The sequence below is a fragment of the Sciurus vulgaris genome (genome assembly GCF_902686455.1).
Source record: "Sciurus vulgaris genome assembly, chromosome: 3".
In the NCBI taxonomy this organism is placed as follows: Eukaryota; Metazoa; Chordata; class Mammalia; order Rodentia; family Sciuridae; genus Sciurus; species Sciurus vulgaris.
Genome location: NC_136463.1, coordinates 65,715,456 through 65,941,777, shown reverse-complemented (window position 1 = coordinate 65,941,777; position 226,322 = coordinate 65,715,456). Strand labels below are relative to the sequence as shown.

The window sequence follows — 226,322 nt, the reverse complement described above, 5'->3', positions numbered from 1 at the left end:
TCCACAGAAGGAGAGCTGAAATAATACAAGAACAGAGTGTCAAGAGAAAAAGAGAGGGTAAAATAAAAAGATGGAACACACACACAAACATACAAATTATAAGTGTGCAGGAGCAGGGGGTAGGGAGTGGGATGAGATTTTTGTTGGGAAGAAAGCAAGAAGGTTTGCTACTAGTTTGGGTTCTAATTCTAGTTCTGTAAATTACCATCTGGGGCTAGGGAGATAGCTCAATCAGTAGAGTGCTTGCCTTGCAAGCACAAGGCCCTGGGTTCGATTCCCAGCACTGCCAAAAAAAAAAAAAAAAAAAAAAAAAAAATTACCATCTGTTCCAAAAGTTACTAGCTATGAGTCCTTGGGCATGTCACCCTCTTTAGTAAAATAGGTATAAATAAGTAACACATGGAGTACTATAAGAATAGAGAAAATGTAGGAAAAGTATCATGTGAGTTAGCAATTGTTATACAATAAATTAATAACAATAAATATTTTATTTATTATATAAATATGTTATTATTATTAATTTTAATTATTGCATTGTTATGCAATAAATTATGCAAATTTAGTGACTTAACAAAACAAACATTTTTAATTTTTTTGGTACTGGGGATTGAACCCAGTATTACTGAACTATATCCCCAGCCCTTTTTATTTTATTTATTTATTTTGTTTGAGGGGGTACCAGGGATTGAATTCAAGGGGCACTCAACCACTGAGCCACATCCCCAGCCCTATTTTGTATTTTATTTAGAGACAGGGTCTCACTGAGTTGCTTAGTGCCTCACTTTTACTGAGGCTGACTTTGAATTCACAATCCTCCTGTCTCTGCCTCCTGAGCTTCTGGAATTAAAGGCATGTGCCACTGAGTCCAGCATTTCATTTTTTATTTTAAGATAGGATCTCACTAAATTGCTGAGGCTGGCCTCAAACTTGAGATTTTCCTAACTCATCCTCCCAAGTAGCTGGAATTGCAGGCATGGACCACCATGTCTGGCATAATAAACATTTATTTATTATCTCAATTGCTGAGGATAAGGAATATGGATGTAAGTAATTTTAGCTGGGTAGTTCTGACTCAGGGTTTCTCAAAAAGTTGCAATTAAGATTCAGACAAGTGCCAGCTATTCATCTGACACAGGATTGACATCCAGAATATGTAAATAACTCAAAAAAGTTAATAAAAGAAGAAGTAATCCAATCAATAAATGAGCACATGATCTGAACAGATAATTCACTAAAGAATAAATACAAATGTCTGATAAATATATGAAAAAATGTTCAACATCTTTAGCCATCAGGGTAATGCAAATCAACTTAACTGAGATTACATGTCACCCCAATAAGAATGTCTATTTTATATATTTTTTAAAATGCTGTCAAGAATATGAAGAAAGGGCTGGGGAGACACCTCAGTCGGTAGAGTGCTTGCCTTGTAAGCATAAGGCCCTGGGTTCGATCCCCAGCACCCCCAAAAAAAAAAAAAAAGAATATGAAGAAAAGAAAAAGGAACATTTATACACTCTTGGTGGGAATATAAATTAGTACAACCACTATGGAAAACCATATGGAGATTCCTTCAAAAACTAAAAATAGATCTATTATAATGCAGCTATATATATGCATATATATATTATATATGCACTCCTGACTATATACCTGAAGGAAACAAAGTTAGCATACAAGAGATACCTTCATACCAATGTTTATTGTGAAACTATTCACAATAGCCAAGATATAGAATCATCCTAGGTGTCCATCAACACATGAATGGATAAAAAAATATGGTATATATTCGCAATGAAATTTTATTCATCCATAAAGAAGAATGAAATCATGTCATTTGCAGAAAGATGGATAACTGGAGGTTATCATGTTCAATTAATTCAGCCAGACACAGAAAGGTACATATCACACATCTTCTATCATATATGGAAATGAACAAATAAAAACGACCTAATCACAGACTACTACGAAAGGGGAAAGCCAGCCTCAGTAAAAGCAAGTGACTAAGCAACTCAGTGAGATCCTGTCTCTAAATAAAATACAAAATAGGCTGAACTGTGTGGGGAGGGCAAGAGAGGATAGTAGGGAGGGTGGATATGATCAAAGCACAATACATACATGTATAGAAATGTCACAGTAAAATCCATTAATTTGTACAATTGATATAATTGAATAAAAAACATGATTTTTTAAAAAAAGGAAATACAGGGCTGGGGATATAGCTCAGTTAGTAGAGCGCTTGCCTTGCAAGCACAAGGCCCTGAGTTCAATCCCCAGCACCACAAAAAAAAAAAAAAAAAAAAAGAAAATACAAAAAAATTTTGGAATTTGGTCAGGCACTAATTATCTGAAGTCTCAACTGGGTCTAGGATCTGCTTCCAAAATGGTGGACTCCTATGACTGATAGCAGAAGTCCTTAGTTTCTCGAAAGGTAAACCTCTTGTAGGACTGTTGGAGTGACTTCACAAAATGACAGCTGCGTCCTCCAGAGTGATCTGAGAGAGTACAAGAAAGAAATTGCAAGCCAGGTGCAGTGGCTCACATCTATAAGGAGGTTGAGGCAGGATGATTGAAGGCCCAGTCTGGGAAATTAGGTGAGACCCTGTCTCAAAAGGGGATGTAACTCAGTGTTTGAGATCCTGGGTTCAATCCCTGGTAGAGCAAAAAATTCTTAAAGCAGGCCGTATAGCCCATCTCGTAGAGTCCCAAGCACTCTGGGATTGTGGAAATAACAAACAAGACCTACTAAGTGAAGTCAGACATTATGACTTCTATGATATTCTATGCATTAGAAGCAAGTCACTAAATCTAACCCCATTCAAGTGAAATAGGATCAAGCTCAACCTTTTTTTTTTTGCAGTGCTAGGGATTGAACCCAGGGCCTTGTACATGGGAGGCAGGCACTGTACCAACTGAGCTATCTCCCCAGCCCCAAAGCTCAGCCTCTTGAAGAAAGGAGTATCAAAGATTTTTGTGGGCATATTTGAAGCCACAAAAATTACCTAGCACACTGTTAATTGAGACTTGGTCCTTGATGCTCTTTTAATCTTAATTTTCTTCTAAGCCCAATTTCCTTTAGTTTTCCCATTCTTAGTAAAGGACACCACCTCCACTCTCAGTTACTAAAAACCAGAGTCATCCTTGAGTCCCTCACCTTCCATCAGCAAGCACTGTTGCTCTGCCTCTAAGACAATGAATATGTGTAATCTGTCCTTCCCTTTTTAAATAATTATTTTATTTATTTGTTTGTTTGTTTGTTTTTATGTGGTGCTAAGGATTGAATCCAGTGCCTCATACCTGCTAGGCAAGTGCTCTGCCACTACGCTACAGCCCCAGCCCCTGTCCATTTTCTCTTGCTGCTGCATTCATTCATGCCACTACTTTAGTGACCCCAAAACTTGTCTACCTTCTTCTATTTTTTTTATTTTTTTGGTACTCTGCAGTACCAAAAAACCCAGGGGTGCTCTCCCACTGAGCTCCATCCCCAGTCTGTTTTCATTTCTTTTTTGGGGGGCGGTGGGGGCGGGGAGAGTCTCACCAAATTGCTGAGGCTGGCTTTGAACTTGTACTCCTTCTATCTCAGTCTCCTAAATTACTGGGATTATGAGTGTGTGCCACCCTGCCTGGACCCTTCTTCTACTTTTGCCTCCCTACTGTCCTCTGTACACAGTAACTACAATCATCTTTTTAAAAAACAAATCCAGTCATGGCATTCTCCAGCTTAAAGTCATTCCAGGGTTTCCCATTGTATTTATAATGCAATCCAGATTCCTTATTATCTCCTGTAAAACCCTGAATTATCTGGTCCCTGCTTGCTTCTCCAACCTCATATCATCCTCCTCTCTTCCTCTTTAGTAGACATTTGTTATTGTTTTCAAAATGCAGCAAGGGAAGCCTCTTCCTATGTTCAGGAAATTCTGAGATATGAAACTTGATGAGAAGCAGAGTTGCTTTCTTGATAGAAACTGCAAGTGTTGGCTGGACGTGGTGGTGCACTACTATAATCCCACCTACTTGGGAGGCTGAGAGGAGATTGCAAGTTTGAGGACAGTATGGGCAACTTAAAGAGACCCTGTCCCAAAATGAAAAATCAAAAGGGCTGGGAATCCCTGGGTTCAATCCTTAGTAATGTGCGCAAGCGCAAGCGCACACACACACACACACACAAACACACACACACAAATACTTCTAAATGTGTCAGTTACTTTTTCAACCTCCTTTAAGTTAGGGAGTGGGCACAGAATCTACACTTCGCTAAACAGACATAGTTACTCAGGTTTTAATCAGAAGTCAGTGATCCAAGGAAGGGAAATTTGGTGGGCCTGATTCCTGAAGTAAGAAGAAATTCCTGGATGGCAATGGCAGTAGTGAAAACCGTGTTGTCTGATCCCCTGTTCCAATGATATTGGCAGTTTAAGTTGCTGTATATTGGTACTCCATAGCAGTGGCAGTGGATACCCTAAAGATGGTTCTGTGGTTAGATTTTAGATATTGCCCTGGGGCACAGAACTGTGAACCTAGTTCTCTAACCTGACCAATGATTTTAAGTGACCCGGTTTACCTTGATTTTTGTTGGAAAGAACCCTGACTTTAAATCCCTGTTTCTGCTACCTGCCAAATTCTTTTTGGCCAATAGAAATGAAGGACATTATTCTGCTTTACTTTGTACCCCCAATACTTCAAACTTGTCTTTGGCAAGTAGCAAGTACTTAGCAAATGTTAGTTTAATTGGACAGAATTGGTAAGTCATAGATTAACACACAAAAGTTTATTTAACCTTTGTCTTCCTTTGAAATTCTAGCTCCACAGTAAAAAGTATTCTTGAGTTCAGTTTCTGATTAGGCATGGAGTTGGGTGTAGTTCAGTGGTGGAGCACTTGCCCAGCGAGTGTGAAGCCCTGGGTTCAATCCCCAGCAACGCACACACACAAAGTTCTGATTGGGCAACACAAAATTGCCCACTAACTAGGTTTTAGCTCCACCACTGGGCCTAAAGGTGGAAAAAGGGAGGATAGTGGAAACTTGGGAGAAAATTCTAGAAGCAGTAGCTCTTAGAACTCCTGTAGGATTTTGGCAGGAATCCTAGAAACTTCCACATGGGGATCTGAGGGGGAAAATATGAGGATATAGGTAGTACAGCAGTAATTCTCTCTCCTGTAAGAATGTTCGGCTCAGGGCTAGAGGTGCAGCTCAGTGGTAGAGTGCTTACGTGGCACATATGAGGTACTGGGTTCTATCCTCAGCACCACATAAAAATAAATAAATAAAAACAAAGGTATTTTTAAAAAAGGATACAATAAATTTTTTAAAAAAAGATTGTTCAGCTTGAGACTTCAAAGTGGTTATAGCAGTTCTTTTTTAAAAAAATATTTTTAGTTGTAGATGGACACAGTAGCTTTATTTTGTTTATTTAGTTTTTTTAATGTGGTGTTGGAGATTGAACCCAGTGCCTTTCGCATGTTAGGCAAGCACTCTATCACTGAGCCACAACCCCAACCCTATAGCAGTTCTTATAGGTACTTTTAGAAGATATTATTGGTGTGAGGTAGAATGATAGTCTCCAAATGAGAAAGTAGAAATTGTAGGGAATTGAGAGTATGGGAACCTACTTGAGCTATGGAAGCACAGTTAGCCTTCCTAAGACAATTTTTCAAGTGTACAAGTCTCAGCCGGTAAACCCAGCAACTGGGATTGCAAGTTCAAAGCCAGCCTCAGCAAATGAGTGAGGCCTTAAGCAACTTAGCAAGACACTATCTCAAAATCAAAAATAGAACGGGCTGGGGATGTAGCACTGGTAAAGCACTCCTGGGTTCAAATCCCCAGAACCAAAAAAACAAAACAAATCAAGTGTATAAGTCTCTGTTAAATATGAATGTGGGGGGTTGAAAGGAGACAGAGATCAGCATTTCAGAGATGTGGATGTCTTGTTATTTTTAAGACCTGTAAGTCACCTTTTATTAAGCATATGGTTTGTGACTTGCACTGAACTAAGTAATTACCATGTATTATTTCATTTAATCATCCCACTTTTCTGAGAAATAATTGTTAAGTATCTAATACACTTGGTAAAAACTTGTTCTCAATATTATAAGACAATGACTCTCAACACACGTACTTTTTCCCCCTTCTGTTAACTTATTTTCTTAGGGTAAATCTTCAGAAGTGGAATCATTTGGTTAAGTAACATAAAGATATTTAAAAGTTTGTTCTAATTAGTTATACATGACAGTAAAATGCATTTTGACACATTGTACACAAATGGAGCATAACTTCTCATTCTTCTCTCTGTACGTGGTTCAGAGTCACACGAGTAGTGTAATCATACATGTATATAGGATAATGTCTGTCTCATTCTACTGTCCTTCCCGTCCTGCCCCACCTCTCCCCTCACTCCCCACTGCACAATCCTAAACCCCAACTATGGATCAGAGAAAACTTTCAGTCTTTGGTTTTGGGGGATTGGCTTATTTCACTTAGCATGATATTCTCTAGTTCTATCCATTTACCTGCAAATACCATAATTTCATTCTTTTTCAAGGCTGAGTAATATTCCAATGTATCACATTTTCTTTAACCATTCATCTGTCAAAGGGCATTTAGGTTGGTTCCATAGTTTAGCTATTATGAATTGAGCTGCTATAAATATTGATGTGACTGCATCACTGTGGTTTGCTGATTTTAAGTCCTTTGGGTATAAATCAAGGAGTGGGATAGTTGGGTCAAATGATTCCATTCCAAGTTTTCTGAGGAATTTCTATACTGCTTTCCATAGTGGTTGCACCAATTTGTAGTCCCACCAGCAATGTATAAGCATACCTTTCCCCCCATATCCTTGCCAACACTTATTATTGCTTGTATTTTTGATCATTGCCATTCTGACTGGAGTGAGATGAAATCTTAAGAGTAGTTTTGATTTGCATTTCTCCAATTGCTAGAGATGATGAACACTTTTTCATGTTTGTTGATCAATTGTATTTCTTCTTCTTCTTCTTCTTCTTCTTCTTCTTCTTCTTCTGTTCAGTTCCTTAGTCCATTTATTGATTGGGTTATTTGACATGATTCTATATTTAGAAGATCCAAAAAATTCTACCAGAAAACTTCTAGAACTAATAAATAAATTCAGCAAAGTAGCAGGATATAAAATCAATACCCACAAATCAAATGCATTTCTATACATAAGTGATGAATCCACTGCAAGAGAAATTAGGAAAATGACCCCATGCACAATAGCCTAAAAAAAAAAAGCCTTGGGAATCGATCTAACAAAAGAGGTGAAAGTCCTCTACAATGAAAACTACAGAACACTAAGGAAAGAAATTGAAGAAGACCTTAGAAGATGGAACGATCTCCCATGCTCTTGGATAGGCAGAATTATTATTGTCAAAATGGCCATACTACCAAAAGTATTATACAGATTTAATGCAATTTCTATTAAAATCCGAATGATATTCTTCATAGGACTGAAAAAAACAATCATGAAATTCATTTGGAAAAATAAGAGACCCAGAATAGACTTATTCTCCTTAGCAAGAAAAGTGAAGCAGGAGGCATAACAATAGCAGACCTTAAACTATATTACAGAGCAATAGTAACAAAATGGCACGGTATTGGCAGTGAAGTAGATATGTAAACCAATGGTACAAAATAGAAGACACAGAGACAAATTCACATAAATATGGTTATCTCGTACTAGACAAAGGTACCAAAAACATACATTGGATAAAAGATAGCCTATTCAAAAAACAGTGCTGGGAAAACTGGAGATCCATATGTAACAAAATGAAATTAAACCTCTATCTCTCACCCTGCACAGTAATCAACTCAAAGTGGATCAAAGATTTAGGCACTAAAACAGAGACACTGCGCTAGATAGAAGAAAAAGTAGGCCCAAACCTTCATCATGTTGGCTTAGGACCTGACTTCCTTAACAAGACTCCTAAAGCACAAAATGTAAAATTAAGAATCAATAAATGGGACTAAACTAAAAAGCTTCTTCTAAGCAAAGGAAGCAATCAATAACGTGAAGAGAGAGCCTACAGAAGGGAGAAAATCTTTACCACATGTGCCTCAGATAGAGCACTAAGCCCCAGAATATATAAAGAACTAAAAAACTTAACGCCAAAAAAACCAAATAACCCCAATTAATAAGTGGGCTAAGTAATATAAAGATTTTAAAGCCACTAATAACTTTTTTTCTTTTCTTACTTGGAGGACTTGTTTATTTAACTTTTCTGTGGGGGTTTTCCATTTCCTGATACTATATTCAGCCTAGAAACTGACACATAACAGACGTTCAGTTAAAGAGTATTTTATCACTTAAGAAAAAGGACAAATTCTGACTTTGTTAGAGATTCCCAAGGTGGAGTTTTGTAGAATTGTCATTTTTTTGTTGTAGTCCTGGAAATTTAATCCAGGGACTCATGCATGCAGTTAATCCACTCAACCACTAAGTCACATCTCCAGCCCTACTTTACTTTAATTGATAATTAACACATTTGTCTATAGTTTGTCTTCTTGCAAGAACACCACTTTAAGAAGTTCTACCATGCTAAGGGCAAAACAAAATCTCTACTTTAAGCTCCCTGGCAACCAATAAAAACACAAGAAAGCAATCAGTTGCAACATTTGCAGTGTTCATAAGCAAGAACAGTCTGGTTACTTAAGGAAAATCACCACAGTCCCTGAAGATAAGGCTTACAAATTTTTCCTATGTTTCTCTCAGAGAGCAATTTTTTTTTTTTTTTTTTTAAGACAAGGTCTTGCTAAATTGCCCAGGCTGGTCTCAAACTTGTCAATCTTCCTGCCTCAGCTTCTTGAGTAACTGGGATACAAAGTGTGTTGCCACCACGCCCAGCTTCTCTCATAAAACAAATCTAGTGAACAATTTCACCTTCAACAACACATTCCTTATAGTACACATGAAAAGAAATTTTGACAGGCTATTTCTTATAGTGCCCATAATAAAAGTTGAACACATATTATTAAATATGTACAATAAAGACTATTTGTTATTATGATTATGAATATAATTATTATACTACTTTGAAGATAGACAACTCTCTCCTGATTTTATCTGATCCTTGGGAAGTTTTTATTTAAAAATCTAGTGTAAAATTTCTTAATTTGAAGTTCACGGACAACATTTAGGATATTCTAAATTCTCTGAAAGTGGCTAACGGTTTAGCTCAGTGACAACTTAAAAAAATTCTCTGAAATCTTGTGCAAAAATATTGTGTGCATGAGTAGATACATTTTCCTGGGGAAAAAACTCAGAGCAGTAGTTTTCAAGTTTGTATTTTAGAATCACTTAGTGACCCTAGATATCCTGATTTAAATGGACTGGAGGAAACTGGGCATGGGTGATAAGCTTACCAAGTGTTTCTTTACTTTTTTTTTTTTTTTCTCCACATTTTTTATTGGTGCATTATTATAGTTGTACATAATGATGGAATTTGTTGCTACACAAGTGTTTCTAATGTGCAAAGTGAACGTGAATACAAAAGACCTAAGGATTATGGTAAAATGTAAATATTGATATCTGGGGTTAGGCCTGAGTTTTTGCATTTCTGACAAGCTTCTAGGTAATGCCACTGCAGCTGATCTTCAGATCCTAATTTGGATAGTAAGTGCATAGAACAGTGGTGTTTAAAGGGAGAGTGGCTGCTGGGTACAGTGGCACTCGCCTACAATCCCAGTGACTCAGCGGAGGCCGAGGCAAGAGGATTGCAGGTTCAAGGCCAACCTCAGCAACTTAATGAGACCCTGTATAAAATAAAAAAGGATTGGGAATGTAGCTCACTGGTAACCCTGGGTTCAATTCTCAGTACCAAAAGAAAGAAAAGGAAAAAAACGAGAGAGAGAGAGAGAGAGAGAGAAAGTGACTGATATGCATAATACTAAAATGTTATTTGCTCTTTTCACTGTGCTGATAATTGCGTTAATGTTGCAAAAGCAATGATAGGTTTGTTAGCAGGACACAAGGTGGTGACACCAAACCATACCAGTATTGATTGTATTTACCACCATCCACTTGCAATTAAATAATGAACAAAAGGATGCAGTTTTATATAAGAATGTCCTTGATGAAGTAGAAAAAAAATTTTTTATTAAATTGCTCCCCATTGTTACACATGTTTTTAATTACTTGTTTTGTTATGTCAGAATGGGAAATATGCATGAAACTTCAGCTGTGTATCAAAGAATGATGGATGGTTGTCTTGAAAAACATTTGTGTGGGGCAGCAGAGGTGGCCCAGCAGTTAAGTATGCACTTAGCCTGTGCAAGGCCCTGGGTTCAATCCCCAACAATGACAGAAAAATAAACCACATTTGTGTGCTTCATCAAACTATGAGCTAAGCTAGCTACTTTTTCTCATTGACAACCATTTTTATTTGAAAGAATAGTTAACTATCAAACTGTGTCTATTCAGATTTGGGTATTTTCCCCAAAAAATGAACAAAGTGAGTTTGTACTTTTAAGGAAAATAACTGATAGTGTTTCTTGCCAATGATAAAATTTGAGTTTTCAAGTGTTTCTTGCCAATGATAAAATTTGAGTTTTCAAGTAAAACTTAGAATTTTAGCAGACTTTTATCCACTATTTTGAGCTTAATAGTTTCCCAACACTTAAAAAACTTTCCTAATATAATAAATATGATATTTTGATAATGTGTAATGAAGGCTGGGGTGTAGTTCAATGGTCAAGCACTTGCCTAGCATGCATGAGTCCTTGGGCTTGATCCCCAGCATACCCCTGCATAAAACCACATTTGCTTGATATTGTATAAGTAAAGATACTAATATTTGGAAAATATGTATAACTGAGCAGACCAATATTTTTCAAAACACCAGTGTATACATTAAATCATGCATGGGTAAAAGATTTACTTTAAGAGCAAGAAATACCAATGAATTTTAATGAAACAGGGAACAAAAAGTTCATTTATGTGGTTTTTAGATGCCGCATTGCAACTAATCTTTAAGAAATGATCACTTGTTGAGGGCCTATGAGTTTAGCTCAGTAGTAGAGTGCATGCTTAGCACAAGGCCCTGAGTTCAATCCCCAGCACTGAACAAAGGAAAAAAAGTAGTTTAAATGTTCTTTATATATATCAAGTAAAACAACACATCATCACAGACTAAAGGCATATACATACATGACAATCTAGCTAAAGAAGACATTAAAGAAATTTATAAGAATGTAATACATCAACACTTATTACATTATTTGTTGTTTTGGAATTTATAGATTTTTTTCACCAAAAAAAGTTATTTATTGGTAATAGGTTTACTGTTATTTTGCTTTAATTTCTAATATAGTAATTATTGATGTGTATAACTCATATAAACAAAAGCTCCATTATTTTTTAGGGTTTTTTGGGCTGGGAATATAGCTCAGTTGGTAGAGTGTGTGTACAAGGACCTGGGTTCAATCCCCAGCACCACACACACACAAAAAAAGAAAGGCTCCTCGGTTGAGGTGTACATGGCTGATATAGCACTTGCCCAGTGTGCACAAGGCACTGGTTTGATCCCCAGTATCTTAAAAAAAAAAAAAAAAAAAAAAAAAAATGACTGTTTGGTTTGTGAACTACTGCTCTAGAATTTTCATTAAGTTTCAAAGACACCTAAGACTTCAGCACGAAAAAGAACCACAGACCTTTAAAAAGGCATGGATGAGCTAATTGCATTTTTTTCATAAAGATTATTTTTCTCAGTTAAATTTTTGAAAACTATAGAATGGCCATGAATTCTAGATTCTACTTTTAACAAAAACTTGTGGTACAACAGTTCTGAGCTGCCACTTAACTACTGAGCCTTAATATTAATGGGTTCAAAAACAATTCTTGGAAGCTCAAATCCAATTCTTTAATGATATATAACATAATCTGTTTAAACTGTACAAGAATTAACTGATCTAATTTATGACAACTCTATACAGGATATACTCTCCTCCTTCGACCTCCACCTCCACTGGGCATTGAACTCAGGGCCATATGCATGCTAGGCAAACTATACCACTGAGCTACATCCCCAGCCTTTTTTATTTGCTCAGGCTGTCCTCAAACTTGAAATCTTCCTGCCTCAGCTTCCTGAGTAGCTGGGGTTATAGACGTGTACCACAGTGCCTGGTTTTATAGGTACTCCTATTATCTGTTATTTACACATTTAGTTGAATGAATGAATGAATGAATAACATGAGTAAACAAAATTAAGTAAAATTTGTTTACCTATATACAAATTCAATTTAGAAAGGGATATGTTTTCAAGCTCTACTTATTCAGTTATCACTTCCTTCTTTTCCCTTATTATTTACCTATCTAGAGTTTTCATCTAGAAAACTTCAACTGTGAGACTTCTCAAAAGTCTCACAGTTGAATTACAAGTTCAAAGCCAGCTTCAGCATAAGCAACTTGGTGAGACACTGTCTCAAAATAAAAAAATATAAAAAGGCTAGGGATGTGGCTTAGTGGCTAAGCACCCCTGGGTTCAATCCTTTCATGCACCTTTTGAAAATAAGCACAAACTAGTTTCTATCAACTATCCCCACTTTACTTAATGCACCCCAGCTCTCATGCCCCTCCACAGGGGCCACATGCTCATCCTATCAGACTGCTCTCCTTACTGTCTCCCAATAATGCTAGTAATAGGAACTAACCTTCACTGAGCAATTACCGTTACCCGCTTTACTGCCATGACCTTACTTAGCCTTCACTGGGTAGCTACAGTACTATTTTTATCATCCCTGTTTTACAAGGATGGGAAGATGGAAGATAACAAAACCAAAATAACTCATCTAAGTCTCAAAGCTAGGTAGTGGTAGAGTCAGGGTTTGATTTAAGCTGGCCTGTATCTTCTCAATCCCCAAAACTTTTTTTAGACATAATTTACAAATCATAAATTCACCTTTTCTGGACTGGGGTTGTGGCTCCACTGAGTACAGCACTTGCCTAGCACATGTGAGGCATTGAGTTCCACCCAGAGCACCACAAAAAAAAAAGTGAATAAAATAAAGGCTTTGTGTCCATCTACAACTAAAAATATTTTTAAAATAAATAAATAAATAAATTCACCTTTCATAAGTGTACAATTCAATAATTTTAAGTAAATTTAGAGTTGTACTTTTGAAAGTTTCCCTCACCCCCAAAAGTTTTCTTGTGCTCATTTGCAGTTAATTCCTGCTCCTGCCCCCAGCCCAGACAACTACTAATCAGCTTTCTGTTTCTGTAGTGTTGGCTTTTGTAACTTATATAATGGAATCCTACATTGCATGTAAATGAAATCTTTTGTGTCTGACTTTTTTTCACATAGTATGATGTTTTTGAAGTCTGTGTCTGTACTTCATTCCTTCTTATTGTTGAACAGTTTCAATGTATGAATATACTGTGTTTTGTTTATCTGTTCACCAAGCTGATGTACATTTGGGTTATTTCCACTTTTTGGTTATTATGAATAATACTGTTAAGAACATTTGCATACAAATTTTTGTGTGGATATATATTTTCATTCCTCTTGGGCAATACTTAGGAAAATTGCTGAATCATAGGGTAAGTTCATGTTGAACTTTTTAGAAACTCCCACCAAACTGTTTTCCAAAGTCACAATCTCATTTTATATTTCACCAACAATGTATGGAAAGTTCCAATTTCTCCACATTCTCATCAACACTTGGCATTGTTACTCTTTTTTCTTATAACCATGCTAGTAAGGGTGAAGTTCCTTAATAACTAATGATATTGATTTTCTTTTCCTGTAGCCCCCACCCCCCGCCCCCCCGCTTTTTTTTTCAGTGCTGGGGATTTCAGTACAGGGTCTCACAAATGCTAGGCAAGTGCCTTACCATTGACTACTCCCCCCATTCCTCTTTTCTGGCATTTCTTAGTCATCTCTATGTATTTGGTGAAAACAAATGACTATAGACACTTCATACTACTAACTCAATGCCTCCCACACATACCATAATCATTCTTGCCTCTCTCCTTTTGATTTTATCCTTCCTATAACCTAAAATGCCCTGTCACTTTACGATCCCATTTTTAAGATTTGTAAAATCCAGTTCCAGATTTGCATCACCTATAAAACTAATCCTGGTCTAACCTTTTACACATCCTATCTCTCACAGTTTTCTGTATATAGGAAGAATCCAATAAATGTCTGTTAAGTTTATGGATGAACTTTGCCCCAGTTAAAACATATGAATCCTACTGTGTTTCTCAACAGGATCTTGAATACTGATCCTGTGGAAGCTACAAATATGAATAATGCAAAATAGAGTATCAAAACATTTATCACCTAGTGTGATATACAGATATGGGCCCAAATAATGCAAAAATATATCCTCTGCAATTGCATCATCACTTCAAGCCTAAATGACACCCAAAGGCCTATTCACCTATTAATTTGTTTAACAATCATTTATTAAGCATCTCCAGTGAATCAGCCAGTATCTAATTGCTGTTGTTAGGAGAATGGAGATAAATAGGATATGATTCACCTACTTGTTCATAGCAAGATGAAGGGAAAAGAAAGTTAATCAAATAATTCTGATACAATTTTAATAAAGGCTGCTCCAATGTGGGACCACAGAAGAAAATGTTATCGCAGTGTCAAAAAAGAGATTTTTTATTTTTTGATGGTGCTTGGATCAAATCCAGGGTCTTAACCACACTAGGCAAGTGCTCTACCATTGAACTACATCCCTGGAATAAGACAGATGGTCCTTTTTTTGGGGGGTGCTGGGGATCGAACCCAGGGCTTTGTGCTTATAAGGCAAGCACTCTACTGACTGAGCTATCTCCCCAGCCCCCAATAAGATGGTTCTTTAACAAAGAATATTAGCTAAGAGAAATACAGTGCTTCCTGGTGAAAATTTGACCCAACTCTGGATTTTTTTCCCTACCTCATACTGTCAAAAACTTGAGTCAGTTTTGGATTCTAAATCAGGGTGCAAAAAAATGTCCTGGACTATCCTGGTATAATGAAAGCCATTAGGATTTCAGTCATAATTTGGGATGGGGAATGTAGCTCAATGGTGCAGCACTTGCCTAGCTTGTGCAGGACCCTAGGTTCCATCCCCAGAGCCATGGGGAAAAGGTGAAAAAAGAATTTTAGTCATAAATTTGAATCTTGACTCTGAAACCTTGGTCAGACCACTCAACCAAGTCTAAATCTCTTTATCAGGAAAATAGTTTACCTCAAATTCTTTATTGAAAATTAAAGGAAGTACAACCAATTTTGTTACAACCCATTTTGGTTTATTTTTGTTTGTTTGTTTGTTTTGTTTTCCTTTTCTTTTTTTAACTTTTTAATCAATTTATTTATATGTTTTGGTACCAGGCATTGAACCCAGGGGCACTTAACCACTGAGCCAAATCCCCAGTCCTTTATTTTTATTTTGAGACAGGGTCTCACTAAGTTGCTTGGGGCCTAGATAAATTACTGAGGCTGTCTTTGAACTTATGATCCTCCTGCCTGAGCTCCTAAAATGCTGGGATTATAGTCGTGCTGCTGCACCCAATTTATTTTTGATTGGGGATTTCACTCAGGACTTCAAGCATGCTAGGCAAGCCTCTTCATCTGAGTTACATCCCCAGCCCCCTAGTTCTTTTTTTATTTTGTTTTGAGATAAGGTCTCACTAAGGTATTCAGGCTCTCCTCAAACTTGTGATCCTCCTGCTTCAACCTCCACAGTAACTGGGATTACAGGCATATGTCACCATTTCCAGCCCAGTTGTTTATCTGATGTTGTCTGATGTTTGTCTGATGTTGTCTGATATTTGTCTGATGTTGTCTGATGTTGGCTACGATAATGCTAATACTATTACTACTAAATGTGTTTATTGGTCATTTTTTAATGTGCCAGGCAATATTTCAAAGTGCTTTGAATAATAATGATTATTTATTGAATCTCAGTATCTTATATTTATATGTTTATATTTATATATTTATATTTATATGTTTATATTTATAAGTAAATATATTTATATGTTAATATTTATATGTAAATATATACTATATATAAAAATATAAACATAAATATATATTTATGTTTATATTTATAATATCTATAAATATAAATATTATAAATATAAATATAAACATAAATATATTATATAAATATAAATATATTATATTATATAAAATAATATATTATATAAATATTAATAAAATAATATTATATTATAAAATATATTATATTATAAATATGTTTATATACTATAATATATAATATATGTTATATAATATATAATATATATAATATAATAAAATAATTTCTATTATTAAGTATATTTTATATATGACTTAATAATATATTATTATTATTATATATCATTATAATATATTATTATTATATTATAAGTATATTTATATTTATGTTTATATTTATATTTATATTTACATATCTTTATATATATCTTTATATATATTTATTTTATTATATTATATGATATAAATATATCATATATATATTATATATTATAAATATATATAATATAATATAAATATATTTATATTATATTATATAAATATATTATATATATTTCTGTTTATATTTATAATATTTATATTTATATATCTTTATATATATATTTTATATATCTTAAAATTCTCAGTATCTTATATTATTTCTGTTCACTCTCATTCATTTGAAAGACCAGTAGATTGCTGTTTGTCTCAATCAGCTGGAGCCTCCATTGCCAAATACCATAGGCTGGGTGATTTAAACAACAAGTATTTATTGCTTACAATTTTGGAGGCTGGGAAGTCCAATGTCAGTGTGTCAGTATGACCAGGTTCTTGATGACAGCCCTTGTCCTGGCTTGCAAATGCCTGTCTTCTAGTTGTGTCCTCAACAGGATAGGGAGAAAAAGAAAGCAGTCTGGTTTCTTCTCCTTTTTATAAGGATATTAATATCAATATGGTGACCTTCTCTCATGATTTCATCTAAACCTAATTACCTCCCAAAAGTTCCATCTCCAAATACCACAACAAGGATTCAGAACTTCAGCATGTGAATTTGGGGAGGACATAAATATTCAGTCTAACATCATTCTAAGAATTGGTTCTCCATCCTGGCAGCACATTAATCATTTAGGGAACTTTTAAAAAATATCGATGCTTATATGCTAGACCAATTAAATCAAATATCTGGAGATAGAACCCAGCTCATCATTGTAGAATGAAGGAAAGTTACAAAAGGTCGCCTTCCATTTTTCAGGAGTAATGAGTCCCTCACTTTTTCTTAAAACCCTACTGGTCAGTCCAAGGATGGCTGACTTCACTCAGTCTTCACTTCATTCCTGATTTTCTCTGGTTTTCTATGTGGAAAAAAAGTCTCAAAAGAGGCTTCTTTAAGGATTTCTGTAGCTTTTGAAGAGAAGATGTATGTGAGGAAATTAGCACATTTCCTTTTCTCAGAGTCCTATTAGGTTGTCTCATTACTAGTTTCTGGGACAATCCCTGGACATCTTCTACAGCTATTCTGTTCTGACTGGATGCAGTGGCACATGCCTGTAATTCCAGTGACTCTAGAGGGTGAGACAGGAGGATTGCAAGTTCGAGGGCAGCCTCAGCAAGTTAGCAAAGCCCCAAGCAACTTAGTGAGATCATTTAAAACTAACAAATAAAAAGGGCTGTGGTAGAGTGACCCTGGGTTCAATCCCCAGTACAATAAAAGAAAGAACAAAAGAAAGGAATTGTGTTGGGTAGTGGGGATTTAAAGAAGAAAATAAAATTCTTTTATTTAAAGATTTCTCCCTCAGTCTGGTGGTGTAGTTCATAGTACATACATACTATTTTCCTGGCATGCACAAGACCTTGGGTTGGATCCCTAGCACCACAAAACAAATTAAAAATAAATAAATAAATTATAAATTTACTTTCTAGGGCTGGGGATATATAGTTCAGTGGTGAGCACTTGCTAGCATGCATGAGGCCCTGGGTTCAATCCCTAGTACCTGCGGAAGAAAAAAGAATTCACCCTCTAGGGTAGGAGATCTACACAAATAACACAGATAAACTGTGTGACATTCATGTAAAAGTATTAGGAAAGGTTCCGAGAATTCATATAAGAGAGCAGTTAATTGTGGGTTATGAGGGAAAAAATGAAGAGGGACTGTGCCTGCCCTTTGAGCTGGACATCAAGGACTGGGGTTGGGGCTCAGTGGTAGAGCACTTGCCTAGCATGTGTGAGGCCCTGGGTTGGATTCTCAGCACTGCATACAAATAAAATAAAGGTCTATCAACAACTAAAAATATATAAAAATAATTTCTAAAAAAGTAGGTATATATTCAAGGGAGAATGGAGACAATCTGAAGAGAGAGATGCCTTTAAGGGTAAAGCAAGGACTATGAATTTAAGGGAGAAGGCAGACCATCTTAAGACAGACATAGTTTTGGGTTTTCTGGGAGTGGGTGTGGAGAGGTATGTAGGAATGAAGTCACTCTGATGTTGTCTAAACTGGTTTATGATGGTTTGGTCAGTCTTAGGACCCTTAGGCTGATGTGGTCATTATCTGATCAAGTGATAATGATAGTGCTAGAAAGTCCCCCTAAGTTAAGTTTCTGAAAATATCACCTCTCCACCTCTCCTTACTTACAATTTTTTTTTTTTTTTTTTTTTTTTTTTTTGGTACTGGGGATTGAACTCAGGGGCACTTTCCCACTGAACCATATCCGCAGCCCTATTTTGTACTTTATTTAGAGACAGGGTCTCACTGAGTTACTTAGGACCTTGCTAAATTGCTGAGGTTGGCTTTGAACTCACAATCCTCCTGTCTCAGCCTCCCAAGTCGCTGGGATTATAGGTGTGCGCCACCGTGCCCAGCCTTACTTACAATTTATTGTGAGTTAATTAACAGTATACAGGTAGATTACAGATTTCCTAGGAATCTGGGAGTGACACTCCTGGAAAAGGTTACAGACCTTTTGAATGAAAATCATATTTCATTGTCCTTCCTTTATGTCTCCTTTTTACCTTTTTTTTTTTGATACTGGGAATTGAACCCAGACACTCTACTGCTAAGTTGCATTCCCAGTCCTTTTCATTTTTCTTTTAAGACAGTGTCTCACTAAGTTGCAAAGGATTCTCACTAAATGGTTGAGGTTAGCCTTGAACTTGCAATCCTCCTGCCTCAGTTTCCCACATTGCTGTAATTATAGGCATGCACTACCATGCTTGGCTCCTTTCTACCTATTTTTAAATTTCTTCTCCTACCTTAGTGTAATAGAATGCTGAGTGGTCCAGTGTTACTCAAACATTTAAAGAAATTATAATAAATGAAAATAGGAACTGAGTTTGGTGGTACATACCTCTAATCCCAGCGACATGGTAGGCGGAGGCAGGAGGATCACAGATTTAAGGTCAGCCTCAGCAATTTAGCAAGACCTTGTCTCAAAATAAAAAACAGGGGGCTGGGGTTGTGGCTCAGTGGTAGAGCACTTGCCTAGCACATGTGAGGCACTGGGTTCAATCCTCAGCATCACATATAAAATAAATGTATTGTGTCCATCTGGAACTAAAAAAAGAAAAAAAAAAGTTTAAAAAAATAAAAAACAAAAAGGGCTATGGATCTAGCTCAATGGCAGAATTTCCCTGCATTCAATCCCCATGACTGAAAAGAAAAAAAAAAAGAGTAATTTCTAGTCAGATTTGAAGAACCTAAAGATTAAAGGAGCTACTTCGAGAGTGGTAAAGCTTTAAACAGTCATTTTGCAGAATGAGAATGGAGTTCACAAGGAACAATGGTATCAACTACTATTATTTACTATGTGCTAGGCATTCTGCTAGATGCATGATAAACACTAATGAACTAAGCAGCCATGGTCCCTGCCCTCATGGAGCATACCATCTAATAGGGAAGGTACACTACAAATAGGTATGTTCTAAAATTTTGGATATTTTCATTAGGATAAATGCTATGAAGAAAAAAAAAATGGTTGGTGGCACACACCTATAATCCCAGTGGCTCAGGAGGCTGAGACAGGAGGACAGCAAGTTCAAAGTCAACCTCAGCAACTCAGCGAGGCCCTAAGCAATTCAGCAAGACCCTGTCTCAAAATTAAAAAAAAAAAAAATAAAATAAAATAAAAAAATTAGCAGGGCATGGTGGTGAATGCCAGCAGCTCAGGAGGTTAAGGCAGAAGGATAGTGAGTTCAAAGCCAGCCTCAGCAAAATCAAGGTACTAAGCAACTCAGTGAGACACTGTCTCTAAATAAAACACAAAATCAGGCTGGGGATGTGGTTCAAGTGGTCGAGTGCTTCTGAGTTCAATCCCCAAAACTAAAAAAAAGAAAGAAAGAAACAAATGGGGGCTGGGATTGTGGCTCAGTGGTAGAGTGCTTGCCTAGCATGTGTGAGGCACTGGGTTTGATTCTCAGCACCACATATAAATGAATGAATAAAGTAAAGGTCTATCAACATCTAAAAAAAATTTAAAGAAGAGAAACAAATGGTGCTGTGAGAAAGAATAATGGTACAATAGAGATGACAGCCAGGTTGGAGAGGTGGAATAGAGAAGTCAACCATGGAAGAGCTTTTGCTCAAGCCTTAAAGCTGGATAGAATTTTGCATGTTCCATATGACTAGAATATGGCAGGAACCAGGTGCAATGACACACATATGTAATCCCAGCTACTAAGCAAGTTGAGGCAGAAGGATTATAAATTTGAGCCCAGGCAATTTAGCAAGACCTTCCTTGTCTTAAAATTTAAAAGTAAATTTTAAAAAATGGCTGGGATATAGCTAAGCGGTAGGCACACCAGGGGTCAATCCCCAGTATCACAAAAAATGGATATTTGGGTAGAGGCTGGATTGTTCAGGGTCTCTTCTAGGTCCCAGGAAGGAATTTGAATTACATGTTTAGACCACTGGGAAAAGGTGTGGAATGGTTCTAATCAGGAGAATAACATGACTGGGTTTGTGTTTTAACATTACTGTAGTTATTAAATGGTAACTGGGCTGAGAGGGACTTAGAAGATTTTAGGGGATTTTTAGGGAAATATTGCTTTTACTAAATGAATACTAGAGGAAATTAAAAGCAGTGTGGTTTGGGGAGGAAGGTGATGACTTTGTTCTGGGTGTTCTTGATTTTGAGGTTCTAACACTGGTTATTTCTAGCATCACTCCCAAGTTGTACAAGACAAGGAGATTTGCAGAATCAGTATAGTGGATTCCTGGAGACTGTGAATAGCTAATGTAAAGGAGGGTCCTAGAGGTAATGCCAAGATTGAGGCACAGAGACGACAAGGTACTTTCTTGGCCCAAAGTTATATTTTTAGGGGGATGTCAGATAGCTCACCAAATCCTTTTAAAGATGTTCCATAAACATCTGAACTTAGGACAGATGTTTGACTACCCAAATGAGATCCAGATTGTAGCAAGAAGTTAATTAATGTTTGTCAAATTAATAGGATTGATGTGGTAGTTTTATACATGTAGCAGGGATAGTTGAAGGTGTAGGGATGGATGATAATCACAGAAGGAGAAGAAAGAAAGAAGAAAAGGAAACAGTCAAGAACAACTAAAGTCTGAATGAAACTGATCTGATAGAAACTAAATGTGTGAGACTATGGAAGTTCCTAAAACTGGCACTTTTTTAAAAAATATTTTTTTTGGTTATAGATGGACACCTTTATTTTTATTTATTTATTTTTATGTGGTGCTGAGGATCGAACCCAGTGCCTCACATGTGCTAGGTGAGCACTCTACTGCTGAGCCATAACCCCAGCCCCAAAACTGGCACTTTTAACTAGAATGGGAGAGTATCTATTAAACATGTTTAATGTCTATCTCTCATGCCTGAAGAGATTTTAAATAATAGAGAGCTTACTAAATAAGTAGGATTCCCAAGCATTTGGTAACATGATTTCAATTTGATTGGTATTTTTTTACAAAAATTTCAACAGGACTAGCTACAAGTCTTGAAACAATAGAATTTTGAAAAAAATGGCAGTCAGTCATTGGGAAGCTGTGTCTTGTATCAAATGGCTAAGTAGGGTCTTTCCAAAAGGGAAGTGAAAACAAACACGGACAATGCTTTTGTTTTTTTTTGTTTTCTTTTTTGTTTGGTTTGATTTGTTTTTTTTTAGTGCTGGGGATAAAACCCAGGGCCTCAGCACATGCTAGGCAAGCGCTCTATCACTAAATTACAGCCCAAGTCCTCAGTGGGTTTAATGAAAATATATTTATATGATAAGCCAGCCCATTCCACATGCAATTTATTTCTAACAAATTTGACTTAGAGTTCTAGCAAACAAGTCTAATTTCACTATAATAGTCCAGTTATCCCTTCTTGTTTCTATAAGAAAAGAATACTATCTGTTAAGATTGAGGGCATTGGGTGGGGGTTGTGGCTCAGTGGTAGAGAGCTCGCCTAGCGTGAGGCCCTGGGTTCCATCCTCGGCACCACATAAAAATAAAATAAATGTATTGTGTCCGCCTTCCGCCTACAACTAAAAAACAAAATTTAAAAAAAAAAAAAAAAAGATTGAGGGCATTAACATTAGGCAGACCTGTTTTTGTTTTTAATATTTTGTTTTAGTTGTAGGTGGACACAATGCCTTTATTGTATTTTTCTGTGGTACTGAGGATCAAACCTAGGGCCTCACTCATGCTAGGCGAGCGCTCTACCATGGAGCCACAACCTCAGCCCCAGACCTGGTTTTGATTCTTGCTCAGCTATTTCCTAACTTTGGGACCTTATTCAACCTCTCCAGGTGTGTAGTTTTCTCATCAGTTCTGTACAGATAAATGAAAGAATGTACTTCAAAAGTTTGTTGTGAAAATTAAAAGAAAAAAATTAAGGCATTTAGCCAGTGCTTTGAAGGCAGCTCCAGACACGTTCCATCACAGTAAGGCATAATAGTAATAATGCAATATCAAACATTTATTATATGTCAGTAACTATGCTAAGTACTTTAAATACCACATTATCTCATTTAATTCTTTGAGATAGGTACTGTTTCTCATTCAATTTCACTCTTAAGGAAACTAATGTTTAAGGAATTTCAGTTATCAGAGAACTATACAAATACCCAGTTAGTGCAGTCACACTTAGATGTACACATATAATTTGATGCAAGCCTAGATAGGCATGCAAATACAAGGATATATACATTCACATTGTTGCCAGTGCTACATTTCCTGGCACTTCTGTCTTGGACTGATGGTGCTGAAATAGCACACTGGCATTAGTGGAACTGACAGAAGCAAGCCACCAACCAGCAAGGGTGTTGTTTTATGGTTCTGGTTTTGTTTTGTGTGTGTATATGTGTGTGTGGCACTGGGATCAAACCCAGGGCCTCTAGAGCATGCTTGTACCACTGAGCTATATCCTCATCCCCAGAAGAAGTGTTTTACTACAAAGGATGATACATTAAGAAAGACACAACTCTGATTCTAACTTTACCTCGGACCTTAGTTGTTTAACTAAGTCTTGGGCCTCAGTTTCCTCATCTGTAAAATGAGGGACTGGCTCAATTCCAATCCAGTCAGCTCTGAATTGAAACAATCCTTAGGCCTACAAACCTGTATAGATGGTTCTATACAAACACTTTTGCCCCCATGGCAACGGCCACTCTGCTCTCTGGGCAGCACTGGTATGCAGTAAGCAGTACTCCAGTAAGCAGTACTATTTCCATCGCAAATTCCTGAGTGAGTAGAGGGCTTAAATGGGGGAGGGATCTGTCTGGTCAGAAATCTTAAGACCCCTGACTTTAAAAGAAATTCAGGAGTAAATTATCTGTGAGTGGTGTATATGTGCTAAATCAGAAAAACAACATCAGTGTTTAATTCATAAAACTACCCTTTTAGGAGGTAGAGGAGTTATCTTAGCTGAGATAAGATTTAAAGTGTCACTTTGCCACTGAATGCTGATTCAATGAATGGAGGAGATTGTGACCCAAGTTCTTTAAAATTGGAGAGGAGGACAAAAGTACTTTGGTAGAGGGTGTTTAAATCACCTGGATTTTTAAGAAGCAATTCGTGTTTATTTTCAAGCTACATAAATTAATAAGTCTCTCTTTTTATGGTGTACGTTGCCAGAGTTCTATGAAGCACAGGGACTGGGGCAAAGGGACTGAAGGTCAAGGTGTAAAATAAAACATCGTTTTCCAGCCGGGCATGGTGGCCCACATCTGTAATCCCAGCAGCTCAGGAGGCTCAAGAAGGAAGCTAGCCTCAGTATTTAACAAAGCCCTAAGCAACTCAGTGAGATCCTGTCTCTACATAAAATATTTAAAAAGGACTGGGAATGTGACCCAGTGGTTAAGCGCCCCTGGGTTCAATCCCTGGGACCAAAAAAAAAAAAAATCGTTTTCCAAAGAAAGCAGGAAATGTTCTGGAAAAGGTTGCCCTTCACTTCCCCTGTCTTCTATTTCTTCTATTTCCAAAACTTCTCAAAGTTGTTTTAAGAGTCTCTTGCCAGGCTAAGGTTGTGGCTCTGTAGTAGCGCACTCACCTAGCATGTGTGAGGCCGTGGGTTTGATACTTGGCATCACATAAAAATAAAGGTTATGTGTCCACCTACAATTTAAAATATATATATTTTAAAAAAGAAAGTCATATATTAAAAAAAAAAAAAAAAAAAAAAAAAGAGTCTATTGCCCATAATGGTGAAATGGTGATGTTAACACTGATGAATCCATGGATCCATGGTGAGGACATCTACTTTTACTTTCTCCACATTGCTTCCTTAGGTTTGAGCAGAAAGGGGCACTATCTTTTTATAACTCAGATGTAAAGGAAAAAGATCTCACTAAAATACCAGGTTTAAAAAGTTGCCTTTCTGAAAAGGAGGGCAGTGGTTACAGAAACGTAAGGTGCACTTCACCAGGTTCCCACCTGAGGGCAGCAGTGTTAGCTTTTGCAAACTGCTCATGACTGCCTTCTGTGAGATGCAAGGCAGGGCACTGAAAAGAGCCCAACAAAGTGGAAGTGGGGCAGGAGGTTTGGGGATCAGGCTGGTGAGAATTCCCAGAAGGATGTTTACAGTCAGATATAGAGCTGTGTCCATAAGCTGGGGGAATCTCAAAATGAATGGACAATCTCTGCTGAAGGCCGTCTGAATAATAAAACTTTTCTAGAGGTACAGGAGTCAGGATATTCAGTGCAAATCAAAGTTAATTTACAAACCTTATAAACTGGTGAAGTTGGAATTTGCTGTTTTTCTTATTACCACTAGAGGGCAGAATACAAAAAGAAGATTAGAGCATTCTCATCCTTGCAGACTGGTTAATTAGCCCTAGAGGAATTCTAAGTGTTAGAGAGGAATAAATTTTAATCTTGTTAACAAGTATATCTGACCAAGCTATTTTTCGGTTTATACATTTCCAATGCCTTGCTAAAACTCTCCAGAATCAAGTCTGAACTGATATGAATGGTATTCAAGGCTCTCCCCATATTCTCCTTGATCTTCCTCCCTCACTTCACTTTTTCATCCTTTGTACCTACTAACATACAAATTCTTGGGGAAGTAGCATGGTGAAGAGCATGGGTGTTGGAGCTAATTAGAAGTCAGTGAATTATACCAAACTACTTCTTTTCTATCACTAGCACACCCAATTCATCATTAGTTCTTACTATTCTCTTTAGACACTAAGCTCTTTGAGGACAGGGACTTTATCTTCCTTACTCATCTTTGTATCCTTAGTGCATAACACTCTTCCTGGAAACTCATTAAATATATATATATATATATTTTTTTTTTTTTTAGTATTTTTTAGGTGTTGATAGAACTTTATTTTATTCATCTATTTATATGTGGTGCTGAGAATCGAACCCAGTGCCTCACACATGCTAGACAAGTGCTCTACCACTGAGAAACAACCCCAACCCCCTCATTAAATGTTTATTAATCAAATTGATACATGAAGATTGGGCATGGTGTATACCTGTAATCTCAGGCATCTGAGGCAGAAAGATAGCAAGTTCAAGGCCAGCCTTCACAATTTAGTGAGATCCTCCCTGTCTCAAAATAAAGTAAAAAAGACTGGGAGTGTAGCTCAGTGGTAAGGGTGCTTGTCTAGCATACATGAGGCCTTGAGTTCAATTCTCAGTAGCACAGACAAAACAAAGAAACATGAAGTTGAACACTGTGGCACACACCTGTAGTCCCTGATACTTGGAAAAGTGAGGCAGGATAGTCATAAGTTTGAGGTCAGCTTGGGAGCATAGGCAACATGGCGAAACTGTCTCAAAAAAATAGTTATAATGCTGAGCACAATGGCACACATCTGTAATCCCAGCAACTAGGGAGAATGAGGCAGGAGGATTAAAAGTTCAAGGTCACCTCAGCAACTTAGCTAGGCCCTAAGCAATGTAGTGAGACCCTGTCTCAAAATTTAAAAAAATAAAATAAAAATAAAAAGGGCTAGGGATGTAGTTTAGTAGTAAGCCTTCCTGGGTTCAATCCCCACTATCCCTCCCCCCAAAAATTAATAAAAACAATAATAATACATGAATAATAATACATGAATGATTAATAATACATGAATAATAATACATGAATGATTACATTCACCTCAAATTTATTATCCCAGTTCAAGTCACTACCCCTCTCACCTGGTCTACAGAAGAATCCCAGTAGTCTCCCTATATATCCTTTGTCTGCCTTAAATCTGTGTAGTCTGTAGCAAAACTGCTCTTTCCAAAATGCAGATTTCTTAAAAATCCCTCAATGACTTCCCATCATTCTCAAAATAAATACTACCATATTCTTTATGTGACCTACAAAGTAAGTATAATTTCATTGTTAGCAGATGGGGGACTTGCTATTTATATGATCATAAGAAAGTTATCAAATCTCACTGAACTTTGGTTTCCTCACCTACAAAAATGTGAAGAATAAACTTTCCTACCTCATTGAGTTGTTGGGAGGATTAAATAAGCTAATATACGTAATCACTGATTTTATTTTAGTGCTCAGTTCTCTAATTGGTAACTACAATTACTGGGCCTTGAATTCAGTAGTCCCTGCCTAATTCTTATTATTCCCCCTCATTTTCTGATATCCTCATTAAGCTTCTTTCAGATCCTGGAATGTGCCATCCTTCTATTTATCCCAATAACTCCCAATGTGAAGTTTCCTTTCTTTAAGAAGTCTTTGTTGACTCCCCATGTCTGGTTCAGGTGATCCTACAGTGGGCTTCCATAGCAACCTGTCCAGCATTCCCCATAGCATTTGTTACTCACTCCTGGCATAATGACTGGTATGAAGCAATACCTCAATAAATTTCTGTTGAATCAACCGCAGACTCACTGCAACTCTTTTTACCATGCTTTTTGTACATGTTGTTTCTTCTTTCTGTTTTATATAGAGCAAAGTGACTGCTAAGTCCAGCTTTCCTTTCCAAGGAAACTTTCCCACCCATAACCTCTGTTGAAGAGACAGCCTTAGGTAGCAATAGTCATGACCCATAGAGGTCTTTTGCCTTAGCTGACTGGACCAGAATTGGCATCTGATGCAATGGTGAATAATCAAGAGCATAATTCGTAATTTATGCCATACCTGGCACCAAGAAAGGAGTAGATTGATCAGATTCTCTTACTCTCTAAAATCAGAGTTAGAAAAAAGGAGAAGGCTAAGAGAATAGCTCAATAGTAGAGCAACCGCTCAGCATTCTTGAGGCCCTGAGTTCATTCCCCATCTCTCTCTCTCTCTCTCTCTCTCTCTCTCTCTCTCTCTCTCTCTCTCTCTCTCTCTCTCTCTCACACACACACACACACACACACACACACACACACACACAGAGCGCTACTTACTAAGGGTAAGAACAAGAGCTAAAAAGATACCTAAAGAAAAAATAAAATAAATTCTGATTCATGACAGGTTGAGACAAGCAATGAAGAAATAAAAAGTGAAGAAAAAGGAATGAGGGGCTGGGGTTGTGGCGCAGTGGTAGAGCACTTGCCTGGCACATGTGAGGAACTGGGTTCAATTCTCAGCACCACATATAAATAAATGAATAAAATAAAGGCCTATCAACATCTAGGGGAAAAAAAAGAAAAGAAAAAGGAAAAAATTGATAGTGCTAAAAGAGGTTCTTCCAGGAGGAAAAATAGCTAAGTCATGCTAATGATTAAGCATCAGAGTAAAACACTAAAACTGCTGTGTCTTTCTTTTCTGGGCTCTTACGTTTCCTAAGCTTCTGTGACGTATATCTTTAAAATTGGTGTGCTACGTGGAGTGAGTTGTACTTTGTAACTCAAGAGTACCTAACAGATAAACCATTTCTCTGTTTTGGGGAAACCCAAGTATTCTTCAGGTTTAAATTCTGACTCCCTCCTCTTTTTGCTCTCTTCATTTAGAGAAATACCTATCACATTACCCATAATTATTGGTTTGTCTATTTCTAGCATGAGAATATGAGACTATGAACTCTTTAAGGACAGAGTACTTTGTCTATGTTTCCCAGCAGCACACTGTGTCCAGCAGTATACTTGATATATTAAAGATGTTTGGAATATAAAGCCAGATATTGTCCTAAGCACTTTGTAGATTTTAATTTACTTCATCTATATAAAGCCCTCTGAAGTAGATACTATTATTTTCCTCATTTTACAGATGGGGAAAGTGAAATAAAGAGAAAGGCTTGCCAAAGCATAGGGGGGAAAAGGGATTCAAATCAGAAGTTTGGCTCCAGAGACTAATTGCTTAACTACTGTGCCATATAGCCTGAACTAAAGGGGAATGAGGACAGGGAATAGCAGTTAACATGAATATTTGGGGCTGGGGCTGTAACTCAGTGGGAGAGCGCTTGTCTACCATGTGTGAGGCACTGGGTTTGATCCTTAGCACCACATAAAAATAAACAAATAAAATAAAGGCATTCTGTCCATCTACAACTACAAAAAACATTTTTTTAAAAATGAATATTTGAACACTCATGTACAGAGCTCTTTTACACATATGAGAACATCAAGAGTCTTCTCATCCTTCGTGTGAGCTCTGAAATACCAAATACACAGATTCTTCCTGTAGGCACAGAAAAATGAAATATAAGTAAAGGGCATATGCAGACTTATTTTGTAAATTCCTTGACCCCTTAGAGGTATGAACACCTAGTAGATTGATCAGATTTCTAGGCCAGCATCTAAAGAAAGAATTGTATCAGAGCATAAAAACCTTTCGTGCAGGGCTAACCAACCACTTTCTCAGTTATTCCAAGAACTGACAGTCTCTCCATGAAACCAACAATAGAGTGTGTATGTAGGGTATGTGGCGGAGAGGGTAGGTAAAGTGGTGATTCCACTTTGTACTATTGTTTTTAAAGGAGTCTGGCTATAGGGAGCTCTTGCAGATGCCTTTATTGGCAGCTTCAACCGGTTCCTTTGAGTTGCCATGGCAACCGGAAGCCAAACCTGGGAGGGGGCTATTTATTGGTGAACGATAAGGAGCCAACTGAAAAGACAGCTCTTTGAGGGAAGCCAGGGTTGTTCAGGAGTGAGAGGGGGCGAAGAAAAGTGTTTGTGTATTTGCATAGGGTAAATCCAGATGCCACTTGCACTATGGATACACAAGTAGCAAAACCCCTAGCAAACAGGAAGGCTACCTAAGAACTTCCTGGCATGGTTTCTTCTTCCTAATTGCCTGTGTCTCAGAGATCTGTGTGAATGACTAGGGGAGTGGTCTGAAGTAGCAACTGTCTCCCACAAAAACATTCTAAAGTATTAATGGTGCTCTGTAGGAATAGGAACAGCCTGAGGGTTCCTTGGAAAGTGAGGTAATAGTAGGAGCTGCCTGTACCTGGGTAAAATTCACCAGGGAGGTGAGTGAGATTTGTATTTGGGCTGCATTCCTGGCTCAAGCTCTCTGGCTTTTGCTGACCATATACTCCTTTTGGGAAGCAGCAAAATGTAGAGAGTATTGTGCTTTCTGCAGTTACCTGTAATTCCTCCCCCATCATCAACTGAAATATATATATATATACACACACACACGTACATACATATATATGTATATTATTAGTTGTTGTTGGACCTTTTATTTTATTTACTTATTTATTTATTTACTTATTTATATGTGGTGCTGAGAATTAAACCCAGTGCCTAACACATACTAGGCAAGTGCTGTACCACTGAGCCACAACCCCAACCCCTCGACTGGAACTCTTAACTGTCTCAGAGCATTTCATCCTATCAAGGGTTCTCCCAAGATCAAGGGTTCTCCTTCCTTTCCCAGAGCCACTTTCTCACATCTCTCATTTTCTCCCTAGAGTGGGAGGCTCCAGGGGACCACAGCTGACTCCACCAGGCACAGAGGGTTGAGTCATCCTGCAGGCGTCAGAGCTGTTAGCAACAGCTCCGCTGATCTGTATGCAGCTCCAACTCCCTCTTCAGTTCAGAGTTTTGGAGCTGTCTTGTTTGAAAGTAAAGAACAGAACACAGATGGCTGGTAACAGGATCCCACAGGGGCCTCCTTTCCCACTGAGCCCATCCTGCTAATCCTTTCACAGAAGAGAAAAATAAATGGTGAATGAAGAAAAAAAAAAAAAAGAGTGTCAGCTTATGCATGTTCTGTGGGTATAGGTGGAAGGTCTCTGAGAATGACTCCCATTATCATTAATTTCCCAGGCATATTCCCTTCCTGGTCCTTCTTGTTCCTCATCCACTTCTTTTCCCTTCATTCCTCCCATTTTCCATTCCCAATTCTCTGCAGAGTCTTTGATTCTGATGGAGTGTTTTGTTTGAATGCCTTCTATTTGAGCAAGGCATTTCTCACCCCAGTTCTGGGAGTCCAACATAGGGCCTTGCACTTCTGGACTTAAGTGATCCTTTGCCTCAACCACCTGAGTAGCTGGGACTATAGGCATGAACCACCAGACCAAGCTGCTTTGCCACTTACTAGCTGTGTGAGCTTGGGCAATTTACTTAATCTGAGTTACCGGTATGGCATCAATCATGTATATAGCACCTACTTTGCCAGTTGACTTACAGATTAAATTAGATAGAGGCAAGACATAGAATCTAGACCATAATAGGTGCCTAATAAATATTAATTATCTCTCTTTGTTCCCTGAGGCTGTGAGTGTCAGATTCTTGTTTTCAAAAACCTGAAAAATAAATTTCCCACTGAGAAGGTAACCTTCATACTCAAGTACTGCTGATGCACTTGGGGAAAGAAAGGAGAGTGGGAAATGTGTGTGTTTTGTTAAGACTAGAAGATTTTGAAAAAAAGCAGCATGTGAGTACACTAATGTTGCTTTTCTCCAATTTAGGGATTCTTGGTGAAGACTGCTAATTTTCTTTTTTTTTTTTTTTTTTTTTTTTTCCTAGCTGGGTTTGCTTTATTCTGTGGTTTACCGGTTGCCATTTGATCCTGTCGGGGCACAAGCAGACCCTCCAAGACTCCAGCTCTTCCACCAGGATCCTGCGGCTCCACTGTACCCATCTCTGTGCTGGGGCTCTGCCCTGGTCTGTCCCCCAGGAGGGTCCTCGGCCCAGGAATGCCAAAGAGGCTCCAAGTGATGTGCCACCTCTCAACACACACAGCTGGGCGCTGGGGTGAGGGCTGTGAGGCAGATGTGCCTGGACTCCATTAGAGAGAGCCGTGGTCAGCCAGCAACTCTGCCACGGCAACACCCGCCAGATGGTGTTGGGAAAAGGTTCTGGGGAGAGGGACTGAAAACAGGCCACTGGCTTAGAAGGGGACAGGGCCTATATTCACGTTCCATCCTGGTCTAGGGCGGCTGCTCTGCCATCCAGGCTGCATGGCATCACTGAACAGGTAGGTGGCTGAGGAGCTTTCTGAAGGCCACTGAGCTGCAGGTGGCTTCCCCAGGGCCTCGATGGAAAAACGTAAGTCCCAGGTCAGAGCAGCCTGTGTAGGTCTGGTGGGTTCTGCACGTCGTGGGCCAGGCTGGTTTTAGCTTCTTGTCCTCTGGAGTCCGATCTCATCCAGGTGAGGATGGCTGGCTGGCCTCAGCATGTCAGATACAACTCTAGAAACTTTTTAACATGCCACTCATACAGTGAGTCACAGTTTAGCCTCTAGATAAATCCAGAACTTTCAATTCAAACTAATTACCTTCAATGCACTACCAAAAAGCCAAAATTAACTAAGAGGACAGTCTTACTTTAATCAAGTTCTGGATTGAAGGGATACAGTTTTGAAAAGTACTGTTTCAGCAGAAGAGGCATGGGTGTGTGTAAAAGAATGTTTCCAGAAAATACCAAAGCAACCAAAGATAATCCTGACTTTGCTTTCTGCCGTCCCTCGATGCTCCTCTACAGCCAGGACCAGGACGCTACTTGGTCCAGCTGACTTTGGGGATATCGTAATGCTCTGTGAGTGTATCCAGGTGCCTGTTGAAGTCCTCCACTCTCTGCTTGTGGGTTTTGGATGCTTTCTTCAGGATCCTCTCCATTTGCCGCTTCTCCTGCATCTTCTCGAAGGCCCTGGGCCGGCGTCCGCTTGTCCAGGCAGCGCCGTTTCTCCTCTTCGTTCTTTTTGCTTGTTCACATCGCTTCTAGAAGTTTCGCCTTGTCTTTGTCCTTCTTTTTCTTCTTCCGCTTGTTCACGCCGAGCTCTGCGAGGCCTTTCAGCTTCAGCGGTCCCTTCTGGACCTGTTCGTAGGCCTCCATAGCTCCCGCTGGCAGTTCTGTGGATAGACTGCCCGAGACTGCTAATTTTCTTATACTATTTTTATACTATTTTCCTTGGAAGAAAAGATGTTTGGTTGCAAATTGACTGTGTGACTTTAGGTAACTCATTATCCCTCTTTGGATTTCACCAGAACAAAGGATCATTGCTCTTCATCACTCCAGGAAACAAGGAGGTCTATAAACTTCAGGAGAAAAGGTAAGTACAGATGGTATTATCCTTGGCACTGAGAATATAGGAAGTGTTTATAAAATTGGGTCAAGTGCCACTGTTCAATTTATGTGATTACCAAAGACTCAGCTGACACAGGGTTGTGGTTGGACATGGCTCCTTTGTTCCAGATAATAAACATATGTAATGTCAATTATACTAATGTGTTTTGCTCTAGTTGAAACAAGAAGGAGGCTGATGAGGAGGCCAGGACACTGTACCTCATTCTCTCTGACCAGGCAACCTCTGACAACACGTTTTTCCTGTCTTTTTTTGTAACTGGTAATTAGGTTCTCAGCTGAGCTGTCAGGAATCTTGACAGGTTTCACAGATAGTCACCATCTGACAATTTACAACTTTGGGCTTTTCACAGCTGGCATGTTCCCTCCCAGGAAACCTAAGTTCTAACTCTAATGTTCTTCCTATCATTCAAAGAGTCTGATCTGAGAGGAAAGCAAGCTTTCTCAATGCATTATCTAATTCCAAAACAGGCTGCTTGGTCTCATGGTGGTGATGGGGGAAAATCTTTGTATTCATGTATGTCCTAAGCAATAAGGGCTGACTTTCTGGGTTTGGTAATGCAGGAGTCATCATCAAGGCCAGAAGTGGCATGAGAGTATGAGAATTTTACATAGCCTTTCAAAAAGAGAAAAAATAAAATAGTTAAGAAAGTTGCATTTGTTCTCTTTTAAAAAGTTCAACTCCTATATAACCAAAAAACGGAAAGTAGGGACTTGAACAGATTATTTGTACACCCATGTTCCTGGAAACATTTATGACAGTTAAAAGATGGAAGCCACCCAAGTGTCCGCTGACAAATAAATGGATAAACAAAATGAGATAAATAATGCAATGGAATATTAGCCTTAAAAAGGAAAGTCATTCTGACACATGTTACAGCATTGATGAACCTTGAAGACAATATGCTAAGTGAAATAAGCAAGTCACAAGACAAATTCTGTGTGATTCTACTTATATAGGTACCCCAAATGGCCAAACTTATAGAGACAGAAAGTAGAATGGTGGTGATCAGAGTTAGGGAACAGGAGAAATGATGAGTTATTGGTTGTTGTTTTGTTTTTAATTTGTTTTAGTTGTAGGTGGACATAATACCTTAATTTTATTTACTTATTTTTTTATGTGATACTGAGGATCGAACCCAAGCACTCTAACCCGAGCTATGACCCTGAACCCGGAGTTATTGTTTAAAGTGTATGGTATTTCCGTTTTGGAAGATGAAAAAGTTCTGGAGATCAATGGTGGTGATAGTTTCATAACAATGTGGGGTTTTTGTTTTAAGTATTGGGGATTAAATCCAGGACTTTGTACATGCTAAGCAAATGCTCTACCACTAAGCTGTATCCCCAGCCCAGCAATGAGATGCCACTTAAAACTGGGTGAAATGAAGGACTGGGGGCATAGCTCAGTAGTACAGCGCTTCCCAAGCACTTCCCAAGCACAAGGCCCTGGGATTGATTCCTGGAACTGCAGTAAGCGGGGCGGGGTGCTGGGGAGAAAGGCTTGGGGGGAAAGGTTAAATAATAGATTTTACGCTATGTATATTTTATTGTAATTTGTTTTTAAAAGTTCTACCCTTTTGGATTAGGGTACCTAGGCCATTGATGAAAAGAAATCAATTTTTCTACTCAGGAGACTGAGACAGAAGGATCAGGTGAGACACGTTTCTGAGAAAAGAAAGGAAGGGAAAAAAAAGAAAGAAATTCTTCCTAGTCTGGGTCAGAAGCTCCTTTAGATGGGTTTTAATGCTTCTCTTGATCACAGTTCTGGTCAGACTATCTTATAAAGCCTATAAAGCCAGTTGGGTTGCCCATCTTTTATTTTCCTAGGCTAGCATCCATTGCCTTTCTTTCTGATAACCGTACCTTAATTTCTTGCTGGAAACCAGCCCCTCCTCTTTTTACAGTCTCTGTGGTTCTTGTGAAGTTGACTGTATTGTATTCTAAGGATGGAATTTGTTTATCAGCCTAAATCGGTCTGTATGCACAGTGTATAGTGTATGACTTTCCCTCAAGTCTGGGATGGGCACGTGATCCAAGTAGAGTCAATGAAAGCATAATATTTTTCTCTAGCATTTTGGAGAATTTTTTCTCTCGCTCTGTTTCTTACACACACACACTTTTCCCTGACATTTGATGATGATGACAATGATAATGAAATAGTTAACATTTATTGAGGGCTTAGTCGATGTCAGGGAGAATTCTAAACACTAAACTATTGACTCCTCACAATAACCACGTTGTGTAGCTATGATTATTATTGCCTCTTACAAATGGTGGAACTGGGCTGGGTTGTGGCTCAGTGGAAGAGAGCTTGTATGTGTGTGGCACTGGGTCTGATCTTCAGCAACATATATAAAAATAAATAAAATAAAGGTCTATCGACAACTAAAAAATATTTTTAAAAAATGGCGGAACTGAGGACCAGAGAGTTTTGTTTTGTCTTTTCGTGGTGCTGGGATTGAGCCAATGACCTTACGCACATTAAACACAGAATCTACTTCTGAGCCACATCCTCAGCCTGGCACAGAGAGTTTGCTCAACTTGTCAGGTATGGTCAAGCCACAAACCCACTTTCACAACCTTGAGAGAATGTAAGGACTGGAATTGCTGCTCCTTTTGCTATGAAGTCCCGGACCCAAGGCAACGCAGTGAAAGGCATGTTTAGAGATGAAACCAGATCATTTAAGCCCCAGAAGTAACTTCCTGAGCCAGCCCTTACCCTGGACCTTTTTTTTTTTTTTTCTTTCAGTATGTGTAAACCAAAATATTTGAATTTCCCTTAAGCTACTTTCTGTCTGGTTCTCTGTCTTTTATAACCAAACAGTCCTAAATGTCAGAGAATTATTTATTTGTGGCCCTTCCCATGAGGCTGTGATCTCCTTGAGATAGGAATGATGTTATTCATTTCTACATCCACAGTCTACATAATGTACATAATTAACATTCAATAAACATTTGCTATTTATCGATTCAGTCATTACACAAACATTTTCTGCTGAGCCAGAAATTGGGTTAGGTATGGGATATGGGGATAAAAATGAGTGACTTAATGTTGTTTGTCTGCAGTATATAGGAGAATAACCTATAAAGGTTAGTGTGACCGAGAATGCTAGGAAAAGATGTACACACATTCCAGAGTCATTTGAAAGTTGTCACCTTGGTACTGTGTGTCTGACTGAAGGGCATTTCTGGGTTCTTGCACATGCCAGATGTTTTCAGGGTTGTCTAAGTTTTCAAAAACGTTGGAAAGCATCTACTTCTCCATCTAATGTACATACCAGAGTCACGCCTGTCATATGAATCGTGTTTTCTGCAGGACTTCTTTGTATCGCTTGAGTCTCAAAAGTGTATTCTGTAAAATGAGTGTAACTTGCTCATTTCTGAGAGTTGTGGTGAAGATCAAAAGAGGTCATAGATATGAAAGTTCTACTGTATCCAGGTGATAGTTGCTTTCTTTTTATCTGACCACAATAAGCACTAACATAGTCTACTCTAGCTAGCATCCCCATCATTTGGCCTCACCAGAAGTTCCGTTCTACTTTTAGTGAATGTCTGTTGTTTTTGTCTGTCCAGAATTTCTCCCTCTTTTGGCAAAAAGTATGCTACATTCCTTCTGGGAATTACCTCTCCATCATTCGATGTACTTATTGTGGGGGTGTTACTCTGACTCTTGACACAAGGTGATCATACAATCATAGCTAGGTAATCAAAATATCTCACACCTTGGCAAAGTAACTGGCTTAGGAAAGGACATATGACACAGGGCCCAAACTAGAGCACTCAGAGCTGTTCATTTGGATTATGTGAACTGTTTTTCCAGGGTGAGAAGTTTCCCTTTGCTTTCAGGCCAGGTGTGGAGAGGGGTCACTGAAGTGAAATGATATAATTCTGGACCTTCTGTAGCTGTTCCTTTCACTCCCCTCCCCCTCCATCCCTGGTCCAGCATTCCTCTGCTGCATGAAATAAACTACTAAGATACAATTTTTCCTCAGTTTGATCCAAATGAGACCTCTATGGAACTATGCCCATAGTTCATAAGCTCCCAGTTTTTGTTTGTTTGTTTGTTTTTTGGTATCAGGGATTGAACCCAGGGGTTCTTAACCACTGAGCCACATCCCCAGACCTTTTTATATTTTATTTTGAGACAGGGTCCCGCTAAGTTGCTTAGGACCTTGCTAAGTTGCTGAGGCTGACTTCGAACTTGCTATCCTCCTGCCTCAACCTCCCAAAGAGCTGGGATTACAGGTGTCCCCAGGCAAACTCTCAGTTGTTATCTACTTATACTCACAAAGTCTTAAATGCCTTCAAATTCTACATCCACAATATTCTGATATTCTGTGTCAAGATTTATGAAGAGGAGAAATAATAAATTTCATGATAACTATTTACATGGTACCACTTGATAATTAGATGAGACCTCTTTCCCCTATTCAGGAATTTTCAGATAATAGATAAGAGGGAGCAGTTTATGTAGGAAAGGTCATAAATCAGGCAAACTTAAATGTTGTATAAAACCTGAACTTTGAGACAGTCTCCCATCTCTAGTGAGTATAATTTATCAGTAAAGGAAGCACTTGATTAAAACCCATATTAGAAACTGGGAGTGGTGGTACATACCTGTAATCCCAGTGGCTTGGGAAGCTGAGGCAGGAGGACAGGGAGTTCAAAGACAGCCTCAGCAAAAGCAAGGCGCTAACTAACTCAGTGAGAACCTCTCTCTAACTAAAATACAAAATAGGGCTGGGGATGTGGCTCAGTGGCCAGGTATCCCTCAGTTCAATCCCCTGTACCCAAACAAACAAACAAACAAAAAACCCATATTAGAAGTTTTCCTGATTTATTTCCTGTGTGTAGACACTATCAATGGCAACATTTAGTGGAGTACATTAAACTAGGTTGCCCTTGTGGGAAGCAACCCCTGAAACTCCTGTCCCCAGGATGGACACATACAAATTTTTTCTTCAGTACTAGGGATTGAACCCAGTGGGGGGCTCTATCACTGAGCTATATCCTCAATCCTTTTCATTTTTCATTTTGATAGGGTCTTGCTAAATCATCTAGGCTGACCTCAAACTTATGATCTTTCTGCTTTATCCTCCTGATTCGCTGGGATTACAGGTGTTGCCACCATGCCCAACAGCCACATACAACTTTATAACAAAATTCAGCCTATAGAGAAACCCAGGAATTGGTAGCTGGCTAAAGTATGTGGAGAGACAGAAAAAGAAGAAACAGAAACAGCTGATGAAATTTTTTTTTTCTTTGGTGGTGTCTGTAATCAAACCTGTGGCCTCACACATACTAGGCAAGTGGGCTTTATTGCTGAGCTATACTCCCAACCCCTACAAATTCTTTTAGTTTGTAAAACACTGATTTTTCAGTAATGAGGTCTAATAAATTTTCTTTCTTTCTTTCTTCCCTTCCTCCCTTCCTCCCTCCCTCTCTTCCTCCCCCCCCCCCCCCCTTTCTTTCTTTCTTTTTAAACCTGGGGATGTAGTTCAGTAGTAGAACACTTGCTTAGCATGTGTGAGACGCTGGGTTCAATCCCCAGCAACATACACACAATTTCCTCCCACCCGCCCTCCCCTGCAGCTTAAACTGATTTGAATTATCATTTTCAACCAAAACCAAAAGACTTCTTATTAGTACAGTACTACTACCTAAGGGAAGTCTGAAGAGGAGGCCCAAATACAATCCTGGGACAATAAAATGTCAACTTATTTTATGTTTGATTGCTAGCTGTTTCTGTTTTATATTCTGTGTGGCACAAATCTAGTAGAAATTCCCATAGTTTTTTTTTTTTTTTTTTTTTAAATCTTGGTAGATGTCAGCCAAAGAAAAGGGCATGACAAAATCGCCAATTGGTCCTGAAGATACATTCCAAAAAACCTCTCAGTCCACAAACATGCTGCCCAACCCTTCCCACTGTCACAGATGTTCCAGACAATCACGGTTGTGATGCACTGATCATGGAATGCCTTCCAGAGGGTAGTGTCAGAGCAGTGGGATGAATATTTATCCCCTTACACATACACAATAACTGCTCAAAACATTTTCCATAGACTAGGCATGGAACTAAGCTAAGCACTTTACATGTTATTTTATCTAATCCTCAAAGAACCCTCTGAGAAGAGTAATGTCAACCCCATTCTACATATGAAGAAACCCACACTCTGCATAGTTATAAAAATGACAAAATAAGGTGGTCATTGACATTAGTAAGTAATAGAAGTGGAACCCCAAAGTTAATGTTTTAAACTATTATTTTGTTTCTTTCTCTCTCTCTCTCTCTTTACTACTTAATTTCTTCAGGGTTGGATTTCTTTTGGACTCTAGAGTGGCTATAATCTAACTTATTCATGGCTTGCAATAGAAACTTATCTGATACTTGAGACTGGACTGGAAGATTTCTAGGTCAGGACTTTATCATACTGAATTGCATTCTACCATCCTTTGGTACCTTGGCTCAGCATTTATTTATTCCTGTGGGTTAAAATGGAAGAAGAATTTGGTCCTTCCCCACACAGTGCATTTTTAAAAGACTAGCTTTTTTTTTTTTTTTTTTTTTTTTTTTTTTCCCCTTCAAGTACTAGGGATAGAACCCAGGGCCTTTTGCACAAGACTGGCATTTTAAAAAGATGTTCACAAAAAGGGTTCCATTATATGAGAATATAGAGCTCAAGAAGCAACTCTAGCTGGCGGGCAAGTGGTGCATGTAATCCCAGCAACTCATGAGGCTGAGGCAGGAGGATCACAAGTTTGAGGTCAGCTTCAGCAATTTAGAGAGACCCTAAACAACTTAGTGAGACCCTTCCTTAAAACACAAAATAAAAAAGGGCTAGAGATGTACTCAGTGGTAAAGTACCTCTGGGTTCAATTCCCAGTACCCTCCCCCGAAAAAAGTAACTCTGTTCATGATCAAGCCTGTGAAACTTTGCTTATACTAGGCATATCTAAGTGACATATGATAGCCACATTACATTACAACCTATTTATAGTTTGTTGGTCCTGACACCTAAAGATAAAATTCTATGAATGTGATATGGGGATAAGAAGGATAGTAGAATGAATTGGACATTATTACCCTATGTGCATATATGATTACACATCTGATGTAACTCTCCATCATGTACAAACAGAAGAATGCGAAGTTATACTCCATTTATGTATGATGTGTCTAAATGCATTCTATTGTCATATATAACTAATTAAAACAAATTTAAAAAAGAAAAAACCTTTCTTTGTAAAAAAATAAAATAAAATAAAATAAAATAAAATAAAGTCTAAGGATGCACTGATAACATCCCAAGACATACTGAATGGACTTCCAGTTATTTATTTATTTATTTATTTATTTATTTATTTATTCATGCATTCATTCCCTCATTCATTTATTTGATGATTATCAGTTCCATGGAGTGCCTTACCTCTAGTTTCTAAACTGGTAATTTTTTCTTTTTTCTTCCTTTTTTGTGATACTGAGTATTAAATCCGGGGGTGCTCTATCACTGAGCTACACCCCCAAACCTTTTTATTTTAAATTTTGAGATAGGGTCTTGATAAATTGCTGAGACTGGCATTAAACTTTTTATTCTTCTGTCTCAGACTATGAAGTAGCTGGGATTATAGGCATATACCACTGTGCCTGGCCCTAAACTAGTAATTCTAATCATTACATAATTCTCACCAAATACCCTTTCACTTGGTTTTATTGTTTTTTGCCTTCTACTGTGAGAAAATAGAGATTTCTGTGATAATAATGATGCGATTGCAAAAAATTTACACATTAGCTAACCCTGGATTGGGATATCACCACAAGCAATGAATTTCTCCCCAGATTTTAATATTCAAATAGAATATTCTATCAGAATATCAAAATACTTTTCTTTTTCTGTTTCTAAATATCCACACACTAGTTAGGCACAGTGGTGTATGCCTGTAGTCCTAGAACTTAGGAAACTGAAGCAGGAGGATCTCTTGAGACCAGGAGTTTGGGGCCACTGTAGGCAACCTAGTAAGACACATGTACACACACACACACATTTCAGAATTCAAATTATTTGCCTGTATTATTTGCATCATTCCTCTACAGATTTTTGACCTAAAAGGGACTCTAGAGGGTTGGGGATATAGCTCAGTTGATAGAATGCTTGCTTCACATGCACAAGGCCCTGGGTTTAATCCCCAGCAAACACAAAAAAAATTAAAAAATTAAAAAATAAAGTAAAAAAATAAAAAGCTTCTAGAGATCATTTTAGTTTACTTTCATTAGATTGGAAATTGAGGCCCATAACCACTGGTTTCTTTAAAAGTAAGATCTGGTTGTGTGCATCCTTTCCTCACAGGTTGTTTTACATCATTATTTAAATGTTTTGTACATGCAGATCTTATTTCTATAAGATTTTGAGTTCCTGGAGGTAGGGTGGGAGAGAAGTTTTGGGGAAGTGGACTGGGAGGTAGTGAAAAAAATAGGGACTTAATAATCAGAGTCTGTATTCTAATTTTAGCTTTTCTTTTGCTAGGGGTGTGATGTTGCACAAAGTTACTTAACTTCTCTGAGCTTTCTTTTTCTGTATCAAGAATCATCATCATCAATCATCCCTCTAACAAGGATGTGGGGAAGATGAAAGGAATAATGAATATAAGCACTTGCTTCATATACTGCTTGGCACAGAGTAACTCCATAAATGTTAGTTCTGTTTGCTCCTTCTGTATTTTAAACTTAACACACATTAGGATTTTAACAAGTATTCGTTAAATTGACTTGAACATGACTCAATCCTTTACTTGAGTTACAAAAATGAAAAGAGTTTCATTGGACCGATACTCTATTCTTAACAGTGCAACCAGTGACAGATTGACAAGTTATCTTTTCAGATATTAATACATGAGTGACAACAAATACAATGGCATCATACCTGTTCAGGCATCTCTTATACACACTAGAAATTCGTATGTAGCATCAAAGTACCCTTGGTTGTAAGTGCTAATAATACCATATGATGGAAAGATAGTTCGTTTGGACTCAGTCACACCTTTGGGTTCAAATTCTGGCTCTCCACTTATCAGTTATGTGATCGGAGCAAATGTTGTAAGTTCATTAATAGTATCTACCTCTCAGGTTCGTTGTGAGGATTAAATAAGAACACATGGAAAGAGGTTGTTCTTGGTTTTGTCATTGCTTAGGTAACCTACCTACCTTCCTTCCTTTCTTTCTGTTTTTTTTTTTTTTTTTTTTCTTCATTGCCCTGAAAATAGAACCCAGGGGTGTTTTACCACTGAATTGCACCTTGTTTTAATTTTTTTCTTTTGAGGAAGGGCCTCACTAAGTTGTAGAAACTAGCCTTGAACTTATGATCCTTATACTTTAGCCTTCTGAGTTTCTGGCATTATTGGCATGGGCCACCATGCCCAGCGGTCTTGAGTAACTTTTCTATTAAGGTCAAAATGTAGTTGGTATCCATAGCTCTCTCCACAGCTTTCTGACCCTAATTTACAAACTTAAGAAATACTTAATTGAGATATGAGAAAGTTTCTTAAGGGAGATGACACTCTAACTTGAAGGATATTATCAACTAGAGAAGGCATGTCAGGCGGAGGAATGCAGTGGATGTCCTGGAGACAGTGTGTTAGCAGTTAGCAGAATATCGAATCATTGTTCAGGATGTTGGGAACATTCTAAAGAAGACCATTGACGAGTTTTAAGGGAAGTCATGGAAGAGTTTTATGCAGGGAAATGACACTTTCAGCTTTTAGAAATTGCATTTTAGGAACATTAAAACTACTCACCTTGGTATAGAGAATGAGGCATACTGATGGAGGAGATGCAGGTACTAGTTAGAAGGCAATTATAGCAACCAGTTGAAAAACTGGGAGTTATGAACCACCACAGAGGGGGCAGTGGGAATCAAAGAGAAATGTTCAGGAGTTAAGTCCACAGGAACTGCAATATCTGCAACTCTTCTAGGCATTAACTTATTACTTTCATTACATTGACAAATGTTATTATATTTTAAAATTAATTTTTACATGAAATAACTGCTGTGGTTTGCAGTATTTATTAATGGTGTTTTCTTCTTAAATAAACTTAATGTTAAGAAAGCTTGTGTGTGTGTGTACGTGTGTACGCAACATAAAAATTTGAGGAGGGAAACCTATTAACACCATATCACAGGCACAGAGATGGAATAAAATAAAAGACATCCAGGGTCTCTTAAGATGTCTTTGGGGCTGAGAGTATAGCTCAGTGGTAGAGTACTTGCCTAGCATTTGGGAGGCCTTAGGTTAAATCACCACCACCACCAATAAAACAAAACAAAACAAAACAAAACAAAAAACTCTCTTAGTGTTGGGGAAATAGAAAAGAGAGGAACTATAATTTATGGTGGAGGTGGAGGTAAGTATGAGGTGGTGGCAGATAGAAAACATAAAAAATCACCCATACAACATTCTTTCTTTCTTTATTTGTTTTTTTGCGGTGCTGGGGGTTGAACCCAGGGCCTTGTGCTTGTGAGGCAGGCACTCTACCAACTGAGCTATATCCCCAGGCCCATACCCATACAACATTCTTATAAAAACAAGTATGCCATAAATATAATCAAACTTTAGATTTAACTACAGTTTACAGGAAGTTTAAGCATTGAAGCAAATGTGAAATAACATATGGAATGATATTATGAGGATGCAATGGGCCAAATCCAGAATGCAAAAAATTGTACAAGGTCTATGATCTGATTTCTTCAACAAATAAACTTCATCCTATCTTTCTTTTTTTCTTTTTTTTTTTGGTATTGGGGATGAACCCAGAGACAATTTACCACTGAGCGACATTCCCTAGCCTTTTTATTTTTTATTTTTGAGACAGGCTCTCACTAAGTTGCTTAGGGCCTCGCTTAGGTGCTGAGGCTGGCCTTGAACTTACAGTCCTTCTGCCTCAGTCTCTAGAGTTGCTGGGATTTACAGGAATGTGCCACCTCTAAATAAATAAATTTCAAACAAAAGAAAAAAGGAGGGAAAGCAGAAAAGAAAGAAAATTTAAGAAAGCATTTGTGCCAGGCGTGATGGCATATGCCTGAGACGGGAGGATTGAAAGTTCAAGGTCAGCCTCAGAAGTTAAGCAAGACCTTCAACAATTTAGCAAGATTCTGTCTCAAAAAAAACAAAAAACAAACAAAAAAAAAACCCCGAATCCAGTTATGTTGCTTAGTGGTTAAAGCACCCCTGGGTTTAATCCCAGTACCAAAAAAAAAAAAAAAAGCAAGCAAGCAAGCAGGGGGCTGGCATTGTGGCTCAAAATTAAATTAAAAAATTAAAAAAATAAAATTAAAATTAAAAAATAAAAAAGATCAGAGGCATAGCTCAGTTGTAAAAAAAAGTATCTCTAGGTTTAAAAAAAAAGGAAAAATGAAATGACGCTTTTACACATGAAAAGGAAATTTATGGACATATTTATCAATCATGCAAAATGGAAAATTTGTCAGTTTTTTTTTTTAATCTTACAGTACCTTTTATTAAGGTAGTAGAGGCTTGTGGTTGCTCTCACAGGTTTTTACTCTCAAACGAACATGAGGACAAATTCTGGATCCACATTTTATTAATCTCATAAGCTTTGGTGATATTTTTTGGTGGTGTTCAGATCTTGATCAGATAAATGAACTATAAAAGGCATTCTGGAAATTATTGGGAAAAACTGAACATGGATTGAGTATTAAGTGATATTAAAGGATTAAAAAATTTATAAAGGTGTGATAATAATATTGTGGTTATTTTACATTAAAAGTCTTTGTAAAAAAAGTCTTTGTTAGCAATACATATTAAAGTATGTATGGTGAAATGTTATGGTTTACAAGATATTTACTTAAAAATACTCCAGGGGAGCTGGGCAAGATGATGAGCAGGTTTTGGAACAGAGCAGCAAACTAGAGTGCCCTAAGGGAAGAGGTAGAACTAATTTTTTTTTTTTTTTTGGTTCTGGGCACAGTGGTACATACCTGTAATTTCAGCTACTGGGGAGGCCACAAAGTTGAGGTCAGTCCAGATAATTTAGCAAGACACTGTTTATCAAAATAATAAAGAGCTGGGGATAGCTCATTGGTAGACAGTCCTTGAGTTAAATCTCCGGTACCACATGCCAAATTAAAATAAAATAAAATAAAGTGAAATAAAATAAAATTTGGGCTGTGTGGAGGGGAAAGGTTTGTGAGAAAACAGGAGAAATAAGAATGGTAAAGTGTTACAAATAGTTGAAGTTGGGTGATGGACATAAGGTGGCTTCTTCCTATTCCTCCCCTTCCTCCCTGTCCTCCTAACCTCCACTTCTTTTTCTTCTTTTGCAGTGCTGGGGAACCCAGGGCATCACTTATGCTAGGTAAGCATTCTATCACTGAGCTATGTCCCCAGCCCAATAAGTTTATTATTCTATTCTAATCCTTTTGTTTACATTTGGGATTTTCCATAAAAATATACCATGGGAAACTCTGAACCTGTTTCTCCCCAATATGTGAAACAATTAGATGGAAGAGAACATTCTTTTTCGGAGGGGAAGTATTAGGTATTGGACCCGGGGTTGCACCACATGCTAAAAGTGTGTGCTCTACCTCTGGGCTATACTCCTAGCTCTTAGAAGAGGACATTCTTGCTGTAATAATTTTCTTGCTGGAACAGAACAGAATTGGAGGGGCATCTTTTAAAGGTTGGGTAGAGGAAGAAAGGCCCTGCCAGGAAAGGAAGGTAGAAGGAAAACTGGTTTTGAGTGGTGTTGAAAAGCCAAGGAGGAACACAGTTTCAAGATGGAAGGAGTGTCAACTATGTCAAATATTGTGGATGACAGGAAGGACAGGATTAAATGACTTCACTAGATATAGCAACCAAGGTCACTCCTGACCTCAGCAAGATCAGTTTCAGTGGAGGTGGGGAGATTTACGTTTCCCAAGCAGCTTGGCTGTGAAGAGATGAAGATGGTAATCTCCCCACAACTCCCATCCCAAAAGGAGGGAGGGCAAGTTTTTATATGCTGAGGGAAAGATGTCACTTGATAGTGGTTGACAATGTAGGCAAAAAGAGGAATGTGGGGCTGGGGTTGTGGCTCAGTGATAGAGCATTTACCTAGCATGTGTGAGGCACTGGGTTTGATTCTCAGCACCACATATAAATAAATGAATAAAATAAAGGTGGACCCAATAAATAAATAAATAAATAAATTTGTGAAAAAAATATATAAAAAAGGAATGATTCACAGAGTACCCCTACTACAGGAGAAAGTATCCAGACCAAATCATATGCTCTGTTTTTCTGATAAGCTTACTGAAACTTCCAATCACTGCTCCAAAGAAATTTCTTTCAAAGTAAACCAAACAGATGTATTTGTCTCAGTTATGTTGGTTGAAGAGCCACGATTTTTCATGACTGCACTTCAGATGTACTAAAGGTATTTTATTAAAAAAATTTTTTTAGTTGTAGATTGACACAATACCTTTATTTTTTTGTGGTGCTGAGGATCAAACCCAGTGCCTCACACATGCAAGGAAAGCGCTCTACCACAGAGCTACAATCCTAGTCCTTAAAAGTGTTCTTGAGTTAAGAACCACCGAAGGGTTTTTTCCTAAAAAAAAATAAGAAAAATTATTCACCTGAATTTTATTGGGGACTGATCCCAGGGGGCTTTACTACTGGGTCACATCACCAGTCTTTTTTTTTTTTTTTGATACCAAGGATTGAACCCTGGGGCACTTAACCACTGAAACCACTGAGTCCCATCTCCAGTCCTCCGGTTCTTTTTATTTTAATTTTGAGACAGGGTCTCAATGAGATAATGAGGCTGGCCTCAAACGTGATCCTACTGCCTTAGCTTCCCAAACTGCTGGGATTATAGGCATGCGCTACTAGGCACAGACCGCCCAAAATGAGTTCTACCTTTCCCTGCATAAGCGCCTTAGGATCCTTTGGTTTGCTGCACTTGTTCCTAAAAACCGCCATCACTCAACCTACCAAACCACCAAAGTAATTTTTTTTTTTTTTGTACTGGGGATTGAACTCTGGGACATCCGACCGCTGAGCCACATCCCTAGCCCTATTTTGTATTTTATTTAGAGACAGGGTCTCCTTGAGTTTCATACCCACCCCCCACTTTTGTTGAGGCTGGCTTTGAACTCTGGATCCTCCTGCCTCTGCCTCCCAAGCCGCTTGGGATTACAGACGTGTGCCACCCCGCCCAGCCCGCAGAATCTTTTGAAGTAGCTTTCGTACCATCACCGATATACAGGGTTGCTTAAGTTATATTTTCCAAGTTTTCATGCCTTTCCAAAATTTACTATAAACTATTAGAATCTGAAAACTCATTTACATATTGATTACGCTGCTCAGGTTACCTCTGAATTCCAAGGAAGAGTTGAAGTATGGTGTGTGAGGAATGAGATATTTTACACTTTAGGGCAAACTTTCACACCAGCACTATTAGTGGAGGGGCGGATGCTTTGGAGGGGAGTGCAGACAAGTTAATCTTCCTCAGACTTCCGGGGACTATAGCACCTGACGCCCGCGTGGCACTGGAGCTCCGAAAGCTGAGTGAAAGCTTAGGCTAGGATGGACAGAGGATAGAACTGTGGGCTACTACGGCGACCCGGCCCAACGAAAGGGTTTGCGCGCTCCCGCGAGGGCGCACGCACGTACGTAGTCGGGTCTTGCGCAGGGTCGGGCCTGTCACGAGGGAAATCTCGCGAGATCGGAGACTGGGATGACTGTCGGGAGGAGGGGAGTGGTGTCTGGGAAGGGGGGGAACCTGGGCAGCGGCCGGGCTCTGTGGCTTCAGGGCTCGGAGGGAGAGAGGGAGGGTGGCAAAGAGAGTGAGTCGGTACCGCTGCCTGCTTGAGGAGAGAGGAGGGGTCCCGCTCGCCCAGCGCCCTTCGCGGGCCAAGAGTGCTAAGCACCCGCGAGCCTCTAAGGCCTCCCGGCCCCTGGGGACCCCGCCCCGCCGCCCGCCGGCCGGCCCGCGGCCTCTCTTCTCTTTGTGAGCGCCCCCTTCCCAGGGGTGGTGGTGGTGGTGGCGGAGGGCCGCGCGTGGGCCCGCCCGCCGAAGGGCCGCGGCGGGGGACCGAGAGGGCCTCGGCTGTGTGAGGACGGGAGGCGGCCGAGGCCCGGGCCGGTTCCCCCAAGGCGGCGGCGGCGGCTCCGGGCACTTCCCCGCGCCATCTTAGCTGAGCCCAAGCGCTGAGGGCGCCTCCTCGACTCTGGTCGTCCCCTCGCCGCCCCCCTCCCCGCCCCTTGTCGCAGAGCTTGGGCTGGGCGGCTCGCCGGGGCTCCGCGGGGGGGGGGCGGCGGTCGTTCGCCAGGCCCCCTCCTCCTCACACCTCGCCCTCCAGCTAGCAGCCACCTGAGCGCTGCAGGGGGCTGCTCTTGCCTACTTCGCTATAGACCTGTCGGCTAAAGGGTAAGGGCACCTCTGCTTCGGGAAAGCAGACCTGGCGGGGGGGCGGGGAAATTCGGCCCATTCAGGCCTCTACGGAAGAAGGGATGTGGGAGTGGGGTGGGGGAGGGAGACAAGGAGGGTCTGTGATTCTGTGGGTGGGGTGAAGAAGCTGGTTAGTTGGGCGCCCTCCTGTTATGAGGGGCAGGAGCAATTACATTCCTTTTTCCTAAGGGTCACCGGAAGGGGTGGTGGAAGGGATGTTTCGAGGAAGGTGTGGCCCTCGTAGGGAGATAGGATTGATGTGCACCCCGATTTAAAGGCGCGAGGTCCCTTTGCCTTCTGGTCCTTCTGCTCCTCCCGTTCCTCCTCCTCCTTTGTAGTGTCTCTGTATTCTTGGGAAGGGAGACTGCTCTGAGCAGCCTGCTGGGTGGATTCCACCCCTCCCTCAGGAAATCTATACTCCTTTTTAGGGGTAATGGAAGCGTTTCTTTCCCCTTACCCTTCCCCCTTCCTCATCGTCTAGTCTACTGCAATGCTGCAGAAGTCCAAGGCAGTTTCTTCATACACGGACCCATGTATACACTGAAGGGAGGGGGAACAGGAGAGGGAAGTAATGGCGCTTCCCTTGCAAAGGTTACTCTTTTTTCCTTTGATTTCAAATCGATAACAGTACCGTTAATACTCTTCCCCTGAGATCTGTCCATGGGAAGTATAGTTGCTTCTGTTGTTATTGTTAGGGGGGTATGGCCCTTCCAGGGAACCCCTCATATTGGAACAATTTTGATGTCTCTTGCTCTCTTCCTGAGAGAGACAGATCTGGATTGACTTTGTTTTGGGGACCAAGTTGAATTTTTGTTAGAATTCAAATAAAATAATTTTGTATCCCTTTATTTTTCTTTTTTCCTTCCTATGACTTTTGGAATATTTGAAGTTATTAAAAATTATTACATACAGACAGGCTTTTTGATAGACATTTGTGCCTGGGCTGTGGATTTTAAAGGGTAATATTATTTTGTAGAATATTGAAATTGGAATTTTCTGAAAATGATTTGTTTACAAACCTTTCTGTAGCAAATGCTCTGTTTCATAAGGAAATGCAAGATAATAGACATTAATCTGCCCAATTATACTATGATAAATCTATATTGTTAGCCATTTTTTTTTTTTTTTTTTTTTTTTTTTTTTACTTTTGCTTCATGTCACTTGTTTTTAAAAAAATCATCTCTGTTGGTTTGCAGTATACATAATGGTTTTGTCCTGGGTAACGATAAATAACGACAATAATTTTAACGTTGCCACATGCTTTTTGTGACCAAAAAGTAGTCTTTAAGTCCTGAAGGAATCTTGATGTACTGTCAATACATTTTTTCCTGTAAGCATTTAGATTTACTGGGGAAGTGATTTAAAAATGTTCCATATATGAATATTAGAATTAAATAATTTTCCCAAAGTGATGAAGATGACTAAAATGTAATATCACAGCTATGATTTGTCTTGATATTTTACATACAAGTTGTAGTTGGAGTTTAAGCTTTACTTAGTGAATTATTTAAAAAATACTTCTGTATTTATGTTATTATTAAATGTACCCAGAGCTTTCTTGGTGTGTTGCATTTTGAAACCTGTTTGAATACAGGGATTTAAAGATGTTGTTAGCAATAGTGCTGGGCACTAATAGTTTCTATTATCTTATTTAATGATTTTGATGTAGTATTATTTTTTCCCGCATAAAAATAGAATGCTCTTTGCCTTCTTTATTCCCTTATGATGTTCATCTCAATTCATTTAATTTAAGCAGCACTATTCATTTGAATCTTTATTTCATGGTGCAAAGCTGCATGTTGTAATGTGTAGAGTTTTCTCCTATGTGGCAAATTATGCCATAAAGTGTAATTCTGTAGATTATGGTTTGTTGATAATGAATTCATATGTACTAGCATGTGTATGTCCATGCCTACTGTTCAGTAGAGACAGTTGTTTATCTTAGAAAGATTGCAGGAAGAGAGGATTTATCAATAAAAGCTACAAAACTTAAGAATATACACATGGTGTAGGTTAACTATTTGCTATATTTCAGCATAAGTGGTACTCCTGAGGATAACTAAAATACTGTTTTCCATAGCTGATAGGAATTCTGCCTAGAAATGGTAAAAGTGTGTTCAGGATCAATTAGCTAAATTTGTTGTTAAGGAAAAACTGCCTGAGGGTTATTTCAGAAGATGACCTCTGATGTCACTGTCAGAGAATACTGAGAGCTATTAGTCTGGGTTGATTCCAGATTAGTATGGCACTTCTTATGTTTCTAAATAGTTCATGTCAAAATGGCAGTGTACATCACTTCCTGTTCTTTCACAACTGGCTCTTTCTTTGGATTCCCTTTTAATGACTTAATTTTTGGCATTCTGATATCTGATTCGTTAATTTGGTTATAATCTCATGTCTTATACATGGAGGAATTTCTTAGAATCAACTGGTTTAGAGACTTTTACAATAACAAAACATTGTTCCAAACTGAAGGGTAGTATTAAAATAAATTAAAACTCCGAAAGGTTTTTTTTGTGTGTGTGTGTTTGTGTGTGTGTGTATTGAGCCCAAAGCCTTGTACATGCTAAGCAAGTGCTCTACCACTGAGCTACATCCCCAAGCCTCTGGGAGGGTTTTTGGGTACTAGTGATTGAACCCAGGGGCACTTACGACTGAACAACATACCCAGTCCTTTTATTTTTTGTTTTGAGACAGGGTCTTGCTGAATTCCTGAGGCTGGCCTCAAATTTGTGATCCTCCTGCCTCAGCTGGGATTACAGATGCACACCACCTCACCCTGTTCTTGAGAGATTTTAAAGAGATGCAGTAGTGTGTAAGGCTAAAATGTATGAGTGATTACTGAGTAGAAAATTATTGTTTTCTTTTCTGTAATGTAGACTTGTGGAGAACTGTGGATATGGCAAGTAATTGAATATGTGTTAATAAGAAATGATTTGTTTATCAAGACATATACATGGGGATTGTGGTTGTACCTCAGTGATAGAGCACTTGCCTAGCATGTGTGAGGCACTGGGTTTGATCCTAAGCACCACATAAAAATAAAGGTATTGCATCCATCTACAATTAAAAAAAATTTTTAAAGAATACACATGCATGATATTTGGTTCCATTCTTTGATGCCATTCTATCAATAAGAAAGAAATTGATTAGTTATTAGGATACTACAATGACTGGATACTCTTAACTAACAAAAAAAGTATAATTTATTTTAATAATTTGTTGATTCTTGTAGACATGAATACTTAGTAAATCCAGAAGTTATCTTTGCCAACTGTTGGCATTTCATGTAGAACTGAGATTAATTGGTTCTTCATAGTACCTGGAAGTAATTGTTTTGCATTTGACTAATTTGTTTATTAAAGTCAGTTAATTTCTCATTTGTATCTCTTTTTGGTTATAAGTAGTTTTTTTTTTTTAATAACAGCTATTTTATACAGATTTAACCTTTAAGAAAGTAGGAACTTTTTGGTATGAGTTAAGGATTCAGTTTAGGATCATATATGAATGAATCTCTTCTAAAATGTTTTGACTATTGACTACTATTTCTGTAGTCAAGTCTTGCATAAAATTGAATTGTTCCATTAAGCAGGGTGCCAACATATGTTCATCTGCCTTTTAGGTTTCTGAACTTGTTCATGACTGGATTATTTTTTTATATTCTTCAAGGTTTCCTGTTATAAAATGGAACTGAGAAGAGTCAACCTGTAATATTTTGTTCCTTTATATTCCATTATTGGGTTAAAGTAGTTGAGTTTTTAGTGATTAAGAATTTATTTTTAATTTCATTAAAGATGTCTCTTCTAAAAAATCCACATGGAAAAATCCACGTAGAAAAACTAGAAATGATTATTTTCAGTTGAGGTGTATCTGTTATCATTTGATAACAATTATTTCTATTTCTATATTGGTTCCTTCCACTTGTTCTAGAAGCAGACTTTTTGTTCTGAAATATAGTAAGAAATATAGTAAGAAATGTAAGAAGGCTGTACCTTCTTACATGGTGACACAATTAAGTGGTTCCTAAAAGGTAGAAGTTTCTGGACTATGGTTGTAGCTCAGTGGGAAAGCGCCAGCCTGGCATGTGTGAGGCACTGGATTTGATCCTCAGCACCACATAAAAACAAATAAAATAAAAGTGTGTCCATTTAAAAATAAAAAATGAAGTTTCTCAAAAGTACCTGGCTGGGCCTAGTGGCATATGCCTGTAATTCCGGCTATTCTGGAGACAGAGGCAGGATAGCAAGTTTGAGGCTAGCCTGGGCAATGTAGCAAGAAGCTGTCTCAAAATAAGAGATAAAATGGGCTTGAACTGGGCGTGGTGGCACACATGGCTCTGATGGCTGAGGCAGAAGGATCATGAATTAAAAAGCCAGCCTCAGCAACATTGAGGCACTAAGCAACTCAGTGAGACCCTTTCTCTAAATAAAATACAAAATAGGACTGGGGATGTGACTCAGTGGTTGAGTGTCCCGGAGTTTAATCCCTGATTCCAAATACAAAAACAAAACCAAAACAAACTAAAAACCAAACTTGAAATGTAGCTTAGTGTAGAGTGCCTCTGAGTTCAACCCCTAGTAAGGGATTGGGTGGGAGTGACAGGTTGTGGGAGAAGGACTTGGCCTATAAAGTAAGTAAAAGGTACAGGTTACTTAGTACTTTTCATAGTACCACAGCCTGGTAGAAATGCTCTTGAGCTAAGTTGGAGAATCACTTGATGCCAGCCTGGGCAACATATCAAGACCCCATCTCAAAAAAAAAAAAAAAAAAAAGGCCAATGTCAGTTATGCTCATGATTAATATTTTTTTATTTTTGCAGTGCTGGGGATTGAACTTCAGGGTATCATGCATGGTAGACAAGCGCTCTACTACTGATCTATAGGTTATTATTTAAATATAACTGTAACTGCCCCTTAAGTTATTATTTAAATATAACTATATTTTATTGCCCTCTATCTTTCAGCTGAGAAGAAGGCCTATTTTTCCTTTTGGTAAATTAATTGATCAAATAATTTTATGCAGGTTTAGATGTAGGTGAATTACTGCAAGGTTTAGAAAGGCATTCAAAATTTAGTTTCTGAGAAAGAATTATAAAATAATAGAATGGAACAAAACTTTCTGATTTTCAGACACGAATAATAATAAAACTGGCACTTAGTGTATCTTAATGTTACCATTTATTAGCTATGTAACCTCTTTAACTTTTTGAGCCTGAATTTTTCTTTTTTATAGCAAAAGGACTTTTTTATAGCAAAAGTGTTTACTTGACTGAGTTAGATTTAAGAATGATAACCCTTGTTAGGTACTTAAGGTATTGTTTGATATATAGTAACTACTTAATAAGTTGGCTAACCAACTAGCTACTTAATAAATGTTTATGAATGAATAATAGGGAGTAAAATATTTAAGAATGAATTGCAGGGGATGAGGGTAGACCACTTGCTTGTGATATGTGAGGCTTTGGGATTGATCTCCAGCACTGTAAAAACAGACAAACATGCAAAAGAATGAATTGTGTTCTATAATTTTGATTCGAAGTTGGGTTTATACATTTGGAGTCTGACATATAATATGGTTAGAAATGATGAGTATATCAGGGTAGTTTACTAACTCTGTATCTATGGTGGACTATTATGTATTACTACCTAATACTAATGTGAGGGTTTTTTTTTTTTTTTTTTTTATTGAGGTGGGGGAGGGTATGGGGAGTCTTAGGATTTAACCCAAGGCCTTGTGCATGTATGTGCCCTATTGCCATTAAGCTACACCCCCAAGTCCCTGCTGTTATTATTTTTAAAGCTATAAACCTAGGACCTTGTGTATACTAGGCAGCTGCTCTGCCACAGAGTAACATCCCCAGTAGTTTTTGTTTTTGTTTTTGTTTTTTGGGGGATACTGGGGTTTGAACTTAGGAACACTTGACCACTTAGCCTCATCCCCAGCCCTATTTTGTATTTTATTTAGAGACAGGGTCTCATTGAGTTGCTTAGTGCCTTGCTTTTGCTGAAGCTGATTTTGAACTCACTATGCTTCTGCCTCAGTCTCCTAGGGATTACAGGCACACACCACTGTGCCTGGCCCCCAGTCCTTTTTATTTTTATTTTGAGACAGAGTATTGCGAAATTACCCAGGCTGACCTCCAAATGCTATTCTGCCTCAACTTTCCAAGTAGCTGGGATTGCAGGCCCTAAAGTGAAGATTTAATCTATGAGGGGTTTCTTTTTTCCTTGGTTGGATGTAAAGCCTGTTCTTTTTTGCGGTGCTGGGGATCGAACCCAGGGCCTTGTGCTTGTAAGGCAAGCACTCTACCAACTGAGCTATCTCCCCAGCCCCTGGATGTAAAGCCTTGTTCTAAGGAATGAAATTTTTTTTCTCCTTTGGCATTTCATTTTATTATTTAAGAAAAATTTGATACCCCAATTTGCCTCCTGGAGCTCCTTTCACCATCCTTGATTTTGAAGGCCATTGGAATACTCATTTTCTTCTAAGCCTTTTTACTTAGGTGGTATTTGTAGGTATGTCTTCATCTTGCAAATGCTTTATATTTCAAAACATATTAATTCAACAAACTCTAAGTGATAATTATGTTCCATTAAGACACTGTCCATGTCCTGGATGGATTTTGTCCTGTCAATTTTTCTTTCTCCTGAATAGTTTTCTCAAGCTAGATATTCATAAGAAAGAAAGCAAGAACTTTCGTATGATTGTTAGTTCTTCTAAGCCATTGCTTCTTAGGTATTGACCCATTAATGGCTTGTGAATTCAGTTTTGAGAATTAGAATTAAAAAAAAAAAAGGTAATTGGCAGTGTCAGAGTAAGGATAAGCATTATTATGGGACACTTTTTGTGTTCTGGGCATCCAGTTAACTTTATTTGAAATTTTTCACCTCGTCCCTTTTACTTTCATTTCTTCCTTTCTACCATTGCTGGATATTGAACCCAGGTTCTAATGTATGCTAGACAAATGCTCCAGGCCTATTTTTACTTCTAATTTCATATCTCTGAAGAATGCTTTTATTTATTTTTTACGTTTTTGTGTAAGCAACTCTACCCTTTATCTGTACTGACTCCAGTCACAGTTTACTTGGTAGTCATGTTGGGCATATTTATCTTTCCTAGATCTCAAAGTTGGAGGGTATAGAGGATTTGGTCTAAGAGATCCTAGGCAGGGTATTAGCAGTTTGGGGAATGATGGTTAAATTTTGATTTTTTCCCCCCCCACTGGGGATTTATCTCAGGGGTACTTAGGACTTTGCTAAGTTGCTGAGATTGACTTTGAACTCATGATCCTCCTGGCTCAGTCTCTAAAGCCACTGGGATTATAGGCCTGTGCCACCGTGCCTGGCAAATTTTGATGTTTTGATTTGGGAAGTGCATGTCATACCCTATGTTTGAATGCAGTTTCTCATGAATTGCAGAATTTATTAAAAAAGGAAACTTTTTTTTTTTTTTTTAAATTGAGACAGGGTCTTACTATGTTGTGCAGGCTGGCTTTGACCCCCTGGGCTCAAGGGAACATCCTGGCTTGGCACACTAGCTCATGATTGTAATCCCAGCTATTTGGGAAACAGAGGCAGAAGCATTTCAAGTTTGAGGCCAACTTGGGCAACTTAATGAGATCCTGTCTTGAACAATAAAAAGAGCAGGGATATAGCTCAGTACTAAAGTGCCCTGTAGTGGGGGTGAGGGGAGATCTCTTCTATAGGCTCACTGCACTGTACCCAGCAAGATTTTTTTTTTTTTTGGTATTGGGAATTGAATCCAGGGATGCTTTACTACTGAGCTGTATTCTTTCTCAGTCCTTTTTTATTTTTTGAGAAAGGGTTCTTGCTAAATTGCTTAGAGCCTCACCAAGTTGCTGAGGCTGGCCTTAAACTTATAATACTCCTGACTCAGCCTCCCAAGTTGCTGGAATCATAGGCATGTGGCATCACATCCTGTATGAGAACTTTTTATTTGGGGCATATTAAAAATTATTTGTGGGGGGACGTAGATTTAATTTTAAAATAGGAATTGTAATATGTATTTTAATAAAATTTTTGTGACTTCTTAATATTGTAAATATCCTTTATAATAAAAGGATTTCAGTGTGCTTCAGTGTCTTATATCTAACCATAGTCCTTATGTTTTGGTCAATTTTATTTTTTATTTTTTTGCAGTACTATGAATTGAATCCAGGGGTTCTCTACACTGAACTACATCCCTAACCCTTCCCCATTTTTTCAGAATCTACTGTTTATTTTTCATAACCTTATTTCCATTTTGCTTAAGTGTCTGCAAAAGAATAGCTCAAGACCAGTTGATGGTTTTTCCTACCCACTCAGTTGCTGACTGGGAACTCTCCAGTCTTCAGTAGGAAACTGCTGGGTAGGCAGAGAGAGCTCCTGCATGCTTTCAGACCAGTCTGGAACCCCAGGTTGATTAGCAGTGAACATAGGAGCCAGTCTATTTACTTTTAAATTCCTCCTTGGTCACAGCTTCCCAAATACCCTCCCCTACCTTTTTTCTCTTTTTGAAACAGGGTCTCACTAAGCTGCCACTTAGGCCGCCTCAAATTTGAGATCTTCCTGTCTCAGTTGCCTAAGTAGCTGGGGTTACAGGGATGTGCCACCACACCAGTTTGGTTGATGTTATGTTAGCAGTTATGAATCTCTTGTTTGTATTTTGGATCGATTTTTTACCAATTTATTCTCATGGATACTGAAAAAGAAATTTCATTAAAAGTTGATGAACAGAATTACTAAATAAGTTCAAGGTTATTTTTTCTTCATTTAGACTCAGGAGTTTAGTTGTCATTGAAAATTGGAAAAGCTTTGTCTCTGCCAAAAGTATCCATATTCTAGAGCTGTGAAAACTATAATTACTTTTTAGCATGTAATTGTACTTAATAAGGAAACTTTGTTCCTCATTGTTACATAGAAACTGTATAAATGGTTGATGATGATTGTGAAGTTTTATAGAGATCATCACATAACAGAAGTATGGTATTTCAGTTGGCTTTGTTTCCTAGAATTCAAGGGTTTTGAACCCCAGGAGGGACAATATAATGTGCTACTTTCAGATTTTTTACTTTGATATGTAGTTGTTAATAATGTTTTTCATTCTCTACCAAAAAATAAAAAATAAAAAATGGAGTAAATAAAAGATCTTTTAAATTTAGTTTAGTGACATGTATTTTTGTGTTTTATCTGTGAATGTTCATTTCTATAAAACAACACCAGCAAGTTTAATCAAAAGTAAAAGGAAGGGGCTGGGACTATAGCTCAGTAGCAGAACACTTTCTTAGCATATGTGAGGCACTGGTTTCAATCCTTAGCACCACATTAAAATAAATAAAATAAAGGCATGCTGTCCATCTACAACTACAAAAAGAAAAAAAAAAAAAATGTTGCTAGCCACACCTGTTATTCCAGTGGCTTCAGGAGGCTGAGGCAAGAGGATTGAATTCAAAGCCAGCCTCAGCAACATCGAGATGCTAAGCAACTCAGTAAGACCCTGTCTCTGAATAAAAAAACAAAAAAGGGCTGGGATGTGGCTCAGTGGTTGAGTGCCCCTGAGTTCAATCCCTGGTACCCCACCCTCCCCACACACACACAAAAAAAAAAAACAACAAAAAAACAAAAACAAAAAGTAAAAGGAAACTGGGCATGGTGGTGCATGCCTGTAATCTCAGTGAATCAGGAGGCTGAGGCAGGAGGATCGAAAGTTTGAGGCCAGTCTCAGCAACTTAGTGAGACCCTGTCTCAAAAAGTAAAAAGAACTGGGGATGGTAAAGTGCCCCTGGGTTCAATTCCTAGTATCCCTCCCCCCCAAAAAATATATATGTATATGTAAAATAGCTTAAACAACTAGATTTAATAAGGTATCTGGTTAACATTTAATAGCCTTATAAAGACAAATTTTCTTTTAGTCTTTCAGATGATGGCACTGAATATATTAGGACAGGAATGGTGAAATAAATAAGCAAACATTTAAAATGTGTTCAGTGACTGTCGTTGAGGTGGTAAATCGTTCATTAACAATAAGGTAGTTCTGTTGAGAAATGAAATGTTACTTTGGGTAAGTAAGCAAAATAATTGATATAAAATCTAGTTTATTTGATAGTTAATGTGTGAGAGTATACTATCATTCTTTTTTTTTAGTTGTAGATGGACAGAATGCTTTTATTTTATCTGTTTATTTTTATGTGATGCTAAGAATTGAACCCAAAGCCTCACACATGCTAGACAAGCGTTCTGCCACTGAGCTACAGCTTCAGACCTCATTCTGTTTTTTAAAATAAATTCTATTAGGGAAAAAATAAAAATAAAATGGTGTCCAAGACTAGTATTTATTATTTAACTTTATTTTCTTCAGATTGCATTATGATATGAAGATTCAAGCATTTTTTTCCCCCAGTATTAGAGATTAAAGCTAAGGTCTCATATTTAGGTAAATGTTCAACCACTGAGCTACACCCTGCTTGTTTTGTTTTTTTTTTTGTTTTTGGTTTTGTACCTGTGGGAATCAAATCCAGGGCCTTGTCCATGATAGGCAATTACTTTATCACTGAACTACAAGCCCAACCTTTGTGTGTGTGTGTGTGTGTGTGTGTGTATGTTTGAGACAGGGTCTTGCTAAATTGCTGAGGCTGGCCTTGAGCTTAAAGTCAGCCTGCCTCAGCCTCCAGAGTTTTGGGGATTACAGGTGTATGCTACTGAGTCTGTTCCTTAGCCTTTTTTCTTTTGGCAGTGCTGGATTGAACCCAGGGCCTTGCACATGCTAGGTAAGCTATCTACCACTGAGCTGCTTTCCTAGCTGTTGGTTGATATTTGAATCATTTCTGGTTTTTGGCTATTATTTAGATAAAGTATTGGTATTTGACTATTATTGGATAAAGCTGCTATGAATGTTTTTGTATAGGTCTTTTTATGGACATGTATTTTTCTTTCTTTCCTTTGTACCAGGGATTCAACCTAGGGGCACTTAACCACTGAGCCACATCCTCAGCACCCCCTTTTTTGGGGGGGGGGGTACTAGGGATTGAACTCAGGAGCACTTGACCACTGAGCTGCATCCCCAGCCCTATTTTGTATTTTATTTAGAGACAGGCTCTCACTGTGTTGCTTATTCATGCCTTGCCAATGCTGAGGCTGGCTTTGAACTCGCAGTCCTCCTTTCTCAGCCTCGGGATTACAGGTGTGTGCCATTGTGCTTGGCCCTCAGCCCTTTTTATTTTTTTTTGCCTAAATTTTTTTTTTTTTTTTTTTTTTTTTTTAGGTACTGGGGATCAAACTCAGGGCCTTATGCTTGTGAGGCAAGCACTCTACCAGCTGAGCTATCTCTGCAGCCCACCCTTTTCGTTTTTTATTCTGAGACAAGATCTCCCTAAGTTACCTAGGGCCTGGCTAAGTTTCTGAGGCTGGCTTTGAATTTTCCATGCTCCTGCCTCAATCTCCTGTGCTGCTGGGATTATAAGCATGTATCATTGTGACTGGCTGTATTTTTGTTTTTGTTAATAACCTGAAGTCTTCCAAGTTAGAAATTTTGGGATTGTTTTTGATTCTTTCCTACATAAATTCACACAATAGATTATGAAGTCATAGTATTTCTTCTTTTGAAATGTTTCTTTATTCTCTTTTCTAGGGATCTGTAACTTTCTTGTGAGAAACTACTTTTTTTGCGAAGTTTATTTTAGGAGTAGGGGAAGTAAGGATGATGTAGATGGTGTAATTCTGAGTGAGGCTTGTGATAGGGTGGTGCTGATATTGAAGTTACAAGATGTGGATAAGGGCTGTTGCTGCTAGATTCACTCAAGGCCTGTGAGCAGCATTTTAGTAGCCCCCACCCCTACCCCCGCCCCTACATTGCTGGGAATTGAACCCAAGGGCACTCTTAACAGCCCCTTAGTTTTTTATTTTGAGATAGTCTCACTGAATTGCCGAGGCAGGCCTCAGATTTTCCATCTTCCTTCAGCCTATCAGAGTTGCTGGAATTATTGGCATGTGCCATCGCACTGGGCATCTGTTGATAACCTTGTTGTGTTTTTGATTTGTTGTATATTTATGGTCATGTAGAAAGATCTGGTAGTGTAGCTTAGTGGTAAAGTGCCCCTTATGTGTGTGATGAAAAGTTTATTGTCATTGATGTTCTTATTGCTGTGTGAATTTGCAAATCACAGTTAACCTTAAGTGAGCAAATCACTTAAGCTCTCTGAGCATAAGTTTGATCATCTGTACAATATGAATAATAATAATGCATTTCACATAGGGTTATTAAGAGGATTGGAAGCAATTTTATATATACAGATCTTAGAATAATTCCTGATATATTATGTTAGGTGTCAGCTAGTATATTTATCTTAATTGCATATTACTTAAAAGATTTTCATCCTCTGCCCGTTCAAATCCTTTCATGTATTACTAGAAGACTTATCTCCTAATATAGCACTCTTTTTCCCCCCCTTGGGGTGCTAGGAATTGAAATCAGGACCTTATGCATGCTGGACAAGCACTCTGCCACTGAGATACATTCTTAACTCTAGCACTCCTCTTGCACTTGTTCAAAATTACAAAGGTATTACTGTGTCATTTCTGCAATTATTTGTATCTTATTTCGTACTTGTGGTATGTTATACAAATAGTAAAATACCCATGAATGAAGTTTTACAAATGTTTCTACTACTCAGATTAAAGCTATAGAAGGTTTCTTTCTTTTTGTGTTTAAACAGGGTAACAAATATTTCCCTGAATGACATGCAAAATTTATTACTTGAAAGTTTCTAACATTCCAACAGGCTCCCTCTTGTCCTTTGCCCCTCAATAACCTCTCTCATTCTTGTTCTTTACCATAGATTATTTTTTGTAAGTAATTCTTTTTTTTTTTTTTTTTTTTTTTTTTGGTGCTGGGGATCGAACCCAGGGCCTTGTGCATGCAAGGCAAGCACTCTACTGACTGAGCTATCTCCCCAGCCCTGTAAGTAATTCTTTTGTTTAATTTTTAAGGTTAACTGTGATTAGCTCCTTCACACATATTGTGACCTTATTTCACATTATTGTCCAGCACACGGCCCATTTTATATTTTCTTTCTTTGCCTGTGTTCATGATGTCCCTTTAATGCCTTTTTGATTTCATCTGTCCTGTCCTCCCTGTTCATTTAAGTCGTCTTCCAATGAAATTGTCCCCAACCCTCCAACTTACACTGTCCTTGTTCTTCTTGAAATTATTTTTGGCTCATTATCAATGTCCCAGTTTAGTAATTAATGAGGTGTTTTTCTTGTTTTGTAATTACTTAATTGTCTTAGGGTTTGTGCAAGTGTGTGTGTGTGCATATGTGTTTGTATTTGTGGTGCTGGGGGTTGAATTGAGGGGGATGTACTGAGGTACATCGTAGCCCTTTTTATTATTTTTTAAATTTTGAAACAGTATCTTGCTAAGTTGCCCAGGCTGGCCTGGATCTTGGGATCCTCTTGCCTCAGCCTCCTGAGTAGTTGAAATTATAGTGTTTGCCATCATGCAGGGCTAATTGTTTTAGTTTTTACCTGGACTATCATTATTTTGAATTCCTCCTTTTAAATGACTAGCATAGGATATATAGTACTAATTGTTGAATAGAGTCTAATTGGAGAAAAATCTGTGTGTGTGGTACTGGGGATTGAACGGGAGTGTTCTACCACTGAGCTACATCCCCAGCTCTTTATTTTTTGAGAAAGTGTTTTGCTAAGGTCCTCAGGTTCTTGCTGAGTTGCAAACCTGCAATTCTCCTGCCATAGACTCCTGATTGTTGGAATAACTGTACCTTGCAAGTGTTGGATAGCAGTTAGCAATCATAGTGTATTTGACAGTGAACTTGGATAACTATTTATAAAAGAAGGAAAAAGCACACAGTACAGCTCCCCTAGCCAATGCAAATCTTGAGGCTATCCCACTGTGTTACACTACAACAGACTTAGAAATTTAGAACTGGAAAGGATCATAGAGATAAAATTATTATGTGCTTCATTCCTAATCCCTAGTGCTGAGTCTACAGGAATTGCTTGAATGGGTTACAATAAGTATGTGAATTTCTTGATATCATATGTAATTTGTTTTGTATGTGCACCTGCAAGCTAGCAAAAACTGACATTTTACAGATGTGACAACTGAGGCTGAGATAATTAAGACATGAGGGATGGCTTACTCATACAGTCTTTTGTTATTCACGATCACGATTCTGAGTCAACAGGAAAATATTAATTATGTTTAGAGAGCTCCACTTTATTAAGGAAAGCTAAGAATGCATGGAAGTGCTTAGTTGAGTTAGGACATATTTGTTTCAAATTCTTTAAAAAGTGAGGAAAAATTCATATAACATAAAATTAAGCATTTTAAAATGAAAAATTCATTCGTATTTAATTAACATACAGTGTTGTCCAGCTACCACATTTATTCATCCAAAGTACTAATTTACTCTGAAGGCAAACCCTATGCCTACTTAGTAGGTGTTCAGTAATTTCCTTTCTTCCTTGCCCCTGATAATTATAAATCTTCATTTTTTGGCTTTGGATTTGCTTCTGGATACTTCATGCACATGAAATCATATAATATGCTTCTGTGTCTGATTTTGGACCTTCATTCACATTGTAGCATATTATAGTACTTACTTCATTCCTTTTCATAACTGAATAATACTCTTTTGCAAGTGAATACCCCAGTTTGTTTTTCCATTCATCTATTTGCGGATGTTTAGATTGTTTTTCATATTTTGGCTATTGTGAGTAGTGCTGCTGTGACTGTGCCTCTATATGTATTTGTTTGAGTACCCAATTTTAGTCTTTGAGTATATACTTGGAAGTTAAATTACTGGGATATATAGTAATTCTGTATTTAACCTTTTATGGAATTGCTAACTATTTTTCATAGGAACTGAAACATTTGACATGATCTCCAGAAAGGCATGAAGGTTCCAGATTTTCAACATCCTCCATTTTTTATAACCATCCTAGTGGATGTGAAATGATACTTCTTTGTGGCTTTGATTTGCATTTTTTTAGTGATTAAAGTGATGATCATCTTTTTGCATGCTTGTTAACCATGTGTATATCTTTTATGAAAAAATATAAACTGTTGATTCTCAGAGTGGTGTTCTTCAATTCCCAGGAAAAACCTTTTAAAATGTTAAGTATTTGGTGTTACTATATAATGAAGTACCAAATACAAAGTACTGTGGGTGATTAAAAAAAGAAGATATGGTGAAACTGGTTTGACCTTTGAAAGAATATGTTTATGATTCTTCGGACATTATGTGTAATTATAAACTTTAATACAGATAAACCACTTTGGGGCTTTTTCACTTCAAATATTTGTATTGTCCTTTGACTTGACATCGAAAGATGCCCATTCAATTAAAAAAATATTTTTAGTTGTAGATGAACACAATACATTTCATTAATTAATTTTTTGTGTGGTGCTGAGGATCGAACCCAGGACCTTACACATAGTAGGCAAGTGCCTACCACTGAGCCACAACCCCAGCTCCCCCATTCAATTTTTTGCATTAGAAAAAGCACAATTTTTAAATTTTTTTTTTTATAGTTGTAGATGGACAACATGCCTTTATATGTTTATTTTAATGTGGTGCTGAGGATCGAACCCAGTGCCTCACACATTCTAGGCAAGCACTCTGCCACTGAGCTACAACCGCAGCCCCAAAAAAGCACAATTTTTGAAGTCATATTAAGTTATCTGATTTCAGGTGGCTTAACATAAAATACATATGTATAAACAATAAAAATAAACAGGTGGGGCTGGGGTTGTGGCTCAGTGGTAGAGTGAGCCTTGCCTAGCATGTGGGAGGCACTGGGTTCAATTCTCAGCACCACATTAAAAAAAAAAGATAATAAAGGTATTATGTTCATCTACAACTAAAAAATAAAATAAACAGGTGAAAATAAAACTAGGATAATAAAATGAATTGTGTAGTAAAATAGTCTGAAAATATCCATGATATTCAGTGTTGAAAGAAGTGGATAGGTTGTCTGTAACTTCCTTTTTTCAAAGCATGGAAGGAAGTAGTTACATGTAATATTCAAATACTTGTTAGATTTAATGCAAAAAAAATTTTCAACCCATTTAGAGAAAAGTTCTAGAGAAATTAATTGAAGCACCAGGAAAGGGACAATTATATATTGGAAATTAATACAACAGATCAAGTAGAACATACTGATGGCTTCTTCTTTTAATGCAAGCTGGAGGTATACACGTGTCATCTTTTAGCCTTGTTTAATTTTATTAATATCGAATCTAGATTTGTTTGGATCATTTTCTTCCCTTGTTTTTTCATGTTGTTCATGTATCTTCCCCTCTAGCAGTGCAGATCTGGGGTATTGCAGATTTCTCCCATAGGCTTATAGTGGCCCTATAGGTTTCCAAAACCCTTTCTTTAAGGGGAGATAAATATTAGCAGTGCCCAATTCAGACTCTATGCAATCCTAGACCAAATAGCCCCTATGAGGACAATAACAAAATTGTCATTATAAACAGAATGAGTTCAAATATTATCTTCACTAAAACAAACATATTGGCAATAAGGTCTGCAATTTCAAATGGGGAGGACAAAGAGGATGCAGAGGGATATAGAATGTGACTGTTAATGGAATAAGAAAAGAATATACAGAAGTTCTAGGTAATAGAAAGGGTGAGAGTGTAATCAAAAGAAATTGGATGTTAGCATGCAAAAAAGGGAGAAAGAGACTCTGAGGGAACAGGTAAACAAAAGGAAAAGAGAGCAAGAAAAGTAAAGAAAAAAAACCAAACTTTTTCAATAAGGAGAAAAAAGAAAATCTAACCTTGTTTAATTTTAAACTACATTGAATAAAATTTTTTGAACTGATAATATTTTAGTTTTCCACCTGAAATTATATTCATCATGTTGGTACTGTACAAAGGTAAATATTGTTTGGTAGTGGGGATTGAACCCAGAGACATTTTACCACTGAACCACATCCCCTGTCCTTTTTATTCTTTGAATTTTTTGAGGCAGTGTCTCACTAAGTTGCTTAGGGCTTTGCTAAATTGCTAAGACTGAATGTGAACTTGAGATTCTCCTGTCTCAGCCTCCTGAGTTGCTGGGATTATAGGTGTGTGACATTGCATGTGGATGTACAAAAGTAGATTTTTAACTCAGTTTTCTAAAAGGGGTTATCTTCATGGCAGAGTTACCTTATTCATTTTTTATTATTCAATAAATATTTGTTAAATGAAATTCCAATTGTTCCTATATTTGCCTCTTCAACTTAATCATTTCTGAGTCTCTAGCATCTAGGATAGTACTTGGCACATTATAGAGGCCTTGTAAATGTTGAATGAATTATAATTATTATTATTTTTGTTTATCCGTTGATTTCATAGTTGTTTAGTTAGATCCAGTGAAAGCAAATTGAGGCCTTTTGTGGTGGCACACACCTGTAATCCCAGTGACTTAGGCGGAGGAAGGAGGATTGAAAGTTTGAGGCTGGCCTCAGCAATTTAGGGAGGCCCTGAGCAACTTAGTGAGATGCTGTCTCAAAATAAAAAATAAAAGGACTGGATCCGGATACAGCTCAGTGGTAAAGTGCCCTGGATTCAATCCCTAGTACCAAAAAACAAAGTAGGAAAGAAAATTGAATAAAAATCAGAAATGGCAATGTTTGATTTTTTTTTTTTTTGGCTTCCTCTGCACTAGGAGTTATTGAAAATATTTGGATATTGATACATGGACTGTTACTAAATCTTAATGTTAATTATTTCCTGCTACTGTATTTTCTAACATGTTCAACACTGGTATTTCTGGAACTGGGGGTAGAGCTCTGTGCCTGCCCGTTAGCATGTAGAATGCCTTGAGTTAATCTCCAGCACCATAAAGAGGAAAAAATAAAATAAATTAAAAGAGGAGGGATGTTCCAGTTTTGTTTGTTTTTTTGCTGGGGATAAACCCAGGGCCTTGCATGCCAAGTACACCAGTATTATCACTGAGCTACATATACAGCCCTTTTTACATTAAAAAAAAAAAAAAAAAAAAAAAAAAAAAAAAAAAATATATATATATATATATATATATAGTTGTAGATGGACCCAATGCCTTTATTGATTGATTGATATGTGGTGCTCAGGGTTGAACCCAGTGCCTCACATGTGCTAGGCAAGTGCTCTATCACTGAGCTACAACCTCAGCCCTTTTTACGTTTTTTTAAAGGGTGATTTGTTTCTCTTTTTTCTGTATGTGATTGCCTTTTTATTTAAAAAGCTGTTAAAAGAATTGTTTAGAAGAAAAAGAAAAAAAAAAATTGTTTTGAATTAAATTCATCTCTCCATTCAGTAATGTTCTGGTGTACCATAAATATTCATTAATTCCAAAGGGATTAGTATTGGAAAATGTAATAGTCATTTCATGGTTTTAATTATAGAAATCAAAGTAAATGCCTTAATGTTATTTTAATACATACCTCTTAGTTAAGGACTTAGAACTTTGGAGATTTCACTAAAGAGGCAGGCATTCTTTTTTGTATTTTAAATTTTGTAATAATTTTAGGCTTACACAACAGTTGCAAAATTAGTACAATGTACAGATACCCACTTCACCCAGCTCCCCCTAATCTTACATAAACTTAGAATAATTATAAAGACAAAATCAATATCAGTTCTATACTATGACTCTAGGACTCCAACAAACCAGGTCTAGCCATTTGCTCCAAAAACCGAACAGAAAAGGTAATGGTTGAAAAGCAGGAAAGGAACTTGAACCAGTATGGCCATATTGAGAAGGCAATTGAGATCCAGCATCTCAACTCTGCCTTCAAGGTTCTCCCACGAGCTTGTAGGTTTAAATAGAGTAAGAATTGGGCTAAGGGGCCAAGAGGTATACATAAAAAAGCAGTCTTGGTCAGACAAGGTCTGGTGGATTACTATTTCAGTTCTCTTTCATAAGATGGCCCTGGAGATTTTGTTACCACATGAGGAGGCATTTTCCACTTGATACTTAAAATGTTTATTGTCAGACCGGTGACCCTGGAAGGAGGCAGTTTGGTTCCTGTGATTGCTTCTGCTTAGGGGGATTGTCTCATTATAGGGCGATGTGTCTACAAGACTCTGCTGTTTGCCAATAACTGGATTTTTTTTTTTTTTTTTTTTTTTTTTTTTTTTTGGTAATGCTGGGGATTGAACCCAGGGCCTTGTGCATGCAAGGCAAGCACTCTACCAACTGACCTATCTTCCCAGCCCAATGACTGGATACTTCTATGTGCTACTCCAGGGGTCTGAAATAGCATGCTGTAAATCTTTTCTCGGTCTTGAAGGGGACAAGATAGGTTAGGTAAACTTTAGATTAATCAAACTTTGGACTACTTGTTTTTAGACGAACACCTGTAAATGATTAAAATACCTATGTGTAGAGCTGAGCAGGTCAAACAGTTTAAGATAACAGAGAGTAGATAAAAAATGAAGTCACAGATGCCAAACTTTATCCTGCTTTTAGTTACCCAATGGGCTTCTGCAGACCTTTAGTATATTTTTCTTTCTTTTACATTTTTTGGTACTGGGGTTTCACCCCAGTGGTACTTTACCACTGAGCTACATTCCTAGCTCTTTTCACTTTTTTGAGACAGGGTCTTGCTTAGTTGCTAACGGTCTCAGTAAGTTGCGAAGGGTTTCACTAAGTTGCGGAGGCTGGCCTCAAACTTTCAATCCTCTTTTCTCAGACTCCTGAGTCGCTGGGATTACAAGTGTGTGCCACTGTGCCCTGCTGTTAGTATCTTTTATGAAAATTAATTGACCATATGTGTATGAGTCTTCTTCTAAGGACTCTATTGTGTTCCATTAATCTGTTTCTCTTACAGTATTGTACTATCTTGATTATTATAGTTTTATGGTAGGTTTTGAAATCAGTTAGATTGAGGCCTCCAAATTCTTTTCTTCAAAATTATTTTGGCTGTTATAGGTGCTTTGCTTTTTTATGTGCATTCAGAACTAGTTTGTCATTTCTACAAAAAGGTACTGCTGGTCTTTGGGGATTTTGTTGAACTTTTGGATCATTGTGGGGACAGTTCACATCAGCAATATTCAGCCTTCCAATCTTTGAATATTACATGCCCTTCCATTTATTTGGGTAGCTTTTGACTTCTTTCATTAATATATTGTAGTTGTCAGTTGTGTGTAGCACGGTGGTAGAGAGCTTGTCTAGCATGAATAGGACTCTGGGTTTGATACCCAGCACAGGGGGAAAATATGCCTAAATATTTCATTAGGGTTTAATGTTTTGTTTTGTGGTGCTGGGATCTAACTTAGTCCTTGTGCATGCTAGACAAATGTTCTACCACTGAGCTACATCTGTAGCCTCAGTTTTATGATTTTGGTGTTATTATAAACATTACTTTTTTCTCCAAATTTCAATTTCATTACTAATACATAAAAATACATTTGATTTTTGTGTACTGATTTTGTATTCTGCAAAGTTGGTAAATTCACTACTTAGTTCTGGTAGCTATTTTATAGATTGGGATTTTCTGTGAGACAATTGTGAATAGACAGTTTTATTTCTTCCTTATCAATCTGAATGTTTTTGACTTCTTTTTTCTTGATTTATTGCACTGTAGTGTTGTGCAGGTGTGATGAGAATGGCTCTTTGCCTTGTTCCTCACATTAAGAAAATATTATTATATATTAAATATTAATATAATAATATATTATTATATATTATTATATATGATACTGACTTACTAATTATAGATTTTTTTTTTTTTGGTGCTGGGAATTAAACCCAAGGGTGCTTTCCCACTGAGCAAAACCCCCAGTCCTTTTTGTTTTGAGATAGGGTCTCACTTAGTTGCTCCAGCTTGCGTCCTGCCTCGACCTTCTAAGTTGCTGGGATTGTTACAGGCATGCCATTGCTCCTGGCTAACTATAGGGCTTAAAAAAAAAAAAAAAAAAAATATATATATATATATATATATATATATACATATATATATATATATATAAAATTTGTAGATGGACACAATAACTTTATTTATTTTTATATGGTACTGAGGTTCGAAGCCTGTGCCTCATATGTGCTAGGAGAACACTCTACGACTGAGCCACAACCCCAGCTCTTTTTTGTTTTTTATTTATAGACAGGGTCTCACTGAGTTGCTTAGCACCTCACTTTTGCTGAGGCCGGCTTCGAACTCTTGATCCTCAGCCTCCCAAGCTGCTGGGATTACAGTTGTGTGCCACTCCACCCAACTAAATAGTTTTTTTTTTTTTTTTTAATGGACACAATTCCTTTATTTATTTAAATGTGGTGCAGAGATTTGAACCAGTGCCTCACACAGGCCAGGCAAGTGCTGTACTACAGAGCTACAACCCCAGCTTGGTAGGGTTTTTATAGATTCTCTTTATTCAGTAAAGGAAGCTCTCTCTCTCTCTACTGGTAATTGAACCCAGTAACACTTTATCACTGAACTCCTTTTTTAAATTTTATTTTGAGACAGGTTCTCACTAAATTTCTGAGACTGTCCTTGCATTTCAGATCCTCCTGACTCAACCTCACAAGTAGCTGGGAGTACAGGCGTGTGCCACTATGCCTCGCTAAGGAAGTTCCCTTCTGTTTGTAGTTTTCTAAGAGTTTTTGTCATGAATGAAGACATTCATTTGTCAGATGCTTTTTTTTGGAGGTGGTACCTCCTCACTCCCATTTTTTTTTAATTGTGGAAAATAAACATAACAAATTTAGCATTTTAATCTTTTTGTCCACCTTGTCCCCCTGCTCTGCCCCCCTGCCTATCTGTTTCTGGGGATCAACCAAGGGCCTTTTACAAGCTAGGTAAGTGCTCTATCACTGAGCTATATCTCTTTAATCATTTTTAAGATTATTACTTTTTTGTGGCATTGCATATATTCACATTGTTGGATAACCATCACTGCCTTCCATCTCCAGATCTTTTTCATATTTTCCAACTGAAACTCAATCATCAATAAACAATTCTTCATTCTTTCCTTCCCCAGCTCTTGGCAACCACTCTTCTACCTTCTATCTCTGAATTTGTCTGCTTTAATATAAAAGTAATCATATGATATTGACCTTTGTGACTGGCTTATTTCACAGCATTTGATTATATAATTTTTTAAAATTTAGTCATTCTGATAGGTATATAGTGTTACCTTCATTTTGTAAGTGTATTTTTACTTTACATTGTATTTGCAATTGATATTTGTTATTTTCTTTGTAGCCCTTTAAAGATCTCATACTGTTATTTCTTTTTGTTTTTCTGAGACAGTCTCAGTGTGTGTCTGACTTTATCATGTTTTGATTTGACTTGCATAGTTTTAGATGAGAAATCTGCAGTTATTCTTATCTTTGTTCCTCTTTACATAATACATCTTTTTCCTGGCCTTCTCTAAAGAGTGCTGACTGACATAAATTTTTTTCTTTTCCTTCCTCCCTCGCTCCTACCTCTGTGTCTGTCTGTCTGTCTCTCTCTCATACACACACACACACACACACACACGCACGAGTGCTGGAGAGCTAACTCAGGTCTTGAACACTTGTTGGGGATTGCTCTACCTCTGAGCTACACCCCAGCTCTAGACTTTCTCACTAGCTTTTCAGGAAACTGATTATCATATGCCATGGTCTTGATTTGAGGTTATCCTGGTAGGTGTTTATTGCACTTCTTGAATCAGTAGTCTTATAATTTCCATCAAAATTTAAAGTTTTTAGTTATTTCTTCTAATAATGTTCAGTTTATTCTACCCTCCCATGTGGTATTCTAATGACATGTGTTAGACCACAGTTAATATTATCCCTAGTCACTGGGATTCTGTACATTTTTATTTCATTAGTTTTTATCTGTACTTTTATTTGGTTAGTTTTTATTGCTGTACCTCATGTTAATGGATCATTTTCAGACTGATAGATATTTTTTCTGTGGTGTCATACATGCTGTTACGCCCATGTAGTACATTTTTACTTCTGAAAATTGTAATTTTCATCTCTTAAAGACCCATTTTATTTTTTTCTTATTTATTTATTTTTTATTGCAGTACTGTAGATTCAACCTAGGGGAACTTTACCACTGATCTATATCCCCAGACCTTTTAAAATAGTTTTTATTGTGAGACAGGGTCTTGCTAAGTTGCTGTGGCTAACCTTAAATTTGTAATCTTCCTGCCCCAGCCTTCCAGGTTGCTGGGATTATATATTGAGAGTATATATAATAATATATGTGTGTGTGTGTGTGTGTGTGTGTGTGTGTGTAAGGGATTGAACCCAGGGGTGCTTTACCATTGAGCCACATCCCCTAGCCCTTTTTTATATTTTATTTTGAGATAGGGTCTTGAGAAGTTGCTCAAGGCCTGGCCAAATTGGTGAGGCTGGCTTTGAACCTGCAATCCTCCTGCCTCAGCCTGGGGAGTTGCTGGGTTTATACATGTGTGTCATTGTGCCCAACTACTTGAACATTTTTATAATAATTAACATAATGTCCTTGACTGCTGATTTCCGTTTAATTATGTGATGTTTTTTTTTTTAAATATATTTTAAGTTGTTGATGGATCTTTATTTTATTTATTTATTTATATGTAGTGCTGAGGATCAAATCCAGGGTGTCACACATGCCAGGCAAGTGATCTACCACTGAGCCACAACCCCAGCCCATGAGATCTTTTTTTTTGTTGAGCAGATTTTTCTGCTGGTTATGGCTAACATTTCCTTTGGTTGGTTGATTGGTTTTTGCATCTCTCTCTCTCTTTTTTTTTTTTTTTTTTGCCATGCTGGGGGTTTGAACCCGGGCCTTGTGCTTGCAAGGCAAGCACTCTACCAACTGAGCTATATCCCCAGCCCCCTCTTTTAATTTTTGATTGGGTGAGTATGTTGTCAGTTTTACATTTTTGTATGCTAAAGTTTTGACTACCTTTAAAGAGTATTACACTTCGTCGTGGGTTGACTTGATTCTTTTCAGACTGCTTTTTTTTTTTTTTCTTTCTTCTTGGCAGTTTTGAGGGTTGAACCTAGAGCCTTGCACGGGCTAGGCAAGTGGTCTGCCACTGAGCAGCATTCCAAGTTGTACTGTTCTTTAAGCTTTATTAAGTTGTATTTAGAGTAGTCTTTTTTCTAGAGCTAATTTAGCCCTACTTGTAAGATATTCATCTTCGGGCTAGGGTATAGCTCTGTGGTAGAGTACTTGCCTAGCATGTATGAGGCCCTGAGTTTAATCCCCACTATTACAATAACAAAGATAGGTACCTTTTTAGGGTCTCTACTATATTCTATAGGAGGGAGCTGGGGATATAGCTCAGATAGTAGACTACTTTCCTAGCATGCATAAGGCCCTGGTTTCAGTCCCCAACATATCTCTCTCTCTCTCTCTCTCTCTCTCTCTCTCTCTCTCTCTCTCTCTCTCTCTCTCTCTCTCTCTCTCTCTCATACACACGCGCGCGCGCGCACACACACACACACACACACACACACACAAATCCTAAATGTTCTAGGTCTTTATGGAGAACTCTCTACCTTGGAGAGAGTTCGAGTTGGAATTCAGACATTTCCCAGTCCTATGTGAACTTTGGATCAATTGTTCCCATTGATCTTTTTCTGTCCCTGTGGAGTTTTGTACTATGCATGTGCAGCTTAGTATTTAGTCAAATACTGAAGATGTCCTCTAAACAGTATGGTAATATTTTCCCCAGGCAGCTCTCTTCCTTTATATAGTTCAGCCTTCTTAAACTGTGATTTCTGTCTTCCTGGCTTGGTGAGACTTTACTCAGAACCTCTTTCCCATATCACATTCCAGAAAATGTTTTCAGATAGAAAACCTCTAGCCATAGAAATTAGCCTTGCTTATTTAGCTTCTTTTAAGATTGTAATCTTCTTGTTTATTGTCTGAAAAGTAGTTTTATATTTTTCCAGTGTTTATAGGAGAAAGATAAATCCTTCCTGAGGAGCCATAGTTGATCCCAAATGTGTATACAAGAAGTTTCAAAAAAATTTGCTTGGTTAAAATCTTGTTTTATTATTATGGCTAGTGTTGTAGCATGATTACTGGTCACATTGTGATGGCATACGCCAGTAACATTTATTTATGAATGTGATTCTATTTTTTTTGTTGTTGTTGGTGGTGGTACTGAGGATTGAACTCAGGTACTCTACTACTACTCAGCTACGTACTCAACCCTTTATAATTTAATTTTATTTGGAGACAGGGTCTTGCTAAGTAGTCCTGGTTGACCTCAGAGTTGGGATCCTCCTGCTTCAGCCTCCCCAGATTGCTATGGTTATAGATGTGTGCCACTGTGCCCAATTAAATGAAGTCATATTAACTACAGCAATCTGGGTTTTGCAACCCAGTGCTGTGAAGTTAAATATTAATATACTCAATACTTTTAATAGTGAAGAGCCATTGCTATAACCTTTCAAAATAGCATCATTTGGAATAATTGCACATTGTTTTCATGGAATGAGCTATTGTTTTATAAGCATACTTACTATAATATAATTGATTCATTAAATTGAAGTTGTAGTTTGGAGGTTTACAAGGCTTGCTGATATTCCTGTATCACATAAAAAGCCTTACACTTTTTTCCTTCATTTGCCTTGTTGTAAAATTAGTATATTGTAGAAAACATCAGAAGATATAAAACTTAGTTTATTGGCCAGATGGAGAAACATGGACTTTCACAGTTGCTACTGAATAACAATTTATTAAGCATATACTATGTTATTTAATCACCATCTGTGTAAGTAGAGACACAGTAACATTTGCTCAGGAAAGAAAAGGTACCAGGCAGTGAAATAGGAAAACTGATCTAGCTCTCCTTGGTTGCCAAAGTGTAGAAGTTGGGTAGCGTACATCTCTTTCTTTGGAAGTTGTGGTTCCCTGGTAGAAAGAATAAGAGCAGTAGTAGCAATTGCCTGTTTTTATGTTATGAGTAAAATGACCTGTCATGGGTTTTCTTTGTAGACTGATGACCTTTAGTTTCTCTTTTTGCTTTTCAGAAAATTGTGTGAAACAACTTGCATGGATTAATAGTTCTGGATGTTTTGACATTTTTTTCTGCTTATACTTTTTCTTCACAATTATTGTACCTGTAATAAATGTTAGTATGCTATTTGAGATATAATGCCTTGCCTTTATCATGAAAACCAGGGAGTAGTTAGTAGTTCAATTGACCATTAAATTTTTTAGTAAATACTTACTGGTTTTGGTTCATACAGGATTTCTTCACACTGTTCACTTTCAAACATTTTACTATAGGGGAGATATTAATAGATTATAGTTAAGATTGAAAACATTATTCTTCCAATCTAAAATCAAGTGAAACTAGATTATATTGACTCTATTTATTTTCTTCCTGAAGCAGTGCTGGGGATCAAACCCAGAGCCTTGTGCATGCTAGGCAAATGCACTACCATTGAGCTCTATATCCCTAGCCCAATTTAAGTATTTTTGATCCATCTTTTAATGTTTTACATAAGAATCTGTTTCCTTCATGGTGATATTAGTTTGAAATTTACTATGTTTTAGTACTATCTAGTAGGTGAAAATAGGAAGATAAAAATTATATCTCTAAGAGGTATTTTTGTACTGGGCAAGGATACAAAGGACAAAATATGTAATTATAAACCAGTACAAATGTAGTACCACAGATACTTTATTTTTTTCTTCTATTTTTTTTTTTTTTTTTTTCTTTTTTTGCCACTCTGGTTGAACCCAGGAGTGCTTTGCCACAAAGCTATATATCCACACCCCCATCCCCTGCCTTTTTTTTTTTTTTTTTTTAATTTGAGATAGGATCTTGCTAAGTTCCCGAGGCTGGCTTCCAACTTGTCCTCCTTCCTCAGACTCACAAGTAGCTCGAATTAAAGCATGTGCCACTGTGTCTGGCACAGATATTACATCACAGGAATACAAAGGATAGGCTCCAAATCCAAGTTGGGAATTGGAAGACAGTAGGTATAGTATTCTTGGTCATAGGTGGGAATAAAAGGATCCCAAGCTACAGTTGAAGGATTGAGGAAAGACATGATATGATATGATAGGAATGTGATTATAAGCCAAGTACATTTGGCTAAGTGGATGAGTGAGGGTTGAAATTCAGCTTGTGCTACATTACTCATGTGTTGTTAGGGGACTGCATATCCTTGGAGGAAGTACCTTTTTAAAAATTACTGCAAAGGTTTGGTAACTTAAGAGACCCCTGGTAGGAAGGACTAGCTCCTGGAACATTGTGTGTTGAAGGATTTTGAATTTTATATTGTAAGTCAGTTATTCTGGTATGGCATCCTAATGAAATGAACGAAGCACCTAAATAACTTTATTTTCCTTGAATATTTTACAGTGAAACAAAACATTGTAGAGATGAGAAAACTAAGATGGAGGTTAAGTTATTTGCCCAAGGATATACAGTTGGTATGTTGATAAATATAGTTTTGGGACTTAGGTAATATAATTCTTAACTGGTGTTCTCAGTCACTATGTGTTTAAGGCTTTGTGGAAGGAGGAACATGGTGAAAAAAAGAAGCTTGATAACTAGGGTAAGAAGATACAAATCCTTGAACTTCACAGGATTTTTATTTCAACCGAAGTACGGAATAAAGGCATTGAATACTTTAAAATAGAATGACATGATCAAATTTGCATTTTGAAAGATCATTCTCATTGTAATAGACCAAATGAATTGGAGATTTGCCAAGAGTATGTGCAATGGCACTGTTGAGGAGGTTGTTACAGCAAGTAGCGCAAGTGAGATAAAGTCGTAGTTTAAGGTATTGCAGAGATGGAAGAAAATGGGCCAAGTTTAGAAAGATTTAGGAGGACAAATCCACAAGCCATGGTGATAGATTGGGTTATGAGTAAAGGAAAGAGAGATGTCAGAAGAGGACTCTTAAACTTGTGATCCTCCTGCTTCAACCTCCTGAGTAGCTAGGATTATAAGCATGCGCCACCATGCTTGGTTATTTTTCCTTTCTTTAAATGAACACATAATTTTAAGAGTTAAGGGGTGCCTAAACTTCCAGGTACTTGGAAAGGTGAAACAGTAGGATTACTTGAGCCCAGAAGTTTTAATCCAGCCTGGGAAACATAGCCAGACCTTTCTCCAAAAGAAAATTGTTAGTGAGGTGGTTCACATCTAATTCCAGCTACAAGAACACTGAGGTAGGAAAATCCCAAGTTCAGTGCCAGCCTAGGCAATTTGGTTAGACCCTGTCTTAGAAAAATAAAAAAGGTATGGGGAAATAGCCAAGTGAGAGAATGAGCTTGCCTAGCATGCATGAGGCCCTGGTTTCAATCCCCATTATTGAAATAAATTAATGAAAGTTTTCTTTTTTAAAATCTCACCTCAAAATATTAATTAACAAGATGTTCTGTTAGTAGTATGGGACTTGAAAGGAAAGATGTATAACCATGTACATTGTTTAAAGTGCCTGTGTTTTCTTTTTGGATTCCTAAGCAAGATAGAATGGCTTAGAAGGTCATCTGTAAAGTAGATCTTCATATTGAGTGTATCATGGAGGTAAGTAAGAGCAGATATATATTTTTTAATAGTTTGAAGTAATTTGTATTTTGCTGCTTATTCTCAGGTTTGGGCATGATTTGGTACAGGATAAACTATTCATATTTTAACTGTTGCCCCTTTTCACTTCTAAGTTCTGTATTAGGGAGAATGTCATATGGTAAATTATTTGAAGATAGTTGTATTTTATCCCTCAGATTCTCCTATTTACAAATACTGAACACAATTTATCACTAGACTTGGTTTATAATTGGCTTTGATCCAGTAGTAGATTTAATGAAATAACTTCATGAATTTTAAGGACTTTGAGGTGTAATGTTGAACTGATCATTATGCATTTTCCTATTTAAATGTACATTTAATAGTTGCTTCTTTTTGTTATTCTAATCTACTGTTAGCCATTAGTTTAGCAAAAAAATGCTGCTTATATAAAAATTGCAGATTCCTGAACTACATTTTCAAAAACTCAGATTTAGGTTTAAATGTATATATTTAAAATAAGACACCCTAAGGGATTCTTTTTTTTTTTTTTGGTGGGGCTGAGGATTGAACCCAGGACCTTGTGCTTGTGAAGCAAGCACTCTACCAACTGAGCTTTATCCCCAGCCCCCTGAGGGATTCTTCTATAAGTGTTCTGTGGACCACAATTAGAAGCATAATTCTAATTTGACAGAATATGGATGAGTGCCAGATTTTTATTTATACTGTCCCCGATTCTGCTTAGTAAAAACATTTTTCTTTGTTCATCTGTGTAATTTTTATAATCACTGTGACATTTTTTGAACACCTGCTATCTATGAGAGACATTGTATATCAGATTCAGAAATAAGATAGCCTGTGCCTTTGAGGAATTCACCCTAGTGATAGGTTGAGATATATAAAATAGTACAGTGAGATGATGTAAGTGCTAAAATGAGTGTAAACAAATCTTAATGGGAGTATCATACACACAAAACCAATTAATTGTGCCTAGAAGAAGTCATTGGATTAAGGGAAGTTTCCCAAATGGAGATGATAACCAGAAATTGAAGAAAGCAGAGGAGTTTTCAATGAAGTGCTTGTTGGTCGTGAGCACTATGTTTCTTTACGTATCTCTCATTTAATACTCATCAAAAACATTTTTGTACTCTTGACCTATTTCTCATTACAAATTTTAAGGTTGGTCTGAGGCTGAATCAGTGGTAGAGTGCTTGCCTAGCATGGATGAGGCCCTGGATCAATCTCCAACAATACAACTTTCTTGAAAAACAAAACAAAACCAAAAAACAAACCACTTTAAGAAAATGTTAATGTTTATCAGGGGAGCAAACTCTGAATCTTAGTCTCCTTTATATTCCTTTCACCAGTGATACTTTGCTGGTTTTGATATACAAATGTCTTAGTAGTTTTTTTTTTTTTTTTTTGGTGCCGAGGATTAAATCCAGGATTTTGGGCTTGCTATCTCTGTAGTTTTAAAATAATGTCTTATGTATTATGTATTTACTTTTAAAAATTGCTTGTTGTAACTGTAGTAGAAGGTTTTCTTTCTAAACAATTGATTAATTTAGAGGTATTAACTGTCATACATTAAATTCTATATCCGTGTACCTTCACAAATGCAGGGCTTCTCTCTTGTAGTCTATTTGAAAGAAAAATAGGAAAGAACAAGAATTTATTTTAATTTTAGGATTTAATATGTAGGGTGTAACCAAATGACATTTTTAGAAACTGAAGGTTCTATTAAACCAAAGACTTTCTTACACTGATCTGTTCTTCCTGGGATGTGATTCCAGATGCTATAGATGTATTTTACATACTAAAGGTGTACTGTAGTCAAGGCAGGATCTTTTAGAGATGCTGTATCTGATAAGCTAGAGAGACCTTGAGCCCTGGTTTTCTGTGTTAGAGGTAACCGCTAAAAATAAGGACTGTGAGTCTGGTAAGGTAGCACACACCTGTAATCCCAGAGGCTTGGGAGGCTAAGGCAGGAGGAGCACACGTTCAAAGCCAGCCTTAGCAACTTAGAGACCTTAAGCAACTTAGCAAGACCTTGTCTCAAAATAAAAAATAAAAAGGACTGGGGATGTAGGTTAGGCACCCCTGGGTTCACTCCCCACTATAAAATAAATAAATAAATAAAGACTATGGGACAGGGCTAGGTGGTAGAGTGTTTGCTTAGCACGTGTGAAGCCATTTTCAATCCCCAGCACAGAAAAAACAAAAATAAAACAAACAACAAATATTTAGAAAGGACTGGAGTTATGGCTCAGTTGGTAAGGCCCTGGGTTTAATTCCCAGCACCCCCCTCCCCCCCCCCCCAAAAAAAAAAGTAATAGTAAGAGAAACGAGAAGGAAAAAAAAGACTATGGAATCTAGGGTCGATTTGTGGCCATACATCACTTACTAGCTGCTTGTCTTTGGTAAACTAATCTTTGTGTCTCAGTATCCCTGTCTGTAAAGTGGAATTATTAAAAATACAGGTTTTGGGCTGGGGATGTACCTCAGTGGTAGAATACTTGCCTAAGGTGTGAGGACTTGGGTTTAATTCCCAGCACTGCCAAATAAATAAGTAGATAAAAGTATAGGTCTCATAGAGTTGCTGTGAGAATCATCTGAGTTATTTATTATATGTGAAGTGTTTAGAAGAGCATCTAATAATGATAAACTCTGAGAAAGTAATTTGAACTTTTTCTTTTTTTTCATGTGCTGGGAATTGACTCCATAGCTTTGTGCATGCTAAGCATGCTCTCTACCTCTGAGCCTATATCCTGACTCTACTTCTTGCCTATCATTTTGTTAGCTGAAAGTATACAATTTTTTCCAGGGTTCCTTTCAGATCTAAATTCTATTTCTGTGACCTTGGAGCAGAGTGAAGTTTTAAATTATTAAAGATTAATTTTTGTGTCTTTTATGACATCTTGGCAATCTTTAACATCTAATTGACTCTAGTGGTTTATGAGATTAATTATAGGGAAAAGTAGAGAATGCCTGTGACCACAGCACCACGTGTTGGTGAAGAAGTGGATAAGCAAATATATTGTTGGTAGGAAAGCAAAATGTTAGTCAATTTGGAAAACAGTCTTAAAAAGTTAAATGTACAATTGGGCTGGGGTTGTGACTCAATGGTAGAGTGCTCACCTAGCACGTGTGAGGCTTTGGGTTCCATCCTTAGCACCACATTAACAATAAATAAATAAAATAAAATAAAATATGGTGTCCATCTACAACTAAAGAAATTTTTTAAAAAAAGTTAAATATACATTTACTGTCAGTTCCACTCCTAGAATTTACCCAAGATAAATGAAAGTACATGTGCTCACAAAAGACTTAAATACAAATCAGTATTATAGCAAGTTTATGCACATTAGCCCCAAATTAGACTCTACTCAGAGACTGTCAACTGGAGAATTGATGAACTGTTATGCATAGAATTGAATGCTATTCAGTAACGATAGAGATGAATCTAAAAAGCATTATTTTAAATTAAAAAAAAGCCATAAAAAGATTACAAGATATTTGATTCCATTTATATGAAGATCTAGGAAAGGCAAAATTACAGTGACAGAAATTGGATCAAGGGCTGTGGAAACTTTTTGGGGTAATAGAAATATTTTTTGTTCTGATGTTAGTATCAAGACTGTATACACATGTAAAAAAAGTGATGAGCAAACAGAGAAACAAGATGTATCCCATTTGTTTACAATAAAAATAAATTAAAAAAAAAAAGTGATGAGCAGGACATGGTGGTACACACCTATAAACCCAGAGGCTCCGGAAGCTGAGGCAGGAGAATGGAGGGTTCAAACCCAGCCACAGGAACTTAGTGAGGTCCTAAGCAATTCAGCAAGACTGACTCTCTCTCTCATAAAATATAAAAATGGACTGGGGATACAGCTTGGTGGTTAAGGGTCCCTGGGTTTAATCCCTGGTACCAAAAAAAAAAAAAAGTTTATCAAATTCTATGTTTAAAACGGGTGAATTGTATTGAAAATAAAATTACTAAATTACTTCAGTGAACCTGATTAAAAAGAATGTATTTAGTCCCCAGCACCAAAATAAAAAAGAATGTAAGAGAGTTATTTAGATTAAGTAGCAAATTATTATTATTATTTGCAGTGCTGGGAACAGAACCCATGGCTGCTAATGAGTGCTGTACCACTGAGCAACATTCCCAGCCCTTTTTAATTTAAAAATTTTTAATTTTAATTTTATTTTTATTTATATAGTTTTGGTATTGGGAAGTGAATCAAGGGGTGTTTAACCACTGAGCCACATCCCCAGCACTTTTTTATTTTATTTAGAGACAGGGTCTCACTGAGTTACTTAGGGCCTTGCTAAGTTGCTGAGTCTGGCTTTGAACTTGTGATCCTCCTGCCTCAGCCTCCCGGGCCTCTGGGATTACAGATGTGCACCACCACGCCTGGCTATTTTTTATTTTGAGTCAGGGTATCACTAAGTTGCTGACACTGGCCTTAAAATTGTCATCCTTCTGCCTTGGTCTCCCAAGTAGCTGGAATTACAGGCATGCATCAGACTAATTATTCATTAAAACGTTCCAGAGAAGCAGATGATTGATATCTTTATAGTAAGAAATTTACAGTGTAATTATAGGAAAAGTACAGTTCACAGAATCACTATGTGTTAGAAAATAGTCATGAACCTCAAGATATTTTATAAGTACCGGCAATTCTGCTGTTGCAAAACATGCAGTTCTAAAAACCACCATGTTTTGCAAAATTATACTATAAAACCCACAGAACTCACAGAGAAAATAAGCATACGAGTATAACACTTAGAAGCTTCATCTGTCACACTTTGAAAAAAAGATAAAGGTCTGGGGATTATCTCAGTGGTAGAGTGCTCACCTACCCCTAAGTTCAGTTCAGTTCCCAGTACCACACATATACACAAAAAGATAAGAACAGAATAAAAATGGAGGTATGGTTTTACATAAATTAAATGATTAATGGATACATAAATACTGTGATAAATACTGCACTTTACCTTGAAAGAGATGTAAGGAAATGAGTATAGAAAGGGTTGCAATTCACGATTTATTGTGCAGTGGGACTATAGGTTATCTGAACTCAGGTGGCAGATTTTTTTTTAAATATTATTTTTAGTTGTAGGTGGGCACAGTACCTTTATTTTATTTTTTTTATGTGATGCTGAGGATCAAACCCAGGGCCTCACACATGCTAGGCGAGCACTCTACCACTGAGCCACAACCCCAGCCCCTCAGGTGGCAAATTTTAACACCAAATGTAAATGACTGTAGCTGGTATAGTAATACGTTTAAGGTGTCTCTGTGTATGTGTGTTTTGTGTATTATGTGGCTTGATTTTTTAAAATGTAGGTTTTATTATTATTCAGGTATGATAAGGCCAACAGAGAAACTGCCCTTGAAAAGGTAGTTTGTCACCATAGTTTCTAGAAGAGGGGCCTCCTATGTCATGCACTACCACATGGGGAAGCACCAAGGTCAGTCCTGAAGCAGAGGGAACTGAGGATCTTCGGGAAAGAGCCTTTGTTGTGGTTTCTATGGGAAGGAATAGGGGAGGCAGGTTGGGCAGGTTTAGAATTAGCTAATTTTAGTAATTTCAGTAGTCTATGGAGTTGTAGAGGCTGTCTTGAGTTGTCTGGTAACAAGCCCTGGGGTGATTAAAGTGGAGGAATATTGGCCTGGTATGTAAGAACTAGTTAAAGGAGGTGATTTGATTTACATATGAAAGGTATGCTTATAGGTGAGTTGTTCAATATCTCTTGAGAACTAATTCTGGGAGGGACAGCCTCTTCCAGATCAGCAAGGCTCCAGATGCTGGGAACATCTGTTTAAGAAAACAGGTAAGAGCATACAATTAATATACTTGGTTCAGCTGGATGCAGTTATCTGCATTCACCTAGTGTTTCTCAGGGCTGAAATTGAACATAAGTAAATGTGTAATGCTCTTTATGGTAAAATTATTTTCAAAGTAAGTGTTAACAGCAAAACTGATGATGTACAATATTTAACTCATCATTACATCCACTGTTAATGATTCAGAATCTATTACATAGATTTTATCTTTGTATTGTTTTTGTAATTCCTTAGGACATGGTATTGGTTTTGCTCTTTGGAAAGTAATCACATATTTAGATTTAATTTAGGGATAAATTTTACCTTAGAGTTTATATTCAGTGTGATGCAAGCAATTAAGATAGATAATATGTAGAGAGGAGATTAACTTAGATTTGACACGTGCCACTGTGCCTGTCTTCTTTTTTATAATTGGAGTAGCAGTTGAAAAAATATTCACAGTTACCTAAACTTGACAGAGTGTACAAAGAGACATAGAAATAAATGAAATGATAGGTATTTAAATAGCCATTCAACAAACTTTTTTTTTTTTTTTTTGCCTCTGTGAAATTGTTGGTTTCTGTGGAGGAACTCTAGAAGCTTATGATGTAGTCTTGGGCATAGGCATATAAACAACTAGAATATAATCAGAATAAAATGAATGTTGTACTAGATACAAAATGAGAATATATATATATAATATTTTACTATATATAAGGAATTAATTTGAATTGAGGTTTTGTGAAAACTTCATGGGCTTAGGATTTAAGTAAGATTTGAAAAAGGAATGGGATAGGTTTGTGAAGAATGTAGAAAGTGGATTATTTCAGGTGGCATGGAGGGCCTTTGATAAAAATTGCTGAGATTTAGGAATAAATAGCCTAAGAGAAAGGACAGGAAAGATTAAGACATATGGTGAAGTTATTAATTGCTGTATATATTGATTTGAACTTTTATTTTGTAATTTGAAATTTGAGGGGGAGGTACCAGGGATTGAACTGAGGGGCACTTGACCACTGACCACATCCCCAGCCCTATTTTGTATTTTACTTGGAGCAGAGTCTCACTGATTTGCTTAGTGTCTTGCTTTTACTGAGGCTGGCTTTGAACCCATGATCCTCCTGTCTCAGCCTGAAGCCTGTGGGACAGGCATGCACCACTGTGCCTGGTTTGTAATTTGAACTTTTATCATGGTGTTGAGTTAAAAGACAAAATAAATGCACAAGTAGTAATTCTGTGACTCCTCTTAAGAATTTCCTTGCCCAAATTTGTACTTACTAAATATTAATGTAACAAGTAAGAGGAATAGTGGAAAAGATTTGAGATAACAAGACTAGAAAGAGCTTGGATAGGAGGTTATTACTCATTGGTTTATGTTAAACTCTTTTTTTCTAAAAAGTTTTTTTTTTTGCTGATTCTTTTTTAAAAAATATGTGTATATATATGTACACACACACACACACACACACACACACACACACACACACACACTTAGTTATAGATGGACACAATGCCTTTATTTAATTTATTTATTTTTATGTGGTGCTGAGGATGGAACCCAGCCCCTCACACTTGCTAGGCAAGTGCTTTACCACTGAGCCACAACCCCCGTCCTTTTTGTTGATTCTTTAGGGTTTCCTTTAGATAATATCATGTCACCTGTGAATAGAGATTTACCTTCTTCCTTTTTAATCGAATACCTTTTTTTCCTCTTGCCTAGTTGCCCTGGCTAGAATTTCTAGCACAATGTTGAATAGAAGTAATGAGACCAGACATCTTTGCCTTTCCTGATTTTAGGAGGAAATTTTTCAGTGATTCACTATTAAATATGTTACTTGTGGGACTGGAGGTATGGCTCAGTGGTGGAGTGCTTACCTAGCATATGCAGGGCACTGGGTTCTAGCACCAATACTGAAAAAAAATAAGTTACTTGTGGGTTTTTCTTAGATACTTTTTATCAGGTTGAGGAAATTCCAATCTAGTCCTAGTTTGTTGAGTGTTTTTTGATCATAAAGGAGTAATGGATTTTGTCAAATGCATTTTCTGCATCTATTGAAATGATTATATATTTTTTCCTTCATTTTATTTTATGTGATGTATTACATTGATATTCATATGTTGAAACATGCTTGCATTCCTAGAATAAATCTCACTTGGTCATGATGTGTAATCCTTTCAACTGCTGGATTCAGTTTCATAATATTTTGTTGAAGATTTTTGCATATATATTCAATAAGAGATATTGGTTTGTAATTTTCTTTTGGGGTGATATCTTTGGCTTTGGTATCCAGGCAATACTGGCTTCATAAAATGACTTGGTATTACTTTTTCTTTAAATATTTGGTAGAAGCTATTTAGTCCAAGGCTTTTTTTTTGCTGAAATTTTTGTTTTTACTGATTTATTAATCTCTATTTGTTAAAGGTTTGTTGAGATTTCCTATTTCCTTCAGTAAGTTTCGGTTGTTTGTGTGATTTTAGGAATTTGAGCATTTCATCTCAGTTTTTAACTGGTTTTTCATACTATTTCTAATGTAATTCTTTTTTGTATTGTAAATTTGGTAGTAATTGTCCCTGCTTTCATTCCTGATTTACTTGAGTTTTCTTTCTTCTTTTTTATTTTTGAAGCCAACTTTTGTTTTTGAGTTTTCTTTTTTTATGGTTGACTTTCTTTTTGTAAACTACTGACTATTGCTTATCTCTGCCTGACTGCATACTTTTTTATTGGCTATTTGTAATTCTGATTCTGTGAACTGTCTTATTCATGGAACCTACTTTTTTGTTATTATTGTCTTCCAGTAATGCTTTATGTATTATGATACTTGCTAACAAAGCTAGTACATCTGGAACAGTGTTGAATAATAGATGATAGACTTCTTTCTTGACTGATAGAAATGTATTTCACCATTAAATAGAATATAATGGTTAAGAAAGTTTCTTTATAGTTCTAGTTTACCAAGAGTAGAAAATAGTAATGTTAAATTTTCTAGAAAAACAGTGGTGTTATAGCCATACATACTGCTTAACAGTAATAATGCTCACAACAATCCTAAGTGTAGTACTAATCTATTTTACAGTGAAGAACACTGAGCCATAGACAAGTTCAGTGACTTGACACAGCTAGTAGAGGGATTGAAATTCTGACTCAGGCAGTTTGGCTTCTGAGGCTGTGTACTTAAGAGTGTAAAATCAACCTTTGTTCATTAGAGGCCCGATATCTTTCTCTGGAGGCAAGTAATATTAAATATTTACTGAAATATTACTCCAGGGACAGTCTATACATATCGATATCCAAACCCTTGTTTTTCTCCCTGCTCACACACACGCACAGCATACTATATAGTTCGTACACCATTCTGCTCTTATTTTTTCACTAAACATGGCTTATCATATTGTACTCAATCTTTATTTCATTTATTTTAGATGTGCCTTTTTAATGGGTAGACTTGGCTTTTTTTTTTTAACCCCAAATCAAGATTTTAAGCAGAATAGTGTATTGAAGTTTGTTGTTATCTAGAAATTTAAGGCTTACATTTAATAGTTCTTTACCCTGTTTTTGTTCTGCTAATGATTTTATTTCTGGGGATAAGGGAATCTCTTCAGGTTTATCAATGATTCCTTTTCACTGTTTTTTGTTTCCATATTCTAATTTTATATATTTGCATGAAATAATCCATAAAAATTAGTAAGAAATAATAGTATTTTAAAATCATACATGTTGTTAAATGTGAAGAACTAAAATTGATTTCAGTTGTTATTATATTAGTGTTTCAGCAAGCAGTTAACCAGAATTTCCCGTTATATAATCTTATTTATCATTTTCAAACAATAACAGCTAAACAACTCCCACCCAAACAAAAGAAAGAAAAAGAGTGAAATAAAAATGAAGCCTACAACCAAGGTCAATTGCTTATTTCTTTTCTCTTGGTATAATAAAGCTTTGAGATTTAGCTCAAAAGGTGATCATTTTTCTCTGGATGTTTTTTGTTTTCTTAAATGAAGATAAACTGTTACCACTTTGTTTTCTAATCCATAGTTAAGTTGAATTAACAAAGAAATTCATTTTTTAAAATTAATTCATCTCACCTGCAAACATCCCATAAATGGAAAGATTTCATGCATTTTGGTACAGATTAGCATTATGTACTAAATATTAAATAATTTCAACATTGGGCTGGGGAGATAGCTCAATTGGTAGAGTGCTTGCCTTGCAATTGCAAGTACAAGACCCTGGGTTCAATCCCCAGCGCAAAATAAATAAATAAATAAATAAATAAATAAATAATTTCAACATTTCAGTTGTAATCTTAATCATATAGCTTTTAATATTGGCTTATCATATATAGGACTGTGAAAGGTACATGAAAGTTTCACATGTCTAGAATAATTGGAGTAAGAAAAATGCATAGAATTATAACTAATAAGGTTGTATGTTTAAGACCTTTTTTTGAAAAATTGCCTATATTTCCCTTTTTTAAATTAAAGTATGCTGAGTACAGTGGTGCACACCTGTAATCCCAGTGACTAGGGAGGCTGAGATGGGAGGATAGCAAGTTTGAGACCATCCTTAACAATTTAGCAAGGCCCAAAGCAACTTAGTGAGACCTTGTCTCAAAATAGAAAATAAAAAATAAGGGCTGGGGTTGTGGCTCAGTGGTAGAGTGCTTGCCTAACATGTTTGAGGCACTGGGTTTGATCCTTAGGCTCAGGATGACATAAAAATAAATAAATAAAATAAAGGTATTATGTCCATTTACAACTAAAAAAATAAAGATAGATAAAAAGGACTGGGGATGTGGCTCAGTAATAAAACACTCCTGGGTTCAATCCCTAGTATCACAAAAATAAAAATGAAAAATAATAAAACTAGGGCTATAACTCAGTGGTAAAGTAAGTGCCCCTGGATCATTCCCTAGTAGTCTTCCAAAAAAATTATATAAGTATACATGCATATATATATATATATATATATATATATATATATATATATATATATTACTCAAGTTGAAACAGTAAGCATCAAATTAGTGCTTTGTACATTATGCCCAGATCATATCAATTTATCTTATTAGTGATACTTTTCAGTTGCATTTTTCCAGTTTTTTTTTTTTTTTTTGTACTAGAAATTGAACTCTAGGATGCTTTACCACTGAGCTACATCCCCAGCCCTTTTTATGTTTTATTTTGAGACAGGGTATTGCTAAGTTGCGGAGGCTGGCCTCAAACTTGCAATCCTCCTGTTTCAGCCTCCAGAGTCACTGGGATTACAGGTGAGTACCACTGCACTCAGCTTCCAGTTATTGTTATAATGATAAGCATGTATGTCTCTGTCCATCTATCTGTTGAGGGAGGATACAGTAGATAGTATAATCTCTGCTGCTTCTGTGTAACTAGGCATTTTTCTTTTTCTAAAGGGATCAAACATTTGATTAAGTTGGCTGTTTTCTAAGCTCGAACCTTTTGATGAACAGATGCAGGGAAAAGGACTTTATGATATTAAATTATTTGCTTAGGATCAAAAATGTTCTTTTTGTAAAAAATTTAAGGTTCTTAAAAGATGGAATACCATGATGTCATTACTGTTGTTCCAAGGAGCATTCATTCCTCAAGGAATACAGAATGTGCTGTGATTATCAGTATCCTTCCCCCATCTTCTGATTCTGTTGCTTTTGACTGATAGTATTGTCAGTTATTTGAGTGTGTTTTGCAGATGTAGAACAGTTACTTAATTCTGAAATCTCTTATTTGAGATTTTAAAATAAAGTATACAAGATTTTTATTCTAGTTTTATCAGCTTTCTTGGAGATACATGATTTTGGATTGAATAAAATGACACCACCCACAAAAATCATGATTTTTATTTTTCAACCACAAATAACCTAATAAATGATAGTCTTTTCTGGTCTACTTTTTTTGTAGACTCAAATAAAATCTCATTGACCATTTATATAGTTGTTAATTTCTTTTTATGTTCTTTGTTGAAAGGATATGGCAAAATACTTCAGTGATATTTCTATCTAAGTACAGATTAGATTTTTTGGGGTTGGGGAGAGTACTGGGGTTGAACTCAGGGGCACTTGACCAATGAACCATATCTCCAGCCCTCTTTTACATTTTATTTAGAGACAGGGTCTCATCGAGTTACTTAGTGCTTTGCTTTTGCTGAGGCTGACTTTGAACTCAGAATCTTCCTGCCTCAGCCTCCCCAGCTGCTGGGATTACAGGCGTATGCCACCACACCAGGACAGATTTTATATATATATTTAAACATTTTTTAGTTGTCAGTGGACTTTTTAAAATTCATTTATTTATTTTTATTTTTATGTGGTGCTGAGAATTGAATCAATGCTTCACACATGCTAGGCAAGTGCTCTACCACTGAGCCACAACCCCTGCCCTTTTTGTTGATTCTTCAGGGTTTCTTTTAGATAGTATCATGTCACCCTGTGAATAGAGATTTACCTTCTTCCTTTTTAATCGAATACCTTTTTTTCCTCTTGCCTAGTTGCCCTGGCTAGAATTTCTAGCACAATGTTGAATAGAAGTAATGAGACCAGACATCTTTGCCTTTTCTGATTTTAGGAGGAAATTTTTCAGTGATTCACTATTAAATATGTTACTTGTGGGACTGGAGGTATGGCTCAGTGGTGGAGTGCTTGCCTAGCATATGCAAAGGATATTGTTAATTCTAGCCTAATAGTGTAATGGTATATTTCAGAGCTTTCTAACTTTTTTGTAGTTCTCATATTATTTTGTCTTATTTTTCATTTTGTTATTTTGTAACAGTACAAAAAATATGCTTAAGTGTTATGCATCTTTTTTTTGGTTGTTAAAGTTGAACATATGATTGATTATTTTTTTAAAATTTGGAATGTAGGCAAAGTATATTGATTTGTAAATATTGTCCATAATATTGGACAAAAGGAACCTTTAATGTTTTTGTATATTGCCATCTTTCCTGAGCATGTTATTACATGTAATTGATTCTCCATCATATATTCAATTTTTTCTTTAATATTTATGATAAAATTAAACATAGTATATAAAAGACATATGCACACACAAGGCTCTGGGTTCAATCTCTGGTACCACAAAAAGAAAAGAAAAAAAAAAACGCATATAACAAATGTGTGTAACTTAAATCATACCCCTGTAATTTAGTGACTTGGCACATGCCTCTAATCCCATTAACTCTGGAGATTGAGGCAGGAAGATCACTAGTTTATGCCAGCCTTGGCAACTTAGTGAGACCCTATCTCAAAATAAAAATTTTCTTGTATTTGTTAGGTTTATGAGGAAATTAAGTCTTTTTTTTTTTTTTTTTTTTGCGGTGCTGGGGATCGAACCCAGGGCCTCGTGCTTGCAAGGCAAGCACTCTACCGACTGAGCTATCTCCCCAGCTCAAAATAAAAATTAAAAAGGGCTGGGATTGTAACTCAGTGATAGAGCACTTGGCTAGTATGCCTAAGGCACTGGGTTCAATCCCTGACACCACATAAAAATTAATAAAATTAAGGTATTGTGTTCCTCTAGAACCAAAAAGTTAAGAAAACAACAACAACAAAAATAGAACCTTTATAACTACTGTCGTGGGCCAGAAATAGAATTTGGCTAACTAGCCATTCCATAATTTCTTCTAGGTGTTAAAACCCCCTCTCTTTTTCCTAGGTTGACCACTGTTCTTACATAGTAATCACTTCTGGGAGTTTCTTCATAGTTTTATTACCCCAAGAATTCATCCCTAGACTTTTATTATTGAGTTTCCGGAGGTTTTTTTATGTATTCTGGATACAAATCGTTTTTCAGAAATATGATTTGAAAATATTTCTCTTCTGATCTCTGGCTTGAAGATTGAAGAGAATCTTTTTTCTTTTAATAGTGCTCTTTGCAAGATAAGTTCTTTATTTTAGTACCAGATATTGAACCCAGGAGCGCTTAATCACTGATCCATATCCAGCCTTTTTTATTTTTTATTTTGAGATAGGGTCTTACAAGTTGTTTAGGGCCTTGCTAAGTTGCTGAGGTTGGCCTTGAACTTTCGATCAGCCTTCCGAGCTGCTGGGATTAAAGGCATGCCATTGTACCTGGCTACAAAATAAGTTGTAGTTGTTGTTGTTGTTGTTGTTGTTCTTCTTCTTCTTATTATTTTGGTACCGGGGCTTGACCTCAGGGCACTTAACCACATCCCCAGCCCAAGTTTCTTACTAATTTTGATGAAATACAAATTGTTTTGTCTTTTATGTATTAAACTTTTGATATTGTATCTAAGAATTCTTTGGTTAGCCCAACGTTACAAATGTTTTCTCCTGTTTTTCCTTTTAAATGTTTTATGGTGTTAAATTTTTATATGATGTAAATAATTTTTGAATTTTCTGTAGGTCTGAGATCTAAGTTAAAATTCATTTTTATACATATGGATGTCTTATTAATCAAAAGATTATCTTTGCTCTGTCGCATCTTTGTCAAAAATTAATCAGGACTGGGGTTGTAACTCAATGGTAGAGCACTTGCTTTTAGCATGTGTGAGGCACTGGGTTCTTTTCTTAGCACCATATATAAACAAATAAAGGTCCATCAACACTATTAAAAATCTTTTCTTAGCACCATATATAAACAAATAAAGGTCCATCAACAATATTAAAAAAGACAATTGATCATATTTTGTATGTTCTGTTTCTCTGCCTCTTGTTTTATTTATTTTATTTTTTTTTATTGTAAACAAATGGGATACATGTTGTTTCTCTGTTTGTACATGGCGTAAAGGCATACCATTTGTGTAATCATAAATTTACATAGAGTAATGTTGTTTGATTCATTCTGTTATTTTTTCCCTTCCCCCCACCCCTCCCACCCCTCTTTACCCTCTATACAGTACTTCCTTCCTCCATACTTACCCTGCCTCTTGTTTTATTGACTTATATCTATCCTTTCATTTAGTATCACACTGCTTGACTATTTGTAGCTTACATCAAGTCTTGAAATCAGGCAGTATGAGTCCTTCAACTTTATTCTTTTAAAAATTATTTAGCCTAATTTGAATCTTTTCCCTTTTCATGTACATTTTAGACTTAGTTTATTGGTAATTACAAAATATTTTGTTGTATTGGAGATTGCATTGAATCTATGAATCACTGAATTTCTGGATTAGGAAGAATTGCCTCAAAGCAATATTGAGTCATTCACTCCATAAACAAAGCACATCTGTCTATTTAGCTCAGTTAACTTTGATTTCTTCCATCAGTGTTTTTTGTTCTTACTATATAAATTCTACTTAAAAGGACTGGGGATGTAGCTCAGTGATAGATCACTTACTTAGCATGTGTAAGGTCCTGGGTTTGATCCTAAGCACTGAAAAAACAAACAGAAAACTCCACAAAAACAAAACCAACACACACACACACACACACACACACACACACACTACTTCTATTTTATTAGAATTTTATGTAAATATTCTGTTTTTCCCCCCTTGCTATTTTGTGCATTTCTTGGGATTTTTCATGTGCACAAGAATATTGTCAGTAATCATAAAGTTTTCTTCCTTTTTCTATTATGTATGCCTTTTATTTATTTTTCTTGCCTGTGACACCAACTGGAACTTCTAATGCCACGTCAATGCTGTGATTAGAGCAGAGTTTTTGTCTTATTTGTAATCTTTAGGGGAGAGCTTTTAGTGTTCAAGCATTAAGTATGATATTAACTATAGTTTTTTTATAAATATCCTTAAGTTAAGGATTTTTCCCTCTATTCCTTGTGTGTTTCTTTCTTTTTTTTTTTCTTTTTTGCAGTACTGGGGATCGAACTCAGAGCCTTGTGCTTGCAAGGCAAGCACTTTACCAGCTGAGCTATCTCCCCAGCCCTATTCCTTGTTTCTTGAGAGTCTTTAACTTGAATGGATGTTGTGTTTGTCAAATTGATTTTCTGCTTCGGTTGATATGATCATGTGTTATTTCTTCTTTAGTCTATTTAGAATGGAGAGTTACAGTGGTTTTTCTATTGTTGAATCAGGCTTGCACTTCTGGGTAAGTCCCACTTTGTTATGCTGTAGTATTATTTTTATATATTGTTGGAATTGATGTACTGTTATTTTACGGAGGAGTCTTTGTTTTTTTAATAAACATCTGTCCTAAAAATTTTTCCCCACATTTTTAATTGGTGCATTATAGTTGTATGTAATGATGGGATTTATTGTTACATATTCATACATGCACACAATATAACAATATAATTTGGCCAATATCACTTCCCAACACTTCCCCCCCTCTCCCTCACTCCCTCTCACCCTTTGGTCCCTTTCCTCTACTGATCTCCCTTTGATTTTTAGGAGATCCACCCCCACTTTTCTTTTTTATCCTCTAACTTCTGCATATGAGAGAAAATATATGACCCTTGACCTTCTTTTAAAAAATTGTTTTTAAATTGTCGATGGATTTATTTTATTTACTTGTTTATAAATATGTAGTACTTAGAATTGAACCCAGGTAAGTGGTCTCCCACTGAGCCACAACCCCAGCCTGACCTTGACCTTGAGTTTGACTTATTTTGCTTAACATGATGGTCTCAAGTTCCATCCATTTTTCTGAAAATGCCATAATTTCATTTTTCTTTATGGCTGAAAAAAATTTCACACCAATTACTAAAGATTTTTTGTCGTTTTGAAAATTGACACATTTGGGTGTGGTGGCATACATGCCCGTAATCCAGCTACTCTGGAGGCTGAAGCAAAACAGTTCGGAGTCTGAGGGCAGCCTCAGCAATTTAGCAAAGTCCTAAGCAACTTAGTGAGACCCTGTCTCAAAACAAAAAGTAAAAAGAACTGGGGTATAGCTCAGTAGTAAAACTTCCCTGGATTCAATCCTTAGTATTAAAAACATTTTTAAATTGACATAATTGTGCATTTTTATGGGGGTGGACTGATATTTTTCAATACATGTATCTAGTGTGCAATGATTAGATCAGGGTAACTGGCTTATCTGTCACTTCAAACTATCATTCATTTCTTTGTATTGACAATCGTCAAAATACTCTACTAGCCCCTCCCTACCCACCACATGGTATTGGGATTCAAACTCAGAACAGTCTACTGGAACTTTAGGTTATTCCTCCTCCCCACCTGTACCTCTTTACCCATAGACCATTCTCCCTCTGTCCCCTCTTACCTGCTACCCTTCTCTGTCTCTGATAACCACAAGAATTTTTACTTTCATATCATGATGTATATTGATCATAAATCCTCATTTTTTTGTGATATACTTTTCTACCATCCCCCTCCCTCCCCCCCCCCCCCCCCCCCCCACTGGAGATTGAACTCAGATAGGCAGGTGCTCTACCACTGAGCTACACTCCCAGCCCTTTTTATTTTTTATTTTGAGACAGGGTCTTCATAAGTTTCTGAACTTGGCCTGAAACTTACAATCCTCCTACCTTGGCTTTTCATATCACCAGGATTACAGGCATGTGCCATCATACACAGCTGAATTTAATTTTTTAATATATATATGATTATTCAGAATATCTATTTCTTCTTGAGTGAGTTTTGGTGATTTATATTTGTCAAGTAATTTATCCATGTCTTCTGTGTTTTCAAATTTATGAGCTGAGAGCTGTTCATTGTAATTCCTGAACATTTTGCTGTCCATAGGGTCTGTAATGATGTATCATCTTTCATTTCCATTATTAGTAATTTGTGTCTGCTCTTATTTTCCTTGGTTAGTTTGGCTAGAGGTCTTAAGTTTTATTATTCCTCAGACCCAAAGGACCAGTTTTTTAATTTACAGATTTTTCTCTGTTGGCTTTTGTTTTGCATTTTATCAATTTTTGTTCTGTTCTTGGTATATACCACCATACCCAACTGAGACTTTATTTTTCTTAACATAGCATTTAATACTAGAAATTTTCCTCTAAGGACAGCTTCTAGCTGTATCCTGTAAATTTTATGTTGTATTATAATTTTCACACAGTTCGTAATCTTTTTCAATTTTCCTCAAACTTATTCATTGACCTTTGAGTTACTTAGAATATGTTGTTTAATTTCCAAATATTTGGATTTTTTTAGAAATTAGTTTTTTTAGTAATTTTTTTATACCTTTATTTTATTTATTTACTTTTATGTCGTGCTGAGGATCAAAACCAAGTGCCTCACACGTGCTAGGCAAGTACTCTACCACTGAGCTACAACCGCAACCCCCAATTTTTTTTTGTAAGTTATTTTTCTTGCCTGGCATTGTGGTGCATGCTTGTAATTCTAACCATTTGGGAAATTTAGGCAGAAGGACTGCAAATTTGAGACCAGCCTCACAATCTTAGTGAGAACTTCAGTAACTTAGTGAAACCTAGTTTCAAAATAAAGATTTAAAAAGACTGGGGATACAAGTCAGTGCTAAAGCACCCCTTAGCTCAATCCCCAATACAGCACTTAAAAAAGTTATCTTTTTCTTACTGATTTTAATTTTAATTACACTATAGTCAGATTATATAATTTTATATGAGTTGTATTCTTTTTCAGTTGTTAGGGTTTGTTTAAGGTTCAGAACATGATCTATTTTGTGTTTATGTTATATATGCACTTGAAAAGAATGTGTATTCTATTGTCATTAGGCAGATTATTCCAGGAATGTCAGGTCAAGTTAGTTGATAATGTTACTCTGTAGTCATACTGATTTCTGACTACTTTTTTTTTTTTAAGTTTCTGAGAAGTGTCGGAGTCTCAAAAGGTAATGGTTAATTTGTCGGTTTGTCTTTTTGTTGTACCAGTTTTTACTCTATGTAATTTGAAGGTTTGTTGTCAGGTGCATATAAATTTGGAATTTAAAAAAAGGACATATTATTATATAATGTCCCTCTTTATTACTTGTAATTCTCCTAGCTCTGAAGTCTACTTTGTATGACTATTTTGATGAATATAGCTATTCCAGCTTTCTTTCTTTCTCTTTCTTTCTTTCTTTCTTTCTTTCTTTCTTTCTTTCTTCCTTTCTTCCTTTCTTTCTGTCTTTCTTTCTTTCTTTCTTAATACATTTTGCATTTCTTTTAGCACAGATTTGTAGGTGATAGATTATCTTAGTTTTCCTTTATTTAAGAATTTATCTACCCTGCCTCTTCCCTCCCTTCCACCTTCATTTCTGAAGAAAACTTTTGTTAGGTAAAGGATTCTGAGTTGGCAGTTCTTTCCTTTTATAATCCTTCAATATACTGTTCTAATTTCTCTGGACTCCATTGTTTCCAATGAGAAATCTATAATAATTTCTAATTTTACTTTATATTTTGTTTTTTAGCATTTTGATTTTGATATGTCTAGTCTTGGTTTTCTTTGAATTTGTCCTCTTTGGGGTTGGCTGAGCTTCTTGAATTTGTCAGCTTAGGTCTTTTGCCAAATTTGGGAAATTATCTGACATTACCATTTTTTTTCTCTATCTGTTTACCCTCTGTGCATCTTCAGTGATTGAAACTTAAACCATTTAATATTGACCCACTCACCATCAGACTCTACTCATTTTTTTTTTTTTTTCCCTACCCTTTTTCTCTGTTTTGTCTTCAGGTTCACTGACTCTTTCCTCTATTGTGCCCTCTACTATTGAGTCCATGGCAGTTAGTTAAAAAAATTTTGGGGGGGGCTGGGGAGATAGCTCAGTCGGTAGAGTGCTTGCCTTATAAGCACAAGGCCCTGGGTTCGATCCCCAGCACCCCCCTCCAAAAAAAATTTTTTTTTTGGATACTTTATTTTCAGTTTTAATTTTTCCATATGATTCTTTTTTGTAGCTTATATTTCTCTGTTGAGAATCTGTGTCTTTGTTTTAAGAATGTTAGCCATTGTCTCATTTATTGTTGTTATAAATAGCTGTTTAAAGTCTTTGATAATTCTAACATGAGTCATCTCAAAGTAATCATTTGTTGGTTCTTTTTTCCCTTGATATTTTGTCATATTTTTCTTTCTGTGTGTGTGTGTGTGTGTGTGTGTGTGTGTGTGTGTGTGTGTTTGGTTTGTTTTTGCAAGTAGAGTAATTTGGATTTTATCCTGGACGTTTTGAATATTGTATTGTCCTTTCTAAGCCCTATTAATATCCCCTGGGAATGTTTATTTGTTCTTATCAGTATACATTAACCCAGCTTAGATGATTTACATGATGAGATCTATCTTACTTTTTGTGGGTAGAAGTTCTAAGTTCTGTTTTCAAAACCTTGGCTATGCTCTGTGTATACGCATTTGTCTCTTAAGTGCAGTCTGAAGATTGGGTAGTGGTTTATATCACAGTTCTCAAAGTCTTTGCTTTACTTCTCTGAATTTATTCTTTGCTTGTATAAATTAGTATTTGTGTTGGTTGATATACAGAATTAGTAAATCTCTTTTCCATTTATCTTCTCTCCAGAATTACCCTTGTACTTTTCAGCTTTCTATGTTCCCTTTTCCCAGTTCCTCTCACCAGAAAGACAGTTTCTCTCATAGATTTTAGACTTCTGCACGATTGCAAGGTTTTTACTTAGGTTTTGTATGTTTTATTTGATTCCTCATGACATTAACATACTTACTCATTTCTGTAGTTTAAATACTTCTATAGTGGTATTTATTAACAATATGATGATTAAAGTATTTTAAGATTGGGCCAGGTGCACTGACAAATACTTGTAATCCCACCAACTGGAGAGTCTGAGGCAGGAAGGTGGCGAGTTCGAGGTCATCCTGGGCAACTTGTGTTTTTTATTTATTATTTCATTGGTTTTCATCTCTTCATCTTCTTCACCCTTGAATAAAAAGTAGCATATTATGTACACTGTTCTGTACTTCGCTTTATTTTTTACGAAAGTATAACCTACAGATTAGTTCATAGCATAATGTAGTAATATTCCTCTTTTTATAACTGTATAAATCTCCATTGTATAAATCAGGGGTTGCCAATTGGCACAAGGACCAAATCTGTCCTGCTGCCTGACTTTTTTTGTATGGCTCCTAAGTATGTTTCTCACGTTTTTAAATGGAGAAAAACAAAAGAAGAATAGTGTTTTGTGGCAAATGAAAATGGCATGAAATTCAGATTTTGAGTATCAGTAAATAGTTTTATTGTAAAATACATTCAGCTTATTCATTTATACATTTGCAGGCTTTTGTGCCTCAGTGGCAAAATTGAGTAGTTACATCAGAGTGATGTTTTCATCCTTTGACACCACAGCTTGGCACAATACAATTTCTTTAATGCAATTATAACTCAACACCTATCACTGAACTGCAACATTTAATCCATTTATTTTTATTACTAGTGCATATCCATCATGTCACAACAATTTAAATTGAATAATGTCATGCTTTTAAAGTCCATCAGAGAGTGGTTGTTTTATTATCAAATTAGGTAGCAAAGTGTTTTGTTTATTATGCAACAAGACTAGTTTAGCTAAAATAACATGATATACACAGGTATTTCCAGACTAAGCCCTATTACAATATTACCAATTGATTGCAGAACAACAGAAAAATTAAAACATTTAAAAGAGTATGTTATTATAGCATGATTTCTTCACAAAAATAAAATATGAAAATGAAACTGACTAAAGCAAACTTGAGTAACTCATGTTAGCTAAGCATGGAAAGTCCTTTACTGATGATGAGTGATTTAGATCATATTTGATTGTAGCAGAGGAAAAAATGTGTACATAGAAAATCAACTTAACACAGTTCACCTTACATTGAGAAGAACTGTTCAAAGAGTTGAGGACATTAGGGGTAATAGCAAATAGTGCATTAAAAATCAAGCACAGCAACTCTGGAGGCTGAGTCAAGAGGATCACAAGTTCAAAGCCAGCCTCAGCAGGTCAGCAAGGCACTTAGCAACTCAGTGAGACCCTGTCTCTAAAGAAAACATAAAAAAGGGCTGGGGATGTCACTCAGTGGTTAAGTGCCCCTGAGTTCAATCCCTGGTACAAAAGAAAGAGAGAGACAGAGAGAGAAAACAAACATAAGTGATTTTAAGTGATTATCCTTGGCTCTTGATCAGTCAATAGAAGTTACTTTATACTGCTCGTTTGCTTATTTGAGGAGTCCATGCCACATTCGAAGGGCCTAAATAGTTAGCTTCTATGAGTAATCTGCAGATATCATCAACTCCAAGTGAGAATATTTTCAAAGGTGAACAAAGATTAATTCAGTATCACCTGAAGTGGAATTTGATGTGTTAGAATTGATGGTGATGAAGCTGGATGTGGTGGAGTGAGCCTGTAATCCCAGGAACTCAGGAGGCTGAGGCAGGAGAATTGCAAGTTTGAGGCCAACCTCAGCAATTTAGTGAGACCCTAAGGACTTAGTGAGACCCTGTCTCAAAACATAAAAAAAAGGGCTGAGATGTGGTTCAGTGGTTAAGTGTGCCTGGATTCCATCCCCGGTACCAAAACAATAATTACCAAAACAACAATAACAACAAAACAAGAATTGTTGGGGGTGAAAGTACGCATCAAGCAGAAAAAGACTTAGTTGGATTCATTTATGTTTTAAAGCCTGTTTATTACATTTTTTATTAGCAGATATTTTATGGAAAATAATTGGATCTGTTACTGACCAGTAATCTCAATGGTGAACTTAAAACTCCTTTGGACTTTACTATCTTCCCTTCTGTGAAATTTCGACACCTACAGAAACTATCTTGACTTTTGCTACTGCCTACCTGCCACACAGCAGATTAATGGTTTATCAGTGCTAAAGTGGTATTGTGACTTTTTAAAAATTTTGTTATTTGTTCTAATAGCAGAATGCATTTTGATTCATTGTACAGTTGGAACACAACTGTTCATTTCTTTGGTTGTACATGATGTAGAGTGTATTACCTATGGCTCAAATTAAATTATTTTGAATATGAGATTTTTAACTGTTATTGCTGAACACTGATTGACTTTGGATATTTACTTTGATGCAGATTTGATAATGTTTCTGAATGCATTTAAATTAAAATTATAAGGCAAAATAGTGCTTATTGGAAGCATTCTATTATGAAATCATTTGCAATGTTTTTTTGAATCACAGGTAATATCAAGCTTCTTTATATGCTTTACATGCTGTCAGATGCTAAAACAGAAAGATCTACATTCTGATAAAGATTTGCCCCAGATGTATTTTCTGAGATTAAACTACAGTTCCAGCACTATTTTTCAGACCTTGACGAAGGTGCAGAGGAAATTTCCATATTTTAATGTTCATTTAATTGCAGTTGAGGAGCTTCCACATAACTTTCAGTTAGATGTGGTTGATCTGCAAAGTGGTGACATGGTAAAGACAAATATCAAGAGAAGAAGCCAATGAAATTGTATGTGTCTTTTGAGAGACAGATATGCTCAGTTAAAACCATATGTTCATGGATTTGTATCAATATTTGGCAGTACCTATTTGTATGGAATTTTCAAAGGACTGGGTGCAATGAATAAGTAAATGTCATTATAGATAGAATAAGTAAATGTCATTATAGATCAGCATTAACAGATAAACAGAAAAAATTCTGATGAGCATGTAACTTTACTTTGGACCTATTTAGCAAAATATAATCCCCCTAAAAAAGAATTTCATTGTTCCCATTACTAAACTGGCATTACAAAAAAAGAACTTAATTATATTTTGAAAGTTGTCAATACATTTTTATAAACAAATTCTATTTTGTCTTACAAATACCTATATAATATCTTTGATTTTTGTCATTTGTCTCACAAAGCCTAAAATACGTGCTGTCTGGACTTTTACAGAGGAAGTTTGTTGGTGTTTAGTATAGGTGCACAATTTATTTGATCAGTGCCCATGTGATAGACATTAACTTGTTTGTAATCTTCTGTTACACAAATGGTCCTTCTTAAACTACATTGTGCATTTATCATTTCTTATATTTAGTGTAAATATTCTTTCTTGGTATAGATTCCTTAAAGGAGGATTTTGGGTGAAATGGTAATTGCCTATATGAATTTACTAGATATTCTTTGTAGTGCTTGTACTTTTTAGCATTTTTACTGCTAATGAAAGTGTATGTGTCCTTTCTATCTTACTATCAGTGTGTATGGTGAGGTTTTGCCTTTCTGATAGATAGTAAATGAAATCTTAGGATGGTTTTAGTTTGTATTTCTCTTACCTTCAGTAATGTTGAACATATTTTCACTTATTTCGTGGCTGTTTGTCATCTTCACAAAATGTTCACTCTTCGTTACTGCCTTATTCTTATCTTTCTTTGAAACTACACATTTGGGATTTTGGGATGTCTTTGTCTTACCTGTCTTTCAAACTCTTTACATACTAGGGATATTAACCCTTTTCCCCCCAAATTTATCATTTGTCTTTCTGCTTTTGTTGTCTTGTGGTACATCCTCCCAAGTTTTGTTTATATTTTGTGGTGCTGGGGATTGAACTTTGGTTCCCTCCCCAAGGTAAGCACTCTACCACTGAGCTATATAAGTTTTCTTTCTTTATGTTGTCAAGTAGATCAGTAGATGTGTGTTGTCTTTTGGTAGTTAGTAGAGCAAGTGTTCTTATTCTCTTAGTATTTTTATCTATCTGATTTTCTAGAGAGTGCTATGAATTTATTCTATATCAACTTTAATGTTTTGTGTATCATAATCTTATATATACTGTTCATCAAATACATATGGAAGAAAAATCATTTTTAGGGGGTTGTATAGAAGATAATTAAAGTCTTTAGTTTAATCAATATTTAATATTAACTGTAGGAAGTAGGACGTAGGAGGTGGAGAAATGATACAAAGATTAATAAGACTCATTTTGTTTGCCTGTGTAGAGGAGAGAGAGAGAGAGAGAGAGAGAGAGAGAGAGAGAGAGAGAGAGAGAGAGAGAGAGAGAGAGAGAATTGCAAGAATTGCAATATAATATTATAAATACTTGCAGGATGTTTTGAGATATGTAGAGTGACCAACTCTTCCTAAAGTGTTAAAACTTGTATGCGTTAGGACATTTAATCTAATCTTGAAAGATTTGAGTGGGAATTCGTTAGGCAGATAAGAGAAGATACAAGTCATAAATCTGGTTAAAAAAATTTTACATGAAGTAATTATTTGTGATCACTGGGGATTGAACCCAGTGATACTCTATCCTTGAACAACATTCCTAGCCCTTTTTATTTTTACTTTGAGACCAGTCTTGTTAAGTTGCTGAGACTGTCCTGAAACTTCCATCCTCTTTCCTTACCCTCCTGAGTTTGTTGGGATTACAGGCATGTATCACCATGCCCATCATAAAGTAATTCTTAGAATACTAAAACTGAGCTACATTCCCAACACCTTAAATATTATCAGTTTATATGGAATTTAGTTCAACTGTCACATTTTGGGGATGGGAAGTTAAGTGACTTTCTTAGGTTCACATGTCTTGGGAGAAATGTAATTTATACTCATTGTTCTAGGTAATTTCCGAAGTAGGGAAATTGGTTAAAGTATATCTGGCAACCATGGACATATGTTAGAAATTAAATACAAATTAACAATGTAAACCTTTTGACTGCAGTGTAGTATTATGTTAGGGAGGTACAAAGGGCATATAAATATGTTTTATTATATAGTTGCAAAGACATCTTCTAACAGGAATTAAAATTGCTTCATTTATTTCACTAAGAATGAAACTTGCTTGGAAGTTACATAAAGGGCATAGGAAGAATTGAATGGAGCTTTTTTCCCCCCCTTAGAAGTCTAATGAAATAACTTCAAAAGGGTTTTTGTTTTATTTTGTTTTTGGTACTGGAGATTGAACCCTTTACCACTGAGCTACATTTCCAGCCCCTTTTATTTTTTTTTTGAGGCAGAATCTCCCTAAAATTGCTGAAAGTGGCCTGGAACTTGAGATCCTTCTGCCTCAGCCTCTTGAATTGCTGGAATTACAAGTGCACTTGGCCATGGCTTGCAATTCTGAAGTTTTTAAAAATTGCTGAAATTAAGTGGGTTAAAAGAAAATAGCTAACATTTTTTTATACCATAGTATTAGTCTGTGCTTACACTTAGTAACTCATTTAATCCTCACAACTACTCTATGAAGTAGGTTATCATTTTCATTTTACAGATTAGGAAAATGAGACTACCCAGATTCACAGCTTTGAGATTCACATTCAGGCAACATCATTCCAGAACCCAGATTCTGAAGTGTCTCAATTAGGACAGCTATTTTAAAAATTGGAGAATCTGATGTACATGAGTTGGTAGCAGAATATCAAAGAATTTACTGGTTGTCTTTAAGTCTTCTTAGTTAAGGAGTTAGTTGATAAAGGCCATATTTTAATGTAAATCAGATAAATCAGCTTTTGTTTGGGTTGAATTCATACTTTCTCCTATTGCATAAGATTTGGTTAATAGAACCATATGATATCCCAAAGGAAAAGAAATTGTGCTAAGTTTACAACTTTTGTGTATTATGTATAAAATCATTAATAGAGTTTTCCTGTTGTTAAAAGCAAACTGTGAGTAAATCTTGGATTATTATGTCTGTGGTTTTGTTTGGTTTGGTTTGGTACCAGGGATTGAACCCAGGGGTACTTAACCACTGAGCCACAACCCCATCCCTTTTTATGTTTTATTTAGAGACAGAGTCTCACTAAGTTACTGAGGTTACTTTTGAACTTTTGATTCTTCTGCCTCAGCCTTCGAGACTCTGGGATTACAGGCATGCACCACCTTGCCTGGCTATTTTGTTTATTTTTAATAATCTTTGTAATGTATTATCTCTTCTGCTCACAGACTGTATCAAATTAGATGAACCTTTTCTTCTTTTTCTTTTTTTTTCCCCCCATACTGGGAGTTGAACCCAGGGGTGCTTTACCACTGAATTACATCTCCAGTCCTTTTTATTTTTTTTATTTTGAGACAGCATCTTACTAAGTTGTCCAATCTGGCTTCGAACCTAAGATTTTCCTTTCTTAGCCTCCCTGCTCCCCATTCACTGGTATTACAAGCATGTGCCACCACACCACCATACCCAGTTTAGAATTGGATACAATTTTAAATATTGACATAGAAAGCCTTCTGAGATATAAAGATGTATCTAAATTTTAAAAGTGCTTTACTTTAGTTTTTTTTTTTTTTTTTTTTAAGTGCCACAGGTGATAATGAGCCAGGTTTAGGAACTACTGCAATAGTAGCCCACACTATCATTTCAGTGAAATTCTAGGCCTGACATAATTTCGTGGGTGCTATCAGTAAATGATCTTAATTATTTTTAGCAGCTTTTAACTTATCTGCTTTTTTCTTTTTCTTATTTCTCTACAGTACTTTATGCCAACGTGGCTTCATTCATACAGATGAACCAAGGATTGGGATAGCAGTATAAAATTAGAATAAGACAGCTGACTGCCCAGCAGGATGCCATCAACTAACAGAGCAGGCAGTCTAAAGGACCCTGAAATTGCAGAACTCTTCTTCAAAGAAGATCCAGAAAAGCTCTTCACAGATCTCAGAGAAATTGGCCATGGAAGCTTTGGAGCGGTCTATTTTGTAAGTGTTCAAAGCTTGTGTCAGAGTAAAAGACAAAAATAAAAAGAGACATAGAGTTCGGTCTGTAGAAGAATTCTTAGTATGCTCTCACAACATGCTTCGTATACCAGATGTGTCCTCAAACATTAAGCAATCAGTTCTGTAGCAAACACCAACTCTATGTCCTCTAATTCAGTTTTGTACCAGTAGGACCTGGAGATAATGTCAGATTCCACAGGTTGAGGGTTCAGTTCCATAAGACTGCTTCATCCCCACTTCAGATGCCAGTTGAAATCTCTAGGTTGTGTTTCTTGACCATCTATAAATCTGGGTTTCAACAACCCCTCCTTGGGTTTTGTTAATTTACTGGAGTGGTTTACAGCATTAAGGGAAACAGTTTATTATATGATTATATATAGGATGTTTTAAAGATACAAATTCACCTCTTCATACAGTCAAAGAGATGTAGAATGAGATCTAGAATGCTAGATATGTTCTTATTTATCTTCTTGGGAGCCCCTGAACTCAGTCCTTTTGGGCTTTTTATTACAATGATTGATTAAATTATTGGCTACTGGTAATTGACTCAACTTTCAGAATCTTTCCCTTCTTCTGAAGGTGGGGGTGAGGTTGTGAGTTCCAAACCTGAGTATGTGGTTTGTTCCCCAGGCAACCAACCCACCATCCTGTGGCTATCTAGGGACTTTCCACAAACAACCTCTTTACCCCTTTTGTTCCAGCAAACAAATATCATATGTGCCCAATGTCCTATTTATAGGATAGCTTATATATGTAAAAGATACTATGTCGTATCTTTTATAAATATGTCCACTGTCCTATTTATAGGGTGACTTACATATGCAAAGGATATTATATTGTCCCAGTGTCCTATTTATAAGATAATGTATATTTTTGTTCTTAATGATGAGAAAGCTTTCGATTATGATTTCCAACCTATTTTACACACCTATGTCAATTTTACTAAAATATTCCCAGAAATGAAAACTCTGGACTTAATGGGTTACTGTAAGCTCAGGTGTGGTTGAAAGGGGCTTCTTAGAAAAACAGAAGACCGACTTTCACCTCTATCTCAGTTCCTTCTGGAACCAAAGACAAAAGGCCAAATGTTTTGACAAAAGATAGAATTAAGGGAGATCAAAATATCTCACCTTTTTTTGGCAACTTTGAATTGATAAGAGAAAATGTATGCTTTTTGCTGACACAGGGTTGGCTCTCAAAAGCCATTCCTTTATGAAAAAGAAAGTTTAAATTCATCTATATTAGTAAACTACATACAGGCAGAGGCTTTTCCTATTCACTTAGTAAAGTTCTTTTCATGGAAATATAAGATCAGGTTTCTGACACCTGACCCAGAAAGATTATAGATGACTGTTATTTGGGAGACTTTAATAGACAATCTTATCCACTTCGACTTCCTCTCCTCAAACTCCCTGGCTTGCTGTTACTACCACCCAGCAACCTCAAACCCCTAATTCTTTTTGTAGCTCAAAATGCTATTTAATGTTCAACTGTCAATGGAGGAAGTCTGAGGAGTTCCAGAGTAAGGGAACCTCAACTCGTGAGGGAACCTCAACTCAGGACCAGTGGGGTTCTTGACAGACATCATAAAAAATGAATTTAAGGGGCTGGGGTTGTGGCTTTAGAGGGAGAGCATTTGCATAGTGTTGTGTGAGGCATTGGGTTTGATTCTCAGTACTACATAAAAATAAATGAAGGTATTGTGTCCATCTACAACTAAAAAAATAATAAAAAAAAAAAAACGAATTTAAGGAAGCATTAGTTAGAGACACAGATTTATTTTGGAAGGTAGAGACACATTCATGGGAGCAAGATGTGCTTTGGGTAAAGCAAAGAATAAACATTCAAGAGAGAATTCAGGGGCTGGGGTTGTAGCTCAGTGGTAGAGCACTTGCCTAGCATGTATGAGGCACTGGGTTTGATTCTCAGCACCACATATAAATAAATAAATAAAGGTCCCTCAACAACTAAAATAATATTTTGAAAAGAGAGAGAATGCGGGCCACCTAGAGAGTGGGAGATGCTTTTAGGGTCCTTAGGCGGCTCTTTCCAAGGAAACTTGGTGAGGAATGCGCATGGGAAGGTATGTGATAAGTGAGGAAGATTAGCCTGGTGATCACAAGACGAATTATGTAGTCTAATCTTTCTCAGGATCCTTCGGCTGATGTGCTCTCCATTATCCCATCAGTAGACGATGTGGAAAATCACCCTTGATTTTAAGTTTCTTAAAATATTGTCTCTCTCTTTTCTTAATCTGTTAGTTGGCTACTGTACAAGGTAATTTTCATAAGCGAGTAACATTTTGGTTACTTTAAGATTTACAGGTTTCCCACAGATTGGAGAGTAACAGGCTTAGAAAATAGAACTTGGGGAGTAACAGTTCTGGGAAGAAGTAAGGCTTTGAGGGTGGAGGTATGAGGAACTGTAGCACAGGACTTTCAGATTTAAGTTATATTTTCTTTTTCCTTCCTTTTATCTGTCTTGATTTCTTCTATGCTGTCCTAAAATCCTTGGCCTTTTCTTTAAGTCTCCTATTTTGTGTATGTCTCTTGTATTTCTGTAAGTTAATAAATTTATATGCTTTTAAAATTTTGTTTCTCTTTTGCCAGTTCATTAAAAGCCTAGAATTATTGAACCTTTGGGGAGAAAAGAAAATTTAAAACTTCCCTACACAAAATCCCTCTCACTTCTTGATATATTCCAAGATCCCCAGTGGATGCCCAAAACCAAAGATAGTACTGAGCCTTATAACTTAATGCCCCTCCTTCCCTCTCCACCTTTCTCCCTCCCTCCCTCTCTCCCTCTCTCCCTCCCTTGCTTCCTTCCTTCCTTCCTCCCTCCCTCCCTCCCTCCCTCCCTCCCTCCCTCCCTCCCTCCCCATGGGGATGGAACCAAGGCTGTCATGAATGCTAGGCAAGCACTCTAGCACTGAAATATATTTCAGCCTCATGTCTCATGTCTTTTCCATTTTAACTGAACATCTATCATGCACAGTGGCTATAATTTTTGCAGTTTGAGTGTGATAGCAAAACTAGCACAAATTTCTTTTTTTTATAATTTCATGAATAGATTCATTCTTACTGTAGATTTTATCAACAAAAGCATATAGGTTTTTTCCTCTCGCTATTAAGTCAAGAACTTTTATAATGTTACTGTTTTACTTATAGGAAACACTTTATGGTTTCCCTTTGACACATGCAAATTGCCAGCATTACTACTCTGCTTTAGAGCTGTTAAATCATTACTTATACACAAGCACTGGATACTGTAGCAGTTAATCTGGTAACCGAGGGGTCTACTAACTCATTAATGGATGGGTAGCATATGTACCATGGATACTCTGGACAAAGGGATGATTTATTCATGTCCTGGGCAGAATGGAGGAAATTACTCAAAACAGCGCACAATTTAAAACTTCAAGAGAAAACCCCTCTTTGGGCTTTGAGGAAGAGAGAGGGTCACAAAAGAAGGTCAGAGATCTCTGAGTCTGCATTTTAGTTCAGAGTACTTACTGATCATGTCAAATGGCCATACTTTGTGATATTGTTTTCTCAACAAGTTCCTGTTTTCAATTTTGAGTATATACTGAGGAATGGAATTATAGGTTCTCTGATTATATTAGAGGAACTGCCAAACTGCATCACAATAGTTGCACCACCGGCTGAATAAAAGTGTTCCAGCATGTCTACATCTGTGACAATGCCTGTTGTTGTTTTAATTGTTATTTTGATTATAGCCCTCATACTAGGTGTGAAGATCTCATTGAGGTTTTGATTTGCATTTCTTTAATGACTGATGATGTTGAGCATCTTTTCATGTGCCGTTTATATTTCATGTGTCATTTGTATTTCTTCTTTGCCCATTTGTGAAATTGTTGTTTTTTCTTTGTTGTTAAGGTGTAGGAGTTCTTTATATATATTCAGGGTATTAAATTTTCTTTTCTTTTTTTTTCTTTTATGCAGTGCTTGGGTATCTAACCCAAGGTCTCCAGCATGCTAGGCAAGTGTTGTATCACTGAATTGTACTCCCAGCTCAGGATAGTAAATCTTTATCATGATTTGCACACATTTTCTCTCATTCTGTAGTGTATCTCTTCCTTTTCTTGATAAAATGTTTTGATACACAGAAATTTACATTTCAGTGAAGTCCAAATCTGTGTTTTCTTTTGTAGCTCATGCTTTCGTTATCATATCTAAAGACCCATTGCCAGACCAGGAATGGTGGCACATGTGTGTAATCCCAGGTACTCAGGAGGCTGAGGCAGAAGGATCACAAGTCAAGACCAGTATGGGCAACTTAGTGAGGCTCAGTCTCAAAATAAAAAAGTCTGCGGATTGTAGCCCAATGAATGGTGGAGTGCTTGCCTACCATATGTGAAAACCTGGGTTCAATCCCCAGTACCAAAAACTTTTTAAAAAATCCATTACTGAATCCAAGGTCATGAAAATTTACCCTGTGTTTCCTTTTTAGAATTCTATGATTTGAGCTCTTATATTTAAGTCATTGGCACATTTTGAGGTAGTTTGTTGTTGTTTTGGTATGATATTGAGGGGGTGGTCCCACTTCATTCCTTTGCATATGTCCTGGTAACCATTTATTGAAGAGATTATTGTTTACCCATTGAATAGCCTTGGCATCCTTTTCAAATGAGTTCACTATATTGTCTAGGTTTATTTCTGAACTCTCAATTCTGTTGCATTTTTTTGTATGCCTACCTTTATGTCAGTACCATACTATTTTAATTATTGTGGCTTTGTAGTAAGTTTGATTTCAAGAAGTTTTTTCTCCCAACTTATTATTCTTTATAAAGATAATTTAGGGCCCCTTAAAATTCAATATTAAGTCTTCTAAATCCATGAACACAGGATGACTTTCTAAATATCTGTTTAGATCTTTAATTTCTTAACAGCTGTATTTCAGAGCTTTTTTTTTTTTTTTTTTTAATTTGTTTGTTTTTGTTTTTCTGTTCTGTGGTGCTAGGAATTCAAACAAGGACCTTGTACATGCTGGACAAGCACTCTACCGCTGAGCTATCTCCCCAGTCTCTGTTTTGCAGTTTTAAACGTACAAATGTTTCACTTCCCTTAAATTTATTTCTAAATTGAATTACTTTCTAAATTTCCTCTTTGAATTGTTTATTGCTGGTGTATATAAACAGCTGATTTGTGTATTAATCTTGTATCTGACAAGTTAGCTGAATTTATTTGCTTTGATAGCTTTCTTTTGAATTCTTTGGGATTTCTATATTTAGGAACACATCCTCTGCAAATGGAGCTATTTTACTTATTCCTTTGAAACTTGGATGACTTTGATTTATTTTTCCTGTCCTAGTTGCTCAAATTTTAACAGCTGTTCACATTGCCTTATTTTCCTTTCCTTTTACCCTCAAATTGACAAAAACAAAACAAAATAAAAAACCCATAAGGAATATAATGATATTCATCACAGCATTATATTTAATAGCAAAAATAGAGGCAAATTATGGTATATCAGATACATATATTACAAAATCTAAAGAGCAACTGGTATACATAAACACTTATTAATATGAAAAATAAGTACCACAAAATAAAACATGATTTTTTTTTTTTTTTTTTTTAGAAAAATGGTAAATGACAGTATATACATATAAACATTATGTGTTAAAGATATACATGTAGGGGCTGGGGTTGTGGCTCAGTGGTAGAGTGCTTGCCTGGCACATATAAGGTACTGGGTTTGATCCTTAGAACCATGAAAAAATAAATAAATAAAACAAAGGTATTGTGACCATCTATAACTAAAAAATGTGTGTGTGTGTGTGTGTGTGTGTGTGTGTGTGTGTGTAGGGTGGTTTTTTCACTAGGGAAGCCATTTGATTCTAGACTTTTCTTTCTCTTGGGAGGTTTTTGTTTTGATACTGGGGATTAAACCCAGGGGTGGTTAAAATTGAGTTACATCACTAGCCTGTTTTTTATTTCTTATGTTTTATTTTGAGACAGGGTCTCGATAAGTTGCTCAGGGTCTCCCTAAATGGCTGAGAGTGATTTTGAACTTGGCAGTCCTCCTGCCTCAGCCTCTGGAGCCATTGGGCATGGTGTGTGCCACCATGCCCAGCCTCTTGGGGAGGTTTTTGATTACAGATCAACTCTTTATTTGTTATAGATCTATTGAGATTTTTAAAAATTTTCTTGAGTTAGGTAATTTTGGGGTTTCTATGAGTTTTATTATCTAATTCATAGGCAATAGTGTTCTCATATGCTTTTTGGCTTTTATGAATAAAATTGCTATGAACATTCTTACCAGGTCTCTTTGTAGACTTAAGTTTCTATTTTTCTGCATTAAATACTAAGAATGGAATTTTTGGGTCATAGTGCAGATGTAAGTTTAATTTTGTAACCAATTACCACACTTTTTTTATCAAGACAGAAACTGTATACTCCTGGTAGCAGTGCACGAGAATTCTGTTTGCTCTATATCCTCTCCAGCATTTGGTGTTGACAGTCATTTTAATTTGAGCTATTGTGATAGATGTGTAATAGTCCTTTAATATGGTTTTTATTTTGTTATGAGAGGGTGTCTCACCAATTTGCCCATGCTGGACTTGAACTCATGATCTCAAGTGATCATCCACACTCAACTTTCCAAATAGCTGATATGACATACACACAACCCTATTGCAGCTCAGTATGGTTTTAATTTATCTTTTCTTCATGATTGGTTATGCTGAGTGCCTTTTCATGGACTTAATGGCTATTTAAATATCTTTGGGCAGCATTTGTTAAAATATTTTGCCCTTTTTAAAAAATTGCATGTTCTCCCCACCCCCCCGCCCCCTCTATTTTATTTGTAGGCGTTTTTTATATGTATTAGTGTTTGTTAGTACTGTTTTGTTTTTGTTGTTTAGGGTCCAACTGGTCTTAAACTTCTTAAACTTGTGGACTGAAATAATTCTGCCCTCTAATTTCTTGGATTGAATTTTTTTCTGAGTATGGTGTTGGGAATTGCACATGCTAGGCAAGTGCTCTTTCACTAATCTACATCCCAAGCCCCAAGTTTCCCAATTACCAATCTAGAGGAAGACATGTAGGGGATTACTGTGCTATACTGACTTCACTGTGTGTTTTAACAGACTCATATAATAAAATAAAGGGAGAAATTTGTTCTTTAAATGCTGACTTCAGAAGCCAAAATCTGAAGTTAAGGTTAAGACAGTCCTAGGAACTCAGGGACAACTGACCAACTGACCAAAAGCACAAGTTTTTCTCTTATTGTCTTGATGTCTGGGAAATATACAACATATAGATAAGAAAAGTTTGAATGTAGCCTAGAATTGAATCTATTTGCTGAAATTCCATTTCTAGGTATTCTGGGTATTCTGTGGTATCAAATAAAGCCCGATATGTATGTATATTCTTCTGTACTTTTGTTTATGCTAACCCCCAGCCCATGATAGGATTAAATACAGTGTTTTGTTGATAGAGGAAAGACCTTCTCTTTAGATAACTAAAAGTAGTCCTTATAGCATATCCTTGAATTTTCATTAATTGGCTGTAGGAATCATGTTAAATTAAAAAATATTCTAATTGAGGCATCTAGTATTGCTGTCTCATCAGGCAAGCTAATCACAGATTGGCACCATAGTATTTGAAACCAAACCAGAGGATCAGATATCTAAGAGGATTGTTGTAGATTGCAAAGAAGATAGACATTCTCTTTTAGTCTCCAGTACTTTAAATAGAACCAACATGATGTCAGTAGGTAGGCCATAGTATACAGGAAAATTAAAGAGACAAAAAGAATACCTACTTAGGAACTAGATAGTTTGCTAACAAATGTGGCAGACCACATATGTGATCCTAATAGTCATTTATTTACTTTGTAAAAGTTTTTTGGTTATTCACTTTTAAAAATGGAATATAGTATTTCCTAGTATAAGATTATACTAATCTGTGCTTTTTTATAGTGTTTACAAATTATATATTCTCCAACAGTTACATAAATTGTTCAGTGTTATTCACATTTATGTTATGAGAATAATTATCAATAGTGATTTTGAATCATTCTTCTTTTTAAAAATAATTCTTGGTATGGGGATAGCTCAGTTGGTAGAGTGCTTGCCTTGCAAACACAAGGCCCTGAGTTCGATCCCCAACACAGGGAAAAAAAAGGATTTGTTTGTTTGTTTGTTCATTTATTTATTTATTTATTTTGGTACTGGGGATTGAATCTAAATGTGCTTTGCCATTGAACTATGTACCCAATCCCTCCCCACCCCGCTTTTTTGAGGTAGAGTATTGCTAAGTTGCTTAGGGCTTCACTGAATTACTGAGGCTGGCCTTGAGTTACTGGGATTACAGGCCTCTATCCCTGCACTCCCATCCTCCCATCCCGTGATTTTGGATCATTCTTGTATAAATATATAAATAAGTTCATTTTAATTTCCCAAATGGATCTTCACAGGCAATTTCCTGGTTTGAGACAAAACAATGATTATATGTATTTTCTTTTTCCTACTTTTTTTTGTTACTCTTTTGCTCTGTACTACCTCAGTTTGTCTTTAGATTTGCAGCTAATTTTATCTTTATCCATTTTCTCTTACAGTGAGAATAGGTGGCATGTAGTATTGTTTTCCTCTTTAATTACCCATAGCTCATTTGGTTTTGACCTACATAGTATTTTATTATGTAAACAAATGCTTTTGTAAACTGCTCTGTTACTTTACTTATTCTCTACTAGAGGATTCCATCCTTTCTTTGGTTAGTTAATTTTATATTACTGCAAGTAAATATGGAAATTGTTTACCTCTTTCTTTGTCCATTCTGCTAGTCTTGTCATGTATTACAATAAATATATTAATGAACTCATGGTACGTATCATACTTTTTGGTTTAAACAATTTTTGCTTATTTTAATGTTTTTTGTTTTGTTTTTGTACTGAGGATTTAACTTAACCAGGGCGCTTTACCGCTGAATAACATCCCCACTTCTTTTTTTTTTTCATTTGATACCAGGGATTGAACTCAGGGACACTCAACAACTGAGACACATCCCCAGCCCTATTTTGTATTTTATTTAGAGACAGGCTTTCACCGAGTTGCTTAGCACCTTGCTGTTGCTGAGATTGGCCTTGAACTTGCAATCCCCCTGCCTCATCCTCCTGAGCCACTAGGTTTACAGGTGTGTGCCACCACGCCCAGCAACAGTCCTTTGTACTTTTTTATTTTGACACAGGGTCTCATTACATTGCCTAGGATGGTCTCAAACTTACTATCTTCCTGCCTCAGCCTCCTAAGTCACTGGAATTACAATCATGTTCCTCTAGGTCTGGCTGGTATACAATTTTTTATAAGCAGTTTGGAAGTCAAAATTTATAAATGCTGTCCTTTTTAAAAAAACAACTTTTTAACTGGATGTAGTGGTACATAACTTTAGTCCCAGCTGCTCAGGAGACTGATGCAATAGGATTCCTTGACCCCAGGAGTTTGAGTTCACCCTGAGTAACATAGCAAGACCAGTCTTAAAAAACAAACAACAATAAAAACAACAGAGAAAGATATATGTATATTGGATTGAACCCAGTAATGCTTAACGGCTGAGGCACATCCTAGCCCATTTCATTTTTTATTTTTTTTTTATTTTTGTGTGTGTGTGTTCTTTTTTTTTTTTTAATTAAAAATCATAAATTTACATAGGGCAGTGTTGTTTGATTCATTCTGTTATTTTTTCCCCTTCCCCCCCACCCCTCCCACCCCTCTTTTCCCTCTATACAGTCCTTCCTTCCTCCATTCTTACCACCTCCTTATCCCTAACCCTAAACCTAACCCTAACCCTAACGCTAACCCCTCCTACCCCCCATTATATGTCCTCATTCGCTTATCAGCGAGATCATTCGTCCTTTAGTTTTTTGAGATTGGCTTATCTCACTTAGCATGATGCTCTCCAATTTCATCCATTTGCCTGCAAATGCCATAATTTTATCATTCTTCATGGCACAGTAATATTCCATTGTATATATATGCCACAGTTTCTTTATCCATCAACTGAAGGGCATCTAGTTGGTTCCACAATCCGGCTATGGTGAATTGAGCAGCTATGAACATTGATGTGGCTGTATCTCTGTAGTATGCTGATTTTAAGTCCTTTGGGTATAGGCCAAGGAGTGGGATAGCTGGGTCCAATGGTGGTTCCATTCCAAGCTTTCTGAGGAATCTCCACACTGCTTTCCAGAGTGGCTCTACTTATTTGCAGCCCCACCAGCAATGTATGAGTGTACCTTTTTCCCCACATCCTCGCCAACACCTATTGTTGCTTGTGTTCTTGATAATCGCCATTCTAATTGGGGTGAGATGAAATCTTAGGGTAGTTTTGATTTGCATTTCTCTTATTACTAGAGATGTTGAACATTTTTTCATATATCTGTTGATTGCTTGTACATCTTCTTCTGTGAAGTGTCTGCTCATTTCCTTAGCCCATTTGTTGATTGGATTATTTGTATTCTTGGTGTAGAGTTTGAGTTCTTTATAGATTCTGGAAATTAGCGCTCTATCTGAAGTATGAGTGGCAAAGATATTCTCCCACTCTGTAGGCTCTTTCTTCACATTACTGATAGTTTCCTTTGCTGAGAGAAAGCTTTTTAGTTTGAATCTATCCCAGTTGTTGATTCTTGCTTTTATTTCTTGTGCTGTGGAAGTCCTGTTAAGGAAGTCTGATCCTAAGCCAACAAGTTGAAGGTTTGGACCTACTTTTTCTTCTATAAGATGCAGGGTCTCTGGTCTGATTCCGAGGTCCTTGATCCATTTTGAGTTGAGTTTTGTGCAGGGTGAGAGATAGGGGTTTAGTTTCATTCTGTTGCATATGGATTTCCAGTTTTCCCAGCACCATTTGTTGAAGAGGCTATCTTTTCTCCATTGCATATTTTTGGCCCCTTTGTCTAGTATGAGAAAATTGTATTTATTTGGGTTTGTGTCCGTGTCCTCTATTCTGTACCATTGATCTACCTGTCTATTTTGGTACCAATACCATGCCATTTTTGTTACTATTGCTTTGTAATAGAGTTGAAGATCTGGTATTGCGATACCCCCTGCTTCGCTCTTTCTACTGAGAATTGCTTTAGCTATTCTGGGTTTCTTATTCTTCCAGATGAATTTCATGATTGCTTGCTCTATTTCTGTAAGGTACGTCATTGGGATTTTAATTGGAATTGCATTAAATCTGTATAGCACTTTTGGTTATGGCCATTTTGACAATATTAATTCTTCCTATCCAAGAACATGGGAGATCTTTCCATCTTCTAAGGTTTTCTTTAATTTCTTTCTTTAGTGTTCTGTAGTTCTCATTGTAAAGGTCTTTCACCTCTTTTGTGAGATTGATTCCCAAGTATTTTATTTTTTTCCATGCTATTGTGAATGGGGTAGTTTTCCTAATTTCTCTTTCTGAAAATTCATCACTTATGTATAAAAATGCATTGGATTTATGAGCATTGATATTGTAACCTGCTACTTTACTGAATTCACTTATGAGTTCTAAGAGTTTTCTGGTGGAATTTCCAGGTTTCTCTAAGTATAAAATCATGTCATCAGCAAACAGGCATAGTTTGAGTTCTTCTTTTCCAATTTATATCCCTTTAATTTCTTTGGTTTGTCTAATTGCTCTGGCTAGAGTCTCAAGAACGATATTGAATAGAAGTGGTGAAAGAGGGCATCCCTGTCTTGTTCCAGTTTTTAAGGGGAATGCTTTCAGTTTTTCACCATTTAGAATGATATTGGCCATGGGCTTAGCGTAGATGGCCTTTATAATGTTAAGGAATGTTCCCACTACCCCAATTTTTTCTAGTGTTTTGAGTATGAAGGGAAGCTGTATTTTATCGAAAGCTTTTTCTGCATCAATAGAAATAATCATGTGATTCTTAACTTTTAGTCTGTTGATATGGTCAGTGACATTTATTGATTTCCTGATGTTGAACCAACCTTGCATCCCTGGGATAAAACCCACTTGATCGTGGTACACTATCTTTTTAATATGTTTTTGTATGCGATTTGCTAAAATTTTGTTGAGAATTTTTGCATCGATGTTCATTAAGGATATTGGTCTGAAATTTTCTTTCCTCAATGTGTCTCTATCTGGTTTAGGTGTCAGTGTGATATTGGCTTCATAGAATGAGTTTGGGAGGGTCCCCTCCTCTTCTGTTTCATGGAATACTTTGAGGAGTATTGGAATGAGCTCTTCTTTAAAGGTTTTGTAGAACTCGGCTGAGAACCCATCTGGTCCCGGACTTTTCTTTTGGTAGGCTTTTGATGACCTCTTCTGTTTCATTGCTTGTTATTGATTTATTTAAGTTGCGTATGTCCTCCTCGTTCAGTTTAGGTAATTCATATGTCTCTAGAAACTTGTTGATGTCTTCAATTTTTTTGGTTTTGTTGGAGTATAGATTTTCAAAATAGCTTCTAATTATGTTTTGTATTTCACTCGTGTCTGTTGTGATATTTCCTTGTTCATTCCGAATTTTAGTAATTTGAGTTTTCTCCCTCTTTCTCTTTGTTAGTGTGGCTAAGGGTTTATCAATTTTGTTTATTTTTTCAAAGAACCAACTATTTATTTTGTTAATTTTTCCGATTGTTTGTTTTGTTTCAATTTCGTTGATTTCGGCTCTGATTTTAACTATTTCCTGTCTTCTACTTTTGGTGTTGGTCTGCTCTTCTTTTTCTAGGGCTTTGAGCTGTAGTGTTAGGTCGTTTATTTGTTGATTTCTACTCTTTTGTTGAATGCGCCCCATGAAATAAATCTTCCTCTAAGTACTGCTTTCATAGTGTCCCAGAGATTTTGATATGTCTTTGTTCTCATTTACTTCTAAGAATTTTTTTATTTCCCTCCTGATAGCCTCTGTTATCCATTCATCATATAATAGTGTATTATTTAATCTCCAGGTATTGGAGAAGTTTCTGTTTTTTATTCTGTCATTTATTTCTAATTTCAATCCATTATGATCTGATAGAGTACAAGGTAGTATATCTTCTTGTATTTGCTAACAGTAGCTTTGTGGCATAAAACATGGTCTATTTTAGAGAAGGATCCATGTGCTGCTGAGAAGAAAGTGTATTCGTTCTTTGTTGGATGGTATATTCTAGATAAGTCAGTTAATTCTAAATTGTTGATTGTGTTATTGAGATATATGGTTTCTTTATTCAATTTTTGTTTGGATGATCTATCCAGCGGTGAGAGAGGTGTGTTAAAATTGCCTAGTATTATTGTGTTGTGGTCTATTTGATTTCTGGAATTGAGAAGGATTTGTTTGACATACATGGATGAGCCAATGTTCGGGGCATAGATATTTATGATTGTTATGTCTTGCTGATTTATGCTTTCCTTAAGCAGTATGTAATGTCCTTCTTTATCCCTTCTGACTAGTTTTGGCTTGAAGTCCACATTATCTGAAATGAGGATGGATACTCCAGCTTTTTTGCTGTGTCCGTGTGTATAGTATGTTTTTTCCCAGCCTTTCACCTTTAGTCTATGGGTATCTCTTTCTATGAGATGAGTCTCTTGCAGGCAGCATATTGTTGGATTTTTTTCTTTTTAATCCCATCGCCAGTCTATATCTTTTGATTGATGAGTTCAGGCCATTAACATTCAGGGTTATTATTGTGATATGATTTGTATTCCCAGTCATTTGACTCATTTTTGTTTTTGACATGATTTGGTTTCTCCTTTATTTGGCTATTCCTTTAGGCTAGTTCCTCCCGTTGCTGATTTGCATCGTTGGTTTTCATCTCTTTCTCATGGAATATTTTGCTGAGAATGTTCTGTAATGCCGGCTTTCTTTTTGTAAATTCCTTTAGCTTTGTTTATCACGGAAGGATCTTATTTCATCGTCAAATCTGAAAGTAAGTTTTGCTGGGTATAAGATTCTTGGTTGTCATCCGTTTTCTTTCAGGGCTTGGTAAATGTTGTTCCAGGCCCTTCTAGCTTTTAGGGTCTGGATTGAAAAATCTGCTGATATTCTTACTGGTTTCCCCCTGAATATAATTTGATTCTTTTCTCTCTCGGCCTTTAAAATTCTGTCTTTATTTTGTATATTAGGTATTTTCATATTAATGTGCCTTGGTGTGAGTCTGTTGTAATTTTGTATATTTGGAGTCCTATAAGCCTCTTGTACTTGGTTTTCCATTTCATTCTTCAGATTTGGGAAATTTTCTGATATTATTTCATTGAATAGATTGTTCATTCCTTTGGTTTGTTTCTCTAAGCCTTTCTCAATCCCAATAATTCTTAAATTTGGCCTTTTCATTCTATCCCATAATTCTTGTAGATTCTGTTCATGATTTCTTACCATCTTTTCTGTTTGGTCAACTTTGTTTTCAAGATTAAATATTTTGTCTTCAATATCTGAGGTTCTGTCTTCCAGGTGTTCTATCCTATTGGTTATGCTTTCTATGGAGTTTTTAACTTGGTTTATTGTTTCCTTCATTTCAAGGATTTCTGTTTGTTTTTTTCAATATCTCTAACTCTTTATTGAAATGATCTCTTGCTTCCCATATTTGCTCTTTTAACTGTTGATTAGTGTGATCATTTAATGCCTGCATTTGCTCTTTCATGTCCTCCTTCAATGCCTGCATTTGCTCTTTCATCTCCTCGTTTGCTTCCCTGATTGTTTTAATTATGTACATTCTGAACTTCCTTTCTGACATTTCTTCTGCTGTGCTGTCATTGGGTTTTATTGATATAGTATCTAGGTTTGTTTGGGACATTTTCTTCCCTTGTTTTCTCATATTGGTCAGATGTCAGTGGGACTCTGTGATATTGCAGATTTCCTCTATTGGCTTATAGTGTCCCTGTAGATTTCCAGTGTATCACCTCCCAGCCTTTGGTAGCCTGAAGTCTTGGAGTAACTTGATAATGCAGTGCTTCCGAAGAAAGCCACCCCTAGCCCGTTGCTGGTTCCAGGGCTTGGAGCTGGCTCTGTGTGGAAAGGCTCTCACTGGGGGGCCTGCTCCGAGAAGCTGGCTGTGTGGGAGGAGCCCACCGCCAGAGTGCCCAGGGCTGCCTGGAGAAGACTCTAGCTGCCCTGCCCTACTCTAATAAGCCGCCCGAATCCGGGCCTGCCGCCTGGGCCGAGCTTCACCAGGTGAGGGAGACTCAGCCCGTGGCTCTGTTTTAGTCTGAGTCTCTCAATGCCTCCCCTTCTTGAATCCTGGATTCTGTAGCGACTGGAGATGCAGTCACCCTGTAGTCCACCATCTTGGATCACCCCGTGGAAAAAGCCTGTGTCCAGAGGGGGCAGGGCCGCCTGGAGAGGTCTCTGGCTGCCCTGCCCTGGTCCCAGAGGCTGCTTGCGGGTCGGAGGTCTCCGCTGGCTTGGGGACTTGTGGTTGGCTCTGTGTAGAAAGCTCATTTTTTATTTTGAGATGGGTCTCTCTAAGTTGGTTAGGGCCCCATTAAGTTGCTGAGGCTAGCTGTGAATTTGTGAGTTGCTGGGATTACAGGCATGTGCCACTACACCCAGTTTTTTTTTTTTTTTTTTGGCGCAGTACTGGGGATCGAACTCAGGGCCTTGTGCTTGCAAGGGAAGCACTCTACCAGCTATCTCCCCAGCCCCTACACTCAGTTCTTGAGGTGTAATTTACATGACACAGATTTATCAGTTTTTTAAGTGTACATTTCAGTGATTTTTTTAAACTAAATATCAGTTTTGCAACCATCACCATAATCAAATTTTAGAACATTCTGTTTTTGGGAATTTACTAAAGCCTGAGTTGAAAATATGTTTCTCCACAAATAATCTGAGGTGGTTCTGAGTATTTTACTGAACTCATTTAAAATATTTAGCAGTTATTGTTTTGTGTCTTCTTAATTTTACATATTATTTCATTCATACATAATGAGTTTGCCCTTTTGCTGCAGTCAACTGTCATGCTTCTGTTTTGATTTTTTTTTTTTAAATGTTGGGGGAAAAAAGGCTTTTTAACCCATTTTTGAAGAGGGTGAAGTTTGGAGAACAAATTATGCTTCTGTTATGCTTTTTAATTTTTTCAGAATTTCTGTAACTTTGTTAAATCATCATTATAATAGCATTTTAGAAGTCTTCTCTTGATCCTTATTAGCAATTGGTTTCAATAGGTATGATTTATTATGTTTGAGGAATTTACTAATCCCCCCCCAAAAAAGAAAAGTTCTTTTCATGACTTGTAAATTTGGTTTGTTAATTTTAGAGTCTTCCTATCTAAATTTACAAATGAAATTAAGTTTCCATTTTGTGCTATTTATAAGGTTTTAGTTATAGGGCATAATGCCTCTGTAAAAATCAGTGGGAGAGCTTTCCTTTTCTTCCTCCTCATATCCTGAAAAGTTCCCTTGGCTGTTTTTCCATTGAAGACTGTTTTAAAGGTAATTGATTCATTTGGTATTCTTTTCTATCTTCCACCATTGTTTTACTCGTGTTTTCTTCTTTGGACCAGTATTAATAATGTATTCTTTCCTAGAAAGTTGTCCATTTCATACCTGTAAATCACTAGTCTGGTTTTGTCTGTTTTTAGTATTACTAAAATGTTTACCTTTTCCTCTCAACTGGGTTATTCAAAGGTAATTCTGCTTTATTTCTCTTTCCAAAATACTAGCAGCTGGGTAATTTTAGGAGTTTTGCTGTATAGTGTTATTTTTTAAATGTTTAAAAGAGTGATTTTAGTTCATTTTATTTTTAAAATAAATTTTATTGTATATATTCGAGGTTTATAAACATGAGATACTTGGAGACAGGAAAATGGACTAAAGTGAAGTAGGTTAACATATCTGTCATCTCACTTACTTTTGTATGTGACAAAAGCAGCTAGAACCTACTTATTTAACAAAAGTCCATAATACAGTACAATTTCATTAATTTTAGTTTTCATGCTGTAATTAGATTTTTAGACTTGTAGCATATGTTAAATGTTTTTTCTATTCTTTGACTTACATCTCCTTATTCTCCCACTAAAAGCCATTTTGATGTCCTTTTTGACATGGTTGTTCATAAATACTTTTATTCTCAAAGAAATGTTTGCCCAGATTTAATTTATTGATTTTTACAATGATCCTTTTAAAATTCTTTTTTTGTAGGCACGGGATGTGCGTACCAATGAAGTGGTGGCCATCAAGAAAATGTCTTATAGTGGAAAGCAATCTACTGAGGTAGGTTAAATATATACTTTTTTTTTTTTTTTTTTTTTTTTGTGGTGCTGAGGATTGAACCCAGGGCCTTGTGCTTGTGAGGAAGTGCTCCACCAACTGAACTATACCCCCAGCCCCTACATTTTTATAGATATGTTAGAGAATAACATACTATTTTTAATTAGAGACCAAAGGTTGGAATTCTTTAAGGAATTTTAATGTACGATACACACAAAAGCATATAAGCTGGGAGTGGTAGTGAACACCTAGTAATCCCATCAACTCATGAGGCTGAGGTAGTAGGATCATAAGTTCAAAATTAGCCTCAGCAACTTACCAAGACCTTGTCTCAAAGCTTAAAAAAATTAAATAAAATAAGTGTACAAATCTTAAATTTATATCTTAATGAATTTTCTCATTTAACTCTTAACCTAGAGCTGAAAACAAACATTAATGCCATCCCAAAAACCTTCCCAACTTGTGTCCCCTGCTTTTAGTTTTTTCATACTGTGTTTTAATATGTTATTCTGTTTAATATGTTATATCTTGGAAGGGTGATTAGTTTTAGTTTTTAAAAACTAAAACAGGGCTCGGGAGATAGCTCAACTGGTAGAGTGCTTGCCTCACAAGCACAAGGCCCTGAGTTCGATCCCCAGTACCGCAAAAAGAAATTTTTTTTAATTAAAAAAAATAAAAACTAAAACAGAAGGACTGGGGTTGTAGCTCAGTGGTAGAGTGCTTGCCTAGCATGTCTGAGGCGTTCATTTGATTTACAGTACCACATATAAATAAGTAAAATAAAGGTTTTATCAATAACTAAAAAATCTTAAAAAAAAAACTAAAATAAGATATGCATGACAATAAATTATATGGGACATAATCTTTTAAAATAGTTTACAAATTGCTTAATGCTTATTTTAAGCAAACTATAAATAGGCAGTATTTAACGATTTGAAAAACCAAAAAAATTAAATTATTGATGTCATATTTTAGTTTACTACTATTCTGATTCTTTTTTATTATATAGGTATTTATAAAATGTAATCTTTTTCTTTTCTTTTTTTGTATGTGGATTAAACCCTGGGCCTTCTACATGCTAGGCAAATGGTGTACCTCTGAACTATATCACCAGCTCATAATCTACTTTTTAAATCTAAAATTCTGACAGTGTAATTTAAAAATTTTAAAAAGATTTTAATTGTGGTGAAATACATATAACAAAACTTGCTGTCTTAAACATTTTTAAGTGTACAGTTCAGTAGCATTAAGTATATTCACATTATTGTGCCACGATTGTTACTATTCTTCTCCAAACTTTTTCATTTTGCTAAACTGAAACTCTGTACTCATTAAACAATAGTTCTCCATTTCCCAGCCTTTATCAACTACCATTCTGTGTTTCTTACTGTTATGAATTTGAGTACTCTAGGTATTCTGTACATGGAAATCATTCAGTATTTATCCTTTTGTGACTAACTTATGTAGTGTGCACCATAGTTTCCTTCCTTTTTAAGAATGAAAAATACTCCCTTGTGTGTGTATATATCACATATCTGTATGTTAGCCTTTCTATCTAACTATACACACATAACACACTTCACATTTATGTTCGTACCATGTATAAATGGACACTTGGGTTGCTTCCAGCCCTTGGCTATTATGAATAATGTTGCTATGAATGTAAAATATTTGTTTTATTTTATTTTATTTTTTCTTATTTATCTTTTAATTTTTTACAGACTGCATTTTGATTCATTGTACATAAAAAATGGGGTACATTATTTCGTTTCTATGGTTATACGCGATGTAGATTCATACCACGCATGTAATCATACATGTACATAGGATAAATATGTCTGTCTCATTCCACCATGTTTCATACCCCCCTCCCTTTCATTTCCTTCTACATAATCTAAAGTTCCCCCATTCTTCTCTCACTCTCCACCTCTACTGTATATCATTCTCCACTTACCAGGGAAAACACTCGGCCTTTGGTTTTTTGGGTTGGCTTATTTCACTTAGGATGATATTCTCCAATTACATCCATTTATTTGCAAATGCCATAATATTATTATTCTTTATGGCTGAATAATATTCCATAGTGTATACCACAGAAAATATTTCTTTTGAGTCTCTGCTTTCATTTCTTTTGGGTATATACCCAGAAGTAGAATTGTTGGTTCAGTACTAAAGATTTTGGTTTCCTACTTTTTTGGAATCTAATTTATGGTGGATCTTTTTTTGTGATGATGATCATATTTGTGGGTATAATAATACTGTTAGGATTATATCATGGTCCATCATTTTGATCTCTTAAAAACTCCTGATCTTTCTTGCAGGTTTGATTTTATTTACCATTGTATAAAACAACTTTAGGACTTGCTTTCATAGGCTATTGATTACACTTGAGTCTAATTGATTAGTTATACCTAGAACAAAAAGTTTGTTTACAGCACCATCTTTAACATATAATATTGATGTCCTTCATAAAAGTTTTTTCATTAGAGGTATATAATTTTTAAAAATTTATTTTTATTGTAAACAAATGGGATACATGTTGTTTCTGTTTGTACATGGAGTAACAGCATACCATTTGTGTAATCATACATTCACATAGGGTAATGAGGTTTGATTCATTCTGTTATTTTTTCCTTCCTCCCCACCCCTCTTTTCCCTCTCTACAGTCCCTCCTTCCTCCATTCTTGTCCCCCTCCCACCCTCCATTATGTGTCTTCATGCACTTATCAGCGAGATCATTCATCTTTTGGATTTTTGAGATTGGCTTATCTCACTTAGCATGATATTCTCCAATTTCATCCATTTACCTGCAAATGTCATAGTTTTATTATTCTTTATAGCTGAATAATATTCCATTGTATATATAGAGGTATATAATTTTTAAGACTTTGTCTCCTAGAGTATTCAAATTTGAAATTTAAAGTTCATAAAATAGGTTTTCAGAATTTAGCATTTTATAATATATTTTACACATATTACATAAAACGTTGAACATATTTTGGTGTATTTGGTTGAGATCATGTGAAATAACATCAGAGGTATATGATATTAAATCCAGTACAAAACATTTCTTAAAGTTTTCTATTATACTGCTTTCTCTGCCCTTAATTATATAGTCCAAATAAGCAGTAAAACTTTAAAAATTTAAGAACAGTTGGCGGTGGCGAACATCTGTAATCCCTGCAGCTTCAGGAGACTGAGGCAGTAGGATTGAACCTCAGGAAAATCTAGGTGCTAAGCAACGCAGTGAGACACTGTCTCTGAATAAAATTCAGAATAGTGCTGGGGATATGTCTCAGTGGTTGAATGCCCCTGAGTTCAGTCCCCAGTACCAAAAAACAAATAAACAAAACAAAACAAAAACTAAAACAAGAATAAAAAACAGATTCCTAATCCCCATGCCATACCTACTAGACCTATAGAATTTCTGCATTTGGATCCAAGGCCCTATTTCTTTTTTTTTCTTTTCTTATTTTTTTTTTTTTGCAGTTCTGGGTGTTGAATCTAGGGTCTTGTACATTCTAGGCAAGCATTCTACCACTGAGCTATGTTCCTTGCCCTTTACATGTTATTTTGAGACAGTTTCACTAAGTTGTCCAGGCTGGTCTCCAACTTGTGATTCTCCTGCATCAACCTTCTGAATTGTTTTAATTAAAAGTGTGTGCCAAGCTGGGTGCATTGGTGCATGCTGTAATCCCAGAGACTTAGGAGGCTGAGGCAGGAGGATCACAAGTTCAAAATCAGCCTCAGCAAAAGCAAGGTGCTGAGCATCTCAGTAAGACCCTGTCTCTAAATGAAATACAAAATAGGGCTGTGGATGTGGCCCAGTGGTTGGGTGCCCCTGAATTCAACCAGTACCCCCCCCCCAAAAAAAAAAAAAAGTATGCCAGAGTGCCCTGTGAAAGAACCTGTATATTTATAGAGTTCCCTGGTTGCTTCTCAAGAGTAACCATGTATAACATTTGGCCCAAATGCTTGAGGATGTCTTGATTTAATGTCAGGAGTTTACCTGTATTTCCTGGTAGGTATTGATGAGGAAGTCTCCTCAAAAATTGTGTAATAAAAGCTTTTCATACTATTGCTTTTTTCTGTGAACTTTCCTATACCGTAACTAATTCTGCTAACATTTTAGAATGTGCATTTAGAACTTAAATTTCAGAGGAATTATTTCATTTGAATTAAGAACGAAAAGACCAACCCTAGCATTACTGGAGAAATAAGCCAAAAAGCACAATGGGTGAACTTTATGGCATGTAAATTAAAAAAAAAAAAAAAAACCAAAGGATTTTACCCTGCTGCTACCATTGAGGTGATTGATGTGGTAGTAATTCTACAACGGTATGTGCATAATAACTGATTTTTCTTTTGGAAAAAAATTAATAAATATGGTATATAGTTATCACACAGTTGATAGTGTGTGATTGTAAACATTTAATGAGACTCAACATAAATTTTATCAAATTAAAATTTGCCCTACCATGAATGAAATAATTTTTTAAATTATGCATTTGCATTGTAATCTATATGAATATAATTTCTTTTCATTTTCTGACTTTTTTTTACGTCTAAACAGCATAAATCAAGCAAAGTTTATGTTCTTGTTAACTCAATACAGTAATTACTTTTTTTTCCTATAACTTTCTCAGGAAAACCAACTGTTCATAATCCTTTCCCTTCTTTCTTTTTTCTCCCTACAGAAATGGCAGGATATTATTAAAGAAGTCAAGTTTCTACAAAGAATAAAACATCCCAACAGTATAGAATACAAAGGCTGCTATTTACGTGAACACACAGCATGGGTTGGTATCTGTTTTCCTTGTAATTTTCGTTGGTTTTAGTTTAGAATGAATTAATTCAGAATGTCTTGAACTGGTTGTGGAAAGGTATGCAGAAACAATTAAAATGTTAGTTTATACTGTGAGAGGAAAAGCAGCATTTTCTAGAACTTGTAGGCAATAAGAGATAATAGAACTTTTGCGAGTCTAATGCAAATTTTCTCCAGAATTCAGTTGACCTTCATATATGTGGTAAAGTTTCTACCAATACTTTCAGTGGTACCATCTAAATGTTGTGAAAACAATTCTATTAACTTGAGAATAAGTTATTGTACCCTTTTTTAACATAAACATATTGTAATCTTGGTGAAATTTGGGTGTGTTCTATTGAAAATTGAACTGGTCATGATTCTTTGGCTGAATAATATTAATTTTAGAGAATTGAAGCACTTTGTTAGAAGAAGTAAAGTTTAATTTTACCCTGTTGTTACTACTGAGGTGGGATGATAATTCTATAGTGATATAGGTATAATAATTGAAATTTTTTTTTTTTTTGTCCTGGGTGGCACATGCCTGGCTAATAACTGACTTTTTAAAGAGAAAGATTCAATTTCTTTTAAATAAGAATTACCCCTCATTTTGAATAAGCAATAAGCTACAGCTGATTATTATTTTAATATTCTTGACTTAGATTTGTAACTTTTTGATACTTTTTTGGGGGTACAGGGATTACATATTGAACCCATGGTTGCTTTACCACTGAGCCACATCCCCACTTTTTATTTTTTTATTTTGAGATGGATGTCAACCAAGTTGCTTAGGGCCTTGATGAATTGCTGAGTTTGGCCTCAAACTTCTGCCCCAGTCTCCCATGTCACTGGGATTATAGGTGTGTGCCACCACGCCCAGTTTACATTTTTATTTGATTTGATTTTGGTGGTGGTGACTCCTAAAACTGGGACAGTGGTTGAAGAAAAAGCAGTGACATTGGGCAGGTTGACTCTTACATCTTTCAGATTTCTCCATCTGTAAAACAAGGAGATAGTAGGACCTAACTAATAAGGTTTTTGTGAAGATTAAAATGGTTAATATGTATAAAATACTTGGCACAGAGATGGTTCTTTGTGTTTGGTTTTAAAAAAATAAAATTATTTAGAACTGGGCTTGATGGTGCATGCATGTAGTTGTAGTTACTCTGGAGACAGGAGGGAGGATTGCTGAGCCCAGAAGTTCAGAGACCATCCTGGGCAACACAGTGAGACCAGCTCAAGAAACAAAGAGAAACAAATTAAATTGTTACCTAAGCTTTGTATATACAGTTTCAGAGAACACAATTTTCTACATCTTACCAAATAATCAATTTTGGTTTTGTAGTTTAATAGTAACAGAAGATCTACATTTATTTTTAATTTAAATTAGTAATTGCATATGAAATGCATAGCTTATAGAAGTGATTACATGTTGGCATTATCAAAAGATAATCGCTTCCTTATTAGCTTAATTTAAATACATTTAACAAATTGATAGGGCCAGGACTGTGGCTTAGTGGTAGAGCGCTTGCCTCTCATATGTGGGGCACCGGATTCAATCCTCAGCACCACATAAAAATAATAAATAAAGATGTTGTGTCCATCTACAACTAAAAAGTATTTTTAAAAAAACCTGATAAATGTGTAAGTATTTTTTAAGGTAAACCATACCTCGTTTGTTTTATTTCTAACTATCCCCTGGACCTCTGGGCAAATTAATTTTATCTCAACTAGAATAAATCTTTATATTTTAATGTTTTTGTAATTTTTCTTCCTGTGTAGCTTGTAATGGAATATTGTTTAGGATCTGCTTCAGATTTACTAGAAGGTAGGTTTCTTTTGATTATTAAAAAAAAAAGTATTAATAGATTAAAATGACAGTTCAGTTAGAGATTATTTAAATAATGTTAATATAAAATAAACAACACTATCTAGAAAGAGTAAAATTCTTAGCTCTTTCCAGATTCTCAGCATGTTATGTTATCCTTATAAATCTTACATAGGATATAAAATAAACAAGTTTTCTCTTGTGACTTTACAAGCATTTTTCTGGATTCTTTGTCTATCAGCTTGCTGTCCTGTTCATAACAAAGATAAGTGAGAATAAATGGGAAACTTCTCTTTTACTTTTGCTTTTATAATCATGAACAGTTGTTTAATATTGTTAACTAAAAGGGAAATTGGCTGAGAATTATACTTCAATAGCTAGCACAACTGTATACCATTTATAAAGTTAGTAATCTGTTTTAGCATCATAAGACTTCTCTTGCTAAATATCAGTTTTTAAAAATTACCCATATATCAGATATTTAAGTTTATTGTTTTAAACAAAACCTTTTATGTAGTAATTTTTTCAAATAAATTTTTATTTTAAGTTCACAAAAAACCATTACAAGAAGTGGAAATAGCAGCAATTACACATGGTGCTCTCCAGGGATTAGCCTACTTACATTCTCATACCATGATCCATAGGTAAGTATTTTGAAAATTATCACATAGTGACGAGCGATTGATTGCATTTATCAGCTCTATAGTTCAGTAACTCTGATATGTTTATTGATTATAGCCAAATAAGAATTGTATAAACTCATATTTGTTGATTGTTCATGAATTAAAAATGACAGTAGTACGCTTGATCTCTCTGTTTAGGATAATTTTTATCTTTGCCTCCTATGCTCTTGGGAATTCTAAAGTAATGGACTTGCAGTAGAAACTTAATTTTAGAATCATTTAATTTGCAAACTGGAAAGGATATCAGGGATCAGATAGATAGTCTTTTTCTTTTTACAGGTGAAAAAAGTTGATGCCCCAGATTTTTACTATAATTTCCCAAAGTTTGCAAAGCCAAATAGAGGAGAGGTAGAACTTAACAAATCTTTTGTCTTCCTAGTAACTGATAATGCCAAATTTTTCCTATCAATTTCATGACATGGACAAAGACTATGGTTTTGAGCATTAATCCTTAATAATCCTTGATAATAGATAGTAATTTTGAGATTAAATCACTTTATAATGCATTTTGACACTGTTATTTGTTTTGACTATTTTAGGTGAAAAATAGAATTTAATTTTAATTATGTGTTGGAACCAGGCAATACATGTTAGACTAGGTAATAGGGTCATTGGAAATAATGGATTATCATATTTTTAAAAGAGAATAGCAAAGTCCAAAGGATTTGCAGTTGTTAGAACATGATTAACAGAGTTAGAATTAGAACCTAAGTTTCTTATCGACTTAAAGTAGTTCCCTGTGTACAAGGTCTAAGGTTTAGTCCCTTAGCATCACAAAGAAATAAAGTACACTCCCTACTTTAAAAAAAATGAAAATAGATTCACATATATAATAGCAAATGAATAATCATAGTATATACTATATGTACTATAGTATATACTATGATAAGAGGAAGGAAATTAGATCTACTTAGTATTTATATGCATTGTAATACTTAAGGAATGAACAAGTGCTTGGAAATTTAGTTTCTCTTTTTTAATTTTTGAAAGGTTAAGTGTATGTTATAGTTTGCACTGGAATGCAATCCACTCATGTAATTAATCATGTAATTATCCGTACTTTTATTAATTTGGATGGACAGTATGTTTGCTCTTTCAGAAAAGTATATTTGAAAGTAGAGTTGGGATCATTAATATTGCATTATCCATATGTTTCAGTTTTCACTTCACATTGAGTTAGGAGAACTATATTGAAGTTTGAAAATGATATGAATAGACCTTTTTAAAAATAAAAACAAGTTTGGAGAATAAAGTTCTTTGTGCTCCACCCCCTTTTTTTCTCCTAAAAGAAATAAGTGGGATAGTCAGAAATCTTAAATATTGTGAAGGGATCATTAGCCAATTAAATTGTTTTGCAAACCATTGTTTGTTTTGATAAACAAACTTAAATATAGACTATATGCTGCAGTTACCTATCTTTTTAAAAAATACTTTTGTTAATTATTGATGAACCTTTATTTTATTTACTTATTCATATGTGGTGCTGAGAATTGAACCCAGTGCCTCACACACACTAGGCAAGAGTTCTACCACTGAGTCACAGCCCCAGCCCCAGTTACCTATCTTTTTTTAAACTGCTATTTATCTTCTCTTTTAGAAAAGTTACTCTTTTTTTTGAATTCTATATTTTTGTTATCTAATCTTGTTATCACAATTGTAAGTTATCCTAGCACTTAATTTTATTTCATTTTCTCCATCTTACAAGTTCTTAATTGATTTGTATCATTTTCAACATAATCTAATGAAAAAAAGACAAATAATTTTCTCTGTTCCTTAAACTCAGAGATATCAAAGCAGGAAATATCCTTCTGACAGAACCAGGCCAGGTGAAACTTGCTGATTTTGGATCTGCTTCCATGGCATCTCCTGCCAATTCTTTTGTGGGAACACCATATTGGTAAGAATGTTTCTATCTGGCATTGATCCTCATAATTGAAATAGACAATGTGTGGTTATACTTTATTCAGTTGTCATTTTGGCCATTTTTACTTGGCGTGTTATACTTAATTTTAAATACAGATTTAGAGTATTATCCTTTTATCTGTTTTCTTTTTCATCTTTTCATTTATCCATGCCACATTTGCTTTTCTGTTGCTATCTACATCAAATATTGGGTGTAGGAGTAAAAAAAGTCAATAAAATTCAAGTGCAGTAGGAGATAGATATGCTAAATGGTAAACTGTATATATTCTTTATATTTAAGTATACTTAATATAACTGATCTTTAGACAGAATATTTAAAGACTGGTAGCTGCTAGGCATGGTATCTCACACCTATAATCCCAGCAGCTCAGGAGGCTAAGGTAGGAGGATCCCAAGTTCAAAGCCAGCCTCAACAACTGAGTGAGACTTTGTCTCAAAATAAAATACAAAAAAGGTCTGGGGATGTGGCTTAGTGGTTAAATACCCTTGGGTTCAATTCCTGGTAACAACAACAAAGAGTGGTAGCTGATTTGAAATTTTTTCAGATTTGTTTTGTTTTGACATCTTTGTGTGGATAATTTCACATATATGTATGGAAAAAGTAAGATTTTTTTTTTTTTTTTTTTTTTTTTACATACCAATTACCCAGCAAAACATTACCATTTCTGCTTTGTGTACTCCTATTTATTCCCATCCTAATTATTTTGAAGGAAATCCTAGACATCTCCTAATTTCTTCGGTAAATAATTCAGTATGTATCTGACAGCAAAAGTTTAAAGGGAATAATTTTCAGATCTTTAACTTCTATATGTTCCCTCTCTATCTGCATTGTATCCTCTTTCTTACCTGCCTTTTAACTCTCCCTTATCCAACTTTATAACAGAAAAACTTCTTACCTATTTTGAATATTATAATGATGCATTGCTCTGGGATGTAAAAGCTTCAGAGGCACACTGGAGAGACATTTTGAGAATGTTGGGCATCTGTAAGAAATATTGAAGGGTCAGGACACACACTGATGGCAAAGCCCTGAGTCTTTCTAGTAATCTTTCTTCTTTGCTTTTACTCCTCATTTTCTTTCTCTTCCAATAACTTACTTGCCTGCCTTCCTTCTTTCCTTCCATCCCTCCTTCCTTCCTTGTATGGAATTTGGGACCTGAGATGATGATTGTGGTGACATGTTAAAATGTTAAACTGCTTCAAAAAATGAAGTTGGACCTTTTTCTGACAGAAAGTGGTTCTGATTTGTCTGGTTGATAAGATCTTCAGGTTAGTTTTGCTAATTAGGTTATATAGCAGTGTTTTTTATTAATTTTTTTTATGTACTGGGAATTAGAACCCAGGGGTGCTCTACCACTGAGCCCCCCACTCTTTTTGTTCTTTTTTTGGTTTTTTGTAGTTATAGATGGACAGCATGCTTTTATTTTATTTTATTTGTTTATTTTTTATGTGGTGCTAAGGATTGAACCCAGTGTCTCCACACATGCTAGGAAAGCACTTTGCCACTGAGCTTCAATCCTAGCCCCCTCTTTTTGTTTTGAGATAGGGTCTTGCTAAGTTAGCCCTGGCTGGCCTTGAGTTTGCAATCTTCCTACCTCAGCCTGCTGAATAGCTTGGATTACAGGCATGTACCACCACTCCCAGCATATATGACAGTGTTTTTAATAAGTTAACTAAACTGATTCTGCAGCTGCAAATTTTAAGTATCTTCCTCACCTATAATATATAATATTTGTATACTACAAAATTTATAAAATGTAAATATCAACCCCAAAAGGTACAAGGGGATAAAAATTTTTTATAAGTTCTAGGAGGTAAGTGAATTGAAAAATTTGAAAACCACTGCTTATATAGGACATTAGTCTATAATACGTAGAATCTTCTTCCTCTATAAAGTGAATTCTCTGAGCCAATAATACTTCTTAACAATTCCCCATTTTAGAAATTGGTGATGAATATTAGATGTTAAAAAGGGTCTAAAAGATCCTTCAATTAAAAAATATAAAAATTACTCTAACTTTTTGATTAATTTAGAAATTTTCTGAACTTAAACATTTTAAAGGAAACTCATCAAACATCCACTTATTGACAATGGAAAGTTTACTTTATTAACATACTTGTTAATTTCTATATAGTGTATTCGGAACAAATGTGACACCTGTTGTTAGACATATACACATACATGCTGGAGATGGTTGTTAATCTTACTGAAGCAGTTAGTAATTCTTTTAGATGTTCATCCATGCTTAACACCAAATACAAATGAAGTCTTAGGTAAAGTATCATCAAGGATGTTAGACACAGCCAGGTGTGGTAGTGCATGCCTATAATCCCAACAACTCAGGAGGCTGAAGCTGGAGGATCACAAATTCAAGGCCAGCCTCAGCAACTTAGTGAGGCCCTAAGCAACTTTACCAGACCCTATCTGGGGAAAAAAAAAAAAAAAAAAAAAAAACCACAACAACTGGGGAGGTAGGTGTATCTGGATTCAATTTCCCAGTACCACCAAAAATAAAAAAAAGTTAGACTCTAGTTGTAGACATGAATTGGTGTTTCGTTTTATAACTTAAGACACACATAAGAGAGAAGTTTTCAAGATGGCACAATAGAGGAGGTCGCTTTCCTGGCTGCTCCGTGGAGTGAAACCAAGAAAACAGACAGGCAACTTCTCAGAAAGGTGGGTGAACAGCAACAACAACAACAACAAAAAGCGAGGGGACTTTAAAATGACATTCAGGAAATTCCACCAGAAAATTCTTAAAACTCATAAGTGAATTCAGTAAAGTAGCAGGTTACAAGATCAATGCCCATAAATCCAACGCATTTTTATACATAAGTGATGAACCTTCAGAAAGAGAAATTAGGAAAACTACCCCATTCACAATAGCCTCGAAAAAAATAAAATACTTGGGAATCAATCTCACAAAAGAGGTGAAAGACCTCTACAATGAGAACTATACAACACTAAAGAAAGAAATTAAAGAACACCTTAGAAGATGGAAAGATCTTCCATGTTCTTGGATAGGAAGAATTAATATTGTCAAAATGGCCATACTACCTAAAGTGCTATACAAATTCAATGCAATTCCAATTAAAATCCCAATGACGTACCTTACAGAAATAGAGCAAGCAATTATGAAATTCATCTGGAAGAATAAGAAACCCAGAATAGCTAAAGCAATCCTTAGCAGGAAGAGTGAAACGGGGGGTATTGCAATACCAGATCTTCAACTCTACTACAAAGCAATAGTAACAAAAGCGGCATGGTATTGGTACCAAAATAGAAAGGTAGATCAATGGTACAGAATAGAGGACACGGACACAAACCCAAATAAATACAATTTTCTCATACTAGACAAAGGGGCCAAAAATATGCAATGGAGAAAAGATAGCCTCTTCAACAAATGGTGCTGGGAGAATTGGAAATCCATATGCAACAGAATGAAACTAAACCCATATCTGTCACCATGCACGAAACTAAACTCAAAATGGATTAAGGACCTCGGAATCAGACCAGAGACCCTGCAGATTATAGAAGAAAAAGTAGGTCCAGATCTTCAACATGTCGGCCTAGGACCAGACTTCCTTAACAGGACTCCCATAGCACAAGAAATAAAAGCAAGAATCAATAACTGGGATAGATTCAAACTAAAAAGCTTTCTCTCAGCAAAGGAAACTATCAGCAATGTGAAGAAAGAGCCTACAGAGTAGGAGAATATCTTTGCCACTCATACTTCAGATAGAGCGCTAATCTCCAGAATCTATAAAGAACTCAAAAAACTCTACTCCAAGAATTCAAATAATCCACTCGACAAATGGGCTAAGGAAATGAATAGACACTTCACAGAAGAAGATCTACAGGCAATCAACAAACATATGGAAAAATGTTCAACATCTCTAGTAATAAGAGAAATGCAAATCAAAACCACCCTAAGATTCCATCTCACCCCAATTAGAATGGCAGTTATCAAGAATACGAGCAACAACAGGTGTTGGCGAGGATGTGGGGAGAAAGGTACACTCATACATTGCTGGTGGGGCTGCAAATAAGTAGAGCCACTCTGGAAAGCAGTGTGGAGATTCCTTAGAAAACTTGGAATGGACCCTCCATTTGACCCAGCTATCCCACTCCTTGGCCTATACCCAAAGGACTTAAAATCAGCATACTACAGAGATACAGCCACATCAATGTTCATAGCTGGTCAATTCACAATAGCCAGACTGTGGAACCTAGATGCCCTTCAATTGATGAGTGGATAAAGAAGCTGTGGTATATATATACAATGGAATATTACTCAGCCATAAAGAATGATAAAATTATGGCATTTGCAGGCAAATGGATGAAATTGGAGAATATCATGCTAAGTGAGATAAGCCAATCTCAAAAAGCCAAAGGACGAATGATATCGCTAATAAGTGGAGGATGACACATAATGGGGGGGAGGGAAGGGTTAGTATTAGGGTTAGAGTTAGGGTTAGGGAGGGGGGCAAGTATGGAGGAAGGAAGTACTGTATAGAGGGAAAAGAGGGGTGGGAGGGGTGGGGGGAAGGGAAAAAATAACAGAATGCATCAAACAACATTGCTCTATGTAAATTTATGATTACACAAATGGTATGCCTTTACGCCATGTACAAACAGAGAAACAACATGTATCCCATTTGTTTACAATAAAAAAAATAAAAAAAATAAAATGACATTCAAAGCAGATTGGGGACCTAGGAGGTTGGATGTAATAAAATAAGGAAGAAATCCCCAGCCACACAGCCACTGCTGTAGCTGGGCTGCAAGCACCATCCAGAGCAGAATGAAGGTATAAGGGAATTAAAGGAACCCACATTTTTTGGGAGACCTGAGGCTCTTTGGGTATAGAGTGTTTAGAGATAAAGAACATTACGTAGAAAACTTGAAGGATGCCCTGCATAATATCTGTGTGCGGGGAAAGAAGCTGCCATCTCTCCAGGAGGCGTGCAGAGGACTAAGGAAGGAACCATTTTGCAGCCACTGCATGGGGACTGGCAGTTAAGGGGACCAATTCCTGGCAAACTTGAATTTGGCCCAAAATACAGACCCAGTAAACCCACACTGCATGACATAGAATGTGCTTAAGTGACCACGAGAAAATCAAATGTGGAGATAAGTTTACACAGGGGAAAACTGGTTGAGGAAACCTACCTGGCTCTACCCCTCCCTCTCCAATCCAACTACTTGTAGGACCAGCTGGGAGAGACACATCTGACAGGGAACTCAGAAGGGCAGGGGCAGGAGAGATTGTGTGGAAATTGAACCCGAGACCAGGAAACATGAGGTACACAGGTGACTTAGGGAACTAAGAATTGAACCCGAGACCAGGAAACATGAGGTACACAGGTGACTTAGGGAACTAAGAATTGGCTCCCCCACCATAAAAATAGAATCCAAGGGAAATCCCTGGGGTACAGTCTTCCAGTGTGGACCAATAAGTAGAGGGCCCTGGAGCTGTGCTGATTTAAAATCTCCAGACCAGTTGACTTTCAGCAAAGAGACTGGAGCCCACCTAAGCTAAACCCCGCCTCCAGGAATTCCGCCTACAGGATTACCTCTCTGACTTCAGCAGTCCAGAGGGTGCAGCGTCTTTCTTCAGACAACCACACCTAAAAGTACTGAAAAGAGAAACAATCTTTTGAATGCCAATGGAAAGAATTCCGATCTTTTTTTTCCTTCTGTTCTTTTTCTCTGTTTAATTGTTACCTTAATGGTATATGGACATTTATACATATTCATATTTTTTTTTTTTCCTCATTTTTGAAGCCAGTTATTCTTCATGGATTAGTTTTTTTTTTTGTCAACTAGGATGTTTGATTAGTATATTTTAGTTTTGTTTTATATTCTTTTATTCTTAATTTTTAAAATTTTTACTTTATATATGTTTTTCTCTTGTTTTCCTTGATTCTCTTCTGCTAACAGCCAATCTCTATTGTTCTCTCTTTCACTCTTCTTTTTTTACTACTTTTTCTCTCCTCCTCTCTCATAATTATCACATCCTATATCACTTCTGTTCTCCCCCTGAGCACCATTTGAAATTATAAACCCTTTTGCAAACTTGCTGTTTTCATTATAGGCAATAACTGATCACATCATTTGTTTGTTGTGATAGTTAACATTGTAGACGTCAAAGTAGGAACTATTTGATTTAATGCTGTATATTGTTTGCATTGGTTGTTATTATTTGTCTTTCCCTAAATGGTGAGGTACTGGAAACCTTCAGGGACACGTTAAGTCCACAGAGTAGAAACTCTGCTGTTTCAGATTTATACTGCTAGGTGGGTAGACACACAAACAACATGAAAAAACAAGGGAACAAATTGCCCAAAACAAAGATACTCCAATAACAGGATCCATTGACACCACAGTGGAAGAAATTTCAGAGAAGGAGTTTAGAATGTACATAAACTTTATCTGCGAAGTAAAGGATGGTATAAAAAATGAAATTATAGAGAGAAAATACAGGAAGTGAAAGATCACTGCAATAAAGAGGCAGAGATTGTGGGGAAAAAACAAGCAGAAATCCTCTAACTAAAGGAAATAATAAACCAAACTAACAATTCGATAGAAAACATCACCAACAGACTACACCACTTGGAAGACAGAACCTTAGGCAATGAAGACAAAATATACAATCTTGAAAATAGAGTTGACCACTGAGAGAAGATGTTAAGAAACCATGAACCGAACTTCCATGAACTGTGGGTAAATGTGAAAAGAACAAATTTAAGATTTATCAGGATAGATGAAGGTGTGAAGACAAACCAGAGGAATGCATGTCTTTTCAATGTAATATCAGGAAATTTCCCAAGCCTAAAGAATGAAATGGAAAATCAAATACAAAAGGCTTTCAGGACCCCATTATACAAAATTATAACAGATTCACTCCAAGACACATTATAATGATTATGCCTAGCATACAGAGTAAGGGTAGGATTTTAAAGGCTGTGAGAGAGAAATATCAGATAAAGGGAAACCAATTCAGATCTCAGCTGATTTCTCAACTCAGACCCTCAAAGCTAGGAAGTCCTGGAATTACATACCAAGCTCTAAAAGAAAATGAATGCCAATCAAGAATCCCATATCCAGCAACATTAAGCTTCAGATTTGAAGATGAAATAAAAACTTTCTGTGATAAACAAATGTTAAAAGAATTTGCAAATAGAAAGCCTACACTATACTCAACAAAATATTCTGTGAAGATGAAATGGAAAAAAAAAAAATGAAAACCAGCAAAAGGAAGAACTACATTAAATGAATAGTCAATCAAAGGAGAAACTAATTCAAATTAAAAACAAGAAATAAACCCAAATGACCAGGAATACAAATCATATCTCATTAATCTTGAACGTTAATGGCCTAAACTGAACAATCAAAAGACACAGACTCGTGGATTGGATTAAAAAACAAGACCCAACAAAATGCTGTCTCCAAAAGACTCACCTCACAGGCAAAATAATCCATGGACTGAAGGTGAAAGGATGGGAAAAACATATCACTAACATAGATCTTATAAACAAGTAGGGTTTCTATCCTCATATCAGATAAAGTGGACTTTAAGCCAAAATTAATCAGAAGGGACAAAAAAAGGTGATTTCATATTGCTTAAGGGAATTACACCTCAACAAGGCATAACAATCAGAGGGGGGGTATGAAAAATGGTGGAATGAGAGACATCATTACCCTGTGTACATATATGATTACATGAATGATATGAATGTACATTGTGCACAACCATAGAAATGAAAAGATATACCCCATTTGTGTACAATGAATCAAAATTTGCAGTCTGTAAAAATAAAAACAAATTTAAAAAGATCAGATAAAAAGATAAATAAAAATTCTAGAAGGGGGAAAAAAAAGATATAACAATCATAAATATTTATGCCCCAAACAATGGAGTGTCTACTGACACCAAACAAACCCTTTCCAATTTCAAGAATCAAATAGACCACAGCACAGTAATACTGGGTAACTTTAACATGCCTCTGTCACCACTGGATAGATCCTCCAAACAAAAACTAAAGCAGCTGTAGAACTAAAAAATATTGGTAATTTAGATTTGATAGACATATATAGAATATTTCATCCATCAGTGACTGAATGCACTTTCTTCTCAGCAGCACATGGATCCTTCTCTAATATAGACCATGTAATGTAAGCTATCACCTGTTGGCATACAATTGTAATATTAAGGTAATATGTTTTTAGCATTTGTAGGGTTATTTTGATTGCTCCCTTTCCATTGATATTAATTTTTATGTTCTTGCTTTTTTCTTGATTAGACTTATCTAGTTTTTATTAAGTTTTAGCTATATTTTTTCTTTTATTTCATATATTTCTGCTTCTACTTTTTTTTCCCCTTTCTACTACGTGTTTTCAAGATAAGTTGTTATTTTAGCTTCTTTCTGATACAGTATTTTAAATTGTAAATGTTCATCTCAGTACTGTTTCATCCCAGAGATTGATACTTTAAGCTTCTATTATCCCTTGGTTCAAAGCACTTTTTATTTACTTTTCTTGTGCTTTCTTCCTTGACCTCTCAGATTTTTATAAGTGTGCCATTTAATTTTGAAATAGTTGACATGTGGGGTTCTATATATCTTAAGGTGATTGGTTTCTAATGTAATAAATCATGCAGGAAATAGTCTGAATGATTTCAGATATTAAAAAGTAATGAAAATGCTTTTTATATTGATTATATTGGTTACATACAAAAGTGATCAAATTGCATACTTCAAATATGTGGTTTTTTGTACTTCAATTTTACCTCAGTAAAGCTATACCAAAAAAAAAAAAAAAACACACATAAGATTAATAATTTTGTAGTTGTTGGAGTTGTAAGCTGCTCAACCACTTTTATCATGGAACACTATTTGAAAGAGTCTTGGTAATTATGGCAGATACTTCTCAAATGAGGTTGTCATTTTAAGAAAAACAACTGACAATATTTGTTTCCAGTGGTAAAATTCAATCTTTAAAGCCAAAATTAGACTTTTTAAATGCAATCCTGAGAACAAGGTGTTTGAGAACTACTGGCCTAAAGGATATGCAATATTGGAATCTGCAGACTTGGAACAGATGCAGACACAGCTCTTCTCTGCAAAATTGATCTTTTGGGATTCTGTTACATGATCATGACAGGTAGAATGAATCTCACACTTTATGTGTATTGCTAAATATTTACCTCACAACCTCTATTTCCCATTACAAAAATTCTTATGTCCACATATTGGTTGGAATTCAAACCAGTGTTCTCTATGTAAATCATCCTTACATTCTACAACAATAGTATATGTTTTTGTTAAAACCTTATATGAACATTTTGTTTTTAGGATGGCCCCAGAGGTAATTTTAGCCATGGATGAAGGACAATACGATGGCAAAGTTGATGTATGGTCTCTTGGAATAACATGTATTGAACTTGGTAAGCATTGTTCTTCATTTTTCTGGATTAAGTTTGATCAGTGTTTATTTCAATTACTAGTTATAGGTTTTTATCAGGTTCCTAAAGGAAGTACTAAATCTATTAAAGATTTGGTTATTTGGTAATTTTTATGTATGTAGGTTAGAAATATTTGCTATTAAATTAGGTCTTAAAATAATATCCCTTCTATTCCTAACTATTAATATTTCCAAAACATCTAGAATGTTTCCATTATCACTAGATTTATCATCCAAAGAAGGGTTCTGAAGCACTCACAAATAACTTACCCTTTCCTAGTGTAGTTATTACTTCGTGTTAGGTATGAAAATTAGCTGTCAGGTTGTGTACCTTATTGTAGCAATTTGTTTTGTTTTGGTTTAAAGATAGTGAGACAGACTTTATTCACGGGAGACCACGGAAATAGGTCTAGAAATCACTGTGATTGTGTTTTGCAATTGGTGAAGGAGATTAGAATCAACTCCATATAGTAGTTTGATTTTTATGGACACATTTGTTGTGTTGCTTCTAAGTAGAAGTAGGCTTAAAGCAGTGGACTAGCATAATTACTAATACTCCCACTGGAAGTGAGCCAGATAGGTATATGAATTGTTACTGAGTTTATTGTCAGCACTAGCTTCCATGCAAATACAAAGCTACTTTTTCCATTGAGAGGTATCAATCATAAGGAAAAATGGTGAAATTTGAACCCATTTACTTTACCTTTTATAATTCTTCTCCTATGTAAGTGTAAATAATATGAACCTTTTTTCTGTAATACTTTTTTTTTTTATTGGATAGTGTTTTCTGAGATTTACTTTCTGGACCTTGTTTTTCTATCTCAATTTCATCTCATTATTCTTTAGTTTGGGTGGTATTTTGTCATCCACATTTATGGATAGAGATATTTTATAAACAGGTATACCATACTATATATAGAATAAGATCTCTAACTTTTTAAAAAAATAAATGTGGTTTAAGTCAAAAACAAGTTTAGTAGTAGCTTATAAGAATTTGAGATAGAAAATGTCAGTTGAATCTTCCAGGTCAAAGACCTTTAATAGTTACCATAAAAATAGATAATGTCTTTCTTTTATTTATTCAGAATTTCTTCAGTAACCTTTTCCTTTCCCAGACTGTTTACTCTTAAAGCCCCTGGGTGAGGTACAGTAAGTAGGTGTCCATGACAGGCAGTAGGCCATGGTAAATCAGGGGTGGGTTTCAGAATCAAATGAGTAGAATAAAGAGTTCTCATAGCCTGGTGTGTGGAATCAGAAATTGGTTAGATGATTTATGCAAAGGGACTGTCAGGTATAAGGATTCAGAGTCCTAGTGGGGTAACGAAGGCATTCATAACATGGAGGTAGCTCAACATGAAATATCAGAACTCAAGAAGGATGGGGAGGTGACAACACAGGGAAAGCATCATCTTATATAGGCAGAGTCTGAAGAGGCAACCCTTATTTAGAGATATTGTAACAGTTACAAAGCCTGAGAAATATGAGAAGTGCTTCTGTGCTGAAGGGTTCCTTAATATGAGAGAATTTACCTGGTTTTAGTGGGGTGTCAGAAACAGTAGATGAAAAATGCATTCAGAATTTGAACAGGGGAAGGAGCACATCTGCTCAGGGTAGACGGTAGTGGCCAAGGTGGTAGGAACTTGGTTACACACAGGGAGAACTTACCAAGTAAGAAAGTATATTAAGGATAATGAGAACAAGGTATCTTGTCAGAAAAGAGCTTTACAAATATGAAACAAAACTAGAATAAACACTGTAGTGTTGGATTGGAATGTGAGAGATTGTAGAGAATTTGTTTGTTTCTAAGTATAGAAACAAACATGTTTAGTATTCATTGCATGTATAAATATATACATGTATATATTCCCTTTTTTTTGGACCAGGGATTTAACCCAGGGGCACTTAACCACTGAGCCACATCCCTGCCCTTTTTTATGTTTTATTTAGAGACAGGGTCTTACTGAGTTGCTTAGGGCCTTGATAAGTTGCTGAGACTGGCTTAGAACTTGTAATCTTCCTTCCTTAGCCTCCCGAGCTGCTGGGATTACAGACGTGCACCAATGTGCCAGTCTTGTGTTTCTTAATTTTGTTGAGAGCCTGAGAGCAGTGACACCACAGTAGCAGTGAGCATACCTAATGCCATGCCTTTTTGGGGAAATAGTTGATCCAGGATTTAGGGTAGGAAAGTACAAGCTGATTCTGGGACATCTTAATGTACCAGAATAACAAAAAAAAATCAAAGAATAATAAGGTCCAAAAGACACAGAAGCTTAAAAAACTGAAGTTTCTTAAAACTTAAGAAACTTTACAAAAGTTCCTACTGCTCAAATATGAGACAGTATGGACATCATAATAAATGAGAGAATATAATTTTTATACTTTTTTTGGGTACTGGGGATTGAACCCAGATGTGCTTTACCACTGAGCCACATCCAAACCCTTTTTATTTTTTATTTTGAGACAGTGTCTCACTAAATTGCTTACTGCCTCACTAAATTGCTGAGGTTCTCCTTAAACTTGTGATCCTCCTGCCTCAGCTCCCTGAGTCATTGGGATCACAGGCATGTGCCACTGTCCCGGCTGTTTTTTCATACTGAGGATTGAATCCAGGGTCACTTTACCACTGAACTGTGTCCCCAGCATTTTTTACTTTTTATTTTGAGATAGGGTCTCACTAAGTTGCTTAGGACCTCACAAAGTTGCTGAGTCTGCCCTCAAGTTTGTGGTTCTCTGTCTTTATCTTCCTGATTTGTGTAATTTATTAAATAAAGTAGAAATCTATGGATCTTTATAATAAATAAATAAATGGAAGCTTTGCAAGAAACAGGATATTTAAATCATTCAAAATATCTTCTTATAAAATGTTTATTAAGTACATAGGAGAAAAAAGAAGCTAACATGAACCCTGGCAGAGATGGCCTTTACCAAGTGATCAAAGTGAACACCATGATTAAGGATATCTCTTGAAATCATGTATTTCTCATAGGATACTGTAAGCAAAATATAGCATTACTTTAAAATATTTCTGCCAAAGATGTATGATCCAGATCTAATAATAGGAAGTAGACAAACCCAAACTGAGGGCCACACAAGAGTGTTTTTACTTCAAAATTGTAAAGGTGGTGACTTCAACTTTTATCTTAAGAAACTGGAAAAAGCAAATTGAGTCTGAAACAAGTAGAAGGGAACAATAAAGATCAAACCAGAAATCAGTTTATAGAAAACAAAAACAATAGAGAAAATCAGCAAAATAAAAAATTGGTTCTTTGAGAAGATCAATAAAGTTGGTGAACATCTTGCCATACTCATTAGGAACAAAAGAGAAGACACAGATTTCCAGTTGCAGTAAAGAGAGATGTTAATCACTATGGGATTTATAAATATTAAAGGGTATTAAGGAAATATGAACAAATTTATGTCTATAAGTTTTACATCTTGATAAAATGAACAAATTCCTTGAAGGACTCAAGTTATCAAAGTTCACTTTTGCTACGTAGGACATTAGAATGAAACTTGCATGGAGTTTGGGGAATAGATGAGACTTGTATATCACTATTAAGTAGACTATTTCAAGGGATATAGTATGGTTCTTTAGGAAAATGTTCTAGTTCATAGGAACTATATATTTAAATAAATATTTTGAAATGGTGGGATGTTATATCAGCAATTTATTTTCAGTTGATTCACTTGAAAAAGTTATTTGTACTTTCTTTGCAAGATTGTTTCCAACTTGAACAATACTTGAGTTCACCTTTATCACACACATATATTTTAATAGGAAAGTTTCCTTTATTTTACAGCGGAAAGGAAACCTCCTTTATTTAATATGAATGCAATGAGTGCCTTATATCACATAGCCCAAAATGAATCCCCTACACTACAGTCTAATGAATGGTGAGTATTATTAAGAAATACTGTGTGATATTCTATAAATGAAATGCTTTTTACATAATCTGTTATCACAATGTCTTAATTGTATTTAGGTAAATTGTATTACCTTAAGAGATTAAAACAGGTTTATTTTACCCTTATATTGTTTTTATACATTGTCTCATCTGCATTTCATAGCATGTATATAAAACTCAGTTCAGAAGAAAAGGATAGATTGTTACATGGATATAAAAAATATTGATTTTTTACAATAATTTATATTTTTAGAACTTCAAGAACACATATAATCCTAATTGTATAAAAGTAACAGTTTTAAACATTAATATTTTAAACAATGTATGTATAGATTGTTGCAACCTATAGTGATATTTGATTGAGGAATAGGTTATAATTTATATATTATAAAACATATGTAAAATGATTTGACTTTATCAAAATTGCCAGATAATTGGAAACTTGGGATCATTCTAGTTATAATTATATTATTCAGATTGCTTCAGTGTTCCTTCTACTGCATCCTTGATTTCATAATATTAAGTTCATTCACATATAGAAGTGGGCTTTTCTTTATATTTTTTTTTTACTTATAGTTGGAAACAATACCTTTTTTTAAATTTATTTTTATGTGGTGCTGAGGATTGAACCCAGTGACCTTGCACATGGTAGGCATGTGCTCTACCATTGAGCCACAACCCCAACCCCAGAAGTTCTTTTTATCAGTGGTAAAAAATTACAGCAGAAGAGTCAGGCATAGTGACGGTGACTCAGACCTATAATCTCAGCAGCCTGGGAGACTGAGGCAGGATGATCAAAAGTTCATACCCAGCCTCAGCCACTTGTCAAGGTTTTAAGAATCTTAGTGAGATCCTCTCTCAAAATAAAAAATTAAAAAAGGCTGGAGATTGGAGATGTGATTCAGTGATCAAGTGCCTCTGGGTTCAATCCCTGGTTCCAAAAATACAAAAGGAATTTTTTTCTCACCATTTTGAAGTTCAAAACAAAGACTGCCAGCAGGTTAGTGTTCAGCCTCTCTGCTTCCAAGAAGGTGCCTTGAACCCTGCATCCTCAGGAGGTAAGGAATGTTGAGTCCTCTTAGTCCGAAGAGCAGGAGAGAGTAAACCTATCTTTGCATCCAGTTTTTAAATATTTTTCTTATGTATAATTTTAGTTGTTGAGGACATTATTTTATTCATTTATTTATATGCAGTGCTGAAAATCTAACCCAGAGCTTCACACATGCTAGGCAAGTGTTCTATCACTGAGCCACAACCCCAGGACCCTTGTGTCCCTTTTTGTGATGGCATTAATCCATTCATGTGGACAAAGTCCTCATTACCTCAACACCTCTCATTAGGCCCTGCCTCTCAGTACTGTTGCATTGGGAATTTTCATCTTGAATTGAAAAAAATATTTAAACCATAGCATGATATGTGTAAGTTATAAATATATTGAACACAAATTGTGTTTGTACTGTACGCAACTTTGGGGATTTAAAAAGCATTCTTGCCTACAATGAACTTAAAAATCTTATTTGGATTTTGGAGAAAAACATTGATGAACTAATTATTACTTGCTGTCTTAATCATTGAACTGTCCTGAATAATGCTGTATAATAATATGATACAGACTTTTTCTTAGCCATTTGTTCAGGGGCATCTCATAACTCAGGCATGAAAAGATCTCTCTCCAGGGTAGGTAAAGTGATGTTCTAAAACATGCTATATAAAAAAAGATCTAAGGGGCAAATTTAAAAAGATGTCTTAGAGAAAAGGAAAACGGGTTGGGGGAGTGAGAAGGAACACAATCTTGTATTTCAATGAAAAAAAAAAAAGCAGAAGGAAATAAGACTTTTTTGTCTTGCCTCAATGTAAAATTGAGTTGAGATAGTTAAAAATATGGAAGTAGGAATTTGTTTCTTTGTTTTTTGGTGCAGGAAGTTGAACCCCAGGCCTCATCAATGCTAAGCACACTCTACCACTGAATTAAACTATACTCTTAGTCTCAGAATTTCCAAAAAAATCTGTGCAAGTAAGGGCTGGGATTAGGGCTCAGTGGTAGAGCACTTCTCTAGCACATGTGAAACACTGGTTTCAATCCCAAGCACCACATAAAAAAAATAAATGAATAAAATAAAGGTATTGTGTCTATCTAAAACTTTAAAAAAATCTGTGCAAGTTTATCTTTGGAAAATGGTTAAGATTTTTTGGTTGCTTTAGATAGCTTTTCATAGACTTATGAAAATATAGTCCCTGCTTTTTTATTATTATTTCTTTTCCATTCCTTCTCCAACCTTACATGCCTTAATTTTTGGTGTTTTTTTTTTTTTTTTTTTTTTTTTTTTTTTTTTAAAGAAAATAGCAATATGTTCACTTGATACTTTCCTTTACAATAGGTCTGATTATTTTCGCAACTTTGTAGATTCTTGCCTCCAGAAAATCCCTCAAGATCGTCCAACATCAGAGGAACTTTTAAAGGTCAGTTCTGTAATGCTGTAAATCTGTATTATCCTTGAGAAATGATAAAAAAGAATGTGTTTTGTTTTTCTTTGATTTTTGAACTGGGATTAAGTTATATACTAGTTTTTATTGAAATACTTTTTTTTTTTTTTTTTTTTTTTTTTAGTGCAAGGCCTCATACATGTGGGGTAAGCACTCTACCACTGAGATATGAGATACACCCCCAACCCATAAAATGCTAAATTTTTATACAGTTGTCTCTGGAAACTTTTTTTTTTTTTTTTTAATAGTCCTGGGAATGAAACCCAGAAACCCAGAGCCTCCCTCTTGTACTGGGGATGGAACCCTAGGACCTTGCACATGGTAGGCAAGCACCCTACCACTGAGTAGCATCCCTAGCTCTTTTTATTTTTTATTTTGAAATAGGGTCTTGCTAAGTTGCAAGCCTCCAACTTGGAATCATCTTGCCTTAGCCTCCCACGTTACCAGGATTATAGGCATGTACTACTAATACCTAGCCCCAGCCCCTATAAACTTTAATTAATGTGAAGCAAAGTCTTGTTTCAAAATTGGTAAAACAGAATAATTTTAGATCTAATTTTTTTTATCTACCATATCTTATGTGTTGATCTGTTAGATATTAATATAAAAATGTATATGCTGTTATATTTAGGTAAATACGTGGAAAAGAAGCTGTTAAAATGGATACAATATTTTTGTTCCTGCTGGGAGTGTTGGTACATACCTGTAGTCCAGGTACTCCAGAGTCTGAGGCCAGTTGGCCACCAGCCTGAGTTTGAAAAAGAAAAAGAAAGAAAAAAACCAAAATATTTCTTTTTTATGGGAGTTTATTGTTCTCACTTAGCAATGAATATATTTTTTTATTAAGTTGTGAGTTTTTAACAAGCTTGGTTGTCTAATTTAAATGCGTGATTAATACATGCTTTTTGGTCTCAAAAATTACTGCATTTAAGGATCGATTATCTTATTAATACTAATAATGATAATGTTGACTTTAACAATTCTTAAAACATCTGTATTAGGCAATAATGAGTAGGGTTTGACTCTTTGTGACCCTAAGGAATCTTTTTGATTTTTCACAACGTTTAAATAAGCTAATTTTATATCAGTGTTTCATATGTCACCTAATTTAAAGCTACAAAGAAATTTTAAAAATTACATATTTTAAAAATTACATATTAAAAATTACAAATATTACATATTACATATGTAATTTTAAAAATTACATTTGTAATATGTATTACATACATATTGTAATATGTAATTACATATTACATTAAAAATTACATATGTAAAAATTACATATTTTAAAAATTACATATTGGGGATATACAAATTACATCCCCAAATTACATATTGGGGATGTGACTTAGTGGTAAAGCACTTGCCTGGTATACATAAAGTCCTGGGTTCATCCTCCAGCACTACAAATAAATAAATACATAAATAAATAAAATAGTGTGTGTATATATATATATATATATTATATATATATTATATGTGTTTGGTAATATTTGCCAAGTATATAGAAGAACAGTGTAAAATTTTAGTAATGATTGAGGAATTCCATGCTGTGAGCTTACTCATGGGCTTGGAAATGAAAGCCTTAGTAAATAGGCACTCAGAGTATCAACAAAAACTAAAATATCTAGCAATTATGTTAGTAAAAAATAAAACAAGTTTGGGGATATATAACTTGCTGATGGAGTATGTCATACTATGTGCAAGATCCTGGGTTTGATCCCCTGTACCACCAAAGAAAAGAAAGAAAAAGTATAATCTATGTGTAAATTTTTAAAAAAAATCAAATTTAAAAATATAAAATTTAAGTATTTTTGGCCAGGCATGTGGTGCATGCCTGTAATCCCAGTGACTCAGGAGGGTGAGGCAGAAGGGATCACAAGTTTGAGATAAGCCTGGGCAATTTAGCAAGACCTGCTTCAAAATAAGTAAGGGGCTTGGTATGTTGCTCAGTGATAGAGGGCCTCTGGGTTCAGTTGCAATTACTGGGGAAAAATTAGTATTTTTGGATAAGACTGAATATTTTAAATAGTGATACATACTAAGCTAAGTAAAAGAATCCCTTCTAATTTATATAGTAATAACCCTGCCCACTAGAGTCAGGTATTTGATGATTAGATCCCAAGTCTCCATGCTTATTCATTTGCTTGCTTCATGGTGTTAACTTCATAACCATATTTGAAACGATAGGAAGTGGGTAGTAAGAGCTTCTCTTCCTTCCTTCCCTCCCACCTCTCTTACTTCCTCTCTTCCTTCCTTTCCTCCTTCCTGCCACTTCCTCCCTGCTCCCTCTTTTCTCTTTGCAGTATTGGGGACTGAACATAGAGCTACTCTACCACTGAGCAACATCTCCAACCCTTTTTAGTTTTACATTTAAGGTGGTCTCATTAAGTTGTCAAGGCTTGCATCAAAGAGTTTCTTTTCTTTTGTCCTCATTACATTTTTTTCATAGTTGTCATAAAAGAAAATTAATACAAAAAATATATGAAGCAGTTTAATCTCAGAATTAAAAATTATAAAAACCTATCTAGAATTAAGATAACTGTTCAATAATTTTTACACAAACATTTATTAAATATTCTGCAGATGTTATATTTGTATATGAAATGACAATGCTAGCCTGGTGCAGTGGTTTACTCCTATAGTCCCATCCCCACTACTCAGGAGGCTAAGGCAGGAGGATTCCTTGAACCAAGGAGTTAGAGGCCAAACTAGGCAGCTAAGGAGGCTAAGGCAGGAGGATTCCTTGAACCAAGGAGTTAGAGGCCAAACTAGGCAGCATAGGAAGACCCTGTTTCAAAATACAGAAATAAATAACAGTACTATTATTTTTGTTGCTTTTCAATGAAAGTAGAATGCAGTATTGTGTCTGTAGTTTAAACTCTTTGCATAAGAAAAGAAAGAAATTTGAAATGACAAGGTAAATGTATATGTTATAAAAATTCAAGGATATTTCATGAACTTAAGGGAGGGCAGATGTTTTTCTACAATTTATATGCTAATTTTTTATCTTCAAAACAAATTCTATCTTCAGAAAATTTCTGAGGAGTATATCTAAATGGAACAGTATATTAAAAAAAAAAAAAGGTAACAGTATAGAGGCTGGGGCACAGCTAGTGTGTTAACCTAGTATGTAGGAAGCCATGGGTTCATCCCCAGTACTGCCAAAAAAAGCAAAACCCAAAAGAGTGATAATCCTAATGGTGGACTTGTCCTTTTTACTTTCCTGCATTTGATGTTAAGTTTTATTAAATGTTTGATAAAAATCACTAATAACATAATAACTGTCAATCTATGTTACTATTTTATGTAGAATCTTATATGTGCAGCCTATAAGGGAAATCATAATATCTTAAGTTCAGGTTACTTAATTTCCTCTTAGTAAATATTCTGTTGAAATCAAATATAACTCAGAACCAGAAGTACATTTTTTTATAAAATCAGCAATTCTTAGAATATGTAAACCTTTATTGAGGGTTCTGATTAGACAGTTCTTATTGTTTATACCCTTTGATAATTTCAACTCTAGTTTTAGTTGACCAACAAAAAATTATGTTTTTGGGTTTTATAAAACATGCAAGATTAGTAATGTAGACATATTGTGTATGTATATAAATGATAATTTTGTAAATATCAGTAATAGAATTAGATAGCTATAGATTATGTATTATGCATCATAAGATAGTAATTCTAAAGTATGAGAAGGGGTACCTTTGCACTAATTGAAAAGTTAAGTGTCAACCTTTTACCTTCACCCTATCTAGCACATGTTTGTTCTTCGGGAGCGCCCTGAAACAGTGTTAATAGATCTTATTCAGAGGACGAAGGATGCAGTAAGAGAGCTGGATAATCTGCAGTATCGAAAAATGAAGAAACTTCTTTTCCAGGAGGCACATAATGGACCAACAGTGGAAGCACAGGAAGAAGAAGAGGTAATACCTATAATGACTGAAATCTTGAATTCTCCATATGGGTTTCTTTCTTTATGCATTATTGCAAATAATTTTCTATCAGTGGTTCCCAAGTCGTTTTCTTAACATTAATTATACACTATCCCATTAGGAAAAAAGGGTTTTAGTTATGTTAGATTGCATGCTCTAAGCCCAATCCCTTTAATGTTAAGTGCACTTTAGCATGGTAAAGGCTGTTCAGAGTCTTTTATTAGGAAAAACTGTTCAAATTTATGTAGTCTAATCCCTCTCATATTTCTTTGTCACTGAACCCTAATTTGATCATTTAGTTCCACCGGACATGCTTTTAAAAGTACTTGAAATGAGGGGGCTGGGGATATAGCTCAGTTGGTAGAGTGCTTACCTAGCATGCACAAGGCCCTGGGTTCAATCCCCAGCACCACAAAAAAAAAAAAAAAGTAGTAGTAGTACTTGAAATGATATAGTCTTGAGAGTTGACTGTTCTCATTCAGAAATTATTAGAAAGTTAACAGGCATTTGACTGTAACCAAAGAAACCTGGTTCCTTTTAGTTCTGTATAATTTTATTCCATTCACATGGCTCTAAAATATTTGTTTTACAGATGAGGAAAGTAAGGCTTAGAGTATTCAACTTATTGTAGGTAGAGGCCTATGAATTTAAATTTGTAATTCATTCTCAAGGCCACCTTTCTTCTATGTTACCTCGTAAGAAGAATGAAAATAAAGATTGGCAGAAATGTTGCAGAAGTTCCTCACAAGAAAATTACAAAGAAAGTGTATCATGTGTGGATTATCTTTTTTCCTCTAAGTTTTCAAATTTACCCCATCCCAATTCTGAATCTTTGGTTATTTTTACTGCTTTTTGATGAGAGAGATCACTTTGTATTCTGAAACGATGAGTGATGCTTTTTTTTTTCTTTTTAGTAGCACTAAATAACTAATGAGATATAAAATTAAGAACTCTAATATCATATTTTACTGCAAAATCAGTGCAGATTTTATCCCAAATTTTTTCTTGCAAAAAAGTGGGACGTGATCATTAGGTGACCACACCAAGTTGCTTAGGGCCTTGCTAAATTGCTAGGGCTGGCTTTGAACTTGCAGTCCTCCTACCTCAACCTCCTAAATTGCTGGGATTACAGGCATGTGCTACCACATGCAGCTATGTAGTTAAATCTTTTTTTTTTTTTTTTTTAATTTTTCATTTTGTTCTAGTTGTAGGTGGACACAATACCTTTATTTTATTTTTATGTGGTGTTGAGGATCCAACCTAGGGCCTCATGTATGCCAGGCGAGCACCCTACCACTGAACCATGACCCCAGCCCCAGCTATGTGGTTAAATCTTTAAAAGCATCTATTAGACTAGGGATCTAAGAAAATTCTGTAAATATATATGTATATGTACATACACACCTCCCCACACACACATGCATATGGTATCTGTATTCATTAAGTTCTAGCATATCTTATAAAAGTTTGGTACTACAGACTATTAAAATGTTAGTGTCCTAACCCCATGGCTACTTGATTACTTGAACACTATTGTGATTAAGACTGAATTATAAATTTTATATATATATATATATTATATGTATTTATAAAACATATAACATTTATAATATATATTTATACAAATTTATAATTCTTAGTTTTTACAGGAATAGATAGAAATTAATATTATTTGGTGCTAGATAATCTAATGACTTACTTTCAGGAAGAAAGAACAGCCTCCTTTATAAAAGTACTCAGTAAAAAATAAGAACAAAAAGGAGTGTTTGAGCTAGGGTTGTAGCTCCATGGTAGAGCACTTATGTGGCATGTGTGAGGCACTAGTTCAGTCCTCAGCACCAGGTAAAAATAAATAAACAAAAATAAAGGTATTGTGTACATCTACAACTAAAATTTTTTAAAAAGCATTTTCAGGATTTAAAAAACTTATTTATTTATTTTGTCTGGGCCTTACATATGCCAGGCAAACACTACCATTGAACCACATCCCCAGGATCCTCAGGATTTTTTTTTTTTTTTTAAGGAAGTGTTTACATTGATCATAAGAATCATTGAAATTTGAGTGAAATATCTATCCCCATAACATTTGTTATAGAAATGTTTTTTCAAAAAATGTCAAACAATTAAGAGAAAATTTAGTACTTTGAATATTACCCAAAACTGGATCGGGGATATAGCTCAGTGGTTAGAACACTTGCTTAGCATCCTCAAAGCCCTGAGTTTGATCTCCTATACCCTCAAAAAACAAAACAAAAACAAAAAAGGAAATAGTCCAGAACTGATCAACTGGCTCCCCCCACCCCCCAACAGTTCAGGGTGTTTGTTATTAATTTATTGGTCAGTTTTATTTGTTTTTCTATTAACTAAAAGTTGACAAGCTTCCTAGTTTGGCACATAAAGGGAATTTCTTACAATAGACCTTCCTTCCTTCCTTCCTTCCTTCCTTCCTTCCTTCCTTCCTTCCTTCCTTCCTTCCTTCCTTCCTTCCTTCCTTCCTTCCTTCCTTCCTCCCTCCCTCCCTCCCTCCCTCCCTCCCTCCCTCCCTCCCTCTCTCCCTCCCTCCCTCCCTCCGTCTCTGTCTCTCTCCCTCTCTGTCTCTCTCCCTCTCTCTTCCTTTTCTTTTTCTCTCTCTTTCTTCCTTTCTTCCTTTCTTACCTTTCTTTCTTTCATACTAGGGATCAAACCCAGGGTACTTTACCACTTAGTTACATGCCCAGTTCTTTTTATTTGTTGTTTTGAGCCAAGATCTCCCCAGGTTTCTCAGGGTCTCCCTAAATTGCCGAGGATAGCCTCAGAATTGCTGTGATCCTCCTGCCTCAGCCTCCCAAGTCATTAGTATTATTCGCATATACTACTATACCTGGCTTCTGATTTTCTTTCTAATAACTGTGTGCCAAGTGGAATCTGTGTTGGATGCTTTAATCAAGAAGTCACAATAGATGTAGATATTTTAATATAATGCTCTTTTCCCTTAGGAACAAGATCATGGTGTTGGCCGGACTGGAACAGTGAATAGTGTTGGAAGTAATCAGTCTATTCCCAGTATGTCTATCAGTGCCAGCAGCCAAAGCAGTAGTGTTAACAGTCTTCCAGATGCCTCAGATGATAAGAGTGAGCTAGACATGATGGAAGGAGACCATACGGTGATGTCCAACAGTTCTGTCATCCATTTAAAACCTGTGAGTATTTGGATTTCAGCGAAAAATTTCAACATTGGTAAATAATTTTCTTCATCTTATTAGTTTAAGTGATGGAAGTTTTAAGTTTCAAAAGATTGAAACATTTTTTAAAATGGCAATAGTCTTGTTGATTCCTAATCTGTTAACTGCATTTAGAAAACTAACATTTTAAGAATACAAGAATATGGAATCAAAAATCTTAGAGAAAAAATATAGAAATATTATATGTACTATATTATTTGAAGTTCTTACATGGAAAATAAAAATTAAAGAATAGGAAAGATGCACATGAAATTTATAATGATTGCTGTTGGAGAATGAAGGAGTTGGGATGAGTAAAAATCAAAAGTGAATTGTACTTTTCATATTTATATCCTTAAAATAATACATATGTGGAAAATTATAAACATAGGAAATGTAGGTGCGTCCTTATTTACAATTTTGAGTGTAAGTTTTTAAATTTTCTTGAAAATTTTGAAAAGTCCAATAACTGTTAGCAATTTGTAGCACTGATTTTTAAACTTCATTGCTTACAGTATTTTAAGTTATTAGGCACAGTGGCTGAAAGGGAAAAAACCAAATGTTCATCAACAGATGAATGGATAAGCAAATTGTGCTGTATGGAATATTACTCACTTGGAAAAAGGTGTGAAGTTTTGAAACATGCAACTTTATGGGTCAGTGTCAACAACATCCTAAAGGCTGGGCTTGCTGGTGTATGCCTGTAATCCCAGTGACTCGGTAGGCTGAGGCAGGAGAATTGAAAGTTCAAACCCAACCTCAGCAACTTATTGAGGCCCTAAGCAACTTAGTGAGACCCTGTCTCAAAATAAAAAAAAAAAAAAAAGGGCCTGAGTGTAGCTTGTGATAAAGTGTCCCTGTGTTCAATTCCCAGTACCCGCCCCCCCAAAAAAAGGAAAAAAACCCCAAAACATGCTAAGGGACATAAGCCAGACAGAAAAGGACAAATACTATATAATTAAAGTTAATGAAATATCTGTCTATAATAGGAAAATTCATATGGGATGATTTCAAGGTTACCATGGGATGAATGGAAAGTGAAATGGAAGTTATTGCTAATGGATACAGAGTTTCTGTTTGGGGTGATGGAAAAGTTTTGGAAATAGTGGTGATGGGTACACAACATTTTCAATGTAGTTAGTCTGGCTTAAAATGGCAGATTTTTTGTTAGATATATTTTAACATACATGAAAGCTACTAAGAATGATGATTATGCAGTAGTATTATTAAGGGAAAAATCACGTTTAATTTTTATATTCATAGGCAATGGAATCAGTCATAACATTGTTTTGCTGGGTGTGGTGGCACACGTCTGTAATCCCAGTGGCTAGGGAGACTGAGGCAGGAGTTCAAAACCAGCCTCAGCAAAAGCAAGGTGCTAAGCAACTCGGTGAGACCCTGTCTCTAAATAAAGTACAAAAATAGGGCTGGGGTTGTGGCTCAGTGGGTAGGTGCCCCTGGGTTCAATCCCTGGTAACCAAAAAAAAAAAAAAGGATTATTTCTATATGTAGTTGGTTATTACTTAACTGACTTCCTCTTCAGTTAATGGATGGAAGTTTATAAGAAACAATATCAGTTCTTTAATATTTTGCAAACATTTTTTTAATTGCTTATTTTGGACAGATGGCAAAAATATAAAGGTAGTTTTAAGCTGTATTGCTTCTAAAATCCAAAAGCTTTGTGTCATTAATTCTTATTACTATTAAAGTATTAGCTACATGTTTTATTATATTTGTTTTTAAGTGACATTAGAACTTTTCAGTTTTATGTGTAATGTGTAGGTTATAAATCCAGCGGTGTACATGTCCTTATCCTGAATCTGTATACTATTCCATTCACTGTGAAAACAATTTCTAATTATAATTATGTTGAAGATAAAATGACAGCATTCTCATTTTTTGTTTTTGATTTCTAAAATTATTATTAGATTTATTGATCTAATTAACTTGAACTTTAGTTTTCTTGAAGTTTCAAAAAGTTTGTTTATCTTAAATGTTACTGTCTCTTTCTTTGCTTAGGAAGAAGAAAATTACAGAGAAGAAGGAGATCCTAGAACAAGAGCATCAGATCCACAGTCTCCTCCCCAAGTATCTCGTCACAAATCACACTATCGTAATCGAGAACATTTTGCAACAATAAGGACAGCATCACTGGTGTGTACTTCCCCGGGCCCAGAGGGAAATATAATTTTTTATGTTGGACTTTGGCAATGTAGACTCAAGTATAAATATATCTTATTTTTTGTATTGGAGTTTATTTTGCAAAGCATTCCATTCGTTCAACATTTAAGTGCCTGTTAAGAGAAAAATATGTAAAGCACACTGAAAAATGTCACTAACAATGTCTTCAAGACATGTACACCTATAACTAATCTTTTAGAATATATTAAATACTTAACAGAACTACAAAGTGCTAAATAGTTATTCAGATAACTTTTTATTAGGAACATAAAAAGAAGTATTTATCAAACAAAAAGCTGGAGCATTTAGAGTTATTAGATTTTACACACAGGAGAAAGGAGAAATGGTATTTCCACTTAAGAATTGACAATAAAGAAATAGATGAGGGTAACCACAAAGAGGCTAATGTTTGGAAATCACAAATAATCCTATTTGGTGTATGGTAATCACTCTAATTTCCCAAATAACAATATATATAGATTATTTGTCCATTACAAACATGTTATAGTGGAGCATTTAAAACTCTGTTCAGTCAGCTAAGTGATACCAAAACATAATAAAGGATACTAGGAATAGAAAGAAATTACATTAATATATCATATGAAAAGTAGATTTTTAGAGAATATGACAGGAAAAAAAAGGTATTGGAATTATCTAAATTGCTACATAATAAGCAGAATTACTGTATAATCAGATTTTATAACTCCTATGCCCATGAATCTGAATCGCATGTGAAGTCAGGAATGCAGCACCCTCCCCACCACTACTATTCTGCAACATGAAAATAATGCTTTAAACAGAACAAATGGCAAAGATTGTTTAATTTTATTTGGTGATTCTTTTGGTAGATGTGTAAAAGCAGGTCCAGATCAGAGGAAAACCTCTTTGTGACTTGGCATGTATTAAATATTCTCATGCAAGTCTCATATCCCAAATGTTGGCTTCCTCAAATTAATTAAGGACAAATCAAAAACCTGAAAAATAATTATTTTATTTATTTCTGGTACTGGGGATTGCTTAACCACTGAGCCACATCCCCAGCCCTTTTTTAATATTTTATTTAGAGGCAGGATCTCACCAAGTTGCTTAGGGCCTCGCTAAGTTGCTGAGGTCCCTGTTGAACTCGAGATCCTCCTCCCTCAGCCACCTGAGCAGGTGTGATTACAGGTATATGCCACTGTACCCAGCAATAGTTATATTCTTGAACCTAGTAATTCTATATATTACAAATAAAATATTCAGAGAGCATGTAGGTTTTTGCACAAATAAACATTGCTATATAATATTTTATAAGTACTTTATATTGTAACTCAGCCTGCCTTTTTCTGTTTTGAATTTTTCTTTATACAATAAAATGTACAGATCTTACATACTCAATTTGAGGAATTTTTAAATTGATATACATCTAGGTTAACCATTACATAAAACGAGATATTATTGTGTTCAACAGTGTTAATTCTTTTTTATTGCTGTAAATCTTTTCCATTGTATGAATATACCATCATTTGTTGATCCATTCTTTTGTTGATAAACTTTTGGTTTGTTTCCCTTTTGGAACTATAATGCATAAGGTCACTATAAATATTCATGACCAAGTCATCATGTGAATGTGATCTCTTTTTAAAATTATAATTTTTGGTGGTACTTGGGATTGAACCCAGGACCACTTTATCATGATACTGCATACCCAAAACCCCCTTTAAAATTTTTATTTTTTATTTTTTTAGTTGTAGATGGACACAGTGCCCTTATTTATTTCTTTATTTATTTTTATGTGGTGCTGAGGATCAACCCAGTGCCTCACACGGATGCTAGGTAAGCGTTTCATCACTGAGCTACAACCCTAGCCCTCCCCAAGCCCTTTTTAATGTTTTTAAAATGTACTTTATTTGTAGTTGGATACAATACTTTTATTTTATTTATGTATTTATTTTCTGTGTTGCTGAGGGTTGAACCCAGTGCCTCACACATGCTGGGCAAGCGCTCCACCACTGAGCCACAACCCCAGTCCCCTTTTTAATTTTTTATTTGCCTCACTTAAGTTGTCCAGGCTGACCTTAAACTTGGTATTCTACTTCAGCCTCCAAGTAGCTGGGAGTACAGCTGTGTGCCACCATGCCCAGCTGGTTTTTTAATTTCTTTTAGGTAAATAACCTAAGGGTAGAATTGTCAAGTTTTAAGAAACTTTTTCAGTTTTCAAAAGTGATTGTAGCATTTCACGTGCCCATTAGTAATGTGTTAGAGTTCTAATTGGAGTCTGAGGCAGAAAGATCACATATTTGAGGCCAGCCTGGGCAACTAAGTGAGACCCTGTCTCAAAATAAGATAAAATGAGCTGGAAATGTAGTTCAGTGGTAGAGTGCTTACTTAGCATACTTGAAGTCCTGGGTTCAATTCTAGTACCACCAAAAAACAAAAAAAATCTTTGAAAACATCAGGTAAATTAAATACAGGTGGTGAAGATGCAGTGAAAAGGGAACTCTTGTACATTGATGATGGGAATGTAAAACAGTTTAGAAGTACCAGGCATGATAGCGTGTGCCTGTAAGTCCAAAGACTCAGGAGGCTGAGGCAGGAGGATCACAACTTCAAGGCCAGCTTCAGTAACTTAAGAAACTGTAGGCAATTTAGTGAGACCCTAAATAAATAAAAAGTGCTGGGGATGTGATTCAGTGGTTAAGTGCCCCTGGTTTCAACCCCCAGTAAACAAATGAAAAACAACCAAAAAAAAAAAAAAAACCCTAACAGTAGAGCCAGGCATGATGGCACACACCTGTATTCCCAGCTTCTTGGAGGCTGAGGCAGAAGGATACCAAATCCAAGGCCAGCCTGGACAACTTGGTGAGACCCTATATCAAAAAATAAAAAGTGCTAGAGATACAGCTCCGTGATAGAACACTCTGGGTTCAGTACCCAGTCACCAAAAGCAAACAGAAACTAACAATAGCCAGAGGAACTGAAATTAGTTGTGAAAGGAATATCTGCATTCTTGGTTTATTGTAGTATTATTCACTATAACCAAGATGTGGAATCATCCTAAGTATCTATCGGTGGATGATGAATGAAGAATACATGGTTCTAGTGTGTGTGTGTGTGTGTAATGGGGGATCCTATCATTTAGAAGAACATAGATGAATCTAGAAAACACTATGCTAAGTGAAATAAGCTAGACACAGAAATACAAACCACGCAGTCTTAACTTACATGTAGAATCTAAAAAGGTTGAAATGAAAGAGGCTGAGTAGGGGGAGAGGGAATTGTTAATTGAAAGCCCACAAAGATTCAGATAGGAGAAGTAAGTTTTGAGATCTGTTGCACAACTGGGTGACTGTAGTCAATAATGATATATGTATTTTGAAATATAAGACAAAATTTCAAATGTCTGTGAAAAATTATTGGTAAATGAGGTGATGAATATGTTAATTGACTTGATTTATTGTATACTTATGTCAAAACATCACATTGTACTCCATAATGTGTACAATTATAATGTCAATCTAACACAGTTTTATAGACTAGGAATATAGTTCAGTGATAGAACACACTCAGATTTTATAAGGCCCTGGGTTGATCCCACCACTGCCCAAAAAAATTTTATTTTTTAAATAAAGAACTGAAAACATACAAGTTCATGTACATACATATTAATAGAGGCTCTGTTCACAATAGGCAAAAGGAAAGGACCAGTGCAAATGTGTGTCAATGGATGAATGAAAAATTAATTATGATATACATATATAATCAAATTTGATTCTGCTATAAGAAGGAATGAGATAATGATTTATGCAACAACATAAATGAACCTCAAAAACACAGTGAAATAAACTAGATACATATATCACACAATTTTTGTGAAATATCGAGAATAGGTACCTGTGGAAACAGAAAGCAAATTATTGGTTAGTTTGCCAAGTGGAAGAATGAGAAGTAACTGCCAGGTGTGATGGCACACACCTGTAATCCCTGCAGCTCAAGACTGAGGCAGGAGAATTGCAAGTTCAAAGCCAGTCTCAGCAACTTGGCAGAGAACCTGTCTTAAAATAAAAGAATAAAAAGAGGGCTGTGAATGTGGCTATTGGTTAAATGCCTCTGGATTCAATCCCTGGTACCAAAAACAAGAAAGAAAGAAAAAAGTCAAGCAACTGAGTAGGATTTTCTTTTGAGGTGGTAAACATGTTTTGTAAATAGATAAAGTTCACATGGTTGAAAAACATGATAAATGGACTAAATGTCACTGAATCATTCAATTTAAAATGATTAATTTTAGGTTCTATGAATTATATCTCAATTTAAATATACTATTTATATATTTTTTCTTTGTGATCATTGACTTTTTATATCCTGCCCAAGAAATATTTGCTTACTTTGGGGTCATGAAGATATTTTTTGCTTTCTTCTGCTTTATTAGTCTAGATTTTACATTTAGATTAGAAACCATTCTCCTCAAAAAAAAAAAAAAAAAAAAAGAAAAGAAAAGAAATTATCCTCCTTAGATGATTAGTTTTACATTAAGTGAGAGATATGGGAGTCAAGGTTTGTTTTTTCTGTGTAGAGAAACTTATCGTAGCAGAATTTGTTAAAAATACTTTTTTTTTCCCTTCTGAATTAACTTGAGTTTTTGGTAAAAAAATTTGTGGGTCTATTTCTAGGTTTTTTTATTGTAGTCCTTGTTGAAAGGGAGTATTGTATGTTGCCAGTACCAGTGTCTTGATCACTGTGGTGCTCATCCTCTTGCTTTGTTTTTTCTGAAGATTATTTTGGCATTCTAGGTCCTTTACATTCCCCATAGGAATTTAGAACCTGTTTGTTTCTTTAAAAGACCTGCCGGAAATTTAATTGGAAGCTGCTAACATTGGGATCTCTTAAATTAACTACCTAGTTAGTTAATAGTAGGATGGTCTAAATTATTTTGAAAGAAAAATGTTTTGCTTTATTTTCTTCTTTTCTTCTTTGTATGTCTAGGTTACAAGGCAAATGCAAGAACATGAGCAGGACTCTGAGCTTAGAGAACAGATGTCTGGCTATAAGCGAATGAGGCGGCAGCATCAAAAGCAACTAATGACTCTGGAAAATAAGCTAAAGGCTGAAATGGATGAACACCGCCTCAGATTAGACAAAGATCTTGAAACTCAGCGTAATAATTTTGCTGCAGAAATGGAGAAACTTATTAAGAAACATCAGGCTGCTATGGAAAAAGAGGTGGCTGTTTCAGTATTATTAGTTTGTTTATTTTAGCTTGTGTCCATCTCATAATTAACCAACATAGCATTTTAATGTTGGGGCATCTGTTCCCAGGAGCCAAATAAACTGCTTGAGGAAAGGGATAGCATTTATGTAATTTGTATAAAGTATTCTGTAAAATAATTTTAATGAAAAAAATTATAAATATTTTGAATCCTATTAGGTGATGGGCATTACTCTTTGTAACTTGTGAAGTGGTAGATTCTAACATATTTAGGAAAGCAATTCATGAAACAGGATGTGCAGTGTGTTGAAAATATTGTTTTAAAATTTTTGTCCTAGAAAAAAATTGAAACAGGTGTGTACCAAAATGTTTACATTGGTTTATCTCTGAGTGCTAAAACATGAGATTTTTTTTTTCTTTTTTCTTCTGTATTTCTGAAACATTCTACAGTTAATATGTATTACATATGTAATAAATGAAATAGTATGATAGGCTCACCTGTAATTTCAGCCAGTAAAGCTGAGGCTGGAGGGTCAGAAGTTTAAAGCCAACCTCGGCAACTTAGTGAGACCCTAATCTCAAAATAAAAAATGAAAAGAGGGCTGGGATTATGGCTCAATAGTTAAGTGCCCCTGGATTCAATCCTTGATACCCCAATCCCCCAGAAGAAAAAAAAAAGATTTGCAAATATAAAATAGAATGATACATATCTGATATTTAATGTTTTCATAGTATTTATTATATATATTAAAGGTCAAGATTTAGCTGGGTGCAGTAGTACACTCCTGTAATCCCAGCAATTCAGGAAACTGAGGCAAGAGGATCACAAGTTCAAAGCCAGCCTCTGCAAATCAGTCAAGCCCCTCCCTCCCTCTAAATAAAATATAAAAAGGGACTGGGGATTTGGGGGGTACCAGCAACCAAAGTGTCCCTGAAAAACTCAAGGTTTAATTTAAAGGTGAATATATTCCATTACTTAATATATAAATTAATTTAGGTTAATCTAGATAAAAGATTTAATTATACTTGAAGAAAAACACTTGTTTGTTTTGTTTTCTCAAAGGGAGGATATATTCCTGTTAAATGAAAACATTTGGCCCAGTAAGAGATCAGTATTTTATTTATTTATTGCAGTGCCGATGATCTAACTTGGGGCCTTACTGCATGTGCTAGGAAGGTACTCTACCACTGAGTTACATCACTGATCTATCCCAGTATTTTAAAAATGAATTCCAAATTAGTGGATCTTCGAAGTTTAAATGATAAGGATGCTGAAAAACATTGGTCAGTTTTGTTTGTTTGTTTGTTTGTTTGTACCAGGGATTGAACCCAGGGGTGTCTAGCCACTCAGGCACATCCCCAGCCCCTTTAAAATTTTTTTTAAATTTTGAGATAGGGTCTCACTGAGTAACTTAAGGTCTTGCTAAATTGCTGAGGCTGGGTTCTAATTTGTGATCCTCCTGCCTCAGCCTCCCAAGCCCCTGGGATTATAGGGGTGGGCCACGAGCTCCAGTTGGTCAGATATTTTATTTTGGTGTTGTTTCTACTGATTTCTTTGTACTTAAGAAATAAAGTATCTTTAGTGATGTATATTAATATTAAACCACTGCTTTTAATGTATCTGCTTTGAGTCTATTATTTAACTAATTTGATTCATTTAAAAAATTTCACGTAGGCTAAAGTGATGGCCAATGAGGAGAAAAAATTTCAGCAACATATTCAGGCCCAACAGAAGAAAGAACTCAATAGCTTTTTGGAGTCCCAGAAAAGAGAATATAAACTTCGAAAAGAACAGCTTAAAGAGGTATTTATTTTATAAAAATTTTGTGTCAGGTTCCTGCTTATTAATTATATTTAATGGTTCTCAACTCATAAAGCCAGTAGGATAAAATTTTCTTTTTATTGGTTGTGGCCACTAAATGTGTATCAGCTTATGCCAAGATATTGATTATAATTCATTACCCTTAACTGCCTGAGTTTCCTAGTTGAATAGGATCTTAGAAAGAACCTTTCCTGAAGATGTAAATTATTTCATTTATAATAGCTTTCCTAAGGGCCTAGTAATTAACTGACTCATTAGAAATAAAAATACTTGAGCTGTGGAAAAAAAAAAAAATGTACGTTTCTTACTTTAAAAGTAAGCCAGTGCTGTATGTGGTGGTGCATGTCTATAATCCTATAACTCTGGGGGATGAGGCAAGAGTATTGCAAGCCCAGCCTCAGCGTGGTAAGCCTGCTGGGTACTGTGGTACATACCTGTAGTCCTAGCTACTCAGGAGGCTGAGGGTCAGTTGAGACCACAAGTTTGAAACCAGCATGGGACAACACTGCAAGGTCACATCTTAAAACTGGATGTTTTAACTACTGAGCTACATCCCTAGCCCTTCTAATTTTTTTACTTTATGATAGAGAATTGCTAAGTTGCTAAGGACCTTGCTAAATTGCTGGCCGTAAACTTGAATCCTCTTGCCTCATCCTCCCAGGCCACTTGGGATCACAGGCAGCTAACACCGTGCCTGGCAAAACTACTAATTTATATGCTTTTTATTTGTATGTGTTCAAATATCTTATAAACTAAACTTGTAAGGAATTGATCTTCTTATAGCCAGGCTTGGTGGCACATACCTGTAATCCCATCAAGTTGGGAACCTAAGTCAAGAGAATCTAAAGTTTGAGGCCATCCTCAGCAGTTTAGCAAGTCCCTAAGCAACTTAGTGAGATCCTGTTTCAAAAGAATAAGAAAATGGCTGGGGATGGGGATATAACTCAGTAGTAAAAGCTCCCCTAGGTTCAGTCCATAGTATCTCCCCCTCCCCTGCCCCAAATCGTGATCTCTTTCTTGAATAACAGAGGAAAGAAGATAGTAGTCATACCTAGGAAAGATAGTTGATTTATACTTTATATAATATTGATTCTCTTTAGGTTGAAAATATACCAGTATTAATTAGCATTGTAGAGTTTGCCTCATTGAGTATATCATCAATTGTTTTTTTTTTTTTTCATTTTGTCCAATATAAATGCATTTTCATGGTAATAGTTTTTGAAATGATATTTAACATGATATAAAAAGCATTTGTTTTGCTTTGTTCAGTGGTTATTAGTGCTAAAAATTAAGTACCATTCTAAAGTAAATTTCTGTTCTAATCATGTTTTTTTTTTGTTTGTTTTTGTTTTTGTTTTATTTGAGATGCTGGGGATTGAACCCAGGGCCTTGTGCTTGCGAGGCAAGCACTCTACCAACTGAGCTATCTCCCCAGCCCCTAATCATGGTTTTGTTGATTTTCCATTTACTTTCCAGTTCTTTTACATTTAGCTCATCTGTAATTTTGCTGAAAACTTAATATCAAGAATGTAAATTGAGGTGATATTTTACTGTATTTTAGCCCTAATTTTAATTCATATGTGGTTTTTATCTGAAAGCACTCCCTTTTGTCTCTTTTTGGGAAAGTTTTAAAGAAGGATGTGTTTTACTTTATTATAAACGATCATTGTGTCCTTTGAAGCTAGGAACCAACAAAATATAACTGTGTAAAACTAAAAAGTATGCAGGTTTTCTAGTGTACATATATCTTTTTCTTGTCCTGTTTCATAAGTAACTCAAAAAAGAGGGAAACATTACCTGCTTTCTCCAGGTCATTACTCTGCCTAAGCACTAGAGAGAAAGCAATCAAATACTTTTTTTTTTTAACTTTTAATTTTTTACAGACTGCACTTTGACTCATTATACACAAATGGGGTACATCATTTCATTTCTATGGTTGTACACAATGTAGATTCATACCATTTGTGTAATCATACATGTACATAGGGTAATGATGTCTGTCTCATTCCACCATTTTTCATACCCACCCTCATTTCCTTCTACATAATCTAAAGTTCCCCCATTCTTCTCTCACTCCCCACCCGCTCACCCCCATTATATATCATTCTCCACTTATCAGGGAAAACATTCAGCCTTTGGTATTTTGGGCTTGGCTCTTTTCACTTAGCATGACATTTTCCAGTTCCATCCATTAATTTGCAAATGCCATATTATTCTTCTTTATGGCTGAATAGTATTCCATTGTGTATATATATTAGAATTCTTTTTTCCATTCATCTGTTGAGAAGGGCATCTAGGTTGGTTCCACAATCTAGCTATTGTGAACTGAGCTGCTATAAACATTGATGTGGCTGTGTTACTGTAGTTTGCTGATTTTAAGTCCTTTGGGCATAAACCGAGGAGTGGGATAACTGGGTCAAAAGGTGGGTCCATTCCAAGTTTTCTGAGGATTCTCCATACTGCTTTCCAGAGTGGCTGCACCAACGATGTAAAAGTGTGCCTTTTTCCTCACATCCATGCCAACATCTATTATTGTTGATGTTCTTGATGATAGCCATTCTAATTGGAGTAAGATGAAATCTTAGAGTTGTTTTAATTTGCATTTCTCTAATTACTAGAGATGTTAAACACTTTTTCATATATTTATTAATTGCCTGTGTGTCTTCTTCTATAAAGTGTCCAGTTCCTTGGCCCATTTATTGATTGAGTTCTTTGTATTTTTGGTGTAAAGTGTTGTAAGTTCTCTATGAATTTTGGATATAAGTGCTCTATCTGAAGTGCACGTGGAAAAGATTTTCTCTCACTCTAGGCTCTCTCTTCACATTCTTGATTGTATCGCAATCAAGAATGCGAACCTTTTATTTAAGGTTACCATATACCAAGTGACACGTTCATACAGTTAATTATGTATTGTGAACTGAGTTTTTGTTGTTTTTATGTTGCTAGGAGCTGAATGAAAACCAGAGCACCCCTAAAAAAGAAAAACAAGAGTGGCTTTCAAAGCAGAAGGAAAATATACAACATTTCCAGGCAGAAGAAGAAGCTAACCTTCTTCGACGTCAGAGACAGTACCTAGAGCTGGAATGCCGTCGCTTCAAGAGAAGAATGTTACTTGGGCGGCATAACTTGGAGCAGGACCTTGTCAGGGAGGTATGTGTGTAAATGGTGTGAAAATAAAAATCCTTTATCACCAGAGTCTTTCCTGAATATTTGCCAGTCTCATCCCACATTCAGAGTCTTTGCACTTATTTTTTTTCTGTGTCTGAGTCACTCTTCCTCAGATAATCACAGGACTTGCTTTCTCTTTTCTTTATGTCTTCACTCAAATGTCACTTCCCCAGACATGCCTTCCCTGACTACCAGATCTTTTTCCCTTCTTTAAATATTCCTTGCACTTTTCCCTCTTATGCACACATGTGCACATACACACACATGCTTTGGGGGAAAGGGAGTCTTGTTTTCCTCACCAGAATTGAAGTTGTATAAAATAGCAGACTTTGTCTAGTTCTTTATATTGCCAGTTTCTGGCCCATAGTAGGCATTCGATAAACAATTTAAATAATATATGAATAAAATAAATACTTACTTTTAAATATAGGCAGATAATTGGTCAGCCTTTGCCTCTGATTTGAAATGGGTACCATGAGGTATATGTTGCCATTTAATGCATTTTTATAATCATGTTAGCTATTAACATGATTGGGCAAATGTAGAAACTTATACCAATGAAACCAATTGTCCCCATGATCAGGATATCTGTGAACATAAATAAATTTATTTCCGAGAGTGAGGTAAAAGCTTCAAATGTAGCATAATTTTGCAAATACTCTAATAATCAAAGAAATGTTAATAAAACATATCAATGAGATTAAAAAATACTTAAAAAGATAGATAATATCTCATCTTGGTAGTGGCATGGATTAATGGACACTGTTGGTAAGAGTATCAGTTGCTGCTGCCCTTTCAGAGTGTGGTTTAGCAGTAGTGTTTTGATTTGATTTTTATTTTTAGGGGATTTTGTGTGTTTTTTTTTTTTTTTTTTTTTTTTTTTTTGGGGTGCTGGGAATTGAACTCAGGGCCTCATGCATGCACAAGCATTCCAAAACTGAGCCACATCCCCAGTCCCTAGTAATAACTTTTAAAATACATGCCTGTATGCTTTTTTCTACTTCTTATATCTGCCAAATAAAAACCAAAACATGATTATATGATACACTACATATAGATATTTATTGAAACTTTTAAAAAGCAAAAAATGGAAACAATGTACTTGTCTAGTCACATAGGAATGATTGGGAAAAAAATGGTATCACAAAGTAGATTTGAGCCAGTCATGGTGGCACACAACCTGCAATCCCAGCTACTCAGGAGACCAAGGTAGGAAGATAGCAAGTTAAAGGGCAGCCTGGACAACTAGTGATATCCTGTCTCAAAATAAAAAATCAAAAGGTCTAGAGTTGTAGTTCAGTGACAGAATGCCCCTGGGTTTAATCTTTCGTGCCTAAAGGCAGGGGGATGTAGGGGAACAGTGACTTTCAGTGAACTTTTAGAAGAGTCTTTATGTACTGATCTGATCTGGAGATACACACACACACACACATTCTACACTGTTAAATGATGAGAGCAAATTAAACATGTCTGAAGTGTATATTATTGAAACTGTATGTTTTTCAAATAATGAATGTGTCACAAATAAGTAAAAAAAAAAAAAAAAGATGAGAAGCATATGCATCAAACTGTTGGCCTCTGGGGAGAGGGGTTTGCAGGGCTTAAGCGAGGGTGAGTTTGAATTTTACATAATGTGTATGTGTATACTTGTTCTTTTTGATCTGAAAAAATACTTATTTTAAAGAATAACATTTATTGAACACCATTGATGGGTCGTATTCTGGGAACTTTTATTTATGAACTTATTTCCTCCTCACATTAAATCTGTGAAACAAGGCTTGGGCTGTAGGGGGTCTGTGGTTTAGTTGCTTAGCATGCATAAGGCCCTAGGTTTCATGCCTAGCACCTTCAGAAATAAAAAGTGTGACAAAACCCTAATATTTGCTATGCAGCTATAATTGAAGCAAAGGGTTAATTGCATCTGTTTCTTTTTCTTAGAATTTTGTTTTTTCTGTCTTGTACCAACTGTAAATTATACCTTTGTCTTTTTTGTTATGGATTAGGAGTTAAACAAAAGACAGACTCAGAAGGACTTAGAGCATGCCATGCTACTTCGACAGCATGAATCCATGCAAGAACTGGAGTTTCGTCACCTTAACACAATTCAGAAGATGCGCTGTGAGTTGATCAGATTGCAGCATCAAACTGAGCTCACTAACCAGCTGGAGTATAACAAGCGAAGGGAACGAGAACTAAGGAGAAAGCATGTCATGGAAGTTCGACAACAACCTAAAAGTTTGAAGGTATCTTTAGTGTAAGCTTCTTGAAGGGGTTAAAAGATAAAAGGCATCCATGGAAGCAGAAAAACGCTCAGACAGATGTATAGTCACTATGAAATTGAGCAGACTTTTTGCTTTTTAGCATCTTCAGTGGGTTTCAATGTGTACTGCTTGTTAACTGCAGACATTAGCTTATGTATTTCTCATCAAAGTACAAAAAAGAGACTAAAACTCTTTACTGTGGGAAGTACCAGGACATAAAAATCAAGATTCTCATTTTAAATATACCCAGTGTCCACTGGGTACATTGGCACATGCCTGTAATCTCACCAACTCAGGTGACTGAGACAGAAGAATCGTAGGCTAAGGCCAGCCTCAACAATTTGTGAGACCCTGCCTCAAAAAAATAATAATAAAATAAAGAAGACTGGGGATATAACTTAGTGGTAAAGTGCCCCAGCATTCAATCACCAGTTCCAATGTAAATACATGTACCCAATGTCCTATGCTGGTATTATATTTCACATGTCAGCAATCTGCTTCTCTCTGTTGTCCCAAGTAGTATAGTTTTTAGAATGTTTACTCTAAACGTGATTTGTATGAAATATAAGAATATAAAAATAATTTCCCTCTCTTCCCTTGTCCCTTCAGCTACCTTGTCTATTCTCTTTTACCAAATTTGAGACTAAAGAAATTTTCAAATTTTATAACTTTTAATGAACATAGAAGATTGAATCAAATGAATCCTTATTTTTTTTTGTACTGGGGATTGAACCCAGGGGCACTTAAACCACTAAGCCGTATCCCCAGACCATTTTATTTTTAATTTTGAGACAGGGCCTCACTAAATTGGTGAGACTGGCTTTGAACTCATGGCCCTTCTGCCTCATCTTCTCAAACCACTGGGATGACTGGTGTGCACCACTGTGCCTAGCTCACCAGTGAATTTTAAAACATTCTTATTAAATGTGTTCATAGAATACCTAGCCTGTGATTTAACATGTCTGTTAAATTAATTATGGTTTTAAAGCCAGTAGCACCGGAATTAAATTTAACTAAAAGTTTGTTAGTTTTCTCTTGTCATAATAAATCTGATATGACTAAATTTCTCTGGGGCTTGAGTGATGGATAGTTGTTTTGACTCTCTGTGTCCTATTGTTAGAACCTTTTCAGTTTGAGAACTTATTAAAATATAGTCTATATTTTTCTTAGGTGCTACATAAAAAATGAAAAATATTTCAGTTATAGTCAGACTTTAAATAGGATGCCTCTATGAGCTCAAGGTTTTCCTTTAGTAGGGGGAAAAAAATCACCATTTTCCTCTTATAAAACTTTCTCTCCACAAGTCAATTTGATATAGTTTTTAACACCTAGTCCTGTTTGTATTTACTTAAGTTTAATGGTTGCCTCTTCCAGCCTTCTGTAAAACTTTAAAATGGAGAAGGGGGGAGACTTCAGATCTAGCACTTACGTATGTTGACCAAGATTTGTGTGTCGGGAGGGTGTTTCTATGGAATGGGTGGGGTAAAAACCTATTGCCTACTCTGCTATTTCTTAAGTTACCATCCATATGATCTTTTTTGTCAGTGTTATCAAAGTAGAAATAATGTAATGTTATCTTGTTTTCACTTGAATCAACCATTGAGGGATGTAGTTTATTCTTGGCATAAAGCATTAATATTACTCATGTTGAAGAAAAAAATTTTAATTAGGGTGGATTTTCCCCCCCTTATTAGGCAGTAGTATGTAATGATTATAGTTTTCTTTGCACAACAATAAACACATTTTTTAGTCAGGCATGGTGGCACATTCCTGTGTTTCAGTAACTTGGGAGTCTGACACAGGAAAATCGCAAGTTCGAGGCCAACCTCAGCAAGTTAGTGAGACCTTGTCTCAAAATAAAAAATTAGAAGTGAGAATGTAGCTCAGTGGCAAAGCACCCCCTGAAGTCAATCCCACGTACCAAAATAATGAAAAAATTATAAGAATTTTTTAAAGTATAGAGGCTATGCTACAGAGGCAAAAGAGAATGTCTAAACTTCATTGTTCCAAGTGCTCCTAGAGTACTTGGAAGAATTATGTTAACTAAGAACAGTATTTAAGAGTATTGCTACTAAGCATAACTAAACCAAGAGTCATTTTTAGGTAGTCATTTCTTCACCTTTCACATAATAAAGGTATATGACTAGGACTTGTTACCTCAACTGGTAAAAAAAATATGGAAATATTCATATTAATGTTCTAGGGAAGGACTTTAAAGACAAATGTGTAACTTGGTCACACATGCATTTGTTGCATGCATACTGAATCATCCATTTGATACCTGTGAATATTTATAGTAAGGTAAAATAATTCAACTATAGATTCTGTCTTAGAATAGTAAATTAATATGCTCTTTTTTATAGGCTACCCCTATACCTTAGAGAGGTATAGTTCATCTTATTAAAACATTTCTGAGTTCATAGAATACCTTGCCTGGTGATTAACCAAAAGCTGAAACCAATGGTCTTCTGTCTCTAAACTCAAATTATTTTTAATCTCAGAAATATTTGAGGCTGGGGTTGTGGCTCAGTGATGGAGCACTTGCCTGGCATGTGGGGGGGGGGCCCTGGGTTCGAGACTCAGCACCACATATAAATAAATAAAAAATCCATTGACAACTAAAAAAATGAATATATATATTTAAAAAAAAGAAATATTTATGTAGCTCATATCTGTTATCACCCCAAAAAGAAGGTTGTGCCTCCTTAGCCCCAAAGCTTTTGTTCAGCCTCTGAGAGATTAACTCAGCTGACTTTGAAGTTTTGCTTGTGGTTCAGAGTAAACCATTAATGCTGGGCGCATTGGCACATGCCTGTAAACCTAGTGAGTTGGGAAGCTGAAGCAGGAGGATTACAAGTTCGAGGCCAGCCCTGAGCAACTTAGTGAGACCCTGTCTCAAAAAAATAAAATGAACCAGGTGCAGTGGTGCACACCTATAATCCCAGCAGCCAGGAAGCTGAGGCAGGAGGATCGAGAGTTCAAAGCCAGCCTCAGCAAAAGTGAGGCACTAAGCAACTCAGTGAGATCCTGTCTCTAAATAAAATGCAAAAATAGGGCTGAGGATGTGACTCAATGGTTAAGCACCCCTGGGTTAAGTCCCCAATACAAAAAAAAAAGCAAAAGAGTAGACCATTACTAAGTATCTTTCTACTTAATTTATTCTCTTAAGATAAAGATAACTATAATAACAATATGAATCAGCTGCTAATATAGACTTCCAAGTCATCCTCAAGTTTGGTACATAGAATGCACAAAAAAATATGGTTTATTATAGACTGTTAGTTAAAGAGTCGAGATTATCATTAAAAGAAATTGGAGCAAAGTATTTCAGGTGGTTAAAAAAAAAAAAAGCCGAATAAAGGGCTGGGGCTGTAGCTCAGTGGCAGAATACTTGCCTAGCATGTGTGAGGCACTGGGTTTGATCCTTAGCACCACATAAAAATAAAGGCATTTTGTCCATCTACAACCACAAAAATTAAATAAGTAAACATGATTTTTTTTCTGCCTCAGATATGTGGTAAAAATTTGCCTTGTTAATAAAGTGCTTTTATATTTTATTTATTACACTTAAGTTTTTAGAAGAAATTTAATTTTTGGTTATGAGTATACATAGTCATTAAAGCTAATTTTATATTTATTCATGTCACTAAATTTACTAGTGAAATAACAAGTTTTGGGCTGGGGATATAGCTCAGTTGGTAGAGTGCTTGCCTTGCAAGCACAAAGCCCTGGGTTCAATCCCTAGCACCACAAAAAAAAAAGAAAGAAAGAAAGAAAGAAAGAACGAGTTTTGCTTAAAGTCCTGTGATAAATTAGTTTTTTTGGTGTGTGTATGTGAAAATGCATAGAACCCAGTAGTTTGGCTGAATAGCCAAATGCAGAAAATACCTGCAACCTTATCATCTGACCTTTTCGGTTTTCCTCTTTTCTTATTAGCCTTTATTCATATTTAAGTATGCACAAGGTATACCAAATGCAGTATGTTAAAACATACATTCATTTTTTTCTTGCCAGTCTAAAGAACTCCAAATAAAAAAGCAGTTTCAGGATACCTGCAAAATCCAAACCAGACAGTACAAAGCATTAAGAAATCACCTACTGGAGACTACACCAAAGAGTGAGCATAAAGCTGTTCTGAAAAGGCTCAAGGAGGAACAGACCCGCAAGTTAGCCATCTTGGCTGAGCAGTATGATCACAGCATTAATGAAATGCTCTCCACACAGGCCGTAAGTTTGCTTTATTTGGGCCAGACAAGTTTGGTGCCTCTTTTCTTCTACCACTGATAAAATCCTAGCAATTAAAATATTAGTTGAAAATGATTATTCTCCTGAAGCTAACTAACAGTAATGGTAGTCCATGTTCTTTCTTTTTTCATCATGGCTTGGAAATGTCGTGACGTGTATAGAATTCTCACTGATGCATTTAGATATGAGGTTCTATATCAGCTCCCTGATATAGAACAGAGCCCAGTAGCTTAACAAGATTGTAATAGAAGCTTTGGTATGCAAAATGTAGTAGTATATTGGAAATCCAAATGGTCATATTTGAGTGCAAATATGAAATATATTAAAAGGTACGGATAATAAATATTTTAAGCTTTGCAGACCAGGAAGCATAGTTGAGGATGTTATGTGAGTACTTACATAACCATTTAAAATATAACCATTTCCAAATATAAAAATTTTACATAGCTAGTCGTGGTGATGCACACCTGTAATCCCAGTGGTTCAGGAGGCTGAAGCAGAAGGATTACAAATTCAAAGCCAGCCTCAGCAACTTAGCAAGCCCCTATCTCAAAAATAAAAAGGGCTGGGGATGTGGCTCAGTGGCTAAGTGCCCAATGAGTTTAATCTCCTGTACCCCACCAAAAAATCATTCATAATTTGTGGGCTATCATAAAACAAGCAGCCACCTAGATTGGCCTGTAAGCTGTAGTTGATTGATCTTTGTCTTATACTTATTTCCACTAGGGAGGAAGAAATTGAGTTTTATATCACCTAATCAGATTCTAGGTTTTTCATAAGAAAAATGTAGTTATTCAAGCACCCTCCAAATAGCTTATGATAACTTGGTCTTCATAATACCATCATTGGTTTTTGTGCCTTTTTTATCAGAGATGTTTACTCCTGGACACATACAATTATATAGCATACAAAAGAGTAGACTGTTTTCTATCATTCCTTCTCCTTTCCATAAGTCATGAATAGATAGCTCACAGTGGGATAGATCTGTTTTCTTTTGCTTTCAGCTGCGTTTGGATGAAGCACAGGAAGCAGAATGCCAGGTTTTGAAGATGCAGCTGCAGCAGGAACTGGAGCTGTTGAATGCATATCAGAGCAAAATCAAGATGCAAGCTGAGGCACAACATGATCGAGAGCTTCGGGAGCTTGAACAGAGGGTCTCCCTCCGCAGGGCACTCTTAGAACAAAAGGTATAAATAACAGAAGGAAGATAATTGTCCTAGTATATACTTTTATCAAAAACATTTTAATATTGACAGGTTATATTACATTTCTTTCCTAATATCTTATTTCCTTAATTCTAGTTTGGTACTGTTTTTGTTTTCATTTTTATTTAAAATGACTGATTCAGTAATGAACCTTATAAATGATGAGTTCTAAAAATCAGGGGATACAATTTAGTAGTAGTTGTTAGAGAAAGAATTTAAGGTTATGGGAAAACAATTGAATTGTGAGAGTAGCAGCTCTGTCTCCATGTTCCTCACTTCTTTTGTGTACCTAGCTCTACCTAAAGAGATTGGATAAAGACTTGAATAGTGAAGAAAAGGAACTGCAGTAATTGCCTGGGAGAGGCAGGGACAAAGGATCAGGAATATATATTTTACTTATACATCCTTGACCTGAAACTACATAGATTGGTGGAAGATTACTGAGGGACAGAAGGTAAAACCAGTTCCACATAGGTGAAAACGTTAGGCTGAAAAATTTACTTTTTATGACTTACTCTTTGTCAGATAAATTATAGAATAGAATGAGAATCTCCAAATTTCCATCCTTTAGAATACAAAGGAGTGTGCATGTGTGTATGTGTGTATTTTGGGAAATTATGAGAAGTGGTAGAATACCAGTTGTACCCAGGATTCAGAGCTGTGTTCCAGAATTCTTTTTTTTTTTTTTTTAATCAGAAATATATGCAGATTTTTATTCATTAAGTATTGTAATATTATTTAATCTCAGCACAAATTGAGATACACAAATATGTACTTCCATAAACTCATTCACTGATACTATACAAAAACATTCACAGGTAACACCTACAATAAAATTTATTTACTCTATCAGGGTTACAAAGCTAGTGATAACATGAATAACTTAAATTACTGGTCTTCAGATAAGAAATATAAGCAAAGAGATAAATTATATCAAAATCAATATATTTTTTTACATGAATTAACTTGAAATGGAAGAGGTAAATCTTAGTCTTTCAAGAAGAAAATCAAATGGTATAGTTTATTTAGTGTTACTTTTCTTCTTTCCAGCTTTACCAAGTGCTAAATACAAGTACCATAAGTCAGTTTCTTATTTGAATATGAATTTACATATTTCTGAAGATTTTCTTTTTTAAGTTTCATATCAAATGAGTTGTAGATCTACTTAAAGTATGATTTCTTCTTTCAAAGAAGGAAGGAAGACTGACAAGAGAAGGAGATGGGATACCTGCTAATGATGATGTGCTAGGCAGATGACTCACTCCATGTTTATCACTGCTGGGAGGACTTCTTCCCTCCACTGAGCTATGTGATGGCATAAGAGCCATTCGTAGAGCTCTTTTTGGAGTTTTGGAGAAAGAAAATGCTCTTGTAACCTTTTTTGAAGTCTTTTTTATTGCTCTAGATGCTCTACTCAATGTACTATCCATATCTTTAGTATTCACTTCAAAGGACTCTGGATCAGCAGTGTAAATAAGATTCTCAGCATCTGCTTTACAAATGGTGTTGGCTACATGTCGACACAGCATCTTTAACCAGTTTTCTTTTGGAAGTTCATCTGATGTCATCTGGAAACTGAGCAGCACATTTGCCTGCTCTGTTGGTGGCCTTACAAGCAAGGCAAAAGCATTATGGCAATCTTCTGTCTCTCTTATGTCCAGCACCTTCTTAATCTGAGAAAGAGGCATTAGGTGAATATGCTTAAGAGAAGCTGGAGGTCGGGCATGGCCATGAGGACTCCTAAAAGTGCCAATAACTTTGTGTCGTTTTCTTGCTATCTCGAGGCAGTCATTGAAGAGGAAGAGAGTCACTTGTTCTCCTCTGTCACAGGGTTGCTCACCTAGAGAAATTGTTTCAACTCGTTGCACTAAGCTTCGGTGAGAAGATAAAAGATTAGCTGGGCATCCATCTACTTCATAAACAACATCAAAAATTTGCTTTTGTGCTTCTGTTTTTCTCTTATCCTCATTGATATGCGTCATTACTTCTTTTAGTGATCCAATAGCTTTTTCCAAAGTACTTTTGTCAGGATTTTCATCAGCTGTATGCTTCTTAAGATCATTTAAAAGTAACGCAACACTGGGTAACCTCTGTACTGGTCGAATGAGAAGTTCGACAAGGCTTTGCCGTCCACATTCTGGTTTAGCTTGATTTATCTTGAGAAATGCATGAAATCTGGGTTTCTGTTTTTCACATTTAATAATTGTATCCTTGCTCATTTTGAAGAAGTTTACAAAGGGAGGGTAGGTTTTTACCAAACCTTTTGAATATTTAAGAAATATGTCACCAATGCTTTTACTCTCATCCCAATTAATAATAAGGTTTTCAAGATCATCCTTTATCTTAGTGTGTACATCAAAGATATCTGGGATGCTACCAAAAATAGTCTTAATCTCTTCTGGTGCAAGAATAGGCCCACCACGCTGTCCTTCCTCTTCCAAGGGTACCTGAAATAACTCCATAGTATATGCTAGACTCTGGTGTATTGGAAATATCTAGGAGTGACCCTATAGAAAGGGAATGTTCAGCTGATGGACGCTTTCGTGGTGGAAAAGGTGACATGTCTATCTCTCTTGAAAGCTGAGCAAGAGTCTCTTTTAAACGACGTCTTTTGCGATTGCTATTTGGGGTACTTAGAGAAAGCAGTGAAACTGATTTCTTGAGTTCAGGAGTATTGGCCTTTTCATACAAATACATAGTTTCTCCAGCACGAGCATCCATTTGAATGCTTCCCCAGAACCACTCTTGCTTGACAACATAGAGTTTCTTTGAAGGTTCAAATGGAAGTTCTTTTACTGTATTCTCTTCAACTATTAGGTGAGTGCATCTTTCATCTCCAACAGGTAAACAGCTACCTCCTTGCATTTCAGTCACTTCTTCCATACTGGTTTTCTCTTCATCTGAGAATCCCAGGAAACTTAAAATGCAATCTTGAAATGGAGGAACTTTAAACTCATTTCTAAAGTCATCAACTGCTGCACAGAAATCTTGTTCATTCCGCCTTTCCCATGCTTTATAAATCCAATCTGGCTTCATAATTGGAGTACCCAGACTAACAGCAACCCTGAATTTTTCTCCTTCTGTACAATTTGCCACCAAATGTGTAACTTTTGAATTAAAGTCTTTTCGAATAACTCCACCCATATGATGAACCAATGTCACCAGTCTGACTAGTTCCTCTTTCTTCCTGAATCCAGTAAAGCATAACACGAGATTCATCATGCTTGTGCAATACAGTGGGCGACATGAAAATGGCAAAGGCTCTCCTTTTTGTGCACAGTTTAATACAACTGGTGGTCCAATAATTCTACAATCAGCCTTGTATAAGTCATTAAAGACAGAATTCTGGAAGTCTATGACTACGAATACATTCTCAAATTCTGGGGAATCCAAACCTTCAAATTCTTCCACTGAGTCCATCTTTATACAGGGCACCTTAATTTCCTTCAACACATGAAGTAGATCTAACAAATAAGTATTCCTTGGAACTTTCAGTAACTTTAGAATCCAAAATGGAAGAGTCTGCCAAGCTAGTCCTCTCAGTAGTAGATGTTAATATACTAAGGTCAGCCATTGTTTTTACTATTGACTTCCTCACCCACACCACAGAGTCCTCACCACTCAAACAAAAGTCCAGTGTGATCCACCTCTTCAAGCGCTGACTCCTCTCACCAACTCCGGCATTCCCTACCGATGGCTGCCACTTCCAATTCAAAAACCGAGCCTCTCTCTCTAAGAGCCATGCCCCCAGAATTCTTAAGTTCCCAACAGCTGGTATAGTCTCAAGTCCTTCGACATTGTTAGTACTTAACTGTTGGTCCTCCTAAAGTTGTCACTGTTTGTGGATCATAAGCCTGTAGATTTTCCTCTATTTCCTGTAATTCTTGTGATAAAAATAGAAGTTTTATTAAATTTAAAAATCTATGTATTTTTTGTTAGCGGTGATAGTACTAGGGATTGAACCTAAGGCCTCACTTATGTGAGACATGTGCAATATCACTGATCCAGTCCCCTTAAATGTATCTCCTTGTTTTAAAAAAATTTTTTAGATGTTGATAGACCTTTATTTTATCAACCCAGTGCCTTACACATACTAGGCAAGTGCTCCACCACTAAGCCACAACTTGAGCCCCTATCTCTTTTTAAAAGCGCCAAAACAAGATGTTACTGTTTCTTTTTTTGTTGGTTTGGATTTCGGTTTTGAGATAGTCTCACCATGTTGCCCAGACTGGCCTTGAACTTTTCTTTTTTTTTTTTGTACTGGGGATTGAACCCAGAGCGCTTTATCACTGAACTATAAATCCCCAGCCCATTTTGTTTTTATTTTGAGATAGGGTCTCACTAAGTTGCTTAAGATCTTGCTAAATTGCTGAGGCTGGCCTCGAACTTGAGATTCTCCCATCTCAGCCTCCCGAACCTGTGGGATTACAGGTATGTGCCACTGCTTCCAGCTTGGCTTGAACTCTTGATTTTCCTGCCTCAGCCTCCCAAATAGCTGGAATTGCAGGCTTTACCACTATCCCAGCCCCTTTCTTTCTTTTATTTTTCTCTTAAATTTATTTTTTAACTGATATCAGAAGATAACATAAAAACTGTACCAGGATATTACTATTTCTCTGGCACAGCTGTTTTTATTACCAGCTTCTTTGAAAGATACACGCCTCTAAAAAATCTGTCAGGTTTCAACTTTCATATTTTATTAATTATCACTTGAAGGAAAATTCCCTATGGTATTTTAGAAATGGTAGTGTGAAAAATAGGTACTATTCCAAATATGGTTTTAACTTTAGCTCCACCTAGTGTTTCAGAGTTAAAGGTCAACTAGCACTTTCAGTAAGGTCTTATTTTAATACATAAAAAAATTCTTCCATGTTAGAAAAGTCTAATAAAATGTGAGCATAAAACCAATATCCAAACCAGGCATGGTGCCTCATGCCTTAATCCCAGTGGCTCAGGATGCTGAGGCAGGAGGATAGCAAATTCAAAGCCAGCCTCAGCAAAAGCAAGGTGCTAAGTAACTCAGTGAGACCCTATTTCTAATTAAATACAAAATAGAGCTGGGCAGTGGTTCAGTGCCCCTGAGTTCAATCTCTGATATTAAAAACAAAAAAAAAATCCACTGATGAATATACAGTGGCACTATCGTACTTTATCAGTGCACCTTGGAAAGCAATTTCAAGGTGTATATTGAGCCTATACAATGTTAGGAATTTAAAACTTAGCAATTATTTTAAGAAAAAGAAGTTAAAAGAATGGGGAAATAATATGCAAATATGTGTAACATATTTTATACTAGCTTAAAATAACTTAGCCATCTAAAGTAGAAGTATAATTTAATTAATTAAGTAAATATGGCTAAGCCACTAATAAAACCTTTATTTCCCCCCAGTTCTGGAGATTAAACCTAAGTCCTTGCACATCTTGCACATGCTAATAAGCACTTGCTCTGTCACTGAGCTGTATCCCCAGTTCCTGAAATAAAGTCTTACTCAGTCATTTAAGTAAAGCCTTCAAGAAAGTATTAACATGGATTGGATGCAATGGTACATGCCTGTAATCCCAGCGGCTCGTGAGGCTGAGGCCGGAGGATCACAAGTTCAACTTGGTGATCAACTTAACTTAGTTAGCAACTTAATGAGGTCGTAAGCACCTTAGCACGACCCTGTCTCTAATAAAATATAAAAAGGGCTAGGGGTGTAGCTCAGTGATTAAGTGTTCCTGGGTCTAGTCCCTGATACTAAAAAAAAGTGTTAACATGGGAAAATGCTTTTGATATTTGAATAAAGTAGAAAACCAAGTTATACTTAAAGTAATATTGGTAATATTGGTAGTGGCTGTATGATAGATTGATTCTTATTTTTCCTAAATGTGATTTATATTACTTTGATAATGGAAAAATACAGAATACTTTAGTATTTAGAAGCCTAAAAGAACAAAAAAAATGATAAATCTATAGTGCTTTGAGATGTTACTCGATTTGTAGGGCTGTTTACATATCAAGTGAAAAGTACATGATTTCAAAGCAGTCTGAGGTCAGTTGACATTTGCCAAGACTATGAACCCTATCTACAAAACTTCTGAAAAATTGGGGCTGAGGGTATTGCTCAGCAGTAGACTGTGTAGTTAGCTTTCAAAAGGCCCTGGGCTTAATCCTCCCCCTCCATACTTTGACAGATCATAAGAGCTATATTTTCTGTACTTTGTATTTACTATTCATACAGATACATAGTCATCTGAAAATAAATAGAAGTAGAACTAGAGTGAATGTTAGTGAATGTAATAATTCTGTTTGAAGATTACTTTAAGTTTCCAAGTGAACCAAAAACTGTTCCTTTAAGTTGAGATACTAACAAAGAGAGACTTAGGTATACATGAAATCTTACTTCAGTTTTTCTCATCCTTCGTTTACATTGTTTTCAGCTAGGTAACAGCATAATTATAAACATTAAATTTCATGTGAATCTTACACAAGTGAAAGGTAGTAGTATTTTCAAAGTACAGATTTTTTTTTTTTTTTTTTTTTTGTACCAGGTATTTAAACCAGGGTATTTAACCACTGAGCCGCCTCCTTTATTTATTTATTTATTTTTTATTTTGAGATAGGGTTTTGCTAAATTGCTGAAGTTGGCTTTGAACTTGATGATCCTCCTGCCTCAGCCTCCTGAGTTGCTAGGATTAAAGGCATGCACCACCATGCCCTGCTAGATGGCCTTTTTTTTAACTATTATTTTCTCATTTAATTTTCTCCCAATACTTTATTTAGTATCAACATTTTGGTAAGTAAGAATTAATAATTGGAATATCTTACAAGATCTTTCTTTTTGAAAATGAAAATATTCACACAAAAAGATCATAATTGGTTTCTAAGAAGATAGGTTGGGAGCACCTCTCAGAAGTTTGCTTAGGGAAACCACTTACCTAGTTTGTAGTAATAAATAACATGTTTTAAAAGAAGTAAAGATTGACACAACCTATCACAAATCTTAGTTTTGAATTTTATTTAGTTGAAAAAATTGGCATATTCAAGACCCTAGGTTGATCCGCAGCACTGCCAAAAGAAAGGAAAAAAAAAGTATGACAAAACTTAGCAGCATATAAAATTGAAACAATACTTTTTGGGTAAATGTTCATAAGCATTAATTTGTTTATTGTTTTTCCTCTTCACATTTTTTATTGACACAGTATAGTGGTACATGTGATGGGATTTGTTGTAACATATTTGTACATGCACACAATATAATTTGGCCAGTATCACCAGCACTTCTTCCCTCTCCTCTGCCCCCGTCCCTTTTTTCTACTGATCTCCCTTTGATTTTCATGAGATCCCTGTCCACCCCACCAACCTCCCCTCCCTGCCTTTTGCCTCTAAGCTTCCACAGGAGAGAGAACATACAATCTTTACTTGACCTTCTAATTTTGGCTTATTTCCCATAATATAATGGTCTCAAGTTCCATCCATTTTTCTGCAAATGACAATTTCATTTTCTTTATGACCAAATAAAAGGCCATTGTGTATATACACCACATTTTCTTTATCCATTCATCCATTGATGAACACTTACACTGGTTTCTTGTTTGGCTCTTTTGAATTGTGCTGCTATAAACATGGTTATGCATGTATCACTATCGTATAATGATTTTAATCCTTGAGGATAAATACTGAGGAGTGATATAGCTGGGTCATACGGTGGTTCCGTACCTACTCTTTTGAGAAATATCTATACTGATTTCTGTAGTGGCTGTACTAATTTACAGTCACATAAACAGTGTAAAAGTGTTCCATTTTTCCCCATCCTCTCCAGCATTTATTATTGTTTGTGTTCTCGATGGCTGCCATTCTCACTGGTGTGAGATAAAATTTCAGTTTTAGTTTTGATTTGCATTTCCCTAATTACTAATGATATGGAACATTTTTTCATATATTTATTGGCCATTTGTATTTTTTCTTTGGAGAAGTGTCTGTTTAATTCATTTGCCCATTTATTAATTGGGTTATATGGGGTTTTGTTATTGTTTTTGCATTCTTTATATATTCTAGATATAAATCTGTCAGAAGAATAGTAGCAAAGATTTTCTCCCATTCTGTAAGTTCTCTCTTCACATTCCAAATTGTTTCCTTTGCTGTGCAGAAGCTTTTTAATTTGATGCCATCCCATTTATTAACTTTGGCATTGCTTCCTGAGTGGTAGGAGTCCTATTGAGAAAGTTGTTGCCTGTGCCTCTATGCTGGAGTGTGGGCACTATGTTTTCTTCTAGGACTTGCATAGTTCCTGGGCTAATTCCTAGGTCTTTGATCCATTTTGTGTCAGAGTGAGATAAGGTTCTACTTTTAGTCTTCCACATATGGATAACCAGTTTTCCTAGCACCATATGTTAAAAAAATCCTTTTCTCCTGTGTATGTTTTTGGCACCTTTGTCAAGGATCAGATGATTGTAGATGTGTGCGTTTGTCTCTGTGTTTTCTGTTCTGTACCATTGGTTTTATTTTATCTTGAGTTCCCTTCAGATAATGCAGGAAGTTCAGATCATTTATATGCTTACCACATTCTCATCATTTATTATATCTTGAATTAAGATAAATATTTTAGTGAATGAATTTTTGAGTTTTTAAAAATTTTTTTTAGTTGTAGATGGACACAATGCCTTAATTTTATTTATTTATTTATTTTTATGTGGTACTGAGGATCAAACCCACTGCTTCAACCCATGCTAGGCAAGCATATTACCACTGAGCCACAACCCCAGCCCCTATTTTTGAGGTTTTTATTTAAAACAAAAGCTTGAATCCTTAAAGATGTATAAATTTAATTCTGTATGAATTGGGTATTTTACAGAAATATTTAAAAAATGGGAAAATTATTTTACAAATTCAGTTGTGTGGAAATGGAGAATATCAGGGTTGAACTTGGGACAAGTGGTCTGTGAACTACATCCCTGTCCCTGGATGTTTTTTTTTAATTTGGCAAATATTGAGAAACATAAATAGAAATTAAAATTTATCCTTAATTCCACCACTGAGAAATTACCACAGTTAACAATTTAATATCTTTCTCTCAGAAAAATTCACGTTAATCTATTTCCTCCTTCAACTTTCATATGAAATGCCTTTCTAAACCTATTTTATTAACACTTTTATACTTAGAATACAAATCTTCAAACTCTTTATTTATTTATTTTTTTGAGGTACTAGAATTTGAACCCAGTAGTGTTTTACCACTGAGCTACATCATCCTCAATCTTTTTTTTTTTTTTCCTTTTGGAGACAGGGTCTCCCTAAGTTGCCCAGGCTGGGCTCAAATTTGGAATCCTCTTGCATAGTTCTCCTTCCCAGTTGCTGGGATCACAGATGTGCTTGCTACTGTGTCCAGCTTAATTCTTCAACTCTTCTTACTCCAATTCCTTCTGACCTGTTTATACTTTCCCAGGCCCTTCTTATTATTTCTCTATGCCTTTCTACCTTTCCTGTGATAAAAATACCTTTTGTCTGCCTTGTGCATCTAGTTACCTTCTGTTCTTCCTTCAAAATTAAGTGTATAAACCATCTTTTTTGAGAAGATTTCTTTGCTCTTTAACACTCCCATATAATGTAAATGATTCCATCTTATGCCTATAAATCTGTTATGTGTTATTATATTCTATTCCAATTTTATATTGTATGTGCTTTCTATGTTAAGATGTATATTTTTTAAAGCACACTTTTATAAGCTTGATACTTAAAAACCAAACATATTTGTTCAACAAGATTCCTGTAGAGAACAATGACTGTTGACTTACTCCCTCAAACGCCTTAAAACCTGATAATTTGGGATGGGATTGTAGCTCAGTGGTAGAGCATGTACTTAACATGTGGGAGTCCCTGGATTCAGTCCCCAGCACCAAACAAAACAAAATAATAATTTGGTGCTCCTTTACTTTGTACCATGGAAAATTTCAAACATACACAAAAGTAGAAAGACCAGTACAATGAGGTTCCTAAAAACTCATCACACACATCACACACCTTCAACAATCATTAATATTTTCCTAATTTTTTCTCACCCCTGCCTTTTTAGACAATGTCTAGAGTTTTGTTTTTTTTTTTTTTTCTTTAAACATCCCAGGATAACTTCATTTCACTCCTAAATATTGACAGAACTTTTTGACCTCACATTAATTAAGTTTAATAACCATAATTCCATTGTGATATCTAACAAAATTAATAACAACTTTGTAGTTCATATCTAAATTTCCCCTATTAGCTCAAAAAAGTCTTTTTCCCCCTCTCCTTCAGTTTTGGGGATTGAACCCTGGGTGTTTTAACATGGAGCCATATCCCCAACCCTTTATTTTGCTGAGGGCTTTGCTGAGTTGCTGAGGCTAGTCTTGAATCTGTGATCCTCCTACCTCAGCCTCCCAAGTTGCTGAGATGATAGGTGTGGGCGATCATGCGTGCAAAACAGTCTTCTTTACAGTTGGTTTATTTGGATTAAAACCCAAAGTCCATACATTACATTTGGCTAATTGCCTTTTAAACTTTCTAGTTTCTATCAGTACCCTCTCTCTTATTTTAATTATGGATTGAATCATGTGCTGTAGAAATGTCTAAATTCTGGATTGGCTGATTGTATCATCATGGTGTCATTTTTATTTCCCTCTCTTTTACTTGATTTTTCTATTTGTTTTGAGGCAGGGTCTTGTGAAGTTGCTTAAGGTCTTAGCTTCCTGAGCCACTGAAATTATACACATGTACCACTGCACTCCTCTTCCTTCAACTTTTAAAAATTGAACTTTATGGGCTGGGGCTGTAGCTTAGTGGCAGAGCGCTTGCCTAGCATGTGTGAGACACTGAGTTCAATCCTTAGCACCACATAAAAATAAAAAAGAAATTTTTAAAAGGCATTCTGTCCATCTATGACTACAATTTTTTTAATTGGATTTTATTGTATTTTTCTGTATAAATTATTTACTTACTTATAATACTTTCAAGGTTCCCATAACTGATTATGATGGTTGGCTAGTTTTTCTGTGTTATTTGTTTTTGTCTTATCTCCACTGAATTAACCACTGCTTTGTCCTGTCCTGCATCTTTCTCCCTCCACCCCCACCCCTTGAGGATTGAATGAACTCAGCCTCATGAATGTTAGATGGGTGCTGTACCACTGAGCTACATCCCCAGCCCTGTCCTAGGTTAAAAACTTACAAACTAGGATCTGAATTCATTCTGTTTATTTCATCAATCTGTCTATTCCTCCACCAATACTTATTTTATTGGAGTGACATTATGGTATCTGATATTTGATAAAGCTGTTTTCCCCTCACTCTTTTGCTTTTTCCAACAACTTCTTACCTGATGGATGTAGCAGCCATCCATGATAATTGTCTTAATTTATTATTTCAATAGAGGTTATTGCCTTTGTTTTTAAGAACATGATTTTACATGTTTTAGAAATAACATTTATAAGTCATTTTTACAGTACATCTCTTGAGATTTTAAGTATACATCCATAAAATAGCTACTTCTAAGCTGAACACTTAATTGCTTTTTAGTTTATAGATTTTTAAAAAATAAATTGGCCTTCTTTTTGCTTCCCTTTTCCAACTCTCAACAGATTGAAGAAGAAATGTTGGCTTTGCAGAATGAACGAACAGAACGAATACGGAGCCTGTTGGAGCGTCAAGCTAGAGAAATTGAAGCTTTTGACTCTGAAAGCATGAGACTAGGTTTTAGTAACATGGTCCTTTCTAACCTCTCCCCTGAGGCATTCAGCCACAGCTACCCGGGAGCTTCCGGTTGGTCTCACAATCCTACTGGGGGTCCAGGACCTCACTGGGGTCATCCCATGGGTGGCCCACCACAAGCTTGGGGCCATCCAATGCAAGGTGGACCCCAGCCATGGGGTCACCCTTCAGGTCCAATGCAAGGGGTACCCCGCGGTAGCAGTATGGGAGTCCGCAATAGCCCCCAGGCTTTGAGGCGGACAGCTTCTGGGGGACGGACGGAGCAGGGCATGAGCAGAAGCACGAGTGTCACTTCACAAATATCAAATGGGTCACACATGTCTTATACATAACTTAAAATTGAGAGTGGCAATTCCGCTGGAGCTGTCTGCCAAAAGAAACTGCCTACAGACATCGTCACAGCAGTCTCCTCACTTGGGTACTACAGTGTGGGAGCTGAGTGCATATGGTATATTTTATTCATTTTTGTAAAGCATTCTGTTTTGTGTTTACTAATTGGGATGTCATAGAATTTGGCTGCCGGGTTTTTTGTGTGTGTGGTTTTTTTTGTTTTTTTTTTTTGTTTGTTTGTTTTTTTTAACTGGGGCAAATTTTGAAAAGGGGTATTGATACTAAATATGTCATGCATGTGGTAAAAAGAAATTGACTAGATAGAGGGGGTATTTTCTGAACACTGCAGAAATAAAATACAGCAAAGTGGCTTGAGTCATCACTTGAGAGTGTCCATATCCTAAGAGTTTTTGAGAAGATCTAATTATTCTTCCATTTTCCAAGTTCTTATGAGCCACTGACAGCAGGCAGCCTATGCTGAAACATGGTATTATTGGAACACAACTGCAACCCCCACCAGGGTATTTTCTTTGTTAAATTGGTCTGAATTCTCAGCCTCATTTGGTGTAAAAAAGCAGAAATCCACAAACACTAAGGGATTGTATTGATCATTTCAGATGGTAGAAAATAACTTACTTCTTTTTCTGAAAGCTTTGTAAGTTTGTCAATGATTTTTGTTCATTCAGTTGTGCCTTCTTTGTGTCACAGTAAGATGAAGTTGCTTAAGGTAATCACAAGTTGTGTAAGGGTTGCATTAACAAACCTGTGAGCCTTCAAAGGGGTAGACCAGCAGGGTGAGAGGGTCCCTAGAAAGTTTATCTGATAAGTATGTCCAGCAACCTAGTAAGGAAAAGAAATCTATATATCCTGACATTTTGTTGCTTATACTGTGACATATCATCCTAGCTAAGCTCTGTAAGTTCCAAGACCTTAAACAGTACTTTTACTTTGTGCAAAAATAAAGACATAGCCAATACAAATCAAATGCCAGAGGTATTTGAATGATGCCATATTTGCAAACTGCCATCTATTGGAATACTCATCACACTACATAGACAGAATTTGATTATCCCCTTTTGGCTTATGGGATTTCCTGTTTACAAGTAGAATAGTCAATTATTTAAATGTTAGTTGCCATAGTGAACCAGGAGTCACTGAGCCAATGACTACCAGCTGCTGACTAATCCTCATCACCACTGTAGATTTTGCTGCATGTGCAGGTCCTCTTATTTTTTAATTGCTGTTTTTGTTGCTGCAGTACTTTACAAACTTCTAGTTCATTGAGACTTAGTGACCAGTTGGTTAACATCACACAGTAAGAAACACCACTTCCAGAAGTCTCAAGCCTCAGAGCTAAAGTACTACTGAAAGGAACTTGGAAGTTTGCTAAATGAAAAAAACATAACAATAAATAAATAAAAGTTATAGTGGTCAGGGAATCTCTTGACAAAAGCTAACTTCTTTTTTTTGGGGGGGTGGAGTTGGGGGGTCATGTTTTGTTTTGTTTTGTTTTGTGTTTTGTTTTATAATGAAGGATCAACCCAATGTTGAAAGTCAGATGTTATTTGGTATTCCATTGCTTGTATGGAAGTTGAATTGGAGCTGTGAATATGACTTGAAGAAAAAAAAATATCCTTTCTGTGACAGATCAGAATTTCTTACAAGTTGATGTCCTGCCCACTCCCCAGTTACCTTGAAAGACTTGCTGCTAACTCTGCATCCTGCTTTTCATGTAGTCAGAGGGCTCCAAGGTTGAACTCTGCAAGTCCCTCAAAATGCTTTTCACCTAGACCAAACTAGTGACCAAATTATGTCACTGATGTAGTCTTGGTTTTCTCAACCAAATTTTAAGTCTTCCCTGGGTAGTTATCAGTCCAGTTTCCATGAATCCCCCCTTTAGGAATTTCTGACACTGATTTGAAGGGAAATGAGAAGAAAAATTAATATTTTAGTATAAGTCTTTTAAAAATCAAATCACAGTGGAGTTCACACACACTTCTAGACAGTGCTTCAAGTAGTACACTGATGTATTATTGTCCTCTAGGCTCTGCTCTAGATCACCAGTTTTTAGGTACATATGTATATTTGCTCCATCTAATGAAAAGGACTTTTAGTCTTGCTAATTTTCCCCCCATTTAGATATTTTAAGGTCTTTCAAGCAAGTATTTGGAGGAAAATAAAAAGAGCTGCAGAATTTAACAAAATTCCCCCAAATATAGAATACCTTTAAACTCACCCCTCATAGATCTAGCCCTGTGATGCAAAGCAGATCAGATTTGCATACAAAATTCTTTTAAATCCAAAATACTACCAGTGATACATTTTAAAGTCCAGTTGTGAACTTCACATAGTCAAATTGAGTCACTTAAATTCATTGAGATCATATGTACTTATAAAAGAGTGATTGAATATTGACTCCCAAGTGTCTATCCAGTAGGGCTTTGTATGTAATTTAATTGTATGGCAACCAGTTTTATATGTAAGTTATGACTATACCTGGATTATGCCATTAAACTAACCTTAATTAAAAATATATGTAGTCTGCAAAAATGATTCAAATTGGTTCATTTGTTTATGAGATCTAACTTCTGAGGGATCTCATACATGGTAGGAATCATCACATAGTGAAACTGGTAACAGGAAAATTTGAAAGGTTTTGATGAGTTATCCTAAGGAAAGAGCAAGCACTTTCTGAATCAGTGTGCAAATGTCAACATTTGATCAAATTAACACTACCTCCTCCCTGGTGTTGGTGTTCACTTATATATACATACGTGTGTGTGTGTGTGTGTGTGTGTGTGTGTAAGAAAATTTTAAGTATGGGAAATTTATGTAGCATATCAGAAGTTTTAGATGCTATATCTGGTATCCAGAGCCTGGCAGTGAAAGTTTTCTTGTGTTCACCCTTCTCCCTGTTTTGGGCTAACATTTTAAAAATGCAAAGCCTCAAATACCTTGAAACATTTTATTCCTAATTAGATTCCCTCCCCTTTGCACATATTTTTTTCTCCTCTTTTAAACTCAACTCTATCCCCAAATTAGAGTATCTGAAAGCATTTTCATTAGATAGATAATGTTAGCTAAAAAATGTTTATATTTTCATTCGGAGATGCCATTCTTTTGAGGCAAATAGTCCTGCATTTGAAGTCATACTCACAGGTGTAATATGCTTAGTACTTTTAAGTCAAGAATTTATTGGTAAATTGAACTTCTTGGCATAGTCATTATGATTTTTGACTGAACATCATGTAAACATCATTCAAAACACTAAAAAACTGTCCTAGACATTCCCCTCCTACTTCCACCAATTTTTTTTCACTGCCTTTTCAAAAATTGAAAACTCTTGTGTTTTTTTCAAACCATAAGGCAGACTTTTTGCTTCTGTAAGTGCTAAATGTCTGGTATTTTAAACTTTTATAGAATACATTGTGTTAGACACTGGAATAATACTATTTATTTTCACCTGTGAAAAATGACTTTATTGTACTTGAAACACCTCCTTTGCATTTCTCCATTTGTGCCATTCACTAGTGGAAATAAATTGTATTATACCATGATCTACTGGCTTTTAAAAACTGTGTTAAATATGCACGTTTTTGGTATAGCTATTATCATTTGTATGTATATATTGTATATACATATGAGTGTCTATATGTGTGTATAAATGGGTGGATGTAACTCATACTGTACATTTCCATCAGGGCACTTAATAAGGTTCTGTTGTTTTTGTTTGGTTTTGTTATTTCAGTCCTCAATTATGGCCAGAATGCATGTGTTTTTAAAGAAGAGTTGAGTACTTTGGGTTGATATTTATGAGAAGATGAACATTTGTGCAGTCTTTCCCTTTTTAATTCCCTCTTAGCACTTGTGTGAGTGGAAAGAAGGTTAAGTAAAATATGGACCCGTAAGTTACAGTGCAGTAAAATTGTTCTGGGGAAGGAGCCAACTAGTGTTTTTGTGAGTTTGTGTCATGCTGCAATTAAAATGTAAATGATGCAGAGAGAAATGAACTGTGGAAAGGAAGAACACTGGTGGTGATTCCTCTGCAAAGATGATAAAAAGAACCAATAAGTCACACAGTCTTTATGTACTTTATGCATGTATTTCTTAGTTGTGATGCCATTGATCCTCTTACTCATTTTTAGTCCATTAATAGTAACAATTATTTATTTTGCTGAGGATCAGAACAGCCAACAGAGGAATTACTACGAAAGCATGTAAGGAACTCCTAAAGCATAAAATCAACAGGAAATGGCCACTGGGAGCAAAGGATATGGTGTGAGGGACTTTCTCCTTTTAGCTGCCTCTTCTTGCTTGCTAATAGTAAGTTCTTTGTGCACCTTCCACCCCTTCTGAGCCACTACTATTCAAGCAGAGATTTGGCCCAACACAGCACCCTTGGAGGTTTATACAGTTCTGCATTTTGTCCCATGCTCAAAATGTGAAGTGTCCTAGTGTGTATTCAAGTCAGAAAATAATTTATTTAAGGTGTGTAAGTGTGAATCTTCTATAGTATTGGAAGAAGAGATTCTCATTATTTTAGAGCCTTCTTTAAGGAATAAAATCAGTACATGGGCTGTCATCTTTGTGCTGCTTACCAAAATATAGATCATTATTGAAGAGAAATTCTCCATTTTGCTCTCCCCCATCAGACATGATACTATACCCACCTAGGTATAGCATTGCCTTTTAAAAGGCACTTGATCATTCTTAATTGTTAAGAACTGGAAATTTCCCATCCTTAAATTCCTTACATGATGAAGAGTGTGCTGTACACTTAGCATACTTGCCTTTTAAATGCAAGGACTACTGATTGAAGTCTGTTTTGCTGTGTCTGGTTATGTTAGCTGCACTTTTATGCAATCACTACAGTAGATCTGCATTGGAAATGACTATTAATTTGTAAAGAAGTAAGTTTTATTAAACACTGTCTAGAAAAAAGTGAAGCTGAGAACTCTTCCTTTTTTGTGCATTTGTATTTTCTACTGAGTTGTATTGACTCATTTTTTTCCTTGTTTATATTCAGATTTCCAAAATTTCACTTGTACAAGGGAATAGAACCTATTCGGCCTAATGGTACTCTTCAGATCATAACAAATATATAACTTTGCACCTTATCTGCCTGTTGTAAGTTTCTTAAACTTGCACTTCCCACCCACCCAAAGATAGATATATTTTTAAAAAAAGAGAGGCAGAGAATTAAAACTAAGGAGGCATGTGCTTTGTCACCATCACTGTTAATGTTTCCCAGCAACCCAAACTTTGAAATTTCAGAGATTTGTGTGTCTGTTTGTATTCTTTGTTTTTAATTATACAAGGGGTTCTTCTTTAAGTAGAGAAAAAGGTTAATCTTCTCAAACAGAAGAATGCCCACTGGACAATACTAATCTGAACATCTGTAGGTAGTTGCCATAAAAAAGTGGAGTAAGGATGAGACTTCCGGATGAATGAAAAAGGGTATCTTGATGCCCAAGAATTCCCCTCAAAGTACGGGTAATTCAACCTGCACAGTTTCCTTTCACTCATAGTTTTTAGCAATTGTGAGTGAAAAATCATGTAATTATCTGTAAATATGTAGCTAACAAATTGACCTAGTTTCTGTATTTTTTTTATTTTGTACTAAAATTATAAGTCTGTGCCAGCTAGCGAGGAGTTGCTGTCATTGCCAGTTGTGGTTCTAGCATCTAACCCTGAAACCATCCTAGGTGACATTTTTAGAATAAATGCTTAAATGTTGTTAAACATGGGGGAAATGAAGCTTAATTATTGGTCAGGTTTGAAATCTTTTGAAACTTAATTTTATTTAATATAATGATTACATGTTCTTAATCATGAGTGAGGTAGGGAGCCTCCCTCCCCCAGTGGCCATGTTTACAGAAGTGTGTCTTGTCTATAAAGTGCAAGTGTGTTAATGTTTATGTAAATTATGCAGGTGATAACATTATGGTTTGGGACTGTTTATGGGCTCCTTAACTGAATTTTCAAATGAAATGAACTATGCTTATTGCTGGCACATTCATCCCATTTCTGGAACACTTTTCCTATTTCCAGAATTACATATGTTCCTTAGACATTACCCCCACTTAACCTCCCTTTCTCTGATATGCCTTGTAGCCAAGGTATTAAAAGACTGGTGAACATAGATGAGGGAAATGCATTTTTAAAAAAATCCATGAACCCTCAAATGTATGCTTTCAGTACTTGTGTTATGTTTTTATGGCAACTTTGAGTCAGTGGTTTAGAAATGAGATACCAGTGTTAATGAAAAGTGTGTACTCTTTGCTTTTGCATGGCTTGGCTTAGTATCCAAGGTATATTAGAGCCACTTGAAAGCATGAAGACCAGTTATATGGGAATAGGTTTCTATCTGTGGCACATTTTGCTTTTTCTTAACCCTCAAATACATTGCCTAGGCATGAACATTATTGTTACTATAAATTGCACATGGTCATAGAGTGAATTATGTAATTAAAAAGGGTGCGGCTGCCTAATGTTTGCAGTTCCTAGCTGCTGTGTGTGACAGTTTGGCATATATCAAAATACCTAGGGGGTATTGGAATACTTCTAGCCCTTTTGGGGGGTGATAAACAGGTATGTTTAGCTTATCAAAGTGTTGGCTGCCCCTGGTGTATTGCCAGACAGCTGTCATTTGGTGCCCATTCCAAATGTGCTGTTGTCCTTCCTTTGCATTTCACACTACCAGAGAAACCACCACCCCTTCTTCCTGACACATTTTCTGCCTTTTATTCCACATAAAATGGGAATTGTGCCTACAAAGAGTGCCCTTCCAATTAATTGCACGAGTCCCAAAACAATCCAAGCCAGAAACACAAGGTGGGAAAACATTTCAAAAAAACAAAACAAAAAAACAAGTTCACTTGAGGCCAGTAATTTATCTGACAAGGTCTTTTATCACATTATCTTGACACTTGATATATGAGCCTATTAGGAGTTACAGGTGGTTTCATAGAGTGAAATCCAACTGAAGAGGGATGTGTGGGGTTTCTATTAAGAGATAGTTTTGTTCTTTCTTTACCTTTCCTTTTATGATCCTTCTTTGCTAAGTTAGAACAGGTAAATTCTCCTTTTTTTTTTTTTTAACTTTTTAGGGAAAATTTTCACAAGAGTAATGGTCTGATGTAAATAACATTTTAAAGTATAGTGCACATAACTTTCCCTGACTGTTCAACCAGATTATTTGTAAATGCTTTAGAGTTTTTTTAAATTAACACTTGTGTTGCTAAATCCTATTTATGTAAGTCTGCTAAAGTTTTTAACCCACTTAAAACTTCAACATTTAAATAATGGATGGGTTACTATAAGCAATTTAGCTTTCAGAACCCCCTTGTTTTAGTATATGAAAAAGCCTAATGCACATTCATGTGGTTGGAGAGACTATGAGAAATATGTATAGTGTATATTTTAAAACAGCTTTGCTTGTATTGTGAAGATTTAAAAACAAACTTGAGATTTTTAACATAACTATTAACACAATTTTAACATAAGTTATCCCACTGGGTTTAAGAGCATCTTGAATGTATAATCCTTTTTGTAACCCAGGTTGGTTTCTGCTTTTATCAGTCATCCAAACATTATTTATATTTTTAGTTTTATGTACTCATTTCCCTTTGTTTTCCTTAAACAGCATGATTTTTTTGCACATGTAGAAATTTTTAAAAAGAAAAAAATACATCATTTTCTCTGAATTTTCTTCACGTCTCTCTTACTTTCTACTAATCCCTTCCTTAAAGGCCATATCACTCCATTTGCATTATTTGTGCAAATGCCAGGGTTGGTTTTTATTTTTATTTTTGCTATTTACCTAAAAAAAAAGAAAATGCTTCAGTCAATTGCCTTTTTATTTAAAAAAAAAAAAAAAGAAAAAGAAAAAGAAAAAAAGCTGTAACCTTATCATTTCTGAGTAGACCATTGAGAGATGAATGCACACCTGTCATAGCCCAGGACCAGCTTTGGTGGCTAAAGGGAATGTTTTAACTAAGCAAGATATTATTTTCTAGAAGTGGTATCTATTATCCACAATCTATTTCAGTTATTCCCACAAGTCAGGGGTCCAGATAAAATGAGGGTTATCAGCTAACTGATATGTTATCATTGAGGTTCATCAATGAATTTGTACATTTCTAGTTCCCTTTGGTGAAGGGAAAAATGATGATTTTTGCAAGACCTAGATTTTGGCTTGGTTTCTTGCCTCCTTTTTTGGCAGCCTTCATCTTCTCATCTCCCAAAGCCCTTGAGCCTGTAGGGTTTTCATAGTGGACAAAGGACTTGTGGTCTTTTAAAACTGGGACTGATTTTTTGGTGAGAGTTTATTATGTTGAAAGTGTGGTGATGTTCTACCACTTTACTGATGACTAATTTTAAATATTCACAGTCCTCTCAATTTTTGGACCAAACAGATGCCCACAGTGGAGGCTTATCAAGGGTTGCAATGGAGAAGAAGCCTCTCCCTCACTGTCAGCACCAGCTGGTAAAGGTGACTGTACAGATGTGCATTTTCCTTTTGGTAAAAATGGTCCACAGCACTAACTGGTAAGGCTTATTGTACAGTATATTGTCAGTATTCTTCTGGTTCAGCATACCTTATAGTTCATATATAACCTGTATTAATTGTATAGATTGTGCATTTAAAGCTGTTACCAAGTTGTCAGAACATAAGAGCGAAAACAAGGTCATATGTAATATTTTGTTTGTAAGTATCCTTTGTATCATAGCAAAGGAAATGTTTAAAAATCAACTGTAATAAAGTAATTTTAGTACATGGAGTGTCTGCTTAGTTTTTTAAAGTAACTGTATTCCCATAAAGATATACTTCAGGACCAGGCACAGTGGCACACCCTGTAATCTTCAGCAACTCAGGAGACTGAGGCAGGAGGATCACAAGTTCAAGGCCAGCCTCAGCAGTTTAGCAAGGCCCTAAGCAATTTAGTGAAACCCTGTCTCAAAATTTTTAAAAAAGGGCTGGGGATGGCTGGGGAGATAGCTCAGCTGGTAGAGTGCTTGCCTCGCAAGCACAAGGCCCTGAGTTTGAGCCCCAGTACTGAAAAAAAAGGGGGGGGGGGGGGCTGGGGGTGTGGCTCAGTGTTAAGTGCCCCTGGGTTCATCCCTGATACTAAAACAAACCACAACAACAAAAAAGATTTTCAAGTTAGTGACTATTGGGCACAAGGTTGGGATTATAAAAGTGAGCAAAATATGGGTAAGAGTGAAGTACTTGATACAGATAAGAAGCTTCTAGTCTAATTGCCTCAACTTCTCTCTGCCCAGAGAATGCAGTAGGCTATTGTGTTCTGGATGTGAGGGGAAAAGTATGTCCTCATTTGAGCTCGTGAGGCTCAAAGGTGCTGCACTTCCAGGGCCTTCCCGATTTTGCAATGGAATGAGTAACTGGAACTTTTTGGATTTGGAAGGTATTGATTGGAGAATAAGAGTCTGATCTGAAAGCAGATTCCTCTTCATCATAGAGGTCTTTAAGCTCTGGTTGTGGTTTTAAATAGCATTGGAGAATGGTATCTACAATGCTTTCACTAACTCATATCTTGACAGACTTTATAAATTAAGGCTTATGTTTGCTGTCTTTGCATATGGAACAATTAATAAAATAACTGTCCTAGGGTCATTTAAACCATAGATGAAGTGGAAACTAGAATCCACATCTCCAAATTACCACCTTAGTACTTTGTCCTACACACAAACAAATTGCCCACTGAAAATCTATGTATGTACCCTTGATGTTCAGGGAGTTTAAAGCCTGCTGAGAGATTATTAGCCCAGAGCAGGAGGCCTGTTTGTTGAATAAACAGAGCTGCCTCTGGTTAGTGTTCATAGCCCAGGCTAGATCCACAGAAGCAAGGCAACAATCAGTGAATGTACAATGTCTGGGGGAGGCTCTGTTGAACTCCATGGAAGGTAAGCATGGCTCAGTACACAGAGGACTTCAGAAGACAAACAGCACGTATTTGTCTACGAAGCTTTAAGAAATGACATTCTTGTGTTGCAGGGAGACTGCAATTTATTTACTATTCAGAGGCAAACAAGTTTGTTCAGCCACACTAGTGGTAGCCACTAGGGCAAGGTGTTACTTTATTAACAGGGAAGCCTAGAGTGGCAGAGAGACTTACTTTTGATTTATTAGTGTATTTCATTGTTTTAATGAAATTCCATTTTACCTTCAGAATTTTAGCTCTTCCTGGGTACTTAATACTAGAGCAAAATTTTTAAAATGGATATCATTTTTTTGTACTGGGGATTGATGCAGGGGTACTCTACCTCTGAGAGATGTCCCTAGCCCTTTTTTAGTGTTTTCTTTGTTTTGAGACAGGGTCTCAGTAAGTTGTCTGGACTAGCCTCAAACTTGTGATCCTCTTGCCTCACCTTCCAGAGTCACTGGGATTATAGGCCTGCACTACTATGCCCAGCTACAGGTATCTTAGAAAAATACTCTGGTCACTTTGGTAAGGTCGTTTTTATTAAAATCTTTGTTGTTTTCCCAGCTTCCAGTATCCAGGTCAGGTATATGGTCTCTTGATCCTCAAACTCAAAAACCAACCAGAAGTCTTCCCAACCCACTGAGCTTCATTAACATTATTTCAATTCACAGATGGGAAGAGACTTTGTCCCTGTGTCCCCCATGGTTCTGGGGATTGAACCCAGAGCCTCAGGCATGCTAGGCAAGCATTCTACCACTGAGCTATATACCCCAACCCTGAGCAAAGACCTATCTGATAAGGCCACCCTCACTTCTTGGCACACATTTCCTCCATAAAGTGCCAAGGGTGGTCTAACTGGAATATCCCAATGTTGATGCTTTCTGAGACATTCATTCCATTTCTAGGCACTCATATCCCCCTGCTAAGTGTAGAACTCAAGCCTTCCTAAAAACAGTCTTTACACATTGTGATAACAACAAGTACAAACAACTTATGTTGCTTTTTATGGCTTGACTGTAGAATCACAAATGTCCCTAGTAGGAAGTTCTACCGAAGTGGCCAGATGTATTTGCTTGTTGAAGCAGGAAAAGGAATTCATGCTAAAGTTCCTTTCTAACAGATGATAATTTGGTATTACTAAGGGTTTCTGACTGACAAAGGATCTTGTGGTTTGGATGGAAGATGAGTACCAGAGGAGTTTCTGACGGGTGGTTTTGAGGTTATGTATATATAAAGCCAAGATGACATTTCCTGCGTCAAGACCTCTTTTTCTTAAAGTGTTCAAGTCTTAGAAAGGATATCTTCATTCAAAACAGATGATGTCTTCTCAAAGAGAATTTGGTGCTTTGTTTTTCATATGCTATCGCCAGCCAAACCACTCTGGAAACCCCTATATAAGTACATAAACTAAATCTTCATGAGAAATTATACCTTAGCAGTCTTGATATCAGAGGTGAGAACTTGGCAGAACTGAAAGTAACAGTCAGAGGCCTACTTCCTACATTCTGATCCCCAAGTGGAAACAGGACTTGGTTTCTACTTCTGAGATAATATCTCTTTTAAGTCATCACTTTTTCTTTATCATTTGAAGGTGTTAATAAATAATAAAGAGGGAAAAGGGAGGCAAGCAAGAATACCTGAGAGGATCTCTAAAGACTCACCACATGAAAACACCAACTCAGTGGTACTTTTTTTATTTTTCATTTTTTTGGTGGTGCTGGGGATTGGGCTCACACATGCTAGACAAGTGTTCTATCACTGAGCTATAGCCCCAGTCCCTTCAGTGGTACTTACAGATTTGTTTTATTGACTTGCTTCCTCAAACTCAGAACCTGCCATTTTGTTCAAGGGACACCCTCTCAGAATAGTGTGCCTCGGTCTCCATCCAGGTGGTTTCACATGATTAGTTATTTACCAAAACAGAGCCAATCTGGCTAAACAACAGGGTCACCCAAGCCTTTCCTGCTTCAACAGGAACTGTACTTTCTTGGCAACAATGAGCTTTTCAGCCCTGGTCTTCAAGCAGTGATGGGCAGAGATGAGAGAAATAGCGTCTTCTGGGATATGCAGTGTGCATATCCAGCCTGAGGGACATAGAAGAAAAATGTTTTAGGATTTAGGTCTTTGGGGCTTAGGGTCCAAGGGAACTGGAGCTGTTCTGATGTTCCTCTGAGGGCTTAAAAGACTGTAACTGCACAGTGGTAGAACATTTGTCTAGCATGTGCGAGGTTCTGGGGTTAATTCCCAACAGTGGGGGAAAAAACCTAGAAACAAAAAAACTAACTGCAGGAGCTAGGCATAGGTGGTACATACCTGTAAAACTTGGGAGGCCAAGGTAGGAGGATCACAAGTCTGGGGCCAACCTCAGCAACTTAGCAACACCCTGTCTCAAAAATAAATAAATAAATAAAAAGGGCTGGGGGTATATCTCAGAGGGGAAGTGCTCCTGGGTTTATTCCCTAGTACCACCAAAAATTATAAAAATTGTAAATGCAAAATATGTACATTGTTCTCTCTGGAAGCTTTCTTGCCCATATAAAGGAAGAAAAAAGAAGAAAAAAAAAAACCTAGCTAAATTCCAAAAAAATAAAAAATAGAGGAAAATCATTTCTCTTGATGGATGAGAGTCCTGTACTATCTGGTCTAGAGAAACTACCGGATTTTTGCCACCAGGGAATCTTTAAGCCTTAGGATTTAAAACCCATTTGGTTGCTTCTAATTTTGTAGCCTTAATGGTTGGTCCAAAGACATATGGGACTGTAAGACCCCACTTAACTGAAATCCCCACTGTGCCATATTTGGGGGACAGGGGTAAGTGACCAGATGTCAGTAATTCTCCGTTAACAAAACCTTCACCAAGGCAGTGGTTCACCAAGAACAGACTGGCTCTTTATATTTCAGTTTCTTATATCTCCTGCTCAGAAATGGTGAATGAATGTTTAAAAAAAAGGAGTGTGAAAGAGGAGGAGCAAGGAGGGAGATCATTTTTTCACAATAGGACATTGTGCCTTGCACAATTGAGTTTGTATTTCAGTTTAGATTCTTGGAATTCAGAGTCTCTTATTTGGTCTAAAAGAATAAGACTGGGGGCTGGGGAGACAGCTCAGTTGGTAGAGTGCTTGCCTTGCAAGCATAAGGCCCTGGGTTTGAACCCCAGCACCGCCAAAAAAAAAAAAAAAAGAAGAAGACTGGGACAAGATTATCTGTATCTGATACCAGGGCCCTAAGAATAATTCATATCAAGTCTTGGTTTATGGCTTTTTGCATAAACATCTTTTTAAAATTGTTTTGCTGTCTGTGAGGTCAAAACAGGTTGCACTCTTTCCTTTGAAAAAATAAAACTGGGCTAGAGGCATGGCTCAATGGTAGAGTATTTGCCATATCTGCAGTCCTAAGTTCAATCCCCAGCACGGCAAAAAAGAAAGAAGGAAAGAAAGAGAGAGAGAGAGAGAGAGAGAGAGAGAGAGAGAGAGAGAGAGAGAGAGAGAAAGAAAGAAGAGAGAGAGAGAGAGAAAGAAAGAAAGAAAGAAAGAAAGAAAGAAAGAAAGAAAGAAAGAAAGAAAAAGAAAGAAAGAAAGAAAAAAGAAAGAAAAAGAAAGAAAGAAAAAAAGAAGGAAAGAAAGAAAGAAAGAAAGAAAGAAAGAAAGAAAGAAAGAAAGAAGAAAGAAAGAAAGAAAGAAAGAAAGAAAGCTAGCTTTGGGGAGTGCTTGTGAATTTTAACAACTCATGGAACCAGATATTCTGTTGTCAACAAAATTTTAATGGCCTAATCCAAAACAGGATATGTAGATCAGTCTGTATGCCATACCTTATTTTACTCTGGTCTTCAGTATTGTTCTTGTAAAACCGAACACCCATTTAGAGTAGTCAGATTCAGAAAGAAGCTTTTCTGCCTTTACATGGATGGCCTTCTGAATAATTGAGCAGACAAAGCATGGTAATGTGAAACATTCATAGATCACTGAGTCAGCTCTAGTCAACCTCTTGGAGCTTTATTTCCTCTGGTTCCAGATGTCTCTCCTGGCTCTAGAAAAGGAGAGACTACTAGTGTCAGAAAAGGGAGTAACAAACCAGAAATCCAAAGTTATAAGGTTTATACCATCCATAAACTTAGAGAAAGCCCACATCTCAGGAGAAAAACAACTCAGGCTGGGGCTCTCTGAAGGAATCCCCTGAAACAGAATTGGAGGGAGTATCTGAGATGCCCAAGTGTCTGGCTACTTAACCCATGGTCTAGTAGAACCTTGAGACAATGGGGTAAGAGCACTTTCTATTCCTAAAATACCTGTGGGATCGCTCTAGTGAGGCTCGAAGGCCTAGGCTGGATCTCCAGTTCAGCCCCATTCCCAGAAGAGATTTGTGGAACTCCTCTCAGAGACTGGACCCCAGCACTCAGGAGCAGGACTTTACATTCTCACCCTTGCCTGCCCTGGCTAAAGCCAGTGTTAGTGCAGCACTTCTTGCCTCTGCTGACTTCTCAGACTCAGGCCAGCCAGAAACAGCCAAGCAACTCTGGGAGCCTCTTCCCCAGCTGCTGATGCATGAAGTCAGAGCACAGCCACAACCACAGAGCACATGAGGGAAGTGGGACCGAGACACAAACATCCTGTCCTTTTTACATCAAGTGGCTCCAACTCAAAAATCAGTCACTAAGCTGATTATTTATGTGGGACAGAGTAGCCCAATGATATGCAACAACATCTTCCTTGTAATCATGGCTAGGAAGGGAGCAGAGTCCATGGACTTCAAAGGTGCTTATGAAGTTGATGACAGGAGACAATGAGGAGCGCTGGCCAGGAGGAGCAGGAATGTGTTTCACAGAGCCTGGGCAGGAGTTCTGCTCACGGGAGTGAGAACAGGCTTGCTGGAAGTTCCATCTCTTTCCACAGACCAGTTTAAAAGACAAAGGACAATTAGGAGCAAAGAGCTGGAGCTGCCCCGTTTAGTCCTGGCCATCTTTTCTTGACACCACCGTGCCCCATTCTGTTCTTCCTCATAGGACCAGAGGCTTTCCTGCCCCAGCCTTACCTTGTATATGATCGTTTCCAGCTAAAGATCTCCTCCAGATTTGAAGAGGGAGATACCTCCCTCTTTTGCAGGGCCCCCCAGCGACGCCAGCCCCCTAGAAATGATGTTCGGCGCCTGCTCAGCCCTTTCATCCTTTCCTCCATTCGGAAAAACTCAGTCAAGGCCCGGAAGGACTCAAAGATGACCTCATGGCTCCAGGCTGGCAAGGGCTCCTGACGCAGGAAGCCACAGTGGCCTCCATGGCGACTAAGTAGCAGGAAGAAGTAAGGGTTGCTGTGGAAGAGTTCAGTGGGCAGCGTGTGGTCTGGGGGCCCACACACAGGGTCATCAGCACTGCAGATGCACAGTACAGGCACCGCTGCCTCATCCACATCCCGGAGGGGGTCATTGCGGTCCCAGTAGGTATCCCAGCTAATGGGGAAACTCTTGGTGTGGCAGAAGAGGGTCTCCTCAAACTCTCGCAGGGAGCGACTCCTGAACAGCTTGCTGGTGTCCACTGTGTCTTCCAGGGCTGTGGCATACCTGTCAGTAGAAGTGAAATGGGGAAGGTAGAAAGAAGAATCAGAACACCAGCAAATAGCAGGTTACAGAGAAGCAGCCTATAGGCCAGATTCTGGCCAAAGAGGCTTTTAGACTGTATAGTGCTTTTTAAAATTTCCATTTAATGGCCACCATTTAAAATTAGGTTATACTACAGCTGGGCACAGTGGTGCATGCCTTTAATCTCAGCGACTTGGGAGACTGAGGCACAAGTTCGAAGCCAGATTTAGCAATTTATCAAGGCCCTAGGCAACTTGAATAGACCCTGTCTCAAAATACAGAATAAAAAGGGCTTGAGAAGTAGTTCAGTGATAAAGTGCCTCTGAGTTCAATCCCTGGTACAATACGTAAATAAATAAATTTAAAATTGGGATACATTCAATAAAATGCTGATGTCTGGCTTCTCAAGGGAAATGGAAAGGTCTGGCCAAATGGGCTGACTTCCTGTGTCACAGTTCCTGCCAGGCCTGTCATTCACAGCATTACCTGTCCAGTCCCTGTTCAGCCCTAGAGCCAGCATTTAACTTTGCAGCTGCTGATACACATGGACAACTCTAGTCCTAATCTCAGCTTCCAGCCACCTCCAGGGAGGTTGTTATGAACTGTTAGCTCCTGGACTTCTCCTAGAAGAACTCACTGGCTCAGACTATCCAAAACCAGCAGGCGATTCCCCTCTCCCTAATCAATCACATTTTTACTACACTAGTTTTTATATTTTTATGCTAATGTGCTGTTCTGATGATAACAAATTAATGTGATCTTGCTCAGGTATACCTGGGACAGGTAGTCCTAGGTAACTGGGTGGCAGGGAAAGCAACTTAGAGTGTAATTAATTTACTGAATGGGTTCCCAAATGGGCCTGAGAGCAACTGTTTTGGGAAAGAGGGATAACATTACTATTTCTAGCTCCCTGCAGAGGGCCTGGGGCCCTAATAAGGAGGCCAGGATGGACAGTACAGTCCTTTGGATGATTAATCTAGCCTTGGCTAGTTGAATTTAGACATGTATCTCCTGCAAACATTCAAAGATGTTTGCCCTGAGAATTCACTCCCAAGCATCCATGGAAGGGCAGATCCTAAAGGCACAGGTTTCCTCTACATTTCCCTCACTCTACCCTCCAGCTTGTGCCCAAGGTTGGCACCAGTGATGGTCATTTTGGAGTGGAAAATATGGCAATTAAGCCAGATCAGAACACACTGCCCCTGGACTGCACCAGCCCTCTGAGTTGCCATGGCAGCGCTTCTGGCTGTTTAGCTCTGGGTTTGACCTTTTCAAAATAGGAGGCAAATGGGGAAAGGAAAGAGATCACCTACCCAATGCCAGCCCTTCGCTTTTGTTTTCTGCTTTTAATAATTGGGAGATGGTTATTAACTCCATTTAAATGAAGGAGAAAGTGAGTCTTAAAGGAGTTGACTAACTTAATGGAAATTCAGAATTTAAACCTAAGCATGTCTGAGTCCATATTCCAGGTCTTTTTGCAACGCCATCCTGTTACCATAATGCCTTTGACCTCATTCTGCCATCTCCTAGGAAAGGCTGGGAATGTCACTCAGACTTTCTCAGTGGAAAGTTTCATCTGTCACCTGGTGGTTAAATTGTTCTTTTGAAAATTAAAAAAAAAATTAAATATCTTTAAAATTTTTAAAAATTAAACATTGAGTCATACCTAGGACATTTGTCAAGTCTAAAGAATTTGAATAAATCAGGTGCTGCCATACTTCTGATTTCTGTCACCTCCTGGCTCAGAGACTAAGTAAACATTCTGGACAGATAATGGATTGCTATTGCTTTCAGAGCCCTCTTTGCTGATCTGTGAAGCTATGGGCTAAGTGCTAAATGTCAGGTATCACCTCTGCTTACCCACAGGAGAGGTGCTCAAGTTGCTAGGACACCTGGGGAGGAGATGAAGCATGGGGCCAGGACAAAAGTCCCTAATCTAGCAGTGATGCTGACTGACGCCATGAGGCCACCTGTGGCTTCGAAATTTGCTTCCCTGGTTCTGACTAGACATGGGGTTTGAACAGCTTTGGAAAATGTGTAAGAACTTTGCCCGAACTGGCCCACACCTGTGTCCATACCAGGCAGAACACGTCCCCACTACCCCGCCTGCTCAAGACCTCTATTCTCTCCCTGCCCTGCAGGTCTAGGGCCTTCATTACCCACCTGCTGAGGGTGATCTTCTGGTGCAGTAGGAACCCGCGCTCGTAGGGCCAGGGCAGGCCGGCCTCGAACCACTCGCGACAGCGTAGCACCGGCGAGATGCAGGCGGCGCCTGTCACGTAGCTGGATGAGCCGCACTCACCCAGGTAGGACAGCAGCAGCGCCGAGCCCGAGCCCTCGCTCACCGCAAACAAGGGGGCCGCCGGGTGTCGGAAGCGAATGTAAGTGACCGCCTCCTTGAGGTCGGACGGATCTCCGAAAGGTTGTAGCCGGGGACTCACCAGAGGGCAGCCGTGATGGCCGCGGCGGTGGAAGATGACCGGGTAGTAGCCACGCTCCAGGGCAAGCAGACAGAGGCCGAGTACGTTGCGGGTGAGGCGCCCCCACGCATTGGGGATCACCAGCAGCACCGCAGGAAGACTACCGGCGTTGGTGACCCGGCGGCCCCGGGAGCAAGGTCCTACGACCCAGTCGAGGGCCACCAGCCCGTCGTCCGCCAACTGCAGGTACTCCCGGGCCAGTTCAGGCCCGGACCCTACGGGCAGGACGAAGTGGCAGAGGGTCTGCAGGTGTGGACCAGAGAGCCAGGAGCGCAGGCCGGGCTCCAGCGCAGCCGAGCGTCTCAGGGTGCGCAGTAGGCACTTTGCCAGCGCAGACGGCTTACAGATCAGGCTGCACCCACCGGGCAGTGGCTCAAATCCGTCGCTGAATTGATCTGCTTGGCTTCTGCTGTTCACCTCTCTGTGGTCGTCTTGAAATAGGGCCCCGGGTAGGGTCCTTGCTCCAACGGCGCGCCTCCAGGAGCTCCGGAGCCGCGGGACGAGCAGAAGGAGCAAGGCGAGCGCTGCCAGAAACAGCGCGAGGGCGGCGCCCCACGGCGGCATGGTGAGGCTGGAGAGCCTCTGGCGGGCGGCGGGCGGCGGGCGGCAGGCGGCAGGCAGCGGGGTAGTCCCCTCTGCGATCTCCCCGCTCTGCCCGCGGCTCCGCCCGGCCTCCAGCGGCTGCCCAGGGCCCTCCCGCGCCGGCGGGCGGGCGCGCTCCGGATTGGTCGCAGCCCCGCAAAGGCAGCCAGTTCGGGTCGAGCTCCCCTCTCCCGCCCCCCACTCCCGCCCCCAGCCCTTTGTACAGGGATTGCGACAAGCAGGAGCAGAGGGTGAAAGGAGCCGGGGTTAGAGGGAGGGAGTGAGGGCCCGCCTGAGAAGCGCGGGACTGGGGGAGTTAGCAGCAGAGACTAGGGAAGACTCGGAGACTGAGGCTTGGGGGCCAGGGGTGGGCATCTGAGCTTCCTGCCGCGGTCCCTCCACCCTATGAAGTGTGTGGCTGGCACCGGGAGATTGGTCTCTGCGCCCTCGTGGGCTGTTGTTGAGAAGTAGAAAAAGAGAAGTGAATAACTCGCAGCTCCGGGCGCGGGCTCTAGAGTTCCTACACGGCTGCTGCGCTGCGCCCAGAGCCACCGAACGCCCTCTCTCCCCTTGCTTGGCTGCGCTCTCTGACCTCAGTGTGTGTCTCGGCCCCGCAGGCACAGCAACTGCGCAATAACGCGGGGAGGCGGGGGTGGATACCGCACTTGGTTGGAGGGAGCCAGGGCCAGGACGGCCGTCGGGTCCTGGCCAAGAGTTTGCGGCGGGAGGTTGCTCCTTCCCTTACAGGCATCAGGGCGCTGTCCCGTTGACTACCGCGGCCCACCGGGAGTGAGACTCCCCGAAAGCTTGACCTCACATAGAGGAAATCCTCAATAACGTTCCCGTGTAAGGGCTCTCCCAGAAGAAACAGCCCCAAGCCTCCTGGAATAAGTTGAGGAAGAGGTCGGCGAAGGGGCATGACAAGGATAGACTGGAGTTCCTGCATTAGCCCAGCAATTACTCCGGAGCGGGGCAATAAATCCCTTGCTAGTCAGGGATATGTGGGACGGCTGAAATAACACATTTTTTGTTTGCTCTGTTTCCAAGTTTTGGGCTGGACACCTCAAGCCCCACACTCTACCCTTGTCCCTGTCATTCCTCAAAATCCTGAAGAGCTGGCGACTTGCTGCTGGAGGGAGACGGGGCCAATTCTTCCTGCTGGGGACGAGGTCTGTTGCTGTTTCACATCCTGGGGACCAGTCTGTCCCACACCACCGTTGGGCGAAGGATCAGAGAGGGACGCGGCGAAGGTAGAGAACAAAGTAGCCCGCGGGCTAGCTCCGGCATTCCAGGGCTCCTGGAGAATAGGGGCTGAGACCCTCCTCGGCTCCTTGGGATTCAGGCCTTATTTTCGAGGACGAGTGTGGGATGGGTTGAAGACGAAGTTCTAGAGCCGCGATCCTCTCTTTTCGGTAGTTCGGACTTCGTGATTCTGACTCTTCTAGCTGCAGGTCACAATTGATGAGTTTTAAGCGGGTTTTCCCACTTCCCGCCCTTTACTCCGCTCTAGGATCCCACCCAGGCGCTACAGCTACACTCTGTAGGCAGCAAAGACGAGTCAGGACGAATCATCCGGCAAGGTGGGGGTGCTCTCCAGCTGCGTTCATGCACAACTTTTCCGGCTTCGGGTTTAGGACGCGTGCGCGCACTCTTGGTTGCTGGGGGCGGAGCGGGGGCGGGGCGAGGCACGAGCGCGCGGTCGGGGGTGGAGGGGGCAGGACTGCGCGCGAGCCCGGGATCTACGTGGGCGCGCGGGCGGCGCCTGGGCGCTGGGGCAGGGCGGGCGACGCGTTTCCTTGCTTGGCCCGGCGGCTGGCGGGGCTGGGATGGCGCCTCCTCAGCATTTGCCCCAGTTACTTCTCCTGGCAGCTCTGGCGGGGTTCCTGGGTTCCAGCGAGGTAAGGCGACCTGCTCCTGGGCAGGCTTCGGTTCGGATTCTCAAAGCGTTTTGCTTAAAGTTTGTCCTGGAAAGAGTGGCGCGCGGAGGGGGGGACTAGGAATCCCCTTCACCCCAACTCCGGGCCAGGGAAAGGAGAGAACAGGGCCCTCGCTGAGGCCAACGCCCCAGCTTTGCGCCTTGGACCCACAGGTGGTGGCTGAGCCGGTGGAGGAGTCGGGAGCCCATTGTCCCGAGGGCTTGTGGCCTCTGCCCCCACAGGTAGGAGCCCAGGAGGGCCGAGGGAGAAAGAGGTGTGAAGAGGTAGCCTTCTCTGGCCTCTCCGAACCCTTCATGGTTACCCTCTTGGGGACTTCTGTCTTCAGTTACCAATTTCTCCACCCCAGTCCCGGGCCTGGAGCTTACTTCAGTTCCCTCTCCATCCCGCACACGGAGTCCTGCAACTGTTCTAAGCTCTCTTCTTTCCCCATGTGTAGGTGTTACCAAGAGTGACCTACACACAGGTGAGACCAGGACAGGTAAGTACAAGCAGGGGCCGGCCCATCCTTGGTCTCTGCACCTGGAGGCAGCTGAGACTCCTGCAGATTTCCCAGCCTTTTCTACTTATCAGCTCCATTCCTTACCACTTCCTGCAGAAAGAGGCAAGGTTTCCAGTTCCCCATCCCAGGACAGATGGCAGACAGTGAACCATAGGCCTGGAATCCTCTGCAATGCTGTCACGAATGCTGCTGAGTAGCTGGCTGTGTGGCAAGTGGAACTCTGAGGGTAGCAGGAGAAAATCCATCCCAACTCCCCTGTGTGGCTGGGAGGTCTCCTGACTTTCTGAGCTCCAGTTTTCTATGAGAGAGGGTATTAATTCTGTCCCCACCTGTAAGAAGTGAATGACAGCACTCACTATAGTGTGTGATAGCACTTTGAAATGTCCAAAGCTGCATTATGTTAGGCATGTGCCTCAAGATTATTAGCTCCAAACTGTGAGTTCAGCTTGCATGGCTGTCTCTGTCTTTGCTGCCACTGTCACCCTTTCATTAAGTCATTCACTGTTCTGAACCTATCAATGGCTTCTTATTTCCCATGCTTCCCTGCTTGTCTTCTCAGGCTTTAGTCAAATTAGCTTCATCTGACTCACATTATCTTTGATTCCTTTCAGTCATGTTTGTCAATTTACCACACAAGTGAATGCCAGGCTCATAACCACCATTGGTGGTACCTTTGCTCCTGTTTATTCTCCACACCTGAACTTCCCTGACCTAAAGTGTGCAGCTCCCTACCCTCCTCTCCATCCCCACCTATCTTCACATGCCAGTGCTGGTGTCTCTCTTCTTGAGACCTTGCCTGATGTGCTCATAACCTGTCTCTTAAATTTAACAATGAACTGCTTTGAGTTTTGTTAGTTTGCTCTTTCCTTTGCATTAGTTGTTTCCCTGAGTTTCTTATAAATTCCCTGCAGGCAGAATCCAGTTTTGACATCTTCTGTAGCATCTAGCACAGTGCTGAGCACTAGCTCAACTCTTTCAAAGAATAATGATTGGTGAAATATTTTCATCCCGAGATTGTGCACCTGCTCTCTGCATGCTTTGTATTTGGATGCTCTTGGGAAATTCTGACTGTATAGATTGGATTAATAAATAGAAGGCTTGGTCTTTGGGAGATGCTTACAATTGAGACTGGGAATTGGTGGAGTTATTACAGCTACAGAGAAATATAGCTAAAGAGTATGGTCTGAGTCTAACAGGGTCACCTAGTCATGCTGTCTTGGAAGCTCAGAGGCTCAGTTTTGAGTGGTGGTATTTGATGGAGAGGAGGGATGAAGAAAACACTGGAGTCTGGAGTGCATGCCAGGGCCCAGGGCTCTTTGCCCTTTCCTGGACCCTGAAAGTGGAAGGACCTCCGACTAACTGGGGAGTCCCTTTATAGTGGTCCCCAGGAGAGGAGAACTTGTGATTCTCTGGGAAGGTCCTGGAACTGGCTTGATGTCTCTGTGCCTTTCCTCCAGACTGAGGATGTCACCTTTCTCTACCATCCCTGTGCCCACCCCTGGCTGAAGCTCCAGCTTGTCCTTCTTGCCCACGTTTGTGTGGCTAAGCCCTCACTTGCTCCTGACTCCAACCTTACTCGGGATAGGGTAAGTGGTTGATGAAATTGATGAAAGATGGTGGCCTGGTGGTGGCAGAAGGTGCAGCCCCATGTGCAGGGAAAGAAAATTCAATGGCCTCCTTTTTCTTGCTTCCCACCTTCATCATAGCTCTAACAGTTACCTCTTTCATAGCCCCTGGTGCTGACAGTATGGGGGATGGCACTGGAAATGGCATGGGTAGAGCCAGCCTGGGTTGCCCACTGGCTAAAGAGGCGACGACGGAGGAAGCAGAGGAAGAAGGTATGGTTCCACTCTGACAACCTTTCTGGGCCTTCTCCATTGGTGCCAGTCTCCAGCACAGCAAGGCTATGTGGAAGAGAGTGTGTGCAGGTGAGGGGTGCTGGGTCCAGGACTGGTTGGGGGTAAGGTCAATCTGAATAGGGCAGGGTGACTACTATCTCTTCTCCCCTTAGGTTCCAGCTTTGGCCTTTGCCCTGCGGAGCTGGCGACCTCCTGGTGCAGAGGTGACAACTAGAGGGCTAAGACAGACCTCTCTGAGTAATGCCAAGAGGAGGGGGATGCGCGCTGTCCTTGGTCTTCAGCCCACTCCTTCTGGCCTGAGGATTCCTTTTGCTTCTACATGGAGCTTACAGGCCCAGCAGCCCATTTTAGGAACCCCAGGTGAGGGGAGTAATGCCCTTTCTGTGCCCTCTGTCTCCTTGCTACCTGAGCAATCTGGAAGCAATGCCAGCTCCAGGACAGAGGCTCCGATACCTAGTGGGCAAGGCAATTCAGGAGGCTGTGCCTGCCCGAATCAGGCTTCCCCTGCCCCTCGGGCAGCAGGACCTCCTCGGGTAGCCCGGGGCCCTACCCCGCGCACGGAGGAGGCTGCCTGGGCTGCCATGGCCCTGACCTTCCTGCTAGTGCTGCTCACACTAGCCACTCTCTGCACGCGGCTGCACCGAAACTTCCGCCGGGGCGAGAGTATCTACTGGGGCCCCACAGCAGACAGCCAGGACACAGTGGCAGGTAAGTTATTTCCCCACCCACCTCCCAGCTGACCTCAGCCCCAAAGGCTTCCCTGCCCTGGACTGCGCTCCGTTGCCCATAGCTGTGCTGAAGCGGAGGCTGCTGATACCCCCGCGTCGACTCAAGCGCTCCCGCCGGAGACCCCTGCTACCGCCCACGCCGGACAGCGGCCCAGATGGGGACAGCTCTGACTGACGGGTCCCACTGCTGCTGCTATGGCCTGTGGGCTCCTCCTCCCACTGGGCGGTTCCCACCTCTGCCACGTGGGCCGCGTGCAGGGCCGCCCCCTGGCGGCAGACAGAGCGACCCTGCCTACGCATTGCAGAGACTTCGTTTCCTTGAGGTGTTGTTTGTGGGGAGCGGGGTGGCCGTGGGAAGAGCCGTTTCTACCCTAAATTCCGTTTCTAATTAAATTATTTTAGTAGAATCCGGAATTGGGCCTGTGCTCAGCAGGGTTTGAGAAGGGGGTTTATTAAAATCGGGTTGGGCTCCACACAGGGGGCATATTTGTAAATCCCTGGGACTCCTAGAGGCTGAGGTGGGAGGATCACGAGTTGCAGAGGGTCTTAGTAAGGCCCTCTGCAACTTAGCAAGACTGTCTCAAAATATAAAAAAGCTTGGGTATATGGCTCAGTGGCAAAGTGTCCCTGGGTTTAGTCCCCAAAGATTGGGCCCCAAGTAGCTGGCTCCTGGCCATCTGGTCTTAGGCATGGGCTTTTAAGGGTTTAGTGGGATGTCAGTGTCAGTTACACATTGTTATTTCCAAGCTACTCATTCAAAAGATCCTTCCAACCCTATATGGACTAGCAATCTTCACTTGCTCCATGCTTTTCCAAGTTTGTCCCTCTTCACTTCAGGTCTGCCTTCACCCCCATCCCCAATTTTCTAAGCATCAGAAACTGGTACATGGTCACTTATTTATTTTTGATACAAATGTACATGACACACATCTTGACAGTCAGCCTATCCACCACCACACAGGTAGGGCCTGGCCTCCCAGGGGAGGCGATAGAGAGACCTGGTGGGTGCTGCTGTCTGCCTCTCCAGCCTTCCCAGATTGCTGCCAGATCCCTGCCTCCACATGGCAGGACCACCATGGGTGTAGAAGTGAGGATGGGTGCTGGCCCAGAGGTTACAGGGAGGGGCTCTCAGCTCCACAGCCACCAGCTGAGTGAGGGACCCCGGGGAGCCAGCCCCAGGTGCTCAGTCTTCCACCTGCCAGTACTTTCTCCTCCACAAGGAAGGAGAGATGGAGGAAGTGGTTTTCCTTTTGTTTGTGGAGTAGGGGTCCAAGTGGAGGCAGTGGTAGGACCGTAGCTGATGACCCCAGCAGTCCCTGGTCCCAGACACAGAAGAGGCTGACCCCCAATGTTGTTCCCACTGTTCTGCTCCCCTTGCCCTCGAAGCTCCAGACAGGCCAGGCATTCAGGACGGCACTGCCGCCCGCACTCTCACACGCAGGCACGCAGGGACACTCAAGTTACCACAAAGTTAAAATTAAGGGGTGGGGGGAAAGGAGAGAAAAAAAGATTTTCCAGTGTTTGCTGCTGGGGACCCCGGCACACAGGTTGGGCCTGTGCCCTAGGCAGGGGCTGTTTGGCATTAAAGGAGAGCAGCAAGGGGGCTGGTGGCTACAGGGCAGGGACATCCTTGGAGATTATGTACAAAGGAGGGGGATGCCCCCGCTCAGCCCCCAATAGGGCTGAAGTGGCTCATGGGGGTGGGGTGCATGTAGGGGGAGCTGCCCCATTTGGAGTGTCCCCATCCAACCCTTGGGTGAAGGTGCCCCAGAGTGATGGGCTGGGAGTGATGCCTTATAGGCCCCTGCACAAAAGGGAGGGATGCTATGTACAGGGGGGAGGTGCGTGGAATATGGGGAACAGAAGCTTCTGCCACCCCACCTCCCCATTCTTGGGGCTCAAGGGGATGGGCACCAGGGCACCTGGCTGCCAGGGGAGAGTGGCAGCACTAAGGGCACTTGTGCCAGTGGCTCTGTTGGGGTGGGTTAGTGTCTAGAGTGGCCCAGCTCCCGTGAGGTCCCAGGGTGTGGGCAAGGGCAGGGAGAGTGGTCATTGCTTCTTCTCTCGGGTGGTAATAGTGACCAGCTGCTTAGCGGCCTTGGCGATGTCATAGGCGCACTGGATGACCTGCTGGGTTAGCAGTTGGAAGTCCACAGGGGCGCCGGGCTCTGGGGGCACTGTCTTTCGGCACTCACTCTGCAGCCGGTAGGCGCTGGCATTGAGCAGCCGCAAGGAGCTGCGCACGGGCTCCAGGGCTGGCCTCTGGAGGGAGGGATGAGGGAGGTCAGGCCTTGGACTTTTAAGCTGTGCTTCTCAGTTATGGCCCTGCCTCTTTGTGTGTCTCCACCCAGGTAGCCTTTCCCATCCCAAGGCCCTCCCACTCTAGTTTGTCTGGCCCCTGTACCTTTGGGAAGAGAGAGGCCATCTCGGTCACAGCCAAATGGATCTTTTCTGAGCAGGGCACAAAACTGTAGGAGGAAGGGGAGAAGAGGGGATGGGTAAGGGAATGCTCAAATAAGGGTCCTAGGGACAGAACCAGCCCCTCCCCTGCCTCTATGGCACTGGAAGCCAATAGGACCCTGAGCCCACCTCCATACCTATCATGCTTGAACTCCTGGGCAGCTCTCAACAGCTCCTGAATATTCTTGGTGACCTGCTCTGTTTTTAGGATAACATCCTCAGTGCTGGGAAGCCCAGGGTCGAGGTCTCCGTCCAGGCTTTCCAGCTCAGGGTGAAGATCGTCCTCCTTGCCCAGCTCTAGGAAGCGCTTCCCTTCCAGCCTGAGCCCAGGTTTGGAAAAGAGAAGGCTGTTCCAGCACATGCAGCTTGCCTGTGCCCATAGATATTTATGCCCTCTCCACCTTCTCCCCTCTGGGTGCTGGTAGGGCTGGGAAGAGACCTGAGGGTGCCTCACCCAAGCATTGGGTCCCCACTCTGCGTGTTCTCATAGTCGCTGTCTGCACCGCTGCCATGGCGGGAAAGCTTGCTCTAGAGGGTGTGGGGAAGGGTGGCAGGTAAGTAGGTGTCCCTGGGCTCACAAAGCCCATGTCTCCCACATGGTCCCCACTAGGGCAGCAATATTACCGCATGGCGGCTTCCTTCCTGGGAGCATGACAGCAGCGGGGAGGAGGGCGTAAAGGGCACTGCAGAGGCAGATACCCCCTTCCGGATCTGAAATCCAGGGCAGGGCATGAGTCAGTATCTCCTCTTAGCCCCAGCTTACCCCCTATGAAGGCTGAGACCATGTATGTCCCAGCATCTAGCACAGCCTGACACCCACCGGGGCTCAAAACCTTCTGGCTGCAATGGACCCCCCTTCCCAGGCCCTGCTTACCCTGTAAAGGCCAGCAGGGACGTGCACTGAATAGATGGCATCATCCTCCAGCTCCTGGGGTGGCAGCACAGTGGGAGTCATGATGGGCTCTGTGGTGGCCCCCAACCCCGTTACCCACCTGAGACCCACGGGCAACTCACAGTGCTATGGAAAGGCTGTAGCCGTGTGGTGAGCTCGTCCCCAGGTGTGCCCCCAAAGGGCTTTAGGGCGGAGCCTGGCTCATACATGGAGAAGGCCTGGCGGTCCCTGCGGTGGGTGCTCCCACCAGGCCCCATGGGTGTGTGTTCTGCCCGTTCGCTGGGGAGAGGGGGTGTGGGCACGGGCCCCGGTGGCTGCCGGAGCTGCAGGTTCTCTGCCTGTAGCTTGTGGATCTGTGAGTGCACATGGTGTCCAGCTCTGGGTACAGGCAGGCACCTCCACCTTTGGGAGAGGGCAACTCCCCCCTCCAGGAGGCCTAGAAGCCTTCCCTCTACTCCCGGGGAAGCTGCAGCTCTCACCTCTCTTTGCAGCCTCCTAAGCTCATCACTCAAGCTGCTGTTAACCTTCATGAGCTGCTGTACTTTTGCCTCAGAGGTAGCCAGGGCCTTCTTCAGCTCCAGGTACTCCTGTAGCGTCACTGCCCCATCAGACAGGTCTGAGGAGTCCATGCTCTGTAGATACAGAAGCCAGTCAGCCATAGAGACAAGGGCCCTCTATGCTGTGACTAGCCCAGTTGTTCCCAAGGACCTGGGCTACAAGACAGCTGGGTCTTGATAGGGACACAGAGGTGGGGATAGTGCTCAGACCCGGGCACGGTTATTCCGAGTGGCACCAGCGCTGCGCAGGGGCTCCTGGTCTGTGTCCTCATCAGAGGCCACACTGTCATAGTCGTGCTGGTCGTCAAGGTCACTCTGGTTCCGTGCAGACAGCTCCAGGTTATCTGAGGACATAAGACCTGTCATTCTGCTCGCTCAGTCATACAACCCATTTATCATGCCCCCATGCGAAGGGAGCCACTGAAAATATCCTGGGACAGTGTCTGCTGCCCACATGCCTACTCATGCCCATCCACCTGTGGGGCTGCTCAGGCTCTTGCCCTGCTGCCTCCGCTTGGCCTCACTGAGAATGTCGATGATCAAGGTGGCAAACTCTCGGGCATTAAAGCGGGCCAGCTTCTGTCGCCCCTGCAAGGCAGAAAGGGCCAGGTCAGCCTAAGAATGAGGGGATGCCCATAGGGATGATCCACAGGGATGGGGACAAAGCAGCAAAGCAGGACCTTGTCATCTGATCTAACCATACCTAGAAAATACCAGCCCAACTTCACCTGGCAGCTGCACCAGAGCTGGGCCAGTATAGTTCCAGGGTGCCCAGGGAGGAGCCCTTGGGAAGAGAATGGAACTCCAAGTGCTGAAAAGAAGGGCCTCTTTCCTGCTCTAAGATCCCAGTGTCAACAGGCCCTGGGGACACCCCAGCCCACAGTGGCTGAGAAGACAGGACACCCAGAAAGGGAAGACACCTCCTCAGCTCCCTCCCCAGTCTCTCACCTGATTCCGTGTGGCTGAGTATTCAGGGTTAACTGGCAGGAAGGGCACAGCACTGCGCTCTGTCACCAAGGTGCTGTGGTTTTGGGTAGCCAGCCACACTGTGAGGGAGGCAAGGGAGCAAATCATCCACGGGGCCAGGCCCCCAGGGTGGAGGAAGCACTGAGCCCAGCCTTCCCAGCTCCTGTCTATACCCAAGTGGGTGTGCAACACAGAAGTGGTCTCCAGGCTCACAAACCCAGGCTGGTTGAGGCCTACTAGTGACTGAGGAGCAGAACAAGGCCTGTCATATCAGGCCAAATTCAGAATTTGGGCTGGAATCTGGCTGTGGCCAGGAAGGAGTGATGCAGGGGTGTGGAGCAGACTGGGGAGCTAGCCAAAGTGGGAGGCAGCCAGAATATAGATGAGCTCCATTCCAGGGTTGGGGGTGGAACAGGCTGGCTGCCTCCAGCTCGGCACACCCTGCCCAGTGGGGGAAGCTGCCAGGCGGGCTCACCACTGGCAGAGGCTCACTGCCAGGCCCCTAGTAGCTCAAACCCCAGCCGCCCCTTCTTAGTCCCACTAAAGGACCAGAGAGACCCCATATCAAGCCCCACCCCTTTGTGTAGATTCCTCTACCCAAGACCTCTGGTGCCCACCCATCACTCACCAGCATCATTTTCTCTTCTGTCCACTTCGTCATACACATCCATGGCAAGTTCCTCAAAGAGCCGGTTACTGAGCTGGAGGCAGAGAAGGATCCAGGCTTGTCAGATCAACCAGCCCCCAGTGCCAACAAGGCCAGCTCATCAGGATGTTGTGAGATGTGGGGAATGGATCATGTCCTCTGTGCTGCCCAGTCCCAACTGTCTCAGAACTGGAAAATGGGTAGGGGGTCTATGTGCTAAGCTCCAAAGAAGAAGAGGATAAGAGGTCAGACCAGTTAGGGCTCTGGGAGTCCTAATACTTTGGAGGACAGAGCCAGGGTCAAAGACAAGAGCAAGGAGATACCAGTGAGGTTAGTGAGGGGGCAGGACAGGAGGAAGGAGGAACAATAGCATGGGGTGCAGTGGTCAGGGGGGCAACTCTAAGTGTCACAGGCCTGTGTGGGCAGACTCACCGCTTGCAGCTTCTTTTTGGCAGCTTTGGCCAATTCTGACAGATCCAGGCTACAGATGAAGAAGGGAGAAGGGGAGAGACCAGACATGAGCAGTGGCCAGGCCCCTGCCAGTGACCTCCCAAACATGCAGGGTTCCCAGGGAGATAAGACCCTGATGTCACACACCAAGCACCTCCCCGCCCTACCCAACCTCCAAAGCCTGCTGCCCGGCAGGCGCGGTATACCTCTGAGACATGCACTTTTGCCGAGATCTAAGTCCAGAGGAAGGCAGCAAAGGGGAGAACAGGACAGAGGCAGCAATTACCCAGGAGCGGGCAGCACACGCCTTCTCATGTCAAGCTCAAACTGGTCTCCACACACACCAGACCCAGAGTATACAAAAGGGAATTCACCTCCCCTCTGACCTGCTCTTCCTCTATGACCCATTCATCCACTGTCAGCTATCTGGGAGTTACCTAAAGCCTTCCTCGCCCTAAACTCCTAGCTAAGTTTCCCAGTTCTGCCATAATTTCCTCTTGCCTTTGCAACACTCTCTTAACCCATCTCCTGCTTCGAGTCTTGCCCCCAAAATACTTTTCCCACCCAGCAGCCAGGGTGATTTTTTTTTTTTTTTCTTTGTGGTTCTAGGGATTGAACCCAGGGGCACTTTACCACTGAGCATACTCCCAGCCCTTTTTATTATTTTATTTTTAATTTTCTCTAAAGAGTAGGGGACCTGATAAGAGTTGCCCTCTTTTTATATTTTATTTTGGGACAGGGTCTTGGCTAAGATGCTGAGGCTGGCCTCGACTTGCCATCCTTCAGTTTCAGCCTCCTGAGTAGCTTGGATTACATATATGCACCACTGCATTCCATCAGGGTGATCTTTCTGATACATCTGGTTGTACGACTCACCTTTGCCTTAAAGCATTTCAGTAATAACACAGCATATTTCAACCACAGTTTATCAAAAAGTTCACTTTAAAATATTTGCTAAATAATTTGCATACATTATCTAAGTTAATCCTTTCAATAGTCCTGAATTGGTCATTCCCATCTCCAGGTGAGATAACCAAGGCTCAGAGAAGTAGCCTGCCACAAGTCACAGAATCAATAAATGGCAGAGCTGACTCCACACATCCATGCTTGGAACTCTGCCCTGAGAATGGCAGCTAAAGCTCACAGGGCTGGTCATTCTCACGCCTATCTCCAGTCTTGTTCCCTGTCTCTCACAGTATGTTGTGGCCACACAAGCTGCCTACAATTCCTGACACCTCTATGCCTCTGTCATGCTGCTCTTGCTGTACTCCTCTCAGTGAATTAAGGCCTGGTCAGGCTGCTTCTCTGTCTAGTCTCAGCTCCTCAAGGGTAAGGATCATGTCTGAGTTACCTCTGTGTCTCCAGACAGCAGTGGGCTCTGACATGCTCAGTTTACAATTCATTGAGTGCACATCCATATGTGGGTATGTTTATTGCACAAACATGCATGCACACACATCAGGCAGAATCAGAGAAGTAGAGCAGAGTCTTGGGGTCTTAAAACAGAGGTAGTCTGGATTTAGGGATCTGACCTGTCCAAGCCTGACCATCCCATCTGTCTACCAGTCCCTTGGGAGGGAAGATCCTCCTCTCCCCAGATCCAGACATGAAGATATGGTTATCTGAGGGCCACCAGGTGGCGCTAGCATCTATCTTCTGAGCTGTTTGAGTGGCTGGGGGTGTCCCGCTCTGTCCAGGCTCTTGAGGCCTCTAAGATCAGAGGCAGAAATGCCCCATTCACACCCTGCCCAGGACCCTGCCCAATTTGAGAGGACACAGAGGCCAACAGTCTCAAAGTTAGCCAGCTTCTGGGACCCTAACTTCTTCCCACAGAGTGGAGGCTTTTCCTAATGGCTATAAGGCAGGTCAGAACCTAGTGGTCTACCCTCCCAGCCTGGGGCCTTTCTTTGTACCCAAGCCCTCCATGTACTTGACAATAATAGAGCTTAGCTGTGTTGCACATACTGAGCTGACATTTTTCTACCTTGTGGAGTGAGGGCTGGACTGTGTGTACCTGTGCCTCTAGCCCCGGAGGATGAAGGATGGGGTCCCAGGCTGAGGCCTAGGGAGGGACTAAGGTGGGGCTCTGGGGTCAGGCACCCACATGGCATCCAAAGTCTCTAAGAAGGGGCATCAGGTGGGCACTCACCTGTCAGCCATCTGTGGGATGATGTAATGCCCATTCTTGTGATCTGAACAAAAATAAAAATGCCAAGTCACTGATGTTGGGTGGCCTAGACAGCTCAGAGCCCACCTCACTGCTGAGAGCAGGGCTTAGCACCCAGAAAGTGTCAAGGGAAAGGGAGGAGGGCAACCCACTGCAAGAGAACTGGAACTGGATAGAGTTAGGCCCACCCCCACTCCCTGGCCCCAACATGCTGCAGCCCAGAGCCTGCAGCAATTTCACAGGAGCTAGTTGCCTAGCAACACTGTTCCCCAGCTGGCTTTGTCACTATGGCACCTGCTGCTGGGGTGTGTCTGGGTCCCACCTGCCTAGCCCAGTCATGCCCACTCTGTGCTCTGCTCACCCGGCTTGCGTCCACAGAGGTAGAAGGCCAACCTGTCAGTGAGCTCATACTGGCACTCGACTAGCCTTTCCGCCAGTTCATGGTGTCCCGCCTGCCTGTAGGGAGGGGGCATGGCTCAGCCCTGCAGCAGCAGCCCACTGTCCACCACACATACCTCACCCTTCAGCTGACCCTCACCTGGCATAGTCGATGGGGGTGCGACCATTGACATCAGGAGAGCCAGGATCAGCCCCATACACCACCAACAACTCGGCCTGCAGTGTTTGCCCTGCCTTGGCAGCCACGTGCAGAGGTGTGGTGCCCTTCTCTGGGTGGAAGAAGTTGGCCTGGGCACCCAGGGACAGCAGGCGTAGACATGTTTCCAAGTTGCCTGTCCGCACACTTGAGTGCAGTTGCTGTAAGGGGCAGAGTGTGCAATAAATATATGTGCAAGGGAACACTGCCAACACCCAAGTTACACCTGGCCCAGGCTGCTCCTGGGACTCCTACCAGCTCCAAGGGGCCCAGCCAAAATTGGGTCATGTCAAGGAGGACAGAGGGTTTCCCCATTCAGAGTTAATGCCAACTAATAGTTATTGACAATCATCACATACCACATGCTGTGTGCTCTGCTTGGAACAGACATTACCTATGAGGGAGATGCTGTTATTAACATCTTACAGATGAGGAAACTGAGGCTGATTGCCGAAGCAATTTTCCTAAGTTTTCCCAGCTTTCAAGGAACAGCTGGGTGGAGTCTAGCTTTACGTGTTCACTTAGAATCAGAAGAGGCATTGCCACTGCCAGCTTGACAGGGCAGTCTTACCCCATCACTGTGCCCTGTTCTCCCCTACCTGGCTGCCTTGGGGGCCTAAAGTTCAGTAGTAATGAAGGAGAGGCCTCAGGGTGTCTTGGGTCTGGGAAAAAGAGAAGAGATCTATCCATCCGTTGTGGGGCCCCTCGAACCTTGCTGAGGTCTTTGGCGGTGACCCCATCATCATCCCGGCAGGGAAGCTTGTGCACAAACGCCAGCATCTGGTACTTGGCCCTGATGAACTCTGACTTGATGGGGCTGCATGGAGCACACAGGAGGCAATGGGGAGCAGGGCCAGAGAGGCTGGTCATCTGGCCACCTCCCAGGCCCCTGTACCAGAGCACACAGCACTGCCCACCACCCTTGCAGCCCCACTCACTGGACTTTGTCTTGGGGGTTGGCTTTGCGCCGGCCACTCTGTACTTGTGCGGGGTCCAGCAGGGAGTGCTCCCAGATGGAGTTGGCCCCGTTGCTGGCGAGTGTGTGTACCATCTGCAGGGAAGAGATGCCAAGTGAAAGAGTGCCCACTGCGTGCCGGGCACTGGGGGAAACACGCCTTGAGTGCCTGCCATGGCTGGAAACAGTACTGAGGGGCCTACTATGTGCCTGGCACTGCATGCCTCCATCCAGTCAGGCCACCCAAAGATGTGGGTCCTGTTTAACACTTTAGGATGCATGGTAAGTATGCCAAGGTTCAGAAAGGTTAAGCAATTTTCTCAATGCTACCTGTCCAATCTAGTAAGTGGCAAATCTGGTCTGAGAGATTCCTTTCTACATGGGGTGAGCAGATGGGTAGAAAGGGTTAGGATCAGTCAGGTGCTGTAGCACACATCTGTAATCCCAATGGCTCAGAAGGCTGAGGCAGGAGGATTCCAAGTTTAAGACCAATCTCAGCAACTTAGCAAGGCCCTAAGGACTTAGTGAGACCCTGTTTCAAAATAAAACATTAAAAAAAAAAACAAAAAACAAAACAAAACAAAAAAAACCCCAACAACCCTGGGGATACAGTTTAGTAGTTAAGAGATCCTGGGTTCAATCCCTGGTTCCAAAAAAGAAAAATAAGGATTAGGGATCAGGCTCTGCCAGATGGGTGATGCCCCTGAAAGCTGCAGATACCAGACAGGTATGTATGTGGGTGTGAGGGAAATATGTCCAGGCTCAGCACACTGTGGGAAGAACCACCCAGCCCAGCCCTGTACCTGCAGCAGTGTGGGAGGCCAGGCGCTGTGACGAAGGTGCTTGACGATGGAGATGTGGCGTCCCAGGCTCCGGTGCACACTGCAGCACTCGTCACACACCAGCACACCCCTGCTGATGGATGCCCAGCCGGGGTCTGGGAAAGGGAGGCAAGGGTCAGCTGGAGCTGGACAATAGGCCAGATCTCCTGAGCACCTGCACTGGGCCCATACTATGCTTGGTGCTTTGTGTATATATGGTCACTCAGTCCCTAGTAGCCTAGGAGCGGGGACAGACAGTACACCGAAGTTACCAACGAGAATGCCCCCACTCATGCTTATAGCTGGGGACCAACAGAGCCAAGTCCTTTCTTATACCTACTCCTCTGGGGACCTGTGGTCCCCAGGGCCCATTCAGTAGGTACAGCTTCCTGTCCTGCAACCACCACCACAGATCTCACAGCCTTTCCCCAGGGAGCAAGGTTTCTGCCCCAGTCTCCTCCCAGGAAGGCAAGAATCCCCTGTGGGATATGGTCTTGACATCACATGCCAGAGAGTCCAGAGCACCCCTCCTGTTCTGGAGCAGTGCCACCGTATTTCTCCTACATGTTAACCTGCTTGACAGATCACACTGCCACATAGGCTCCTGCTCCTGCCCTTGCAGGAGAGAGGCCCTTTAAGACCTGAGCCTCCCTGCCACCACTATTGTGGGCTGGAGTCCCTTCTAAGGGGGATGAATAGAGCAAAGGAACCAGTAAGGTACTTTGCATAAGAGGCCTCTTACAACTGCCAGTCATGGGAAGAAATGCTATCCTGCTTTACAGATGAGGATATTGTGGCTCAGGGAGGTCAGAGGTCTTGCTCAAGGTCACACAGCTAATGAGTAAAATTGATGAGATATGGACCCAAATATTTTGACTCCAAAAACCAGGTCAGGTCTACATAATTGCTGATGCCCCTCTGCCCCTGCAGCCCTGGATGGGCACAAGTCTGGGAGTCACTCTCCACCCCTTGGGGAGAAGTACAGTTTGAAAATAAGAAGGGATAGGACAGGGTGGGAGCTCCTGGGGTCCTTCTGAAGGTCAAGGGAGATGTCACCCATCCCAGGCCCCTCGCGAGAGGAGGAGGAGATAGCTTCATACAACTAGGGCTGTAAGAAAGGTCATGGGGGAGAAAGCCACCATTGTGTGCAGCCCGAGAGGGGGCAGGGAGCTTCTTTCTCAGATACTCAGCTTTGCCCAGGCCCCCGCCCCAGTTCAGGAAGTCCTTTCCTGGGGTGGTGGCAGCTGTGATGGGATGAGGGAGTTGACTCTTGGCCTTGCCCTGTAGTGCTCAGGGTGCCCGGCAGTGGCCCCACAAAGAGAGAACCAAGCTTGAGGTGATAAGACTCTCCCCCAACCAGGAGATTCTAAGGCCCTTCCCCACAAGGACTCCCATCTAAATTCCTAGAATTGTGAGCAGACTCTGAGTCAAGCGTCTGAATTCTGTCCATGGTCAGTGTCCCCCAATAAAGAATGGGAACATGAAGTGGAAGACAGCTCAGTCTTTGGGTCTAGGGTTCTTTAGGGACCCCACAGAACAGGGCAATGAAAAATGTACAAGGTAACTGTCATATACCTTCCTAGGAGGCTGATTCTGGGTTCATGAGGAAGGGACCAGCCATCTATGACAAAAGGGGGAGCTCTAGGGCACACTTTTGTATTGGCTTTACCAAAACAGTAAGGCATCCAAAGCATGGAAAGCTCCCTCCCCTGACTACCAAACACCACTGGGTCAGGGGGTCTGCCCACCAGTCACCTCAGGCAGCCCAGGCAGGAAGCGGGAAATGATGCAGCCTAAATTCCTCTGGTTGAAATGGTGGGGTTTCCTGTAAGTGGGGAGCCGCCCAGGCCAGGATCATAAATGGGCTGCCCCAAGGCCTCCACCCCAGGCCTGTTGTCCTACCAGACAAGCTAAGACTGGAAAGGACCAGTGGACCCAGAGCCCCAAATTGTGAGCAGACCAGACAATAATGTTCTCGATATCACAGTCTCTAAGAGACCAGGACCAGAAGAATGGCTTCAAGGCTTTTTTTGGCATTACAGAGACCCTAGCTTGAGAGTGCTCTTCTCTCTCCTCTGTGATAACTTGAAACAGGAGGGGTGGGCAGGAGACACTGGTCTGGGCCACACTGGTGCCAGCTCAATTCTGAGTTCTGGTCGACACAGAAGGGGAGCCTACCCTAATCATTCTACCTACACCCTCTGCCCAGCTGGCCTTGGGTCTACTTAACCCCACCTAAACCCAACTGGGCTGGCTCCTAAGCAGAAGGGCCAGGTAGAGTTTCTCACTCACTTTCTTTCTTTCTTTCTTTTTAAATGTTTATACCAGGGATTGAACCCAGGGGCACTTAACCACTGAACCACATCCCCAGACTGCGCTCCCTCCGCAACCGGCCCTTTTGAGGTAGGGTCTCACTAAGTTGCTTAGAGCCTCAGTAAGTTGCTGAGGTTGGCTTTGGACATATGATCCTCCTGTCTCAGTCTTCTAAGCCACTGGGATTACAAGCATGTGCCAGTGTCCAGTAAGTTTCTGAAAGTCAAACAGCTATTGTAGTTTAAGGAATTCTTGCTCCTAAGAAGCTCTCTGGACCAAACTTGGGGGAGAAGGAACAGGGAATATAAAGGTTAAGGGGGAGGTAGTGGTTTCCTGCTGGTTCCAGAGTCAGGGTGTGGGTCTGGTAGGTGTGAACAGGCAGCAGAAGGGATCTTGAGGATTTAATTAGTGTCACCCCAGAAGGAGACTTCTACTAAGGTGAATTCATGCCACTACCTAAAGCCATCAGTGGCCTCTAGGGCCAGTAGGTCTAAATAGAAAGACCAGCCTCAGGACTCCCTCTTCTGAGCTAAAGACCAGATCCTCAAGTAGACCAAAGAGAAAGCAGACAAGAGTAATTCATGGAGTCAGAGGTGAGAGTGGTGGTTGCTTCTGGGGATATATAGACTGGGGAGGGGCACAAGGAAGCCCCTCAGAGAATGGAAATGTTGTACATCTTGAGCACAGTGGTGATTTCATAGATTTGCACAGATGTGAAAATCCATAAGAGGAACACTAAGGTGCAGGTATATGGTTGTATGTGAGTTACACCTCAATAAGAGGAAGAGGGCTGGGGATATAGCTCAGTTGGTAGAGTGCTTGCCTTGCAAGCACAAGGCCCTGTGTTTAATCCCCAGCACCGCAAAATAAATAAATAAATAAATAAATAAATGGAAGAAAAGCCCAACACTTACCCAGCCCCAAAGCTACATCAAGAGAAATGAGCCTGCAGGTTAACTTGCAACATGTCTCCAGTCAGTGGCCTGCCCTGCTCACCTACTAGAGGGGCATCTTGAGATCTTCACTCCTGTGCCCAGGGTTGCCAAAGTGGAAAGGTGAAAAGTGCCAAAGTGAAGGCCCATGGGGTAAGTAGGTTCTTGATGGCCAGGTCAGGTAGCTTCGGACAGAGGCCATGTTGTCAAGGTGAGTGAAGACAAAGGAATGGGGAACCAACATTCTTCAGGGTGCTCCAATGCCTGCTCCTCTCCTGAACTCCCAAGCAGGCAGGGATGCAGATATCACCCGATTAGGTAGCACAAACTGCCACAGCAGCCATGCCACGTCCAGCTGCCTTGCAACATACATTAATCCCTGGGTGCATAGGGTCCTTTGGGCATAGGCTGCATTACCACTCATGTCCATCACCCCCACTCCCCCAAATTAACCAATTACTAAGAGGCCATGCTGCCACCACTGGGGCTGGGACTGCAGAGTAGAAATCAGTGTGAGAGAAGCCTGTGACTCTGAGTTGGAGTCACACACCAAGGGGGTTGGCACTAGGTTTGGACTCCGAACTGCTGGGTATCCTCATGTCTCTTTTGCCTAAGATACTACAGGCCCTGATTGAGAATGCCACTGCTGCCAGGGCCAGCGTGGTAGGGCAGGGCATATAGGGTAGTCCTGACAAGCACCGAAACATTGGCACTTGGGGAGTGCCTGCCATGTGGCAGACACCATGCTATATGCTGGGATGGAATGATGAGTAAGATTTTGTCAATATCCTGCTCACCTCATCATCTCCTTGATGAGGTGAAGGGAATCCTGAATCAGGGGGAAAGGACGTACCCTGTGCACAAATGCCTCTGTCAGATGAGAGCAGAGCTGTCAAACACATCTGATGAACATATCTGATGCACACTATTCCTCTCCCCAAGCTCATTGGACATCCAGACGCTCCAGTAACACATTCACAGGGAATGCAGATAGGACAACTGTCTTGCTGATGTTGCTCTAGAGTCTCTGCCCCAGAATCAGGAGCACAGATTCAGAGTATGGGATGAAGGGAGGCTTGGAATCCATTTTTACTCCAATTTCTGTGCCTCACAGTTAAGGAAACTGAGGCCTGGAGTGAAGAAAGTCAATGAATCACAGAGTAAACTGGAGACAAAGGCAACACCAAAACTCAGGCTCCTCTGATGAGGTGCTTGCCTGCTAAGCCTCCCCCTCTCACAAGAGAGGTGCATGATAGCCTGGGACAGAGAGAAGGCAAGGTCTCCTCTTAGCCTTTCCATTCCCAGACCTGACTATGGTTGGGGAAAGGGAATCACAGTTTCTAGCTAATTAAAGGTAAGAACACCCATCCCAGGATAGTTCCACCAGGGCTATCCAAAACACAAGAGGTCTCAGGATCATAACCAGCCACGATGAGATATCTTGTGCCCATGTCTCTGTAAGGTATCCATAGTTCCCAAATGCTCTAGCTTAGAGCACAAGAACTACCAAGCCATCTGTAGGGCTCAACTTGTTGGGATCTGGTGCTTTCCAAGGAGTGAATGGTATGAAGTTAAGGGCCTACGCAATAGTGCCCCATACTCTCACAGTCTCCCTGGAGTTCAGACCCTCTGAGCCTGCCCAGGAAGATAATTCCTTTTCGAGAGAAAGGTTGGTCAAGGTTCAGAGCTTCTTTCCCCAGACCCGCTGCTGGGTCCCATCACTGCTTGTGTCTTCCCATACCATAAGGGTGACTCTTGGGTCACTGCCCCTCGCTTCCTCAGCAAGTCAGGGAGGTTTTAAGCCAGTCAGATCTAACTCTGCTGGACAGGAGAAGGAAAGCACTGCAAAAGTACAGTCAGGAGGCCAGTCAGGAAACCAGCTGGATGAGGAGAGACTGGGCACCCCTTGCCACTACCCTCTACCCAATTCTGGCCAAACTGGGCTAGGAAACCAGAGGAGGCCCCGGTCCAGGCTGAGGCAATGCCTAGACCACTTTTCCAAGCAGGCCTCACGAGGAACAGAAAAAGCCAAATCCAGCTGTTCACAGTTACCAGCAGGCCAAGGGATGCTTCCGGGAGAAGATGCCCTGGCTTGGACTGTTCCTGAATACCAGGCCCTACAAGGAGCCCCAGCCTTGGAAACCAGAGGCAGGGAGTCCTAGGAGTAGCCAGCCAACCCCTCAGTTGCTCCTGAAGAAACTGTATTTAAGCCCCTTGGCTCATCTGCCCCTTGCCCTCTGCCACCCCAGCAGGCATGCGGACCATGCGAGCAGCAGGTGCAAGACGCGGGGGTGGCCCTGAGGACACAAAAAACGGACTGACGCCCACCTCCTAAACCCTGCCTGCCTCTGCCGGAGCCCTCCTGCCGCCCAAGGCTGGCGCTTCCGTTTGGAGACAGAGATGGAGGTGGAGAGGCAGCTAGCTGCCCGCCTCCCTCAAACTGAGGGGTGGTGGGAGGCGGCGCCGAGTATGTCCTACCTCGCTCGTCCACGGACTCGACCGAATAAGAGCCCCCCAGGCCGACCCTCCGCCAAGGACGCGGCTCCGCAATGGCCACGGTTGGGGCCGAGGCCAGAGGCCGCAGCCCCCCGCCCCGCCCTCCGGCCCGGCACAGCGCACCCTCCAGGCCCCGGCGCCCTCCCGGCGGCGGCCTGGGTGCGCGGTCCCGCCCCCGATCCGGCCCGCTTACCCGGAGCGCTGCAGTCCGCACACACCTCCGCTCGCGGCCCCTTCCGGGACATCCTCAGCGGCGACGCGGCCGCAGCCCTCTGGGCCAGCGTGGGGGGCGCGGGCAGCGGGCCCGGGCGGCGGCGGCGGCCCTGCTGCCCGGCCCCGCTCCCGCAAGGCCCAGGGTAGGCTCCGCGCGCCCGGCCAACCGTCCGCTCCTGGGGCTGGCCCGGAACCCGCCGTGCCCGCCTGCCCGCTCGCCCTCGGCGCCCTCCGCCCCGCGCCACCCCGCCGCTGCTCGCCGCTCGCTCTCCCCGCCCCCTGCGCGGCTCCCGGCCGCTCCTGCAGGAAGCGGCGCAGGCCCTGCCCACCGGGGGAGGGGCGGCCCACACCCCCGCCCCGCCGCCCGGCGCTGCCGGCCGCGCCTCCCGGAGAAAGGAAGCGGAGAGCACGGGCGGGAGGGGGCGGGGGCTCTTAAAGGGACCGCGGCCGACGCGGGCCTGGCGGGCAATGTTGCTTGCCGCGTTGACCTCTGCTCCGGCGCTCCCCAGGCCCGGAGGCTGTGTGAGTCACCCTTATGGTCTGCTCCCTTTCACTTTCGGCGTGTGTGTTGGGGGCGGGGGTGGTCCTGGGGATGATTGGCCCCGGGACTGAACCAAGTCGGGTGAGCCGAGAAGGGAGGAATGAGCTGGAGGCCTAGACCCCCTCCCCATCAAAGGGGCTGTGCCTTGGGGTGCCCATCCATCTTTGGTTGGGGCGAGGTTTATCTCCAGGTTCCCCATGT

At 38.3% G+C, this 226,322-nt stretch overlaps 5 protein-coding genes, 3 long non-coding RNA genes and 1 pseudogene across 18 annotated transcripts; 4 read left to right on the top strand and 5 right to left on the bottom strand.

Annotated features, from left to right (window-relative positions):
• Positions 1 to 32,055: 32,055 nt before the first annotated feature.
• LOC306658591 (protein FAM32A-like) lies at positions 32,056 to 32,607 on the bottom strand (annotated as a pseudogene). Its single transcript has one exon. The product of its transcript is annotated as a protein FAM32A-like (transcript).
• A 14,995-nt stretch (positions 32,608 to 47,602) lies between these two features.
• Positions 47,603 to 187,766, top strand: TAOK1 (TAO kinase 1). Of its 4 annotated transcripts, none has more exons than XM_079130798.1 (21): positions 47,603 to 48,253; positions 87,765 to 87,841; positions 103,788 to 104,012; positions 121,100 to 121,171; positions 125,866 to 125,967; positions 127,755 to 127,800; positions 128,348 to 128,444; positions 130,267 to 130,380; positions 139,764 to 139,855; positions 143,673 to 143,766; positions 146,156 to 146,237; positions 150,026 to 150,193; positions 153,178 to 153,381; positions 155,422 to 155,556; positions 160,546 to 160,782; positions 162,444 to 162,572; positions 165,537 to 165,740; positions 167,762 to 168,001; positions 172,034 to 172,246; positions 173,269 to 173,451; positions 185,058 to 187,766. In XM_079130798.1, exons 3-21 carry the CDS (start codon positions 103,881 to 103,883, stop codon positions 185,517 to 185,519), a joined length of 3,006 nt encoding a protein of 1,001 aa, XP_078986924.1. In that variant the 5' UTR covers positions 47,603 to 48,253; positions 87,765 to 87,841; positions 103,788 to 103,880; the 3' UTR covers positions 185,520 to 187,766. The 4 variants fall into 4 exon arrangements, with proteins under 4 accessions (XP_078986924.1, XP_078986923.1, XP_078986922.1 ...); XM_079130797.1 differs by lacking the exon at positions 87,765 to 87,841 and adding an exon at positions 50,972 to 51,102; XM_079130796.1 differs by lacking the exon at positions 87,765 to 87,841.
• LOC306658243 lies at positions 59,614 to 63,805 on the top strand. The gene is made up of 2 exons (XR_013762995.1): positions 59,614 to 61,116; positions 61,234 to 63,805. It is a non-coding gene; the product is annotated as an uncharacterized lncRNA (long non-coding RNA).
• LOC306656127 lies at positions 89,978 to 92,592 on the bottom strand. Its single transcript, XR_013762416.1, has 3 exons — positions 91,471 to 92,592; positions 91,205 to 91,253; positions 89,978 to 91,151 (listed from the first exon to the last, which is right to left on the bottom strand). It is a non-coding gene; the product is annotated as an uncharacterized lncRNA (long non-coding RNA).
• LOC306656120 lies at positions 135,100 to 137,726 on the top strand. Its single transcript, XR_013762409.1, has 2 exons — positions 135,100 to 135,720; positions 135,775 to 137,726. It is a non-coding gene; the product is annotated as an uncharacterized lncRNA (long non-coding RNA).
• Positions 174,180 to 177,203, bottom strand: LOC306656010 (protein ECT2-like). The gene is given in 3 exon segments (XM_079130806.1): positions 174,180 to 175,919; positions 175,921 to 176,923; positions 176,925 to 177,203. Coding segments are annotated over 3 exon segments (2,433 nt in total). The 5' UTR covers positions 177,044 to 177,203; the 3' UTR covers positions 174,180 to 174,608.
• Positions 187,767 to 193,387: 5,621 nt separating the features above from the next.
• On the bottom strand, positions 193,388 to 204,262 carry ABHD15 (abhydrolase domain containing 15). Of its 3 annotated transcripts, none has more exons than XM_079130891.1 (4): positions 203,196 to 204,262; positions 200,493 to 201,014; positions 199,273 to 199,490; positions 193,388 to 197,847 (listed from the first exon to the last, which is right to left on the bottom strand). In XM_079130891.1, the coding sequence occupies exons 1-3, from the start codon at positions 204,074 to 204,076 to the stop codon at positions 199,457 to 199,459; spliced, it is 1,437 nt and encodes a 478-aa protein (XP_078987017.1). In that variant the 5' UTR covers positions 204,077 to 204,262; the 3' UTR covers positions 193,388 to 197,847; positions 199,273 to 199,456. The 3 variants fall into 3 exon arrangements, with proteins under 3 accessions (XP_078987017.1, XP_078987018.1, XP_078987019.1); XM_079130892.1 differs by having other exon boundaries at positions 193,388 to 197,548; XM_079130893.1 differs by lacking the exon at positions 193,388 to 197,847 and having other exon boundaries at positions 199,431 to 201,014.
• A 547-nt stretch (positions 204,263 to 204,809) lies between these two features.
• On the top strand, positions 204,810 to 209,537 carry TP53I13 (tumor protein p53 inducible protein 13). Of its 4 annotated transcripts, none has more exons than XM_079130918.1 (7): positions 204,810 to 204,940; positions 205,142 to 205,674; positions 206,184 to 206,252; positions 206,468 to 206,509; positions 208,261 to 208,458; positions 208,542 to 209,097; positions 209,180 to 209,536. In XM_079130918.1, the coding sequence occupies exons 5-7, from the start codon at positions 208,285 to 208,287 to the stop codon at positions 209,290 to 209,292; spliced, it is 843 nt and encodes a 280-aa protein (XP_078987044.1). In that variant the 5' UTR covers positions 204,810 to 204,940; positions 205,142 to 205,674; positions 206,184 to 206,252; positions 206,468 to 206,509; positions 208,261 to 208,284; the 3' UTR covers positions 209,293 to 209,536. The 4 variants fall into 4 exon arrangements, with proteins under 4 accessions (XP_078987044.1, XP_078987045.1, XP_078987043.1 ...); XM_079130919.1 differs by lacking the exon at positions 204,810 to 204,940 and having other exon boundaries at positions 205,136 to 205,263; positions 205,605 to 205,674; XM_079130916.1 differs by lacking the exons at positions 204,810 to 204,940; positions 205,142 to 205,674 and adding exons at positions 205,834 to 205,992; positions 207,988 to 208,116 and having other exon boundaries at positions 209,180 to 209,535.
• A 465-nt stretch (positions 209,538 to 210,002) lies between these two features.
• Positions 210,003 to 225,751, bottom strand: GIT1 (GIT ArfGAP 1). Of its 2 annotated transcripts, XM_079130837.1 has the most exons (21): positions 225,561 to 225,751; positions 219,609 to 219,742; positions 218,789 to 218,901; positions 218,562 to 218,667; positions 217,794 to 218,011; positions 217,617 to 217,711; positions 217,238 to 217,280; positions 215,295 to 215,321; positions 215,071 to 215,119; positions 214,621 to 214,693; positions 213,975 to 214,072; positions 213,503 to 213,614; positions 213,237 to 213,370; positions 212,949 to 213,101; positions 212,592 to 212,822; positions 212,452 to 212,505; positions 212,202 to 212,288; positions 212,032 to 212,105; positions 211,715 to 211,897; positions 211,522 to 211,585; positions 210,003 to 211,379 (listed from the first exon to the last, which is right to left on the bottom strand). In XM_079130837.1, the coding sequence occupies exons 1-21, from the start codon at positions 225,610 to 225,612 to the stop codon at positions 211,167 to 211,169; spliced, it is 2,313 nt and encodes a 770-aa protein (XP_078986963.1). In that variant the 5' UTR covers positions 225,613 to 225,751; the 3' UTR covers positions 210,003 to 211,166. The 2 variants fall into 2 exon arrangements, with proteins under 2 accessions (XP_078986963.1, XP_078986964.1); XM_079130838.1 differs by lacking the exon at positions 215,295 to 215,321.
• Between the last annotated feature and the right edge of the window lie 571 nt (positions 225,752 to 226,322).

Excerpts from the sequence above, each read along its gene's own strand:
- TAOK1 (XM_079130796.1), top strand. The coding sequence starts at position 103,881 with ATGCCATCAACTAACAGAGCAGGCAGTCTAAAGGACCCTGAAATTGCA. Across the intron at positions 125,968-127,754 it reads TACGTGAACACACAGCATGG|CTTGTAATGGAATATTGTTT; the intron begins GTTGGTATCTGT and ends CTTCCTGTGTAG. Across the intron at positions 160,783-162,443 it reads AGGCTGCTATGGAAAAAGAG|GCTAAAGTGATGGCCAATGA; the intron begins GTGGCTGTTTCA and ends AATTTCACGTAG.
- ABHD15 (XM_079130891.1), bottom strand. The coding sequence starts at position 204,076 with ATGCCGCCGTGGGGCGCCGCCCTCGCGCTGTTTCTGGCAGCGCTCGCC. Across the intron at positions 201,015-203,195 it reads CAGAAGATCACCCTCAGCAG|GTATGCCACAGCCCTGGAAG; the intron begins GTGGGTAATGAA and ends TTCTACTGACAG. Across the intron at positions 199,491-200,492 it reads TGGAAACGATCATATACAAG|AGCCAGGAGAGACATCTGGA; the intron begins GTAAGGCTGGGG and ends CTCCTTTTCTAG.
- TP53I13 (XM_079130916.1), top strand. The coding sequence starts at position 205,921 with ATGGCGCCTCCTCAGCATTTGCCCCAGTTACTTCTCCTGGCAGCTCTG. Across the intron at positions 206,253-206,467 it reads TGTGGCCTCTGCCCCCACAG|GTGTTACCAAGAGTGACCTA; the intron begins GTAGGAGCCCAG and ends CCCCATGTGTAG. Across the intron at positions 208,459-208,541 it reads GTGGAAGAGAGTGTGTGCAG|GTTCCAGCTTTGGCCTTTGC; the intron begins GTGAGGGGTGCT and ends TTCTCCCCTTAG.
- GIT1 (XM_079130837.1), bottom strand. The coding sequence starts at position 225,612 with ATGTCCCGGAAGGGGCCGCGAGCGGAGGTGTGTGCGGACTGCAGCGCT. Across the intron at positions 217,281-217,616 it reads CCTCTGTGGACGCAAGCCGG|ATCACAAGAATGGGCATTAC; the intron begins GTGAGCAGAGCA and ends ATTTTTGTTCAG. Across the intron at positions 213,615-213,974 it reads ACTCAGCCACACGGAATCAG|GGGCGACAGAAGCTGGCCCG; the intron begins GTGAGAGACTGG and ends TCTGCCTTGCAG.